This window comes from Carcharhinus amblyrhynchos, chromosome 27 (genome assembly GCF_965287045.1).
Source record: "Carcharhinus amblyrhynchos chromosome 27, sCarAmb.v2.hapA, whole genome shotgun sequence".
NCBI lineage: Eukaryota > Metazoa > Chordata > Chondrichthyes > Carcharhiniformes > Carcharhinidae > Carcharhinus > Carcharhinus amblyrhynchos.
In genome coordinates, this window is record NC_137350.1 from 4,587,979 (window position 1) to 4,824,854 (window position 236,876).

Below are 236,876 nucleotides of genomic sequence, written 5' to 3' on the forward strand. Positions count from 1 at the left end.
CCCACCTCCCCGTCGCTGACATACCTGACGCCAGTTGCAGTTGGATTCTCCGTGTGTTGTGATATAGTGGGCGAGGTTTTACCATCGCACGGTGCCCGCTTTCAGGCGTGAAGATTTGGTAAAGTCAGGCGTGAGGTGAACAGTGCGATCTGTGCCCGTTTCCACACTTTACCACTTTACCAAGGCCAAAAAATTGGCACCAAAGGGAACCCACCCAAAACGGGCACTGAGTCAATTTGAATAAACCTGCCTGTATTGTAATCCATTCAGCGAGCTCCATCCCCACTTTACCAACATGTCTGTCTTTAGCACCGTGTTCGCCCAATCTGGAATCGATCTGGAACAGGCCACAGATCCATAGAAAATTACAGCTCAGAAACAGGCCTTTTGGCCCTTCTTGTCTGTGCCAAACCTAGTCCCACCGACCTCCACACCCCTCTCACCCATGAACATAAGAACATAAGAAATAGGAGCAGGAGTCGGCCATCTAGCCCTTCGAGCCTGCCCCGCCATTCAATAAGATCATGGCTGATCTATCGTGGCTCAGTTCCACATTCCCACTTTCTCCCCATAACCCTTAATTCCCTTGTCTATCAAAAACCTATCTACCCGTGACTTAAATATATTCAGCGAGGTAGCCTCCACCACTTCAACGGGCAGAGAATTTCAGAGATTCACCACCCTTTGAGTGAAGAAGTTCCTCCTCAACTCCGATCTAAACTGTCTTATTTTGAGGAATCTGTCTAAGTTTTTCTTAAATGTTAAAAGTGACCCCGCATTTATCCGGCAGCTCATTCCGCACTCCCACCACTCTCTGTGTGAAGAAGCCCCCCCTAATATTCCCTTTAAACTTTTCCCCCTTAACCCATTCCCTCTGGTTTTTTTCTCCCCTAGCCTCAGTGGAAAAAGCCTGTTTGCATTCACTCTATCAATACCCATCAAAATCTTATACACCTCTATTAAATCTCCCCTCATTCTTCTACACTCCAGGGAATAAAGTCCTAATCTATTCAATCTTTCTCTGTAACTCAGTTTCTCAAGTCCCGGCAACATCCTTGTGAACCTTCCCTGCACTCTTTCAACCTTATTTACATCCGTCCTGTAGCTATGTGACCCAAACTGTACACAATACTCTAAATTCAGCCTCACCAATGCCTTATATAACCTCACCATAACACTCCATAATACGCTCGATAAAAGTCCGACTCTGGCGCTCCATGAGTGAGGGTCAGTGAGGAGGAAGCTGCCAAGTGGTGACACAGCTGTTGGGGTCAGGAGGACTCTGCGAGTGTGTGGGGTGGGGGTGGGGGGGCTATTTCTCAGCATGGTGTCCAATGTCCGATTTGGAACACAGACCCGGGTGTCAGCACTGACCTCGGATCTTAGGGATGTTGCTGGATCCTAGTGCACTCAGCACTCTTCCAGCTAGGAGATGTACTGGAAGCCCATTGGGGTGGGGGTGGGGGTGGGGGTGGGGGTGGGGGAGGGGGGCTGCCAAAGACGGATCTGAAACTCTCCCAGTTTCAAGCCCACCGGCACTTAGACAAAAAGTGTTAAAATTGCGGCCAGTGGGTCAGCTCTCGGGCACGCTGTCCAGTGCACCGTGCTGTCCCACCAGATCCCCATCAATCAGTGCAGGCTGGTAACTCAAAGTCAGGATTCTCTACAGCAGAACGAGTGCAAAGACTCAACCACCTCCTGGTTCCCCCTCCCTCCCTCTACATCCTTCCCCCATCTAGATCATAGATCATAGAACCCTACAGTGTAGAAGGAGGCCCTTCGGCCCATCGAGTCTGCACCGAACACAATCCCACCCAGGCCCTACCCCCATATCCCTACATATTATACCCACTAATCCCTCTAACCTACACACCTCTGGACACTAAGAAAGAACAAAGAACAAAAACAGCCCAGGAAACAGGCCCTTCGGCCCAACGAGCCCGCGCCGCCATTTTAACATTACCAGTCCCCCCTCCACCCATGACCCTTATCTAATGTTTTATGGCCATCCACATTGAGGGAAACTAATTTAGGGACAATTTATTACTGCCAATCAGCCTAATAGACACTAAGGGATAATTTCTTAGCACGGCCAATCAACCTAACCCACATATCTTTGGACTGTGGGAGGAAACCAGAGCACCCGGAGGAAACCCACACAGACACGAGGAGAATGTGCAAACTCCACACAGACAGTGACCCGAGCCGGGAATCGAACCCAGGACCCTGGAGCTGTGAAGTAGCAGTGCTGACCCACTGTGCTACCGTACATGGCCCCGTCCTGGAGCTGGCCCGTGGCCCCAGCGCGGAGCTGCCCTCAGCCCCAGTCCGGAGCTGGCTCTCGGTCCCAGTGTGGAGCTGGCCCTCGGCCTCAGCGTGTAGCTGCCCTCAGCCCCGGTCCGGAGCTGGCCCTCGGCCCCAGCGCGGAGCTGGCCCTCGGCCCCAGCGCGGAGCTGGCCCTCGGCCCCAGCACGGAGCTGGCCCTCGGTCCCAGCGCGGAGCTGGCCCCCGGCCCGAGTGTTATATTTACAGAATGAGCTGCAGATCTTGTTACTCAGTCTTTGAGCTGTCAACATGCAGCTAATGTCTCAGTCAGAGGCGTGCCTGTTGGAATATTTCACCCTCACACTGGGCTGGGCACAGCTCTGATATTTCACTATTTACAGGAGGATGAAACGGACAGTCTCCCCGAGGGCACTAAATGTCTCACGGCTCCTGCGGGTCAGATAATTATTTCTGTCTAATCATTTCTCCGTGGCCCCCTCACCAGCTCCGCTCTATAAAAGGTTATCAGGATCTTCAGCCAGTGGCTCATTGCCTGAAATAGCCAAAGCTGCAGCTCGCCGCTCTCCCGGGCCTTTCCGGGAATGTTACTTGGGATTGGCTCCGTGTTCAGCCCACCTGAGGCCGGGAAATCGGAGAAACCAAAACCCAGCCTGGGAACTGGGCCTGAAATAAACCCCCCGAGCCCTTCACTTGCGCAGAGAGTGGGCTAGCAGCTGGGTGAGTACAGGGGCGGCACGGTGGCACAGTGGGTCAGCACTGCTGCTTCACAGCTCCAGGGTCCTGGGTTTGATTCCCGGCTCGGGTCACTGTCTGTTTGCACATTCTCCTCGTGTCTGCGTGGGTTTCCTCCGGGTGCTCCGGCTTCCTCCCACAGCCCAAAGATGTGCGGGGTCAGGCCATGCTAAAATTGCCCCTTATTATGCTGGGATTAGCGGGTATAATATGTCACCCTGTTTGTAACCCAGTATCAACTTATCCCGAATCCTCCAAGAGCCCCTATACCCCCCCCCTCTCTTCCAGTCACCCTTCTCTCTCAGGTTAATGTTGTGTTAATTATTATTGCCTCACTCTGTGTGTGCCAGTGTCAAATAACCCCGGCTCAGAATGAGTTCCTCACTCGCCCTCTGTGTCCTGGGACCAGAGTGAGGGGTGACCAGCCCTCACTGCGACTGAGGGACCTGGTGAGGGAACACAGAACCCCTAATGTACGGCCATTCAGCCCATCGAGTCTGCAACTCTCCAAAATGTCAGGGGTAGGTTTTTCACTCAGAGGGTGGTGAGTGAGTGGAATCGGCGGTGTTGGTGGAGGCGAACTCGCTGGGGTCGTTTAAGAGACTTCTGGATGAGTACATGGGATTTAATGGGATTGAGGGTTATAGATAGGCCTGGTAGGTAGGGATAGGATCGGCGAAACTTGTGGCGAATCATGTTTGTGCTCTAGTTTTTCTATGTTCTAAAAGAGCATCTTATCCAGGACCTTTCCCTCTCCCCTATTCCCACCCACTTACCGTGGCATATCTACCTGACCCGCACATCTTTGGACCGTGGGAGGAAACTGGAGCACCCGGAGGAAACCCACGCAGACACGGGGAGAATGTGCAGATTCTGCATAGATAGTGACCCAAACCGGGAATCGAACCCAGGTCCTAGGCACTGTGAGGCAGCAGTGCTAACCACTGTGCCGCCGTTGTTAACCAGCGGGGAGGCCGTGACAGGCAGACCGTGATTGATGGGGGACGCGCTGCCAGCAGTTTTATCCGGGCGATGGTTTCCTGGAAACTTCTGAGGTGGGTGCTGCCGATGAGACACTTCTTCCCCCGAGGCATGGAACCCCCACCGCACATACACCCCCGTGCCCTCCTCCCCCCCACCCTGCACATTACACACCACCACCCCAACACTGGCCCTCCCTGCACCTTCCCCCCTCCCCCATCACACAATTCCACCCCAACAAGACCCCTGCCCATGACACATGGTATCAGACCTGCCACAGAACCCCCCTCACCCACCCCCATCATCACCATATTTATTAAGAACATAAGAACATAAGAAATAGGAGCAGGAGTAGGCCATCTAGCCCTTTGAGCCTGCCCCACCATTCAATAAGATCATGGCTGATCTGTCGTGGCTCAGTTCCACTTTCCGGCCCTCTCCCCATAACCCTTAATCCCCTCTCTTATCAAAAACCCATCAACCCGCTTCTTGAAAATATTTAGCGAGGCAGCCTCCACCACTTCAACGGGCAGAGAATTCCAGAGATTCACCACCCTTTGAGTGAAGAAGTTCCTCCTCAACTCCATTCTAAACCGCCTCCCCTTTATCTTGAGGCTGTGCCCCCTAGTCCTACTGTCCTTTCTGAGCGGGAAGAGTCTCTCCACCTCTATCCTATCCATCCCATTCATCATCTTATACGTCTCAATGAGATCTCCCCTCATTCTTCTAAACTCCAACGAGTACAAGCCTAGTTTATTCAGCCTCTCTTCATAGTTCAACCCCCTCAACTCCGGTATCAGCCTAGTAAACCTCCTCTGCACTCCCTCCAAGGCCAAAATATCCTTGCGCAGGTGCGGCGCCCAAAACTGCACACAGTACTCCAGCTGCGGCCTCACCAATGCCCTATACAGCTGCAGCAAGACCTCCCTACTTTTATATTCAATCCCCCTCGCTATGAAGGCCAGCATCCCATTCGCCTTCCTGACCACCTGCTGCACCTGCAAGCTGGGTTTTTGTGACTCATGCACAAGGACCCCGAGGTCCCTCTGCACTGTCGCCTGCTGCAGTTTTTCGCCCCGTAAGTAATAGTCCTTCCTACCATTCTTCCTACCAAAGTGGAGCACCTCACACTTGCCAACATTAAATTCCATTTGCCATTTCCTGGCCCATTCGCCCAGCCTATCTAGATCCCTCTGCAGACTCTCCACACCCTCCGCACAATTTGCCGTTCCCCCAATCTTGGTGTCATCAGCAAATTTCGACACCATACACTCGGTTCCCTCCTCCAGATCATCTATATAAATGGTAAATAGCTGAGGCCCCAGCACCGACCCCTGGGGCACCCCACTAGTCACCATCCGCCAATCCGAATAGCACCCATTGACCCCCACTCACTGCCTCCTATTAGACAACCAATCCTCTATCCACGCTAACACCCTACCCCCAACTCCAAGTCCCCTGACCTTCTGCAATAACCTCTTATGAGGTATGAGCTTGATGCAGATGTGAGTGCGCGAGGAATTCGGAGGAACTGACGTTGGTCTGGAGTTATGAATTCGAATCCCTCCGTGGGGAAGCAGTGGTATTGTCACTGGGCTCATAGTCCAGGGTAATCCTCTGGGGATCTGAGTTCAAATCCCACCGTGGTAGATGACGAAATTTGAAAGAAAACTCCTGAAATTTGAAAAAAGCCTAACGACCGTGAAAACATCGCCAATTGTTGGAAAAACCCATCTGATTCACTAATGAAGGTGGTGGAAATCTGCCGTCCTTCCCCAGTCCGGCCTAGACGTGACTCCAGACCCACAACAATGAGGTTGACTCCGAAACCGTTTAGCGAGCGGTTCAGTTCAAGGGCAATAAATGCCAGACCAGCCAGAGATGGCCACGTCCCCGTGGAAGAGTAAAGAATACAGCTTTGGGAGGAGTTAGATTCAATTAACTAATAAAACTCTGGAGTGGAAAGCGAATCTCAGTCACTCTGAATAATGTGTCAATTAAATTATTCAGGTTAAGGGTCGGGGTTGATTGATTAAAGAGCCTGAATGTGACCAGTGGACGCCAGAGGGATGGAAGTTCCACCATCAACCCCCAAAATAACATTTTCATTTCACTTCAGTAAGCTTTTTAACAAGTTGTTAGTTACAGTGTCCCTTTACAGAGCTGTCAATTAGTTAATTACTGTATTTACGGTATGTTAATCAGCTAATTGGTTTATTTAAGGGGTTGTCAATTAGTTTACTTGTTTAATTGTTATTTACAGACTGGGGGGTGGGGGTTTGTGGGGGGTGGGTTGTGGAGGGGGTGGGGGTGGGGGTGGGGGGCGGGGAGCTCAGTTGGTTATGTGCTGGACACGTGGTTCAGACGAATGCCAACAGGATAGAATTGATCCGACTGCGGCTGAGATAGACTGGGGCTTGTCACCTGTCTCCCGGGGCCTGCCTCCTGTCTCCCGGGGCCTGCCTCCTGTCTCCCGGGGCCTGCCTCCCGTCTCCCGGGGCCTGCCTCCTGTCTCCCGGAGCCTACCTCCTGTCTCCCAGGGCCTGCCTCCTGTCTCCCGGGGCCTGCCCCTGTCTCCCGGAGCCTACCTCCTGTCTCCCAGGGCCTGCCTCCTGTCTCCCGGGGCCTGCCCCTGTCTCCCGGAGCCTACCTCCTGTCTCCCGGAGCCTACCTCCTGTCTCCCAGGGCCTGCCTCCTGTCTCCCGGGGCCTGCCTCCTGCCTCCCGGAGCCTACCTCCTGTCTCCTGGGGCCTGCCTCCTGTCTCCCGGAGCCTACCTCCTGTCTCCTGGGGCCTGCCTCCTGTCTCCCGGGGCCTACCTCCTGTCTCCTGGGGCCTGCCTCCCGCCTCCCGGGGCCTGCCTCCTGTCTCCCGGGGCCTGCCTCCCGTCTCCCGGGGCCTGCCTCCTGTCTCCCGGAGCCTACCTCCTGTCTCCCAGGGCCTGCCTCCCGCCTCCCAGGGCCTGCCTCCTGTCTCCCGGGGCCTGCCCCTGTCTCCTGGGGCCTGCCTCCTGTCTCCCAGGGCCTGCCTCCTGTCTCCCGGGGCCTGCCCCTGTCTCCTGGGGCCTGCCTCCTGTCTCCTGGGGCCTGCCCCTGTCTCCTGGGGCCTGCCTCCTGTCTCCTGGGGCCTGCCCCTGTCTCCTGGGGCCTGCCTCCTGTCTCCCGGAGCCTACCTCCTGTCTCCTGGGGCCTGCCCCTGTCTCCTGGGGCCTGCCTCCTGTCTCCCGGAGCCTACCTCCTGCCTCCTGGGGCCTGCCTCCTGTCTCCCGGAGCCTACCTCCTGCCTCCTGGGGCCTGCCTCCTGTCTCCCGGGGCCTGTCTCCCACCTCCCAGGGCCTGCCCCTGTCTCCCAGGGCCCACCTCCTCGCCCTGTCCCTGTGAGAGAAAGGCAAAAACAAACTAATACCAACAAAAAACTGCCGAGAAACAGCTCAGGATGAAGGGTGAGTTGATAATGAGTCAAGGAGCTGGACAGAACACACGGATCATTAATGTAAAGAGACACTCCTGTCCCTGTTTCTTGGTCATGTCTAAGCCTGGCTCTCCTTAACTCTCGCTGCAGAAGCTCGTGGGCCGGGCCTAACATGGCCAAAATCCTGCAGCTCCGATCCGAGACTCCAACTGCGCGTGTGCAGAAAGAAATAATGTTTCTCCCCCTGCCACATCCCATTGGGCTGGATAATGCCCCCCCACCCCCACCCTCAGCCCCCAGCACCCCCCCCCACCCCCAATCCCCCACAGACATTACCAGCCTCCTAAACATTACTGACCCCCTTCTTCCCCCTCCATTCCTCCCCTCCCCGCCTCGATCGCAGGTTGAGTAGCAGCGGTTCCCCTCCTCCTCCCCTACCCCAGACCCTCCTACACAAGACCCCCCCCCCCCCCCCCCCCCCCCCGCCGTCTCCTCCTGACTCTGATGGCTGTGTGACGCCTCCCTCTGTCTCCCCCTACCCTCCGTCATGGGGCACCGGTGCCCCCGCCCCTGCCCACCAGCCCCACCCTGTAAGGGCTGACTTGCCTTCCCCTCGAGGCTAACAAGCAAACTGCCTGGAACTTGCTGGAATGTTCCGTCAAAAGCTCCATAAAACACCCCAAGGCGGGACAGGCCGACGTCGCAGGAAAAACTGCCCAAGAGACCACGCCCAGATTCATGGAGAGCGACCCCGGAAGGTTGCTGGATGCTGCAGAGGTGAGGCGGGGGGCACCCTGCTCCCCCCTGCCACCCCAGCGGGACACAGACCCGGGGAGGTGACGGCAATGCAGCCTGGGGGGCAGTCGCTGCCTCGGTTAGTGCCACGGTCCCCCGGAGCAGGGAAGCAGAGTCGCCAAAAACTCAATGACCCCATCTAGCGTCTCGCCCCCAAATCACCCCCAGATCCCTCCCCCCCCCCAGCACCCTGCACACTTCCAGCCCCTCACCCCCCTCAAGCACCTCCTTCCACCGCCCCCGCCCCCCCAATGCATTTCTTTCTTGGCTCCTTCTGTGCCCGCAGGAGGAGAATGCCCATAACTGCCAGGAGAGGGTGAAGACAGGGGGGGTGGTGAGCCAGACCCCCTTTCGAAGAGGAGAAGAAGAGTCCTGTTGAGGGAGAGGAGGACATCCAGGCCAACAGTAACAGCATGGTCAAGCTGGAGTGGAGAGGTTAGCGCCTATCAATCCTTCACTCAGTTTGAGTCAGATGCCAGGGGGCATGGGTTTAAGGTGCGAGGGGCAACGTTTAAAGATGTACGAGGCAGGTTTGTTTACACAGAGGGTGCTGGATGCCTGGAACTCGCTGCCTTGGGAAGTAGTGGATGCAGATTCAATAGAGACTTTTAAGAGGCGTCTTGACAGATGGATAAATGCGATGGGAATAGAGGGATACGGTCCCCGGAAGGGTAAGGGGGTTTTAATTCAGGCGGGCAGTGTAGTCACCGCAGGTTTGAAGAGCTGATGGGCCTGTTCCTGTGCTGTAATTTTCTTCGCTCTTTGCTCTATGTTCAGTGGGGAAATGTCAAGCAACGTTCCGGCATCCCAGATTCCTCTCCCTTCCTCGCACGTAACGTATTGCAGGGAGGGATCCGGATGCTCCGAGCTCCGTCTGGAATCGCGGCCCCCACGGCAGCTCCTGCCTGAGACGAACGGCTCCGAAGACTCCTCGGAGGAAGCGGATGGAGGAACCTCCGAGGGTCACACCTTTCCGGGGTCAGCTCACCATCCCACATGGTGTCACATCGGTGGGTCCAGCAAAGCGGTGGGGCTTCTGCGTCACTCTCTGATGAGCGCGACACGGCCAGTAACGTACATCAGGTGGAGGAGGGAATGCCCGATATCGAACCAGACATTTAACTGGAGTATAAGAACATAAGAACATAAGAAATAGGAGCAGGAGTAGGCCATCTAGCCCTTCGAGCCTGCCCCGCCATTCAATAAGATCATGGCTGATCTGTCGTGGCTCAGTTCCACTTTCCCGCCCTCTCCCCATAACCCTTAATCCCCTCTCTTACCAAAAACCCATCAACCCGCGTCTTAAATATATTTAGCGAGGCAGCCTCCACCACTTCAACGGGCAGAGAATTCCAGAGATTCACCACCCTTTGAGTGAAGAAGTTCCTCCTCAACTCCGTTCTGAACCGCCCCCCCTTTATCTTGAGGCTGTGCCCCCTAGTCCTACTGTCTTTTTTGAGCGGGAAGAGTCTCTCCACCTCTATCCTATCCATCCCATTCATCATCTTATACGTCTCAATGAGATCTCCCCTCATTCTTCTAAACTCTAACGAGTACAAGCCTAGTTTATTCAGCCTCTCCTCATAGCTCAACCCCTCAACTCCGGTATCAGCCTAGTAAACCTCCTCTGCACTCCCTCCAGGGCCAAAATATCCTTGCGCAGGTGCGGCGCCCAAAACTGCACACAGTACTCCAGCTGCGGCCTCACCAATGCCCTATACAGCTGCAGCAAGACCTCCCTACTTTTATATTCAATCCCCCTCGCTATGAAGGCCAGCATCCCATTCGCCTTCCTGACCACCTGCTGCACCTGCAGGCTGGGTTGTTTTGTCGCTAGAAAAGCAGCAAAAGGAGGGGTGAGCCTAGAGGTCGATGGATGTCACAGACGAGCTCTGCTCAATATGTGAGGATAGTGCAGTAAGGATGAGAATGACATACCCTGACAGCAGACCTCCTGGTCAGAGGAGCTAAAGAGAGACAAAGAAGTGTGGATTCAGAGTTTGGGAATCCCGCAGTGAGTAACTCACCTCCCGTCTCCCCAAATCCTGTCCACCATCTACAAGTCAGGATGGAATATTCCCCACTTGCCTGGATGGGTGCAGCTCCAACAACACTCAAGAAACTCGACACCATCCAGGACAAAGCAGCCCCGCTTAACTGTTCCCCTTCCGCAAACATTCACTCCCTCACCATCAGCACACCATGGTAACAGCGATATGGGATATGGTAACAGTAGGGGTATGGGGGTAGGGATTGTGTTCAGTGCAGACTCGATGGGCTGAAGGGCCTCTTTCTGCGCTGTAGGGTTCTACGGTAACAGTGTACCATCTACCAGACGCACTGCAGAAATTTACCAAGCCTCCTCCGACAACACCATCCAAACTCACCACCTCCACCACCCCAAGCCAACACAAGGGAGCACCACACTCCTGTGATTTCCACCGCAGGACCCTCACCATCCTGACTTGGAAATATATTGCCGTTTCTTCCTTGTCACTGGGTCACACTCCTAAAATTCCCTAACTGCACTGTGGGTGTACCTACACCGCGTGCGCTGCAGCGATTCAAGAAGGCAGCTTGCCACCACCTTCTCAAGGGCAACCAGGTAGGGATGGGCAAGAACTGCGGATTAACCAGTGCTAGCCACACCTTGTGAATAAATTGCAGGAAACTTTGGACGGAGTTTTCCAGCCATTCCCGCTGGCAGGATTCTCCAGTCCTGCCGCAAAGAACAGGGATTTGGTTAACATTCTCCATCCTCGCTGGAGAATTCTGGCTCTTGAATTTGCTTTAACAAGAACTTTGCAGGAAGTGGGAGAATTTATGTTGAACCAATGTATCGGTGAATGACTGAGTAAACAGTCTCACAGAGAACCGAATAGAGGTGTTAACAAATTGTCCCTAAATTGGATCTCCCTTAATCTGGTGCACATATAATTCTCTAAATTTGCACCCTTTTATTGTAGAGTCCAAGAGAACATAAGAACATAAGAAATAGGAGCAGGAGTAGGCCATCTAGCCCTTCGAGCCTGCCCCGCCATTCAATAAGATCATGGCTGATCTGTCGTGGCTCAGTTCCACTTTCCCGCTTTCTCCCCATAACCCTTAATCCCCTTGTCTATCAGAAATCTATCTACCCGTGACTTAAATGTATTCAACAAGGCAGCCTCCACCACTTCAACGGGCAGGGAATTCCAGAGATTCACCACTCTTTGAGTGAAGAATTTCCTCCTCAACTCCGTTCTAAACTGCCCCCCCCCTTATCTTGAGGCTGTGCCCTCTAGTCCTGCTATCCTTTCTAAGCGGGAAGAATCTCTCTACCTCTACCCTATCCATCCCCTTCATTATCTTATACGTCTCTATAAGATCCTCCCTCATCCTTCTAAACTCCAACGAGTACAGACCCAGTCTATTTAGTCTCTCTTCATAGGCCAACCCCCTCATCTCTGGTATCAGCCTAGTGAACAAAAGGTGTAGGTAGAAGAAGGATTGGAGTGAGGCACTCACTGAGTGTTAAGATGGGCAGCGCGGGCTCGTCGGGCCAAAGGGCCTGTTTCCCGTGCTGTTCTTTGGAAAGTCTGTATGCACGGGGCTCGCTCACTCACTCCTCCCTGTATAATGAGGTCTCCGAGCAGCCTGGAGACACATTAACCATTCCAGTAACTATTTGTGGACACAGATAATGTGAGCAATTAGTGGGATCTGGAGTGTCAGGAGACCTGTTCTTGAATGCTTGGGACTCACGTAACACGGGTTATTATAGAGACCCAATAGATATCTCAGGCTGCTCCCCAGTGAGCAGCAGTTGGCAGTGTAAAGCTGCCTTCGCCGTTTAATGGTGTTAACGCAGCTTGATTTAAAATTAGCCGCTGGAATCTGACAAGGGTAAAAGGCTGAGTTAGCGGAGATTTCCACTTAATGCAAAGTGAAGCCTCGGTCTGAATGCTGTCACTGTGTCCTGGCCTTGCCTAGGTGGAATCTTCGGGGTAAGCTGGGAGCGATGACTCCAGGACTGTGCGTGGCCTCCAAAATCCCCTCTCCATCCCCAAACACCTTTCCTAACAGCACTGTGTGTGTACCTACACCGCTGCAAGTGGCTCAGGAAGGCAGCTCACCACCACTTTGTCCAGGGCAGTTAGAGACAGGCAGTAAATGCTGATCTAGCCAGCAACACCCACATTCTCTAAACTAAATTAAAGAAAAAAAGATGAGACTGGGGACATAATAATGGGGAACCAGGAAATGGAGAAGATCCCACTGGAAATGGCCGGAAAATTCTGGCCTTTCGTCAGTCTTCAGGGTGGAAGACAGTAATAGCGTTCCAAAAATACTAAATAGTCACGGGGCAAACGAGGGGATGGGGGTGGGAATAAGTACAATAACTATCACTGGGGAAAATAACGGGGCAAAAGGTCAGTAAATCCCCTCGATCTGATGGGTTTGCATCCCGGGATATTAAAGGAAATAGTTACGGAGATAAGCAGGTACACTGTTAGTGTTTTCCAAGAATTGAGGTAGAGAGATTCTTCCCACTTAGAAAGGACAGCAGGACTAGAGGGCACAGCCTCAAGATAAGGGGGGGGCAGTTTAGATCGGAGTTGAGGAGGAACTTCTTCACTCAAAGGGTGGTGAATCTCTGGAATTCTCTGCCCGTTGAAGTGGTGGAGGCTGCCTCGCTGAATATATTTAAGTCACGGGTAGATAGGTTTTTGATAGACAGGGGAATTAAGGGTTATGGGGAGAAAGCGGGAAAGTGGAACTGATCCACTTCAGATCAGCCATGATCTTATTGAATGGCGGGGCAGGCTCGAAGGGCTAGATGGCCGACTCCTGCTCCTATTTCTTATGTTCTTATAATTCTTAATTCTGGAAAGTCCCAGAGGATTGGAAAACTGCCAATGTGACACCCTTATCCAAAAAGGGAGATGAAAAGCTATTGACATGCTTAACATGTCAATGGGAAAATGTTAGAATCCATTACAAAGAATATAATAGCAGAGCATTTAGAAATACACAATATAATCAAGCAGAATCAACATAGCCTCAGGAAAGGGCCTGATAAATCTTTTAGAATCCTTTGAGGTGGTAATGAGCTGGATAGATAAAGGGGAACCAGTGGATGTAATATAATTGGATTTGCAAAGAAGAATTGACAAGGTAACACACAAAAGACTCCTTAGATAAAAACTCATGATGTTGTGGGGAGTAAATTAGCATGGATATGTTATGTTCTTAAATTCTTATGATAGAGATTGGCTAATGGAAAACAGTGTTAAAATAATATTTTCACGGGATTTTCAGAGTAAATTCATTGCAGTGTTAATGTAAACCCAGTTGTGACAAATAAATGCACTTTAATTTGTTTGATTAATTTGGTTAGTAAGTTTGTGGACGACACGAAGGTTGGCAGATAGCGATGGGGACCATCAGAGGATACAGCAGGATATAGATCAGTAGGAGATTTGGGAAGAGAGATAGCAGATTGAGTTTAATTTGGACAAATGTGAGGTCTAATACAAATAGTAAATATGCAGTAAATGGCAGAACCCTTAAGAGTATCGATAGGCAGAGGGATCTGGGTGTACAGGTACACAGGTCACTGAAAGTGGCAATGCAGGTGGAGAAGGTAGTCAAGAAGGCATACGGCATGCTTGCCTTCATCGGCTGGGGCATTGAGTTTAAAAATTGGCAAATCATGCTGTAGTTTTATAGAACCTTAGTTAGGCCGCACTTGGAATATAGTGTTTAATTCTGATTGCCAGAAGGATGTGGAGGCTTCGGAGAGGGTACAGAAAAGATTTACCAGGATGTTACCTGGTGTGGAGGGATTAGCTATGTGGAGAAGTTGGAGAAACTTGGTTTGTTCTCACTGGAACAACGAAGGTTGAGGAGCGACCTGATAGAAGTCTACAAGATTATGAGGGGCATGGACAGAGTGGATAGTTAGAAGCTTATTCCCAGGGTGGAAGTGTCAATTACTAGGGGGCAGAGGTTTAAGGTGCGAGGGGCAAGGTTTAAAGGAAACGTACAAGGCAAGCTTTTCCCACAGAGAGAAATGGGTGCCTGGAAATCACTGCCAGGGGAGGTAGTGGAAGCGGATACGATAGTGAGTTTTAAGGAGCGTCTTGACAAATACATGAATAGGATGGGAACAGAGGGATATGGCCCCCAGGAGGGTAGGGGGTTTCAGTTGAGTCAGGCAGCATGGTCGGTGCAGGCTTGGAGGGCCGAAGGGCCTGTTCCTGAAATTTTCTTTGTTCTTTAAAAACTTTAATTTTCAGGATGACAACCTGTAATTAGAGGAGTGTTGCAGGGATCAGCGCTGGAGCCATAATTATTTACAATATATCTGAATGACTTAGATGAGGGAAAGTGAATGTATTGTTGTTAAGTTTGCGGATGACACAAAAATAGGAGGGAAGACAAGTGGTGAGAATGATGCAAAGAGTCTACAGAGGGACAGGTTAGGTGAGTGGGCAAAATCTTGACAGACATAGTGTAGGAAAATGTGAAGTTATGCACTTTGGCAGGAAGAATAAAGGAGTTGAATATTATTTAAATGGAGAAAGACTGCAGAAAGCTGCAACACAGAGGGATTTGGGGGTCCTAGTGCTTAAATCACAAAAAGATAGCATGCACGCTCAGCGGGTGATAGGGAAGGCAAATGGAATGTTGGCCTTTATTTCATAGGGAATGGAGGATAAAAATAGAGGAAGTCTTGGTAAAACTATACAAGGCCACGCCTGAAATGCTATGAACATTTTTGGTCCAGTTATCTAAAGAAAGATTCACTCACATTGGGGGCAGTCCAGAGAGAGTTCAGGAGGTTGATCCTGGGCATGGACTTCTCATGAGGAGAGGTTGAGCCTGTACTCATTGAAGACTGAGAGCTATAGAACCCTACAGTGCAGAAAGAGGCCCTTCGGCCCATCGAGTCTGCACCAACCACAATCCCACCCAGGCCCTACCCCCTTATCCCTGCATATTATACCCACTAATCCCTCTAATCCAAACATCTTAGGACAGTAAGGGACAATTTAACATGGCCAATCAACCTAACCAGCACATCTTTGGACTGTGGGAGGAAACCGGAGCACCCGGAGGAAACCCACGCAGACACGAGGAGAATGTGCAAACTCCACACAGACAGTGACCCGAGCCGGGAATCGAACCCAGGTCCCTGGAGCTGTGAAGCAGCAGTGCTAACCACTGTGCTACCGTGCCCCCTCCTTATTGTTGACCTTAATAAATTGACCTTATTGAATCATAAAGGAACAGAGGGCATAATCTCAGAGTAAGGAGTCACCCATTTAAGACAGAGATGAGGAGGAATTTCTTCTCTGAGAGTAGTGAATCTGCGGAATTCGGTACCGTAGAGGCTGGAATGTTAAGTATGTTCAAGTCGGAGACAGACAGTAAGGGAATCGAGGGTTATGGTGATAAGGCAGTAAAGTGGAGTTGAAGATTATCATATCAGATCAGTCATGGTCTCATTGAATGGTGGAACAGACTCGATGGGCTGAATGGCCTACTTCTGCACTTATAGTCTTAACTGATTTGCATAGGAAAAGAATGTGATGACACAGTTGGAAAGGAAGAGTCAAAGGCTGGGATCTGATTGCAGGTAATACGCAAATACAGTGTGCTGCCACTACACAAAATGAATTTAATGACCAGCATCGATCGTACATTGCAAGGTCAATGTTCACATAAAAGTAACTCTGCAGAATCCACGCAACCAATCCCAATAGGAGTAAAGCTGAGAATGTTCTGGAGAAATGCTCAATTTTATTGAAGGTTATAGTTGCAGAAGCAAGGTTGAGTGGGAGCTGCGATCTGATGAGAATTGGTGGCTAAATCCTTGAAGGAGTTCAAATTCTACCTGAGAAAGATTAGAGTCTTAAAGGACTTTCAGACTGAAATTGATGCCATTCTTACTGAATGGACTTCCAAGAGATCAACCTTTATATTGACCACAATTTGATTGTTAATTCATGTTTAATTTGTGTCGATTTGGGGTTTATTGTTAAAGTGAAATCTTGTTCACTTGTTTTTTTCCATTGTGGATGTTCAGTGAATTTGGCTGTTTTGGGTTTGTTGATTTTACAGTAAGAAGTCCCACAACACCAGGTTAAAGTCCAACAGGTTTACTTGGTAGCAAACGCCTCTAGCTTTTGGGGTTTGCCCCTTGGCCGGTGAGACTAATTGAAACTTCTGCCCCAGTCTTTACTCAGGAACTGAAAGTAGGGGCTCCAGCTGCCCCGATTGGGACAGGACTCACTTGGATTTGGATTGGTCTCTGCGATGCTGATGATAGCTCGGGAGAAGCTGCCAGTGTTTGCATGGTTTATGTGTGTACAGTATTCTAACTGGCATTGTTTGGGGTAGTTAGATTTTAGTTTAACTTAACCATTTTTATACTACATTCACTGCAATCCCAAAGTTATTTTAACACACATAGCTGAAAAAACTGCTTTGAATCCCATATCATCCATTGATCTAAATATGGTATTGAGTAATGACCAGATTATTATAGAGTAATGAACCCTGATTGAATTATAATCAATGAATGAATGTAATCAATAACCATGTCAAAAAGGCTGATTTTCATTTAACTATTAATGTTGTGTATGTTTCAAGTTTGGTTGTTGTTTACATGGACTTCAGCAAGGCATTTGATAAGGTTCCCCATGCAAGACTTCTTGAAAAAGTGAGAGGGCATGGGATCCAGGGGGCTTTGGCCTTGTGGATCCAGAACTGGCTTGCCCGCAGAATGATGTGGGTATGCCGGCGTTGGACTGGCGTAAACACAGTAAAAAGTCTGACAACACCAGGTTTTAGTCCAACCTATTTATTTGATAATATTCTCACAAGCTTTCGAGGGGACAGCCTCTTCGTCAGGTGAATGGAGAGTTCTGGCCTCAGACAGAGCATATAAAGCACAGAGAGTTTAGAGATTACTGATTAAAATGCGAATCCTTACACCTAACCTGCTGTTCAAGACCTGAAGTGGCTGACAATGTGAGTGGTAGGAGCACTGATCACAGTTTAAAGAGATGTGTATTGTCTCCAGACAGTAGTGAGAATATTATCAAATAAATAGGTTGGACTAAAACCTGGTGTTGCCCGCAGAAGGCAGAGAGTGGTTATGGATGGGTCTTTTTCTGCATGGAGGTCGGTCACCAGTGGAGTGCCCCAGGGATCTGTTCTAGGACCCTTGCTGTTTATCATTTTCATAAATGACCTGGATGAGGAAGTGGAGGGATGGGTTAGTAAGTTTGCCGATAACGCGAAGATTGGTGGTGTTGTGGATAGTCTGGAGGGATGTCAGAAATTGCAGCGAGACATAGATAGGATGCAAGACTGGGCGGGGAAGTGGCAAAATGGACTTCAACGGGGATAAATGTGTAGTGGTCCATTTTGGCAGGTCCAATGGGATGAAGGAATACAATATCAAGGGTAGGACTCTTAGCGGTGTAGAGGAGCAGAAGGACCTTGGGGTCCGGGTCCATAGGACTCTTAAATCGGCCTCGCAGGTGGAGGATGTGGTCAAGAAGGCGTATGGTGTACTGGCCTTCATTAATCGAGGGATTGAGTTTAGGAGTCGGGAGGTAATGTTGCAACTTTTATAAGACCCTTGTCAGACCCCACTTGGAGTACTGTGCGCAGTTCTGGTCGCCTCACTACAGGAAGGATGTGGAAGCTATTGAGAGGGTGCAGAGGAGATTTACAAGGATGTTGCCTGGATTGGGAGGCATGCCTTATGAAGTTAGGTTGAGGGAGCTGGGGCTCTTCTCCCTGGAGAGACAAAGGTTGAGAGGCGACCTGATAGAGGTTTATAAAATGTTGAGACGTATAGATCGGGTGGCTTCTCGGAGGCTATTTCCCAGGGCTGAAATGGTCGCTACGAGAGGACACAGGTTTAAGATGCTGGGGAGCAGGTACAGAGGAGATGTCAGGGGTAAGATTTTCACTCAGAGGGTGGTGAGTGAGTGGAATCGGCTGCCGTCGGTGGTGGAGGCGAACTCGCTGGGGTCTTTTAAGAGACTTCTGGATGAGTACATGGGATTTAATGGGATTGAGGGTTATAGATAGGCCTGGTAAGTAGGGATATGATCAGCACAACTTGTGGGCCGAAGGGCCTGTTTGTACTGTAGTGTTCTCTGTTCTATGTAAGTTTCTCGCTCTCTCACGGGAAAGTGCAGCAAGAAATCCTTTCAAACACTGATATGGTTAATGAGACAGTGCACTCTCTGGTGTTGCAACCGTCCAGGATAGAGAATGAAGAGTTATTCAAAATCTGATTCAGAAGCTGAGAAATGACACGATCGTTCTTCCATTTGAGATTCGGAGGAAAAATACAAGTGAAAACCAACCAAAGCCGGAGCCAATCATTAAAACAATCCGATTCCAATACTGTATAGTGATCTTCCGGGGAAGAGGGGAGCAAGAGGTAGCAGGAAAGAAACTGGGGGTCGAGAGAGGTACACACAAGCTGGAGAGGAAGCCAGAGGCACCCAAACTGGTGGGAGTGGGAGGATGGGGGAGAGACACTCGAACTGGGAAAAGGAGAGACAGAGAGACACAAACTGAGGGAGAGAGGAAACCATGAGTGTGGTGGGGCGGGGGAGGTGGGGAGAGGGAGACACAAGACCTGGGGAGGGAAACAGAGACACACAAACTGGGGCAGGAGAGCCGCAAGCTGTACTCCATTGCGTTTCTAGGAGTCTGTTTGTGGTGTCTCTCCCTGGATCTGCTCTTCACTGGGTAGAGAGTGAGTAGCCAAAGTGTTGAACTGAATTTAGCTTTGGTGAATTTTTATAACGCGTATTGTTAAAAAGTTTGAATTAAATTTTTAAGCAATATTTTAAGTTATTTTTGTTCTTGATATTTTGGAATTTCTGATTTTCACATCAATAGAATCAGCTCAGGAATCTTCATTTAAATATTACTCATCCTTAATCTTTTGAATTTTCTGTTATTTCTTTGATTCAGATATTATTTTATTCATCGCACTATAAAACAGGAAGTCTAATAATGTACCGGAGAAGGTCTGTGATCCTGAGACGCTCAACTGAGATCAATGGAGTTAAATTCAGTGTCATATGATCAAATGTCATGTGATTAAGCACCACATGATCAATGTCATGTGATTGAATGTATTGCGATCAAATGTCGTGTGGTCAGATCTCCCAGGATTTATCAAAGTGGAGCTGGAAAGATTAAGCTGTCACATCTCTGCCTGAGGCTTGTGTTTAATGAGTGGGGCTGATCCTCTCTCTGCGTTTGATGAGTGTCTAATCTTTATTTGTGATTTATATCTGCGATCTGTGCCAGCGGCTCTTGGCCAGAGTCAAATACTCGGGAGAGAATAAACAGAAATGTCTTTTATTGAATTTAATTTGTGGTAAAAACTCATAGAGATTAAAATACAAGTTATTGGACAATGAAAGATGGGTTGAGTGTGTTGGAAGATATCCACATTGAGTCGACACTGTAAGAGCAGATTGATCTCAGTGCTAACAGCAGGGTAGTGCCTCTTCCAAACACCACATCTGCTGAATAGCTGAGTGACCTCAGTGTGGAACCGGGGAAGACCGTTGATGTGAAGGTTGGACTGCCCATGGTTCATTGTCAATGGCACTGCTCACACTCTGTAACAATAAGAAAATGAGTAGCAGTTACACGGGTACTACCACAAAACTATACCACACATGCAATAGACCTAGAGTTAAACAGCATGTACAGCAGAGAAGCAAAGGCAGACCATTCAGCCCATCCGCTCCATGGTGGTGTTCATAGCCCACATGAGCCTCTTTCCACCTCACTCTCCCTGATGTGGAGATGCTGGTGTTGGACTGGTGTGGGCACAGTAAGAAGTCTCACAACACCAGGTTAAAGTCCAACAGTTTTATTTGGTAGCACGAGCTTTTGGAGCGCTGCCCATTCATTAGGCGAGTGGAGAGTTGGATTCACAAGCAGGGTATATATAGATACATACTCAATTGCTGGAATGTTAATTGTTGTTAATCATTGGAATGATAATGGTTGGAATGCGTGTCTTAACAGCTAATCAAGTCTTTACAGGTACAGAAAATGCGAATGGAGAGAGGGTTAAGCACAGGTTAAAGAGATGTGTATTGTCTCCTGCTAGGACAGTGAGTGAGATTTTGCAAGCCCAGGCCAGATGATGGGGATTACAGATAGTGCGACATGAACCCAAGATCCCTGTTGAGACCGTCCTCATGTGTGCGGAACTTGGCTATCAGTCTCTGCTCAGCGACTCTGCGCTGTTGTGTGTCGTGAAGGCTGCCTTGGAGAATGCTTACCCGAAGGTCAGAGACTGAATGCCCGTGACCACTGAAGTGTTCACCAACAGGAAGGGAACACTCCTGCCTGGTGATTTTTGAACGATGTTCATTCATCTATTATCATAGCGTCTGCATGATCTCACCAATGTACCATGCAGCAGGAAAGAATGTCCTAAGGCATGGTACATTGGTGAGATCATGCAGACGCTATGATAATAGATGAATGAACATCGTTCAAAAATCACCAGGCAGGAGTGTTCCCTTTGTGTCGGGGAACAATTCAGCGGTCACGGGCATTCAGTCTCTGATCTTCGGGTAAGTGTTCTCTGAGGCAGCCTTCACGACACACCACAACACAGAATCGCCGAGCAGAAACTGATAGCCAAGTTTTGCACACATGAGGATGGCCTCAACCGGGATCTGGGTTCACAACGCACTCCTTACAACTCCCACAATTTGCCTGGGTTCGCAAAATCTTACTAACTGTCCTAGCTGGAGACAATTTACACCTCTTTAACCTGTGCTTAACCCTCTCTGCACTTGCGTTGTCTGTACCCATCAACAGGTAATCAAGTCTTAAGACTCAGATTCCAAACATTCTCTAGTAATTGAGTCTGTCCTGTTTGTGAACCCAACTCCCCACTCACCTGAGGAAACTCATGCCAAATAAACCTGTTGAACTTTAACCTGGTGTTGTGAGACTTCTCACAATCACAATGAGCTGAGTGGCCTCTTTCTGCACTGCAAGTATTTCTAAATTTACTAATTTTTGAAAATACTTTGAGGAGGAATGTGGGGAGGGAGCAGGTGAGTGGAAGTATCTGGGTTGTTCCTTAGGAGAGCCAGCACAGACAGACAAGGATGGTCTTCTGTGCTTGTGACTGTTCTAGGATTCTAGTCTATTCTATAACAGGCATGAGGGAAAGAAAGAGCTGTAACCCTGTTAATATAGCTTTGGGTAAAGACAGGATCAGAGCTAATAGCAGTGGGTGGGAGTTGTTAGCAGATACGGGACACAGCAGTGGGGAATTCAGAGAGACAGAGACAGACTGGGCTTGTTTGGGCTGTTTGATGCCACATGTTGCAATGAAAAGATCCAATCTGCCTCGACATCAGCTTCAGGCCAAGGGGACAACAGGAAGGAACGTTCCGGCAAAAGGCCTGTTAGTGGAACCAATCTATACTGAGCACTGTGAGTGGCAGAGGGCTGAATTCACAACACTTGCTGCGTTTAGAGCTGAACACGTACACCGTTAGCTCCAGGCCAGCGCCACGAGCTGCACTGATGGCAGGGATCACTCCTCTCTGACCTGAGTGAGATGTCACTCAGGTCACCAAAATCAGACAGCTTGCTGAAGTGTGCGGGGAGGTGGGGGTGAGTGAAGAATAAATTAACCCTTTGCACCCAGGTCTGCAGGGAAAGGAACCAGCAGAACTCCAGCTGTCCTTTATCAGAGGCAGGAGACTACGCATCAAAACATCGAATCGCTACGGTGCAGAAAGAGGCCATTCGGCCCATTGCATCGACAATAATCCCACCTAGACTCTATCCCTGTAACCCTAAGTATTTACCTCACTAATACCCCTAAGGGGCAATTTAGCACAGCCGATCAACCTAACCCACACGTCTTTGGAGTGCAGGAGGAAACTGGAGCACCCTGAGGAAACCCACTCAGACATGGGGAGAACGTGCAAACTCCACACAGACAGTGACCCAAGCCAAGAATTGGACCCGGGTCCCTGGTGCTGTGAGGCAACTGTGCTAACCACTGTGCCAAGACTGGATGCAGTACCAGGCAGTGATCAGACTATCTATAAACCCCAGTGTCCAATATAAAACCCGACGTGTGGCCACCCAACTCAGAGCATTGTGAAACTTTGTCATGTCCTACCCCAGAGGGTTGTGAATGTTGAGTATCTGTTAAAGGCAGGTTTGATAGATTTATGGACACTCAGGGAATTAAGAGGTATGGAGAGAGCACAGGACGGTGAGATTGAGGTTAAAGAGCAGCCAATATTCTTACTGAACGGCCAAACCAGAAGGAGCTATTGCTGCTCCAACTCCTGAAATTCTAATATTTATTTAGATTTTATGTTTCTGCTACAGCTGATCTGTTTTTACTGAGTCTGTGTCTCAGTCTCACTGAGTCAGTCGCGGGATTTGAAGGTGAAAAGCTTTCGGGATTGAATCAGCTGGCACATGAGTTAACTCACCAGTGTGGGGGCTTCTCATCCTGACAAGATATGCTTCGCAAAAGCTGCAAATATAAAACAAAGTATCATTGTCATTGGGTTCACATCATTCCTTGCTTCGAGCTCACCACCGTCTGTCTCCCACAACGACCACACTTTGCTTGACGAGATGATAAATATAAAAAAACACATTCTTTAACTCTGTCAAAATGTAAATGATATATTTCTGTAAGGAGAGAGAAACAGAGTTAATGTTTGGATCTTCCTCAGTATTAACGACAGGGAGAAATTTGCCTTCTGGTTCCCAGTCAGGAACTATTTATTCGGTTTAGTTTTAAAGTTTATCAGTTACAAGTAAGCTTACATTAACACTGTAATGTGAAAATCCCTCAGTCACCACACTTGTTCGGGTAAACTGAGGGAGAATTTAGCATGCCCGATGCACCTAACCAGCACATCTTTCAGACTGTGGGAGGAAACTGGAGGAAATGGGGAGAACTTGCAGACTTGCACAGACAGTGATCCAAGCCGGGAATTGAGCCCGGGTCCTTGGCGCTGTGAGGCAGCAGTGCTAACCACTGTGCTGCCCTGTCACCCCTCTCTCATAGAAGCTGATAGGCCTGCTGAGTTCCTCCAGCATTTTCTGTTCTTGTTTTAGATTCCTGTATCAGCAGTATTTTGCTCATTATATAACTGAGACACACTGGGATCTAAATAATATTTCTAGGTTTTACAGATTATTCTGTTTTTTGCTTTACAATATTGTCATTATCGGTTAAACCATCATATAACATTCAGTTCCACACAAAACATCTCTGCTTTCTATACAATATTACATACATTGGAGTCCAAATATTCTTGTATTTTTGTACCTTTGGAGTCTTTCCATCACAAGTTCAGTCTTTCTGAATTCAGCACAACACAATATGTTTGCAGGGACTCAAGCGTATATATTTGGAGAAAGAGACAGAGTGCGAGGTGGGGAGAGGGGGATAGAGTGCGAGGTGGGGAGAGGGGGATAGAGTGCGAGGTGGGGAGAGGGGGATAGAGTGCGAGGTGGGGAGAGGGGGATAGAGTGCGAGCTGGGGAGAACTGGAGTGAGGGACAGAGGTTTTTCTCTCTGGTGTTTGGGGAGGTGTTCACCAGCTCTCACCTTGGTGGTGTCTCTTTGCCCTCGCCACGCCTGCTGTGATCTCCCCTGTCTGAGGAGAGCGTTCGACCCTAACACTCACTTTCACAGCTGGTACCAAACAGTTTGCCATAATCCCGACCCCCCCACAGTGCCACCTGGGTCATTCCTTGTTGGGCTTGAGGCCGGTTTGTATGAGATTACCTGGATTTCGGCCTGATTAGCCAGTTTGGCACACAATCGTCCCTCCTCCCAGAGTGTGCCTTACTCCAGTGGGATGTCACACAGCCACGAATCAATACTAGTCTCAGCTAGCGGCCACCGGGTGCAAGGGCTACACTGAGGGGCTTGGATGCTATAGAAGCTCCTAGTTGGCAGGGGCATGGCTGGGCATTGCGCATAGGCAGTGCCCACTTGGCCCTGCCCACCAGGCACACCGGCACTGCTAGTCGGGCACAGCCAGTGTGCCAGGGCAGTGCCATGGGGGTGGGCTCTGAGTAGGGGCTATGACGGGGAGGAGGGGCTATGCAGGGGTGGATCATATAAGAGGTAAATGATAGGAGACCCATCGGGAGGACCCCAATGCTGGTGAGGGGGTGGTGGAACTTGTCGCTGATGGGGTGGGGGGGTCCTGATATCTATGGGGGGAGGGAGGGGGTCTCCCAGTGCACTGGGAGATAGGACGCCCTTGTGAAACAGTACCCAAGTGCTCTGTAGCTGGGCGCACTGGCATATTTAGGCTCTGCATCCACCACCCCCCCTCCTGCTCAGCCCCACCTGCCCACCAACATTGGCTCAAAACTGTCCAAAAAGTGGCTCCGTTCGGGAAGACTGCAGTCTGGAGTGAGCCTGAGAGACTGACGTGTATGACTCTGGTATTCTCGCTGTGATGACACTCTGTTGTTTTTTGGGAGAATTCTGCCCCAGTCTCACCTTCATAATTGATGCATCCATTGGAATCCTCGTGACCTGCTATTAGCTGCTCAACTTCATTCTCTGTCATCTTCTCACCTAATGAATAACACACTCATTGAGGATTCCAGGCAGTGCAATTCAGGGAATTAATCGACTGACATATTCCAGCTAGAATAACAAAGTCATGAATCTGCTCAGATTAGAAAGATTTAAATGTCCCACAATGGAACCAAATCAAAATAAGATACCACCTGGAATCTAACTGAAGGATTTGGGGGGGTGGTCTGTGTATAGAATAATAACAGATAACCAGGAGTGAGTCTGACTGGAACCTACTCAAGGATTCAAAGAGTTTATACTCAGAATAATTAGTGGGTGGCACGGTAGCACAGTGGTTAGCACTGCTGCTTCACAACTCCAGGGACCCGGGTTCGATTCCCGGCTTGGGTCACTGTCTGTGTGGAGTTTACACATTCTCCTCGTGTCTGCATGGGTTTTCTCCGGGTGCTCCGGTTTCCTCCCACAGTCCAAAGATGTGCGGGTTAGGGTGATTGGCCATGCTAAGAAATTGCCCCTTAGTGTCCAGGGATGTGTAGGTTAGAGGGATTAGCGGGTAAAATGTGTAGGGATATGGGAATAGGGCCTGGCTGGGATTGTGGTCAGTGCAGACTCGATGGGCTGAAGGGCCTCTTTCTGCACTGTAGGGTTATAAGAACATAAGAACATAAGAAATAGGAGCAGGAGTAGGCCATCTGGCCTTTCGAGCCTGCCCCGCCATTCAATAAGATCATGGCTGATCTGTCGTGGCTCAGTTCCACTTTCCCGCCCTCTCCCCATAACCCTTAATCCCCTCTCTTATCAAAAACCCATCAACCCGCTTCTTAAAAATATTTAGCGAGGCAGCCTCCACCACTTCAACGGGCAGAGAATTCCAGAGATTCACCACCCTTTGAGTGAAGAAGTTCCTCCTCAACTCCGTTCTGAACTGCCCCCCCTTTATCTTGAGGCTGTGCCCCCTAGTCCTACTGTCTTTTTTGAGCGGGAAGAGTCTTTCCACCTCTATCCTATCCATCCCATTCATCATCTTATACGTCTCAATGAGATCTCCCCTCATTCTTCTAAACTCTAACGAGTACAAGCCTAGTTTATTCAGCCTCTCCTCATAGCTCAACCCCCTCAACTCCGGTATCAGCCTAGTAAACCTCCTCTGCACTCCCTCCAAGGCCAAAATATCCTTGCGCAGGTGCGGCGCCCAAAACTGCACACAGTACTCCAGCTGCGGCCTCACCAATGCCCTATACAGCTGCAGCAAGACCTCCCTACTTTTATATTCAATCCCCCTCGCTATGAAGGCCAGCATCCCATTCGCCTTCCTGACCACCTGCTGCACCTGCAAGCTGGGTTTTTGCGACTCATGCACAAGGACCCCGAGGTCCCTCTGCACCGTCGCCTGCTGCAGTTTTTCGCCACGTAAGTAATAGTCCTTCCTACCATTCTTCCTACCAAAGTGGACCACCTCACACTTGCCAACATTAAATTCCATTTGCCATTTCCTGGCCCATTCACCCAGCCTATCTAGATCCTTCTGCAGACTCTCCACACCCTCCGCACAATTTGCCTTTCCCCCAATCTTGGTGTCATCAGCAAATTTCGACACCCTACACTCGGTTCCCTCCTCCAGATCATCTATATAAATGGTAAATAGCTGAGGCCCCAGCACCGACCCCTGGGGCACCCCACTAGTCACCAACCGCCAATCCGAATAGCACCCATTGACCCCCACTCTCTGCCTCCTATTTGACAACCAATCCTCTATCCACGCTAACACCCTACCCCCAACTCCATGTCCTCTGACCTTCTGCAGTAACCTCTTGTGAGGTACCTTATCAAACGCCTTCTGATGGTTAATAACAGAAAAACAGGACCTCTCGGTTGTAATCTCTGGATTACTCCTAGTGCCACGTGCTAGCAAGCACAGAAATCGGAGGATAGTGCAGATGAATGCGTGCGTAGGAGTTGGTGCAGGACGGAGGTTTTAGATATCTGGATCACTGGGACTGTTTCTGGGGAAGGTGAGACCTGTACAAGCAGGACTGTCTACACCTGAACCAGGACTGGACTCACATTCTTGTGGGATGTTTTGCCAGTGCTGTCGGGAGGAATTTAAACTAATTTGGCAGGGGGAGGGGACACAGACTGTGAGCAGGATAAGGACACAGAATCATACAGTAAAACAAACAAGTCAGAGGGAGTGCAGCTGTGTTAAAGTTCGAGCCAGGCTGGATATCAGGGGATATAAGAAAGCTCTGGCTTGTAAAAGTAGGGAAAATCCCAAGATATTCTATAATTCTATCAATGGGAAGAGGATAACCAGGGAAAGATTAGGGCCCATTAGGGGTGAAAGGGGACAATCTGTGGATGGAGCCAGAGGACATTGGTTGAATGAATATTTCACATCCATCTTTACCCTAGAGAATAAGGACATGGTCTGGAATTTAGGGAGAGAGACTGTGATGTTCTTGAAAAAATTGACATAGGGAAGGCTAAGATTCCGGAGGTGTTGCCAGCCTTAAAAGTGGATAAATCTCCAGGTCCAGATGAATTGCACCCTAGGCTGCTATGGGAGGCAAGGGTGGAGGTTGCAAGGGCTCTGAGCCAAATTTTCAATTCCTCTCTGGCCACGGGGGAGGCGACAGGTAACTGCAGAACAGCTAATGTGGTTCCGATATTTAAGAAAGGTTGTAGAGCTAAATCGGGAAGATCAGATCAGATCAGTGAGTCTTATGTCAGTGGGAGGGAATATATTGGACAAAATTCTGAAGGAGAGAATCTAACTCCACTTAGAGAAGCAAGGTTTGATTAGGGACAGTCAGCATGGCTCTGTTAGAGGGAGAACAAATGCCGAACAAATTTGATTGCATTTTTTGGAGAGGTGACCAGGTGTGTAGATGAGGGTAGTGCAGTCGATGTAGTTTATATGGATTTCAGCAAAGCATTTGACAAGGTGCCACATGGGAGACTTGTAAAGAAGATAAATTCACATGGGATACAGGATTCATAGTTGGCTCAGTTTTAGGAGACAGAGGGTGATGACAGAAGACTGTTTTAGTGACTGGAAGCCAGTGTCCATCAGCTTACCACGTGGATCTGTGTTGGGTCCCCTATTATTTGTCATTTATATAAATGAGAGCGATGACTAGGTTGGGGGTGGGATTAGTAAGTTTGCGGATGACATGAAGATTGGACAGGTGGTTAACACTGAGGCTGAGTATTTTGGGGTACAAGGAAATATAGACAGAATGGTCAAATGGACAGGTAAGTGGCAGATGGAATTTAACCCTGAAAAGTGTGAGGTGATACACTTTGGAAGGAGTAATTTGCCAAGAAGTGAAGGGTAGAACACTAGGAAGTTCTGTGGAACAAAGGAACCTTGGTGTATTTGTCCACACATCTTTGGAGGCAGAAGGGCATGTTAGTAGGGTGGTGAAAAAGGCATATTTGCCTTTATCAATTCAGGCATAGATTACAAAAGCAGAGAAGTCATATTGGAGTTGTATAGAACTTTGGTGAGGCCGCAGCTAGAATATTGTGTGCAGTTCTGGTCATCACATTATCGGAAGGGTGTGATTGCAACTGGAGAGGGTGCAGAGAAGATTCACCAGGACGCTGTCTGAGATGAACGTTTAAGTTACAAAGAAAGGTTGGATAGACTTGGGTTGTTTTCGTTGGAGCAGAAAAGACTGAGGGGTGATCTGATCGAGGTGTACAAGATTATGAGGGGCATGGACAGAGTGGATAAGGAGCTGCTGTCCCCCTTAGTTGAAAGGTTAGTCGTGAGGGGACATGGGTTCAAGGTGAGGGGCAGGAGATTTAGGGAAGATGTGAGGAAATCCTCTTTCACCTAGAGGGTGGTGATGGTGTGGAATGCACTGTCTAGGAGGGGGGTAGAGGTGGGTTATCTCCCATCCTTTACAAAGTACTTATCACATCATAACACTCTCGGCTATGGCCCAAGTTCTGGCAGATGGGATGAGGTGGGAGTTCAGGTGTTTCTAATGTGTCAGTGTGGACTCGATGGGCCGAAGGGCCTCTTCTGCACTGTAATTCTATGGATTCTGCGATCTAGTGAGCTGAAATGTTGAGCTTGGTGGCCTGGAGGTGATTGAGTGGCTGGAATGATCAGGATTGATAGGCTGAGTGATCTGGGCGGAGTGAACGGTATTAACAGTTTCCACAGAGAGAGGTGAAAGGACTGAGGTTAACTACAGCTGGGTGAAGTCACTGATAATGATAGCAAAGATCTGCTGTAACCCTGATGGAATGGTAGAGATCTGGTTGAAGTTTGGTTTAAAAAGCTGTGGACAGCGGCTGGGAGGGTATTAGAATTGTCAAACTGAAAGGAAGAGAGATACAGGCAAGAGTTTCAGAGGAGGGTGATGGGCTGGGGATAGAGGAGGGTGATGGGCTGGGGGCAGAGGAGGGTGATGGGCTGGGGATAGAGGGGGGTGATGGGCTGGGGATAGAGGGGGGTGATGGGCTGGGGATAGAGGAGGGTGATGGGCTGGGGATAGAGGGGGGTGATGGGCTGGGGATAGAGGAGGGTGATGGGCTGGGGATAGAGGGGGGTGATGGGCTGGGGATAGAGGGGGGTGATGGGCTGGGGATAGAGGGGGGTGATGGGCTGGGGGCAGAGGAGGGTGATGGGCTGGGGATAGAGGGGGGTGATGGGCTGGGGATAGAGGAGGGTGATGGGCTGGGGATAGAGGAGGGTGATGGGCTGGGGATAGAGGAGGGTGATGGGCTGGGGATAGAGGAGGGTGATGGGCTGGGGATAGAGGAGGGTGATGGGCTGGGGATAGAGGAGGGTGATGGGCTGGGGATAGAGGAGGGTGATGGACTGGGGATAGAGGAGGGTGATGGGCTGGGGGCAGAGGAGGGTGATGGGCTGGGGGCAGAGGAGGGTGATGGGCTGGGGATAGAGGAGGGTGATGGGCTGGGGATAGAGGGGGGTGATGGGCTGGGGATAGAGGAGGGTGATGGGCTGGGGATAGAGGGGGGTGATGGGCTGGGGATAGAGGGGGGTGATGGGCTGGGGATAGAGGGGGGTGATGGGCTGGGGATAGAGGAGGGTGATGGGCTGGGGATAGAGGGGGGTGATGGGCTGGGGATAGAGGAGGGTGATGTTGGGATGGTGGGAATCGCAGTTTGACTTGTCCTCAGTATTCGTATTGATGTGAACCAGTTTCATACAGGCACTAACAGGGCCACCTCACTGCCATGGTCCATTTCCATTGACACACAGCCAATGGGTGGTGTTGAGGCAACAGTTGGAGAATGATCGGCCTTTGAGATCGTGCAGGAAGATGCAGTCTCAGGAGTACATGCCCGATACTCGCTATGACTGAATTCCCTGGCAATGAGTCTCTGTTCTAACCCTGACCCAGGATGAGACCATGCAGTGATGGTCTGAGACCAGGAACTGATGGCAGATAGCCAGTTGGCCATGGAGAAGGTGAATGATTCCAGACTGCCCCACCAGAGATTTGCCTGCTTTCCACTTGCCAATGGTTCACTGACAGCCAAGGACTGGATCTCAGAACACATCATTTCCATTATACTGTACATACATTTCTGCTGCTCCCTCCTAGTGTTGGACCACTCTGAGAGACAGACACACTGGGTCCATTACCATTCCAAATCACTATTCCAAGCTGCTGTTCTGGGGGAGATATCCGTGTGTTTTTAGACTCTCCTTTGCTAGTGATTAACTGAAATCTAAATGGATTCTGTAAAAGTGTAAAGTGATGCCCAGTAATCACGGACAGTGATGGACTGTACAGGTTCAAACTATTTAATTACTGGGGAGTTTTGCATTATCAGAAACAGTCAGTTTGTTAAGAAGTTGAGTGTGAGCTGAGGGTTATTACAATTCTCAGTCAGAGAATGTCAGACAGGCAGCGACAAGAAGCTTGTGAGAATTATTTTCTCATTATTTAAACTGAGGGAAACAATCTAATATCAATATCCAGGTGCTCTGTGTGTGATGGAGAGAACTCCAGCCTCCCCTCCCCTCCTCAAACACAACCGTTTCTCCAATAACTCACCCAGTGTAGCCAGGACGTGACGGAGTTCTGCTCCCATCACAGTGCCATTTCCTTCCTTGTCAAAGACTTTCAAACCTTCTACAAAATCCTCGTATGTGCCTTGGTCCTTGATCCTGGAGATGTGTTGGAGCATGGGGAGGAAGGTCTCAAAATCCAGCGTCTTCTGATTCATCTCTGCAAGGAGCCAGATTGTCACTTAGACTGGTGGAATGTTCTAGAAGGCAGCTCCGGGAGACGCTTGAAGCATTTCATGTCTCAGGGGAAGACATATGTTAAAAAAATTTGAGGGTCAGTTATACCTACTTGGAACCTCAGGGTGAGTCAGGAAGTGAAATGACTGTCTGATGATGTGGAGATGCTGGTGTTGGACTGGGGTAAACACAATAAGAAACCTCAGAACACCAGGTTAAAGTCCAACAGGTTTATTTGGTAGTACGAGCTTTTGGAGCACTGCCCCTTCATCAGGTGAGTGGAGGAATCTGATGAAGGGGCAGTGCTGTAAAAGCTTGTGTTACCAAATAAATCTGTTGGATTTTAATCTGGTGTTGTGAGATTTCTATTGGATATTAATAAATCTGTAATTTCACCTTTGAGTTTCATTGCATTTTTTTGGACATGAGCGTATCTGTGCTCATGTCTATGTGTTCATCGGTATACAGGTATTCCTGCATGTGTATTTGTATGTGTGTCTGTGTGTGTGTGTATTTCATGTGTGTGTATATGTCTGTGTGCATTTGTGTGCATTTTTATGTATGTGTATTTGTGTGTGTGTATGGGCATGCACATGTGTATATGTGTGTGTGAGTACATGTATGTATATTTATATATGTGTGTGTGTATGTGTGTGTATATGTGTGTAGGGGTGTGTGTGTGTAGGTGTGTGTAGGGGTGTGTGTGGGGGGGAGTCTAGGTGTGTGTGTGTGTGTGTGGGGCGGGAGGGGAGGGTGCGGCGGGGGATGGGGGGAGTGTATTGGATATGGACCATGTTTCCGATCAGTCGTTATTTTCCTTCTCCAATCCCATCACTCCAATGGCTGAAAGCAACTCTGAGCCCAGGAGCAATCCCCCCGCCCCGTCACTCTGACCCCCCACCCCGTCACTCTGACCCCCCCGCCCCGTCACTCTGACCCCCCCACCCCGTCACTCTGACCCCCCCACCCCGTCACTCTGACCCCCTCACCCCGTCACTCTGACCCCCCCACCCCGTCACTCTGACCCCCCCACCCCGTCACTCTGACCCCCCCAACCCGTCACTCTGACCCCCCACCCCGTCACTCTGACCCCCCCACACCGTCACTCTGACCCCCTCCATGTCATTCTGACCCCCACCCCGTCAGTCTGATCCCCCCACCCCGTCACTCTGACCCCTGCCCTGTTACTCTGACCCCTCCGCCATGTCACTCTGGTCCCCGTCCCATCACCCTGACCCCCACTCCATTACTCTGACCCCTCCCCCCCGTCACTCCGAACCCTCCACCCTGTCACTCTGACCCCGCCCCATCACTCCAACTCCCCCAACGTCCTGTCACTGACTCCCCTGCACCCTGTCACTCTGACCCCCCTGTACCCCATCATTCTGAGCTTGCCGTACCCCATCATTCAGAGCCCCCCCGCCACATGGTCCATCACTCTAACCCCCTGCCCATGCCCTCACTCTGAGCCCAGGAGCCTCCACACTGTCGCTCTGTGTCTTTCAGCCATCGTCCCTGCTGTCTATTCCAGTCAGTTCTGTGATCAGGGTGAGGGCAGCTTCCTGTACAAAGCTGCAGCCTCCTTGTCTCTGACACTCACCTTCTGGTTTGGGTTTGCCAAGCACTTTCATCACATCAGCATTGGTGGGGTTCTGACCTAAGGCACGTAAGACATCCCCACATTGTGCGTAGGTAATCTTCATCTCGCAGGATGGAGTCCTGTCGAAAAGGGCAAAAGCTTCCTTGAACTCTGAAAGTGAAGACACAAATAGTTGGATAATTATTCTCCACATCCGAGGAACGTGAACCTCACCAAGTGAACAGAACCAGGCACGACTGGACCCAATCAGACATAACTAGATGGTTAACAACACTGGGTTCAGTTAAAGATGGTAGTATATAACTCACTAAACTCTAGTAATCCAGAGATGCAAGGTAAGTTCATAGAATCATAGAACCCTACTGTGCAGAAAGAGGCCCTTCGGCCCATCAAGTCTGCACTGAACACAATCCCACCCAGGCCCTACCCCCATATCCCTACATATTATACCCACTAACCCCTCACATCCCTAGATACTAAGGGGCAATTTCTTAGCATGGCCAATCGACCTAGCCCACATATCTTTGGACTGTGGGAGGAAACCGGAGCACTCGGAGGAAACCCACACAGACATGAGGAGAATGTGCAAACTCCACACAGACAGTGACCCGAGCCGGGAATCGAACCCAGGACCCTGGAGCTGTGAAGCAGCAGTGCTAACCACTGTGTTACCATGCCGTTCCATGTTCTGGGACACAAGTTCAAATCCCAGACAGTGGCTGTTGGTATTAGAATTCAATCAATAAAGCTCATCTCAGTGACCATGAGACTATCATCAGTTATCATAAAAACCCATCTGGTTCACTAATGTCCTTTAGGGAGGGAAATCCTTCCCTGGTTCTTACCCGGTCTGGCCTACATGTGACTCCACACGTTGCAATGTGATTGACTGTCAACTGCTGTCTGGCCTCACAAACCACTCAGTTAAAGAATAATTAGAGATGGGCAACAAATGGTGGTCTTGCCCAGAAACATCCGCATCTCATAAAAGGCCTTGTCCTTGACCAATTAAAAGAGGTGTGGTTGGTGTTGGGGTTCTGGTCAGTTACAGGGGGTGTGGTCAGCATCAAGGGGTGTGGTCAGCATTGGGGGTGTGATCAGTGACATGGGATGCAGTCAGTATCGGGGGTGGGGTTCAGTTCCAGGGAGTGAGGTCAGTTGCAGGGAGTGCGGTCAGGTGCAGGGGGTGGGGGTCAGTTGCAGGGGGTGGGGTCAGTTGCAGGGGGTGGGGTCAGTTGCAGGGGGTGAGGTCAGTTGTAATGGGGTGGGGTCAGTTGCAGGGGGTGGGGTCAGTTGTAATGGGGTGGGGTCAGTTGCAGGGGGTGGGGTCAGTTGCAGGGGGTGAGGTCAGTTGTAATGGGGTGGGGTCAGTTGCAGGGGGTGAGGTCAGTTGTAATGGGGTGGGGTCAGTTGCAGGGGGTGGGGTCAGTTGCAGGGGGTGGGGTCAGTTGTAATGGGGTGGGGTCAGTTGCAGGGGGTGGGGTCAGTTGCAGGGGGTGGGGTCAGTTGCAGGGGGTGGGGTCAGTTGTAATGGGGTGGGGTCAGTTGCAGGGGGTGGGGTCAGTTGTAATGGGGTGGGGTCAGTTGCAGGGGGTGGGGTCAGTTGTAATGGGGTGGGGTCAGTTGCAGGGGGTGGGGTCAGTTGCAGGGGGTGGGGTCAGTTGCAGGGGGTGGGGTCAGTTGCAGGGGGTGGGGTCAGTTGCAAGGATGTGGATTTTAAAGAATGAAGTCATTCAACCTCCACAAAGCGAAGGTTTGATGACAGAAGCCAGAGGGTGGTTGTGGAGGGTTGTTTTTCAAACTGGGGGCTTTTGAACAGCAGTGTGCCTCAGGGATCAGTGCTGGGTCCACTGTTATTTATCATTTATACTAATAATTTGGATGAGAATATAGGAGGCACGGTTAGTAAGTTTGCAGATGACACCAAGAAAGTTATCTTGGATTGCAACAGGATTTTAATCAGTTGGGCTAGCGGGCTGACACAATGGCAGATGGAGTTTAATTTAGATAACTGCGAGATGATGCATTTTGGTAGATTGACCCAGAGTCGGACTTAGTCAATGGTAGAGCGTTGGGGAGAGCTACAGAACAAAGAGATCTAGGGGTACATGTTCATAGCTCTTTAAAAAGGAGTCACAGGTGGACAGAGTGGTGAAGAAGACATTCGGCATGCTTGGTTTCATTGGTCAGAACATTGAATAAAGGAGTGGGACGTCTTGTTGAAGTTGTACAAGACATTGGTAAGGCCACACTTGGAATACTTGCAATTCTGATTACCCTATTATAGAAAGGATATTATTAAACTAGAAAGAGAACAGAAAAGATTTACTAGGATGCTACCAGGACTTGATGGATTGAGTTATAAGGAGAGGCTGGATGGACTGAAACTTTTGTCTGGAGCATAGAGGGGTGATCTTATAGAGGGCTATAAAATAATGAGGGGCACAGATCAGCGAGATAGTCAATATCTTTTCCCAAAAGTAGGGGAGTCTAAAGCTAGAGGGCATAGGTTTAAGGTGAGAGGGGAGAGATACAAAAGTGTCCAGAGGGGCAATTTTTTCACACAGAGGGTGCTGAGTGTCTGGAACAAGCTGCCAGAAGTAGTAGTAGAGGTGGGTACAATTTTGTCTTTTAAAAAGCATTTAGACAGTTACATGGGTAAATTGGGTGTAGAGGGATTTGGGCCAAATGCGGGCAATTGGGATTAGCTTAGTGGTTAAAAAAGGGGCGGCATGGACAAGTTGGGCCAAATGGCCTGTTTCCATGCTGTAAACCTCTATGACTCTCTGACTCTATCTAACTAAATTAGGACTTGCATTTGTATGCCACTAGAGGTCTCAATTGCAATCCCTACTTCGGAAGCAAGAACGGGAAGGCAGATTATTATTTGAATTGAGCAACTCCGTGAAAACTTGGTGTCCTCATACATTAGTCACTGAAGGTAAGCGTGCAGGTGCAGCAGGTAGTAAAGGGGGTAAATGGTATGTTTGCCTTCAGAGCCTGAGAATCTGAATATAGGGATAGAACATAGAACATAGAACATAGAACATTACAGCGCAGAACAGGCCCTTTGGCCCACGATGTTGCGCCGACCAGTTACAAAACAATGACCCACTAACCTAAACCAATCCCTTTTCGTCCATAAACCTATCCACAGATCTCTTAAACGCCCCCAAACTAGGCGCATTTACAACTGCAGCAGGCAGGGCATTCCAATCCCTCACCACCCTCTGGGTAAAGAACCTACCCCTGACATCCGTCCTATAACTACCCCCCCTTAATTTAAAGCCATGTCCCCTCGTGCTAGCTTTCTCCATCCGAGGAAAAAGGCTATCACTGTCCACCCTATCTAAACCTCTAATCATCTTATATGTTTCAATAAGGTCCCCTCTTAGCCGCCTTCTTTCTAGCGAAAACAACCCCAAATCCCTCAGTCTTTCCTCATAGGACCTCCCCTCCATACCAGGCAACATCCTGGTAAACCTCCTCTGCACCCTCTCCAAAGCCTCCACATCCTTCCTGTAATGTGGGGACCAGAACTGCACACAGTACTCCAAGTGCGGCCGCACCAGAGTTTTGTACAGTTGCAACATGACGCTGCGACTCCTAAATTCAATCCCCCTACCAATAAACGCCAAGACACCGTATGCCTTCTTAACAACCTTATCTACTTGATTCCCAACTTTCAGGGATCTATGTACACATACACCTAGATCCCTCTGTTCATCCACACTATTCAAAGTCCTCCCGTTAGCCCTATACTCAACACATCTGTTATTCCTACCAAAGTGAATTACCTCACACTTCTCCGCATTAAACTCCATCCGCCACCTCTCGGCCCAGCTCTGCAACCTGTCTAAGTCTCCCTGCAAACTATGACACCCTTCCTCACAATCTACCACACCTCCGACTTTGGTGTCATCAGCAAATTTACTAATCCACCCAACTATACCCTCATCCAGATCATTAATAAAAATTACAAACAGCAGTGGCCCCAAAACAGATCCCTGAGGCACACCACTCATAACCGAACTCCATGACGAATATTTACCATCAACCACCACCCTCTGTCTCCTATCTGCTAGCCAATTCCTGATCCAATTTCCTAGATTACCCTCAATCCCATACATCTGCATTTTCTGCAGAAGCCTACCATGGTGAACCTTATCAAACACCTTACTAAAATCCATATATATCACGTCAACTGCCTTACCCCCATCCACCTCTTTGGTCACTTTCTCAAAAAACTCAATAAGGTTAGTAAGGCACGACCTCCCCGCTACAAAACCATGCTGACTATCTCCAATCAATTCATTACTCTCCAATGTTGTACTGCAATTGTATAGGGCATTGGTGAGGCCACACTTGGAGTATTGTGTGCAGTTTTGGTGTCCTTATCTGTGGAAGGATGTCCCTTGCTATAGAGGGAGCACAGTGAAGCTTTACCAGGCTGATTCCTGGGATGGCAGGTCTGTCATATGAGGGGAGACTCAGTTGGTCAGGATTATATTCACTGAAGTTTGGAAGAGTAAGAGAGGATCTTAAAGAAACATATACAATTATAGCAGGGTTAGACAGGGTTGATTCAGAAAGAATAATCCCAGTGATGGGGGAGTGCAGAACCAGGGGTCAGAGTTTGAGGATAAGGGGATAAGGTGAGGAGAAATTTTATTACCCAGAGGGTGTTAAATACGTGGAGTTCACTACCACAGAATGTAATTGAAGCCAAAACATTGTGTGATTTTTACAAGGAATTAGATTTAGTTCTAAGGGCTAAGGAGATTAAGGGATATGGAGGGAAGGTGGGATCAGGATATTGAATTTGATGATCAGTCACGATCAAAATGAATGATGTAGCAGGCTTAAAGGGCTGGATGGCCTCCTCCTGCTTCTAGTTCCTATGTGTGTTCATATAGCTTTAATGGATAGGAGTATGACATCATTTGAATGAAAGTGTGTCACATGATCCAGTTATAGTTCCTAGATGAGCCAAAAGCCAATCATATTGAAGAGCTACGCAAGGATGTGCCTGAATATGAAGAGGTCCTCACAGGTCAACAAAACTTACTGCTCCGAAGTACAAACCTAATTATTTTTGCACTCACTAGAAATATCTAAACCTAGCAAGCCATGTGGAAGGTGTGGCCTTCTGAATGCACTGTGGAAACATCCAGCTTTCCAGCAATTCTGCAAGGTGTGTGTGACAGAGCCATGAGTGTGGCTGTGCACTAGAGAAAAACAGTCACAAAGAGCTGTACAGCAATCCAAACAGACTGAACACAACAGATACCTTCCAGCAGTAAGAATCACCATCCGATATCCTCTCAGAAACATATGCGTGAGGTGATTGGCCAACCAGAAAATGTGCAGAGCAAGACAAAGAACAATTTTCACACCATCATTCTTGTGAAAAACTTAGATACCATCACACCATCCAGTCTGTTTGCCAAGATTCAAATTATCCATAGAAAATTACAGCTCAGAAACAGGCCTTTTGGCCCTTCTTGTCTGTGCCGAACCATTTTTCTGCCTAGTCCCACTGACCTGCACCTGGACCATATCCCTCCACACCCCTCTCATCCAGGTACCCGTCCAAGCTTTTTTTAAATGTTAAAAGTGACCCCACATTTACCACTTTATCCGGCAGCTCATTCCACACTCCCACCACTCTCTGCGTGAAGAAGCCCCCCCTAATATTCCCTTCAAACTTTTCTCCTTTCACCCTTAACCCATGCCCTCTGGTTTTTTTCTCCCCTAGCCTCAGTGGAAAAAGCCTGTTTGCATTCACTCTATCAATACCCATCAAAATCTTATACACCTCTATTAAATCTCCCCTCATTCTTCTACGCTCCAGGGAATAAAGTCCTAATCTATTCAATCTCTCTCTGTAACTCAGTTTCTCAAGTCCCGGCAACATCCTTGTGAACCTTCTCTGCACTCTTTCAACCTTATTTACATCCTTCCTGTAATTAGGTGACCAAAACTGTACACAATACTCTAAATTCGGCCTCACCAATGTCTTATACAACCTCACCATAACATTCCAACTCTCATGCTCAATACTTTGATTTATAGAGGCCAATGTACCAAAAGCACTCTTTATGACCCTATCTACCTGTGACGCCACTTTTAGGGAATTATGTACCTGTATTCCCAGATCCCTCTGTTCTACTGCACTCTACAGTGTCCTACCAATTACCATGTATGTTCTACCTTGGTTTGTCCTTCCAAAATGCAATACCTCACACTTGTCTGCATTAAAGGCCATCTGCTATTTTTCTAGCTGGTCCAAATCCCTCTGCAAGCTTTGAAAACCTTCCTCACTGTCCACTACACCTCCAATCTTTGTTTCATCAGCAAATTTGCTGATCCAATTTACCACATTATCATCCAGATCATTGATATAGATGACAAACAACAATGGACCCAGCACTGATCCATGTGGCACACCACTAATCACAGGCCTCCACTCAGAGAAGGAATCTTCCATTACCATTCGCTGGCTTCTTCCATTGAGCCAATGTCTAATCCAATTTACTACCTCTCCATGTATACCTGGACACCGAACCTTCCTAACTAACCTCCCTTGAGGGGCCTTGTCAAAGGCCTGGCTGAAGTCCATGTAGACAACATCCATTGCCTTTCATTCATCCACTTTCCTGCTAACACCCTAACAACATTAGCAACTATTTGTTATTGGCCAAGATTGATACAAAACAAGTGCAAAAATAATACTTCTATAAATTCTAAAATACATCTCTCCATAGACATGAAAAAGCATGGTGGAACCTAGTACTATGAGATTTATACTAGTTCACTCAATCCACATGCAGGATTTGTAATCCTGGTATGTCATCCTGGGTGCCACTACATCATGGAGACTAAAGGGTCAGGTATTGTAGGTGTAAAGGCATGTCGAAACTAGTAACAATCCATGGAATCAGTCAGATTTCACACAGCGGATCTACTACAGAATCTACTTCCAACCTAATATCAGAATATTCAGTGTATTTCACAAAAATTGTTAATTTTAGGGTAGCTGCAACATTACACTTGCAGGAGAATGCAAGTTTGTTAATTGATCCAGTGCATTCTGCAGAATACAATTCCAACAACTGCAAGAAGAAACTGTGAAAGATTCTACACTACAGACTGTGGAAAACTGTCACTGAAGAATGTTCTGATTCTATTCAGCATGGTCATGAACACCTGAGACCATTTTGACCTTAGTGGGGCGAGCTTGGCGTCTCCCAGGAAGCCATTTTTAAAGCAGGCAGATCATCATCCTGGAATCTTTGTGACCTGATATTCTTCAATAACTTCATCACTCACACATGGAGATAGATCAATGAGAAGATTCACAAGAGAAACAGCCTATTGGTCAGGTATGAGCAATGACATTGATGTCATCATCATCAGTGTGAGGTTTGTCAAGAACATTTCCCCAGGTCAACAAAGAGAATCACTGATTCCACATGAGGTTCCTGCCCATTGGCCCAAAATCACATTTGACCTGGCCCATGCCCATGACACCAACTTCATCATCATCACTGACTACCAAGTCCCTGTTATTCAATAATTGCACAATGCAGCCATCACACACACTCTCAGTGCTATTTTCAGTTTATTTGGTGAGGCTACAGAGATCACTGTGGATAACAGTCTCCAACTTATTGGTAAACCATTTCAGGATATGTGTGAGAAGTGGAGTATTGATCACACTACTTCTTCTCCTCATTAACCTAGCTCGAATGGCCAAATTAAATGAATGATTCACTCACAGAAATTCCTAATTCTCCATTGTACACAGACTGAGAAAGATCTACACATTGCAATGTTACACCTGAGAGCGACACCTTTCGTTACAATTACTCCATCACCATCAGAGCTAATATTTGGCAGATTAAAGTGCACCAACCAATTTTATCAACTCTTATCCTTTCTACTCTCTCAGAAACTAGAGAGTAACATTTCAAACTGCAAGAGAAGATGACCAATGTGAATGATAAAAATTCGGGGACAGAATGATCAAGATTACAGTGGGAAGAGCAGGTTCATATCCAGAATCCCACAGAATGAACGTGGAAACCAGTCGAGGTGACAGGGATTGGTTCAGATCCCAGGTCCTAGGAAGTCATTACACACAAAGGCGCAATGGTGAGGTGTAACTGGGGACAAATCAGATCCATTCCGGATCCTCGAACACGGTGCTGTCCTATTGCATCAAGGACAAGATTCCAGATGTAACCAGGAACAGTATCCAGAACAATCCCACAAATCACTGTGAGAAATTAATGAAACTTCCAGATAAGTTATTATTACAAGATCCGGGTGCACCAGCAGATTATCCCTATGATTCAGGAACTCATAGATTCATTAGTTCTATACACTTAGATAATGGTGACTAAACATGAATATATATTGTATCTAGTTGTACTACTTTGAAAGGGGGGAGAAGTATCTTTAAGAAAAAAGGGTGATGTTAGAACATGCCTTTAAGGGATAGCAGCATCATAAGAAAAGAAGTGGACCATGCAATCCAGTTTTAGTTTCACTTTTGCTATCAAGCAGAGCACACACACACAACTCGGATGTCTTCAAGTTTGATATCTATGTCTAACTGTTCACATGTGCCTAGTCTTAATGAATAAACCCACAACATGTTGACTCAATCTCTTATGAGTGATTGGTCCTTTATATCATTATAACAGATAGAGTCAAAGTGCTTTACAACCAATTAAGTATATTTGAAATGTAGTCTGTGTGGTTTTCCTCCGAGTGCTCTGGTTTCCTCCCACAGTACAATGATGTCGGGTTAAGTTGATTGGCCGTGATAAGTTACCCCTTAGTGTTAGGGGGATTAGCGGGGTAAATATGAGGATAGGACGGCGGTGGGATTGTTGTCAGCACAGGCTTGATGGGCTGAATGGCCTCCTACTACACTGTAGGGATTCTATGATTCTAGATTCTGTTAATGTAGGAAATGTGGCAACAATTGGAAGCAAAAGTGATACCAAAAAAGGTATAACTAATACATCATAATTAACAGGCTCCATCCTGTCTGTGCCCCCTCCACACCCTGGCCTCATCCCCCCCACCCTCAACCCTCCTTTAACCACCGATCAAACATCTCGTTAAATGTCGACATCACCTTCACTTCATTCACCAACGTGGATTCCACATCCTCACGACGCGCCTACTTGTTCTACAATCCCTCTTGCATCTAAGTTCTCTTGTTCCAGACCATCTGACTGCTGTTTTTATTTTCTTAACTGCATTCCTTCATAATTTACACAGCTCCATTAAAATGTTCTAAGGAGTACATCCTACTGCCTCAGTGTCCTCCCCACTGCGTGAAACTCAAAGTGGCGTGGTACCTCCGCTGCGATCTGACTGAGATTCCCCGTTAACAATTCTCCTGTTTGTGTGTTGATCACAGCTAGCTGATAATTAGCCTGAATGACAGCTGAACCTTGTCAACCCGTCCAAGCACAGTTTGCGTTTTGGCAGCAAGAAATCTTTCCGCTTTAACCTTACTCAAGTATTTTTTGCTGCTCAGATTGCAGCTTGTGAGAATCTGCCTCCCCTGTGTAGGTAATGGAGGAGCCTTGGGCCTAGTCTCCCCTCTCCTCCCCAGTTCTCCTGGATTAATCAGCGACTTTCTGAAGACTGGCCCCACAATCAGCGAAGAGTCAAAGGGTTGACGGTGTTTGTTTGAAACAATGTCAGCTCACCTTCAATCTGGTCCGCGCTGAATTCAATCTGAAACAGAAACAAAGAGGAAATGTTTCTGAGGAAGTGTTCCTGGGTATCTGTTATTCTATATATAAACCAACCCAAACCCCTCGATTAGATTCCAGTCTGTAACTCACTCCCGGGTATCTGTTATTCTATATATAAACCAACCCAAACCCCTCGATTAGATTCCAGTCTGTAACTCACTCCCGGGTATCTGTTATTCTATATATAAACCAACCCAAACCCCTCGATTAGATTCCAGTCTGTAACTCACTCCCGGGTATCTGTTATTCTGTATATAAACCAACCCAAACCCCTCGATTAGATTCCAGTCTGTAACTCACTCCCGGGTATCTGTTAGAACATAGAACATAGAACATAGAACATAGAACATTACAGCGCAGAACAGGCCCTTCGGCCCACGATGTTGCGCCGACCAGTTACAAAAACAATGACCCACTAGCCTATACCAATCCCTTTTCGTCCATAAACCTATCCAGAGATCTCTTAAACGCCCCCAAACTAGACGCATCTACAACTGCAGCAGGCAGGGCATTCCAATCCCTCACCACCCGCTGGGTAAAGAACCTACCCCTGACATCCGTCCTGTAGCTACCCCCCCTTAATTTAAAGTCATGCCCCCTCGTGCTAGCTTTCTCCATCCGAGGAAAAAGGCTATCACTATCCACCCTATCTAAACCCCTAATCATCTTATATGTTTCAATAAGATCCCCTCTTAGCCGCCTTCTTCCCAACGAAAACAACCCTAGATCCCTCAGTCTCTCCTCATAGGACCTCCCCACCATACCAGGCAACATCCTAGTAAACCTCCTCTGCACCCTCTCCAACGCCTCCACATCCTTCTTGTAATGCGGGGACCAGAACTGCACACAGTACTCCAAGTGCGGCCGCACTAGAGTAGTGTACAGTTGCAACATTACACTGCGACTCCTAAATTCAATCCCCCTACCAATAAACGCCAAGACACCGTACGCCTTCTTGACAACCTTATCTACTTGATTCCCAACTTTCAGGGATCTATGTACACACACACCTAGATCCCTCTGTTCATCCACACTATTCAAAGTCCTCCCGTTAGCCCTATACTCGACACATCTGTTGCTCCTACCAAAGTGAATTACCTCACACTTCTCCGCATTAAATTCCATCCGCCACCTCTCGGCCCAGCTCTGCAACCTATCTAAGTCTCCCTGCAGACTATGACACCCTTCCTCACAATCTACCACACCTCCAACTTTGGTGTCATCAGCAAATTTACTAATCCACCCAACTATACCCTCATCCAGATCATTAATAAAAATTACAAACAACAGTGGCCCCAAAACAGATCCCTGAGGCACACCACTCGTAACTGCACTCCATGATGAATATTTACCATCCACCACCACCCTCTGTCTCCTATCTGATAGCCAATTCCTGATCCAACTTCCTAGATTACCCACAATCCCATACATCTGCATTTTCTGCAGAAGCCTACCATGGTGAACCTTATCGAACGCCTTACTAAAATCCATGTATACCACGTCAACTGCCTTACCCCCATCCACCTCTTTGGTCACCTTCTCAAAAAACTCAATAAGGTTAGTAAGGCACGACCTACCTGCTACAAAACCATGCTGACTATTTCTAATCAATTCATTACACTCCAAATAACTATAAATCCTATCCCTAATAATTTTTTCTAAAACCTTGCCCACAACAGAAGTAAGACTCACCGGTCTATAATTCCCGGCAAAGTCTCTGTTCCCCTTCTTAAACAATGGGACAACATTCGCTATCCTCCAATCCTCCGGGACTACACCAGAGACCAATGACGACCTGAAGATCTGAGCCAGAGGCTCTGCAATCACCTCTCTAGCCTCCCAGAGAATCCTAGGGTAGATCCCATCCGGATCTAGTTTCCAGTTAGATTCCAGTCTGTAACTCACTCCCGGGTATCTGTTATTCTATATATAAGAACATAAGAACATATTATTCTATATATAAACCACCCCGAACCCCTCGATTAGATTCCAGTCTGTAACTCACTCCCGGGTATCTGTTATTCTATATATAAACCAACCCAAACCCCTCGATTAGATTCCAGTCTGTAACTCACTCCCGGGTATCTGTTATTCTATATATAAACCACTCCAAACCCCTCGATTAGATTCCAGTCTGTAACTCACTCCCGGGTATCTGTTATTCTATATATAAACCACCCTGAACCCCTCGATTAGATTCCAGTCTGTAACTCACTCCCGGGTATCTGTTATTCTATATATAAACCAACCCAAACCCCTCGATTAGATTCCAGTCTGTAACTCACTCCCGGGTATCTGTTATTCTATATATAAACCAACCCAAACCCCTCGATTAGATTCCAGTCTGTAACTCACTCCCGGGTATCTGTTATTCCATATATAAACCACCCCGAACCCCTCGATTAGATTCCAGTCTGTAACTCACTCCCGGGTATCTGTTATTCTATATATAAACCAACCCAAACCCCTCGATTAGATTCCAGTCTGTAACTCACTCCCGGGTATCTGTTATTCTATATATAAGAACATAAGAACATAAGAAATAGGAGCAGATTCCAGTCCGTAGCTTTCTCCTGGGCATCTGTTATTCTATATAAAGCAACTGAGAATCATAGAATCCCTACAGTGCAGAAGAGCGCATTCAACCCATTGAGTCTGCATCAACAACAATCCCACCTAGTCCCTATCCCTGTAATCCCGCATATTCACACTGCTAATCCCTCTAACCTCCGCATCCCCGGACACTAAGGGGCAATTTAGCAAGGCTAATGCACCTAACCTGTAGACTGTGGGAGGAAATCGGAGCACCTGGAGGAAACCCACACAGACACAGGAGAACGTGCAAACTCCACACGGACAGTGACCTAAGGAATCGAACCCGGGTCTCTGGAGCTATCAGGCAGCAGTGTTAATCATTGTTCCATCCTGCCGCCTAACCATTCGAAATAGTTAACTCTGTTTCTGTCTCCACAGATGTTGCCAGAGCTGCTGAATTTAGCCGGCATTTTCTGTTTTTATGTTATTCTGCGTACAAATCACTCCAATCTCCACGATTAGATTCCGGTCTATAACTTGCTCCCAATAGCTGTTTTTATAGCAACTGTCAGTAATGTCACACTGCCTTTTCACCGACAAATTTAATTCCCCTCACTCAATCACAACACCTAGCCACATCATTGATATGTAGTGTATCATCACTGCTCCAATGAAACACCCAGACTGTAACACCTAAATACAACACATCACCAACCTCATCACTAATTACCCAATTTTAATATGCAACATCTTTCTAATTCATAGCACCAAAGCTCTAGCCCAACCACAACATCCAATCCCACTGGGAATTCACATTGACCAATCACATAATCACATCAGCTAATCACTATCCCATATATTTACATTGAGATTTGGGACACTCAGTGATGGTGCTTCCGCTCGGATTATCATCCTTGGTCAATATCAGTTCAGCATGAACCAGAACCCTGGCTGTCTCTCCTCCAAAGTGTCAGAGAGTGTTTACAATACAGAACCAACCTTTGGCCTATCCAATCCTTGCTGACTCTCTGAAAAAATAATTTAGTCCTGGATTCACCCAGGCCTTTCTCCACTGCTCTCACACACCTTTCCTAAAGTGTGGCGTTCAGAATCGGATAAAATACTCCACTTGGTGCTCAGCCAGATTCATCGAAACTCCCTTGCATTAGTACTTCATGCCTCTATTTGTAAAACCCAGGGTGGTGTATGCCTTTATAACCATTTGCTCAACCTGTCCTGTAACCTTCACTGAATCATGCACATAAACCCCAGCTCTCTCTGATGATCCTTCCTGTGGTTGGAGTGGGACCCTGGGCAGCACCAGCCCTGCTCCATCACATTTTCTTTTGCTCCGCTCTGGGTCGTGTCGCACTCTTGAAGCCCCTCCTTAAATGTATTTGTGGGATCTTTAGATGGCCCCTCTTCTTCCAGCTGGTGTTGTCCATTCTACTGCCCCTGTGATAGGCTACATATCGGGAGGTGAAATCTGTGTCTTGCCATCTCGAGCATCTCTCTGTCACAATGTCCCACAGGAACCTCTGCCCAATTCTGTCCATCACTTCATCAGTGGGGTCTCTCTGTGTGACACCCAGGATCTTGCGTAAGCCACACAGGCGAAAGATACTTATGTGACACCTTTGCTGTTCTTTCCCATGTCTCACTGGTATATACAATCACAGAATCTTACAGTGCAGGAGGAGGCCATTTGGCCCATCAAGCTTGCACAGACCACAATCCCACCCAAGTCCTATCGCCATAACCCCATGCATTTACCTTAACTAGTCTCCCTGACACTAACAGGCAATATGGCATGGCCAATCCACTTAACATGCACATGTTTGGACTGTGGGAGGAAACCAGAGCACTTGGAGGAAACCCATGCAGACATGGTGAGAACGTGCAAACTCCACACAGACAGTGACCCAAGCTGGGAATTGAACCCAGGTCCCTGGCGCTGTGAGGCAGCAGTACCAACCACTGTGCCAATGTGCCACTGATTACGGTTGGTGTTACTATGGAGATATAGAATTCCTGGCCGTGTTGAGGGTGTTGGATCCCCGGACTGTGTGGACCTGCTGGGAGACTGATTGCGCTTTGTTGATTCTTGTGTGGACGACCATCTCTGTGTCACCCTCGCTGGAGATGTTGTTTCCAGGGTAGAGGAAGTGGTTGATGTCCTCGATGTTCTGTTGCCCGGTGATGGGACGGTCTTGTTGCTGTCCAGTCGACACAGGGTGGGTTTCCTCGCAGTGATGTACAGACCGTCCTGGACACGGCTATTCTCAAACCCGGTGGTCTTGTCTCGGAGTGAGGGCAACTCTTCGGATGACGTCATCTGTGAATCCAGCTCTGTGGTGTTGCTATGGGATACCAACATCTGTACCCACCATTGCCTCCCTCCTGATGTAATTAGTTACCGAGAGGAAAAGGAATGGGAAGAGTTTGTAGTCTTGCTGTGCGCCTGTGATGATGCTGAAGGAATCCACGGTGCCCAGGCTGGTCTTGGTGGAGTCATTGTGGAAAAGAGGAAGATGTCATAGGTAGAAGAAGAGTTGGAATGAGGTGTTCACTGAATGTTAAAATGGCGGCGCGGGCTTGTTGGGCCGAAGGGCCTGTTTCCTGTGCTGTGTTGTTTGTTCTATGTCGATGTCCCATTCTGTGCTGTCCGACGCTGCAGCAGAGTGACTGTTCCTGCGCCCCCTTTAGAATTACACACTTTATTTTGTATTGTTGCTCTATGCTCTTCCTGACAAAATGTTCACAGTTCTCTGCATTAAATCCTTCCTCTTTCCATGTTGCTCTCTCCATCCCTACCTTTTTTAAAGTTTATTTATTAGTGTCACAAGTAGGCTTACATTAACACTACAATGAAGTTACTGTGAAAATCCCCTGGTCGCCTCTTTGGGCACACTGAGGGAGAATTTAGCATAGCTGATACACCTAATCAGCACATCTTTCAGACTTTGGGAGGAAACCAGAGCTCCCGGAGGAAATCCGCATTGACACGAGGAGAACGTGCAGACTTCACACAGACAGTGACTAACCCAAGCTGGGAATTGAACCCGGGTCCCTGGCGCTGTGAGGCAGCAGTGCTAACCACTGTGCCACTGTGCCGTCCCACATCTCCCCCTCTCTCTATCGCCAGTATCACCTTCAATCCCTCTGTCGCTCCATCCTATCTCTTTCTGGCCCTGTTATTCTAACCTCTCTCTGTCTCCATTCTCCTCTCTATGTAAAAATATATAGAATATCCAGCACAGACTCAAGTCTGAACACTGTTTAAACCGCGCACTGGTCACCCCCCATTCTAATAAACTCATCTTGTCAAAGCATTGTGCGATTTTCTCTCTTGTGCTCTCTCTCATATGATTAACCATTTCCCTTTCGAAAACAATTGAATTCTTTACCTTAGTCACACGTTGATGAGATCCACATTCTAACCTTATCTCCTTATTGTATTCATTAGTAATATTACTTTATTGGCCTGAGTTTTAGATTCTTTTACACGTGGAAGAATACTCTCCACATCCAGCCTGTATATTGATACATTTAAACACCTTCCTCAGATTTCCTCAAAGCAACAACTTGTTTAAACCTCTCCTGAACTAACCTTGTAAATCCTTTTTATATTTTAATCCAGTGTTTCCATGTCCTCTTTACAGAGTGAAGACCAGAACTAGACACAAAGGTCTTGAAGCATAACCTGCTCAGAGTCCTGTACTGGAATACCACTAGTATTTGAATTCTACATCCCTGTAAATAAATCTCAGTTTGTTGGGGACATTTTAATTGTCTTGCTGTCCCATGATGCTGATTTTAATGATTTATTCACCTGTATCTGAAGATTCTTTTACTCTTCTGTCCCATTTAGTTTCTGGTTCTTGTCAAAGCTCATTATCTGAGGGTTTCACGGTGGCACAGTGGTTAGCACTGCTGCCCACTCCCTGCTCATCCGACGAAGGAACAGCACTCTGAAAGCTAGTGGCGTTTGCTACCAAATAAACCTGTTGGACTTTAACCCGGTGTTGTGAGACTTCTTACTGTGTTGGCCTCACAGCACCAGGGACCGGGTTGCATTTTGGCATTAGGTCACTGTTTGTGTGGAGTTTGCACATTCTCACCATGTCTGTGTGGGTTTGCTCCGGGTGCTCCAGCTTCCTCCCACAGTCCAAAGATGTTCAGGTTGGGTGGATTGGCGATGCTAAATTGACCCCAGTGTCAGGGGGATTAGTAGTGTATCATCTCACATTTATATATTAAATTCCATTTGTCACGAAACCACCCACTCTGCAAGTTTCCAGATGCTGCATTCCTCAGTGCTAGCTGTGGGCCCCTTAGTTTGGTATCATCTGCAAATTTTGATACTAAATTACTTCCTTGTTCCCAAATTAGAGTCATCCATGCAAGTGACGAATAAGCAGGTCCCAGCACTGATTCTTGTTTCTGACATCTCTCCAACCTGATTAACTATAAAACCGACTGGGGCCGGAAACATCCTGAGTATTTCCTCCTCACTCCATCCTCACCTCAGCCCATGTTGCACCTTAACAAACATCCTTTGAAAATCTAAGTATGTATTATCTAATGCAATACCCTTGTCTATTCTTTCCATTAATTTGTCAAATAACTCTATCAGGATAATTAAACAGAAACGAGCCTTTTGGAATTCATGTCAATTTTATTCTATTTCCTGCCACTGACTCGATGCTGCCCTGTCTGTAATTCCCAGGTCCTGTATAAACTTCCATTCTGTGCTTTGGAACAATATGAGCCATTAGTCAGTTCTCTGTCACTACCTCAACCTTCTATCAAGTCTCTGTATATATGAACTAATTCTGCTCTCTAGCCTTTTTGATTGAGTATAAGTGAAAACCTCCTAAACCTTTTACTCATTTCTCTCGATGTCAATTACTTTCTCCCTTTCCATCCCAGCTGCATTCAATATTCTTTTTAAACTCATTCAGCAGTGAAAACTTTGTTTAATTATCTGCAGGTAAAAGCCACGGTTAAGTGGATTAAGTGAGTGGGTGGGTTAATGGGTTAAGTGGGCGGCACGGTAGCACAGTGGTTAGCACTACTCCTTCACAGCTCCAGGGACCTGGGTTTGATTCCTGGCTCGGGTTACTGTCTGTGTGGAGTTTGCACATTCTCCTCGTGTCTGCATGGGTTTCCTCCACAGTCCAAAGATGTGTGTGTTAGATTGATTGGCCATGCTAAAATTTGCCCCTTAGTGTCCTGAGGTGCGTAGGTTAGGAGGATTATTGGGTAAATATGTAAGGATATGGGATGGGATTGTGGTTGGTGCAGACTCGATGGGCCAAATGGCCTCTTTCTGCACTGTAGGGATTCTATGATATTTGTACCATTCCTATCATTCTCTGCTTCTTCCCTTCTCATCATTCAGATCCTCTTTTTTGAGTTTTTGTCCCTTCAATTTTCTCTCTATTTTCCCACCTTCTCCTGGCTTTCAGTTCCACACTAACCCCTTCCCTCTTTAGTGACTGTTTATATAGGGGAGTGGATATCACTGCACAGTTCAGCATTTTACCTCTGAAACCAAGATTGGTAGCATAGTGGACGGTGCAGAAATCTATCTCTGATTGCAATGGAATCTTGATCAATTGGACCAGTGGGCTGAGGAATAGCAGATGGAGTTTAATTTAGATAAATGTTGTCTATATGGACTTCAGTAAGGCCTTTGACAAGATCCCTTGTGGCAGACTGGTGCAGAAGGTGAAGTTGCATGGGATCAGAGGTGAGCTGGCAAGTTGGATACAAAACTCAGTCAAAGAAGACAGAGGGTAGCAGTGGAAGGGTGCGTTTCTGGATAGAGGGCTGTGACAAGCGATGTTCCTCAGGGATCAGTGCTGGGCCTTTGCTGTTTGTAATATATATAAATGATTTGGAGGAAAATGTGACTGGATTGATTAATAAGTTTGCGGACAACATAAAGGTTGGTGGATTTGCCAATAGCGATGAGGACCATCAGAGGGTACAGCAGGATATAGATCAGTTGGAGACTTGGGCGGAGAGATGGCAGATGGAGTTTAATCCAGACAAATGTGAGGTAATGCATTTTGGAAGGTCTAATACAGATAGGAAATATACAGTAAATGGCAAAACCCTTAGGAGTATTGATAGACAGAGAGACCTGGGTGTACGCAGGTGGAGAAGGTAGTCAAGAAGGCATACAGCATGCTTGCCTTCATCGGCCAGGATATTCAGTTTAAATATTGGCAAGTCATATTGGTGCTTTATAGAACTTTAGTGTGGAATATAATGTTCAATTCTGGTCACCACAGAAGGATGCAGAGGCTTTGGAGAAGATATAGAAAAGATTTATCAGGATGTTGCCCTGGTATGGAGGGCATTAGCTATGAGGAGAGGTTGGAGAAACTTGGTTTGTTCTCACTGGAACGACGGAGGTTAAGGGGGGACCTGATAGAAATCTACAAGATTATGAGAGGCATGGACAGAGTGGATAGTCAGAAGCTTTTTCCCAGGATGGAAGAGTCAATTACTAGGGGGCACAGGTTTAAGGTGCGAGACGCAAGGTTTAAAAGAGATGTACAAGGCAGATTTTTTACACAGAGAGTGGTGGGTGCCTGGAACTCGTTGCCGTGGGAGGTAGTGGGAGTGGATACAGTAGTGACTTTTAAGGGGCATCTTGACAAGGACATGAGTGAGATGGGAACAGAGGGATATGCTCCCCGGAAGCATAGGGAGTTTTAGTTAAGTCAGGCAGCATGGTCAGTGCAGGATTGGAGGGCTGAAGGGCCTGTTCCTGTGCTGTAATTTTCTTTGTTCTGAAATGCAAGGTGATGCATTTTGGTAGATTGGACCAGGGTAGGATTTACTCAGTTAATGGTAGGACGTTGGGGAGAGTTACAGAACAAAAAGATCTAGGGATACATGTTAATAGCTCCTTGAAAGTGGAGTCACAGGTGGACAGAGTGGTGAAGAAGGCATTCAACATGCTTGGTTTCATTGGTCAGACCATTGAATACAAGAGCTGGGATGTCTTGTTGAAGTTGTACAAGACATTGTTAAGGCCACACTTGGAATACAGTTCTGGTCACCCTATTATAGAAAGGATATTATTAAACTAGAAAGAGTGCAGAAAAGATTTACTAGAGTGCTACCGCGACTTGATGGTTTGAGTTATAAGGAGAGACTGGATAGACTGGGACTTTTGTCTCGAGCATAGAAAATTGAGGGGTGATCTTATAGAGGTCTATAAAATAATGAGTGGCACAGATCAGCTAGATAGTCAATATCTTTTCCCAAAGGTAGGGGAGTCTAAAACTAGAGGGCATAGGTTTAAGGTGAGAGGGGAGGGATACAAAAGTGTCCAGAGCGTCAATTTTTTCACACAGAGGGTGGTGAGTGTCTGGAACAAGCTGCCAGAGGTAGTGGTAGAGGCAGATACAATTTTGTCTTTTAAGAAGCATTTAGATAGTTACGTAGGTAAGATGGATATAGAGAATATGGGACAAATGCAGTCAATTAGGATTAGTTTAGGGGTTTAAAAAAAAGGGCGGAATGGACAAGTTGGGCTGAAGGGCCTGCTTCCATGCTGTAAATCTCTATGACTCTATTCATTTGCCACAGGAGCGACTGGAGAGAGGAGATTTCACTGCTGCTTCTCTCCCTCTCCAGCTGGGTCAACCAGACACCCAGGGATCAATTCAAGCCCAGAGAAACCTTCAACTTTATTCCTTTTGACACAGTGGGTTAGCACTGCTGCCTCACAGCACCAGGGACCCAAATTCGATTCCCAGCTTGGAGTTTGCACGTTCTGCGTGGGTTTCCTCCCGGTGCTCCGGTTTCCTCCCACGATCCAAAAGACGTGCTGGTTAGGTGCATTGGCTGTACAAAATTCTCCCTCAATGTACCCGAACAGGCACTGGAGCGTAGAGACTAGGGGATTTTCACAGTAACTTCATTGCAGTATCAACTTAAGCCTACTTGTGACGCTAATAAATAAATAAACTTTAAGCCAAATGAAGGTTACTGTTACAGATCACCAACCAGTGCAACACTGAAGAGTCTTGTGTGCTAACTGCAGCGTCTGGGGAAATTTCACTCTCACTCTGATTGAATTCAGTCCTGTTGAGCAATGCTGCACCACGCCGGATTGTATTTCTCTCTCTCAGTTAATGGACTGTAGACTTTTCAATGTATAAAATAACCTTTCAGCACAGCGTTCTCCTGGGGAACCTAAGTGCGCAGACTGAGACCGATCTTGTGCACCAGTGGCCTGCCAGCTGTTAGCTGGGAGGGTAAAGCTCTCCAGCTGTGTCGATGCTGACACAGCGCGGGAGGTCACACAGCCAGGAGGGACAGCGGGCTGACCTCGTCCAGCCACCGCTTCTATCTGCAGTGCCCTGCGGTTCATTTAGACTAAGGCTTGTATCTGTGCCTTAGCTCCTGTTTCTGTACTGTGGGGTTCTATGTTATGAGGGCCAGTCCTGTTCCTGGGGGTGATGCAGTGTGGATGCTGCCATGGCAGGCATTCTGTGATCAGGGACAGCCGTGTATTACACACAATTTCAGCTGACACAGCCACCACGGAGAGAAACCTTCCTCCAGACAGTAGAGGAGACTGCAGCTCAAGCAAACAGCTTCCTGCTAGCTCACCATTGCAGGAACATAGGAAATGCAGATTCGCTCAGGAGTTAGATTAATTTACACTGGAGAAGGTTTATTTCTTTTATATAGTTTGGAGGAGAGGAGGGAAGGAGCAAAGAGCTCCCCTCAGCACCCTCTGGGCCAGGATGGGATTTGGAGGTTTTAAGGGGTGAGAGAGGAGAGGAATTAGCGAGGTGCCTGCCGCAGTGATGGGTGTCACTGAGTCAAGGTCTCCTCAAGGTGTAACGGAGGCTGCTGGATTCTGCCTATAGAGTCGTCCTGAAACCAGGGAGCTTGGATCTTGTGACGGTGGGAGTCTTTAGGCGGTGGGGGGGAGAGAGGAGGAAATGATAAAGGTGCTCGCATTTATTTCATGTTAACAAAGAGAAGGGGGAGCTGATAGAATTGGTACTCACTCTCCCTGCACAAGGTACGGGAATTACATTGCTATTTAATCTTTCCACACTCATGGAGTCTAGATTGAAAATTAAAAAGCTATCATCTTTAGACCACGGCGGGGTTTTCATTCAAAAAAATATTAGTGGAAATCTGCTGAATATCGAGCTTTGTCTCCTTTAATAAGTCACACAGTGGATTACACAGAATAATGATCACAGTGTCAGGCTGGACACGGCTGACCCTCTCTGCCCTACTCACCATCACACTCTTGGGGTCGAAGACAGGTTCCTTGGGGGCGGCTGGTTCCGGAGGAGGGGGGGCTGCCGCTGCTGCCTTGGCAGGTTCCTTCTTCACTTCTTTCTTGGGGGCCATGGTTCAGTGGGAGCAGCGTCTGCAAGACCAGAGTATCCGCAGCCCCCCCAGCCCTGTGTTATATAGCCCCCTCACTCCGCCACTAGACAGCTGAGAAAGCTGCAACCACTGACTATAAATGGAAGAAATCTCCATCCCTCCAGGGAATAACGGAGCCTCGCTGGCGGCTTCCATCAGCCGCAGCTGCCATGGCAACCACGAAACCGACAGCTCTCGAAAGCTGAGCTAATACAATTAAAGGGAACTATCCCTCCGGAAGAGTCTTTAAGGGGAGGAGAGCCGCAGCAGGAGATGCTCACAGCTGCACTGGTGTAAGGGTGAGCTTTGGACATAGCTTCACTCTCTGGGCTGCTGTGCTTGTAAATGAACAGTAGGCTTGCGGTGAAAGTGTCCCTTTAATTGTCCAAAAGCCAGAGCTTGGTAATAACCCCGTTTTCTGTTGGAGCTCAGAGACCCAGAGATCAGAGCGATGATGCTCCACATCTTTAAATAGCTCTCGTTATGGGTAGCACCATTGGAGACTGAAGTATACCCCAGCCTGGGGGAGCTGTGGGCATTGCCAGGTGTCAGTGCCTGTCTACAGCAGCAACACGTTCAGGAAGAAGCTTTTATCAACTTAATAAAACCCCATCCCCACCTTTCTTTCTCATCCATGTGACCACTAGGTACAGATTTCCACTGCCTACTGTACCCACTGCCCACTGTATGCACTGCCCACTGAACTCACTGCTCCAACTGCACCCACTGCCCACTGCCCCAACTGCCCACTGTACCCACTGCCCACTGTACCCACTGCCCACTGCACACACTGCCCACTGAACTCACTGCTCCAAATGCACCCACTGCCCACTGTACCCACTGCCCACTGTACCCACTGCTCCAATTTCACCCACTACTCACTGTACACACTGCCCACTGCACACACTGCCCACTGTATGCACTGCCCACTGTACGCACTGCCCACTGTACCCACTGCCCACTGTACCCACTGCCCACTGTACGCACTGCTCCAATTTCACCCACTGCTCACTGTACACACTGCTCCAATTTCACCCACTGCTCACTGTACACACTGCCCACTGCACACACTGCCCACTGTACACACTGCCCACTGTACGCACTGTCCACTGTACCCACTGCCCATGGTACTCACTGCCCACTGTACTCACTGCCCACTGTACCCTCTGCTCTAATTTCACCCACTGCTCACTGTACCACTGCCCACTGTACACACTGCCCACTGTACGCACTGTCCACTGTACCCACTGCTCCAATTACACCCACTACTCCAGCTGCACCCACTGCCCACTGTACCCACCACCCACTACACCCATTGCCCACTGCACCCACTACTCATTGTATCCACTGTCCACTGTATGCACTGCCCACTGAATTCACTGCCCCAACTGTACCCACTGCCACTGTATACAGTTTCCCAACTGTACCCACTGCCCACAGCATGCACTGCCCACTGTACTCACTGCCCACTGTATGCACTGCCCCAACTATACGCACTGCCCACTGTAAGCACAGCCCACTGTACCCACTGCCCATGTACGCATTTCCACACTGCCCACTCTATCCATTGCCCCAGCTGCATGCATTGCCCACTGTATGCACTGCCCACTGTATCCACTGCGCACTATACCCATTGCCTACTGTACCCACTACCCATTGTATCCACTACTCACTGTCCATTGTATCCATTACCCTAACTGTACACACTATCCACTGTATCCATGCCCACTGTATCCTCTGTCCACTGTACATAAGAACATAAGAACTAGGAGCAGGAGTGGGCCATCTGGCCCCTCGTGCCTGCTCCGCCATTCAATAAAATCATGACTGATCTTTTCGTGAACTCAGCTCACCATAATTCTTAATTCCTTTACTGTTCAAAAATTTATCTATCTTTGCCTTAAAAACATTCAGTGAGGGAGCCTCAACTGCTTCACTGGGCAGGGAATTCCACAGATTCACAACACTTTGTGTGATGAAGTTCCTCATCAGCTCAATCTTAAATCTGCTTCCCCTTATTTTGAGGCCATGCTCCCTATTCTAGTTTCACCTGCCAGTGGAAACAACTTCCCTGCTTCTATCTTATCTATACCGCTATACTATTCATAATCTTATATGTTTCTATAAGATCTCCTCTCATTCTTCTGAGTTCCAATGAGTATAGCCCTACTCTACTTGGTCTCTCCTCATAAGCCAACCCTCTCAACTCCAGAATCAACTGAGTGAATCTCCTCTGCACCCCCTCCAGTGCCAGTATATCCTTTCTCAAGTAAGGAGACCAGAACTGTACACAGTACTCCAGGTGTGGCCTCACCAGCACCTTATACAGCTGCAACATAATCTCGCTGTTTTTAAACTCCATCCCTCTAGCAATGAAGGACAAAATTCCATTTGCTTCCTTGATTCCCTGCTGCACCTGCAAACCAACTCCTTGAGATTCCTGCACAAGGACACCCAGGTCCCTCTGCACAGCAGCATGCTGCAATTTTAAATAATAGTCTGTTTTGCTGTTATTCCGATCAAAATGGATGACCTCACATTTACTAAGTCCCTCACCCACTCACTTAGACTATCTATATCTCTTTGCAGACTTTCAGCATCCTCTGCACACTTTGCTCTGCCGCTCATTTTAGTGTCATCTACGAATTTTGACACACTACACTTGATCCCCAACTCCAAATCATCTGTGTAAATCGTAAACACTTGTGGTCCCAACACTGATCCCTGAGGCACACCAAAAATCACTGATCACCAACCAAAAAAAACACTCATTTATCTCCATTCTTTGCTTTCTGTTAGTACCTACTGCCCCAACTGTATGCACAAACCACTGTATCCACTGCCCCAACAGTACCCATTGACCACTGTACACACTGCCCAACTACACCCATTGGTCATTTTACCCATTGACAACTGTACCTACTACCCATTTTAGCCACTAACATCTGTGCCCACTGACTTCCCTACAAACTGGCTATTGTACCTACTAACCTCTCTATCCACTGAAATCCTTACCCACTGTTCATTTCACCCACTAAACTTTCTGGCCACTGACCTTCTATCCACTGACCACTGGATGTACTGACCTCGCTACCCACTGACCTCACTACACACTGACCACTATACCCAGGTGTCAATTGCCCACTGTTACCTAGTGCCCACTCAACTGCTAAATAATAGAGAAACTGGCAATGAAACAAAGATGGTGAAAGGTCCCCATAATGAGTGAACCCTCCATTATGGAACTGAACACACCCTTCAGGGGAGACAAAGGAAGTGGGGCGGCACGGTGGCACAGTGGTTAACACTGCTGCCTCACAGTGCCAGGAACTCCGGTTCGAATCCCGGCTCGGGTCACTGTCTGTGTGGAGTTTGCACATTCTCCCCGGGTCTGCGTGGGTTTCCTCCGGGTGCTCTGGTTTCCTCCTTTATCCAAACATGTGCGGGTTGGGTGGATTGGCTGTGCTAAATTACCCTTCGTGTCAGGGGGACTAGCTAGGGTAAATACATGGGGTTAAGGGATAGGGCCTCAGGTGAGATTGTGGTTAGTGCAGACTCAATGGGCCGAATGGCCTCCTTCCGTACTGTAGGGATCCTATGAAAGGAAAGCAAGAGAGGAACAGGGGAGAAATGAAGGGGCAAGACGGGGGAAATGGAGAGAAGTGGAAAAGGAATGGTGAGGATGAGAGGTAATGGGGAGAGGGATGAAAGGGGGAGTTGTGGGGAGCAGAGGAGGAAAAGAGTAAGTGGGAGAGTTTGGGGAGGATGCGGGAGAGCGGGGGGCGCGGAGTGGGAGTGCTACAGGAGATGTGAGAGAGATGGAGAGCCCAGGGGAATTGGGTAGGGTGGGATGTGATGCAGAGGAAGTTGTAGGAGGGAGGGGGAGAGAGGAGGGTAGGTGTCATCTCTGATTCTGCCAGAAGGTTCCAGCAGCGATCACACTGGATCCAGGCAGCATTTTTAAACCATTGTACTGACAGCACTGGAGTGGTCCATTTGACCCATCAAACCTGCACCAATCTATTTGTATTCATTCACTTAACATGGGTCTCTCTGGCCAGACCTGCATTTATTACCCATCCCTATTGCCTTGAGAAGGTGGTGGTGAGCTGCCTTCTTGAATTGCTGCAGTCTGTGTGGTGTAGATACACCTACAATGCCATTAGGGAGGGAATTCCAAGATTTTGACCAAGTGACAGTGAAGGAACAGCGATATATTTCCAAGTCAGGACGGTGAGTGATTAGAGGGGAACCTCCAGGCTGTGGTGTTCCCAGGTATCTCTTGCTCTAATGGTAGCGATGGTGAGTTTTAATGGTAGTGATTGTGAGTTTGGAAGGTGCTGCCAAAGTAAGGTGCTGTCTAAGGAATCTTCCTGCATCTTGTACACATAGCTGTCTCTGTGTGTCTGAAGGGGAAGGAGTGAATATTTATTGTGGTGGACGTTGCCAACCAAACAGGTTGCTTTGTCCTGGATGGTGTTGATTTCTTGAGTAACATTGGAGCTGCACCCATCTAGGCAAGTGGGCAGAATTCCATCACACTCCTGACTTGGGCCTTGTAGATGGTGGGCAGGATCTGGGGGAGTCAGGAGGTGAGTTACTCACCACAGTATTCCTAGCTTCTGACCTGCTCTGTTAGCTTATATGATGAGTCCAGTTGAGTTTCTGGTCAATGGTAACTCTCAGAACATTGATCATAGGGGATTCAGTGATGTTAATGCCACTGAATGGGGCGATGGTGAGATTCTCACTTGTTGGAGATGGTCATTGCCTGGCACTTGTGTGATGTGAATGCCACTTGCTTCTTGTCAGCTTTAACTTAAACATTATCCAGGTCTTGCTGCGTTTAGACACAGCCAGGGTGTAGACAGCATCCAGTGTATGAATGGATATATAGATAGGTGTATAGAGCATGCCATTCATTGATGCTACCCGGTGATCTCCACTGGTCAGTTATCCAACACTCAGTAAAGATCCAGTGAAGCTGGACCTGGCTTTTAGTTACTTGCTTCCAGGGAATGTTTGGTGGGACAGTGAAGAGGGAGCTTTACTCTGTATCTAACCCCGTGCTGTCCCTGTCCTGGGAGTGTTTGATGGGGGACAGTGTAGAGGGAGCTTTACTCTGTATCTAACCCCATGCTGTACCTGTCCTGGGGTGTTTGATGGGGACAGTGTAGAGGGGACTTTACTCTGTATCTAACCCCGTGCTGTACCTGTCTTGAGGTGTTTGATGGGGACAGTGTAGAGGGGACTTTACTCTGTATCTAACCCCGTGCTGTACCTGTCCTGGGAGTGTTTGATGGGGACAGTGTAGAGGGAGCTTTACTCTGTATCTAACCCCGTGCTGTACCTGTCCTGGGGATTTTTTTATATAGGGACAGAATAGTTTTACTCTGGATCTAACCTCAAGCTGTGCCTGTCCTGGGAGTGTTTGATGGGGACAGTGCAGAGAGAGCTTTACTCTGTATCTAACCCCGTGCTGTACCGATCCTGGGAGTGTTTGATGGGGACAGTGCAGAGGGAGCTTTACTCTGTATCTAACCCCGTGCTGTACCTGTCCTGGGAGTGTTTGATGCGGAGAGTGTAGAGAGAGCTTTACTCTGTATCTAACCCCATGCTGTACCGATCCTGGGAGTGTTTGATGGGGACAGTGTAGAGGGAGCTTTACTCTGTATCTAACCCCGTGCTGTACCTGTCCTGGGAGTGTTTGATGGGGACAGTGTAGAGGGAGCTTTGCTCTCTATCTATCTGAGTGTTATTGGATCTTTGTGAAAGGGCCTGTGCGACCTCTGATGGACTGTTATTGAGAAAGTTGAGTTATTTTAAAAAGGTCAGCTGGGCTGCCAGTGCTGACAGGAATAGAATTCATCTCTCGAGGGTTTTGGTAAACCCTGGAATTTGCTGAGTAGCAATACTGACATCACACCCCAGACTGGCCCGGGATGTCGAATCTCAGCACAGTATCTTTCTGCAGAACATGCTTCTGGCCGTCTCTAATTTGAACGTCCAACCCAGCATTTTCCCAAAGCACTGCCAATAACATCTCTCCCACGAGCTATCCCGAGTCACAGCACGGTCTGGACAGCAGTGTACTCAGTCTTGGTACAGAATGGTATGTGCTACATAGTGTGGGCTCCAATTTCCTGTATGTCATGGCCATGGAGCTGATCCTCCGACAGTCACTGCTCCCCCCCCGTTCTGTCAACTTCTCAATTCAGTGCACAGTAAATCTACAAATACCTAACACCCACCCACATGCACGCAGACTAGTGAGGCAGCATGGTGACACAAGTGCCAGGGTCCTGAGTGCGATTTTGGCCTCGGGTGACTGTGTGGAGTTTGCACCTCCGGGTGCTCTAGATGCCTCTCTCAGGCCAAAGATGTGCAGGTTAGGCTGATTGACCAGAGTAAATTGTCCCTTAGTGTCAAGGGAATTAGCAGAGTAAATACGTGAGGTTAGGGGGATAGGGACTGGAAGGGATTGTTGTCTGTGCAGGCTCGATGGGCTGAATGGCCCCTTTCTGCATTATAGGGATTCTAAATCTTGTTTTTTTACAATGAGACCCATAAATGGGCTATGGGTTGGGATCTAATCAAGTGATGGGTGACTATATGCTGAGCTAATTGACAGGGTAGCCGTCCTGGGGTAGATGTCTTGTCAGTTGGGGAATTCTCTTGATTAGGAGGAGAGCGAGGCAGTCTATAATACGTTTAATGAGAGGGCCATGATCCTGGGCTGATCCACAATACCAGGAAGTTGAAGTTCATGGGGAAGGTTCAGCAACCCTGGGCCTGAATCTTTGGGTCAGAGAGGTCCGTAATGCTGAGAGGCGAAGTTATTGATTATGGGAGGAGTTTGGAAATCCTGGGGTGGTTCAAAATGCTGGGGGAAGCAAACAGGTTAGGCTTGGGAGCTGAGAGGAGAGGTGGTGAAGCACTCCTGTTCCTTCTGGTCCACAAGCAGTCCTAGAATCATAGAACAATTGACTGTCTACAGTGCAGAAAGAGGCCATTCAACCCATATTCTCTTGCATTTAGAAGAATGAGGGATAATTTTGTTGACTCCCTGAGAGGGCAGCATGGTTGGCATGGACTGGCTAGGCCAAATAACCTGTTTCTGTGCTCTATGACTAAACTGTACAAAATTGTTGAGGGGGCCCAACAGGGTTGATGCAGGAAAGATGTTTCCCCTGGTAGGGGTGGTGGGTGGCAGCAGGAGAGTGGTTCTGAAAACAGGGAACAAAGTCTCAGAATAAGAGGGTGGTGAATCTTTACAATTCTTTACCCCAGCATACTGTTACTCAGTACTTTGAAGACTTTGCAATATTAAAGATATGAAGTGTTATAGGGGATAATGTAGAAAAATAGCATTAAATTAGAAAATCAGCCATGGGCATATGAATGGCAGAGCGGGCTCGAGAGGCTGAATAGCCTCCTCCTATCCCTTTCTGGTCATTATCACACTGCCCATTGTGGGATCTTGCCACGTGCAAATTGTTGCCGTGATGTCTACAACAGTGACTACAATAGTATCCATCGACCGTAAACGGCTTTGAGACATCCTGAGGTTGTAAAAGGTGACATGTAAATGCAGTCTTTTTCCCCCCTCCACATCCCAAGAAAGTCCTCCCCAGAAAAGTCAGTGGGCAGGCTACTACCAGACAGATAGTCACTACAGATAGGGTGGAAACAACATCTCTTATTGAAGGTTTGTCCTGTTCTCCAGATCCGGGTGTATTTCTCATTCTGCCCATCACCTTTTCTTTAATCAATCTATCCTCCCTCACTCACTTTCTCCATCTACCACTCTTCCTTACCTATTCTTTACACTGTCTGCTGGTATCCCTGTCCCAGTTTTTAGCCCTCATTTTCCTTGCCTCTTTCCGTTTCTCATCATCTCCCTCTCCGTTTTATCTGTTTCTCAGTCTTTTCAGTACTCTGTTTCTCATTCCCCGGTTAATTTGTTGTTTTGAATAATTAGGAACTTAACTTATTCAGGCACCGTGAAGCAGTGCCCTCCATCAGAAATAACCGCAGCTCAGTGTCTGCACCCTTAATTCCAAGTCACAAAGTTGTTGGTTTCAAGACCCACACCAGAAGGTTGAGCACAGAAGTTAGGCTAGCACTCCAGCGTGGTACTGAGTGTGTGCTACTCTGTTGGAGACACTGGCTGGAATTTCCCAGCTGTTTCAATGCCGTTGGGGGGTTTCCCAGTAGCGAGGGGGTAGGGTGTATAGAATGGGAAACCTGGCTGACAGCGGTGAGATCAGGAGACCTGCGTGGCAGGGGCAGTATGAGGAAAATCCCACCCACTGCGTTTTGAATGCAGTATTTTGAACTCAGGTGCTGATTGGATTGTCTCATCTGGAAGGAAAAATTCTGTGCACTATTTCAAAGAAATAGCGTTTTCCATCCAACTATCATCCCTCAGTCGCCATCAGAAAAGCAGATGACCTGGTCATTATCACACAGCTGCTTATGGGAGTTTGCTGTGTGTAAATTGGTTGTGGGAGTTTGCTGTGTGTAAATTGTCTGCTATTTCTCCTACAACATTCGTTATATGTCACAAGTACTTGTCTGGCTGTAAAAGGCATTGGAAGATGAAGCTTTGAAAGGTGCTATGCAAATGCACATCTTTCTTTTTATTTGAGACTGTGGTTCCACTAGAACATGTGTTTCAAGTTGTACATGTTCTGTGAACATGCCAGCTTTTTCAAGCTTTTGAGATTGATGTAAACAGGATTTGCAGGTGGAGGAATTGGGTTAAACCTTGAGGTGTGTGAACAGGTAGGAATTGCCACGAGGCTCAACTGGTTTTCAGGAGTCACAATGAAACCAGGCAGTTTCTATAACACGCGCCCGAAGCCAATATTACGGCTAGTTGAGAGACTGAAAATCGACCTCACAGAGCTTTCATTTTTTTCAGTGAGAATTGTTCCAAGTTCCAGGATTCTTCCACCTGACCTAAACACCTGAAATAAAAACATGTACATCCCGTAATACTTTACACGTGCTTGGAATTTGAAATTGCCTCTGAAGCACAGTCACTGGCCAACCTTGAGCCAATTTGCACACAGCTAGATCTTGCAACAACTGCAGTGGCCAGTCTTGGTGCAGGGCTGATTGTCGAGAGTTCTCAGGAGAACTTCCTCTGATAGATCACATCTTCTTTTATAATTCACCCAAACAATAATATATCTTTTCTGAAAGAGGGCACATCCAACATTGCAGCACCACCTCAGTACAGTACTGAAGTATTAGCCTGGATTACATGCTCAAGTTAGGAAGTGCAGCTTACATTCATGACTTTGAGGGAAAAACTCAATACCACTGTGCCAACTCAACACTTCCAAAATTGCTGGTTTAGGTTCGAGTGGTTTTACTGATGGATTTGAAATCAGTTGTGATGAAATAAACAGGTAAGAGTCAATAACAACATTGGCATCCTATATTTGACCTGCACTCCTTTCATGCAATTACACATCTGATTCCCTGAATCAGACTGGTATTAGTGGCTCCTCTGGTCTGAACATCATACTCTACTCGAGGGGTATTATACCTGGAGATGGAGCAAGTAATATTCCCTTGTGACCTACACAAGATAATTGTATTTCTACAGTCTATATAGAACATAGAACACTACAGCACAAACAGGCCCTTCGGCCCATGAGTTGCGCTGATCATATCCCTACCTACCAGGCCTATCTATAACCCTAAATTCCATTAAATCCCATGTACTCATCCAGAGGTCTCCTAAAAGACCCCAACGAGTTCGCCTCTACCACCACCGACGGCAGCCGATTCCACTCACTCACCACCCTCCGAGTGAAAAATTTACCCCTGAGATCTCCTCTGTACCTGCTCCCCAGCACCTTAAACCTGTGTCCCCTCATAGCGACACAGGCTGAGTTGTTTAATTGTCCACCACCATGCTTGACTGGATGTGGTAGGACTGCAGAACTTAGATCTGATCTGTTGGTTGTGGGAACGCTTAACTCTATCATTTGCTATTTTTGCCACTTGACATGCAAGTATCCCTGTTTGGTAGCTTCACCAGGTTGATATGTCTCTGGTGCATGCCCTCCTGCACTCTCCATTGAACCAGGGGTAATCCCCTGGCTTGATGGTAATGGTTGAGTGGGGGATATGCCAGGCCATGAGGTTGCAGATTGTGCTGGAATACAATTCCGCTGCTGTTGATGGCCCACAGCACCTTGTGGATGCCCAGTGTTGAGTTGCTAGATTGGTTTAAAGTCTGTCCTATTTAGCACGGTGACAGTGCCACACAATAGAGATTATTCTCAATGTGAAGGCAGGACTTCATCTTCTCAGGGACTGTGTGGTTGTCACTGTTACCGATGCTGTCATGGACAGATGCATCTGCAGCTGGCAGATAGGTGGGATGAGGTCAAGTACATTATTTCCCCTTGTTGATTGCTTCACCACCTGCTGCAGACCCAATCTAGCAGTTATATTCTTTAGGGCCCAGCCAGCTCGATCAGTGTTGCTGCTGCCAAGCCACTCTTGGGGTGGATGTGGAAATTTCCCCACCCAGATTTCGTTTTGCACCCTTGCCACCTTCAGTGCTTCCTCCAAGTGTTGTTCAACATGGAGGAGTCCTGATTCATCAATCAGAGTACGTGGTAAGCAGTAAGTGGTTTCCTTGCCCATGTTTAACCTGAAGCCATGAGACTCCATGGGATCCGGAGTCAACGTTAAGGATTCCCAGGGTAACTCCCAACTGTGCACTACCATGCTGCCACCTCTGCTGGATATGTCCTGTCGCTGGGATGGGACATATCCAGGAATGGTAATGGTGGTGTCAGGGATGTTACCTGTAAGGTATGATTCTGTGAGAATGACTATGTCAGGCTATTGCTTGACTGTGAGACAGCTCTCCCAATTTTAGCACTATCCTCCAGATGTTAGCAAGGAGGACTCTGCAGGGTCGACAGGGCTATCTGTTTTTCTGTTGTCTTTTCCAGTGCCAAGGTCGATGCCAGGTGGTCCGTCCGGTTTCATTCCTTTGTTGAGAGTTTGTAGCGATTGATGCAACTGAGTATCTTGCTTGGCCATTTCAGAGGGCAATTAAGAGTCAAACACATTGCTGTGGCTCTGGAACCACATGTAGGCCAGACTGGGCAAGGAAGGCAGATTTCCTTCCCTAAAGGACATCGGTGAATCAGATGGGTTTTTCTGACAATCGACAATGGTTTTATGGTCATCAGTAGATTCTTAATTCCAGCTTTTTTTTATTGAATTCAAATTCCACCATCTGCTGTGGTGGGATTCGAACATGGATCCCCAGAATGTTGTCTAGGTTTCTGGATTAATAGTAGAGCGATAATACCACTAGGCCATCGCCTTCCCTTGGCAATTTCACAAAGAGTGGCTTCACAAGAAGTTATATATTGGGAGCAACATTGCTTGCTGCCATGACCAGAAACAGAATCTTGCAATTCGATGGGTAACCTTACCTCTTGCTTCAAGTCTTTGAACATAGAAAAACTACAGCACAAACAGGCCCTTCAGCCCACAAGTTGCATCGATCATATCCCTCCCTACTAGGCTTACCTACAACCCTCAATCAAAAGTCCCATGTACTCATCCAGAAGTCTCTTAAAATATCCTATCAAATTCACCTCCACCACCACTGATGGCAGCCGATTCCACTCACTTGTCACCCTCAGTGAAAAATTTACCCCTGACATCTCCTCTGTACCTACTCCCCAGCACCTTCAACCTGCGTCCTCTCGAAGCAACCATTTCAGTCCTGGGAAAAAGCCTCCAAGAATCCACCTGATCTATACGTCTTCTTTTAATCTATTTACTTTTACAAAAACGTTGACAGAAAATGAAAAAAAAAACCACCTTAATGGATTTATTCTTTTTCTCCTGGGCCGCTGACAGCTTGGTTCAGGAGATTTAGCTTCTGTGAGACTCCAGGACTATCTTGGGGTTGCGGGGGTGCGACAGGGGGAATTTGCACCATTTCAAAAAGGGGATATCAGGCAGTTGACAGCTTCTGTGGGTCCCATGGGTTGCGACTATGTGGTGAGTTTGCTCATGCAGGGTTAGAGGCAGCTGATATCCACTGCAGATCCTGGCTTGGCGCATTACTGAAAAATGAGTGGCTTCTCCACGACAGGAAGTCAGAATTCTGCATTGTGGCTCAGCTAGCCAGTTATGGTCAGGTCTTTCAAGAAGAGATCTGCATCTGCCAATTGCTCCTGTTCCAGCTCTGAGGGATCCATACTGAACCCAACCTCAATAGTCTGTGGAGTCACGGATCTCACAGTGGGGCGTAGCCCAGGCTCTGCTGACTCCTGTTATTTACTGGTTTCTCACTCAATGAAGGGCAGCAACTGACTGGAATATTCCCCCCTACACCCATGCTTCTCTAAAACTGTGGTTAATAAAATTAACCCAATGGATTTGACAGAATGTTGAACAGCAAAATTCAGAATCGGATCTCCTACATGAGAGAGAATCTAAATTACAAGGGATGCATCTCAGACTTGTCCAGTATGCAAGGGTACCACAAATTTATATCCAAATGTAACTTTAATATTGAGTGAATCTGAATAAATAACAATTCAGGTATAAAGGGATTTTATGCAAGAAGGTAATAAAACATTATCTGCATACATTGCATCCCCTTCACTGTGCTGAGGGCTTCGAGTACAATGACTCTGTACTCAAGTGGTGAGTTGTGAACACACAGTCTCTGTACTCTCAGGGAGTGCGAGGGAATGAGGATATTACCTCTCAACTCACAAGAGGTGTGAGTACACTGCCTCGGTACTCATAATTCACTAGCTGCTGGTATGGTTGCAGGAAAGGGGTAAAGGTTTTGATCTGAAATCTCCAGTTCAAGTTGAGCGACAATGTTCAGGCGGTGGTCCCTGGTCCACCCAAGCTGGTTCGATGGGCACACACATTATTCAGCTTCCATCAGTACCACAGGTCTCTGGATCCCAGCTACCATTTGTAAGTTAACGAAGTTGGCTTTTTTATGTAAAAAAAAATACAAATAAAGACCATCAGCATCATGCAACTGCTGCACGTGCATGGGCTCCATGTTCAGAAGTCCCAGTCCTCCACGTCCAGTTGCTCCAGGCTGGATGCCAGTCCGGCCATCCCTCGCAACTCGTGTGGGAGAGTTCCTTCCAGGTCGGTCATCGGGGTGACGGGTCGCAGCAGGTCAGGAAGCACCTCCACCACACGTCGCTTCAACTGGTGAAAAAATAAAAAGGAGTGAGTGACCTGCTGCAGCTCAGGAGGAGTAGGAGTGACAATGGGGAGCCGACAAGCTGGTGAGAGCATAATAGCGACCCCTCCATGCACCAACCTTTTAGGTAGAAAGTCTGTTCTTTCATGGGAGGCAAAGTGTCACAGGTAAGGCGTACATTTATAATTAAACTAACTTAACAGCAAAAGTAGAACAAAATGGTCTTAACTTGCTGGTTGTTTAAAATGTATTTATTGTCACAAGTAGGCTTTCATTAACACTACAATTAAGTTACTGTGAAAATCCCTGAGTCACCACACTCCAATGCCTGTTCGGATACACTGAGGGAGAATTTAGCATGGCCAATGTGGTGGTATGAGTGAGGAGTTACAGAAATTACATTCGTTTTGTAACATTTTCAAAAACACAATTTCAGTAATTTGAACTCCCCATCAATTTAAACCAAAATACACTGGACTCCAGCTTCATTTCACTAACTATTAAGCTGAACAGAGATCTTCACAGTAAGGAAGAATAACTGATCTGGAACAGGTACAGCAAAGGTTCATTAGTTGGCCCCTGGAATGAGGCAGTTGTCCATTGAGGAGAGGCTGAGTTATATTCTCTGGAGTTTTAGAAGATCTCATTGAAATCTACAGCATTCTGAAGGGGTTTGATAGGGTGGACACAGAGTGTTTCTGCTGGTCACGGAATCTGTCAAATCTATCAGTCCTGTACCTACTCCAAGAAGACGACAATCATCCTGGTACCTAGAAAAGCCAGGCAGAGTGCCTTAATGACTAGCGGCCGGTGGCTCTGACATCCATCATTATGAAGTGCTTTGAAAGGTTAGTATGACACAAATCAATTCCAGCCCCCCAGACTGCCTGGATCCACTACAGTTTGCCAATTGCTGCAACAGGTCCACAGCAGATGCCATGTCCCTGACCCTGCACTCAACCCTGGAACATCTAGACGGCAAGGACACCTATGTCAGATTCCTATTTATTGATTACAGCTCAGCCTTCAACACTATTATTCCAGGAAACTCATCTCCAAACTCTGTGGCCTGGGCCTTGGCACCTCCCTCTGCAACTGGATCCTGAACTTCCTAACTCATAGACTACAATCAGTAGGGATAGGCAACAACACTTCCTCCACATCCTCAACACCAGTGCTCCACAAGGCTGTGTTCTCAGCCCCTACTATACTCCTTATACACCTATGACTGTGCGGCCAAATTCCCCATCAATTCGATTTTCAAGTTTGCTGATGACACCACTGTAATGGGTTGGATCTCAAACAATGGCAAGACACAGTACAGGAATGAGATAGAGAATCTGGTGAACTGGTGCGGTAACAATAGTCTCTCCCTCAAAGTCAACAAAATGAAGGAGATTGTCACTAACTTTATGAAGTGTAAAGCAGAACATGCCCCTGTCTACATCAACAGCGATGAAGTAGAAAGGGTTGACAGCTTCATGTTTTTAGGCGTCCAGATCATCAACAACCTGTCCTGGTCCCCCATTCCAACGCTGTAGTTAAGAAAGCCCACCAACGCCTCTACTTTCTCAGAAGACTCAGGAAATTTGGCATGCCTACTATGACTCTCACCAACTTTTACAGATGCACCATAGAAAGTATTGTTTCTGGTTGCATCACAGCTTGGTATGGCTCCTGCTCTACCCAAGACCGCAAGGAGCTACACAAGGTCGTGAATGTAGCCCAATCCATTACACAAACTAACCTCCCATCCATTGACTCTGTCTACACTTCCTGCTGCCTCAGCAAAGCAGCCAGCATAATTAAGGATCCCACGTACCCCGAACATTCTCTCTTCCACTTTCTTCCATCGGGAAAAAGATACAAAAGTCATGTACCAACTGACTCAAGAACAGCTTCTTCCCTGCTACTGTCAGACTTTTGACTGGATTAACCTTGCATTAAGTTGATCTTCCTCTACATCTTAGCTATGATGTAGCACTACATTCTGCACCCTCTCCTTTCCTTCTCTGTGAACAGTATGTTTTGTATGCAAGAAACAATACTTTTCACTGTATGCTAATTCATGTGAGAGTAATAAATCAAATCAAATCTAAGACTCAGGGACACAGTCTCAGGATGAGGGACTGATTCTTTAGGACTGAAATGAAGGGAAATTACTTCACTCAGAATTAAAGTTTTTAAAGTTGAAGTTTATTTATTAGTGTCACAAATAGGCTTACATTAACAGTGCAATGAAGTTACCATGAAATGCACCTAAACACCACACTCCGGCAACTGCTTGGGCACACCGAGGGAGAATTTAGCATGGTTAATCTTTGAAATTCTTTATCCTGGGGGTTATGGATGCTGCATTGTTGAATATATTAAAGACAGAGTTTCGGATCCTCAGGGAATTCAGGCTCATGGGGAGGAGGCAAATAAGTGGGATTGAAGTCCAGGATCAGCCATAACAACACTGAATGGTAGACACTTGATAGGTCATGTGATCTATTCCTGCTTCTATTTCGAGTTCCAGTCTCCCTCTCTGATCTTCCTTAGCACATCTCTTTTAATTCACCTCCGAGAATCTCCTCACCACCTGCTTCATCTTCCCATTATTCCCTTTCTCTCTATCTCTGCTTCTATCTCTTTTCCCAAGATGATATGCAGTGAGTGAAGTCCAGTTAAATAGCAGAGACTTACTGTGAACTTTGGAGACAACCCTGATTCTCCAGAGCACTTTATTCCACCCCCACCCATACCGGGGGTCAGTCAGAGTATAGAATGACAGGTCAACTGAATATGTGAAGGATAAATCACTGTGCACATACCTGCTTCACAAACGAATGGTTGAGTAATGCGCTGGCTGAGGGCCTAAAAAGAACACAGAGGCAAGGGTCAGTCAAGAGAACTAAAGCAGCCAGCATTGATTGCAGCAACATTACAGCGAGGGCGACGCTCACAGCAACATTACGGCGAGGGCGACGCTCGCAGCAACATTACAGCGAGGGCGACGCTCGCAGCAACATTACAGCGAGGGCGACGCTCGCAGCAACATTACAGCGAGGGCGACGCTCGCAGCAACATTACAGCGAGGGCGACGCTCGCAGCAACATTACAGCGAGGGCGACGCTCGCAGCAACATTACAGCGAGGGCGACGCTCGCAGCAACGTTACAGCGAGGGCGACGCTCGCAGCAACATTACAGCGAGGGCGACGCTCGCAGCAACATTACAGCGAGGGCGACGCTCGCAGCAACGTTACAGCGAGGGCGACGCTCGCAGCAACGTTACAGCGAGGGCGACGCTCGCAGCAACATTACGGCGAGGGCGACGCTCGCAGCAACGTTACAGCGAGGGCGACGCTCGCAGCAACATTACAGCGAGGGCGACGCTCACAGCAACATTACAGCGAGGGCGACGCTCACAGCAACATTACAGCGAGGGCGACGCTCGCAGCAACATTACAGCGAGGGCGACGCTCGCAGCAACATTACAGCGAGGGCGACGCTCGCAGCAACATTACAGCGAGGGCGACGCTCGCAGCAACATTACAGCGAGGGCGACGCTCGCAGCAACATTACAGCGAGGGCGACGCTCGCAGCAACATTACAGCGAGGGCGACGCTCGCAGCAACATTACAGCGAGGGCGACGCTCGCAGCAACATTACAGCGAGGGCGACGCTCGCAGCAACATTACAGCGAGGGCGACGCTCGCAGCAACATTACAGCGAGGGCGACGCTCGCAGCAACATTACAGCGAGGGCGACGCTCGCAGCAACATTACAGCGAGGGCGACGCTCGCAGCAACATTACAGCGAGGGCGACGCTCGCAGCAACATTACAGCGAGGGCGACGCTCGCAGCAACATTACAGCGAGGGCGACGCTCGCAGCAACATTACAGCGAGGGCGACGCTCGCAGCAACATTACAGCGAGGGCGACGCTCGCAGCAACATTACAGCGAGGGCGACGCTCGCAGCAACATTACAGCGAGGGCGACGCTCGCAGCAACATTACAGCGAGGGCGACGCTCGCAGCAACATTACAGCGAGGGCGACGCTCGCAGCAACATTACAGTGAGGGTGATGTGGACAGCAACATTACAGCGAGGGCGACGCGGGCAGCAACATTACAGCGAGGGTGATGCGGACAGCAACATTATAACGAGTGGGATGTACATTAACCACAGTTTGATTGATAAAATACTTCCTTTATAGTTCAGTTGGTAAAAGTAAGAACTGTGTAACTGTGTCACTGCGTCAAACAGACCAGAAGGTTTGAGTTCAATCAGGTAAAGTAACAAGTGTCCCAAAGTAGTTGGACAAAGCTTCATTGTGAAGACACAGCATTTGGGAAGATTCAAGGGAACTTTACCTCAGTGGTTGGTAAGCTGATGGAGAGGCTTCTGAGGGACAAGATTTACGAACATTTGGAGAGGTTTGACATGATCAGGAATAGTCAGCATGGATTTGTCAAGGGCAGGTCGTGCCTTACAAGCCTAGTTGAGTTCTTCGATAATGTGACTGAACACATTGACGAAGGAAGTGCCGTGGACGTAGTGTACATGGACTTCAGCAAGGCGTTTGATAAGGTCCCCCATGCAAGACTTCTTGAGAAGGTGAGAGGGCATGGGATCCAAGGGCCTTTGGCCTTGTGGATCCAGAACTGGCTTGCCTGCAGAAGGCAGAGAGTGGTTGTGGATGGGGCTTTTTCTGAATGGAGGTCAGTCACCAGCGGAGTGCCTCAAGGATCTGTTCTGGGACCCTTGTTGTTTGTCATTTTCATAAATGACCTGGATGAGGAAGTGGAGGGATGGGTAAGTAAGTTCGCTGATGACACGAAGGTCGGTGGTGTTGTGGATGATCTGGAAGGATGGCAAAAGTTGCAGCAGGACATAGATAGGATGCAGGACTGGGCGGAGAAGTGGCAGATGGACTTCAACGCGGATAAATGTGTTGTCGTCCATTTTGGCAGAACCAACGGGATGAACGAGTACACTATTAAGGGCAGAAGTCTGAGTAGTGTTGAGGAGCAGAAGGATCTTGGGGTCCGGGTCCACAGGTCTCTTAAATCGGCCTCGCAGGTGGAGGAGGTGGTCAAGAAGGCGTATGGTGTACTGGCCTTCATTAATCGAGGGATTGAGTTTAGGAGTCGGGAGGTAATGCTGGAACTTTATAAGACCCTTGTCAGGCCTCATTTGGAGTATTGTGCGCAGTTCTGGTCGCCTCACTATAGGAAAGATGTAGAAGCTATTGAAAGGGTGCAGAGGAGATTTACAAGGATGTTGCCTGGACTGGGAGGCATGCCTTATGAAGTTAGGTTGAGGGAGCTGGGACTCTTTTCCCTGGAGAGACGAAGGTTGAGAGGCGACCTGATAGAAGTTTACAAAATGTTGAGAGGAATAGATAGGGTGGACTCTCAGAGGCTATTTCCCCGGTTTGAAATGGTCGCTACAAGAGGACACAGATTTAAGGTGCGGGGAGGGAGGTTCAGAAGTGATGTTAGGGGTAAGTTTTTCACTCAGAGGGTGGTGAGTGAATGGAATCGGCTGCCGTCAGTGGTGGTGGAGGCGAACTCGCTGGGGTCTTTTAAAAGACTTCTGGATGAGTATATGGGGTTTAATGAGATTGAGGGTTATAGATAGGTCTGTAGGTTGGTAGGTGATGTGGTCGGCGCAACTTGTGGGCCGAAGGGCCTGTTTGTGCTGTAGTGTTCTATGTTCTATGTTCTATGTTTACTCTGCAGCCAACTTCTGACTGAGAAATACTCAATATCAGAGATTTCAATGCAAATAGTTGCCAGCATTAACAACTGCATAAGCGCAGACTTATTTTCATATATATGTAATTTTGTGAATGAAATCCAGCCACCACTCTGCTTTGACAATGGTTGTACCTCTGCTCAGGCTCCCGCTGTAAGCACAACTCCACAAAGTTGTGGAAGAGCCCAGAGAAGGTCCGGTTGTATGGATGCTGCACCTGGTCCCCGTTTGTTGTTCGTGTGCCACAAGCCGCAGAGCTCTCGACGATGCCTGAATCCACCGCTGACTGCGAGTTTGTCATCAACAGCTCCTCTGCAGGGATGGTAGTGGTGTCCAATAGACAGGGTACCGTCCCATTCAACTTCTCCAGCAACATCTGAACAGAGCAACAAGTTAATGGGAACAACAGATAAACGTCTTAAAGCTAAACATTAGATACAAAAAGAGAAACAGGGGAAGATGGTAGCGTAGTGGTAATGTCACTGGACTAGTGAGGCAAGAGGGCCAGGCCAATGTTCTGGGGTATTCAAATCTCACCAGTGTAACTCACTTAAAGATCAAGGGATATGGTCTTAAAAGGATTTAAATTCACTGAATGGAATCTGGAATTGAAAATTAGTCTCAATAATGGGGAACATGAAACTGATTTACTCACCTCCACCTTTAATGTCCAAATTTCTAATAAAACTATTACACACTCTCACCCGGCTGCTCCCAGATGTGACCCCCCTTCTTCACTTAAAATCCGAAGGGATTAAGACTTAAAAGGATATGGCGCACAATTGGTTTCGATATCCACCACATCTGGCTGGACTACAACACTATTGGCTCCTATTCTCATCTGCTAAAATTCCTCACTATTGCGGATGTAACGAGTACATTCAGCTTCCTGCTGACTGAACTCCTCTCCACACTGCTCTCACCAACAACAATAATTTGCAGCAGCTCGTGGCCTTGTCATAAGGATTCAATCTGATCAGCTGTCTCTGTGCATTGCTCTCTTCCCCTCACCCACCTGGCCAAATTTCCTTTAATGTTGTCCCCCCCACCCCAAGCAGCCCTGAATTCACATCCTTCCCTAGTTTCTCTCCCATCTCCGCTCATGCCCACTCTGATCACATCCTGTCCATGAGGCCCATCTCCTGTGCCCTCAAACCAATTCTCACCAAACTGCTCATCATTCAACTTCCCCTGGCCCCTCCTTTAAATCTCCTATCATTTCATCTTCCAGAAAACAAATATTGACCATTTTCCCACCCATCCTTGCAAACTACCATCCCACCTCCAACCTCCCTTTCCTCTCTGAACATTGGCTAATTGAATGTACAACACAGGAGCGCAGCATTGCACGATGTGGCTACAGGTGCTCGGAATTCCAGAATTAAAATTTGTTCATCTAATTTTTACTGATCTCTCTTTACCTATTATTTTACACTTCATCTTCAATTATTTCTCTGCTTAGTTCTCGAGTTTATTCTCCAGCTTTTCTGTAGAAGACCATTGCTTGTACGTGGCTCTTATTTAGCACAGATCACACTGTTCTGCTACGACTGAGCATTTATGTTTAGCTACCCGTTTACAAATTTTTCAGCCTCTCCTTCAAATATCTTAGAACATAGAACATTTCAGTGCAGTACAGGCCCTTTGGCCCTCAATGTTGCACCGACCAGTGGAACGAATCTAATGGCCCTCTAAGCTAAACTATTCCAATGTTATCCATATGCCTATCCACTGACCATTTGAACGCCCTTAAAGTTGGCGAGTCCACAACTGCTGCAGGCAGGGCATACAACGCCCTTACTACCCTCTGAGTAAAGAACCTACCTCTGACATCCGTCCTATAGCTACCACCCCTTAATTTAAAGCTATGTCCCCTCGTGTTAGCCATCACTGTCTGAGGAAAAAGGCTCTCACTGTCCACCCTATCTAACCCTCTGATCATCTTATATGCAATGATCTTGATGTCCCTAATTTTACATTCAGTTTTATCCCAACGTTTAAGACTTTGCACTGGTGTCCCTTGAATTTCTTCTGCCATATTCAAGTCATTTCCATTTGCTCCAAGCTGACATCATTCTTCTCAGAACCACTGAGAAATTTCTTTCTTCATTCGTGGGACATGGGTGTCAGTGGCTGGTTGGCATTTATTGCCCATCCCTAGTTCTCCTTGAGAAAGTGGTGGTGATGCAACTGAGTGGCATGCTAGGCTATTTCAGAGGGCAGTTCAGAGGTGACCACGTTGCTGTGGCTCTGGAGTCACGTGTCGGCCAGGCCAGGAAAGGATTTCCGTCCCTAAAGGACATTGGCGAACCAAATGGGTTTTTCCAACATTCGACAATGGTTTCACAATCATCATTAGATTCTTAATTTCAGATATTCAAATTCCACCATCTGATGTGACGGGATTCAAACCCAGGTCCCCAGAACATTCACTGAGTTTCAGGATTAACTGTCTAGCGATAATACCACTAGGCCATTGCCTCCCCTGTTTCAGCACAAAAGGAAGCCATTCAGCCCATCTTATTAGTGCCAAATGAGAAGTGAAAACTCACCGTGCATTTTAATCCTACTGTCCAGTATCTGGTCTGTAGCCTCAAAGGTTACAGCAGGTGCCCAATGCTTACATTATTCACCACCAAATTAGGTTACATGCATCCGCCCCCTTACAAATGGATTAGCCCTCAGCTGTCACAATTCTGCTTACTGGGATATTGTCTAGCTTCACCTTTCTGAGCTGTTTCCTCTTGCCCTTTATCTGCATCTGTCACTATCTAAACCCCTCAGATTACCAATTATGAAAATAATTCCAATTAACACAACAGTCATTAATTTGAGTGCCTTCTCTACTCATTTACACGTACCATAGTAGTTAAGCCATATTATTTCCTCCTTATCTGGACTTTTTTTCAATACATTCCTAATGCAGACATTATAATTGTAGTACTGTTCACAGCTACCCTCCCAATTCCTCTGTCCTCATCTGGTTGTCAGGAAATGTATAAGGTTGATAAACACAGAACCAGAGTTTTTTGTATAATAGTTCCCCCTGTTTATACTGGTAATGGTTTCCATTACTCGTCTCTCATCATAAGTCCTTGACTGAATCTTCTAGACACCTTTCCTCCTGTTGTATGGCACTGCATGTAACTAGCTGGTCTTTGGTATAAGAATAAATTGTGTTTTTAAAAAGCAATTAGACAGTTACATGGGGAAGATGTTGTGCATAGAGCGATAAAGGGCCAAACATGGGCAATTGTGACTAGCTTAATAGCAAAAACCGGGCAGCATGAACAAGTTGGCCATGAACGAAAGGCCTGTTTCAATGCTCCCTGTACTGCATCATCAACTTCAACTACTTAGCTTGGATAGCTCTGAATCTCTTTATGTATCTTCAGCCAGGTTCAATCTGTCTAGAAGTTTTAGTTTCCAATCTCAGTTTCAGTTTTCATTTCCTTATAAATTAGGAGAATCAGTTTTTTCTTTCTTTCAGTTTCTGTTTCCGGTTAGGCTCTGCTTCAGAATGCACAATCTTTGAAAGCACAGATTCCAACACAATGGACTTGCTCATAATGAGTCCAGTGGTTCACAACTGAGACCTTCAACTTACATTATTTAGAATTCAATCTTTAAATTATTACAGTTAGATTAGCGAGAGAGCATCCTAGATTTGAAGAACAAGAATCTGCGCTGGTGGAGCTAAGAGCAAAGGTTGGCAAACATTGGTAAGAACTGGTTATACTGGAGAGACTGAGGAGCCTGAACCTGTATTTTCCAGAATTTAGAAGAATGAAAGGGGATTTCATTGAAACTTGCAAAATTATTAACATGTATGACATGGTAGATGCAGGAAGGGGGCACAGTCTCAGAATAAAGGAGATTGCTTAGGACACAGATGAGGAGGACTTTCTAGTACTTCATGTCGTTAGTGTGTGCTTAAACTGGACCAGATGCTGGGCAACATGACAGCTCAGTGACTATCACTGTTTGCTGTGGGGACACATGGATTTGGGCCAGTGTCTGTGGGGGTTTGCGCATTCTCCCCGTGCTTGCGTGGGTTTTCTCCAGGTGCTCCGGTTTCCTCCCACACCCTAAAGATGTGCTATTAGGCTGATTGGAGGTAATAAATTGTCCCTAAATTAGTTTTCCCTCAATGTGGAATGCCATAAGCATAGATAAGGGTCATGGGTGGAGGGGGGACTGGTAATGTTAAAATGGCGGTGCGGGCTCGTTGGGCCAAAGGGCCTGTTTCCCGGGCTGTTTTTGTTCTTTTTTTTGTTCTTTGTTCTTCACTCAGATGGAAGTGAATCTTTGAAATTGGCCTGTGTTCGTTCTGCAAATTGGTTCTGAATCAACTAGTCCTGAGTCAGCTTTATTATCCACGTGGTGAATAACAACATCATGGTTCATACAGATCAAGTCTCATGTCATAAAACTAAAGGGAAGATAATTCTGTGATTGAATTGAACTGTACCTGTGACAAATATTGATTAACAATTCTCAAGCTGCCAATTAAATTTTTCTTTCTCTTTCTGCACAATCAATTGGTGATTATCTTATTAGAATCCTGTGATGCACTAACCCATGCTGCTGTCTTTGCCTATGGCAGGCAGCGCCAAGTACATTATAACACATACCTGAGTTGCAGGCATATTTTTAAAGGGAACATGTCCATTAGCCAGTTCACAGGCCGTTATTCCCAGGCTGTATATATCCGATTTGGCATCATAACCCTGGAGATTCTACAGGAAGATAACAGGATACCTTAGTTAATAGCTGTAAATATTATAAAAAGGCATTAATGTCTACAATCATGTAAATGGAACTCAGTGACTGAGTAACCCATAGTGGATGGTAGGATCACACACAGGGTAAGTTCACTCTCCTGAAAGGCTTAAACTCAGGTTACTCAGAAAGAAACCTGTGATACAGTAAATAAATTGCTGCTTCAACTACCTCCACCCAAAGAATGGGTGTTTGGGCTTCAGTGTTCATCAATTCCTCAACACCCCATCCCAAGCCAATAGCTACTCTCCTGGTCTTAGGTAATGTAATGAGAACTTCCTGATAAGTGAACACAGTGGCAGTGATTTCCAACAGTAACCCATCTGTCTTCAAAACAGGGCAATAACCACCATCTATCTTAGAATTCTGGCCCGGGCTCCTCACAACAGGGGTAGGTTTGCTAAGCAGGATTTGGGGGAAGGGTGGGGGTGAGTCTGAAGTGGGGAGCAGCATTGGCTGGGTAGTTTCAGTTTTCCAATTTTGGTATCCTTGGCATGCAACTTTCGTGGAAGAGGATCCCCACCCAGAAGTCTGGGGAGCACTTCAGAGCTGACCCACGGGGGGTAAGTAAGGAGGCAGCTAGCGCGAGCATGGGATAGTTTTTGGGTGGGGGAGGGGGTGCATAATCGAATTCCCAATTTCCTGAGGGTTGGGGGGGGGGGGGCACGATTGGATTTGATTAGATTGAATTGGAATAGAAAAAACAAAAAAAAAATGAAGAGGAGTCCCACTGATTCAGTAATAAACTTTTCACTACAAACTATTCCAACATGAAAGTATAATCATCATCATCCCTTTATTGTTACTGGCTCAATATCCTGGATCACACTTGGTACTAGCACTGTGGTATATCTATATAGGTGAGCCAGACATCAGTGATGGGTAAGTTATAGGAGGAGATTCTGAGGGCCAGGATCTACCAACATTTGGATAGTCAAGGTCTGATTAAAGATAATCAGCACAGCTTTGTGCATAGGAAGTCATGTCTGATGAACCTTTTAGAATTTTCAAAGAAGTAACCAAGAGGATGGATGGGGGTAGGGCAGTAGATGTTGCCTGTACAAACTTTAGCAAGGCCTTTGACGAGGTCCCCCATACTAGGCTAGTCTGGAAGATTAGGTCACATGGATCCAGGGAGAGTAGATAATTGGATTCAAAATTGGCTCAATGGTAGGAAGCAGAGGGTGATGGTCAAAGGTTCTTTCTTGGATTGGAGGCCTGTGACTAGTGGTGTACCTTAGGTGTCGGTGTTGAGATCCTTTTGTTTGTTATTTATATAAATGATTTAGACATGAATGTACAAGGCATAGTTAGTAAGTTTGTGGATGCTACTAAATTAGGAGGTATTGTGTGGATGGTGAAGGTGGTTATCAAAAATTATAGGGGGATCTTGATCAATTAGGGAAGTGGGCTGAGGATTGGCAAATAGATTTCAATCCAAACAAGCATGAGGTGTGGTATTTTGAAAAATCAAACTAGTGTTGGACTTATAAGTGAATGGTAGGCCCTAGGCAGTGTTGAGGAACAGAAGGACCTAGGAGTACAAGTACATAGTTCGCTGAATGTAGACAAAGTGGTGAAAAAAGGTATTCATCAGCCAGGGCACTCAGTATAGGAGTTGGGACATTTTGTTATAGCTATATAAGTAATTGGTGGGGCTGCACTTGGAACATTGTGTACAGTTTTGATCACCCTGTTATCGGAAAGTTATTAATAAACTGGAAAGAGTGCAAAGATTTACGATGATGTTACCAGGACTAGTGGGCCTGAGTTATAGGCAGAGTTTGGCCACGCCAGAACTTTACTCCTTGGAGTGACCTTATTGCAGTGTATACAATCATGACAGGCATACATAGGATGAACTCTGAGTCTTTTTCCCAGGGAAGGGGAATTGGAATTAAACTAGAGGGCATAAGTTTAAGGCAAGAGGGGAAAGATTTAAAAGGGACCTGAGGGACAACTTCTTCACGCAGAGTGTGGTGTGTATATGGAATGAGCTGCCAGAGAAAGTGGTTGAGGCAGGTACAATAGCAACATTTAAAAATCATTTGAATAAGTACATGGATGGGAAAGATGTAGAGAGATATGGGTCAAACCTGGGCAGTTGGGACTAGCTGATTGGCATGAAATGATTGGCCTGTTTCCGTGCTGTATTGCTCTATGGCTCTCTGTCACATGGACTGCAGTGATTCAAGAAGATGGCTCACCACCACCTTCTCAAAGACAACAAGGAATGGCCAATAAATACCAACCCTGCCACTGACAGCCACATCGAATGACTGAATTAAGACAAAACACTCCACACTCACTTTTATTCCAAGAATCAGGAACCAACAATTGCAACCAAGTGCAGTAGCAAGGAGGCGGTTTGGGTGTAAGCTGAATATAGGGGCACCAAACACCCGAAGAAGAACAGCAGGAACATTAACCCAAGCATTGTCTATCAATCTGGAGTTGCAGGAACTGCAGGAATCAACAAGCAGGAAACATCATATTAAGTCTGCTGGGTTCTTGCCATTAGCTCCAATGTTCTGCCATAAGGCAGACCATCAGCACTGAACTAACTGACCAGCAGCAGGTCCCTTAGGCAGTGGCCCAGTAATGATCAGAGTAATGAACCTTGTTTTGCTCTGCTGAATGCTGATTAATTTGGACAAGTTGTTTTAAACAGTTATGTTAAATAAATTCGAACATGCACCATGGGCTGATTTTGCTACATTTTTCTGGTTCTATACTGGCAAGATTATAAACATAAAATGCAACCCAGTGTGCACACAGGAGCTGAGGTTTTGGGTGAAATTTTAACCCTGTCGGCTACATATTGCCCACTGCAGGCTGCCTCTGAGACCAGGGCTAGCTGCCTCTTATCAATAAAATGTTGTACACTTCCTGTTTAATATATATAGGTGCGTTGATCTGTACTACACCCACCTGATGCTTCAAACATCCTGTCACACTCAATGTCTAACTTACCTGTTGCAGCAGCTCGGGGCTCAGCCAGGGTAATATTTTAACACTGTATTTAGGGAAGTCATGGATCACCCGTAGCCTCTGCCCGTGGCTGATCATACTGAATATACTGCGGAGTCCTGATAAATAAACCTGTCCATCTGACGATATTAGAATGTGACTTGCTTGAACACTCCTGGAAGGAAATAAGGTGGTTGTAAGTACAGCTTGGGCAGAGTAAAATGGACAGTCATTAGTGTGAATGAAGGTGGCACAGTGGTTAGCCCTGCTGCCTCACAGCGCCAGGGACCCAGGTTCGAATCCCGGCTTTGAGCCACTATGTGTGTGTGGTTTGCACGTTCTTCCCGTGTCTGCATGGGTGTTCGCCCGGTGCTCCGGTTTCCTTCCACAGTCCCAAGCTGTGCTGGTTAGGTGAACTGGCCATGCCACATCGCCCCTTAGTGTCCCATGATGTGTAGGTTAGGAGGATTAGCAGGGTAAATACATGAGGCTATGGGGATAAGGGCTGGGTGGGATTGAGGTCAGGGCAGGCTCGATGGGCTGAAAGGCCTCCTTCTGCGCTGCAGGGATTCTATGAGAGAAGACAGTGTGTGAGTGAAGAGCAGCGGCAGTCAGCGGGAATCAGAACAAGCAGGTCTAAAAGAGAAAAAAATGTGTAACATCATAATAAAATGTGTCAACGATTGGTTGGTTTCCCTTTTACTATCTCTAAACTAGGGAATTTGTTCAAACAAGCAGCAAAGAGGAATGTGGTAGTTATAGTCGACAGGATAGTGAGGGGAATAGATACTGTTGTCTGCAATCAGGACCAGGAACTCGGATTGCTGTGCTTCTTGCCTGCTGTCAGGTTAAAGGACATATCCTCATCAACTGGACGGGAACTTGGAGTGGGAGGGGGAGAGGAGGATCCTGTTGTCACGGGCCATGTGGGAACCAATGAATAGGCAGACAGACAGTATGGGAACGATTTCTGCCAGGAGCATTTGAGGAGTTAGGGTTCAAATAAAAATGAACACCATTAAAGGTTATCATCCCTACATTGTTACTTGAGCTGCAAGCCAACTGACATCGGGTAAAACAGATTAAAGAGAATTAAACAAAGAATGGTGTGGGAAGAAGGGCCTTCGTTGGGCACTGGTATCTGTACTCAGGGAAGAGTGAGCTATTGTGTTTGGATGGTCTCCACCAGAATCGGGCTGGGACCAGCATCGTGATTAATCATATAACGAGGCTGGGACAGGGCTTTAAACTAACGGGGTGGGGGGGGGGGGGGGGGTGGTGGGTGGGGAAGTGGTTGCAACGGTGGGGGACGATTTGTGTGAACGGAGATTTCCAAAGAGAAAGGTTGAGGTGTCATGGTGGCACACTGGATAGCACTGCTGCCTCACAGTGCCAGGGACCCAGGTTTGGCCTCAGGTGGCTGCCTGTGTGGAGTTTGCACATTCTCCCTGTGTCTGTGTGGGTTTTCTCCGGGTGCTCCAGTTTCCTCCCACAGTCCAAAGATGTGCAGGTTAGGTAGACTGGCCACGCTAAATTGCCCCTTAGTGTCCTGGGATGTGCAGATTATGGGAATTAGTGGGGTAAATATGTGGGGTTACGGGGTTGGGCCTGGGTGGGATGCTCTGTCGGAGAGTAAGTGCAGACACGATGGGCTGAATTGCCTCCTTCTGCACCGTAGGGATTCTATGATTCTATGAAATGACGAGCAGGAATTATTTAAAGAACAATTCAAAATCTTTAACAAAAATTAATTTCATTGAAAACAAAAACTCAGCAAGAAAGATCGTCCATGGCTCTCACTTGGGAAGTTAAGGATTGTGTTCAATCAAAAGAGGAGGCTTACAATGCAGCAGAAATACAGCAGCCAATCTGAGGATTGGGAGCGCTTTAGACACTAGCAGGGGGGCCACCATAAAGTTGATAAAAGAGAAAACAAAGAATATGACAGTAAACTAGCCAAAGATAGAAAAACAGATTGCAGGAGCTTTATAAATATATAAGGAGGAGTAAACATTAGCCCCTGAGAAGCAGAGACAGGAGAAATTACAAAGCATGAGGAAGTGAGAGAGGCACTGAAGGAATATTGTGTATCTGTCCTCAAAGTAGAGAGACAATTCCAGAAATAGGTGACAACCTAGGGGACTGAAGAGATGAGGAAATTAATATTAGCAGAGAAAAATAACTGCAAAACATAAGGGACTACTATCTGACAAATCACTGGAACCTGATGACTATGGCCTAGGGTTCTAAAAGATAATGAAATTGCTGGTTATTGTGGAGAGGATCTCCAAGAAAATCGCGCTTATTGTTACCAAAACCAAGACAAGGTTAATTAAATTACTATTACTGTTCCTCCCTTCAGTCAATTATATCAACAGTTTTAATTACTAATTTAATTTATTTCCCTCACTATCCTTTCCCTTGACGAAATGGTGTGCTTAGCAAACTGTAGTTCATTAGGTTCCAATGTTAAAATTAAACCCATAGCTAATTAAATTCATTCAAAAAGGGATGGATCGCAACGAATATTCACACTCAAAGCCTACAAGGTAGAAAGGCCAAGAAAGAAGAGGAAAGATTGTACAAATTGTGAGCTCCTTTGAAAAATGCAAAAGCTGTTGGCATTAGTCCATTAGATAACAAAGACACCTATGTCGGACTCCTATTTATCGATTACTGCTCAGCCTTCAACACCATTATTTCTGTGGCCTGGACCTCCGCCTGTGACTGAATCCTGAACTTCCGAACCCACAGACCACAATCATTAATGATAGGCAACAACACCTCCTCCACGATCATTCTCAACACAGGTGCTTCACAAGGCTGTGTCCTCAGCCCCATACCATACTTCCTATGACAGTGGCCAAATTCCCCTGCAACTCGATTTTCACCTTAGCTGATGACACCAACATAGCAGACAATCTGTCCCTCAATGTCAATAAAACGAAGGAGATTATCATCGACTTCAGGAAGCGTAGTGGAGGCCATGCCCCTGTCTACAACTAAGGGGACAAATTAGAAATGGTCAAGAGCTTCATGTTTTTAGGTGTTCAAATAACCAACACACTGTCCTGGTCCCTCCATGCCGACACTGAAAGCCCACCAATGCCTCTACTTTCTTAGAAGACTAATGAAATTTGGCAATGTCAGCCACAACTCCCATCAAGTTTTACAGATGCACCTCAGAAACATTATTTCTGGTTGTATCATAGCTTGATATGGCTCCTGCTCTGTCCAAGACTGCAAGAAACCATAAGCATCATGAACGAAGCCCAGTCCATCACGCAAACCAGCCTCCCATCCATTGACTCTGTCTACACTTCCCACTGCCTCGGAAAAGCAGCCAGAATAATCAAGGACCCCATGCGCCCCGAACATGCTCTCTTCCACCTTCTTCCATTGGGAAAAAGATACATAAGTCTGAGGACATGTACCAACCGACTCAAGAACAGTTTCTTCCCTCCTGCCATTAGACTTTTGAATAGATCTACCTTGCATTAAGTTGATCTTTCTCTACACCCTAGCTATGACTGTAGTACTACATTCTGCACTCTCTCCTTTCCTTATGTATGAACAGTATGCTTTGTATGTACAACATGCAAGAAACAATACCTTTCACTGTATACTCATATATGTGACAATTATAAATCAAATCAGTAAGTCAATGTCCAATCAAGGCTATTTCAGGTGGCTTTGCTTGCCAGAATTCCTGGTCTTTGTCGTAGGCAGCAAAGTATTCTTGTACTCTGGGAATTGGTTCACTCTGTAGGTGAAATTCAAGATTCTGATTTTGAGAGAGATACAGGTCAGAGGCAGGCTGCTAGCCTGGAATCCAGTTTCCTGTTCTGAGACTAAACCACAACTAAACACCAGAGTTCAAAAGCAGTGTAATTAAAAACAGCTCAAGTCTCTGTCGTGTGACAGGGCAGTTTCAGTTGAGCCATTGATCGAATGAAATACTTTAAGGACTGTTGTTAAAAGCCATTGTATTTTTGAGCAGGTAAATGGAATCATGAGGACATTGCTGCAGAAGAGGAATCACAAGTAGCTCTGCCTTTATTCAGGGCTGGCTGGCATATATGTCTTGTCTACAATTTACGTGTTGGCTTGGCTGGAACATTTATACACTGCAAGCAATATCCTAAGAGATTAATGAGTTAGCCCTTGTCCAATGGAATGGTTTAGAATCTTCCAGAACTACCAGCATGTGACTAACTGCAGCCATTTTATCAGCGTAGCAATTGTCCCTTTTTAAAATATAAGAATATGGAAGATAACATTTTTAAAAATTTTTTTCATGCCTTCACAGCACAACACTGATTTTCTAAAATTGCTTACATTTGGGAAAGGTCCTATTAGATTGGAACTTGGCAAATGTTATGCTTTCAAGAAAGCAGAGAGAGAGAGAGAAAACAGTGAACTCCAGCCCAATTAGTCTTATATCAATTGTTGAAAAAATGTTGGTACCTATTATTAAGGAAGTATTAACAATGTACTTAGAAAACTGAGTATGATCAGAACAGGTCAACAGGCTTTTACCGAAGGGAAATCCTGTTTGACAAATTTATTCGAGATTTCTTAACTAGCACGGTAGATAAAGGGGAACCAGTAGATGTAATGTAGTTGGATTCCCAAAATGAATGAGAAGATGCCACACTAAAGGCTAATTGCCAAGATAAGGCTTATGGAGTTGGCAGCAATATTTCAGCATGGATTGAAGATTGGTTCACAGATAGAAATCAGAGAGTAGGTATAAATGGGCTTTTTCAAGTTGGCAGGCAGTAAATATAAGAGTGCTGCAAGGATCAATGCTGAGGCCTTAGCTTCCTACAATCTATTTTAATGATTTCAATGAAGAAACAGAAAGTAATGATTCAAAGTTTGCTGATGCCACCAAGTTGGATGGGAAGGTAAGCTGTGCAAAACATACAGAAAAGCTACAAAGAGAAATATGGACAAGTTTAGTGAATGGGCAACAAGATGACAGATGGAGTAACAATTTGGGGAAGTGTGAAGTTATTCACTTTGGTTGTCAGGATAGAAAAGTAGAAACAAACTTGTAAATGTTGGATGTTCAAAGAGACTTAGATGTGTTCACATAAGGAATGCTGAAAGTTAGCATACAGATGCAGCAAGCAAGTAGAAAGGCAAACAGTATGTTGGCCTTTACTGCAAGGAGATTGTAGTACAGAAATAAAGACGACTTGCTACAACTGAACAGGGTTTTGGTGAGACCACGCTTGGAGTATATCTGTAGGTGTGGTCTCCATATTTAAGGCCAGATATACTTGCATTGATAGTGGTATAACAAAGGTTAGTCCCTGGAGTGACTGTTTTGTCCAGTTTGAGAGGTTGAGTAAAATGAGTTTACATTCTCTGATTTTACGAATGAGAGGCTATCTCATTGAAACCTACAAAATTCTAAAAGGGCTCAAAAGGATAGATGCTGAGAAATTTTCCTCTGGTTGGGATATCTAAAACATGGGGGGGGGGGGGCTTAGCTTCAGGATAAAGGGCTTACCATTTAGGACTGAGAGGAGGAGAAAATACTTTAAAAGATAGTGAATCTTTGGCATTCTCTTTGTCCACTGAGTTGACGATGCTCCATTGTTGAATATATTTAAGGTTGGGATAGACAGGTTTTGGGTCTCTCAGGGAATTAAGGGATATGGGGAATAGGCAGGAAAATGGAGTTGATGCCCAAGATCAACCATAATTATATTAACAGAGCAGTCTCAATCGGTCTACAGCTGCTCCTATATCAGGTGTTTACTCCACTTTCTCGACTGTCCCCCATTAGATCATATTCCCTTGTAGTTCAAAAATCTGGTGAATCAACATAGAACATTACAGTACAGTACAGGCCCTTCAGCCCTCAATGTTGTGCTCAATGTCCAATCCCAAGATCAAGCTATCCCCTCCCTATAATTCAGGAGTGCTCCATGTGCCTATCCAATAACCGCTTGAAAGTTCCTAAAGTGTCCGACTCCACTATCACAGCAGGCAGTCTATTCCACACCATAACCACTCTGAGTGAAGAATCTACCTCGGACATCTGTCCTATATCTCCCACCATGAACTTTATAATTATGCCCCCTAGTAACAGCTACATCCACCTGAGGAAATAGTCTCTGCTATTTCAAGTGGTACTATATTGTGAAGAAGCTACTGAGAAGAACCAGGGTGAAGATGAGGTTTGATAGAGATGTTCAAAATCATGACAGGACTGAATGAAACTGTTCTCGCTTGTAAAATGATCAAGTATGAGGGAGCACAAGATTTAAAAAGTGATTTGCAAAAAAAGCAAACATGATGTGAGAAAAATCTTTTTCACCCAGCAAGTGGTTTGGGTTTCGAATGTACTGCCTGGAAGTGTGGTGGAGGCAGGTTCAATTGAGGTACTAAAGAGGGCATTAGGTGGTTATTTGCATAGAAATAATGTCCAGGGAAATGAGGAAAAGACAAGGGAACAACCAAGTCATAATGTTCTGACTGGAGAGCTGGAGCAGACACAGTGGGCCGAATGGTCGTCTTCTGAGCTGTAACAAATCTGTGAATATAAAGACAGGTTTAAAATGCAAGAATGTCAATGAATGAAGTTTGGCGAATAAGACTGTTGAGCTCAAATAGCTGTGTGAGAATATGAAGTAGTGGCAATAATGGAACATCACTTAACATTGGTGACGACTGGATGCTTAATATTCAAGTATATAAAGCATTCAGGAAAAACATGGAAGGAAAATAAGGAGATGGGCTGACGGTACTGATTAGGGAAGATGCTGCAAAATTAAGATATCCCGGTGTGGGTAGAGACAGAATCTAATGGTTAGAGTTGAGAAGCAAAAAAAAAAGGATAATCAAACTACTTGGACATCATACAGGCCTCCAAATAGTAAACAGAGATAGACAAACAAATTCTTGCAGATGTGCAAGAATTATAAAGTGGCAAATTTTAATCACCCAAGCTATCATTCGGGATTAAGTGAGAGTAAGATAAGGGGGGGAGAGGAATTCCAAAAACGTTTTCAGGAAAATTTCCTTGACCAAGACGTAAACTAGATGTAAATGTCTAATTAATAAAGAACTGTTGCTGGATCTTATGCTGGGGAATGACGTGGGCCAAGTGGACCCAGTGTCTCTGGGGCAGCACTTGGCTAAGAGTGCTTATTGTCTGTATAGTGGTCATCCAGATCCCTTTGTAATCTCCACTTTCTAATTTCTTATTATTTAGGAAATACTCTGCACATCACTTTCTTCTCCAAAAGTGTTCCCCTTACATTTTTCCACATTATATTCCATCTGTGATGTTCTTGCCCACTCACTAAATCTTCCCAAATCCTCACGTATCCGCTTTACATCTTCCTCACAGCACATATTTCTGCCTAGCTTTACGCCATCTGTGAATTTGGAGATATTACATTTGGTCTCCACATCCAAATCATTGATATATGTTGTGAACTGCTGGGGCCCAAGTGCTAATCCTTGCAGTACCCAATGAGGCACAGCCTACCAACATAAGAATGACCCGTTTATTCCTGTTCTCTGTTTTCTGCCTGTTAGTCACTTTTGATTTGATTTGTCACATGTGAAAAGTATTGCTTCTTATGCACAATACAGATAAAGCATATTGTTCACAGATAAAGGAGAGAGTGCAGCATGTAGTGTTACAGTCACAGCTAAGCCGTGGAGAAAGATCAACTTAGTGCAAAGTACGTCCATTCAAAAATCTGATGGCAGCAGGGAAGAAGCTGTTTTTGAGTCAGTTGGTACGAGACCTCAGACACTTGTACCTTTTTCCCCTACGGAAGGGGGTGGGAGAGAGTACGTCTGTGGTGCGTGGGGTCCTTGATTATCCACTAGCTGTTTTTCCAAGGCAGCAGGAAGTGTAGACAGTGTCAATGGATGGGAGGCTGGTTTGAGTGATGGACTGGGCTTTGTTCACAACTCTTTGTGGTCTTGGGCAGAGCAGTAGCCATACCAAGCTGTGATACAACCTGAAAGAATGCTTTCTATGATGCATTTGGAGAAGTTTGGTGAGAGTTGTAGCAAAAATGTCAAATTTCCTTAGTCTCCTGAGAAAGGTGGTGTTGGTGGGCTTTCTTAACTTAGTGTCAGCATGGGGGGACCAGATCAGGTTGTTGATCTGGACACTTAAAAACTTGATTCTCTCAACCATTTCTACTTACTTCTCATTGATGTAGACATAAACATGTCTTCCACTACACTTCCTGAAGTCGATGACATTGAGGGAGAGATTATGGTCAGTTGCACCAAATTCTCTATCTCTTTCCTGTAACTCCATCTCATCATTGTTTGGGATCGGGCCCATTATGGTGGTGTCGTCAGCAAACTTGAAGATAGAGTTGGAGCCACAACAGTATGTTGTCTCCAATGATATGCGCTTTTATTTTGCTAATTACCCTCCAGACCAGGACTTTACCAAAAGCCTTTCAGACCCTCAATTCTCCTTAGTCAATTTTCTTCGTAACATCCTCAGCAAACTCCAACAAGTTTGTCAAACATGATTTCCCATTTGTAACTCCATGCTGATTGGGCATGTGTCCATTTATCACATCCTTTATAATAGATTCCAGCATTTTTCCCTACCTCTGATGTAAAACTGACAGGTCTATTCCCTATTGTCTCTCTCTCTCCCGTCTTAAACAGTGCGGTGACATTTGCTGCCTTTCTACCATCATTCCAGAATCTGTAGAATTTTGGAAGATGATCATCAATGCATCCACTGTCTGTATAGTAACTTCTTTCTACACTCTGGGATGCATAATATCAGGTCCTGGGGACTTGTCAACTTTCAGTCCCATTCATTTTTCCAATACAACCTTCTTACTTATACTAATTTCCTTCAACTCCGTATTCTCCCTCGTCCCTTGGATCTCTACATCTGGGAAATTTCCTGTATCATCCTTAGTGAAAACAGACACAAAATAATCATTTACCTTCTCTACCACTTCTTCATTTCCCTGTTAAGAACTTTCTTGACTCTGCATACAATGGATCCATATTTACCTTGGCCAAACACTTCCTCCTTACGCACTGATAGAAGCTTTGTTTGTTTGTATTTTTTTTCCTAGCTTGCATTTCATATTCTGTTTTACCTTTCTTCATCAGTTTCTTGGACTTCCATTGCTGTATTCTAAAAACCTTTCAATCCTCAGGTTTACGACTATTTCTGGCAACCTTTTCATTTAATCTTACACAATCCTTAACTTCCCTTTGTCCGCCATGATCGACTGGCCTTCTGGGGGTTTTGCACCATGAAAGAATGTATAGGTGCTGTATGCTATGTAATAGTTCTTTGAAAACTATCCAGCGCTTTTGCACTGTCACATCTTTTAATGTATGTTCCCAATCCACCTCAGCCAGTTTGCCCCTCATGCTTTCATAATTTCCTTTTTTCCAACTTTAACACGAAAGCACATTATAAATAATGCAATACTTTTCAATGTAGTTGCTGTTGTAATGTACAAAACATAGTAGCCAACTTGTGCTCTGTAAGATTCTATGAACAGCAATATGATGAGCAGATAATTTTCTTATTCACTGAAGAATAAATATTAGCTAGGACATGCAAGATATACAATCTCTCAATTTAACTATTCTCTTCGTAGCAGCAAATCAATGTAGTCCAATTAATGGGGGGAAATAAGGAAGTGTAATTCCAGTTAGCATACAGTTCCACAAGACAGGAGCGTAGCAGTCAAATCCAGACACTCAGAAATATCAGACTCACTCTCCAAGTGGCAGCCTCACGAATGCAGTGCATCAACTGGAACTGGATTAAAGAGTGTTCTGGAAGTGGAAGGAGGGGGGGTGGTTTGGGGAGGTTGGAATGACCTTTAAGCTTCAACTGGGTGTAACCATGCAGAACGTACTTAGCAAGCTCATTAGCTTTGTGTCACTTCATCCTTGTGTTCTTCAAGTCTGTGCAAAACAATAACTTGCTACCTCTCTGAACTCCTTTACACTACGAACAGCCAAATGGTGTGGTGCTAGATATATCAGCAAAGCAATAGTCTTGTGTAGAAATTAGGCTGAGAAGTTATAATGGGCGCCTGACCTCAGATGAGCAGTAGGACGTTTAAAGGCAGTCTTGCTTTTCACAGCTATTTCCAACACACTTCACAGGGTCTTAATAGCTTCTAGCAATTCTCCCACCTGCTGCTAAAAATACCTGTGCCGAAAATGTCGGTGAAAGACTAGCAGCAATAGTTGCTGTTCTAACTCCGCTGGGGAATGAGGCAGCTGAACATCAAATGTCACGGATTCCCACCAAGGTGTCGATGCTGCCTTCTACTGCAATGATGTGGAGATGCCGGAGTTGGACTGGGCTAAACACAGTAAGAAGTCTCACACCACCAGGTTAAAGTCTAACAGGATTATTTGGCAGGACTAGCTTTCGAAGTCTCAAGCTCCTTCATCAGGTGAGTGAGGATTTGTGTTCACAAACGGGGCATATAAAGACACAAACTCAATTTACAAGATAATCGTTGGAATGCGAGTCTTAAGATGAAGTGTGAAGAAGGAGCATGAGACTCCGAACGCTAGCGCTGCCAAGTAAACCTGCTGAACTTTAACCTGGTGTTGTGAGACTTCTTACTGTTCTATTGCAACCTCAGAGCATTGCATACAGCTGCCAGTGAAGCAGACTGCAGTCTGCTTTGGCAGTGCAGTGATTATGTGATTGGGCTGTATTACTCCTGATCACTAGTTGCTGAAAGAAAGATCCAAAGTCAGTCTTTACTGGGATTGATTTATTTACGGAGTGACAAATTACATGGATGTATCTCCTGACTCCATTCAACTCAGTATGTGTATATTTAAATGTTCTCATTGAATCATTGCCCTACATCTACATCTTAGCTTCAATTGAGACCCACCCACCCAGAACCCCCCCACCACACACACACACACCCCCACCCAGATCCCCCCCACCACACACACCCCCACCCAGACGCCCCCCCCCCACCAGACACCCTCCCCCCCACACACACACACACACCCAAACCCCACCACCCCCCCCACACACACACCCAGAACCACACATGCCATCCTGACCCTTTCCCTGACATGTGTCTCCAGCCCTACATTACCTGGTCACTTTTTGTCCTTTGATACAGCAAAGCAAGAAGTAATTAAGTTGTACAAATGACTACATGGAACAGCCACCATCACATTAGCAGAAGCAACTTACGATAAGCAATAAATCCAACCTTATTAAAGTCAACCACAGCCCAAGAACAAATTAATTAAACTATGCAACCTGCAACTGCTCAAGTTTCGGATTTGAAAACTCTGCCAACAAGCCTGTTGGCACAATATTCTGACCCGTTACATCCTTTATGTAAGCTTGTTGATCGAGAGCAATTAACCAAGTCAAGAAACAGTTTGGTCAACCTAGGCATATTTGGCTTGGCACCAGGACAAATTCTGAGAACCTGCTGCATTATTGTAAGCAGTCCACTCGTGTGCTGTGTGTGCGTTTGCAGTTAAAAGCCCCACCAAGAGATGAGAAATGGAGAAAGAAAACAAAGACTTGGGAGGTCCATCACTGTCAGTGGGTGGGATATCATATACACGTTATACTAATTGACAGTATAGTTTGAATACTTACTGTAGTTTGGAAACATGTGAAAATCTACGTCAGATCCCTGTGATTATAGCCTGAAGACAAAGGTCCGCGGTAATGTTTTGTTGTGGTCTGTGCCAGACTTGGAGGTTCCCCTAGCTAGGGAGGTATAGCATTCCACTACCTCCCAATAGAGGGGGAACACGATACGCACTGGGTTAATTTGTTATGGGAATTGAATCATTGCCATTGTGCGATTTCCCATTCCTCCAGCACGCCCGAGCCAACAGGCTCAATGTGCAGGTCAGATAACACAATAACAACTTGTGCTTGTAGTAATACAACACCTTGTAATACAGAAGCAAGTCCCAAAGTGCTTTACACCACAATCTGGACACATTGTGAACCAAAAGACCTGGGGATGGTGGGTGAAAGAAAAGTTGAGAGTCAAGTTTAGCAAGCGTTTGAAAAGAATTAGGATGAAGAGATATTGGTAGAGAATTCTGGAAGTAGATCGGAGTTGCTGGGTCCTAAGCCACTGAAGTTAGAGGGCACACAAAACAGTCAACACTCAGAAGCCTGAAGGTTGGCAGCTGGGATAATAGGAGGGGCAGGGTGCTGGGTGATGTGGAACAACACAAGAATTAGTCAATTAAGGATCACAAGACATAAAAATAAACAGCACCTTAAGTAGACAAGACCATTAAATGCTATGGAACACTGGAAAGTGTGAAAGGGAGGGAGTTTAAGAGTCGAGATGTAATAGGGAATCTATGTAAATTCTTGGTAAGATCACAGAGTGTGTAGCCTTGGGCTTCATACAAGAGGAAAGATGTCTGCAATAGAAAGGGCACAATGCAGATTGTCCTTCCTGATGTACAGATATATAATAAAAGGAAAACTGGGGCTCTATTGATTAGAACAGGTAACATTATTCATGGAGATGTTTAAAATTATGAAGGTATGAATAGAATTGACAGAAACAGTTTCCAACGTAGGCACATCTTTTTTGTGATCTGAGCTAACAGTACAGTACCTGTGTACATATCCCATTCTATGAATATAAACCAAGGCCTTTAGCACCCCCTGCAGGATGTATGCGATTGTTGGCTCATTTAGTCCGTCTGTGAAATGAGTGTTCATCAGATCTTTAGCAGAACCTGGCAATTAGACCACACCAAATAATTAAAAGCTATTCAAATTGAAATGATAAACTGAGACAGGGATAGAAATCTGTCATTGCTGCTCATCCCAAACTAGCGTCTTGATTCAGCATCCAATAATTTAAATTTATACAAATATCCTCACTTTTGCCATGCAGTTTACCTTCACAGAATCAGTAAGAATTTTAAAAAGTTTTCTTCCTGGCAAGTTACTTTGATATAATGGCCCTCATGTTTTAAAAAAAAACTTGGTGGAAAATACTTCTATTGCATTTCTAACAACCAGTCCTATCAAACACTCCCAGGACAGGTACAGCATGGGTTTAGATACAGAGTAAAACTCCCTCTACACTGTCCCCATCAAACACTCCCAGGACAGGTACAGCATGGGGTTAGATACAGAGTAAAGCTCCCTCTACACTGTCCCCCATCAAACACTCCCAGGACAGGTACAGTACAGGGTTAGACATTCAATTTCCTGGTGAATTAGAAGAAATTTTGTACAATGAGTTAGAACAGGATTGAAACTGCCCAAAATCATTTAATATATGATCCTTAAAGCCAGTAGAACAGAGGTATCTTTCATTCTATCATTGAGCCAAGGTTTTCACCAGAATCCAGGTCCAGAAGTTCACGACCGATGTCCTGGCGTTTGAACAGTGTTTAGACTTCAAGCCGTTCAGTATGATAATTCTATGCCTTGTATTGTGTCATAATGATGGCATATTTTTCATCTTTAGATTGAAGTCTGGGGCTGCAATGATACAATATTAATGCCCTCGGTCTTTTTTCTGACTTCAGGAATAGTGGGGGAAAGAGGAGTCAATAACGTGAAAAATGGAAACATTTTCAAAGTTGTCCTTTGAAAGAGAGAAGAACAACTTCAACTTGGCTTTGATACACAGTGCTGACCACAGTATTAGACACATCAAACTTACCGTAGGCCATGAATGGAGTCACGACCCACACCTCATTGTTGGCTATCAAGGTGGCTTTGTATGGCAATATATTAGGGTGATGAAACAGCTTCGATACGTGGAGTTCACTCTAGTGAAATAAACTCACTGTTAGGTCTCATATCAAACCTCATGGTTCAGTTGCTAAAGAGTAAACAGAGAAAGAGCTAACCAGCAAATGAAGAATCTCTACACAGCTTGCACAACTGTAACCAGCCAGATTCACTAATTCACAGCACAATACCATTATTCTCAATGTTGGTCCTTAACATAGATTGACTCATTAAACATTCCCTCAATCAGCAAAAGTTGGCTCATATTAGATTCACAACACGACAGACCACACATACACCCTTCCAAATATACCATAATTTCCTAATCTCTACTCTGGCTAAGACATGTCAGCAGAATAGTGGACAAAGTGTTGAGGTTCTAGACTCCAAACAAAATCTCCTGCAGGTTTATGGCATCAGCAAATGTTGTAAGGTGCGAATTCATGCAGTGATGCTAGATCACTGCTAGGTGGTGAGTTTTCAGTACGCTTTCCCCAAACAAGTCACTGGGAAAATGTAGAATCCATTACTCAGGAGGTTATAGCAGGTAACTTAAATCATGGTTTTGAGAAAGGGAAGTCGTGTTTACCTGATTTATTACTGAGGAAGTAACAAGCAAGGTCAATAAAGAGGAACCTGCGGATGTGGTGTACTTTGTGGTGATACTGTGTTATTGATATATTTTATGTTTCTGTAGTATGTTTAAAGTTTGGTGCTATTTTAGTCAAAGCAGTCAGTACATCTGGAAAGCAGGAATATTACTCATTTTAACCCTGTAGTGTTTACTTAGAATCAAGCTAATTGCATTTTGTTTATAAATGAGAAAGGACCTGTGTTTTTTTTGATTAAAATAACGGAAGATGATGGGTCACATAGTGATGCGATACCAGAAGTGGGAGATCTAAGTTTATAGCAGAGAAAAACAGCTTTGTGTTCAGCTGCTGGAGGGGGCTGTTAAAAGATAGGCACCTACAAGTTGCTTTTCTCTCTCCCTCTCTCTTCAAAGTCTCCCTCTGCAAAAATTCATGACTATTTTCCAAATTAGGGCAAGTATATCTGTGATTGTTAACTATATTTAGTGTGTTTTAAGGTTATAAAAAAATTAATTGGAACTGAAGTAGTGATGTCAGATATTAGAATTGCTTCTCTTCATTTTAAGCATTATTCACCTATTGAATGTTAAACTACTTCATTGTGTTAGAGTTATAAGTAAACTGTGTTATGAATAAAGCTGGTTTTGATAAAAGAACCCTAATTTGTCAGTAGAATCACAGCTGGAGTGAAGCATCCTACCTTCACATTTATGCCAAAATAAACAAACTGTTAGGATCTAATCTGGCTTCATAATATACCTTGAGGTTCAGGTCCAGCACCAGGACAACTTGGATCTCCAGAAGGCACTTGATAAGGTGTAGCCACATCAACAATAAGATTAAATGGTATGGGGGTAACATATTAGCATGGTTAAAGGAATGGTTAGCTAACTGGAAGCAGAGTAGGTATAAACAGGTCTTTTTTAGGTTGAAACAAGTGGAGTGCCAAAGGGATCAGTGCTGGGGCTGAAGTTATTTAACAATCTATATCAATGGCTTGCTTGGATGAAGGGATTGAATGTACAGTGGCTAAATTTGTCAATGGCACCAAGATAGGTAGGAAAATAAATCGTCAAGAAGAGAGACTGCAAGGGTATATAGATAGGCTAAGTGAGTGAGCAAAAATGTAGCAGATGGAGTATAATAATGGAAAAATGTGAACTTGTCCAGTTTGGCAAGAAGAATGGAAAAGTAGTACACTAATTTGATTGGAGTGAGATTGCAAGTCCTAATAGTACAGAGGGATCTGGATGCCCCAAATACAAATAGTTAGTATGTAGTTACTGCAAGTAATTATGAAAGCAAACAGAATGTTGGTATTTATAGAGATCTATAAAATAATGAGGAGCATAGATCAGCTACATAGTCAGTATCTTTTCCCAAAAGTAGGGGAGTCTAAAACTTGAGGGCATAGGTTTAAGACGAGAGGGAAGAGATACAAAAATGTCCAGAGGGGCCATTTTTTCACACAGAGGGTGCTGAGTGTCTGGAATAAGCTGTCACAGGTAGTAGTAGAGAGGGGTACAATTTTGTCTTTTAAAAAGAATTTAGATAGTTACATGGGTTTGATGGATATAGAGGGATATAGGCCAAATGTGGGCAATTGGGATTAGCTTAGAGGTTTTTAAAGAAAAAGGGTGGCATGGACAAGTTGGGCCGAAGGGCCTGTTTCTATGCTTGTAAACCTCTATGACTCTATTGCAAGAGGAATGGAATATAAAAGCAAGGAAGTTTTACTTGTTTTATAGTTTTGGTCTCTTTATTTGAGAAAATATATAAATTTCATTAGTAGCAGTTCAGCGCAGGTCACTCAACTCATTCTTGGGGGTGAGGGCTTTATCTTATGAAAAAAGGCTGAAGAGGTTGGGTCTATATCTGAGGGCAGCAGTGGAGGGTTCTTTTTCTGATTAGAGGTCTGTGACTAGTGGTGTTCCGCAGGGCCCTGTACTGGGACCTTTGCTATGTGTGATATATATAAAATGATTTTCAAGATGATGTAGCTGCTGCGATTAGTAAGTTTGCGGACGACACAAAGATTGCTGGAGTTGCGGATAGCGATGAACATTGTCAGAGAACACAGCAGGACATAGATAGGCTGGAAAATTGGGCAGAGAAATGGCAAATGGAATTTAATCCAGATAAATGTGAAGTGATGCATTTTGGTAAATCTAATGCAGGGGGGAGCTATACAATAAATGGAGTATAGACACACAGAGGAATCTGGGTGTGCAAGTCCACAAATCCTTAAAGGTGGCAGCACAGGTGGAAAAGGTGGTGAAGAAGGCATATGGCATGCTTGCCTTTATTGGATGGGGCATAAAGTATAAAAGTTGGATTATGATGTTGCAGTTATATAGAATGTTGGTTAGGCCACATTTGGAATGCTGCATCCAGTTCTGGTCACCACATTACCAGAAGGACGTGGAGACTTTGGAGGGAGTGCAGAAAAGGTTTACCAGGATGATAACTGGTATTAGCTATGAGGTGAGATTGAGTAAACTGAGGTTCTCCCTGGAAAGACGGAGGTTGAGGGGCGATCTAATAGGAGTTTATAAAATTATGAAGGGCATAGATAGGGTGAACAGTTGGAAGCTTTTTCCCAGGTCAGAAATGACAAACACAAGGTGGTCACAAATTCAAGGTAACAAGGTGAGGGGGGGTGGGGGGGGGGGGCAAGGTTCAATACAGGTATGCGGGATGGGGGCCTGAAATGCACTGCCAGGCAAGACACGGTAGGATCATTTAAGACATATCTAGATAGCCACATGAACAGACAGGGAATACAGGGATACAAACGGATGGTCTAGTTAGGAACACATGATCGGTGCAGGCTTAGAGGGCAGAAGGACCTGTTCCTGTACTGTATTGTTCTTTGCATCCATTGGATTTTAGGAGTGAGGTGATTTTATTGAAACATGTAAGATCCTGAGGGAACATGACAAGGTATTGGTTTCCTTATTTAAGGAAAGAAGTAAATGCATTGAAGCAGTTCAGAGAAGGTTTACTAGGCTAGCATCTGGAATGGGTGGGCTGTCCAAAGAGGAAAGGTTAGACAGACCAGGCTTGTATTTGCTGGCGTTTAGCAGAGTAAGAGGCAACTTGATTGAAACATACAAAGATTTTGAGGGTTCCTGACAGGGTGGATGTGAGAGAACCTAGAACTAGAGGGGTTCGCTATTTAAAATGGAGATAAAGCAAAATCTTTTCACTGTGAGCTGGACCTGTCACCAGACAGGACCTGTTTGGAGACAAATATATATCTCTTTAACCTGTCCACTCACATTGTCTGTACCTTTAAGACTTGATTACCTATAAGTACTTGCATTCCAACCATTATTTTGTAAATTGAGTTTGTATCTTTATATGTCCTGTTTGTGACCAGAACTCCCACTCACCTGACGAAGGAGCAGCGCTCCAAAAGCTAGTGGCTTTTGCTAACAAAAGCCTGTTGGACTTTAACATTTAAGTTATGAGACTTGTTATCAGATCAGCCACGAGGCCGAAGGGGCTGGATGGCCTACTCCTGATTCTTGTTTGTTTGACCCTATTTACAGTGCACTCTTCCACAAGTTTACACAAACATGCTCTTTCACTCTTTATTTGAAAGGTTCCTGCTAACACAGCTTCCACATTTTACCCTCCACCCTACGGGGCTTGAACCCTTTATTCCGGAGAGTAATGTGTGTGGATCAATTTTGTCATGTATATTTATAATCTTCAGTTCAGTCTTCCCAAACTCATCTCTTTTCCCAAGAAAACAGATTCAACTGCCTTAATCATCCCATAAAACTCACAAAAGGTGATTCTCTATAGCGGGATGGTGCAGACTTCGGTTCCCCATCACGGCCATGGATTTTAAGTATTGACATTGATAAATTCAGGCATTTCTTAAAAGCCACTAACAAGTATACGCAAGAAACCTGGCCCCAGGGTCCAACCTTGCACATTGCAATGTCATAACCAGCTCCATATTACCAATCATATCAACTAAGAAAGAAACCTTTTGACATCATCCTAACTGGTTTCAGATACTTACCCGCAAATCTACTTATTTAAAACATCACTTCGGGCCCTTTTCAATCTAAAAACCCAAGATACATGCTCCCTCCAGACTCCCAGCTCCCACACTTTACCAACACAAGGGATTACCTGTAATAAAGAAAACATCTCATTGGTGCAATAATCCAAGTTGATTCTGCGAACAGCCACTTGTTGACCAGTCCGTTTGTACCTCCCCAAGGTCACAGTCATAACGTCATTAAATCCTTTACCTGTGCACAAAGGACAAGCCATTTCACTCCTGGGGAAAAGCAGATTAGCTCAACATTGAATTTACATCTAATTTTACTGAAAACAACAGCATTTCACTCATTTTAGATTCCCATACGAATGGTAAATCCTTTGGGGGATGGTCCAAGGTTGATAGTATCATCTTTGGGGATTTTTTGTTCAGTTTCTTTGGCTAACCTCAAGCCAGTTGATTGTTTTCTCATGAACTGAGTCAGAAAACCATACATCCAACACCCATTCTAGGACTTGAATGAATAATCTAGACTAACACTCACTGCAATGCTGAAAGACATCCTGTCCTGTAGCAGACAAAATTCTAATATGACTTTATCCGCCTTTTCTAACAGACATTTGTAAGTTAGGGGGATTAGCCAGGGTAAAATGTATGGGGTCACAGGGATAGGGTATTATGGAGGGCTGGGAGGAATGCTCTTTTGGAGAGTCAATGCACACTCAATAGCCTCTTTCTGCACTGTAGGGATTCTGTTAACAATTATACATCACGATTTGAATAGGAGTTTTCCCAGTGTCCAAACAAAGAATCATCCTCCAAACATGTAGATTACATTGTTTAACCTTACTGTTGTTTGTTGAATTTAAAGTTTAAAAGTTTATTTATTAGTGTCACAAGTAGATTTACATTCACACTGCAATGAAGCTACTGTGAAAATCCCTTAGTCACTACACTCCGTCACCTGTTTGGGTACACGGAGGGAGAATTTAACATGGCCAATCAACCTAACCTGCACATCTTTGGATTTGGGAGGAAACTGGAACACCTGGAGAAAACTCACGCAAACACAGGGAGAACATGCAGACTCCGCACAGACAGTGACCCAAGCTGGGAATTGAACCTAAGCGCCTGGCACTGTGAGGCAGTAGTGCTAACCACAATGTCACTGTACAAATTTTGCTGTAAACATAACGGCTGCCAAGAATGCTTATGTACCTCACTTCCAAGTAATTCTGTGTATGTGAAATATTTGGAGGACACTGTTCACTGACATCATTAAGTGCTTTATAAATATTTAAATTTCTTTAATTTTCTTTTCAGTCGTGATAGCCAAGTGCAGAAAATAAAGAGAGGAAGGATTCTTTTGAGATTTTTGTTGTTGGCAATAGGGATAATTTGATGACAAGAGTTTGACATTTTGAATTTATTTGGTTCTGTATTCCAGAGTCTGCTACAGATGATTGATGTTGCACAGTCTCACTGGGTCACCAGCTTGTAAATATATACTTAGGTCCTGTGTCAATGAGTTGGTTAATTTTGTATGTTGTTCTGTTTTCGATATATTTCATGTCTGTTTTTCAGTTGTTTTGGTTTGCTTTTTTTTGGCCCAACAACTGTTCCCATGAGATTGGCTCTCAGCAGTGTCACCTGGGACATTAGTTGCACAAATTCTTTACCAATCAAAAAGCAAAGGGAATATCTTCTCATGTGGATTGAAATTACTGTTTCTGTTTGAGAAAGCATCTGTTGCTGTGGCCCCATATACTGAGACACGGTATAGCATTGTGTTTATTGACGTGGGATTGCAAAGTGTGTCAGAAAGCTCAAAACTCTCAGTATAGCACATTCCTAGTGAAGGCAGCTGACAATCTATAATAACCAATTCACTAACTGAAGCACATTTTGGGGATTCAATGTGATAAAGTGATACATTATGGGACCTGGGTTCAATTCCCGGCTCAAGTCACTGTCTGTGTGGAGTTTGCACATTCTCCTCGTGTCTGTATGGGTTTCCTCCGGGTGCTCCAGTTTTCTGCCACAGTCCAAAAGGTGTGTGGGTCAGGCTGCTTGGCCATGCTTAAAAAAATTGCCCCTTAGTGTCTTGAGATGCGTAGGTTAGAGGGATTAGTGGGTAAAAATGAAGGGATATAGGGGTAGAGCCTGGGTGGGATTGTGTTCGAAGCAGACTCGATGGGCCAAAGGGCCTCTTTCTGCACTGTACGGTTTCTATGATTCTGTGATTATCCATTATTTCCCACAATAACTGGATTGTTGTCTTCTAAAGGTTTTTCATGTTTTACCTGCAGCTCCTGTTTCTGCACCCTCTCATTCATGTTGTTTTCACAATCCTACAAAGTGAGGGTCTTTTGTCTTCTAAATTGTTAATTTGGAAGCTGGAGAAAAGGACAGCTTTTATTGTCTTGTTCTTGGAAAGGGGAGCTACCTTCTTGAACTGCTGCAGAGTATGTGTTGTAGATACACTTCCAGTGCTGTTAGGTAGAGAGCTGTGGGATTTTAACCCAGTGACAGTGAAAGAATACAGATATACACCCAAGTTGATAACTTAGCAATTGTGGGGTTAGAAAGATCTGCACAGATTTCAAAAATATAGTTTGATGGCCAAATTCCATTTAGTATTTTATGTAGAATGAATGGGAGCCATTTTTGCAATAGGCTACAGTGGTGTGAGATCCCAAGTTGGCAAGGGGTCCTAGGCTGGTCCAGTTTGTTACAATGTAAATAAGTAATGTTGAGCTGAATTCATCAAAAATTTCAACCAGAATGGAAAATGGGAAAAAAACACTTTTTGGTTCAAAACGTTCCCATTTATTCGAAGTAAAATATTTGGCAGCACTTGTTGATTTTATTAACATTATCTTGATTCCCTCACATTGGCTCTTCCTCTCCCAAGTTGTCACTGACAGGGAACAGCATCCATGTGGCTCCCTGGGAAAAACAGGGACAAGACTTCATACTGGCCTTGAGATTTCTTGGATCTGACCCCTCTTTTGTGAATTTTTATCATAGATTGTGGGCATCACTGACTGTGCCAGAGCAGGTTAAAGACAGCAGGAGCATAAATGAACCAGATGGGTTTTTATGACAATCGACAACGATTTCCTAGTCATTAGACTTTTAATGCCAGATTTCTGTGGCATTCACATTTTATCATCTGCTGTGGTGGCATTCAAACCCAGTCCCCAGATCATTATCCTGGGGATTACTATTCCAGCGATAATTCTGCTATATCACTACCTCTAGTGATGGTTGCCCAGAGACCGTAAACCTCTCCTGGGAAATCAGTGAATTTTTTCCATTCCCTGCTAGAGTCAAATTTTTGACCAATTTCATATCACCAAGTAGATCATCAGCTGAGTCTTTTTCATGCAGTCTCCTGCAACTCAGTCACAGAATATTGGGAGGTGATATCACTGACCCACAGGAGGGTAAAGACAAGCAGGGGGTCTATGGATGTTTTTAGAAAAACTCATCATGCATATCTTTCTGCTCTACGTAATGGAAATTCTTCTTCCATTTTCCATTCCCTTTGAACATTTGGAGGTTTGAGATTTTGGCAATGGTTTAGGTGTTCTGGAAGGTGCTAGCTTCATTTTGCAGACTTGACTGAATCTCAAATGTAGATCAGTGAGTATCAGAATGTGCCATTACTCTTCTGCGACCTCTATCACTAAGAAGGAAGACCAGCAATTTTGTGGGACCACCTCCCTCTCAAAGTCACATACAAGCTTAATTTGTCACTATTCTTTTATTCTCTGGAATTCACTGCCAAAAGATATTACATCACATAGAATTATACAGACTTTATAGCACGAAATTGAATGTTTGACCCAGTTTGGCTTTGCCAGTGTTAAGGCTACCTATAAAGGAGAGGCAAAGAGGGGTAGGAGAAGACTTGGAATAAATAACTTATCGACATTAACTGTAACAATTTGTAATTTCTATAATTGTACATTACGATACCATTTGACATAGAGTCACGTGTGTTTTGGGATAGATTACCAAAAAAAAATCAGCCAAAGAATAAGTTTTAAGAATGTCAAAGGAGGAAAGAGAGATGTTTAGGGAGAGAATTTCAAAGTTTGGGGCTTTTGTTAGCTGAAGGCACGGCTGCTAACAGAGCAGTTAAAACTAGGAATGGTCAAGAGACCAGGAATGGAGTTTAAAAAAAATGAGAGGTGGTCTTATTGAAACATAAGATCTTGAGAGGATTTGATAAGGTACATACTGGGAGGATATTTTCACTTGTGGGAGACTACAACCAGGGGATACAGTTTAAGAATAGAGGCCTACCTTTCAGACCAAGATAAAAGGATAATCTCGCTCTCTCACTCAAAGGGTCATTAATATCTGGAATTCTCCCAGAATACTGTGGAGGCTGGGTCATTGAATTTATTCAAGGGAGATTTAGATAGGTTTTTGCTAGACAAGGGAGTTAAGGGTTATGAGGGAAGGGGAGGACAAACGGCAAAGTGGAATTGATACAAGCAGATCAGCCAGGACCTTATTGTAGGATAAGCAGGCTCAAAGAGCTGAATAGCCTACTCCTGCTCCCAAGTCTTACACTATGAAGGTGGAAACAGGAAGACTCATCAATGGTGCAGATTTTTGGTAGGAAACTCATTTTAGATCAAATATCAAGGGTACAAACAATCTGACTCATCCTCAGATGTCAGGGAGAATACTGGAAGCATGGCCAGGACAGAATTTGTGGCAGGAACCAAAACAACAGAGAAAGGTTTTAATGATTCAGTAATCAATATCAGACAAGGAGTACGATAGCTTTAAGAGGTGGTGGTGATGGGATAGAGCTTATTAGTAACCGTTTTATATTTGTGGCCTTAGAATTGGACCCTCTCACAAATGGAATTTATCGCCACAGCCCCCCCCCATCAAACCCTATCAAAATTCCAAAGAATTCTTTCGGTTCACCCATCAGTAATTTCCTCTGTACAGAAAGCCCGTCTTTGTTAATTACCTTCACCACATGAAGAGCATTGGCTGAGGATGGACAATAAATGCCAGAATTGCTTTGCTACAGGGATTAAAAGATGCTGCATGGTGTTCAGACAAGTTTGTTCATTGTTATATTCTTTGTAACCTGTGTCCAGTTTCTAACTGACAGATAAGTCAGACACGTTGGTCACTTTATCCCCACCATATTTCAGTACCAGGGAGGAAGGAGGCAGGAAAGGAAGACTTCAGCTTTCCAATCTTCATGTCCATTTTTGGATTGGTGGGGTCCACTTCATTAACTTCTCATTATGCTGGGATATTAATGATATATGTCATTGTCTGTAATTGCCATGCGATAGTGAAGTATCAGTTGCAGAGCTTATCTGGAAGCACTTACTGAGGGTTTACCAATCAACACAATGTTTGACACAGTCACACACACACACAGCATTTGTATGCAGGATTGGATCAAAAACTAAAACCTGGAGCACATATCCATTCGAAAAAGAATGCAAGTTATACACATGCATGAACATGCACGCATACATTACCTATTGCAGTCAGCAGCTCATAGGAACTACTGTCTGCTGGGAAGCTGCTCACGGTATCCCACTTCTGGGGAGTGGTACTATTTTCCGATGGGTGTTCATCTGGCTGAGGGAGGAAAGAAACAGAGCATGGGTATTGTAGCAGAGTGGTGAATGAACAGCTTGGTGCGATCAGCAGTGAGACTCTCTGCCAGCTAGCAGGTCAGCTGAGCAATTCAACCTCAAATGTTTGATCTGTTAATCAAGCTATTTTTGTGATAAAACTGTCTTCATCCTCTCCAATTCACGTCGCCTTTAACATCACAGCACTAGCAGAGTTCCAAACAATAAAGCAGGCAAATCAAATTTACAATGAATATCTCTGAAACCAGCTACTCCGATTTCTCCCTCTCTCACAGATAGTTCCGGCAGCCAGTGGTGCACAATACACAGCAATTTAATATCAGAGCAGGAGACATAAAAACAAGCAGAGACTTAAAAGTCAACAGCAGCAGTAAGGATTGAGATCAAAAGGGATAAGACTTCATTTAAATGTCAACAGCAAGCAGGAATGGGCAGGGTAAGCTGACAAGGAAAGCATCTGTGTACAACAGATAATACAAAGGTGAGAATTTCAATGGGATAAGTTACCACAGAATCATAGAATAATACAGCACAGGAGACAGCCATCGAGTCTGTGTTAGCATTTTCGAACAGCAATCCCGTTGGTCCCACTCCCCTGCTCTTTCTCTGCAAAAGTTACATTTTTTCCCTCCAAGTATTTGTCTTTGGAAAGCTATTATTAAATCTGTTTCCACCATCTTATGAAACAGCATGCTGAAAATCCTAACCATTCATATGCTAAGGGATTCTCCCTGGTTCATCACCCAGAATCTATACCTCTGGCTATTGGTCATTCAGCCCTGGAAAATAGCTTTGCTTCACTAAACCCTACATGATTTTAAATATCTCTATCATATTACCTCTTAACTCTCACTAGCCTAAGCAGAAATACCTCACCTAGTCTAGCCATGAAGCTGTAAGCCTTCATCCTTGAACCATTCCAGTACATCTCTTCCATACGCTCTCCAAAGCCTTTGAGTTCTTACTAAAGTGTGGTGTCCAAAGTTGAACAATATTCCAAATTGGACCAAACTCTTTATTACATAGCATGATTTCCAGGTTTCTTTACTCTATGCCTCAATAAAATCCAAGATGCTTTTGGTTTTTTTTTAGCTGTTTTGTTAATCAGTTTCATCATCTTCAAAGATGGTGCACAAGTGTTCCCAGATCGCTCTTATTGCCCTTCAAGTTGCATCATTTATCATGCACTCTCTGCTCATTCTTCCTCCCAAGATATAGCATTTCACGCACTGAATTTCATCTGTCATGTTTCCAAACATTCCATGAGCCGTCTACATCCTTTTGAAGTCTATTACTATCTTCCTTACTGTTTACCATATTTTTAAATCTTACATAAATTTTAAAATTGTACTCTGTGCCCTGAAATCCAAGTCAGTAATTCTATCAAAAACAGGAGCAGTCCCAATACTGAACCTTGGAGAACTTAACTTCAACACAAATTCCCTCCAGTCCAACAAAAGCCATACACCGCAACATTGTGCTATCCACTGTTCAACCAACTTTGTATCTACTGCCATTTTTATCCCATCAGCTTCAATTTTGCTAACAATGGCTTATGAAAGCTCTTATGCAAAACATCATCATTATAAAGGAAAGGTCATTGAGAAGAAATTTGTTGCGTTTTGGAGAGAAGAGATGATTGAAGGCAATGGCAAGGGATTGGATGGGTTGATTGCCAAGAAAAAGCCAGGTTTTCTGGGTCTAATTGCTATTTGGTAGAATCGAAACAGCACAAAAGTGTTTGCTTTCTGCTTTCTACCCCCATTCCCCCAACCTTTCCATTTTGTCCTACTTTTTCTTTTTTTTCCTAGTCAGAAAACTTTCATAGATATTGGAATATAAGTTAACCTTTAAAGCTTCCAAAAATGAAATATAAAGTGAATCATTGGTCTGGGTGGTCACCATCGTACAATGTGAAAAAACCTTGTCATTTGAATAAATGTGGCTTGGTTTATTGAACACACTTCATTACTTGCACAAAGATACTATCATCACAATGAAAGCAGAGTCCATTAAACTCATATTTGGCATCCAACACAGCAAAATTTATTGAAGTATGAATATTTCTCATCAGTATTTACTGTTGAGAAAAGCATAAATGTTAGGGAACTTGGGGAAATAAATAGTGATGTCTTGAGCAGCATACATATTACAGAGGTGCTGGAAGTCTTAAAGTGCAACAAGGTAGATAAATCCCCAGGACCTGATGAAGTATACCCCAGGACATTGTGGGAGGCTAGGGAGGAAAATGTGGGTCCCCTAGCTGAGATATTTGAATCATCGATAGTCGCGGGTGAGGTGCCTGAAGATTGGAGAAGTGTCAAATGTTGTGCCCTTGTTTAAAAAGAGCTGCAGGGAAAAGCCTGGGAACTACAGGCTTCACAGAACCTCACATCTGTGGTGGGTAAATTGTTGGAAGGTATTTTGAGAGACAGGATCTACAGACATTTAGAGATGCAAGGACTGATTAGGGACAGTCAACATGGTTTTGTGAGTGGAAAATCATGTCTCACAAATTTAATTGAGTTTTTTGAAGGGGTAACCAAGGTGGTAGATGAGGGCATGCAGATGATGTTGTCTACATGGACTTTAGCAAGGCCTTTTGACAAGGTACTGCATGGTAGGTTGTTGCATAAGTTTAAATCTCAAGATCCAGGGTGAGGTAGACAAATGGATACAAAATTGGCTTCCTGACAGAAGCCAGAGAGTGGTTGTAGAGAGTTTTTCAAACAGGAGGCCTGTGACCAGCAGTGTGCCTCAGGGATCAGTGCTGGGCCCACTGTTATTTGTCATTTATATTAATGATTTGGATGAGAATATAGGGGGCATGGTTAGTAAGTTTGCAGATAACACCAAAATTGGTGGCATAATGGACAGTGAAGTTGTCCCCAGTTGCAATAGGATCTTGATCAATTGGGCCAGTGGGCTGACAAATGGCAGATGGAGTTTCATTTCGACAAATGCGAGGTGATGCATTTTGGTATATTGAACCAAGGTAGGACTTACTCAGTTAATGGTAGGGGGTTGGGGAGAGTTACAGAACAAAGAGATCTAGTGGGTACACGTTCATAGCTCCTTGAAAGTGGAGTCACAGGTGGACAGAGTGGTGAAGAAGGCATTCGGCATGCTTGGTTTCATCGGTCAGAACACTGAATATAGGAGTTGGGACATCTTGTTGAAGCTGTACAAGACATTGTTAAGACTACACTTGGAAGACTGTGTGCGATTCTGGTCACCCTATTATAGAAAGGATATTATTAAACTAGAAAGAGTAGTAGAGGTGGGTACAATTTTATCTTTTAAAAAGCATTTAGATAGTTACATGGGTAAGATGGGTATAGAGGGATATGGGCCAAATGTGGGCAACTGGGGTTAGCTTAGGGGTTTTAAAAAAAAGGGTGGCATGGATAAGTTGGGCTGAAGGGCCTGCTTCCATGCTGTAAATATCTATGACTCTATGAGTCACTTTGGCAGTGGATCCAATATGGTACTTTCAGTTTCAAAATCCTCACTCCATAACAAATCATCTTCCTCTTCATCCACTGAATTGGATATTCTGCATTTTTGATCAATCTAATGACAGTTTGTGCATTAATAGCATCCAATAATTTAATGATTAAAAACTACACAAAGCATCAAGTGGGGAAGCGTGCATATTTCCAGTCTTTGTGATGTTCTTTCCTCTGTCAACCATCCATTTATTTGATTTGGGACGAACATAATCCTTAGAGGGGAAAGCTCCTTCCTATCCCTCTGTGCCCCTCAATTTTTACACCTCAACCAGGTCCCCCCCGACTTTTCTGCTCCAAGGAAAAGGACCCCAACCTATCCAGTCTCTGTTGATAGCTGAAATGCTCCAGCCCAGGCAGCATTCTGGTGAATCTCCTCTGCACTCTCTCTAGCGCAATCACATCCTTCCTGTAGTGTGGTGACCAGAACTGCACAGTACTCCAGCTGTGGCCTTATTTTGTACAGCTTCATCATAACCTCCCTGCTCTTGTATTCAACGCCTTGATTAAAGGCAAGTATACCATATGCTTTCTTAATCCTGTCTACTCGTCCTGTTGTCTTGGGATTTGTGGACACACACACCAAAGTCCCTCTGATCTTTGTACCATCTATTCCATATTGCCTTTCCTTGTTAGTACTCCCAATTGCATCACCTCACACTTTCCAGGGTTAAATTGCATTTGCCACTTCTGCCCATCTAATCAGCTTGTCCATGTCATCTTGTACTCTAAGGCTTTCCTCCTCATTATTTACCACACCACCAATTTTTGTCATCTGTGAACTTACTTATCATACCTCCTACATTCATATCCAGATCATTTATGCATACAACAAACAGCAAGGGACCCAGCACTGATCCCTGAGGAACACCACTGGTCACAGGCTTTCAGTCACAAAAAAAACCTTGGACCATCACCCTGTGCCTCCTGCCACTAAGCCAATTTTGGATCCAATTTGCCAAATTGCCCTGGATCCCATGGGCTCTCACCTTATTTATCAGTCCCCCATGTGGAACTTTGTCAAAAAACTTATCGAAGTCCATATAGACTACATCAACTGCACTGCCCTCATCTATACATTTAGTCACCTCTTTGAAAAATGCAATTAAATTTGTAAGATATGATCTCCCTTTGACAAAACCATGTTGACTACCCTTGATTAATCCTTAATTCCTCAAGTGGAGACAAACCATGTCCCTCAGAATTTTAAAAATTTATTTCCCTATCTCTGAGGTTAGATTCACTGCCTGTAATTACCTGGTTTTCCCCTACTTCCCTCCTTGAACATAAGAACATAAGAAATAGGAGCAGGAGTAGGCCATCCAGCCCTTCGAGCCTGCCCCGCCATTCAATGAGGCCACATTAGATGTTCTCCAGTCCTCTGGCATCTCTCAAATAAATCGGTTGGACTAAAACCTGGTGTTGTCAGACTTTTTACTGTATCTCTCCAGTGGCCAGGGAAAATTCAAAAATCATTGCCAGTGCCGCTGCAATCTCTGCCTTTGCCTCCCATTGAAACCTTGGCTACATCTCACCTGGATCTGAGGATTTAACTACTTTTAGGCCCATTAAAACTTCCCCTCTTTCAATGTTGTTATTCAAGTAAATCACAATGTCCCTCCTTGATTTCTATACCAACATTATCCTTCTTCATAGTGAACATAGATGAAAAGTACTCATTTAAAACCTCATCTATCCCACACAAATTGCCATGTTGGTCACTAATGGGCCCTATTCTTTCCCCAGTAATGCTCCTGTACTTAATATACTTATAAAATAACTTTGGATTTTCTTTTATTTTACCCATCAGTGCATTTTCATGCCCCCACTTTGCTCTCCTAATTTCTTTATTATGTAATCCCCTGTACTTTCTATACTCCTCTAGGGCTTCCAGTGTTTTGAGCCCTCAGTGACGACTGTATCCTCCCGCTGCAACTTCCTCCCCAGCACAAAGCAGATGTCCAGAATGCTGGCATCAGGCAGCCAACACAGCTGTCTGGCTCTCTGCTGCAGAGAACTGTCTATCTGCCTGACTATACTGTCCCAACTACCACTTTCCTATTAATTACATCCCACCCCACCAATTCCCCCTCACCCCTGAATGCCTTCCTGTACCATGTTCAGTTTGCTCATCCACCCAGCAACCACCACTTCAGGCTGAGAAAACCTCAAGTCTGTTAGAAAATTGTAAAGGCTGAGGGTCCTCCACATGCACCTTCTGGGCTCTCAAACCTGTCTTACACACCGTCCTGTCCCTGACCACAGATTAAGATCACCCTATCCTAAGAGGTGTGACTATCTCCTTGTACAAAGTGTCCAGGTAACGTTCCCCTTCCTGATACATCAGTGTCTACAGCTTAGCCGCCAGTTCAATGACTGAGCTGCAACTCCTCAAGCCACAGATACATAGGTGTCTCACATTTTGTAGTTGGGACACACCTGCCCTGCCTTTTTATTATGCATCAATTAGTAAACAAAGCTGCACCCAATAATTTTTACTACTGCTGGTAAATCTTACAATTACTAATAAATTACACAGGATTTGAAGGTAGACAAAATATTTACCAACCAATCACTAATCTGTTTCTCTTTGACATTACACGCATCTCTTGGAATGTGGCTACTCCAGAGCCACAGGTTGGACTGGATTGGACAGTTCATCCGTGTGGTGGCTACTGCTTCTGGGTCATTTTGCTCTTGTGACTCCAAGTTGAGCTTTAAACAGTGTTTTACAAAGGTTCGCCATTACTTCCTTCAATTTTTATTCTATCTATATTCAGAACCCAGGATCCCATATGCCTTAATCAATCACTTTCTCAATCTGCCTGTCAGCTTCACTGACTTGTGTGCATATATTCCTCAGGTCCCTCTATTTTCCTGTATCCACTGATGTGCATTCTGTATTTTACATTTTCTTCTCATTCTTCCCTCGAAAATGCATCACTTCCCACTCCTCGACATTAAACTTCATCGCCTGTGTCCATTCCACCAGTCTGTCTACATCCTCTTCAAGTCCATCACCACGGTCACAGTGGATTGTGACATATAAATTGATACAACATAGATGACATCGCAGTTCCCAGCACCAAAACCATGTTTAATCTATACTCCGTATGCAGGCTAACCTCCAGTTTTCAGCTGATAAAGGCATCTTTAGGATTCTCACCTTTAAGTCGGTTCATGGGATCAAGAAGGAGACATGGACTACGTTGCTATGATGTGCGGGAGTTTAAGAAATGCCCACACAAAGCAGAATGCACGTGGGGACTGAAAAACAGAAATGGATCCCCTGCGTCAACACTGAGCTCATATTTTATACTTGACATACAAGTTGAACGCCTATTTTTGGAAGCTTCAAAGGTCAACTTATACACTGTGATCCGTGGTAAGTCTGCCTTTTTGCTAATTCCAAGTTTTGGTTGTCTAAGTTTGAAATAATGCCTTGCACACCCAAGTCCATGTCATTAATCTTCATCAAGAAAAGCAGTGGTTCCAAAATTACCTCCTGCACTGTAAATAACTATACAAACCCATTGTGTACCTTCCTTTGGTTTCCTGACCCCGAGATTCTCCAATTTTTGTTAATAGCAAAAAATGACTTATTTTCAGCACAGTGGGTTTGATGTTATTGGGGTTCCTTCAATCAAGCACAGATCCAACTGCATGTCCACTGCTGCATGAACCTCCACTATGAGTCTATGGGACATTTAAACCACAACAAGGGTAGGATTTTGGCTTGTGTGGAATGTTGCTGATTCGAATGGATAATAATAAACATTGGATTACAAACAGATTCGTTTTTAAAGTAATTCTCTTGAATTAAGTGACCAATTTACTCTTCACATCTGCTTTGATGTCTTTGAGGATCTAGGCATCCCAGATGTCTCATTATCACTCAGGTATAGCTAGCTACCCCTGCCCCATCTGAAACTTCCAGAGACCTGGCTGCCCATTATGCAGCAATTGCACCCTTCACGTTGATGAACTAAATTTACTACCAACAGTATGATATATTATAAAGGGCTTCAGACACTCAGAAAATGCTTAATTATCAATGTAGCAAATTGGTCCCCATCCAATATTTTGGAGTATCTCTTCTGATACATCTATGCAATTACCATGTCAGCCCTACATTGAATTGTCATGGGTTCCCAGATCAGGAGTCAACAATATTGCAGCTTTTATTCAAACAACAATCAGTAAAAACAAATTAACATGACAGATGCAAATCTCACTCAAGTAAAGCAGCACATACAGAGACTGATGAATATGTGGACTTGCAATCAACAGAAGGTTGTGTCTGTAAAATCTTTAAGTAGAGAACTACAAACAGGTACTATATTAAACTATGAATATTACCACCATAGTAAAATACAGTAATTTTTGTGACAAAGACAAATCACAAACAATATTGAAAATTGCGGCACTTACCAATGGTAACATTATGAAATGCAGACACACTGCACAGCACACACAATACTCATGCTCCCAAGCATCATCTAGTCATCTCCTAACAGCATCTGGTCAAAGTAGGATGGACCCAGAAGTAGTTGTGACACCCCTCCTGACAAGCTAAGTGTACACTTGTACATTTGGGGTGGCACGGTAGCACAGTGGTTAGCACTGCCGCTTCACAGCTCCAGGGACCCGAGTCGATTCCCGGCTCGGGTCACTATCTGTGTGGAGCCTGCACATTCTCCTCACGTCTGCATGGGTTTCCTGCAGGTGCTCCGGTTTCCTCCCACAGTCCAAAAATGTGTGGGTTAGGTTAATTGGCCATACTAAAATTGCCCCTTAGTGTCCTAAAATGCGTAGGTTAGAGGGATTAGCAAGTAAAATGTGTAGGGATATGGGGGTAGGGCCTGAGTGGGATTGTGGTCAGTGCAGACTCGATGGGCCGTAGGGCCTCTTTCTGCACTGTAGGGTTCTATGATTCTTGAACAGGTTTCTGTGGTGTTTCATACTCATGTCCAGACAAGTCAGGACTTTAAAAGGAGAGAACAGTTAAAATAAGAAGGGTTTAAAATGGCTGGGCTGGCAGGTGGAAGAGAAATGTAAGGATCAGTCTTGCATTGCTACCCACAAACAGTTTCACCCATTGAGACAAGTTTGAATCTAATTTTTGTAAATGAAAGTTCCTAGCCATGTAGCAGCATGGAGGGTTTTTACATAGATGTTTGTAGATGGATTGCAATGTAAAGTATTAATCAATGCCTTAAAATGTCATTAAAGTGAAAGTCATTAAAATAAAAGTTAGTGTTTTGTCACTATGGTCACACTTTAATTGAATGGATTGTGAAGATCTGCCATAATGAAGTATCCACGCCAGCTTCACCGTCACACAGAGTGCTACTCTGTCTCCGCTGACAATGTTTCAATGGTGACGAGCTGGCCATTGGGAAGTGAAATTCATCTGTATTTTTCTCCATAAGCAATTGGCAAATCAGTGTCCAATTCCACATGCCAATCAGAACCTCAGTGTCTCACAATGAATACAGACATGTACCTGCTGCTCAGAGCTGCCCTCATCAGTAATGGTCTATAGAACAGTCAACTGTATTACCTTGTTGACCATTAGAGATAGATGGGATTTGTCACAGAGAGTGATATGCAGAGTGGAGCAAGGGCTCCCATCATTTGGCTTTACAAGTTGGTGAGCCACTGTTATCATCATGTTCCCTTTGCCACCCAATGTGAGAAGCTGTGTGTTTTGAAATTTGTTCCATGTGTATAAAATTACTAGGGGATGAAGTACAGCTATTATATTAAAATGTGCAATGGAGACCGTGAAAATAAATACTCAAAGATGAACAAAACTGAGGGGTTATGCGTAGCAGGGACAATTGAACAGGCTGAGACTCGCAGGTCTTCATGAAGAGGTACAATTAGGTAGACAAATAAATATTTCCACTCATGAAAAAGACCAAAACTTCAGGTCAATAAAGATGGTCACTAATAAATCCAATAAAGAATTCAGGAGAAACTTAGTCAGTGGTCAGAATGTTAGATTTGCTACCATATGAAGTATTTGAGATAATAACACAATGTAGCTTCCCCTGAAATACATCTAAGTACTATAAGAGAAAGGAATTGAAAGATATGTAAATGGGTTGAAATGAAGAGGAATGGAAAAAGGCTCTTGTGGGATGTTAACATAATCATAAACCTATGGCCTGTTTCTGTGCTGTAATTCTATGTAATGTCATTATCTTTCTAACACTAAACTGTACAGAAGTGGAATAAAAAGCAACTTTAATACAACACCACAAATTAAAATTCTCTTCAGCAATATATGGACATCACAGGAGAGCAAACTTTGCAAGGATGCAGTTACAGTGAAGCTAACTGCAACACAAAGCTACATACCACATTACACAAGGGCTCACATGCAATCAATATCACAACCTGTTGGTGCTCGGTACTCACCTTTTTGTGATACTCCGCCTGAGGACGCTCTGAAGTAAAGAAACTAAGTGTTGACTTTCAGTTGTGGGGCAGAACAATTGGCAAACAAGATTGGCAATGATTATAGCCAACATCTCAATCACAGAGTGCAGAATCACTGATTGCACCAAATCAAAGGGTAAGGTTGGCATTTTACAGCAAAACAGTATTTGGATGACAAGAAATTTCAGTCACTTTTATTACACCATCTGACATCTGCACAAAATTACAATCTTATAGTCACTTATTAAATTTCACACATATTACAGACTCCATAAAAATGCTACTGGAATATTGAGAACATCAATTTAGAATAATTCAACGACTGCATTTCACAGGAGTGGTCAGCAAAGGATCACAGCATACACCCCAAATAACAGGATTCTGATAAATACTATATACATTATATAACAGTGTTGTCCTCCCATGGGCTAAGATGATCATTTGGACAAAACAGTATTAGCCAGTGACTTGCTGTGTGCAACAAAGTGAATGGCATTAAAAAAATCTTACACATCAGACTGCTCAAGGACAGAGACAATAGTCTTCAAGTCATCAAAGACGAAATACTAATGTTGGATTTTAGAAGCCTGCAGACTGTAGGAGAGAGAGAAAAATAAGTGACAGAAGGAGTTGAGACTGTTTTAGATCTTGAGGATGCAAGAAACAAAGAATGTCCAAGTGTAGGATCAGTGGAAAAAAAAACAGAAGAAAGTACAGAACAGCTGAAGCCATCGTGGTACAGATCAAACAGATAAAAATGGGTCTGATGCAAGGAGAGGTCAAACGCTATGGGTCAGAATGGATTACGCAGATACAAATACACCAGACAGGTGGGGAAAGGCTCACTGATACTCACCCTCACCCTAACACATCACACGTCACTCGCCCTCACCCTAACATCACACATCGCTCGCCCTAACCCTAACATCATGGTAGTATGGTGGACACAGTGGTTAGCACTTCTGCCTCACAGCACCAGGGACCCAGGTTCGATTCCTGGCTTGGGTCACTGTCCGTGTGGAGTTTGCACGTTCTCCCTGTGTCTGCCTGGTTTTCCTCTGGGTGCTCCGGTTGCCTCCCACATTCTGAAAGACGTGCTGATTAGATACAATCACCCGACCAGGTGCCAGATTGTGGCAACCAAGGGAATTTCACAGCAACTTCAACGCAGTGTTAATATAACCCTTACTTGTGACTAATAAACTTTAACACCACGCCAGGCACCCCAACCCAATGTCACTCAGCCCAATCCCAACCCATGACCAAAAGTCACTCACCCCAACCATGACCAAACATCACTCACCCTAACCATAGCACAACATCACACTATCTCCTGGGGATATCAGAGAAAAAAAGCCTATGCCAGTTTTCCAGGAAAATTTCCAACAAACTCTAGGGCACCCAGAGGTATTGATGGAACACCTTAACGACAAAACCCTCCACCCACCACCCCCAGGAGGCCATGTAGCCCAAAGTGATTGTGCTGGCTCTTAGGTAGAGCAGTCTAATTAACCCCACTGCATTGCTTTTTTCTCATAGCCCTGTTACTTTTTTCCCCTTTAAGCTCTTATCCAATTTCTTTTTGAATGTTACAATGGATTCTGCTGTCATCATCCTTTCAGGCAGGGCATTCCAAATTACACCAACATCAAAATCACAATAGTCACAACACAGGCCATTCAACCAATAAGGTTCTGGCTCTGCGAATGATCAATTCACCTAGTGTCATTCCCCTGCCTTCTCCCAGTAACTGCACATCCTTTCTTTCCAAATAGTATTCCAATCCTTGCCTGAAAACCTCTTTTGGACCTGCCGCCATCACACTCCAAGGCAGGACATTCCAGGTCCTAACCGTTCGCTCCATGAAACTTTTTCACCATTGCTTCTTTCACGAATTATCTCTCAGTCCTTTCGGCAACTGGAATAGCTTCTCCCTTTGTATTCTGTCTACACCACTCGATTTTTAACAATCTGTTAAATCTCCCTGCAAACTTCTCTTCTCCAAATAGTCCCAACTTCTCCAAATCTCTGCAGCTAAAGTTCTTCATCTGTGGAACCATTCTTGTGAATCTTTTCTGCATTCTCTTCAACGCCTTCACATCTTTCCTAAAAGTGGAGCACCCAGAACTGGACGCAATACTCTAGCTAAAGCTGAACCAGTGTCCAAATGCAACCGTGTCTTTGATCCTGTACTCTTATGCTCCTATCCTAATCCATATTTGGATAATTAATGTCTCCCATTACAACAACTCTAGTTTTTGCACCCCTATGTAATTTCATTTTGGAGGGTCAAATTTAGGTGTGAATTATACTGCAAATGGCAGAACCCTTAGAACATGCACATACAGATGAATCTGAGTGTGCAGGTCCATAGTTCTCTGAATGAGGCAACACAGATGGCCAAGGTGATTAAGAAGGCACATGGCATGTCTGCCTTCATCAGCTGAGGCCTATTGTTGTCAAACTGGTAGAGGTCTACAAAATTATGAGAGGCATAAACAGGGTTGACAGTCAAAGGTTTTTTTTCCCCAAGGGAGGGAATGTCAATTACAAGGGGACACAGGTTGAAGGTGAGAGTGGGAAAGTTTGAGAGAGATGTGCAGGGGAAGTTTTTCATGCAGAAAGTGGTGGGTGCTTGGAACACGCTGCCAGAGGTGGTGATGGAAGCAGGCACATTAGCAACATTTAAGAGATATCTGATGGGTTGATGAATAGGGAGGGAATAGAAGGATATGGACCAAGGGCTGGAGGTTTTGTAGTTTAGTTAGAACATCATGACTGGTACAGGCTTGGAGGGCTGAAGGGCCTGTTCCTGTGTTGTACTTTTCTTTGTTCTTTGAATATTTCATACCCAATCCTGACCTCCTTTGAGTCAGGTCTCTGTTATAACCACAACATCATATTTTTGTGTAGCAATCTATGCCTGTAACTCACCAATCTTTTTACCACTGTATATTCACATACATGCACAATAACTAATGTAGGCTTCATTAATCTGAATCCACCTAACTTACTATTTCCTACTCTAATGCTATCTGCACCTCCCAGTATTCTGTTAACCTTGGTATTCCTCTCCAATATTATTTCCCAAATCTCAAATCACTGTCAAGTTAGCTTAAATCCTTCTCAACAGCACTAGCAATAGCAAGGAACTTAGTCATGGCACGGTTTAGTTGCAATCAATGCAACCTGTTCAGATCCCTTCCATCCAGAAATGGTCCCAATCTTCCAAATATCTAAAGCTCCCTCTTAAAGGTACTGTCTTTCCAGCCACACATTCATCTGCTTTATCCTCCCATTTCCATACTCACTTGCATGTGCTACTGGCAGTAATGTAGAGATCTATCAAATCTCCTGTCACTATTGTTGTTCCAGTATTCTTTGTGACTCCCTTGCAGATGAGTTTACCATACCATGGACATGGCTCAGGCACTGCTCCCCAGATGAACCATCACTTTAGAATCATAGGGTCCCTACAATGCGGAAGGAGGCCATTTGGCCCATCAAGCCTGTACTTACAACAATCACATCCAGACCCTATCCCACATATGTAACCCCACATATTTAGCCTACTAATACCTCTGACACTAAGGGGCAATTTAGCATGGCCAATGCACCTGACCCACACATCTTTGGACTGTGGAGGAAACCACATGCAGACATGGGGACCACATGCAAACTCCACACACTTCCATCTATCTTCAGAACTGAATGAGTGTGGGGTACATTCAGGGGACTTCTGCGCCATCTGCCCGTTTCTTCTCAACTATCTAGTCATCCATTTCCACTCTCTCTCATACTGTTATGACTGTAGGGTGATTACATCTATGAGTGTGCTTTCACAAAGCTCTCAACCTCATGGTTGCATCGCAGCAATAGCAGCTGCAACCTGGAGCTCAAGCTGCTGCAACTGATAGACCTACTTGAACATATGGTTACTGAGGACGCAGGAGGCATCTTGGAGTTCCCAAGTAGTAAAGGATGTGTACTCGAGATTGGAGCAGCAATGTCAATTCTGTATTTATTAAGTAATAAACCTTACTATTACTAATAAGCCTTGCTACGTAAAAAGATACGCCATCTTTCTTAATTATAGGAGGCTAATTGAACACTTTTCTTGAAATTAATGTTGTTAAAAAGAACATAAGAAATAGGAGCAGGAGTAGGCCATCTAGCCCCTCGAGCTTGCCCCGCCATTCAATAAGATCATGGCTGATCTGTCGTGTCTCAGTTCCACATTCCTGCCCTCTCCCCATAACCCTTAATCCCCTTGCCTATCAAAAACCTATCAACCCGTGTCTTAAAAATATTTAGCGAGGCAGCCTTCACCACTTCAACGGGCAGACAATTCCAGAGATTCACCACCCTTTGAGTGAAGAAGTTCCTCCTCAACTCCGTTCTAAACCGCCCCCCCTTTATCGTGAGGCTGTGCCCTCTAGTCCTACTGTCCTTTGAGCGGGAAGAGCCTCTCCACCTCTATCCTATCCATCCCATTCATCATCTTATATGTCTCAATGAGATCTCCCCTCATTCTTCTAAACTCTAATGAGTACAAGCCTAGTTTATTCAGCCTCTCCTCACAGTTCAACCCCCTCAACTCCGGTATCAGCCTAGTAAACCTCCTCTGCACTCCCTCCAAGGCCAAAATATCCTTACGTAAGTGCGGCGACCAAAACTGCACACAGTACTCCAGCTGCGGCCTCACCAATGCCCTATACAGCTGCAGCAAGACCTCCCTACTTTTATATTCAATCCCCCTTGCTACGAAGGCCAGCATCCCATTAGCCTTCCTGACCACCTGCTGCACCTGTAGGCTGGGTTTTTGCGACTCATGCACAAGGACTCCGAGGTCCCTCTGCACCGTCGCATGCCGCAGTTTTTCGCCATGTAAGTAATAGTCCTTCCTACCATTATTCCTACCAAAGTGGACAACCTCACATTTGCCAACATTAAATTCCATTTGCCAGTTCCTGGCCCATTCGCCCAGCCTATCTAGATCCTTCTGCAGACTCTCCACACCCTCCGCACAATTTGCCGTTCCACCAATCTTGGTGTCATCAGCAAATTTCGACACCATACACTTGGTTCCCTCCTCCAGATCATCTATATAAATGGTAAATAGCTGAGGCCCCAGCACCGACCCCTGGGGCACTCCACTAGTCACCAACTGCCAATCCGAAAAGCACCCATTGACCCCCAGTTGCAGAAGGCTAATTGAACCCCCAGTTAGTCTCCCAGTTGCTTAGGCTTGCTCTTTAAATAAAAGTTTCCTCATGTTTTTCATTATATTAAATGGGATACCAAATTTTTGCCACTAGAAAGTTTCTCCTTAATGACTCTAACATGCTCCATTATTTTGAACACTGCTACCAAAACTCAACTTTGTGCTCCAAGAACAATTCCAACTTCTCTGTACTCTCCTTGTAACTGAAGTCCCATATCCCTCATACCATTCTAGTAAACCACTTCCATGCTCTCTACACAGGTGTGATGCCCAGAAATGGGTGTGATGTTTAAGCTGATTTAGGTCAGTTCCTTGCTTTGTACTCCGTTTCTCTAACACAGGCAAAAGATTCAACATGCTGCGAGAACCTCTTTCTCAACTTGCCGCAAGATGAGTGTACACATCACACTTCTTTATCTGTGTCTCTTAAGATTGCATATCTTGTCTCACTTCACCTTCCTGCCAAAATGTATCATTTCACATTTCTCAGCATCAAGTTTTATCAACCACATTTCTGTCCATTTTATCACTTCATGCCTTCCTGATGTCTAATACACACCCAAGTTTTGTATCATTGACTGCAAAGTTTTAAATGTGTCCTGTATGCCCAAGTCCAGTTCATTAATATGCATCAAACAGTGGTTCCAATATGTATTCCCTGCATGGAACACTCTCCAGTCAGACAAAACCATTTACTAATACTTTCAGATTTCAGTCTCTTAGCTAAATTTATATTCATGTTGCTAGCGTGTGTTTAATCTCAATTTTGTTAACAGATCTATTTTATGTTACAACATCAACCGCACTACCCTTATCAACCCTCTCCATTCATCAAGAACTTGTTCATAGTTTGCCTTCTGCGCCTTCATTAGCCCCTAGATTTACAAATGCAAATTAATTTTATCCCAGATTACTGTCTCAGATTTTTAGCACTAGCCTTATTAGGCTGAGTGCTATATAGTCACTAGGTTTATCTCTCTCCCTCTTTTTAAAGCAAGGGTATATAACATTCAATCCTCTGGCACCATTTTCATAGTAAGAAGTCTCACAACACCAGGTTAAAGTCCAACAGGTTTATTTGGTAGCACAAGCCACAAGCTTTTAGAGCACTGCCTCTTTATCAGGCAAGTGGAAGTTCTGTTTACAGACAGACAGACACACAAGACATAAGGGCAGCGCTCTGAAAGCTTGTGGCTTTTGCTACCAAATAAACCTATTGGACTTCAACCTGGTGTTGTGAGGCTTCTTACTGTGCTTACACCAGTCCAATGCCAGCATCTCCACATCATGGCTAACATTTTCATATCCAAGGTTTGGAAGATCGTGGCCGGAACTGACAACGCGCGTCCTTACTTCCCTCAGTAACCTAGTATACCCCACCTGAACTGGGTGACCCTCCTACTTAGACAATTGCCAATCTTGCAGGCACTCCTATTTACTTTTATCCTTTTCAATATTGCTACTATTTTAATGCTACATTTGCAGCACCCTCTCTAGTGAAGACAAATGCAATGTATTTTCTCTCCATGTCTCATTTTCAGTCTATCGTTTACTATCTTTTTATGATTGATATGTTTATTAAAGATTTTTCTATCTCTTTTCTTGATGTGAAGATGCCAGCGTTGGACTGGGATGGGCACAGTAAGAAATCCCACAAGACCAGGTTACAGTCCAACAAGTTTATTTGGTATCATGAGCTTTCAGAGAGCTTCATCAGATGTGTGAAAAGTTGGGTTCACAAACAGGGCATATAAAGGCAAAGATATTGCAAGATAATGGTTGGAATGTGTGTCTTAATAGGCAATCGAGCCTTTACAGGTGCAGACAATGCGAGAGGTTTAATCACAGGTTAAAGAGATGTGAATTGTCTCAAGCCAGAACAGTTAGTAGGATTTTGCAAGCCCAGGCCAAATGGTAGCGGTTGCACGCAGTGTGACACGAATCCAAGATCCAGGCTGAGGCTGTCCTCATGCGTGCGGAACTTGGCTAGCAGTTTCTGCTCGCCGATTCTGTGTTGTCGTACGCCTTGAAGGCTGCCTTGGAGAATGCTTACTCGAGGATCGGAAGCTGAATGCTCTTGACTGCTGAAGTGTTCCCCGACAGGTAGGAAGCACTCCTGCCCGGTGATTGTGCAGTCTTTGTTTATATATGACCTGTTTGAGAGCCCAACTCTCCACTAACCTGATCTAGGAGCAGCGCTCCAAAAGCTCATGACACCAAATAACCTGCTGGACTTTAATCTGGTGTTGAGAGACTTCTTACCATTCTCTTTCCTGTTATTAACCTATTTCCATATTCTCCCTCTGCCCCATTTGTCTTTTTCAAAGATCTCCTCTGTACTTTATATTCAGCGTGAATCAATTTTAATCCATGTTCTCTTGTCGCAATGTTTATAATGATATTCTGAGATCTAATTTATCCGATTCCCAAAGTAACTTGATAGGAGCTTTGCTAAGCAATTTCTTCCTTATGTAAACATCCTGCTACCCTTTATCCTCCTTCATGGCTCAGGTAACCAATCCCATTTATCAACCTATTGTCTTCCTTAGTACTCCAGCTCTAGGATGTCCCCCTCCCTCACTCACAGTGTTATGTTGCCCAGAACAGCACACAGCACTTGAAATGAGAATAAATCAATGTTTAAGCAAGACAGAATTGGTTCATACATATGGCTTTGACAGACCATTAAGCAACAGTTGCCATAGATACCTAGGTAAAGGTACAGATAGGAGGTAAGGAGTAGGGTTGAAGATTGAGGGAATTTAAAAGAACGTTAGCTAGGACAAAGATAGAAAAGTAAACTGGGATTAGGCAAAGGGGATCCAAAACCACATTGGCATTATGGCCAGATAACCTGCACCAGAACAGCTATGATTAGTTAAATTATCAAAGTCTTGGATGAACATGTAGTTAAACTGAAGAAAATATTCACATTTTATATTACGTTGTAGCCTACAAAATTGTGGATTACCATCTAATTTCTCCAAGAGGCTGTAATTGAATACATTGTCATTCTGTGCACACGACTGGAATAGCATGACCTTACAGACAGTAGCAGCAGTGAGGGAGAGAAAGATCTGCCTTTACTCACTCCCGCAGTAAGAAATGGCATTGATCTGGATCACATCCTTTCTCTGTTCAAATTGGGTTGTGGCGTGTCGGCCCAGGAACCCTACGGGTCAAGAGATAAGCACCAGCCACGATTCCTATTCTCAGTCACTGTCCAGTGATCCCTGTTGAAAATGTGAGAATAGCCGGTGCAGACTGACTAAGCAGGCTTAGACTTGGGCAAGATAAGGAGCTGCTGATGCCTGGAGAACTAAACATGTTTAACGAAACCATTAACGAAATTCACTGCCATTTTTCTTCATGTGCCAAGGGACAAAGTGCAGTTAGTTTTCACAGATCCAAACACATTGCAGGAAATGTGAGAAAAATCCAAATCATTCTTAAGGATTATTAGAGCCATTTCTGAGGTCACATGGAGTGTGGATAACCATTCTTCAGGCATGTCTTGTTGGGCAATACTAAACCTGCCACAGAAACTCATGAGGATCAGTTCATCTACCCCAAGGCAGCTCAAAGTATTGTGAAATCTGCAGCAATTCCACACAACAAAATCTACAGGCTCCCAAACAAACACATTATTTTAGAAACAGAACAAAAAGTTGCGAATACCACAAAACTGAAATGAAGACAGAAAATGCTGGAAAGTCAGATCAGTTGCTAAGTAGTGATCCTTCCATACTGATAAAAGTATCAACCAAACTAACTTGTCTTTCCACATCCAGGTGTTGACCATCTCACTGCATATTTCTAGCAGTTTCTAGTTTTACAACAGGATTCTCAGTAGCGCACAGCTATCAGCTTGAGACATTTCGCACTCCATCACTGCACAGTGTCATATTATTTGTCCCCACCCCCTCGACCCTGGTTCACAAACATCTGGAAACATCAGCTTTGCTAATCAACAGTTTATGCAGACAAAGGATTGTACAGCAAGGTTGAAAGAAACAAGGTATCAAAGGCATCCAGGACAAATGGAAGAGCTAATCTTAAAGATTAAATTACAGGAGTTATGTCATCAAAATGTGATGAAACAATGGTATTCATGAATGGAAAATATAAACATCAACACATTGGATCACCAGGACATTTCAATCTAGTCTTGTGAAGATTGGTGTAAGCAGCCAAGAAGACATGTTTGCAAGATCTTGGAGCTGCTCTCATTTTAAAAAAAAAATCACGGGACCTGGGCAATGCTGGCTAGGCTAGCATTTATTACCCATCCCCAATTTCTCTAGAAAAGGCTTGAATCGCAGCAGTCCACGTGTTGTAGGTGCTGTTAGGAAGAGTGCTCTAGGTTTCTGACCCAGCAACAGTGAAGGAATGACAATGTTTTCCAAGTGAGGATGATGTGCAACTTGGAGAGAAATTTCAGGTGGTGCCCTTGTCCTTCTAGATGGTGTGCTGGAGTGAATGAATGTTTCAGGTGATGGGTAGGATGCCAATCGAGCCACCTGCTTTGTCCTAGATGAACAGACTTTGTGTCCTCTGCGCACTTTGCTCTACCACTCAGTGTCATCTGCAAACTTTGATACACTACACTTGGTCCCCAATTCCAAATCATCTATGTAAACAATTGCGGTCCCAACACTGATGTCACAGGCACACCACTAGTCAGTGATCCACCAACCAGAAAAACACCCATCCCCATTCTTTGCTTTCTGTTAGTTAACTGATCCTCTATCCATGCTAATACATTACCTATAATGCCATGCACCTTTATCTTATGCAGCAGTCTTTTGTTGGCACTTTGTCAAATTCACTACCCCAAAGCGTGGTGAATGCGGGGACAGTGAGTAAACTTAGGGAGGAGCTAGAATTTTGATTGGTAATGGATTGAAGGTTTATGGGGAGAAGGCAGGAAAGGCAGGAAAATGGGGATGAGAAGCATATCAGCCATGATCCAAATGGTGGAGCAGATTCTAAGGGCCGAATGGCCTAATTCTGCTTCTATATCCTATACTTTCTGGAAATCCAGATATACCACATACACCGGTTCCCTGTTGTCCACCGTGCTAGTAATGTCCTCAGAGTTCCACTAAATTAGTTAAACATGACCTGGCTTTCATGAACCCATGCTGTGTCTGCCCAATGGAAGAATTTCTATCCACATATCTCGCTATTTCTTCCTTCCTTGGGACACTAAGAGGCAATTCTGCACCAATCAGCCTAACCGCCACATCTCTGAACTCTGGGAGGAAATCCAGGCAGAATGTGCAAACTCCACACAGTCACCCAAGGCTGGAAACGAACCTGGTGCCATGAGGCAGCACTGCCACTGTTCCACCATGCTGCCTATGTCCAGGTCTTGATGCATATAGATGCTGATTGCCTCAGTATGAGTGAGGAGCTGCAAATGGTTCTGAACACTGATCAGCGAGCACACCCACTTCTGAACTTATAGATGAATGGAAAGTCATTGATGAAGCAGCTTGAGGTGATTAAGCCTTGGACACTACTCTGTAGAACTCTGCAGTAATATCCTGGGATTGGCATAATTGATCATTAAAAATACAACACAAACATCTTCCTTTGTGTTGGGTAGGATTCCAACCAGCAGAGAACCCCTCTTGCCCCAGTTCCCATGGATTTATTTTGTAGGACTCTTTGATGCCACATTCAGTCAAATAATGCATTGATGTCAAAGTCAATCACTTTCAGCTCACCTCATCAATTCAGTACTTTTGACCATGCTTGGTCCAAGATAATGAGGTCAGGATCCAAGTGGCCAAACTGAATATCTGAAGGTAGGTTATTGCTGACCAAGTGCCCCTTGAACACCCCCCGCATTGGCCCTGTGTCACCGAGACCTCCTTGAATTAGCGCCGTCACTGATACCTCCTACCACTTTGCTAATGATCAGGGGTAGGCTAAAGCGATAACAATCAAAATGAAATTTGTTGTGCTGTGTATTTAATACTTATTTGGGCAATTTTTCACATTATCAGTATAATAGTTGTATTGAACTCTTTGGCTAGTGATGCAGCCAGTTCTGGAGCACAAGTCTGAGTCTACTTCCTGGATGTTATGAGGGGCCCATAGCCTTCGCTGCATCAAGAATTGGGTATCATGTAGAGTGCATGTTGATATCATGTAGAGTGCTGAAGGTTGGTATGTGAGATGCTGGGTACCTCATTAAGGGGCTGAAATGGATCACCCACTTGGCACTTCTGGCTGAAGATGGTGGCTAATGTGTCAGTCTAGTCTTTTTCAGAGTGTGCTGAGCTCCCCCTTCACTGGGGTTGTTTCCTCCTTCAGTTAGTTGTTTAATTATCCACCATCATTGATGATTAGATGTGGCAGGACTGCAGAGTTGTTGGTTGTGGGATCGGTTTGCTGTCTAAGACATTTATCCATTGCTTGCCATGCATGTGGCCCTCTGAAGTAGCTATACAGGTTAATATCTCATTCTTAGGTAGGCCTGGTGCTGCTTCTGGTCTGTTCTCCTGGACCCTTCATCGAGCCAAGGTTTACTCACCTGGTTTGATGAGAGTGAGGAGAAGCTGGGCCATGAGATTACAGATTGTGATTGAATATCCACTACGCGCAAGTGGTTGCTTTGCATTATTTTAATGACTTGTTTCAATAATGATTGAGAAAGGTTGAGATTTTCCTTTACCTCTAATGCAGGTTTGAGAACAAAAATGTCAATATCCTAAACAAACTCAACATAATCAGACTGGAAATGAACATCCACTCCGCCATGCTAGTCCAGGACTATTTTTAGAATGTCACTATAGAGACACAGGAACCACTAGCTCAACCCACTATCTCCCCACCTCCAGATATCCCAGCTCTGAGGGAGGGGTGGCCCATGGCACACCAACATCAAATACAGAAACAAGGAGAAGAAATAGGTGTAGCGAGTGCGAAAGATACTCAAGGCATTGCCATTGGTCCCTTATGGATGACCAACCCACCATAGTAGTTCACCGGTTAATCTCAATCAGCAATAGTACAAAATGGCTCAAAGCTAACTTACCACCAAACAGTCCCACATCCTGCAGGCTCTCCACGCTCAGTTTTTCAGACACCCACCTCTAAGCCACGCAATTTCAAAAAGTAAAAGAGACAAGATAAGAAATCACCGTTAGCAGTTTTCTTTAAAAAAAAGTCTTTTGTTTTTACAAGGTTTTAACTGCTTCAGAATAATGTGGGAAAATCAAAGCAGGATAATAATGTGGGAAATTCCAAGTGGGATCAGAAACCAATGAGCAATCTGCAGATTCTAAACCTCTGCTTTCCAAGCCTGCACTATGTAGCTTTAGATTTTGTTGCAACTTAGCAGTTTCAAATCTCCTCCTCAAAGTGTTTCCCCTTGTTCATTTTCCAATAGAAACTTGCTGGCATATAGGCCTCGGCACAATCTATTTCCCAGTACTTTGCCCAACTGACCACCTTGAACATTGGACATCTTGTGGCATAATTGGACTTCTTTGCATTTGAGTAAAAGGCTGTTCAGGATAGCAAGATAACTTTGAGATGCCACAGGAGGAGATCTGGCTTCCTTTCTGCTCCAAATGACCATGTATTACCATGTATAAAAGTTGAATTTTGAAGACCAGTTTTTTTAGCCAAGTAGTTAAGAGGTCATCTTTTATAGGGGTGAAGTTTGAGAGCCTTACTTTCAACTAAAACACTCTGGCTTGACACACAAAAGAATCCACAAGGTATCTGGGGGAAATTGGCATCTACCCCACACCATTCTGCTTTTGGCATGGAGCCTCCCACCACACCCTGCGACAAGAAGCCATGAGACTGGAAATTCTTATGCTGATGGTCCCTTTCCCTTGATCTAGATGTAGGGGGATTGCATGGATCAGCATCACCAGGTCATGACTGACAAGGCCTGAGCCTCCCTTCCCCTTCCCAGAGGGGTGATGGGCAGCAAACAAGGGCACAAGACCAGAGAGATTGTTTAAAGTTTGCTTGGAAGTTGATCCCTGTATCCATGTGCACTGTTTATTACTCTTCACTGATCTGTTAGTTTCTCTTCCCAAAAATTTAAAATCAACCTATATTTAAATATAAAAGCAAAATATCACAGATGCTGAAATAAAAACAAATTCCTGGAAGTACTCAAGCAGGTCTGGCAGTATCTGTAGGATAGGACCATCTTTAATTCTGAAGATGGAAATGTGATTATGCCACTGCAAGGGGAGCGGGGGGGGGGTGGCGGGGGAAGAACAAAAGGAAAAGGCAGAGGCCTGGAGAGATTAAATGACAGGGGTCATGAATCAAAGGGATATAGTAATTGGGATAAAAGAAAGCAAGCATTTGTTAAGAGTCTGAATAACAGAATAGTGATCTACATTCTTCCTGTCTTAACTGACAAGTAGGAGCTGGAAGGAATGGGGCAAGTGTATCCTTTGTACTGAATAATGAACTGATGCTTTTCATTTGATTGTAGAGATTATACTTTGGTTCTGAAATTTTTGAGCTTTGATCCCTGAAAAAGTAGGATCGACTCTCACGAGGTACATGAAAAGCTATGGATTTTTTAGGTCAGAAAGCTTTTGGTTGACTTTTACATGAATATCTACAGTATCTGAAATAAATGTTTCAAAGAAATAAGTGGCAATCATGAATGATTCAAGTATAACTTTAGCACTTGTGTATTGAACATGTGCAGAGGGGTCCATTAACTCTTCATTAAACTACTCCTCAACTGATTTGAGAACAGTGAAGACAGGAAATCTTGTATGAGAGAAGTATCATTGAAGTAAATAGTTACAACATTTCAAGTAGGTTATAGTCAAAGGAACCGCAAACAGATGGATCAGGAAGTCATCCTCTCAGTGATAAAATCCGAGGTGTTCAGCTCCTTCCAGATGCTTCTCCTCCACTTCAGGTGGTTTTGGGCAAGGAATTTCCAGGTGTCAGTGAGGATGTACTTTTTCAAGGAAGGTTTGAGGATGTCCTTGAAGCATGCCCTTTGCCCTCCTGGGGTTCCCTAAACTCCGAGCATAGCGCTTGTTTCGGTCGCCTCGTGTCAGGTAGGTGAATGATGTTCCCCTACCCAGCAGAGCTGGTCGAGTGTGGTCGATGCTTCGATGCTGGTCTGAACAACAACATTGACTTTGTGGAGACAGCACTGGTGGAAATTCTCCAGGGTTTTGAGGTAGTGCAGGCTGTGCAGGGTCCCCGCCTCTGAGCAGTATGGGAGGACGAGTATTACGACTGCTCTGTAGCCCATGAGCTTGGTGCCAGATCTGAGATCCACACTCTTCCTCAGGCAACTGAAGGCCGTGCTGGCACACAGATGTTAGCCTTATCACTGCCTGCCCTTGTTGACAGTAAGCTCCCAAGGTATAGCAAGTGGTCCACATTGTCCAAGGCCTTGTTGCCTTGATACTAGTCTGGGGGACCCTTATTTTACGGATATTTAATGCAAGGGCTATGCTGTTCATGAGGATTGGGAGCACAGCCTCAGGGTGGGCACAGGTGAAAGCAAAATCAGCATCCCATACCTCAATTACAGAGCATGGTGTGACCTTGGATCTGACCTGCAGGCAGAAGTTTTTTTAAACTTTTACAACTAAAGGGCAGAATCCACATTGCAACTCAGAGGAGCTCTTCAACCACAGGGAGAAGGTGATTAAGGGGCAATCTTACCATGACCTTAACTGTGATCAACAGCAGGGAATTTCCTCTGTAGTTACTGCAGTCGTGTTGGACTCGTTACCTTCCTTGAAGATGGTCATAATTACAGCATCTCCAAGATCTGGCATTTCTCCTTCCAGTTAAGGGAATTGAGGTCATGTATTCATGCCAATAGTGCGTCTCCACTATGTTTCAGTGATTTGGCAGGAACTCCATCTGCTCCTGATGTTTGTTGTTCTTCAGCAGTTGACAGCCTTTTCCTTTTCTACTTTGTGCAGGTTTGGGGTTGTGGTGACATGGTGGCAGGTTGCATGCCATGGGATGAAGTAGAGGTTGCTCACATTGAAGACAGTCTCTGTTAAGGATATCTTTGAAGTGCTCCCTCTTGCAAGTGCTGTCTCTGCCCCTGTTCCTGATCAGCACCTCTCTATTCTTAGCCTACAGTGGAGTGGGGTCTTGGGCTATAGTCTTGACTGAGCTAAAGAAACCTCACCCATCACAGTTGTCGTTTAACTGTTTCTCCTGTGCTTTTTCCACCCACTATCTGTTCTTTATTTCATGGGTTTTTTTGATGGACCTCAGCACCTGCAGATGGCTTTCTTGCTCTCAAGTTCGTTTGTTGGTTCAAAAAGGCCTCGCTGATCAGTTCTCAGTCACTCAAACCAATCTTAGCGTTTCCTGGTCGAGTGATCAGTGTTTCTTGATGTTGTAGACGCTCGACAACTGTGTTAGAGTTGTCAGGTTGGCACAGATGTGCTGGTTGAATCGGGCTCTCTGATCAGGGTCTGTGTCTCAGCATTGATTTTCCTGTAGCATTGTTTCTGTTGCTTGGAGGCCACATTGATGGTGATTAGAGTGGATTACACAGTGGTCCATACAGCAGTCACTGGTTTCTTGCATGGCGCAGGTGGTACCGACATTCTCACTTGGACAATGAACAGTCAAGCAGGTACCAGTGCTGGAATGAAGGGGGTTGTCATAAGGTGCAGGAGGGAGACTTCTAGTCTTGAGCTGAACAACAGAGGGTTCTTAACTTGTATGGGAAGGATGGTTTGTGTTGTGGGGAGAGGCTGGATGGACTGGGATTATTTTCCTCTGGAGCGTAGGAGGCTGAGGGGTGATCTTGTGGAGGTCTGCAGGATGATGAGGGGCACGGATCACCGAGATAGTCGGTAATTTTTTCCCGGGGTAGGGGAGTCTAGAACTGGAGGGCATGGGTTTAAGGTGAGAGGGAAGAGATGGGTGGGTGGGTGGGTTCCAGAAAGGCAATTTTTAAAAAGAGGTTGGCGAGCGTCTGTAACAATTGCTAGAGGTAGTGGTAGAGGCGGGTACAATTTTGCCTTTTAAAAAGCATTTAAACAGTTGTGAGGGTATATTGGGTGTGGGTCAAATGTGGGTCAATTGGGACTAGCTTCACGGTTATAAAAAAGGGTGGCATGGACAAGTTGGGCTGAAGGGCCTGTTTCCTTGCTGTAAACCTCTATGATTCTATGAGCGTTAACCCTAAGCTGTGAAATCTAGAGGCAATTTATTTTGCATTAGTTTCAATGTTAAAAACTGAAACTACACAGCAAACACTCACTAATAACTAAAGGACACAGCTTTATAAAAGTTCACGTACCGGCTGAATCTCCAAAATCACTCGTCCTGCATTCAATCTCATGTTAACTGGCTTTTTTTAAAACCATCAGTTAGCCCTTGATCATCGCTGAGCTCAAGTTGTGAAACGGTTAGTACCTAATTTACATCAATGCAAATATTGAAATAAAATGGGACTTACCAAAAATGACATGGAAAAGCTGGTGTGTCACCAAACAGGCACTGCCATTAAGAGATCTGGTATGAAACAGAGCACAATATAAACATAGTGACTTCACAGTGGATCTGCATCACTCATCGTGTGTAAATACACTGGACAGTCAAAGGTAATTAACAAAGGTTCCATGAATATACCAATGAAAGAGTTTGCTAATTTGCACAGGCCTTGTGGCAGCAAACTCTGGTTAGTACACAAATAAATGCTTTGCAAAATTACTTCCCTCAATATGTCAAGAGGATGGGAGGCTTGTTCTCTACAATTACCCATCAGCTCTCAATAACGAGGGTCCAACCCATCACTGGGGGCAAACATTTGGAGTTAATGTTGTGCTGATAGTCATGCAATATATATAGTTGTTTAAGTTTAAGGGGAATGTTTAAAAATCCAGCTTTATTAGCGAGACAACTGGTGTGTCTGGAAAACCTTTAGCCCAAGTCAGTTAACAACTCATTTTAATTAGAAATGTGTTAGAACTAATGTGATAGAACTAATGGGATTTTGCTTCTGTAAGAGGTTACTCTGGCATTTCTGACTAGGCTGATTGACAGGGTCATTTGATAATGTGGGTCTACACAGGGAAAGAAGTTTTTGCAGTTTTTAGAGTTGCAGTTCTGGCGGGGAACTGTTTGAGGACAGAGGCTTCTACAACATGCTCCAAAACACACTGAAAGCTTCAAGACTGCCCACAAATTTTAAGGGCCAGTTCAGAAACCCCAAGACATTTTTATGAAATTAGCCTAGACCCTAACTTTCACATTTGCTTTTGGCATTGTGAACATAAGGCGTTTCATTCCAGGTATGACTCAAGTGACCCATGAGGAAGCTTCCAACAAAAGCAGCCTCATTTAAGAACAATGTTAGAATATAACAAAAAATAATTAACATAACTTTGACCAATAAAAACACTCAAACATGACAAAGTACAATTCTTAATAGCCGGCTTTCTCTATTGTTCCAATTTAGCAATATCCTCCATAGACATAAATCCCTTCTTTAGAACCAGTTAGCACAGAAACCAAAGATGCTTCTGCCGGTTCTTGATTTTCAGCCTTTTGATACTTCTGGAAAGTGATTAAGACACATGTCTTCTAATTATTATGCAGCAACTTCCAGAGAAAGTTCCCCTTCCAGACAACAGAGCCTTAGACAAAGATTTATTTCCTAGAAGATTCCAATCTCCAGATCTGAGCGAGACCTAGTCATATCACCATACCATCAATCAACCTAATCAAGCCTCACTCTGCAATATCCCAGGGGAAAACAAAACAACATTATTTGCATTATTTCAGATCAGAACAAAAATGTTAAGGTCAGTTATGTTGCTGCAGTAACAATACAGTGCTGCTGGATCCAGTCAAAATGGCTCCAATAAAATGGAAGGAACTTGTAAACATTCTGCACAGAAACATGGCAAATACGGTGTCTTTCTGAAATGTATCATCATTCACTCATTACAACAAGTATTTTTATGCTTGCTAACTGTATTTCAAATGGCACTGAGTGTTGCTTCTTTGGAACTCAAACAGTGATGACTTAAGGTTGTTTCTTTTCATTGTTAAATATCGTTGAGTTGTAACAGATAAGCTGCTTCATTTGTTACATTATATTTAAACTGTTATTAAATAAAGTTTAATGTATTATAAAAGATCCCTAATTTGTTAGTGGAATCACTCCTATGAAGCATCCTACCTTCATATTTATGCCAAAATTTTAAGAAAATTATTGGGGTCTAGTCTTGTTAATTGTGTAATTTGGGATTCTGATCCAAGATCCTAACAATATCACCACATTCCTCAAATTAAATGGAGGATTGGACAGATTCCACAATAGCTGCATCCTATTCAGGACACAAGAATGAAACCCTTCCTATTTCTTCCACCACCCAAGACATTTTCCTAATGCAACTCAGGTTAGATACAGATTAAAACTTCTTTCACCAGGTATGGGCACGAGGATGAAGCAAAACAAGAGATGGGTGAGCCTAAATGAATATCTCTCATTAGTATTCACTGTTGAGAAAAGCATGGATGTTAGGGAACTTGGGGAAATAAATAGTGATGTCTTGAGACGTGTACGTATTACAGAGGTGGTGGTGCTGGAAGTCTTAAAGCGCATCAAGGTAGATAAATGCCTGGGACCTGATGAAATGTATCACAGGATGTTGTGGAAGGCCAGGGAGGAAATTGCAGTTCCCCAGTACAGATATTTGAATCAATGACAGCCACAGATGAGGTGCCTGAAGATTGGAGGGTGGCAAATGTTGTGTCTTTGTTTAAGGACTGCAGGGAAAAGCCTGGGAACTACAGACCAATTACTCTAACATCTGTACTGGCTATGTTGTTAGAAGGTATTCTGAGAGAAGAATCTACAGGCATTTAGAGAGGCAATAACTGATTAGGGACAGTCAGCATGGCTTTGAGAGTGGAAAAGCACGTCTTACAAACTTGATTGAGTTTTTCGAAGGGGTAACCAGGAAGGTAGATGAGGGCAGTGCAGTTGATGTTTTCTATAAAGGCCTTGCTAAAGTCCATTACAAAGTACCACATGATAGGTTGTTGCATGAGGTTAAATCTCACAGGATCCAGGACGAGGTATCCAAATGGACATAAAATTGGCTTGATGACAGAAACCAGGGGGTTGTTTTTCAAACTGGAGGCCTGTGACCAGTAGTGTGCCTCAGGGATCAGTGCAGGGTCCGCTGTTATTTGTCATTTATATTAATGATTTGGAAGAGAATTTAGGAAGCATGGTTAGCAAGTTTGCAGATGGCACCAAGATTGGTGGTATCGTGGACAGTGAAGGTTATCTAGGATTGCAACGGGATCTTGATCAATTGGGCCAATGGGTTGATGAATGGCAGATGGAGTTTAATTTAGATAAATATAAGGCAGATCGAACCACAGCAGGACTTACTCAGTTAATGGTAGGGTGTTGGGGAGAGTTACAGAACAGAGACATCTACGAATACAGAATCATTGCTCCTTGAAAGTGGTCTCAGGTAGACAGAGTGGTGAACAGGGCGTGCTTGGTTCCCTTAGTCAGAACATTGAATACAGGAGTTGGGACATCTTGTAGAAGACATTGGTAAGGCCACACTCAGAATTTTGTATGCAGTTCTGTTCACCCTGTTATAGAATTAACCCAGAAAGAGTACAGAAAAGATTTACTAGGATACTATTGGGACTTGATGGTCTGAGTTATGAGGAGAGGCTGGATAGACTGGGACTTTTTTCCCCTGGAGCGTAGGAGACTTAGGAGTAACCTTATAGAAGTCTATAAAATAATGAGAGGCACAGATCAGCTAGAGAGTCAACTTCTTTTTCCAAAGGTGGGGGAGTCTAAACCTAGAGGGCATAGGTTTAAGGCACAGTAAGTAGTCTCACAACACCAGGTTAAAGTCCAACAGGTTTATTTGGTAGCATGAGCTTTCAGAACGCTGCTCCTTCATCCGGAGTGGAGCTTCGAAAGCTTGTGCTACCAAATAATCCTGTTGGACTTTAACCTAGTGTTGAGAGACTACTTACTGTGCCTACCCCAGCCCAATGCCAGCAATTCCACACCATAGGTTTAAGGTGAGAGAGAAGAGATATAGAAGGGTCCAGAGGGGCAATTTTTTCACAGAAAGGGTGGTGAGTACCTGGAAGAAGCTGCCAGAGGTAGTAGTAGAGGCAGGTACAATTTTGTCTTTTAAAAATCATTTAGACAGTTGCATGGGTAAAATGGATAGAGAGAGATATGGGCCAAATTAGGATTAGCTTAGTGGTTTAAAAAAAAAAGGCAGCATGGACAAGTTTGGCCAAAGGGCCTGTTTCCATGCTGTAAACCTCTATGAGGGGGAAAGAAAAAGCATTGAAAGCTAGTGGCCTGGATAGCTAAAGATATAGATTACAATCAAATAGAAAAAGGAGCATCATGTCAAATACAAGGTCCATAATAGAGAATCTAGCTGAATACAACAAGCAGAAGTCTAAAAAAGAAACAAAAGAACAAAAATAGATTAGCAGCCAACAAAAATAGAACCCCAAAAGATTTTTTGAACATATAATTAGTAAGTTGGTAGTAATGAAAAGATGGGTGAATTAAGGACCGAAAGTACTTCATGCTCTTCTTTTCAGAGGGCTTGGCTGAGATAGCAAATGAGTGTTTTGCAATTGTCTTCACCAATGAAGAGGATGTTGACAATTCAGCAGTGATAGCAATATTGGATGAGAGATACATTGAGTAGGTGAACTCCAAAGGTTGGCAGTACTCAAAGTAATTGTCACCCAGTCCAGATTGTTAACAGCATCTTAAATAAGTGTTTAATTGTATCATGATGGGCATTAACTCCAGATTCATTTGTGCTCCTATATATAAGTGGTTATTTAGAAGTATATGTTTTGATGTATAGCTCTGCAAATAAAAGCTTACAAAGTATGTAAAGGTTGGCTCTGGTTCAATCCTGCAGCAACTTGCTTTCTGGAATAAGACACCTGATGTATCCTATGTTGCAGTGGCTATAATGGAATAAATTGCAGAGGTTCAGGCCACGATCTTCTCATCCTCCTAGATGTGGAGGTAGTGCAAAAGAGGACACTCATAAGTTAAAAACCATTTTAGAAAAAGGGAGAAAAGTCAAACTATAAAGGTATTTTTGTAAAAATGGCTGGATTTGGATGTACAAAGAACAGTTTTAAAATTCACAGATGATAAGATCTTGAAATAAAGAAGATGGTTGTGGTAGTAGGTCAATCGTCTCAGTCCCAGGACATCACTGCAGGGGTTCCTCAGGAATGTGTGTTAGGTCCAACCATCTTCAGCAGCTTCATTAGTGACTTTCCTTCCATCACAAGGCCAGAAGTAATTTCCAGTTTACTTGTTTTGCCTGAAATAGTACAAAGCCAGAAGTGGGGATGTTCACTGATGATTGTATGGTGTTCAGCGCTATTTGGAACTCTTCAGTTAGGAAGATAGGAGGCCCTTCAACTCCTCGAGCCCGCTCTGCCATTCAGTAAGATCATGGTTGATTTGCAGCCTAACTCCATGTTCCTGCCCTAAACACATATCCCTTGATACCCTGCTCGATAAAAAATTGTCCATCTCAGACTTAAACCTAACAATTGAACCAGCATTCACCACTGTTTGAGGAAGAGAGTTCAAAGCCTCCATCACTCTCTGCGTGTAGAAGTATATTCTAAAATGTCTCCTGAACTGCCTGGGATCTTTTGAGCTATCTTTCTCTCTCTAGAAATGGAAGACTGGAACCTGCCAGAAAATTTTTCTCTGAAGTTCTGCTGCTGAAAGTTAGATCTTTCTCTGGAGGTGCTGCATGGGAGTCAGAAGGCAGACATCTTTCTATATCTCTGTCCAGAGAGATTAAGAGGTTGGAAATGTCGCACCCACGTGAGCATATCTATTTTTCTGCTGATTCTGAAGAAGGATGCATATCTGTGGGGATATTTCTTAAATTGGAACTATAGAGATAGATAGCTAGCTGTTAAGAATTATACCTCGTCATGTTTAAAGATTTCAGTGGGTGAAATTTATGCTATTTTTGTTACATTTCAACTTTTGTTAAATAAAGTTTGTTTTAATAAAATCTTTCTAGTGGGTTAATAGAATCACACCTGGAACAAAGCACCTTATGCTCGCACTTAACAAAATCAAAAAAGGTTGGGGTCCAGGTCAACTCTACAATATACCTTGGAAGTTTCTGATCTGGCCCCTAACACCATTGACCAGAAGTTGAACTGGACTAGCCAAATAGATACTGTGGCTAGAAGAGCAGGTTAGGGGCTAGAAATCCTGTGCCAAGTAATTCACCTCCTGACACCTCCCATAACCTGTCCACCATCTATAAAGTCAGGAGTGTAATGGAAGCTCTCAACTTGCCTAGATTAGTGCAGCTCTAACAACACAAGCTTAACACTGAAGGGAAGGGAAGACGCTCTTACAAAGGGAAGGGAAGACGATCTTACGAAGAAGAAAGATGAATTTACAAAGAAGATGAATTTACAAAGAAGAATCTTCATCTTTGTTAGAAAGAGTGCAAATACAAGGAAGTTAATGCAAAATCTTTACAACAGCTACAGAAAACAGATGAAATTGACTGACAGAAAAACTAAATCCAATTAGTTCTGATCCATCTGAAAGGTGAGCACGTTCAATCGTAGCTTTCAATAGAAAATTGAATAACTGCTTCAAACAAAAATATCGTGCTGGATGATGGGAATAGACGGGGAATGGGTAACTCAAACAGCTGGCTTGGACAAGACAGTAAGAAGTCTCAGGTTAAAGTCCAACAGGTTTATTTGGTAACAAAGGCCACCAGCTTTCGGGCCTCTGACCCTTCGTCAGGTGAGTGGAATCAGGCCAAATGAGTGTCTACTGGACTAAAATCATTCTATGATTCAACGCAATCAAACATACCGAGGGCAGATACAACTCAGGGTTAAATACAGAGGAAAGTTCCCTCTAGTCTACATTATCCCAAACACTCCCAGGACTACTACAGCACAGGGTTAGGTACAGAGTAAAGCTCCCTCTACACTGTCCCCATCAAACACTCGCGTCTCTCTAACAAAACCATGTTGCCTCTCACTAATGCATCAACTTAATTCCAAGTGAATCTTGCCTCCAAGAATCCTCTCCAATAATTTCCCTATCACTGACATCAGACTCCCAGTCTGTAATTACCTGGACTATCCTTGCTACCCTTCTTAAACAAATTGACTGAAGATACAGATGCTTCAACCTTGTCTTTTACTCTTGCAAGCTGGCTGCAACGTTGTTGAGGGTGGGAATGTTCTTGGAGCCCACTTCTTTTGTTAGTTGTGTCCTAACATTCACATTGGATTTGGCACTGTTGCATTTCATCATTTCACTGTAATATAGTGACCGTGTTTTGAAAAATGCAAACACTTGTATGTGGACACATATTTCGCAGTTTGATTTGGATCCTGGTGTCTTTGAGCTGGAATTGGATACTTTTGTGATGCTGCTTATGCTGTTAAATCTGTTTTCCATTTCTCTGCAGTAGATGGCGAGCAAAACTCCTGACATGAGAAATGGGTTTTCACAGCCTGATCTCCTGTAGACACTGGAGTGCAGGGGTTGGGGCTGAAATCAAATTGCAGTTTGTGGGATTGTACTGTGTACACAGGCCATGTTTCCCAATAGAACAACCATGACTACTCAAAATATTGACTACTGACTCTGAAGCACTTTGGGATGCCCAGGGAACGGAAAGTGTTCTGATGAATCTTTCTCCTAAAGAGCAGAGTGAAAACAGTTTTGTGTAGACAATGTTATGTGTTCTATAACATTCCTTCAAACTCAAATGTTCTCACAAAAATGCTTTTTCACCTTATTTCTCCAAATCATGCAGCATTTGGCAAATTACCAAGAAATATCAGAGAGATTATAGGGTTGAGTTGTTCAAAGTTCCGTAACTAATTCTTTTTTTTTACTGATGGTGCCCTGCACAATGCGTCACAACCTCATTCAAGGAAATGTACGGCTCACCGATTGCAAGTCCAAAACCAGACCAATCAGCAGCAAGTTTGCTTTGGTTCAGAGTAATCTTGATTGACATTGTGCAAGAAAATGTTGCCTCCTACACACAGGCAGTATTTTGAGAACAGAGTAAGCCAGCCTATCACTACACTGTGGAGCATGCTTAATGCAAAATAGGATATAGGAACTGTAATAACTGAGGTGCATCGTCAAAGGAAAGCATATCATTGCACTACCTACTTTCATTAGTTTTTGTTTATTAACTCTACCTAATATTGGTGGACGCATTTCTGTGTCAAGGTTGATTCTTTGAAAAACAGGAAGTTGTGGATATGATTGTTGCGTGCGGATTTCCTTCGCTGAACTCTTTTGGTCTTTGTAGTCATTATAAAAGAGTGAGAGCAGATATCCGTGTCTCACTAACTTGATTGAGTTTTTCGAGGAAGTGACGAAGATGATTGATGAGGGTAGGGCAGTGGATGTTGTCTACATGGACTTCAGTAAGGCCTTTGACAAGATCTCCCATGGCAGACTGGTACAGAGGGTGAAGGCTCATGGGATCGGGGTGAGCTGGCATGGTGGATTCAGAACTGGCTCAGTCATAGAAGACAGAGGGTAGCAGTGGAGGGGTGCATTTCTGAATGGAGGGCTGTGACAAGTGGTGTTCCTCAGAGATCAGTGCTGGGGACTTTTGCTGATATATATATATAAATGATTTGGAGGAAAATGTAACTGGTTTGATTAGTAAGTTTGCAGACGACACAAAGTTTGGTGGAATTGCAGATAGCGATGAGGACTGTCATAGGATACAGCAGGACACAAATCGGTTGGAGGCTTGGGTGGAGAGATAGCAGATGGAGTTTAATCCAGACAAATGTGGGGTAATGAATTTTGGAAGGTATAATACTGATGGTAAAATATACAGTAAATAGCAGTACCCTATTGAAAGGCAGAGGGATCTGGGTGTATACAGGTCACTGAGAGTGGCAATGCAGGTGGAGAAGGTAGTCAAGAAAGCATACGGCATGCTTGTCTTCATCAGCCAGGGCACCGAATTTAAAAATTGGTAAGTCACGTTGCAGCTTTATAGAGCCTTGGCTAGGCCACACTTGGAATATAGTGTTCAATTCTGGTTGCCATACTACCAGAAGGAATTGGAGGTCTTGGAGAAGGTACAGAAAAGATTTACCAGGATGTTGCCAGCTACAAAGAGAAGTTGGAGAAACTTGGTTCATTCTCACTGGAACAACGGAGGTTGAGGGGCAACCTGATAGAAGTCTACAAGATGATGAGTGGCATGGACAGAGTGGATAGTCAGACGTTTTTTTCCCCAGGGCGGAAGAGTCAATTATTAGGTGACATAGGTTTAAAAGGAGATGTACGAGGCAAGTTTTTTTTTACACACAGGGTGGTGGGTGTGGAAGCAGACATGATAGGGACTTCTAAGGGGCAACTTGACAAATACATGAATAGGATGGGAATAGAGGGATATGGTCTCCGCAAGCGTAAGGGGTTTTAGTTCAGTTGGGTAGCATGATCAAAGAACAACACAGCACAGGAAACAGGCCCTTCGGCCCAACAAGCCCACGCCGCCATTTCAACATTGTGAGTCCCCTCTTCCACCCATGACCCTTGTCTGCACTTATGGCACTCCACATGGGAAACCAGATTGAGGGAAGACTAATTTAGGGGCAATTTGTTACACCAATCAGCCTAAGAGCACATCTTTGGGGTGTGGGAGGAAACCGGAGCACCCGGACAAAATCCACGCAAGCACGGGGAGAATGCGCAAACTCCCACAGACACTGGCCCAAATCCATGTATCTGCACAGCAAACAGTGATAGTCACTGAGCTGTCATGTTGCCCATCAGCTGGTCCACTTTAAGCGTACACTAAGCGTACTGCAGGCTTGGAGGGTCGACAAGCCTGTTCCTGTGCTGCAATTTCCATTGTTCTTTGATTCATTCCACATGAAACTGTTCAAGGCACAGGATATGACAATAGCTCCAACAACTTTCACTGAAGACTTATGTTCCAGTCAAAAGTATAGCCAAGATGTTCAAGAACAGCTATGCTATTAGCACCAAATTGCCCAGCTATGTCCTCTCCACAAAAAAAAAACAACCAGATCAGTCAACTCCCAGACATCATGACTGAAGTCACCATCGACGAGCACTACCACTTACTCAAGAAAACCTGATCATTGATGCACAGTTTGAGTTTCAGCAAGGTGATTTAGCTCCAAACCTTATTGTAGCCTTTGTCCAATCACAGACAAAAGAGCTGAATGCTAGCAGGGAGGCAAGAGTGACTGCTCAAGGCAGCATTTGACAGTATGGCTCCAAACAGCCTATTAAAACAAGTGGAAGCACATACTGAGAGAATAGTTAGCAAAGCATCTGGGATCTTGTACTTCATAATTAGAGGCATTGAGTACAAAAGCAGGGGCATTATGTTGCACTTATATACATTTCTGATTAGAGGCCACATTTAGAGAATTGTGTCCAGTTCTGATCACCACACTTCAAAGATATAAGGGTTCCTGAGAGGATGCAAAGGAGATTGACAAGGATAGTTTCAGCGAAGAGGGATTTTAGCTACAAAGTTAGGCTGGAGAAGCTGGAGTTGTTCTGCTTGGAGCACAGGAGATTGAGAGGAGATTGATAGAAATGTACAAGATTATAACAGGGTTAGATAAGGTACACAAAGGAAAACTGATCCTAAGGACCAGAAGACACACATTTATGGAAAATTAACAGGCACTTAAAGGAGAAACTTTTGGGGCGAGAAGGACAGAGTGGGGAATGGGAATGACTGGACTGTTCAACAGAAACCAGACTGAATCAATGGGTCCAATGGTTTCCTTCTGTGCCATTATGACTCTATGAGGAGTCAATGGGGATTGCAGGGAAAGTCTCCATTGATTAGAATCATACCCAGCACAAATGGAAAAGGTTCTGGTGGTTGAAGGTTAATCACAGTCTCAGGAAAACCATTTATCATTAATATGACTGCACATAATTGTTGAGTCATGTTTCAAAACTCAAAACAAATTAGCCAAACATTATACAATATAGCTGGCAGGGGAGATGATGTGTTGCAACTGTAGCACGTGGGAGTTGGAAGACACCAATGTGATCCACAACACCAACTGTAGCAACTGCAGCTCGAAGAACTCTGTCTCAGAGGTGATGAGCTGGAGTCTGAGTTTCAGCCACTAGGATGTTTCAGGGAAGGGAAAACTTATCTGGACATTTTGGTCCTGGAAGTAGTCACATCCCTTTGGGCTAAATACTACAGATCAGAGGCAGGAGAACGTTATCCTACATCACACAGGTGTGGAGATCAGAAGGTATCACTGAGGGAGCATTAACCTTTGCAATCATCCAATAGCTTTGAGGCTCTTGCAACAGCCTGTGTGGATGAGAGCAGGACTGCAAGGGGATGAACAATCACTGCACCATGAAATAAAAACTAATGTAGTAGTAGGGGATAGACACCATCCTCTGCAGCCAAGAGCGCGAGTTTCAAAGATTAGGTTGTCAAGGATAATGATACCTTCTTGGCGTTAGCTAACAAGAAACTTGTATGGGAGAAGGATCCAGTTGTGGTCCATACAGGTACCAACGACACAGGTAGGACAAAGAAAGCGGTTCTGCTGAGAATGAGCAGCTTGGGTTACATGTTTCAAAAAAAATTTACAAAAGTTAGTCACTGGATCATTACTCAAGCCTTGAGCAAATTGGCATAGGGTAAATAAGATCAGAAAGTTGACTGTGTGGCTCAAAGTTCAATATGGGAGAAATAAGTTTCAATTCATGGGGTACTGGCACCAGTACTGGGGGAAAGTGGGAGCTGTACTGTTGGGACAACTTTATGTGAACCTTGCAGGGATCAGTATTCTAGTAAATCAAATAACTAGGACTGTAGTAGATGTCTTGCTGCATTGTTGGTGAGATCATACCCAGAATACATGTAATTTTTGGGCTTCATCTTTGAAGACAGATATACTTGCAATAGAAAACATTTACTATGCCGATTCCTTGAAAGGTTGAACAGGCTGGTTCTACACTCAAAGTTTAGAAGAATGAAAGTTATTTTATTAGAACAAGGGCCCTTGACAGGGTAGGAGCCAAGAGGATTTTTCTCCTCAAGGGCAAGTCAAGAAATGGGAAGCAATTTCAGAATAAGGAGTCATTTGTTTAAGACAGAAATGAGGAATTTTTTCTCAGAGGGTCATATTCTTAGGAATGCTCCATTCCAGACAGTGGAGGAGGCTGGGTTATTGAATATATTCAGCACTGATTTAGATAGTGTTTTGATCCATAAGGGAGGCAAGAGAGCGGGCAGAAAGCAAGGCCATGATCAGATCTGCAATAATCTTACTGATTGATGGAGCAGACACGATGGCTGAATGGCCCATTTCCTATGTTATATTTTCTGTAGGAGCTCCGAAAAGGTCAACCTAGATCCTAAGCCCAACCATCTTCAGTTCCTTCATCAACAATCTTCTCTTGATCAGAAAGGTCAGAAGTGGGGATGTTTGTTGATGATTGCAGTGTTCTGATTCCTTCATACCATACCAGAAATACTTGGGGGACCTAAAGTGATTAATATTAAAGATTTGGCACTGGAGAAATTAATGTCACTAAAAGTCAATAAATCCCCGGTGCACGTCAGCAGGGTTCCATGGGAGGTGGTTGCAGAGTTGAGGATGCATTGGTTTTGATCTTTGAAACTTCCCTAGATTCTGGAATGGTCCCAGCAATAAGAGGTTAGCAAACACTGTTATTCAAAAGGAGGGAGCTAATAAAGAGGAACCACAGGCCAGTTAGCCTGATATCAGTTGTTGGAAACAATGCTCGAGTCCGTTATTGTGGAAATGGTAACAAATGCTGAAAAAAAATCAGTATGTTGCATAGAATCATATAGCGCAGAAGAGGCCCTTTGGCCCATTGAATCTGCACCGAAACATTAGAAACACATGAACTCCCATCTAATCCCACCTGTCAACACTTGGACCATGTTATGGCATGCCAAGTGTTCATCCAGGTAACCCACCTCTACCGCTCTCCCAAGCAGCGCATTCCAGACCATCACCACCCTCTGGGTAAAAATGTTTTTCCTCACATCCCCCACCAAACCTCCTGCTCATCACTTTGAACCCACGTCCGCTCACGACTGACCCTTCAACTAAGTGAACAGCTGCTCCTTAGGCACCCTGTCCATGTCTCTCATAATCTTGTACACCTCGATCAGGTCACCCCTCAGTCTTCTCTGCTCCAACGAAAACAACCCAAGTCCAAGCAACGTTTTTTTCATGACTTAAATATCCCAACCCAGGCAGTATCCTGGTAAATCTCCTCTGCACCCCCTCCAGTACAATCACATCATTCCGATAATGTGGCAACCAGAACTACACACAGTACTCGAGCTGTAAGCTCACCAAAGCTCTGAACAACTCCAATATGACTTCCCTGCTTTTGCAATCTATGCCTCGACTGATAAAAGCAAGTGTCCCATATGCCCTTTTCACTACCCTACTAGCATGCCCCTTTGCTTTTAGAGATGTGTGGACAAATACACTAAGGTACCTTTGTTCCACAGAACTTCCTAGTGTCTGACCATTCACTGAGTAATTTCTTGCCAAATTACTTCTCCCAAAGCGTATCACCTCACACTTTTCAGGGTTAAATTCCATCTGCCACTTATCTGCCCATTTTGTCAATACCTTCTTGTTCCTCAAGACACGCCACCTCACTTAACAACCCATCCGCAAACTTATTAATCCTACCCCCCATATAATCTTCAGTCATTTATATAAATGACGAATAATAGGGGGCCCAAAACAGATCCCCATAGTACGCCACTGGACATTATCTTCCAGTCACTAAAGCAGTCTTCTATCATTTGATTTGATTATTTGTCACATGTATTAGTATACAGTGAACAGTATTGTTTCTTGCATACTATACAGGTCAAGCATACAGTTCATAGACAAGGAAACGAGAGAGTGCAGAATGCAGTGTTACATTCATAGCTAGGCTGTAGAGAAAGATTAACTTTAATCAAGGTAGGTCCATTCAAATGTCTTATGGCAGCAGGGAAGATGCTATTCTTGAGTTGGTTGGAATATGACCTCAGACTTTTGTACCTTTTTCCTGATGGAAGGTGGTGGAAGAGAACGTCCAGGGTGCACGGGGTCCTTAATTATGCTGGCTGCTTTGTCAAGGCAGCGGGAAGTGTAGACAGAGTCAATGGATGGGAGACTAGTTCGTGTGATGGATTGGGCTACATTCACAACCTTTTGTAGTTTCTTGCAGTCTTGGGCAGAGCAGAATCTGTATCAATATTGTGATACAATAAGAGTGCTTTCCATGGTATATCTGTAAAAAATCAGAGAGTCACAGTTGACATGCTAAGTTTCCTTAGTCTTCTGAGAATGTAGAGGGGTTGGTGGGCTTTCTTAACTATCGTGTTGGCATGGGGGGGGACCAGGGCATGTTGTTGGTGATCTGTACACCTAAAAACTTGATGCGTGTTCTCCACTACGCCTCCTGAAGTCGATGACAACAATGTCATTTTGTTGACAGTGAGGGAGAGATTGTCGTCGTACTAGTTCACCAAATTTTCCATCTCATTCCCGTACTCTGTCTTGTTATTGTTTGAGATCCGACCCACTACGATGGCGTCATCAGCAAACTTGAAAATCGAGTTGAGGGGAATTTGGCCACAATCATAGGTGTATAAGTATAGTAAGGGGGCTGAGAACACAGCCTTGTGGGGCACGAGTGTTGAGGATGATTGTGGGAGAGGTGTTGTTGCCTAGCCTCTGTCTCCAACAACTGAGCCAATTTTGAATCCACCTTATCAAATTACCCTGTATTCCATGTGAATTTACCTTCTTTACAAGCCTCAAATTGGCACCTTGTCAAAGGCTTTGCTGAAATCCACGTAAACTACATCATCTGCACTATCTTCATCTACACACCTGATCACCACCTCAAAAAATTCAATCTAATTTGTGAGGCATGACCTTCATCTGACCAAGCCATGCTGACTATCCCTGATCAAGTTTTGCCTCTTCAGATGGAGATAAATGTTCTCCTTCAGAAGTTTCTCCAATTGTTTCCCTACCACTGACATGAGACTCACTGGTCTGTAGAAGATCATAAGACACAGGAGCAGAATTAGGCCACTCAACAAATCGAGTCTGCTCCGCCATTCAATCATGGCTGGTATTTTTCTCATCCCCATTCTCCTGCCTTTTCCCCTTATTAATCAAGAACCTCTGTGTTAGACTCTCATTGACCTGGCCTCCACAGCCTTCTGCAGCAAAGAGTTCCACAGATTCACCACAATCTGGCTGAAGAAGTTCCTCTTCATCTGTTTTAAAGGATCGTCCCTTTAGCCTGCGATTGTGGCCTCTGGTTCTAGTTTTTCCTACTGGTGGAAACTTTCTCTCCACTCTATTCATGCCTTGCAGTATCCTGAAAGTTTCAATAAGGTTCCCCCCTCATCCTTCTAAATTCCAATGAGTACAGACCCAGAATCCTCAACTGTTCCTCATACGACAAGCTCTTCATTCCAGGATCATTCTTGTGAATCTCCACTGGACTCTTTCCAAGACCAGCACATCCTTCCATAGATATGGGGCCCAAAACTGCTCACAATACTTCAAATAGGGTCTGACCAGAGCCTTATACAGCTTCAGAAGTACATCCCTGCTCTTGTATTCTAGCCCTTTCAACAGGAATGCTAACATTGCATTTGTCTTCCTCACTGTTGACTGAACTTGCATGTTAATCTTAAGAGAATTTTGAACACTGACACAAGTCCCTTCCTGATTTCCTAAGCATTTTCCCATTAGCTCCCTGGTTTATCTTTACAACCGTTCTTAAATAGCAGAACATTAGCTGTTCTCCAGTTGTCTGGCATCTTCCCTGATGTGGAGATGCCGGCATTGGACTGGGATAAACACAGTAAGAAGTCTCACAACACCAGGTTAAAGGCCAACAGGTTTATTTGGTAGCAAATGCCACTGGCTTTCGGAGTGCTGCCCCTTCATCAGATGAATGGGAATTCTGTTCACAAACAGGGCATATAAAGACACAAACTCAACTTACAAAGTAATGGTTGGAACGCGAGTCTTTACAGGTAATCAAGTCTTAAAGGTACAGACAACATGAGTGGAGAAAGGGTTAAGCACAGGTTAGAGATGTGTATTGTGTCCAGCCAGGACAGTTAGTGAGATTTTGCAAGTCCAGGCAAGTCGTGAGGGTTACAGATAGTATGAAATGAACCCAAGATCCCGGTTGAAACCGTCCTCATGCGGAACTTGGCTATCAGTCTCTGCTCATCGACTCTGCGTCGTTGTGTGAAGGCCGTCTTGGAAAACGCTTACCCGAAGATCAGAGGCCAAATGCCTGTGGCCGCTGAAGTGTTACCCAACAGGAAGAGAACACTCTTGTCTGCTGATTGTTGAACGATGTTCATTCATCCATTGTCATAGCGTCTGCATGGTCTCTCCAATATACCATGCCTTGGGACATCTTTTCTTGCAGCGTATCAGGTAGCCAACGTTGGCCAAGTTGCAAGTGTATGTACCGTGTACCTGGTGGATGGTGTTCTCATGTGAGATGATGGCATCCGTGTCGATGATTCGGCACGTCTTGCAGAGGTTGTGTGGTGTCAAGACAATACATATCTCTTTAACCTGTGCTTAACCCTCTCTCTGCTCACATTGCCTTAGCTTTAAAACTTGATTATCTGTAAAGATTCACATTCCAACCATTATTTTGCAAATTGAGTTTGTGTCTTTATATGCCCTGTTTGTGAACAGAACTCCCATTCACCCGAAGGGGCAGTGCTCCAAAAGCTAGTGGCTTGTACTACCAAATAAACATGTTGGACTTTAACCTGGTGTTGTGAGATTTCTTACTTCTTCCTTTGGTCAGAGAGGAATTGAAAATTTGGGTCAGAGCCACTGCAACCTCCTCCCTTGCCTTCCACAGCAGGCTGGCACACAATTCATCTGGAATTGGAGATTTATTCACTTCTAAGGCTCCAATATCTCCGTACCTTGTCCTTCCCTATATCTATTTCCTCAAGGACTTCACAGTCTCCCCGAATTCCACACCATCGCCCTCATTCTCTTGGATGAAGATGGATATGAAGCCTTTATTCAACACTATCAATGCCCTCTGGCTCCATCCTCATGGGCCGTACTCCTTCCCTGATTATCTTTTACCCATTGATATACACATTGAATATCTTGGGACTTTCTCTACTTTTACCAGCTAGAGCTTTCTCATATCCCTCTTTACATTCCTGCTTGCTTTCTTAAGCTCCACACTACACTTCCTATACTTCACTAATGCCTCCACTCATTTGCTCCCTTTGTACTTTTTAAGCGCCTTTCTTTTCCTTCACGTTATATCCTGAATATGTCTGGCCATCATGATTCTCTGGGCTTGTTTTTCCTCCCTATCACTCCAGAGGGAACATGCTGGGCTTGCACACTCCCCATTTCCTTTTTGAATGCCCCCCCCCCCCCGCCGCCCCCCCACTGCTCTTCTGTAGATTTTCCCATTAGTAGCTGTTCCCTGTTTACTTTGGCCAGATCCTGCCTTATTTTACAAAAATTGCTCTCCCCAATCCAAAACTTTTTTTGCAGCTTGTCTATTTCCTTGTCCATAACAAATTTAAATTGTACCACGTTGTGATCGCTATCACTAAAATGTTCCCCCACTGCCATCTCAACCACCTATTTGGCTTCATTCCCCAGAATCAGGTCCACCACAGCTCCCTCCCTTGTTGGATCCTCCACATGCTGATTTAAAAAGTCCTCTTGTACACATTTCAAGAAATCTACTCAATCCAAGCCCTTTGGAAAAGTTTAAATCACCTGATGTAATAACCATTTTGTTGTTTTTACACACCTTCACAAATTGAGCCCACATTTAGGCAGAGTCAATTTGGTTTTATGAAAGGGAAGTGCATTTCACAAATCTGAGGGTGTGACTTATAAGTTAGATATGGGACAACCAGCGGACGTAGGGGATTTTCAGAATACATTTAATAAGTTACCATGTGAAATAAGCACTGAGGATTAGTTGAACAGAAAATGGAGTAGGAATAAATCGGTAAATTTCAGGTTGGCAAACTGTTACTAGCTGAGTGCCAAAGGGGCCAATGCTGAGAATTCTTAGCTGTTAACAATCGACATTAATGACTTGGATGAAACAACCAACCACAATATGATCAAGTTTGCTGACAAGACAAAGACAGGTGGGAAAGTAAAGTGTGAAGAGGACACAAAGTATAAAGGGATGTGTCAGGCTTGGTAAGTGGGTGAGGGATTTTTAGAGAGTGTAATTTGGAGACATGAATGATTGTTTGCTTTGGCAAGAATAGAAAAGCAGAAAACTTTTCAAATAGTGAGAAATTGTTAAGTGTTCCTGTTTTCAGAAGGGTTTGGATTTATTTGTAAATGAAACAAAGTTAACATAGCTAAGTAATAATGAGTAATTAGGAAGGCAAATGTAACTTGGCCTTTATTGCAAGCAGGTTAAAGTACAGAGGAAGGGAGTCATGTTGCAATTGTACGGAACTTTGGATAGAACCACGCCTGTGAATAGTTTTGGCCGCCACAATGAAGGAGGGATATTTTTTCCTTACGGGGGTTCAACAAAGTTCACTACATTGACCCTTGGAAGGTGTCATACAAGGAGAGATCGAATCAAATCAGTATATCAGAGTCAGAGTACGGAAACAGACCCTTCGGCCTAACTTGTTCATGCCACCCTTTTAAAACCCCTCAGCTAATCCCAATTGCCTGCATTTGGCCCATATCCCTCTATATCCATCATACCCATATAACTATCTAAATGTTTTTTAAAAGATAAAATTGTACCTGACTCTACTACTACCTCTGGCAGCTTGTTCCAGACATTCACAATCCTTTGTGAAAAAACTGGACACTCTGGACACTTTTGTATCTCTCCCCTCTTACCTTAAGCTTACGTCCTCTAGTTTTAGACTCCTCTACCTTTGGGAAAAGATATTGACTATCTAACTTGTCTATGCCCCTCATTATTTTATATAAGGTCACCCCTTAGCTTCCTACGCTCCTGACAAAAAAGTCCCAGTCTATTCAGCCTCTCCTTATAACTCAATCCATCAAGTCCTGGTAGCATCCTAGTAAATCTCTTCTGCATTTTTTTTGGTTTAATAATATCCTTTCTATAATAGGGTGACCAGAATTGCACACAGTCTTCCAAGTGTGGCCTCACCAATGTCTTGTACAAGTTCAACATGACATCCCAACTCCTGTATTCAATGTTCTGACCGATGAAATCAAGCATGCCGAATGCCTTCTTCACCACTGTCCACCTGTGGCTCCACTTTCAAGAAGCTATGAACATGTATCCCTAGATCTTTGTTCTTTAACTCTCCCCAGTGCCCTACCATTAACTGAGTAAGTCTTGCCCTGATTCAATCTACCAAACTGCATCATCTCGCACTTCTCTAAATTAAACTTCATCTGCCATTCGTCAGCCCACTGGCCCAACTGATCAAAATCCCGCTGCAATTGGAGATAACCTTCCTCACTATCCACCATGCCACTAATCTTGGTGTCATCTGCAAACTTACTTATCGTGCCCCTTATGTTCTCATCCAAATCACTAATATAAATAACAATGGTCCAGCACTGCTCCCTGAGGCAAAATGCTGGTCCCAGGCCTCCAGTTTGAAAAATAACTCTCTACAACCACCCTCTGGCTTCTGTCAAGAAGCCAATTTCGTATCCATTTAGATACCTCACCCTGGATCCTGAGATTTAACTTTATGCAACAACCTATCATGTGGTACCTTGTCAAAGGCCTTGCTAAAGTCCATGTAGACAACATCAACTGCACTGCCCTCATTTACCTTCTTGGTTACCCCTTCAAAAAACAATCAAATTTGTGAGACACGATTTTCCACTCACAAAGCCATGCTGACTCTCCCCAGTCAGTCCTTGCATCTCTAAATGCCTGTAGATCCTGTCTCTCAAAGTTTATCTATAATTTCCAAGGGAATTGCCAAGAAGGATGCTAAAAGGCTGTTTCTCCTGGTTGAAAAATCTAGAACATGGGGACACAGGGTAAGGCAGCGGCCATTTAGGGCCAAGACAAGGAGAAGTATTGGTTATGAATTCTTGGAATTTTCTACTCCAGAGACCTGTACATGCTCAGTTATGTAAGGCTGGGATCAACACATTTTTAGATTCCTAAGGGAATCAAGTGATATGGTGATTGAACAGGCATATAGGCTACTCTTATTTCTTATGTTCGCACTCAATTCCTGAGATAAATAAACAGTTTGTGCCAGCAAGAAACAATATGTGGACAAAAATCAGCCTTGGGATGATAAGTGGCAAGCAACACACTGGACATCTGTAATAAGAGAGTCTAATCACCTCCACTTGTCATTCAGCTATTACCAGCATTTACTTCTCCACCACAACACCTTAGCACATCATGTTGACCAGAAACTTAACTGGATCAATCACATAACAGTGAAGAGGGCAGGTCTGAGGCTGGGAATTCCATGGTGACTGAGTCACCTTCTAACCCCCTCAAAATTTCTTCACCATCTGGAAGGTACCAATCAGATGCGAGAAAGAATATCTTGGATGGTTGCAGCTACAAAGATACATACTATTGGTGGCAGTGCAGAAGTTTTATTCCAAACAGGCTTCTTAAACTGCACTTGCACTAGTGAGTATGGTCCAATCCTCAGTATGGACATCCAACACAGACAAACAGACAGGAATTTTCTTTTCCACATTCCATATATTATGTTCTGGGCTAAAATGAAAAGTAAACTTTTTTTTGTGTCACATCAGTTCAGCAGCAACATTCTTTTCAGAAAGGTTGTGGGTTCAAGCCCATTCCAGAATTTGATCACAATTCATCTGATACTGGAGTAGAATACTCAGAGCACATCTCATTGTCAGAAATATCATCAGTTAAAGTGTTATGCTGCAGCCCAATCTGCCTATTCAAGTGTAAATAAACTATTCAAAACCAGCAAGATTCCTCCTGCATTCCTCATTAAACATTAATTCTTTAATCAACACCAAGCAAAAACAATTCATGCATCATTCAACACATTTTTTTCCTTTGTGGGACGTTTCCATATACAAAGTGGTTTTTACAATTGACTACACTTGAAGAGCAATTAAACAGTAATAAGGACACTTTGGGAAGTGATGCATTATTTGAACACAAGTTTTTTTTCTTTTAATCGAGACCATATGGGGTTAAATCACAACATATAAACCTAGACTAACAATTAACTATAGTACTGAAGGAGAGGTTTATTACCTCAAGTTACAAAAACAATTCCACAGGACTAGTGGATGAAGGACAGACTGTTCCCCCGTAGGACTTTATTGCTTGTGGGAGCTTCCTGTGCACAAACCAACTACCATATTTTCAACATTACAATTGAGTACTTCAGAAGTACTTTTGTTGCCTGCAGCATACTTTGGGATGTGTTGTGGTCACAGAAGGTGTTATAGAAAAGTATTTTTTTCTTTTAACAATTTCCACATTGTACCACAACACACAATAACTGGTCAAAGCCAAAATATTGCAGATGCTGGAATCTGAAACAAAAACAGAAAATGCTGGAAAATCATCTGTGGAAAGAGAATAGTGCCAACATTGAGTCTGGATGACCCTTCCTTAATTGGTCAATTGTGTCATTGCTGTTGGCGCCTTGTGTACAAATTTCATGTTATGTTCTCCATAAATTCCAGAGAAAGTATTTCAACAATAATTAATTCACCATGAAACATTTCAGAACATGCTGGACATGTGAAAAATTATCACTCAATTCTAAATGTCAAAAAGTGTAATCACAGTTGTAATATGAAAAATATAACAATCAATGTGCTCGTAGTAAGATCCCACATTTGACAAGACTAGCTCATGTTTAAATAACTAACATCACCCAGGGCACCTCTGATCTTCCCTGAAATAGTATGTACAGGATCTTCCCATTCAACCGAGACACACAACCAGGTTTCTAAGCTCATTAGAAAGCAGGCGCCCCCTCAGTGCTGGCCCCCTGACAGCGCGGCGCCCCCTCAGCGCCGGGCCCTGCCGACAGTGCGGCGCCCCCTCAGCGCCGGGCCCCGCCGACAGCGCGGCGCCCCCTCAGCGCCGGGCCCCGCCGACAGTGCGGCGCCCCCTCAGCGCCGGGCCCCGCCGACAGCGCGGCGCCCCCTCAGCGCCGGGCCCCGCCGACAGTGCGGCGCCCCCTCAGCGCCGGGCCCCGCCGACAGCGCGGCGCCCCCTCAGCGCCGGGCCCCGCCGACAGTGCGGCGCCCCCTCAGCGCCGGGCCCCGCCGACAGCGCGGCGCCCCCTCAGCGCCGGGCCCCGCCGACAGTGCGGCGCCCCCTCAGCGCCGGGCCCCGCCGACAGCGCGGCGCCCCCTCAGCGCCGGGCCCCGCCGACAGTGCGGCGCCCCCTCAGCGCCGGGCCCCGCCGACAGTGCGGCGCCCCCTCAGCGCCGGGCCCCGCCGACAGTGCGGCGCCCCCTCAGCGCCGGGCCCCGCCGACAGTGCGGCGCCCCCTCAGCGCCGGGCCCCGCCGACAGTGCGGCGCCCCCTCAGCGCCGGGCCCCGCCGACAGTGCGGCGCCCCCTCAGCGCCGGGCCCCGCCGACAGTGCGGCGCCCCCTCAGCGCCGGGCCCCGCCGACAGTGCGGCGCCCCCTCAGCGCCGGGCCCCGCCGACAGTGCGGCGCCCCCTCAGCGCCGGGCCCCGCCGACAGTGCGGCGCCCCCTCAGCGCCGGGCCCCGCCGACAGTGCGGCGCCCCCTCAGCGCCGGGCCCCGCCGACAGTGCGGCGCCCCCTCAGCGCCGGGCCCCGCCGACAGTGCGGCGCCCCCTCAGCGCCGGGCCCCGCCGACAGCGCGGCGCCCCCTCAGCGCCGGGCCCCGCCGACAGCGCGGCGCCCCCTCAGCGCCGGGCCCCGCCGACAGCGCGGCGCCCCCTCAGCGCTGACCCGCCGACAGCGCGGCGCCCCCTCAGCGCCGGGCCCCGCCGACAGTGCGGCGCCCCCTCAGCGCCGGGCCCCGCCGACAGCGCGGCGCCCCCTCAGCGCCGGGCCCCGCCGACAGTGCGGCGCCCCCTCAGCGCCGGGCCCCGCCGACAGTGCGGCGCCCCCTCAGCGCCGGGCCCCGCCGACAGTGCGGCGCCCCCTCAGCGCCGGGCCCCGCCGACAGTGCGGCGCCCCCTCAGCGCTGACCCGCCGACAGTGCGGCGCCCCCTCAGCGCTGACCCGCCGACAGTGCGGCGCCCCCTCAGCGCTGACCCGCCGACAGTGCGGCGCCCCCTCAGCGCTGACCCGCCGACAGTGCGGCGCCCCCTCAGCGCTGACCCTCCCACAGTGCGGCGCCCCCTCAGCGCTGACCCGCCGACAGTGCGGCGCCCCCTCAGCGCTGACCCGCCGACAGTGCGGCGCCCCCTCAGCGCTGACCCTCCCACAGTGCGGCGCCCCCTCAGCGCTGACCCGCCGACAGTGCGGCGCCCCCTCAGCGCTGACCCGCCGACAGTGCGGCGCCCCCTCAACACTGAGGCTGTCAGCTTGGGAAATGAACAAAATGGGAGTTGAATGCCTGACTCTGAGGTGAGCTGCCGGGTTGCGGGTGTTGAGCTGGCCTGCTAAATATTCCCCGCACGTCCCGAGCGCTACAGCAGCCGGGATCTGGCTCTGGTGCCCCTCACCCGGGGACAGCCTCGGCGGTCGCCCGCAGTTACCAGCCAGTGCTCCCTCCGGAGCTAATCCCACCCCATGAACTGAGACCGCACTCACCTCCTTCCTCCCGCTGTCCGCACCGCCCGGCGCCGGAAGTCCCGCCTCCTTTCCCGTTCCTATTGGTGCTTTCCTGCTGACTGACGTGGACGAAGGGGCGGACCGAGCATCTGCTTCCGCGCCTGATTGGCCACCATGGGTGTCACTCACAATCTACCCGCCTTCTCCTGGAAGAGGTGAAAGGTCACCATCCGCGGCTTCGCCCGTGACGTCACCACGCCTGCTTTAATTCCTTTTCTGTTTTTGATTTCCAGCCGGTGATAAACTTTTTTCCTCATCATCAATCCCTTCACCCGTCCGTTCGCTTTTGATTTCGCTGCTGTTAAAGCAAATGCCAGAGGCCGTGTTGCTCTTTGACCCAGTGACGTCAGACAGTTTTATTGCAAATTCCAATATGATCAGAGTTTTTATTTCTCTTTCAGCGCGGTGATTTGAAATGTCCCATCGCTGCGCTGCGCCTTCTGAGAGAAACATGCGGAAAAATCTCCCAGAAAATAAACGGAAAGTTAGCTGGAGGGGGTGGGTGGCAGGCAGTGCGCATGCGCGGTGGGTTAGTCCGACCAGAGAGAGAGAGAGCGGGGCGGCGCTGGGGGCCGTCGGAATCGTCTGTTTACCTTCGCTCAGGTAGGCCGCAGCCTGGAGCCCGCGCTCTGTCCCCGGGCCTGGATCACCCTCTCCCCAGTCCCGAAACCCCCCATCCACCCGGGCTTGGATCGTCCCCCGCTCTGTCCCCGGGCCTGGAGCCCTGCACCCCCCTTCTCCGGGCCTGCAACACCCTCCCACGCCCCCCGCTCTGTCCCTGGGCCCGGAACCTCCTACCCCCTCCCCCCCCCCCCCGGGCCTGGATCACTCCGCTCTATCCCCAGGCCTGGATCACCCCCTCCCTCTGCTCTAGCCCCGGGCCTGGATCACCCCCTCTCCCCGCTCTGCCCCCGGGCCTGGAACGCTTCCCTCCTCCCCCGCCATTCTGATCCTGAGCCTGGATTCCCCCCCCTCTCCTGTACCCGGTGCAGGTCTCCGTAGGGGGCGGGGGGCGTTGAGGACTCAAGTTTGTTTGCAGGATTGGGAAGGCCAGCAGTTGAATCCCGATTCCCAGCCTTTTCTGGCTGGCACTGTCTGCCCCCTATGGCCACAGAAATGCTGGGTGCAGGCAGCCACCCACAGCCCAAGACAGTGGCACTGGTCCATCTGCAGAGGGAGATGGGTTCGTGTTGTGGATTGGAAACTTTTGGAGATGGAACTCTGATGAAAAGCTTTGTTTTGATTAGTTATTTTTTATTCATTTGTGGTTCATGGAAGTCACTGGCTGGCCAGCATTTATTGCCCATCCCTAGTTGCCCTTGGGAAGGTGATAGTGAGCTACTTTCTGGAATTGCTGTAGTCCATGTTCTGTGGGTTGACCCACAATGCCATTAGGGGAGGATTCCAGGATTTTGACCCAGCGATTGCAAAGAAATGGCAATATATTTCCAAGTCAGGATGGTGAGTGGCTTGGAAGGGTGGTCTTCCCATGTATATGCTGCCCTTGTCCTTCTCGATGGAAGTGGTTGAGGGTTTGGAAGGTGCTGGCTAAGGATCCTTGATGAATTGTTTCAGTGCATCCTGTAGATAGTACACACTGCTGCTCCTGAGTGTTGGTGGTGGAGGGTCGATGTTTGTAGATGCGGTGCCAATCAAGTGGGCTGCTTTAACCTGGTTGGTGTCAAGTTTCTTGAGCATTGTTGGAGCTGTACCCATCCAGGCAAGTGAGGAGTATTCCATCACACTTGTGCCTTGTCAATGGTGGGTAGGCTTTGGGGAGTAAGAAGGTGAGTTACTCGCCACAATATTCCTAGTCTCTGACCTGCTCTTGTAGCCAGTGTGTTTATGTTGTGCGTTCAGTTGCGTTTCTGATCAATGGTAACCCCACTGACAGTGGAGGATTCATTGATAGTTACACCATTGAATGTCAAACAGCAGTGGTTAGAGCGTTTCTCGTTGGAGATGGTCATTGCCTGACATTTGTGTGGCGCGAATGTTACTTGCCACTTGTCAGCCCAAGCCTGGATATTATCCAGATCTTGTTGCACTTGAATATGGACTGCTTCAGTACCTGAGGAGTCCCAAATGGTGCTGAACATTGTGCAATCATTGGCAAAGATTCCCACTTCAGACCTATGATGGCAGGGGGGCGGTCACTGAAGCAGCTGAAGATTGTTGGGCCTTGGATACCACCCTGAGGGACTCCTGCAGAGTTGTCTTGGAGCTGAAATGCCTGACCCTCCACAACCATCTTCCTGTGTACCAGTTTAACTACTCTCAGATGTAGTCCGTGTCCACTTGTTTCCTTATTTGGTATATTTTAAAAGTTTTTTTAAGTTTATTTATTAGTGTCACAAGTAGGTTTAAATTAACACTGCAATGAAGTTACTGTGAAAATCCCCTGGTCACCACACGCCAGTGTCTGTTTGGGTACACTGAGGGGGAATGTTGCATAATCAGTGCACTCAATCAGCGCATCTTTCGGGCTCTGGGAGGAAACTGGAGCACCCGGAGGAAATTCATGCAGACACAGAGAATGTGCAGACTCCGCACAGACGGCGTGACCCTAGCTGGGAATCAAACTCGGGTCCCTGGCCTGTGAGTGCTAATCACTGGCCATCTTGAAAGCAGACTAACAGGAATGTTGTTTTGTGAAGCATTTTATTAACCATCTTAAAAGGGATATAACTTTCTTCTGGGTTTGACAGTGATCATCCTGGAATGGCACAGTGATTAGCACTGCTGTCTCACAGTGCCAGGGACCTGAGTTTGATTCCCGTCTTGGGTCACTGTCTATGCAGAGTCTGCACATTCACCCTATGTCTGTGTGGTTTTCCTCCCACAGTCCAAAAGTTAGATGCCAGTGAGGTGCATTTACCATTAAAAATTCTCCCTCAGTGTACCCGAACAGGTGCCGGAGTGTGTGACTTGGGGATTTTCACAGTAATTTTATTGCAGTGTTAATGTAAGCTGACTTGTGACATTAATAAATAAACTTCTAAAACTTTTTATCAACATTGGCATTTGTATTTGTGACATTGTATAAATCCAAGTTTTTTTTGAGTCTGAAGTAATTTGGGGATCTATGTGGCTGGATCTTTAAAATATGAGCAAAGAAAATAATTATAAATGCTTTTGGAAAGTTGCCCTTTATATTTCGAGTACTATTTGGTAAAAGTCATGTTGCAGCTATGCAAGCTCTCGTACTGTATTCAGCTGGGGACAATACACTATAGAGAGGCTATTTGGTCTTCAAGGAATTGCAGCACAGGTTTACCAGAGTACCTGGTTTCCAGGGTTAAATTACGAGGGATGATTATGCAAACTAGAAATGCATTCCTTGGAATTACAAACACAAAGCAGTGATTGTTTTTAAGTCATTAAAGGGAACAGCAAGGATCGAGAGAAACAATTTCCACTAGTTCAGGATAGCAGACTGACCAAAAGTTAAAGGCGGACATTTCGGAGTGAAACAAGGAAATGCGTTCTTTCCGTAGCACTATTTTGAAGAAAAGCAGGGAAGTTCTTCTACGAACCAAAATCTATCCCTCAATCAACACCAGAAACATAATTTATCCTGTCATTATCACATTCCTGTTTATGGGAACTTGCTGTATGAAAACTAGGCTTTCTGAAGTGCTTTACAGCCAAAGAAATACTTTAAAATTGTAGCAATAAACTGTTGCAATTTAGGAAATGCGGCAGCCAATTTGTACACTGAGTGCTGTTATGAACCAGAGTGTGAGAATAAACAGATAATCTGCATTTGTGATGTTGTTATAAGGCGTAAGTATCGGCTTGGACACTGGGGAATAACTGCCCTGTTTTTCCTCAAAATAGTGCCATGGCTGCTTTTACGTCCACCTGCAACAGCAAATGACACTTGAGTTTCATGTCTCATCTGAAATAGAGCACGTCCAACATTACAGTACTCCCCATCAAATGTCAACTTGATTTTTGTACTTATTCCAGAGTGGGACTTGAATTCAAACTTCTGAGTCCAGCAACAGTGCACACGATTTGCCTTCATTATCTCCAACTTTTCATCATTTGAAAGGCAAGTTGCTCTATTCTTTTTAGATTCAGTGTGGTGATATTACATTTGCCTGCACTGAAATCCATTTATCACAGTTTTGCCCATAATCTGTCAATATTTCTTTTAAGTTTATGCTCCACTTTCTATTGCTTACAGTGCAGCTTATCACTGGGTCATAAGCAAGCTTGACTATGTGGCTGTGTATCCCATCATGTAAATAATTAGTAAGCACAATTGAAGCCCAGTACAAGTTTTCACAGAATCACATCCTGCCAATTAGAGTATCTACCCACTATTTCTACTTTCTGTCATCTGCCGCTCAGTTAATTTCCAAACAAATCAATCATTACCTTCAGCTCTATTTGCTTGTAGTAACAGTCTCAAAGGAATAACTTGATCAATTTATTGACTGTAGTAATTTCCTGACAACAGATATTATGCTAGTAGGTTTAAAATTCTCTGATTAACTAGCAGACTGATTTGTCATCTGAAGGAACAGTTTCTGAATCAAGAGAACTTTGGAAGATTAATATTGAGCATCAAAAATGTCCTCATCTACCCAAACCCTCAGATGTAAGCCATCTGGAAGATTTGTCACTGCTTAGGGCCATTATTGTCTTCAATACTGTAATTTTGCTCAAATTATTTTGTTGAGTCCCCATCCTGATTCAAAATCAGCGTCCTTGGAGAGTCTGTCACCTGTACTGACCATTGTTCGTAGAATCCCGAAGCACAGGAGGACATCTTACCCTGGCCCACCTCACTGCCCTATCCCCATAACCCAAATGTTTACCCCAGTAACCCCCCTAACCTACACATGTTGGGATTTTAAGGGACAATTTAGCATGGCCAAACCACCTAACCTGCACATCTTTAGTCTGTGGGAGGAAACCGGAGTACCTGGAGGAAACCCACGCAGATATGGGAGAATGTGCAAACTCCACACAGTCACCCAAGTCTGGAATTGAGCCTGGGTCCCTGGCACTGTGAAGCAGCAATAACCACTGTGCCACCTTCTTGTTGCAAAGTAACAATTTAAAATGTCTGCTATCATCTTTCTTTTCACTTAGAACACCATTACACATTTTCAAAAAGGCCAGATTATTTCTGATCGCTTGCTTTTAAATACAAGTGTAAATATTTTGTGTTGATTTTGACATTTTCATAAGCTGTATATAAGTAGTGTTTGCTATTGCACAGAGCAATCAGCGTGTAGTGATCTGGTAACTGAGTGCTGAATTGGGAACTTGGTGCAGAGGGTAAGAGGATTTGCTTTTCGTTTTTTTCCCTCCAGTCGCTGGTAAGTGTTCTTTTGTCTCCAAGCAAAGAAACTGTGCTGTGCTAATATTTGAATTTACCATTACTAATTTAGTTAAGTAATTAGATAAATGGTTAGATGGACATGGCAGGACAAGTGGTATGTCACATTATTTTGGATTGTGCAATGAGGCAGGGTTGATTGGAAATCTCATAGTAAAAGATCCATTGGGATAAAGTGATTATAATACAACGGAATTCAACTATAAGTTTGAAAGTGATAAAACAAGAATCTCAAATTTAAAAAGCCAATTTTATAGATTTGAGGGAAAGGTGGCTATAGTTGATAAGTTAAATAGACTGAATGGTATGGTGATAAATTAAACATGAGGAAATATTTAAGGAAACAATTTAATCTGTTCAACAATAATACATTCTATTAGAAAACAAGAATTAGGCCAGAAATATCCATACAGGGCTTTCTATGGAAGTTAAGGACAATATCGGAATGTTTTGGAAACCAGAAAAGGGCCATCAAATTGTTCATGAAAAGGGAAAAGATAAACTGAGTAAACGATTCGGATGAGAGCTTTTACTACTGTATAGAAAGGAGGAGAGTAGCTAAAGTAAACTATAAAGTTCCCTATAGATAGACACAGGATAAACTTATGGAGAATGAGGTGATGGCAGAGATATGGAACAGATCCAACAGCTCCCAAGGTCCTGATGGACTACATCATTGGGTACTAAAAGGGATGGCGGGATGGTGACACAATGGTTAGCACTGCTCTCCCACAGCGTCAGGACCCAGCTTCAATTCCAACCTCGGGTCACTGTGTTTGTGGAGTTTGCACATTTTTGCATGTCTGCATGGGTTTCCTCTGGGTGCTCCAGTTTCTTCCCACAGTCCAAAGATGTATGGGTTAGGTTGATTGGCCATGCTAAGTTGACCATAATGTCAAGCGGTTTAGTACGGTAAATATGTAGGGTTGCGAGAATTGGGCCTGGGTGGGATTGTGGTCGGTACAGACCCGATGGGCTGAATGAACTCCTTCTGCATTGTCGGGATTCTGTGATTCTGTAATGGTGGTTATGATTTTCCAGAGCTCTATTGATTCTCAAATGGTCCCAGTGGATTGGAATTAGCAAATGTAATTCCACAATTTAAGAAAGTTGGGGGAGAAAATAGGGACATGTAGTTAGCTTGACATCAGCCATTGGGAAAATGCTGGAATCTTTTAAGGAAGCCTTAATGCACTGCGAAAATCACTGTACATTCAGACAAAGTGTGAAAATCACATTTGATATTTCAGTGTTCTTTGAGAGTACATCTTAATAGGGTACAAGAAAGGGAACCAGCGCGGATGCATAAGACCATAAGAAATAGGAACAGGAGTAGACTGTTTGGCCCCTCGAGCCTGCTCCACCATTCAATAGGATCATGCCCAATCCGACATTTCTCATGTCTGCTTTCCTGCCCTTTCCCCATAACACTTGATTCTCTTTCTGATCAAAAATCTATCTCTCACAGCCTTAAAGATACACAAGGAGTCTTCACCACAGCTCTCTGTGGCAAGGAGTTCCAAAGACTCTCAACCCTCTGAGCGAAGAAATTTCTTTTAATCTGTGTCTTAAATTGGCGCTACTTTAATCTGAGAATACACCCTCTGGTCCTAAACTCTGTCTTGAGGGGAACGTCATCTAGGCATTTATCCTGTCTAGCCCCTTAAGAATCCAATATGTTTCAATGAGATCACCTCTCGTTCTTCTAAGTGCCGATGAGTAGAGTCCCTCATAAGACAGGGATCATCTGAGTGAATGTTCTCTGAAATGTTTCTAATAAAATATTTTCCCTTAAATAAAGGGACCAAAGCTCATAGGGCCAACAATCTATTAGCCTTCCTGATTACCTGCTGTACCAGTGTGCTAGCTTTCTGTGTTTTGTGCACAAGTACCCCCAGGTCCCTTTGTGTTGCAGCTTTCTGCAGTTTTCCTCTAGTTTTAATTTCCAAAGGACTTCCGTTAAGTACCATACGAAAGTTCATTTTGCAAGATAAGGGCTTGTGGAGTTAGGGTAATATGTTAGCAAGGAAGAAAGGTTGGTTAACAAACAGAACACAGCGAGTAGGGATGTACAAACTAGGGACAGGAGTAGGTCACTGAGTCTTTCGAGCCTGTCGGGCCATTCAGTAAGATCATGGCTGATCAGACTGTACTTTCATCCCCACATTCCTGCCTACCCCGATAACATTTCACTCCTTCATTTATCAAGAATCTATCAAGTTCTGTCTTACAAATATTCAAAATACTCTGCTTCCACTGCCTTTTCAGGAAGAGAGCTTTAAAGACTCAACCCTCTGAGAGAAAATACATTTTCCTCATCTCTGTTTAATATGAGTGACTTTTTTTTTAAACAGTGACCCCTCATTCTGAATTCTCCCACAACAGGAAACATCCTCTCCACATCTACACCGTCAGTATCCCTCAGGATCTTAAATGTTTCAATCAAGCTCCCTCTTACTCTTCTAAACTGTACTGGATATGCATCTAACCTTTTCCAACCTTTCCTCATAAGACAACCCACCCATTCCTGGTATTAGTCTGGTAAACATTCTCTGAACTCCTTCTAACACATTAACATCTTTTCTTAAATAAAAAGACCAATACTGTGCACAGTACTCCACTTGTGGTCTCACCAATGCCCTGTGCAATTGAAACATAACTTCCCTAATTTTGGAATTAATTCCCTTCACAGTAAACAATAACATTTTATTTTTTGACATCCAGATCCTTCTGCACCTCAAGAGTTCTGTATTCCCCCATGCTTTTAGATAATATGCTTTTTATTCGTCTTGCCAAATTTTCCCACGTTATACTCCTATTGCCAGATTTTTTCCCACTCACTTAACCAATCTGTGTCCTTTTGTAGCCTCTTTACGTTCTTTTCACAATTTACCTACCTACCGATAAATGGGTGATTTTCAACTTGTCGAATGGAGTGTCACAAGGATCAGTGCTGTGATCTTGGCTATTTACAATCCATATTCATTAATAATCAATAATTAGACAAAGAGACTGGAGCGTAATGTACCTAAGCTTGCTCTTGACACAAAGCTCAGATTGTAAAATATGAAAAGGACACAGCTGCAAAGAGAAATAGACAAGTTTAAATAGCAACATGATGACAAATGCAGTATGGTGTTGGGATGCATGAGATTATTCACTTTGGTCATAAGAATTGAAAAGCAAGATACATTTCAAAAGGCACGAAAGAAATAAATATTGATGTTCAGAGGGACTTGGGTACACTGACAGTTTGCATGGAGGGTATAGCAAACTATTAGGAAGGAAAGTGACAAGTTCAAGTTGTTACAAAGGACTGGAGAATAATTGAACAGGGTTTTGATGAGACCACTCTTGGAATACTGTGTGCAGTTTTGATCTCCATATTCCAGTGTAAGACCTTGAGGGATGCTAGTGTTGAACTTGCAGGGGCCCTGGCAGACATATTAAAATGTCAATATTCATGGGGGAGGTGCCAGATGATTGGAGGGTGACTCATGTTGTTCCGTTGTTTAAAAAAGGTTCCAAAGAAATCCGGGAAATTACAGGCCAGTAAGTTTGACGTCGGTGGTTGGGAAGTTATTGGAAGGTGTGATAAGGGATAGGATCTACAAATATTTGGATAGACATGGACTTATTAGGGAGAGTCAATGTGGCTTTGTACGTGGTAGGTCATGTTTGACCAATCTATTAGAGTTTTTCGAGGAGGTCACCAGGAAAGTGGATGAAGGGAAGGCGGTGGATGTCGTCTACCTGGATTTCAGCAAGGCCTTTGACAAGGTCCCTCATGGGAGGTTACTTAGAAAGGTTCAGTCGCTAGGTATAGATGGGGATGTTGTAAATTGGATTAGACACTGGCTCAATGGAAGAAGCCAGAGAGTGGTTGTGGAGGATTGCTTCTCTGAGTGGAGGCCTGTGACTTGTGGAGTGCAGCAGGGATCGGTGTTGGGTCCGTTGTTGTTTGTCATCTATATCAATGATCTGGATGATAATGTGGTAAATTGGATCAGCAAATTTGCTGATGACGCAAAGATTGGAGGTGTAGTGGACAGTGAGGAAGGCTTTCAAAGCTTGCAGAGCGACTTGGACCAACTAGAAAAGTGGCAAATGGAATTTAACGCAGACAAGTGTGAGGTATTGCACTTTGGAAGGACAAACCAAAGTAGAACGTACAGGGTAAATGGTAGGACTCTGAAGAGTGCAGTTGAACAGAGGGATCTGGGAATACAGGTACAGAATTCCCTAAAAGTGACGTCACAGGTGGATAGGGTCGTAAAGAGTGCTTTTGGTACATTGGCCTTTATAAATTAGAGTATCGAGTATAAAAGTTGGAGTTATGGTAAGGTTATATAAGACATTGGTGAGGCCGAATTTAGAGTATTGTGTACAGTTTGGGTCACATAGCTACAGGAAGGATGTAAATAAGGTTGAAAGAGTGCAGGGAAGGTTCACAAGGATGTTGCCGGGACTTGAGAAGCTGAGTTACAGAGAGAGATTGAATAGATTAGGACTTTATTCCCTGGAGTTTAGAAGAATGAGGGGAGATTTAATAGAGGTGTATAAGATTTTGATGGGTATAGATAGAGTGAATGCAAACAGGCTTTTTCCACTGAGACTAGGGGAGAAAAAAACCAGAGGGCATGGGTTAAGGGTGAAAGGAGAAAAGTTTGAAGGAAATATTAGGGGGGGATTCTTCACGCAGAGAGTGGTGGGAGTGTGGAATGAGCTGTTGGATAAAGTGGTAAATGCAGGGTCACTTTTAACATTTAAGAAAAACTTGGACGGGTTCATGGATGAGAGGGGTGTGGAGGGATATGGTTCAAGTGCAGGTCAGTGGGACTAGGCAAAAAATGGTTCGGCACAGACAAGAAGTGCCAAAAGGCCTGTTCCTGAGCTGTAATTTTCTAAGTGGTGTAGGGAGGGTTCATCAGACTGGTTCCTGAGTTGAGAAGATTGTCCCATGATAGTAGGCTGCGTAAATTAGGCCCATAGGCCATAATTCTACCACTTTCAGTCTGTGCTAGGCAGGTGTGGAATTGGATGACTTCCAGGTCTGTTTTTTGGACGTGTTTTTAGGACCACCACATGCCTCTGATGCCACATACATGCGCTAGCAGTAACAGGGATCTGACAAACAAAGAGCGCAGTCAGAACCCTGTTACTGCAGGTTGTCTCCAATATACCCCACCCCCCCACCCTCCCCATGGGGGCCCACAGCCCAAGATGCAGCCCTTTCACCCAGACCGATCACAGACCCCTTCCTTTCCTCACTGATTGCGGACCCACCATCCTGTTCCCCCTACCCTCCTCTGATCGTGCAGAGTGGCAGCAGGACCTTCCCTCAATTAGCCATGGCTCCATGTCCCCACTTCCTGGCACTGCCTGATGGGTATTGACCAGGTGCCAGGCTGGCAGTGCCAAGATGCCAGGATGACACTGGCACTATCCAGGGGCCAACTCCAACTTGCCCTTGGCCTCCCTGTGGGGGGCTCTTAAAGGTCTCCAGTTCCACTGGCGAGGCCAACAGAACTGCTCCCTACTCATGGGGAGCATGTCTACTCCTTGCTGGAGAGAACATCTAGTCCCAAGGCCATAAAGGCAAGTGAGTCCCGAAAATTGAGCACCAGGCTCACTAATCTGGAGTAAAAGAGCATTTCCGCGGTTTTAAGTAAATTATTCAGCTGCTTGCCCATTTCCGGCGAAAGGCTGACCGCACTCGAAATCCTGGGGCTGTAAAATGGCACCGGTCGTGACAATCATGTATTCGCTTTACGGCCATTACGACCCGAAAAAGGGCACAATGCAGTTGTAAAATACTGACTATAGTCCCTAGACTTCAGAAGACTGAGGTGTGATCTTTTGAAACATACAAGATCCTGAAGGGGTTTAAGAGGCTTGATGTTGAGGTTTTTCCTGCATGGGGACACAGTCTCAGGATAAAGATTGACCATTTAGGGCTGAGATGAGGAGAAATTTATTCACTCGGAGAGTTTTTAGTCTTTGGAATTTTGAATTCCAGAAAGTTGCAGATGCTTCTTTATTGAGTACGTATAAAGCTGGGACTATCTCAGTGAATCAAGATATATGTGGAACAGGTGGGAAAGTGGGATTAGGGCTGATGATCTGCCATGATTGCATTAAATGTTGGAGCAGGCTCCACAGGCTGCATGGTCTGCTTTTGTTTTTATATTCTTGTATCATTTGCAAGTTTCTTTCAATATTCACATTCTGTAGCTCTTGCTATTTGTTTTGTCACCCTTTGTTGTTCTTTGTATGTATCTGAATGGACAAGTAGTGGTCTTGCGCACTATGGTTAGAAACTGGTTTCTTTTAAATTCTGTTTTGAACACCAGTTACTGATGTTTTGATGAATTCTTCGTTAACAGATTTTCTCAGTTTGTCATTCTATTGAAATCAGCCATCTCAAATTTAGAATTTAGTGACAGTTTTGTTTTTTTCCAATTAAATGCATGATTGAACTTGACTTAGATTAATGTTCACACACTATCCGACTGTCTAACCAAGCTCAATACTCATTAAATCAAACATTGTTCATCTCACACAACAATATAAGGAGGAGCAGTAGACCATTCAAAAGGTCATAGCTGATCTGATAGAGACTGAACTCCCCTTTCCTGTTTGCCCTTCACCATTGTAGATCAAAAGTCTGTCTAATCCACTGTTTGTGTGGTCAAGCCGCGTCAGAATCTTTTATGTTTCAGTAAGATTATTCTGAACTCCTAATGAGTTATTGGCTCAACCTTTTCTCCTAAGACAATCCCTTCAAGGAATCAGCTTCTGAACTGCTCTACACTGTGTTGCTGGTCTCACCAATGGCCTATAAGAAGACTTCCCAACTTGTATACTCCATTGCCTTTGCAATAAAGGCCAACATTGCTTGTACCTCTGCATGCTGACTTTCTGTGAGTCATATACGAGGACACCCAGAGTCCTCTGTGGAATTGCATTCTGCAGTCCCTATTTAAATAATATTCTGGTTTTATTATCTTCCACCTGAACCTTTTCCATTTACCAGCTTAAAATTCTAGTCTGGTTCAGATGAAGCCCATTACAACTGTATTGTTTCTTGTCTTTTAATTGAACCTTACCTTCCAAGACCACTCATCAGTTGTGTTCATTTCCCTAAGATGCTTAAGCTATATCAATTCGCATGTGGCTCAGGTAACGAGATCAGTTCTAATTAAGTTCTCAGCACCTGATATTCTCTGAATCAGTAACTGTGCCGGGCAATATGAAATTTCTCAGGTACCTAGTAGATATTCTAGTCAAGCTCTTTCATTCAGTCATAAGAAGGCTGTGAGGCTTGTCTACTGGAGAATAAAAGTGACATACTGTATTACCTCTTGCTACAAAAGCTACATGTTTGGGTGCTGGAAATCATGAAATAAAAACAGGAAATGCTTGAAGTACTCAGCACTTTTTTTCAGATCTCTGCCCTTTTTATTAATTTGTGGGATATGGGCGTCACTGGCTGGCCAGCATTTAGTGCCCATCCCTAGCTGCCCTTGAGAAGGTGATGGTGAGCTGCCTCCCTGAATCACTGCAGTCCATGTTCTGTGGGTTGATCGACAATGCTGTTAGGGAAGGTATCCCAGGATTTTGACCCAGCGACTGTGAAGGAACGGCGATGAATTTCCAAGTCAGGTTGGTGAGTGGCTTGGAAGGGAACTTGCAAATGGTGATGTTCCCATGTATCTGTTGCTCTTGTCCTTCTAGATGGAAGTGGTCATGGGTTTGGAAGATGCTGTCTAAGGACCTTTGGTGAATTGCTGCAGAGAATCTTGTAGATACTACACACTGCAGCTACTGTGGTGGAGGAATTGAATGTTTGTAGCTGTGGTGCCAATCAAGCGGGCTCCTTTGTCCTGATGGTGTCCAGCTTCTTGAGTGTTGTTGGAGCTGCACCCATCCAGGCAAAGCAAATGGGGAGTATTCCATCACACTCCTGACTTGTGCCTTGTGGATGGTGGATAGGCTTTATGGAGTCAGGAGGTGAGTTACTCGCCGCAGTATTCATAGCCTCTGATCTGCTCTTGTAGCTACTGTGTTTATGTGGTGCGTCCAGTTGAGTTTCTTGTCAATGGTAACCCCAAGGATGTTGACAGTGGGGGATTCAGTGATGGTTACACCATTGAATGTTAAGGGGCAGTGGTTAGAGTTTCTCTTATTGGTGATGGTCATTGCCTGACATTTGTGTGGCACGGATGTTACCTATCACTTGTCAGCCCAAGCCTGGATGTTGTCCAGACCTTGTTGCATTTGAATATGGACTGCTTCAGTATCTGAGGAGCCGCAAAAGGTGCTGAACGTTGAGCAATCATTGGCGAACATCCCAACTTCTGACTTTATGATGGAGACAAGATCATTGCTAAGGCAGCTGAAGATTGTTGGGCCTAGGGAAGGAACCAACAAGAGGGAAAAACAAGCTTTACCTCATCCTTACCAATCTGCCGGCTGCAGATGCCTGTCCATGACAATATTGATAAGAGTGATACCACACAGTCCTTGTGGAGACAAAATCCCGTCTTCACATTGTGAATAACCTTTATCATGTTGATGCGCAAGGACTGTGCAGTGGTCACTCTTACCGATAACTGTCATGGACAAATGCATTTGCAGCCGGCAAATTGGTAAGCGTGAGGTAAAGTTTGTTCTTTCCTCTAATTGGTACCTTCCCTAGGCCCAACAATCTTCAGCTGTTTCAACAATGATCTTCTCTCCGTCATTATTTCAGAAGTGAGGACGTTCGCTGCTGATTGGTGCTGAAAATTGTACAATTGCAACTGCTCAGATACTGAAGCAGTTGATGTTCAAATGCAACAAGGTCTGGACAGTATCCAGGTTTGGGCTGACAAGTAGTAAGTAACATTCATGCCACACAAATTCCAGACAATGACCATCACCAATAAGAGACACTCTAACCATCTTCACCACCTGCTGCAGACCCAGTCTAGCAGTTATATCCTTTAGGACCCAACCAGCTGGATCAGTAATACTGCAGCTGAGCCACTGTTGGTGGTGGATGTGGAAATCCCCCATCCAGCATATATTTTGTGCCCTTGCCACCTTGAGTGCTTCCTCCAAGTGTTGTTCAATATGGAGGAGTACTGATTCACAGCCAAAGGGGGACATTACATGACCAATAAGAGGTTTCTTTGTTTAACCTGAAGCCATGAGACTTCATGGGTTCTGGAGTCGATGTTAAGGACTCTCAAGGCAACTACCTCCCAACTCTATCCCACTGTGCCGCCACCTCTGCTGGGTCTGTCCTGCCAGTGGGACAGGGTATATCCAGGGATGGTTATGGTGGAATATGAGGTGCTAACTGCAAGGAATTGTATTCCCTATCCTCCACTGTAGGGTAGTGTGATAGTCCCCATATAGAGCTTCATATCACATGCTTACCTATGTTCTTGTGAAGATATCAAACAACCTGGAGCCCCTTCTTAGTCTCTTATTTGGGTGAACAAAAAACAAAGAAAATTACAGCACAGGAACAGGCCCTTTGGCCCTTCAAGCCTGCATCGACCGTGCTGCCTGACTGAACTAAAACCACCTATCCTTCCAGGGACCAAATCCCTTTATTCCTGTCCTATTCATGTATTTGTCCAGATGCCCCTTAAAACTCTTTATCGCATCTGCTTCCACGACCTCCCCCTGCAGTGAGTTCCAGACACCCACCACCCTCTGCACATAAAAATTAGCCTCGTACGTCTCCTTTAAACCCATACGTTAAACCTATTCCCCTTAATTACTGACTCTTTTTTACCCTGGGAAAAAGCTTCTGACTATCCACTCTATCCATGCCCCTCATAATCTTGTAGACTTCTATCAGGTCGTCTCTCAACCTCCATCATTCCAGTAAGAACAAACCAAGTTTCTCCAACCTCTTCTCATAGATAATGCCCTCCGTGCCAGGCAACATCCTGGTAAATCTTCACTGTACCTCTCCAAAACCTCCACATCCTTCTGGTAGTGTGGCGACCAGAATTAAACACTGTATTCTAAATACAGCCTGACCAAGGTCCTGTAAAGCTGCAACATGACTTGCCAATTTTTAAACTCAGTGCCCCAGCCGATGAAGGCAAGCATGCAGTATGCCTTTTTGACAACCTTCTCCACCTGCATTGCCACTTTCAGTGGCCTGTGTACCTGTACATCCCGATCCCTCTGCCTATCAATACTCTTAAGGGTCTTGCCATTACTGTATGTTTTCTATCTTTACTAGACCTTCCAAAATGCATTACCTCACATTTGTCTGGATTAAATTCCACCTGCCATCTCTCTGCCCAAGCCTCCAACCAATCTATATCCTGCTGTATCCTCTGATGGTGTTCATCATTATCCGCAAATCCACCAATCTTTATGTCATCCGTAAACTTACTAACCAAACCAGATACATTTTCTTCTGAATCATTTATATATAAACAGCCTGTTGTTTCCTCTGATGTTATTTGTTGTGTGCGGCCATTCATTTTAAGTGCATGAGACCCTTTAAATTTCTTAGGCCAGCCACACTGCTGGGGTAATGACCAATTTATGTTTGTCGGAAATTTCTGCGTGGGAATTTCTTGTTTACTTTGCAGCTTAAAGGGAACATTGGCGCACTTTCTCACCCAAATCTTCATCGAGAGCAGAAATCAGCCACTTACCAATAAGTGGGCGCGGGCAGCAAACCCATCGGTGGGATAACTAGGAGGCAGGGCCCTCTCATTTTTCACCTCATCTGAACTGAGAATCAGAGCAAACCGCTGAAAACCATATTGCTGCTAACCAAGAAAGTTTAATATATTAGCCTTTGATCCTACAAGTACCGTTAATAACTTCATAAAGTATTTCACTTGCAATATATTTTACGTGAATATTAATTTGACTGCTGGCTGTCCTGTCTGAACTATGTAACCAACTGATGGTTCTCAGACACCTTGCTGACTGCTGATATAATCTCTGATTCTATTAGTGTAGTTTATGTTTTTGGGCTGGCATTTTCTTTTTCATTTCTCTTTTTAATTCAAAAGACTTTCTTATTGTGAAGGACTGGAGGATCTTTTCCTGTCTGTCATTGTTTGTAAAATGAAGTTTCAAGATGAACGTGATTTAGAGACCACCAGTAACACTTGGTTTATGTTTATACAGCTGAAAAATGAACTGGAATAAAGGAGGCGGTGGAGCGAAGAGGGGATTTGGTTTTGGTGGCTTTGCCATTACACCTGGGAAGAAGGAAGAGCCAAAACTCCCGAAGGCATCACACTCGGTATTCGGTCCACTGGGCCCTTCGGGAGGCTATGGAAAAACACAGCCTGCTCAAACACCTTGTTTCTATAAAGTGGGCTCTAAACGCCCAAACTTCGATGAAGAAAATGCGTGAGTGTTGTAGAATTAGCTGTTCATGAGTCACGGAAAAATTATAAAGAGAATAACCTCACCATCTATGTGTACAGGAGGAGGCTATTTCAGGCCCTTGACCCTGTTCCATTCAATTAAATCATGGGTGATCTGTATCTTCATTCCATTTACCCACATTTGTTCTGAACTCGTTTAATATCTTTGTCTTCCAAGAATCTTATGTGTCTGTCTTTGTTTTGACATTTCCATTGAAGCCCAACTTTGTTGACTTTAGTGCAGTTCCTTCTTCTGTTGTGGGCTGCTGCAAGCAAAATGTTTCTTACAGATTGAAATTGAGTGGGTCACAACAGCTGACGATTTTGATGCATGAATTGGCTACAGTTTAACTTTAAAATAATTGCGGATAGTTTCAAATTAATTTAAATAGTCTTTGTTAAACATAAAGTTTCTGTATTGTCTGATTTTATTGATCACTGCTGGCCTTATCATTGACATTTGAGAATAAATCAAAAGGCGAGCTAGAATCCTGCAGCCGTGTCTTCAAATATTTTTATAAACAGATGTTTATCTATTTCTAATACCATAGGAATTGTGTGCTTGGTGCATTTTGCTGATGTGAAATGGAAGCATCCTTGAAAGACACAATAGGGAATAAATCAATTCCAGAGTAATTTGGATACATTGGGGATTGAAACTGATAGCAAATGTTGTTTAATGTGAACTGATACAAGGAGAATAAACAGTGGGAATATAAAGTGAATGGTAAAAGACTACAAGGCCTGTCCATCTTTTTTTTGCGTGGGAGGGGCGAAACCATGTTTCAATTCTTTTCTCGCTCAAGGGGTTGATGAGCAAATTTTGGCAAGAAGAGATTTGGCAGAACATTAAATATAAATTTCTTAATGTGCAAACAATAAATGAATAAACTGACCATTAAAAAGCGCCACACAGCGGAGTTAACCAATAAAACTCCTTTGTCTTTTTGCTTATGCAACAGACCTCGAGTAGATTCCATGTCCTGGTCGCCAGGCGATCAGGGTTGAACTAAGGCATTGGTTCTAAATGACCCTGACCTTGCATTCACACCTGGCGGCACGCACTCAACAGCTGAGTGTGTGCCACCAGAATTCATAGGGAAGTGTGGGTCAGTAGCAGGGTGTCTTTCACCCTTGGTTTTTCTCCTTTCCTGGCCTGCTTTGTGGATAGATTTTTGGAGAGGAAGGCAGGGTGTGTGTGTGAATGCCCACTCCCAGTCTTAAGGTTCTCGTTGTCACACACCCACCCACTTGCTCACCCATCTGCCTGGGCCCTTTCAGCCTAAACTCACCTTCCCTCAAGGAGGCAACAATGAACACTTAGCACTGGTCCAGTCCCAGCTGAAATAATGTGTGCAGCTAGTCACTTTTTTGTAGTGCGGATATCCTGAATTTTGGAAAGGACATGAAGAAGAGAAATCAAACTGACATAGCAGATTAAGTATTGAACTCAAAGTGGATGAGATTTATACTGCAATTTATGATCCCAAAGTTAATTATAGAGGTCCAATCATAAAGGAAATGCTTTAATTTGGAAGCATGGGTCGTGCTCAGATGAAGGGAGGTCAACAGGAGGTTTAGGTAAACTAAAGGGATCATATTAAGTTCAAGAAGGTCCTGCATAGTCTTTTGGAGAATTTTAGATAGATTTAAGATTTATGGTGGCGTGGTAGCACAGTGGTTAGCACTGTTGCTTCACAGCACCAAGGATCTGTGCTCAATTCCTGGTTTGGGTCACTATCTGTGTGGAGGTTGCGTGTTCTCCCCCTGTCTGCGTGGGTTTCCTCTGGGTACTCGGGTTTCCTCCCACATTCTGAAAGACATGCTAGTTAGGTACATTGACTTGAACAGATGCCTGAGTGTGGCAACTAGGGGAAGTTGGGTGGGAGGATGAGCTGTGAGGAGGATGCAGAGATGCTTCAATGTCATTTGAACAGGCTGAGTGAGTGGGCGTCTGTGTGGCAGTTGCGGTATAATGTGGATCAATGTAAAATTATCCACTTTGTTAGCAATAATAGGAGGGCAGATTATTATTTGAATGGATGTAAATTGAAAGAGTTGGATACTCAGCGAGACCTTGGTGTCCTTGTGTATCAGTAAGCGTGCAGGTACAGCAGGCAGTAAAGAAGGCAACTGGTATGTTGGCCTTCATAGCGAGAGGATTTGAGTATAGGAATAGAGATGTTTTGTTGCAATTATGTAGGACATTGGTGAGGCCACACCTGGAGTATTGTGTGCTGTTTTACCCTTCCTCAAATAAGGAGGCACCAAAACTGCACACAGTATTCAAAATTGCAAAGAGACATTGCTAGATGAAATGAGTCATTAAAAAAGTGGCATATTGGTAAGTGTGAAGCCATCCATTTTGGACCATAGAAGGATAGATCTGAGTATTATTTACATGTTGAAATTGGAGGGAAATGTTTTTGCTAGCTAGGACAACTAGTGTTCTTAACTGAGTGAGGGAGGATGTCCTTGTTACAGAGACAGTATGGCAAAGGTTTAGCAGGCTGATTCCTGGGTTGGCAGGTCTATCATATGAGGAGAGACTAAATTGGTTAGGATTGTATTCACCAGAGTTTAGAAGAGTGACAGGGGATCTCAGAGAAATTTATAAAATTCTAACAAGATTAGGCACACTAGATTCAGAAAGAATGTTCCCGATGGTAGGGGAGTCCAGAGCTAGGGGTCATAGTTTGAGGATAACGGGTAAACCTTTTGGAACTGAGGAGAAATTTCTTCACCCAAAAGCTGGTGAATGTCTGGAATTCACTATCACATAAAATAATTGAGGCTGAAACATTGTCTGATTTCAAGAAGGAATTTGATATTACTCAGAGTTAAAAGGATCGAGGGATATGGGGGAAGGGGGAGTCAGGATATTGAATTCAATGACCTGCCATGGTCAGAATAAGCAGACTTGAAGGGCTGAATGGCCTCTTCTTCTATTTTCTATGTTGAAAGCATAAATTGACAGCAGTGTAGGCAGGCCAGTTATAAACCTTTCAACCTGGGCTCAATCAAGGTGGAGGCAGTAAGCTGCTCTCTTGCTGCCCTCCTGCCTCCCAACATGCCACTAGAGAGGGCAGAGGATTCCATCATTATTTCTGACAAACAAAAACAATATCTTCTTTAAAAGTCCCACTCTTTAGGGAAGCTAAAATAAATCTGCCGTATTCTGATTGGCTTATTGGATAAATGCACTGTCTGATCATGTGGAGCAGCCGAGTCCTGAAATGGCAAATAGAATTTAATGTTGGCAAGTGTGAGGTGGTCCACTTTGGTAGGAATAATGGTAGGAAGGACTATTACTTACGTGGCGAAAAACTGCAGCAGGCGACGGTGCAGAGGGACCGCGGGGTCCTTGTGCATGAGTCGCAAAAACCCAGCTTGCAGGTGCAGCAGGTGGTCAGGAAGGCGAATGGGATGCTGGCCTTCATAGCGAGGGGGATTGAATATAAAAGTAGGGAGGTCTTGCTGCAGCTGTATAGGGCATTGGTGAGGCCGCAGCTGGAGTACTGTGTGCAGTTTTGGGCGCCGCACCTGCGCAAAGATATTTTGGCCTTGGAGGGAGTGCAGAGGAGGTTTACTAGGCTGATACTGGAGTTGAGGGGGTTGAGCTATGAGGAGAGGCTGAATAAACTAGGCTTGTACTCGTTAGAGTTTAGAAGAATGAGGGGAGATCTCATTGAGACGTATAAGATGATGAATGGGATGGATAGGATAGAGGTGGAGAGACTCTTCCCGCTCAAAAAAGACAGTAGGACTAGGGGGCACAGCCTCAAGATAAAGGGGGGGGGCGGTTTAGAACAGAGTTGAGGAGGAACTTCTTCACTCAAAGGGTGGTGAATCTCTGGAATTCTCTGCCCGTTGAAGTGGTGGAGGCTACCTCGCTAAATATTTTTAAGACGCGGGTTGATGGGTTTTTGATAAGAGAGAGGATTAAGGGTTATGGGGAGAGGGCGGGAAAGTGGAACTGAGCCACGACAGATCAGCCATGATCTTATTGAATGGCGGGGCAGGCTTGAAGGGCTAGATGGCCTACTCCTGCTCCTATTTCTTATGTTCTTATGTTATTACTCTTGCATGATGTGATAGTGCACACTGTTGCATTTCTCCTTGATAGCCTTGCAATGGGGAGGAGCAATCTTATATAGGGATCCTCGAAGTAAGAGATGACTGCAGTGCATTTCATGTATGGGAAAGCAATGGGCTGCATTAGTGTTAATTTCTTTTAGGGTCTCATGTGCTCTTGTAATTAAGTATTCTCTTGCGTAACAACAATTCACTGCTATGTAAGAACATAATAAGAACATAAGAAAATAAGAAATAGGAGCAGGAGTAGGCCATCTAGTCCTTCGAGCCTGCCCCGCCATTTGGGAATTGAATTATTTTCGTAATGTTTCACTCTGATTTAGAAGAGCTTAGAATTTTATTAGGAAAAATGACTTAATTTCAAAGACTTGTCTTAATTGAAAACTTTACTAAATTCTATCTTGTTCAGAAGAAACAGTGGTCAAATCCTTTGCATGAGTACACTATCTATATTGTGCTCAGTTATGAGTAAGATTACAAATTAAATTCTGCGAAACAAAACCTATTTTTCAAATATAAACAGAATGCCTTGAGATATAAGGTGTGTCCTCTTCCCCGTCTAATGTGAATACATATCAACTGACAATGTTTTTTTAAAAAATTCTTTCTATCTGACTATATTGCTGTGTTTATAAAAAGATCCTTGGATGGAAGAGCATTCTATTTAAACTGTCATTGCTGCTGTTTCCAACTACACAAAAACCTTCACAATAGAATTGCATTTTTTAGGTACTTTGAAGATGACGATGAAGATGACAGTTCAGCAAATGTCGACTTGCCTTACATCCCCGCAGAAAATTCTCCAACCAGGCAACAGTTTGCTTCTAAGGCTGATGACTCTGAAGACAGTGAGGAGGATCCATTGGATGCATACATGGCCGAAGTGGAGGTAATGTTTGTGTTTTCCATTTTTGTTTTGTCTCAGGGTGGCAGTCCTTCACAGTGTATTCACAATACATTCTGAGCACTAACTCACCATCCAGCGCAAAACTCATCCCACAAACTCCTATTTGCTGTTGCAACTTCTGGTTTAGTATTTCATTGATTTCAACATTAGTGTTTGCACATGAAGGATTGACAAGAGAAAATGTAGGCCTTGTATTGGGTGCAGAGTCAGGAGAATTTTTGGTTCTATGAACCTGATGTTTAAAAACGTCTGACTTGATGTCAGATTTTTATTGCATGGATTATGGGCTGGGTGACCCCAGAGCAAGTGTAGGGGATACCGGGACAGTATCCACTGGCACTATCAAAGCTGGTTTTGAAAACAAAAACGTGAAACAGCCCACCAGCATCACCACCCCCTCAGTGTTTATGCACTTTTTATGGACATTCATACCTACCTATAGTAATCCCAAAGGGCACTCGACCCCTCGTGAAGGACACCTTGCTTCTCCAAAAAGGCATATGATCTCCCCCAAAGATGTCCTGGCACCATATCCAGAGTGGTAGTTTACCTCTCCAAAAGGGTATGCTGGCTAGCCAATCAAGTCCATAAAGTTGCGGACAGTGCCGTGTCCTTCTCACAGTGCTCACAGCAGCGCTGTGAGTGGCACAGTAGCACAGTGGTTAGCACTGCTGCCTCAGCTCCAGGGACCCGGGTTCAATTCTGGCCTCAGGTCACTGTCTGTGTGGAGTTTGCACATTCTGTCTGTGTGGGTTTCCTCCAGGTGCTCCTGTTTCCTCTCATAGGCCAGAGATATGCAGGTCAGGTTGATTGGCTATGCTAAATTGCCCGTAGTATCAGGGGGATTAACAAGGTAAATATGTGGCGTTATGGGAATAAGACCTTGGTGGGATTGTGATCGGAGCAGATTCAGTGGGCTGAATGGCCTCATTCTGCACTGTATGTTCAGACGTGCTCCTACCAAGGTTAATTTCTGCAATTCAAGTTTCAGACACAAATAATGCATTTGTTTGGATTTTTTCCACTCCAGCTGAACCTCGTACACAAGTTGGACACAAGTTTATCTCCACCTGATCACCAAATACACTCCTGAGTGCTGAATGTAAAACATTGGCCGAAGTCCTGGCCTCTTAACTAGACACAGATGTCAGTTATCATTTTGTTTCTTTACACTTGGGCTCCGTAAATCAGGAAAAGGGTTGTTCAAGTTTTCCTGGGGTTAATAGGATACATCACTCCTCCATGCTGCTTGCTGTGAAGGGTACTGACTCTTTGATCTGCAACATCTCATCTTCTAATGATAGTTTCTAACAGTTCCCATTGTTGGCCCTCCTCAGGTATATTTGTGATCATGTTTCTGATCTTCAGATGTTAGGAGAGTTGCCCATTTGTTTCAACCTAGTGGCTTGAAGCAGGGATAAAGAATGAAAAGATTAGAAATAAAATAGGACTTGAGCGAATGGATAGAAAGTTCAGATTTTCCAGTGTTTTTTGTTTTGTTGTAGAAAATTTTCTGGGTGACTAAAGTAACAACAGCCTTGCAGGTCATGTTGTGTTCACCTTCTCTTTGCGAAGTTCGACGATCTCAGGTGAAACACCACATCCAGCCTCACCATTATCCTCCAGTGAAAAGTGTGAACGTGGAGTTGTGGAAATTGCTATTCCCATGGTTAAGTAGCTGTTAATGTCACATGAAGCACATCCACTTGGTAGCAAGCAGCAACCCGCATCCGTGGCATCGTAGCTACCTAAGGAGGTTCACACCACTGCGTGGGTGAGATATTTGGTCAGAATAATTGGGTACAGCAGAATTTAAAGCAGGAATCAGCCAGCTTTGTTCAAGTGGAATAAAATTCACAGGCGTATCAGTCATGCAGCCGATTAATTCATGTCATTTGCCAGAACTGTTCACTGTCAGGATGTTTTGATTTTCATTGTGTTCACGAACACTTTTTTTCTAGGACCAGGCAGCAAAAGATATAAGAAGACTTGATGAAAAGGAGTTTGAGAAGAAAAATGCAAAGTAAGAACCATTTCTACTCTTTAGTTTCTCACAAGCTCATTTGTAATTACATTGTTAAGTTAGCTGTGCATTTTGATTCACCTATCAGTCCAAACAAATATGCCTTAGCCTTCTTATTTGCGAAAGCAAAATAAAATTACCAATTCTCTTTCAGTCCAATCTCATCCCATTAAATGGCCACACGATTGATATCTAGATAATCAAACAAAAAGCTTCATAAAATGTCTCAGTTTTTGGAACAGAAAACAATAGAGGCGAAGGGAATCTTTTGCTGCATCTTAAAAAAGGTGATTGGAGGAATGAGAGCTGCCCGTGATTTGCCTTTGAAATTTTGAATAGTTTTCGCAAAAATCCAAAAAAAGAAGCAAATAGTTCCAATTTTTTGACATCGAAGTTTCAAAACATTCTATGCAATGTAATGTCAAATAATGCAAGGTATCCTTCCACTGAGAATCGAGAAACCTCAGGAAAGGTACAGGTAGTAGTCAGTAGGGAGGTATCGGTGCTAGATCACCTTTGAGAATGCAACTGAGTTAAATTGATGAAAATTTAATAGATTCAGTGAGCGTGATCTGCAGACACATTTTACTGCTCCAATGGAGTCAATACGATATATTCTGCTTCAGGTCTCATCCGAGAGGCCAAGGCAGGAAGAGAACTTGATTTGAGGATCTTGGTAAGGCTTTGCAGAAATTCTAATGAAAACCTGTGAATCTATTTTACTCTATAAAACAAGAACTGTACTGAAAGCATTTCCTTAGTGCTTTCAGTACAGTTCTTTTATAGAGCACCTTTATTTAGGTTGCAAGTAGGTTGTGCAGAGACTGATGGCTAATACAAGGTGACATGATGAATTTGTATAGGTTTATCACATGTTCCTTGTATTCATGCCGCCCCAAAGGAAAAAGGGTTAGCTCCGAGTCATAGAATTGGTGGTAATCCATGAGTACAGACAAATAATGTTGGTTAACATTGTGACTCATGGTATAGGAGGATCAATGTCAGCTTGGATTTTTTTAAATGGCTTAAGGCAGAAAACAGCTCAAAATAAATGCATGTTTTTCTAGGCTGGAGGAATATTTACTTTGTTTTTAATTCATTTGTGGGATATGGCATTGCTGGCTGGCCAACATTTATTGCCCATCCTTAGAGAAGGTGCTTGTCCTTGAGAAGGTGATGGTGAGCTGCCTTCTTGGGTCCATGTGCTATTGGTTGACCCACAATGAGGAATTGATACAACTGAGGCCATTTCAGGGGGCAGTTTAGAGTTAACCACATTGCTGTGGCTCTAGAGTCACATATAGACCAAAGATGTGCAGGTTAGGTTGATTGGCCATGCTAAGAAATTGCCCCTTAGTGTCCAGGGATGCATAGGTTAGAGAGATTAGTGGGTATAATATCTAGGGATATGGGGGTGGGGCCTAGGTGGGATTGTGTTCGGTGCAGACTCGATGGGCCGAAGGGCCCCTTTCTGCCCTGTAGGGTTCTATGATTCTATGACCTAATAAGGACAGCAGATTGCCTTCATTAAAGGACATTAGTGAACCAGATGAGTTTTTCTGACAATCAACAATGATTTCATGATCACCAGTAGACTCTTAATTCCAGATTTCTTTTATTGAATTTAAATTCCACTATTTGCTGTGACGGGATTCAAACCCAGGTCTCCAGAACATTAGCTGAGTTTCTGGATTAATAATCTAGCAATAATACCACTAGGCCTTTGCCTCCCCATGATGCTGCCTAATGGTGAATGCTCAGTCCACTCTGTCTTGATATATATGACTTGCACACATTAGAATACTAGAGTAAATTGTCACGATCTGTCTGATCATTTGGAGCCAAGGCAAAATGTGACAATTCCTACTTACTGCAACAGGACATAAAAATCTAGCTGAATGAGACATATGGCAGATAGAATTTAATACAGAAAAGTGTGAATTTAATTTAGAAAAGTGTGAGGTGATCCACTTTTGCAGAAAGGAGAGAGAGGCAGTATAAACTTAACAGCACAATTCTAAAGACTGTTGAGGAACAGAGAAGCAGGGGAATTTATGTGCCTAGGTCTCTGAAGGTGGCAGAATATATTGAGAGAGTAATTGGTAAATCATGTGGAATCTTACACTTCACAAAGAAACAGGTATGATGACACATTCTGGCTGTGCCATGACTGGGGCATTGCATCCAGTTCTAGTCACCACACTTTAGGAAGGCTATGATATGTGTTTAGCAGATTTATCCCAATGGTCAGGTAAGAGGGGCTTTAGCATTGGATTGCAGAAACTGGGCTTGTTCTCTGTAGAGTAAAGGAGATTGAGACGAACGTTGATAGAGATGCATTTGCTTAGACAAGGTTTAGAGAAGGTAGACAAAGAAATGATGTTCACATTATATGATTTTACGAGGACTAGAGCAAGAGACATAAGATGGAATTTGAAGAGGACCTTTTGTGCTCTGCAAGTGGTAAAGACCTGGAACCCGTTGCTGAAGGTAGTGGATTTGGAGACAATTAATGATTTCAGAAGGAAATTGGATCAGCACTTGAGCAGAATGAGACAGGCAGAGTTGCTCTGCAGAGAGCTGGTGTGGACTCGAGAGGCAGAATGGCCTCCAATGTGGCCATAATGGATCTGTAAGCCTCTTCATCTATAATATATCAAAAGGAATACTGTAGAATATCAGAAAATGGAAATAAAACTTCCTGAGATATTTAAACATTAGAACTAGGAGCAGAAATAGGTCATTTGGCCCCATGAGCCTGCTCTGCCATGCAATAAGATGGCTAAACAAAGAATGTTTGGCTTCACTATCAAACACACTGACAGGAACTTAGAAAAAAGATATTAAGGGTATAATTGTGAGAAAATTTTGTCCAGTGTGGAATTTAGTACAGAATACACTAAATAGGATTTAAATGTTTTCACAAGAGTTTCAAAACATATATTTTGCAGGATTAGGTTGTTTGTCACCTTGCACGTTTAGTTGCATTACTTCATTGCTGAGGGAGGGGGCATTTTAATATGGTAAATTTGAGAGGTGTGGATGCATGAATAATTCAGAGTGAATCCCATCTAACAAGAATAGTATGATTGATTGAAGAAAGGAGTGCTCAAGCCAGGCCTGAGTAGGACCAGGCTAATCAGGCAGACATGTCCATACATCTGTCAGATGCAAGGTTTCTGCAATGAACTAGGCTGAAGCTGTCTTGACTCAGTACCGAGTCAGCATCAGCACAGAGAACAAAGCTGTGCTAAATTTGGCACTCGGGGTTCAGCTCCACTGTAATTGAACTTCCGCTCTGATTTGGAAATGAAGTTTGGAGAGAACTTTATTTTAAATATTTTGAATATAAAAGTAGGGAGGTCTTGCTGCAGCTGTATAGGGCATTGGTGAGGCCGCAGCTGGAGTACTGTGTGCAGTTTTGGGCGCCGCACCTGCGCAAGGATATTTTGGCCCTGGAGGGAGTGCAGAGGAGGTTTACTAGGCTGATACCGGAGTTGAGGGGATTGAGCTATGAGGAGAGGCTGAATAAACTGGGCTTGTACTCGTTAGAGTTTAGAAGAATGAGGGGAGATCTCATTGAGACGTATAAGATGATGAATGGGATGGATAGGATAGAGGTGGAAAGACTCTTCCCGCTCAAAAAAGACAGTAGGACTAGGGGGCACAGCCTCAAGATAAAGGGGAGGCGGTTTAGAACAGAGTTGAGGAGGAACTTCTTCACTCAAAGGGTGGTGAATCTCTGGAATCCTCTGCCCGTTGAAGTGGTGGAGGCTGCCTCGCTAAATATTTTTAAGAAGCGGGTTGATGGGTTCTTGATAAGCGAGGGGATTAAGGGTTATGGGGAGAGGGCGGGAAAGTGGAACTGAGCTACAACAGATCAGCCATGATCTTATTGAATGGCGGGGCAGGCTCGAAGGGCTAGATGGCCTACTCCTGCTCCTATTTCTTATGTTCTTATGTTCTTATGTTCTTAAATGATTTATTAAGAGCGGTATAGACTACAAGAACGAGGAAGTTATGTTAAACTTCCATAAAATACTAATTCAAGCTCAACTGAAATATTGTATCCAATTGGCTTAAAAACAGAAAAAGAAGAATCATGGTAAATGGTTGTTTTTTAAACTGGAGAATGGTAGATAGTGGTGTACCCCAAGCATCAGTGTGCTAAGACCATTGCTTTTTTAATACATATATATAATTGACTTGTTTATTGAGTACAGTAAAATTTCAAAATTATTGATGATACCAAACTTGGAGATGGTACCAACTGACTGCAAAAAGATCAGAGTTGGCCAGCAGAATTTGCAGATAGAATTTACTTCAAGGAAGGGAGGTTATGCATTTGTTATAATGGAACAGTTCTTAAGAATGTGCTGGGGCAGTGGGACCTGAGACTTCATGCGCATTGATCTTTGAGGGTAGCAGGACATATTGAAAGACTGTTCAGCAAAGCATATGCAATTTTGAGTATTAAAAACAAGAAAGTTCATGTTCAACCTTTATAAAACTCTGGTTATACGATAACGAGAGTATTGCATCCAGTTCTGGTCTCCACGCTTTAGGAAGAATATGAGGTCCTTAAGCGGGTGCCGAGGAGTTTACCAGAATGGCTCCAAGGATGAGGAATTAGCTGGGCCTGTTCTCCTTGGAGCAAAGGATATTGAGGAGTGATTTGAAAGAGGTGTGCAAGATCCTGACAGGCTTAAATAGGGTAGACAAAGAAAAGCTTCCCATTCCTCTATCTTGGGTTGAAGTCAGAAGGTTAAGGCATATTGAAAAAGGGTAGCAAAAAAGCACTGAGATCAGTGCATTGATATCAGCACACTATAAATTCTACCTGATATTCCCTTGAACTTTTCTTTAATACTTGTGATGGTTTTTAACTGTGCAGCAAGGGTAGTTGAGAATATTGATCTAATCTTTTCAGTTATACGACAATGCCACATCGTTTGACAAGGTAGAAAACAAACCTGTTTAAATGTGTTCACTTAAAAGAAGTAACATTGAAGTTGCTAAGAAGTGTGGCTGACTCAGCCATTTAGTTGAGCAGCACTTCATAGCTGGATTCTTTTGCAAATAAAGTGCAAATTTATAATCCAAGATTATTCCTTTGATTTGCATTTAACATTCACAGCAATAAATGCTATTCAGGTATGTTATGAATTATTTATGTAACATGGCATTTCATTAATCAAATAAAATGTAGTCTGCTAGAACTTTTTGATAAAATACTGTTACTTTTTTATGTAATTAAAATTGATTTGTCCCTTAAGAAAGATACTTCACAGAAATGTCCATATTATTGGAAAATCTGCTTAACAGAAGAATCATTTTGGTATTTGTATTTCCCTGATTTTAAAACAGGAGCAAAATGTGTAAAGATTTTCAAGAAACTAGGAACTTCTGGGTGTTTTCACACTGTGATCATTTCATGCTTTGCTGCATTCGTGCTGGGTCTGTTGAACACTTGTAGGGAGTTGGTTTTTCCCTTTGTTTTTACAGGGGTATAAGGGATGACATTGAAGAGGAAGATGACCATGTGAGTTTTTGTGCTGTCTTTCTTGAATATACTGAAAAGACTGAATATATTGTTATTGAATGTACTGTTAAGCACATGCTGCAGATTGTTGTGCATTCACTGTAGCCGTTGGTATGGATCAATTCTTGGTATGCATCCAAAAGGTGCTGAAGTTCACCTTGTGTCTTGAGGTTTTTCCATAAGTCGGACCTACATTATGGAAGTAACTTCTGCTTTCCTACTCCATCTCAATTACTTTTGGAGGACGATTGCCCAAGAGCAGGAACATCTACTTGCCAGAGGTGTTAGTGTTCTGTGACAACTGTGGTTATCATTGGACCATCTCCCTCTGCCAGATGTTTTGATTGAGTTCCACTCATCAATGATAGGACTTTTTTGACTTATGAAAATTGCTCAACATGTTCACTGAGAACCATATCAATGTCCTGGTGCTAACTCTTGGCTGCAGTGTAGAAATTCTCTGTATATAAAGTTACTGAAAATTTTCTATCATCTTGTTATTCAGAACCCAAACAGGTTTTTATCAAAGTTAGTGTTATTAATAATTTATTTCTTCTTAACAACAACTACCATTTTCAAAGAGCAAGAAGAATCCATGAGCTAACCTAAATTATATCCCTCATACCTTGAAGGGTTTTGTTAATACAAGTTCTTTGCATTTTGCCCATGTGCTACTTATTGGGCCTACTGAATGAAGGGTAAATCACTCTGCATTGATTGCAGTTTTGGATTGGCCTTTTGGTGATCTGTCTTACTGTGGGTGTAAACAGGTACTAGCAATGCAATTTTGGCTTTACTTTTGTCATGGGTTGTATGATATTGTTAATCAAAAAAAATTCTCAATATCAGCATTGATAGTATTTCTCTCTGAATCTCATCGAGCATCTGCCCTCAGCTTCGTGTGTTCTCTACCTAGCCACATCTTTTCACAAATACCAACGGGTGATTACAGAAATAAGCAGGAGCATGAGTGAGGTGAATGCAGGAGGAAAAGTTAACATATTCAAAAATTAACGCAGCAAAACTGGGCGATGTAGAGACAAAGAAAAAGAAGGTAGAAGTAAAAAGGAGAGAGAGTGAGATGAATCAAGAGCTGAAAGAAAGGCAGGTGAGGCATAGAAAAGCAGCAGAGCAAAGGAGACTGGGAGGATAAAGTAAAGACAAGTGGGAGAAGTGAGTATTGCAGAAGTAACAAAGATGCTACTGAAAGTGATCAAGAAACACAGAATTTATGGAGAGTATTTAGGAGGAGGAGGAGGGAAAAGCATGGAACTAGAGGGAAGAAAGGAGGGTGGGTGGAGAGGGACTGAGGGACAGACAGGATGTTTTGGGACTGAGGTAAGGGAGACTTAGGACGGGGTAAGGATTGACGTGATAGGGGGAGCAGCAGAGTGGGAAGACACATAGTGGAAGGGAGTAACAGGCTGGAACTAATTTCTTCATATCTTGATTCCATCCTCTCTCCCCTTGTCCAGAATCTTTCTGCCCCCTCCTGCTGCATTTGTGATTCCTTTGATGCCCTATGTCATATCAATAATTTCCAGTTCCCTGACCCTAATCGCTGGTGCCACTTCAGTATGGACGTCTAATCCCGCTACACTTCAATCCCCCACAGTAATGGTCTGACGTACTTCCTTGAGCAAAGATCTGAACAGTCCCTGGCCATCACCTTCTTCCACTTGGCCGAATTTGTTCTGTCATTCAACAATTTCTCCTTTAACTTGTCTCATGTCTTGCGCAAGGTGTGGCTGTGGATACCCAGAAGGGCCCTGGTTACACTTGTCTTTTTGTGGTATATGTGGAATACTCCCTTGTTCCAGTCCTCGTCAGCACTGTTCCCACAACTCTTCTCCTGTTACATCATTGACTGTGTTGGTGCCACATCATGCTGTTTGGAGCTGGATGAATTTAATGTTTTTTTTTTGCTTCCAATTTTCACCCCTCTCTTAGCTTCACATGGTTCATCTCCGAAACTTCCCTCCCTTAACCTCTAACTTTCACCCCCACTTCCTGCTGTGATTAACAGAGCATTCAGCTGAGTTCCACCATGTCCAATCCCTTTGCTCTCACCCCTTCCCCTCTCTCCCAGAACCATGATATGTTGAGATGGCCCAATGGTGTTTGGATTTCCCTTCTCTGTGCTCCATGCTCTTTCCCTGACCCATGAAAATATTGTGTGCTGGAAATCTGAATGCGTCTTTGGATCCAGATCCCATCCACTATTTTAAAAGGCCTCTGGGGTCTTCACAAAAAGCTAGCCCTACAAGACTGGGGGTGAGGAAAAGACAGAAGTGGCTGAGCAAATTGACGGTTTGTGGGGAACAGAGAGGCACAAAGCAAGAAGAGGTGAAAATAGAGGGAAAGGGGAAGGGAGATGTTGAAGGAGGGAAGGTGTAGACTGGGATTATTAGAGAAAGAAGGGAAAAATATGCCTCAAGTAAAGGAAATAGAGAGTAGGGAGAGCAGTATTAATACTGCTGAAAGATCAAATATGGGGACAAAAACAGAAAATGCTGAAAATGATGGTTGGTCCAGTCAGTAGGTAGATGTAGATGGTGTAGCTGTTTGGTCAGAACACACATGGAAATCACAAAATGTTACTTTCTATGACGGCAGATTCCCAAAATGTTAGTGTGACACAATTACATGGCTTATAATGCAAATTAGAATTGTTTCTGGGCTTTACTATAAACCAAGTGAGAAATTTGCCCTGAGTTTTTTATCTGCTCACTGATCCTAAATACTTCAAGTTCATTCAATAGTAATGGTTCTGACAACATTACTAAAGTTCCATCTTTCGAGCAGTTTTTAAAACATTCAGCAGTTTTACGGCAACTGATTTGTAGATGTTTTTACATTGCCCGTTTTTGATACCAGCCAGTATCGTAAAAGTGAGTTTATCTTTCTGTCACTGGCGTGGTATGAATACAGCACACTGAGAATTGCTCTCCCATGGACTAAACAAGCTCTATTGTGATGGCCCTTACACTCCACGCCACTACCATAGCTCCTATGATAGCTGATCACAAGGATGGCGGATGAACGCCATAACAGCCAGGGCAGTAACCAGAAAAAATAGATACTGTAGCTTGGAATAATAAATGTAAGAAAATATGTCTTTAAAAGGTGAATAGGAAAAACAAATTAATAATGTTGGTAAAAATGATTTGCAGGATTAAAGTAAAAGGAGAGAATAGTAATACAAGGATAAAGCATGTGCACAGAATTATCAGGTGGTAGTGTGTATGTGTGCACAGTGCATTTAGAAAGCACAGGCTGATAACTATTGCACATAATTCATAGAGAAAATTTTGGCCTCAATAAACGACTAACAGTATTTTGTGGCAGTTGAGTGGCACTACAAACTAGTTTCAGTGCCTGTCCTTGCAGAGCAAGTGCCCTTCCAAATACTTTTTGCCGTATTTGTAGTTTTTTTTGTGTGTTCAATGTCCTCAGTCGATTTGGTCTATTTAATGAATACTGCTTGAAAGTATCATGTTTTTCAGGGGGTTGATCTAGAGCAAGGAAGCGTTCAGTACACTGAGCAGTGTTGCGTTCTCTCTCCAGTTTGACTTGTGGATTACGTTTATGTGCAGGAAGCCTACTTTCGGTACATGGCTGAAAATCCTAACGCTGGTGTGATTCAGGAGGAGGAGGATGATATTGAATATGACAGTGATGGTAATCCCATACCTCCACAAAAGAAAGTGATCGATCCATTGCCTCCTATTGACCACTCGGAGGTAAGCTGAAATCTGAAGAAGTCCCTAGCTGAACAGTGCCTGTCTGTCGATCCTCTTGAATATGAATCTTTTGGACAGGGGACGTCGGCTTAAATGGTAGATTTGGCTGAAGGGGCAGTTGGGCACTTTGGATCTCTGGTTTCTCCTGGATTGTTTAACTCATCCTTATGGATTGTTTAAGCTGAGTATAAGGAAATACATTTGAGTTTGGCAATTAATATTGGGGCATTTATTGATGGGCTGACCTGGATCTTTCTGACAAAAGATATTAGGGTGAAGAGTAAAATTATATTTTTTCATAAAAAGGGAGTTTGCTGCACATCAACTCACCCTTCTGAAGCATTGAGAGATCCCAATTATTATTGTATTATGAGCAGTTTGTGTTATTGTAGCCATGGAAAACAGAATTGAATCCTTTCCCCAAGAACAGAAAATCCCAGCCGCGGTCAACGGATCTTTGCATGGTCCGTATCCCATCCGCTGCAATTCCCGTGGTGGGCAGATGGGAAAATTCTGCCCAACGTCTTAAACACGTGATCCACAGTAATATCTTAGAACAGTCCAAGTTCTTTCCTGACTGCAAAAAAGCTCAGTGCTGTAACTAGCTCTCCAGTCTTTGATTTGTGTACATATTTGTGGAAAGTACATTTGAACTTGAGGGTTTTGCGCCTAACATTGGAATAAGGATAGTTTTTCTGAGATTGCTCAATCCTTCTCACCTTCCAAAAAGTTCTCATTAATCTGAAGATTTTGTGCTGTTCAATAACCTCATTGGATATTATTATAAAACTGCATGCCAACAAGGGAACAAGCAAGAACGTTTTTGACAAATGACAAACATATTTTGGTCATTTGTTACTTTTAAACATCTTATTGAAATGAACCAGGTGATGCTAGTAACTTATAAATCCTTTTAGATTGAGTACCAGCCATTTGAGAAGAATTTCTACATTGAGCATGAAGACTTGATGAAACTTTCACTTCTATCACTAGCTGACCTCCGGCAGAAATTGAACTTGAGAGTAAGTATGAAATTTCATCTACTAATACTTTGCGTTATTATGCTAGACAGTTAGTAAAATCCTGAAATTTTATTCAAAATTTCAGCTTGGTCTGCGCGTAATCTTAGAACTCAAGATTTGATTTGATTTATTATTGTCACATGTACCTGGGTACAGTGAAAAGTATTGTTTCTTGCGCGCTATACACAACATATCATTCATAGAATATATCAGGGAGAAGGAAAGAGTAGGATGCAGAATGTAGTGTTGCAGTTACAGGTTGGATCTTTCTCTCAAAGAGAAAGATCAGCTTAATAGATGATAGGACCAATCAAAACTCTGATGGTAGCAGGGAATAAGCTGTTCTTGAGTCAGCTGGAATGTGTTTCCAGACTTTTGTATCTTTTTCCTGATGGAAGAACGTGAAAAGAATACGTCCATGCTGCATGGGGTCCTTGATTATGTTGGCTGCTTACCCAGGGCAGTGGGAAGTGTAGACGGAGTCAATGGATGGAAGACTGGTTTGTGTGATGAACTGAGCTACGTTCACAACCCTTTGTAGTTGCTTGCAGTCTTGTTCAGAGCGGAAACATACCAAGCTGCGGTACATCGGGAAAGGATGCTTTCTATGGTGCGTCTGTAGAAATTGGTGAGAGTCATAGCTGACATGCCAAATTTCCTTATCTTCCTGCGAAAGTAGGGGCGTTAGTGAACTCTTTTAAAATAGCGTCAGCTTGGAGGGACCAGGACAGGTTGTAGGTGATCTGAAACATGAAGTCTGGGCCATCTCGTCTTCTTCCCCGTTGATGTAGAAATTGAAGCTTGGTTGACCTTGATCAAACGACAGAAGGTTTTCTCTGACCTGTTTGGTGCCATGTGAATGATCATGTTGCAAAAGAATATAAAAAAAACAGAAGCTGCCCAGCAGATTAAACCGCTTCACAATCGCACTATGTGATAAAGAATAACGCAGGCTTGAGTATTTGAAAGAAGTATATCATATACAGCTTCACGTCAGATTGTTATACAGCTCTAATGTGATTGTTCCTAATCTGATATAATTTCAGCTCCATTTTGCAATGCGTTCCACTTTGGGTTGAACAAAACGTCACTCAAATTTTCAGTAACACATTCCTTAGTCTGTCACTGGAAGCAAAGCCAGTGCTGGAGAATAGAACCATTCGCTTGGATTTTCCAGTCCTACTTGTGAGAGGTCCATCGCAGCAAAACGGAAAATTTGGTGAGGTAGCCAGATGTCCATTGACTCTGGGTGGAATTTCCGTCTGCCATTTTCTATAATCAAATTAAGCACTCTGGTCAGATTCTTCCATTTGACCTTCCAGAAGGCCAGCTGCATTTTGAAGCCTGCTTGAATTGTAAAGGAAATTAGATTGTTATTTGAAGAGGAAAATGTGCAGGGTTACGGCAGAAAGGCAGGAGACTGGCACTAAGTGAATTGCTCATTCAGAGAGCTTGTCCAGAGATGATGGGTCGAAATCCTATGATTCTGTGATATAAAAAACTTTTAACATCGTTAAAGGAACACTTTGAACAAATTAACTTCAAAAAAACAGATTTAAGTTTGTAACAAGTTGATTGAGTTGAACATTTTGGTTCTATTCCACAATACCATTTAGACCCCAGTACCCTATTCTTTAAGAATAGGTCTATTCTTTAAGAATAGGTCTTGACAGTGAGAGTTGGTGGAGCACTCTCATGACTGGTACTGGACTAACAACCATGTGTCACAAATTTAGATTTCACCCTGTCTAGTTGTGAAACTGAGTTCAGTAAATCTGGCCCCAGAAACAGACTATCCTGTTAAAAACACAGCCCAACACTCCCCCCGCCCCTCAAACACTCCCCCATTTTGTGGTCACTTCTTAGTGCCTTAGGCAGTTATGGGTGATCAAGAAATGGTGCCTGGCTGTGTCACCAACATTCCAAGAACAAATATATATTTTTAAAAACATGGTTCGGGAGACATTGAAGCTGAGCCTAGTTTTTTATATTGGGTAAGGGCAATAGTGAAGGACTGGGAATTAAAAAGAGCAAATTATGGAAAGAATCCAAGAAGATAAAGGAATGGGCACCCTGTGTGTGATCTGACTTTTCTGTTCTCAATTTCATGGGAAACAGTAGCTGATCATCTTTATCTTGGTTAAAGGTGCAGTCACAGTATCGGGGGTTTATTACAGGCCTCCCAACAGCCAGCAGGAGATAGAGGAGCAGATATACAGACAGATTTTGGAAAGATGCAAAAACAACAGGGTTGTTGTGCGGGTGATTTTAACTTTCCCTGTATTGACTGGGATTGGCTTACTGCTAGGGGCTTGGATGGGGCAGAATTTATAAGGAGCGTCTAGGAGGGTTTCTTGAAACAATATGTAAACAGCCCAACTTGGGAAGGCGCCATATTAGACCTGGTATTGAGGAATGAGCCTGGCCAGGTGATCAAAGATTCTGTAGGAGAGCACTTTGGGGACTGTGATCATTATTCCGTAAGTTTTAAGGTGCTTTTGGATAAGGACAAGCATGATAATTGGGGGAAGACGAACTATAACAACTTTAAGCAGGATTCAGAGAGAGTAGATTGGGTAAGGCTGTTTGAGGGTAAATCAACATCCGATGCGTGGGAATCTTTTAAATGTCAGCTGATTAGAATTCAGGACTGGCGTGTACCTGTGAGGATGACGAATAAGTGTGGCAAGCATCAAGAATCCTACATAACGCAGGATATTATGATTCTTGTCAAAAAGGAAAAGGATGCATTTGTGAGGTCTAAAACCAGATGAAGCCCTTGAAAAATAGAAAGAAAGGAGGAAGGAACTTGAGGAAGGAGTTAAGAGGGCTAAAAGGGATCACAAAAAGCTCTTGGCAAACAGGATTAAGGAAAATCCTAAGGCATTTTATACGTGTGTAAAGAGCAAGATGGTAACCGGAGAAAGAGTTGGTCTGCTCAAGGATAGTGGAGGGAATTTATGCATGGAACCAGAGGAAATGGGCGAGATACTAAATGAATACTTTGCCTCAGTATTCACCAAAGAGATGAGCTTGATGGATGAGGAGCATAGGATAGGGTGTGTAGATATTCTGGGTCATGTTGATATCAAAAAGGAAGAGGTGTTAGGTGTCTTAAGAAGCATTAAAGAAAATAAGTCCCCAGGGCCTGATGGGATCTACCCCTGAATACTGAGGGAGGCAAAGGAGAAAATTGCTGGGACCTTGACAGAAATCTTTGTCTCCTCATTGGCTACAGGTGAAGTTCCAGAGGACTGGAGAATAGTCGATGTTATTCCTTTGTTTAAGAAGTGCAGAAGGGATAATCCAGGAAATTATAGGCCAGTGAACTTTACATCAGTGGTGGGGAAATTATTGGAAAAGGTTCTGAGGGACAAGATTTACTCACATTTGGAAACAAATGGACTTACTGGTAATGGACAGCATGGTTTTGTGAAGGAGAGGTCGTGCCTCACTAACATGACTGAGTTTTTTGAGGAAATGATGAAGATGATAGATGGGGGACTTCAGTAAAGCCTTTAACAAGGTACCTTGTGGTAGACTGGTATGAAAGGTGAAGTTGCACGGGATCAGAGGAGAGCTGGCAAGATGGGTACAGAATTCACTTGGGCATTGAAGACAGGATAGCAGTAGAGGGGTGCTTTTCTGAATGGAAGGCTGTGACTAGTGATGTTTCACAGAGATTGGTTCTGGGACCTTTATGTTTGTAGTATACATGAATGTTTGGAGGAAAATGTAGCTGGTCTGATTAGTAAGTTTGCAGATGACACAAAAATTGTGGAGTTGCAGGTACTGAAAAGGACTGTCAGAGGATACAGCAAGATGTAGACCGGTTGGAGACTTGAGCTGAGAAATGGCAGATAGAATTTAATTTGAACAAATGTGAGAGATAATGTAATTTGGAAGGTCCAATGCATGTAGGAATTGTACAGTAAATGGTAGAACCCTTAGGAGTATTGACAGGCTGAGAGATTTGAGAGTACATGTCCACCGATTACAAAGTGGCAATGCAGGTGGATAAGGTAGTCAAGAAGGCATACAACATGTTTGCTTTCTTTGGTCAGGGCATTGAGTATAAAATCGGCAGGTCATGTTCCAACTGTACAGAACCTTAGTTCGGCCTCATTTGGAATATTGTGCACAATTCTGGTCGCCACAGAATCAGAAGGATGTGGATGCTTTGGAAAGGGTACAGAAGTGGTTTGCCAGGATGTTGTCTAATCTGGAGGGCATTAGCTATGAGGAGAGGTTGGATAAACTCGGTTTGTTCTCACTGGAATGAAAGGTTGAGGGGATGACCTGATAGAGGTTTACAAGATTGAGTGACACGGACAGAGTGGATAGTCAGATGCTCTTTCCTAGGATAGAAAAGGGGACATGGGTTTAAGGTGCGTGGGGAAAAGTTTAGAGGACATGTGCGAGGCAATTTTTTTACATGGAGGGTGGTGACTGTCTGGAACGCGCTGCCGCTTGGAAGTGGTGGGAGCAGGTTTGATAGTGGCAATTAAGGGACATCTAGATGAATACATGAATAGGATGGGAGTAGAAGGATACAGACTCTGTTTTAGTTTAGGCAGGCATCATGATTGGCGCAGGCTTGGCGGGCCAAAGGGCCTGTTCCTATGCTGTACTGTTCTTTGTGCTGTATCAACACAAAGTTTATGTTGATTAAAATGCTTTTGACTGTAACAGATACATTTCAGGTGACGTTATATTAGAATTAGGTTAAAGTATGAAAGACCACCTTCAGGTTTCTTCATGCTTTGCACTCAGCACAATACAGTGAATTCTTTTTAAATGTAGTTTCCATTAATAGCAGAGAGCTGATGACTCTGCCTTGGTAGCTGATGCCTGGTCTTTGGCATCCTTCACAGGCACACGTTTGCGATAATACTTCTACTCGGTTAGTTGCATAGTTTGTTGTCTTGCTAGAATTGGTGTTTCAGTATTTTAGCTGTACAAATTCCACAGCCTATAGAGATGTAACATGCTCACAAACATGCAATTGAGGAAAATATCATCAAGAGCACAAAAGCAGTCCTAAATTCTGAATTTGTTTGCAATACACGTAATTGGACCAGTATTTAACATAACTGAGTGTCTCCCTCCACAGGTCTCTGGTGCGGATCCTCCGAAGCCTTGCAGTAGTTTTGCTCACTTTGGCTTTGACGAGCAGTTAATGCACCAGATCCGAAAGTCAGAATATACACAGCCGACACCAATACAGTGTCAGGTAAGAGCCTGGGCATTTCATAGACATTGTCCTCTGCCTACACTGGATTGTTAAAACACCTAAGGTTACAAATACTCTGGGTGGATCTCATTTCCATTTTTATATTTTTTGAGTGCCTATAAGTGACTTGGTTCTTGGAATATAGGATAAAATTTCAAAATTTGCCAACTAATACTAAACTCAGAGAGACGAACGATGAAGTTAATATGAATCGTCTGCTACAGTGCATAGATAGGCTAGTAGAATGGGCAGACAGGTGGAAATTAATATTAAGTATGAGTTGATGCATTTTGACAGGATCGGGAGAAGAGATATAGACTAAACATCACATTCTTAAAGAGTGTGCAAAGAAAGGGGAACTTGGGGCTGCATGTGCATTCATCTTTGATGGTGGCAAGACATATTAGCAAAGCATATGGGATCTTCAGCTTCATAAACAAAGCTATCAAATACAAAAGCAGAGGAGTTATGCTAAACATTTATAAAGCTCTGCGTAGATCACAACTCGGGTATTGTGTCCAGTTCGGGACATAATGTTTTAGGAAGATGTCTGGTTTCTTGAGAGCATTCAGATATGCAGCAGAGTGGTCCCAAGGATGATGGATTTTAGCTGCAAAGGTAGGTCGGAGAAGCTAATGCTGTTCCCTGTGGAGAAAAGGAGATTGAAGGGAGATTTAATGTTGGTATGCATGACAGGTTTGGCCAAGAAAAGTTTTTTCCCACTGGCTTCTAGTACAAGGAATAGGGGAACACATTTAAAGTCCATGTCTTATCAGAACCCTGACTTTCCAATCGCTTACCATTTTAACACACAATCCTGCTCCCATACCCACGTGTCTGTCCAGACTTTGGAAAGTCGTTTCCCCTCCTCCCCCCACCCATTGTGCTCAAAATAGTTGGGACTAAAATGTCGACCAGAATTTTGTTCTTCTGGACAAGTATTCGCATCTTTGAGTGTATGAGTTCCACCATTCAGAATTTCCATCATACTGTCCCACAGTGCCAAAAACATGTGCTATTTTAATATAGGAAGCCCTGTGTAAGCACAAATATGCCACAAAGTTTTTAGTTCTACCTTGCTTTTTTTTTCCAAACAGACCCTGAGCTCTTGTTCCTTCCCCTAGTTCTCAATTGTTGCAATTCTTGCTACTCACAGTAGAGGGAGCATCGTTCCAGACGTTGTTCCAGAATACACATCTGGATTACCTTTTGTCAGACTCAAAACCCACTATTCTATTCTCTCCCCACAGATCCTGTCAGACCTGCTGAGATTTTCCAGCATTTTCTGTTTTTGTTTCAGATTCGTGCATCCACAGTATTTTGCTTTTAACCGTTCCAGAATATTCCGAGCGGAGCATGTGGCAGCATTTTTTATGCTGTTTTCTTTTGAAATCTTTGTTTAAATTCCAATTTCTTTGATGGCTGCTGCTGTTATTTGACACTCCTCCGTCATCAGTTTGGTGTAGCAATATTTTTGTCTTAATCTTTTTTGGGTCAGTGATTTTTCTTAATTCACCAGATTTCTGCAGTTTTTTTTCCCGGGTGTTTGCAGCATGGATTCTGCCACCTCGTCGCCAGATTTTTATGGTATTTAAAAAGAGAAACTGCAACCCAACAAGGTATGAAACGGGCAAGAGCTTTTATTGGGGAAGGTCTTACAGACCCTTAGATTAGACTGACTATAAGCCCGACTCAACTGCTGATGAACTCAACAGTACTTCACGTGATCAAACTCTTCAAGGGACTTTGTTCTAACTAGGGACAAATATGATTACAGCAACTGGCACCCTCTTTTTCCTGATATCATTGTAAAAATGTTTGTGTTGCTTTTGGTATGCCTTGCACATTTCTTTTCATACACTATTTTTGTGGTTCCAACTGCAGTTTTATCACTCTTTGCTGCTCTTCATGTGTATGCTATTTTTTGCATTGTTTTTAAAGCTGTTTTTGTTAATTTTATGTTGTCTAGGACTTTCTTTTGTGGAAAGTAGAACTCTTGCCAGAATGGAGTGTCTCACATTACGTTCTTTTTTTGAACACCCAGTGATTTTCATTTCTTTTACCATTAACAGAGTTGCCCAGTTTACTGTGCACATTCAGGTTAGAATTTTCTCAATTTTTTGACAAGGTATTACCTAAAGCAGGAGAGCAGGATGTAGCCTGTGGCTCCACTGCTGGCTTTGCCTGCCATTTTTGTTTGAAATTTAATCAAAAAACCCTTCGAGACAGGTCCCACAACATCACAGTGGCAGAGCCTGCCCAATCGGTAACCTCCTAATGGATTGGGGCATCGTTTGTAAACATCCCATTCTAAATGTATTTGCCATTGTCACAGAGGGAACGTGGTATGTCTGCCGGTATGTTTGAGGCCTTTTGTGATCAATAGGAACCTCTTATATAGATGGTAGCACAGCGGTTAGCACTGTTGCTTCACAGCGCCAGGGTCCTGGGTTCGATTCACGGCTCGGGTCACTGTCTGTGTGGAGTTTGCACATTCTCATCATGTCTGCGTGGGTTTCCTCCGGGTACTCCAGTTTCCTCCCACAGTCCAAAGATGTGCGGATTAGGTTGATTGGCCATGCTAAGAAATTGACCCTTAGTGTCCATGGTTGTGGAAGTTAGAGGGATTAGTGGGTATAATTTGCAGGGATATGGGGTTAGGGCCTGGGTGGGATTGTGTTTGGTGCAGACTCGATGGGCCGAAGGGCCTCTTTCTGCACTGTAGGGTCCTATGATTCAATGATAACAGTGTGATTTAGTTGCAAAAATGTCCATTGTTTATGTTGCATTTCTTTTATTTTGATTATTCCATTTGCTTCCTCCTTGTATTGGTTTGTCTGAAAAGAAGCTTTTGCCACCGTGTCTTCCTCATCCTCAATGGTCTGACCTCAGGACTAACGCTGCTTCTAATTTGGTACTAACTGAAACAAAATGAGCAGTGAGGCCACTGAAAATACTGGTGTCAGAAATGGCGTAATAAGAGGCTGCTTTAAAATTGGGCTGAGGCATATCATTGACATAGAACACAAAACAAAGTCTCCTTCACTCTATGTTCCACCCGTGCTTGATGCAAACACCAGAAGCCTAAAATAGAAAGTGTTTAATTTACCAGCACAAATACATGTACACAAAATTTACAAAAAAGCTGTGAATTATTTAATAAGGTAGTTGTGAACGGGCTAAATGCACTGTGTTCATCATGTACGTTTGTTTGAATGCAGGGTGTCCCCATTGCGCTGAGTGGGAGAGACATGATTGGAATTGCCAAAACTGGGAGCGGTAAAACTGCAGCCTTCATCTGGCCAATGCTGATTCACATCATGGATCAGAGGGAGCTGGAGCCTGGAGATGGGCCTATTGGTGTGATTGTTTGCCCAACCAGAGAACTCTGCCAGCAGGTACTGTGCATGATGCTAATCCATGAAAACAGCTGACAACCAGGGCAGCACTGATTTAGAAACAGAGTAAATCATAATGTCTTTGGAATCGGCTCCTCAAAGTTAAATTAAAAATAACAAAGAACAGTACAGCACAGGAAACAGGCCCTTCAGCCCCCCAAGCCTGTGCCGTTCATCGGTCCAACTAGACCATTCGTTTGTATCCCTCCATCCCCAGCCTGCTCATGTGACTATCCAGGTAAGTCTTAAACGATGCCAGCATGTCTGCCTCAACCACCCTACTTGGCAGTGCATTCCTGGCCCCCACCACCCTCTGTGTAAAAAATGTCCCTCTGATGTCTGAGCTATACCTCATCCCTCTCACCTTGAGCCTGTGACCCCTCGTGATCATCACCTCCGTCAAATCTTTGACGTGATTGTTCCTTAGGCTTTAAAGTTCTTCCTTTGAATGTTAAGGCTTTTCAAAAAAATCCTTCATATCAATAAATCTGCAGCAGGAATGCCTGAATTGAGATAAGGATCGCAATCAGTTAAAGCAAAAGTTAACAATGTTGGACTTGGAAGGAGCAGGCAAGTTAGCCTCTGTTCCAATGAAGGGTCCAGCTTGGAATAATGTCTGGATTTTACCAAAAAAAAGGTGGAGGCAAACATACCAGCAACTTCTCATGCGGTCTGAGTGCTGGCCTGCTGCCATGTTCCTGCGCCTGGCCCTTTGTTTCCAGGGAAGAGGCTTCTGGGGATGGCAGCTGTACGGCAGATGGCTGCTATCTAATTCAGTCAACTCAAATTCCAATTGAGGGCACTCTTGGATTTTCCAGATAGTAGTCAGGCCCTCAATGTGATTGGAGCCTGTGATTAGAAGGTTACTTGGAGGCAGGCTGGGGGAGTAGATCTTTCAAAGAACCCATCATGGATCTGCTGGGCTGCAAGGGTCATAAGCCTGCTGCCATCCTGTGGAGGGTTACTCCTCTGCAGTAATGGCCTGTCAGCTGTGGGCAGAGTTTATTTTTAGTTGAATGTTTGCTTTTTCAGAGGGCACCTTCATATCAAGGTTAATAATAGGACATTGTCCTCCAAGGGGGCACTTAGGAGGCGTTCTCTGGGAAAACTGTGCCTGTGGATGTGCTTCCGACAATGCTGCTTGGCACCTCAATTTGGCCCCCAACATCAGGGTCACAAAGCCTGCAGTCAAATCCAGCCCATTAATTTGGTCAGTTTTCTGCACAGATGTTGTTGACTTGCTATGTATTTTGACTCTTTATGCTATTATTCCTAATGAATCAGTCCACACACTCTCATTTGCTAACAGGCATGCTATCATGATGTCTACTTGGAGAATTACCGAGACATTATAACAGAAAAACAGGCCAGTTGACCTATCCAATCCTTGCTGGTGTTTATCCTCCACATGACGAGTAATCCTAATCTTATATGCTGCCCTGGTTCCATGTTCCTTTTCATCACAATAAAATTAATCAGTTTTAAAATGTACCAAAAGAATAAGCTCTGGTCAATGCTGTTTAATTTTTAAACTTTGGAACCAGTGACCAGAGGTATTGTTCCCAACCAAATTCATTGTACTTTTTCAAATCTTGTGCTTTTCATAATTTTGGAACCATTTTAAAATGGTCACTAATTTAGATTAACCTGAATAAAAAGTAGAAAGAAATCTACCCTTTCTGATTCTTACATGACTTAGAAAAAGAGTGTTTCTCCGGCCCTGCGCACTCTCACACAGATTGCGTAACATACAGAGGGATCTAGGCATATAGGTCCACAGTTCCCTGAAAGTGGCAACACAAGTGGATAAGCTGGTCAAGAAGGTGTTTGGCATGCTTGCCTTCCATCAGTCAAGACGTAGAGTATAAAAATTGGCAAGTCATGGTGCAGCTGTATAGAACTTTGGTTTGGCCACATTTGGAATATCGTGTACAGTTCTGGTTGCCAACTATCAGAAGGATGTGGAGGCTTTGGACAGGGTACGGATAATGTTTACCAGGATGTTGCCTGGTTTGGAGGGCATTAGCCATAAGGAGAGATTGGGAAAACATGAATTGTTTCGTTGAAGGCTGAGGGATACTTGATAGAAATTTACACAATTGAGATTTGTCCCAGGATAAAAATGTTAATTACTAGGAGACTTTGGTTTAAGGGGAAAGTTTAAAGGAGATGTGAGAGACAGGTTGTTTTACACACAGGGAGGTAAGTGCCTGGAATGCACTGCCAGAGGAGGTGATAGAAGCAAATTCAATATTAATGTTTAACAAGCATCTTGACATATACAGGAATAGGCAGGGAGTAGAGGGATATAGATAGTGGCCTCGGTTATTGGGGAGAGGATGGGACGCTCCGGTGCCTGGTGCTGGCATGCCAGATGAATAGTGGATGGGAGAGTGCCACTCACCCTCATACCTATGTGGGTTAGGGGACATTTAGTGATGAGGAGAAGATTGTCCCTCTGGGGTTAAGGGTTGTGGGTGTTCACCATGTTTGCTGGGGGTCGCAATGTCCATGGTGAGTGAGGAAGACCTTCACCTTCACTTTGAGATCTCTGAGGAGCTGACCTTGCTGGCTTCTTTAGGTCTCCACTCCAAAAAAAGTTCCAAGTGTGGGAGAATGCGATTAGAATCTCCCCAGGCTCCAAAAAGATTTCAAAGTGTAGTTGAGTTGTACCAACCCTCTCAGTGGAAACTTGCTGGTTTTCCTGCTAGGCACAATAGTTAGAAATTTTATGAGCGAAGATTATATGGGGACAGATTTTGTAATGAATCTGTTCCTTAGTTAATCAGATTTGATTTGATTTATTATTATCACATGTATGAGTATACAGTGAAAAGTATTATTTCTTGTGCGCTCTACCCATTAGATTTTGTCAGGGTTGGTGATTGTTGCATATAACTCCTTAGTGAATGACAAGTATAAATAAATGAAAGATTAGTGTAGCCGAGTTGTTAAAATGACTACATCAATCAACAGGCAAGATAATGGTTATAACAAGCCCTGAGGTGCCATGAATCATAGAATTGTTATGGTGCAGAAGGAAGCCATTTGCCATATCATATCTGCACTGGCTCTCCAATGAGCGTTACGACTTAGTGCCATTCTCCTGCCTTTTCACCGTGCCCCTACATATTGTTTGTGTTCAGGTAATGATCTAATGTTCTCATGAATGCCTCAATTGACCCTGCCTCCACCACACTTCCAGACTGTGCACTCCAGACCCCAACCACTTATGAAAAGGTTTTTCTCACATCATGTTTACTACTTTTGCAAAACATTTAAATCTATGCCCTCTCGTTCTTAATCCTTCTATGAGCAGGAGGAGTTTCTCTCCATTCAGCCCCTCATGATTTTGAACATCTCTATCAAATCTCCTCAAACCTCCAAGGAGAACATCTCAACCTCTCCAATCTATCCTCATAACTGAACTTTCTCATCCCTGGAATCATTCTCTTAAACCTCTTCTACACTCTCTCCAATGTGTTCACACCTTTTCTATCATGTGGCATCCAGGACTGTACACAATATTCCAGCTGAGTTGTGACTAGTGTCATGTATTCAGTTCAGTATAATCTGCTTGCTCTTGAACTTTATGCTCCTATTGATAAAGCCCAGAATATTACATGCTTTATTAACTGCTTTCTCCATCTGTCCTGCCACCTTCAATGATACATACATGTATATGCCAGTTCTCTCTGCTCTTGCTGCAGCCCCTCTTGCAACATTTGGTGCTGCTAGCTAACTCAAAATTGAGATGGACTCAATGAGAAAATGATGAAGATACTCAGTCATCTCTACACGGAGAGAAACCAAGTTTATGTTTCATCAACAGACCTGAAATGTTTACTCTGTTTCTCTGTCCAGAGATACTGCCAGACTTGCTGAGTATTCCTAGCATTTTTGTAGCCTTAATCTTAGCTTGTATTGGTGGTGATGATCTTTTACACTGCTCCATGTCATAACTCGGAGTAAAGCTAGATCTAATTATCCAGTGGCACATTCCTTGTCAATTGTACTGAATCTGAATTGGTCCTCGCCTTGAAGCCTTCCACTTTGGCTTATATTTTTCTTTTATTTATCAACAGGAGGTTGACTGTTGCACTTGATAATGCAAGTATGACAGTTACTGTCACAGCCACTCCACATTATGGTGTCTCATCACTAAATGCATTTTGCATGATACATTTGCTGCAAGTCTCCCTATATGTTCACACTTGCTTCCTGTAATATACAGATTCATTCTGAGTGTCGGAAGTTTGGAAAGGCCTACAACCTGAGGTCAGTAGCCGTGTATGGTGGAGGCAGCATGTGGGAACAGGCAAAGGCTCTGCAAGAAGGGGCAGAGATCGTCGTTTGCACACCGGTCAGTACAAAAAAATGTAGAATCTTGAGTGACTTGTTAACAGAATGTTTTCCAAAATGGTAGATAGAAGGAATTAATGTCAAAATTGATGCCACTATCAAAATCTGTGTTGTGCAGTGCAACAGTTTATAAAGCGAAGTATCTATGATAGCTTTTAACAGCGGAATATTAATACTGAAGATCAGCTGATTAGACCATATTTAAAAATCTCTAAAGGAAGTCTTAAAAACTAGAATTTCAAAATACTTCCAAATTTGCTAAGGGAAAAAAAGACTTGCATTTATAAGTGCATTTTCACGAGCACAGCATGTCCAAAAGCACTTTATAGTCAAAGAAATAATTTTGAACTATGGTTATTGTAACATAGGAAACAAGCTCCTATAAACAGCAATGTAATAATGATCAGGCAATTCCTTTTTGTCTAATTGAGGAAGAGCATATTGGCCAGGACACCAGGGGTGATTCCTCTGTTGTCCTTTGAGACAGTGCCATGGGACCTGTTACATCTGCATGAGGGAGTAGATAGGCCCTCGCTTACACGTCTCATCCAGTTGATGGCATCTTCAGCAGAGCAGCAAATTTGTCCCAGATGTGAGCACACAATACGAGATAAGGTCCTCACTCCAGTGAAAGTGGGGTCTGTTTGAACTCGGCACTGAGTTTAAATGACCCTGCTGTGTTTGTGTTTCCCCAATGTGAGAGCTATTTCCTACTCTCCTTCCCCTATCAGTAGAAATAGGATCTGTAGGGGGAGCAGGGCATTTGGGTTCAGAGTATCATTTTGGATAAACTGTGGAATCTCCACAATTCTCTGAAAATTTAGAAACCACCCTGAATCTCTGCTGAATTGAGAATTCTTTTGATCATTTTCCTTCCATTTTGTCATTCGGTTAAGTGGTTCTTGCTGGGTTATTCAGAACATATAGAGGACGTTTTTTTAACCTCCAATTTGAGTGTCAGTAATATACAATTAATTAAGAAATTGTTTTTGAAATCCCAACCATATTTATATTCCAAGAATAAAAATTGCCATAAAATATGCACCTGAGGTTCCTCATGCTTGAATATAAAGTTTTCTTTGAACAGTGTGCGTAAGTTCTTGGTGTCCACATAAACAATTAAACAAATTGTTGGATGTTGCTTGTTGCTCTTTCTCCCCAGGGTCGATTGATAGACCACGTGAAAAAGAAAGCCACTAATCTCCAGAGAGTGACGTACTTGGTGTTTGATGAAGCTGACAGAATGTTTGACATGGGCTTTGGTAAAAGATCAACAGTATAGTCATTGCATTTGCATTTCAATGCTTACAATATTCTTTTGATGTCATGCCAGTATTCAAATTACATTTAAAAAGATAGATTTTTCACAGAGCCAGCAGAAAGGTGCTCAGGTGACTGAGCTGTTTTTGTGTTGTACAAATTATATTCTTAAATCATCTTCTCAAATTATTCCTTCTATGCCTCCCATCAATGACACACATGCACATTAGCACTTCACCTATACGACCTTGCTCCAGCTGAGTCTTTGATGCAACAATAAAATTAATATTTTCATTTCTAGGCTCTTTAATGCCTAGATGAGTGTGAACTAACTGAATGAGGGCAAAGTAATGAGTGCATGTCATGCTATAGCATCTTTATTGGTAATTTCTTGATCTTTTACAGAATATCAGGTCCGATCCCTGGCAAATCATGTCCGTCCAGACCGACAGAGTAAGCGATGATGTTTTATTGTATTCCTTATTGCGTAACCTGTGTGAATTCAACTGAGGTTTACGGTTTATAGCTGTCATTATACTGGAGAAAGGCAGGCAATTATGCATGCAGTGACATGAAATAGTTCCAACTCCTTTATGGGAATGGATAGAATTTAAATCTGCAGACACAGTATTTTGTGTGAGCAGGTTTTCAGCTATGTAACAATTAACCACTGTGCCGTCATGGTGCCCCAAATTCATTCCAATTGAAACTAGATTTCTTTCACAAAAAAAAGCAACATTTTAGGATATGGCATGAGTAATTTGAGAAATTCCATGTTCTAAGTATGGCTTACTTGGGAGGAACTGGTGTCTTTGGACCTGTGATTCCTAGGGCACTCCATTACAGGTATTTTCTGCATCTCGTCTGGGTCTTTTGTAAACTCATTGATAGAGATTGATTGCTAGGATTGGTCAATGGACCTGTTCTTGTAATATCATTTGACAGGCATGTTGGCAGGAGGTGAACTAGACGAATCTGTCTTTTTTTCACCTTGCACTTCTTGTGAGCACATGTATTGCAGTGCCTGGGCACTGTGTTACTTCTCTGAATTGTTTAATATTTGATCTTAAAACAAGGCCAGCATTTAACCCTAATTGCCCTGATGTAGTGATCATGGTGAGCCTTTTTGATCTGCAGCAGTCCTTCTAGTGATGCTTCATCATTGGTTTTAGCGAGGAATTCCAGGATACTAAGCTGATGAAGGGATGGTGATGTATGCCCAAGTTAAGATGATGTTGTGACTTGTCATATGACCTTGCACTTCTCAGTGGTTGGTAGTTTCAGGGGAGGGCACTTCTGTCAAAGTAACCTTGGTGAGTTACTGCAGTTCAACCTGAATGATTCATGAGCTGCTGGTGATGGAGGGGACGAGTCCAATTATAATTCAGACTCAGCATAATGTAAAATATTGTATTGTACTGGGCCATACAGCAAAATGGAGTGACTGTCATGTGGCTATTATCAGTAGGTGGTGAACTATGTTTCCAGAAAAGGTTTAAAATAAATGAAAAGCATTATTTGCAGTAATGTGTTACGGCTATAGCAATCTGTCATCTATACAAACACTTCAGCTTCACTTCTTGGCGGGATTTTCCACGCACGCTGAGATGTGTTTTGCCTTTGGTTGGTGATGGCATCTTCTTATTCCGCTGCTGTTATCAGGGTTTCTTTCTGAATGTTTACAAACATTCTGTGACAGAGCTATCTTTTCCAATCTTATCTGGTGTTAGCTCCACTCTACTGAAAACACATCATTGTCACTCTTTTCAATAAATTCAGCAGCTCATATCCCCAACTCTCTCCTCGTTTCTGGCGTTGGCCTGCTGATAACTTTATTGCCAGCTTCATTTGGTTTCTGGTTGTGGCACAGAGGGGTGTTTGTGAATTACAAAAGATGGAGGCTAAAATTGAGATTACCTGATCTAAAGGTGACTTCAAGACCACATTGAAGTGGTTAACTCTTCACTGCCATCTGAAGTGACCCAGCAAATCTTTGTGCTTTCTTTCATACAGTAATTTAAGAAGAGGCCCAATAGCACTTTCATCAGGCATCTGGGGGTGAGCAATGCATGCTGACCTTGTCAGCAGTGCCTACATCCTGAGAATGAATTTTTCACAAAAGATGCTGTGCAAAGGCTGAGACTTGGATTGTTGGAGCTGCAGTATCAGGCAGCCTGACCACCCAAATAGCTGTAATTAGCAAGGCATATATGTAGTGGTGCTGGGTGATTTTTTAAATTTGTTCATGGGATGTGGGTGGTGTTGTCTGGGGGCCAGCGTTTGTTGCACAACCCTGAGGGCATTTGATGTGGGTCTGGAGTCACATGTCAGTCAAATCGTGAAGGAAGGTAAATTTCCTCCCCTAAAGAGCATTAGTGAACTAATGTTTTTCCGACAATCAAAATGGCTTTGTGGTCGTCATTAGATTTTTAATTCCAGATTTGAATTGCATTCAGATTTCACCATTTGCCATGGTAGGATTTGAACCCAGGTCCCCGAGCTTTACTCTGGGTCACTGGATTACTAGTCCAGAGACAATACCATTATGCCACTGCCTTCCCAAACTTGTGATCAAAAGAGTGTTTTCAAGTTATATGTATATAGTAAACTGTAATATATGTTACAACTTTTCTAATGTTATACCAATGAAATTTAAATTATATAGAGTATTTTAAATTCTTTTAAGGAATGTGAATTTCTTTGGCAAAGCCTGCACTTATTGCAAATCCCTAATCACCTTTGAGAATTATGAATCGGTGAAAGGCTGATTGATAAGTTCGTTAGATCCTGCTTTCGCAAAGATAAATACATGTGAGGGATGTCATTTGGCTCACACTGCCATAGAAACTTACACTGTCCCATCATGTTGTTTCAGTGCTGCTTGAATGACCCCAGAGTATTTGTCTTCAGTATCCCATCCTGACATCATTTCAGATGCTGCATATCTGGAACTTTTCACCATTGTATGGTTAGAGTTTGCAGTCAATGTTATACCTTAAACAGTCCTTAGAATTACACTCTTCTGTTCAGCTTAGCATCCCATTTGCCTTTGATATCTCGTCCTTTCAAAGCAGGTGAGCCTGTATACTGACCTCTCCCCATAACCCAACACCCTCGCATACTTGAGATTAAAACAAATGCGGGAGATATTTCAGTATCTGCAGTAGATTTGATTGGCACTTTGCTGCTGTTTTCTCATATGGATTGTCTTACAGCTCTGCTGTTCAGTGCTACTTTCCGAAAGAAGATTGAGAGGCTGGCTCGAGACATCCTCATTGACCCTATTCGAGTTGTACAGGGAGACATCGGTGAGGTAATGGGACATCTTACTGTTGAACTGTTTTCTATTAATAATAAATGTGGTAATGTTTTGTTGGAGCATGCCCAGTCTGTACCTAAAACATGTTCTCCTTAAAGATCCTCATTGTTCTGTTACAGCTTTTTCTTTTGGTCTTTGGCTGCATTTTATTCTGGCTAGATCTCTCACCTCGTAGCATTGAGGTCAACCCTCTTCCAATTTACAAGTTCTACTTTAAATTGTACCATTCTCCTCTTCATTAATTGTGATGTGTGTAATGATAATAAGAATGTGACAGGAAGCATAGAGCATACAAACATAAGATTGCACCAACAAATAAGGTTGAAGTAGGGAAAAATGGTAAAAATACCAAATACATGGTCACTCATAACAAAATGAATGAATTGATAACAAATAATATGAGAGATATTAGAGAGTCATTTTATCCTTGAATATTATGTATGCGGTTATATTTATCTTATTACTAGTACATCCTATTATCACATGGCCCCTTTGTGCTTGTAGATCACCAACCTTATTCACCGTACTTTGTGCACTTTGTTTTAGGCAAATGAGGATATTACTCAGATTGTGGAGATTCTTATGGCTGGCCCCGACAAGTGGAACTGGCTCACGAGGAGACTGGTAGAGTTGACATCAAGAGGCAGTGTTCTTATCTTTGTGACCAAGAAGGCTAACAGCGATGAACTTGCTGCCAATCTAAATCAGGAGGGTTACACCGTTGGGCTGTTACACGGTGATATGGATCAGAGCGAAAGAAACAAAGTCATCTCTGACTTTAAGAAGAAGTCAATTCCTGTTCTTGTGGCTACAGATGTAGCAGGTGAGTGCTACTGTACACGTACAGGTATTTCTGTGGACATGTGGCCAATGGTGTAAATGGTTATTGGGATAGCGTGGGGAAAAGAGCATTGAAGTGGACCATAGAATCCATACAGTGTAGGATGAGGCCATTCGGCCCATCAAATGTGCACTGACAGCAATCCCGCCCAAGCCCTATCCACTTAATACCATGTATTTAACCTGCTAGTTCCTCTGAATTAAGGGGCACTTAATATACGCAGCTCTTTACAAGTGGACTACAAAATGCACATAGCAACATTAGGCTTTTACTGCACAAATAAGTGAATCCTTACAATCTCTACAGCAGGCGTATTGGTTACTGCAGTTTTCCTGCTATATGTGTTGGGTACGTTATCTGTGTGAGTAGTTCCTAGCCCAGTATACATTCTGGAATGGAAAAGATATTGGTGCTTTCCGTGGAAAAGGCACACACTGATTTCCTTGATGGTTGTAATTTTCTTCTCTTACAATTATTGCCTGTAAAGGAACAGCTCGAACTCAGCTGAAGCTTGATATGGGTAGCAGCATCAAACAACTAAAGGTGAAATTGAAACTGGAAATGCTAAGTGTGTGAGTGGAAAGAAAAGCAGGTTGATGGTTTTTCATCAGAACTGCTGCGCATTCCAGCACACGCTGCATTTATTTTAGATCTTGAGCATTCACAGTATGCTGTGAATGTTTAAAAGTGATTGGACTTATTGTACGTGAACTGCTTGGTTGGGTTATTGTAATGTAATTAGGTAGAATGGCAGTTTTATGAGCTCATTGAATGCCTCTTTTTGCTGATGTGATTAACATTTCATTACCTTTTGATTTTTATATTCTATATGAATTGAAATAAATTATAGAAGCCCATTACCCGTGTTTTTTACAACCCTATTAACGGGAAGTATTGCAGTTAATGTTCTGTGACTCTCTGCCCCTAAATCCCACTGCTGTAGCAGTGCTGAGCTGCTTCCATTCAGAAGATAATCACTGCTGTTACTTTTTTAAACTACAAAGTGCATCATCTCATTTATTGATATAGAATCATAGAACTACGTCACACAGGAGTCTAGTCATCCTATTGTGCCTAGGAAATAGTTTCTCCTTACTTTATCAAACCCTTCATCATTTTCATTGCCTCTCTTAAGTGATCTCTTAGCCTTCTCTGCTTAAAACACTTCTCCAGTGTCCTCAGCCAACTGAAATTCCTGTTCTTGGTATTATTGTAGTACATTGTGGCTATACGCTCTGTAAGGCCCCAACATCCTTCCTAGAGTGTAGCCCCTGATCAGGACACGCTGCTCTGGCTGAAGCTTGATTAGTATTTGATAAATGTTTAGTATAACTTACTTGCATTTGTACTCTGTTCCTCTCTTAATAAAGCTGAAGGTGTCATAGCTTTTTTTTAGTTACCCTTCTTAGTTTGTTTTGTCAATTTCTGTACACGTACGCCCAGATCTCTCTTCCTACACTGCTTTTAAATTTGCTTTCCTCTCATTTTTCCTACCAAAATGCATAAAATTTCAAGCTTTAACTTTCATCTGTCATGTGTTTGCCCACTTCACCAATCTATGTTAATCTATGGTCTGTTGCTTCCTTATTGTTTACTACATTCCTGCATTTCGTATTGTCTGCAAATAGTGAAATTATGTCCTGTATGCTGAAGACCAGATCTTTGACATGTATCCCAAGGCATAGTGGTACAAATAGCATCGTCTGGGGAATAATAGTATCCTGTTCATCAGTCTGAAATGTATATAGGGAACCAATGCTTGTAAAACTGCCAGCCAACAATAAGCCGGGGCCTTCATAAAGGGAGAATACAAGTTAGCAGGCAGTAAAATAGCCCTGCGAGATACAAGTATTTTATTGATCAAGGTGATTTATATGGTCATAACGTGTATTTTAAAAAAGCAATATAAGGTTCGTAACTGTCCTGGGATGCTGGAACATCTTTTGAAACTCTGGGGTTATTTGAGGTCGCTCCCACCACCTATAGATGTTGGAATAATCGCATTGTTCCATTTATTATAGCACGTGGTTTGGATATTCCATCCATTAAGACAGTGATTAACTACGATGTGGCTCGTGATATTGATACACACACTCACAGGATTGGACGTACTGGCAGAGCAGGTAAGGAGGTGTTAACTTGTGCAGTGCGCATGCACCCATTATAATGTTCAACAAAAGACTTCAAAATTCTCCATTATTTCACATTGTGTAGAAGTGGTCATTGGATGAATGTATTTCTTCATCCACTCGAATAGTTCCGGCTTGTTGGGATTCCCTAATCTAACCAATCTGAAAATTCTGTTTCATAGTTTTTCTACTATTGCCAGGTTGCTCATTTTGCAAATTTTATGCAGTTATTTAATCCCAAACAAGTTTTTACATGATACTGCTGTAGTTCTTGCTCACTTATGGCAACATTGTATATATTTAGGAGTGACAATTTAATATCTTTGTTTTATTAAAATTAGCAAACCATAGAATTACTGGATCTTTTTCTGACTCATTACAAAATTCAGTGAATAAACTTATCTAAACATTTATTTGAACACACAATTTCCCCTCACATGCTGTATTGTGTTGTCATTTATCTGTTTGCCCTGCCATTTTCGATGCCTGGTGTAAAAGATTTATAATGAAAAGTAACACACTTTGGAAAGAATGCTTTTAAGTATATTTATTGCTTTAATTAAACCTAAGGACGTGAAGCTCACGGTGTTGATGGACTAGTAACCAGTGGTTACATATGAACAAGGAGCAGGAGTAAGCCATTCAGCCCCTCGAGCCTGATCCATCAGTTAATAAGGTCATGGCTGATCTGATAGTAGCCTCAAATTTGCATCCCAGCTACCCCCATTAACCTGCCACCCCTTGTTTACCAAGCAGAGTGAGCAGTAAGGGCTTTGGATCAAAGGGGCTTGGGAGAAAAGGGCCAGTTAAGTTTAAATTCTTAACTGTGTTTAGTAATCACTAAGAGACTGTGATGGAGGGGCATGTGATGTGCTGTGCTGTTTCTGTATGATGTGGGAGCTGGTGGATCCCAATGTCCTTCACAGTGACCATGTCTGCAGTAAGTGCTGGTTGCTTGAAGAGCTCCAGTTCAAAGTAGATGAGCTGAACTCTGAGTTTCAGACACTGAGGTTCATCAGGGAGGGGGAGTGTAACCTGGATAATGGGGTACAAGAGAGATCCACACCCCCTAGACTGGCTAACTCTAAGGGTCAGGAACAAGAGGGTGCTGCTGGGGGGAGGAAGGGTGAGAGGAAGGAGGGGGGAGTGGGGAGGAAGGGTGAGAGGAAGGAGGGGGGAGTGGGGAGGAAGGGTGAGAGGAAGGAGTGGGGAGGAAGGAGGGGGGTCCCAAAGCCCTCAGCCTCTCAATCTGCACAACAGGTTTGAGGTTCTTGCTCCCAATGTGGACAAGAACGAGGGCTGTAAGGTTGATGAGCAAACTGCCCACGGTACAGTGGTGCAGACACAGGAAGATGAGGAATGTAGTGGTAATTGGGGATAGTGTGGTTAGGGGTATAGACACTGTCTTTTGTCACAATAATATAGAATACTGAAGGGTGTGTTGTCTGCCTGGTGCTCGCGTCCAGGATGTCTCATCTGGGCTGCAGAGGAACCTGGAGTGGGAGGATGAGAATCCGGTTGTGGTACATGTGGGTGCCAACGACATAGGCAAAATGGGAACTAATGATCTGCAGAGGGAGTATGAAAAGCTAGGAATCAAATTAAAAAGGTGGTTATCTCTGGATTACTACCTGAACCGCATGCAGATGGGCGTAGGGTAAATAGGATTAAAGAGATGAATGGGTGGCTCAGGGATTGGTGCGGGAGGAATGGGTTTGAATTTATGGGGCATTGGCACCAGTATTGGGGCAGATGGGACCTGTTCAGATGGGATGGTCTTGGTCTGAACCGTGCTGGGACCAGAGTCCTGGCGAATCGTATAACTAGGACTGTAGATAGGGCTTTAAACTAATTAGGGGCAGGGAGGGTGCAGGGGTGGGAGAAGTTAGAATGTCTAAAGTAAAAGAGAGGGTACGGGCATGGGAAAATGTTGAGGATGTCCCAATAATAAAGGGAGTAGGGGGCATGAGAAAGGTTGGTAACGTTCCTTAAAGTAGGGTCCAGATAAAGGCTGGGATGAAGACACTTTATCTGAATGCACGAAGCATTCAGAACAAAGTGAATGAGCTGGTGGCGCAGATCAGCACAAATGGATATGACCTGGTGGCCATTACGGAAACGTGGTTGCAGGGTGACAGGGACTGGGAGCTGAATGTCCAGGGGTATCAAGTGTTTAGGAAGGATAGACGGGAGGAAAAAGGGGGTGGGGTAGCTCTGCTGATTAAGGATAATATCAGGGCGGTAGTAAGGGAAGACATAGGCTCCAAAGACCAGAACATGGAATCGTTGTGGGTGGAGATAAGGAACAGTAAGGGGAGGAAGACACTGGTGGGTGTGGTCTATAGGCCCCCAAATAATAACTTGGAGGTGGGGCGGGCTATAAACAAGCAAATAAATGATGCGTGCAGAAATGGAACGGCGATAATTATGGGGGATTTCAATCTACGTATTGATTGATTGACCAATGTCGGACACGGTGGGCTTGAGGAAGAGTTCTTGGAATGCTGCCGCGATAGTTTCCTTGAACAGTGTGTGACGGGACCGATGAGGGAGCAAGCTATCTTAGATCTGGTGTTGTGTAACGAGGCAGGAAGAATCAGGGATCTTGTTGTGAGGGATCCTCTTGGGATGAGCGATCATTGTATGGTTGAGTTTTTGATGCAGATGGAGGATGAGAAAATAGGGCCCCGAACCTGTGTCCTTTGTTTGAATAGAGGGGAGTACGATAGGATGAGAGAGGAATTGGCAAATGTAGATTGGGGGCACAGATTGGTCGGTAAGACTGCTGAGGAACAGTGGAGGATCTTTAAGGAGATCTTTTTTGGTGCTCAGCAGAAATATATTCCAATGGTAAAGAAGGAACGTAGGAGTAGGGATAATCAGCCGTGGTTATCGAAGGAAATAAAGGAGAGTATTAAATTAAAAGCTGATGCGTTTAGAGTGGCTAAAAGTAGTGGGCGAGTAGAAGATTGGGAGAGGTTTAAAAATCAACAAAGATTGACTAAGAAGTTGATAAAGAAAGGAAGGATAGACTATGAAGCTAAACTGGCACTAAATATAAAAAAGGACAGTAAGAGTTTTTACAAATATATAAAGAGGAGGAGGCTGGCTAGAGTGAATGTTGGACTCTTAGTGGATGAGAGGGGGGATTTAGTGGTGGGGGATGAGGAAATGGCTGAGGCCTTAAATAAGATTTTTTGCCTCAGTCTTCATGGAGGAGGACGCGAATAGTTTGCCGGATATTAAAGACAGAAGGATGGTAGGAGTTGAGGGCCTTAATGCGATTACTGTCACTAGAGAGATAGTGCTTGATCGACTAGCGGGACTGATGCTGGACAAGTCCCCAGGACCGGATGGAATGCATCCCAGGGTTCTGAAGGAAATGGCAGAGGTGATAGTAGACGCCTTAGTAATTATTTACCAAACTTCGCTGGATTCCGGGGAAGTGCCGGAAGATTGGAAAACGGCTGATGTTACGCCGCTGTTTAAAAAAGGTAGCAGGCAAAAGGCAGGGAATTATAGGCCGGTTAGTTTAACGTCTGTTGTTGGAAAAATGTTTGAATCCATCATCAAAGGAGAAATAGCGAGGCACCTAGAGAAGAATTGTTTGATAGAGCAGACGCAGCACGGATTCGTTAAGGGGAAGTCGTGTTTGACGAATTTATTGGAATTCTGAGGATGTGACTACTGCGGTAGACAGAGGGGAACCGGTGGATGTGGTGTTTCTCGATTTTCAAAAGGCGTTTGATAAGGTGCCGCACAAAAGGTTGCTTCAGAAGGTTAGGGTGCACGGAGTTGGGGGTAAGGTGTTAGCGTAGATAGAGGATTGGTTGCCTAATAGGAGGCAGAGAGTTGGTATCAATGGGCGCTATTCTGATTGGCGGCTGGTGACTAGTGGAGTGCCGCAGGGATCGGTGCTGGGGCCTCAGCTATTTACCATTTATATAGATGATCTGGAGGAGGGGGCTGAGTGTAGGGTGTCAAAATTTGCTGATGACACGAAGATGAGTGGAAAAGCAAATTGTGCAGAGGGTGTGGAAAGTCTGCAGAGGGATCTAGATAGGCTGGGCGAGTGGGCGAGGACCTGGCAGATGGAGTACAATGTTAGCAAGTGTGAAGTTATCCACTTTGGCAGGAATAATAGTAGGAGGGATTACTATTTAAAGGACGAAAAGCTGCAGCATGCTATGGTGCAGAGGGACCTAGTCCATCTAATCAAGTAGGAGTGAAAATCACAATGGTATTTCTGAGATCCTCCCATTGTCGTCTGTGCCATTTATTCCTCAACCACCATCACCAAAGCAGATTCCCTTGTCATTTATCACTTTATGAAACTTTATTGTGCAGAACAGGCTACTCAATTTGTCCCCACAACAATGATTGAAAATGCTTTGGGTTGGTCTGAGAATTTGAAAGAGCTATCTTGGCCTTTTGGCTAAGATCAAGTGTAGAATGGACATGCTGTACTTGGTTGAAGTCAATAGGTTACATTTCAGCTTCATTTGAAGCAATTTTTAAAAGCGGCATCTCGGCCTTTTGGCTAAGATACAAATGAGATCACACTTTAGAGGAGGAGCTATGCCTACTCCAATCAGTTTGAATCATGTAGATCAAGCTTAAGACAGGAGGTGAGAGCCCTGTTTTGTCAGCTTGGATCGGGAATGTCTCAACTTGTTGAGACTCTGAATTGGACTTGTTTTTAACTCCAATTCAATCAAATCAAAAAAAAAGTGTTGGGTACTACGTATCAGAACAAAAATTGCCCCCCCCCCACCCCATGCTCAATTAACCAATGTTAACTTGAGCCTGTTAAAGGGAAAATTTAATTCTGCCATGGTTTACCCTGTTTCTGTCTATCCAGGAGAGAAAGGTGTGGCATATACATTGATGACCTCCAAAGACAGTAATTTTGCTGGGGATCTTGTTCGCAATCTGGAGGGAGCCAACCAGTACGTTTCCAAAGAGCTGTTGGATCTGGCTATGCAGGTATGCTGCTGGAAAGTCCTGGATCATGTCTCCCATCAATGAGCTTTGCTCCTGCACAAGTAACTTCATTGCTGAAACATTTCTTCGCAGCTTGATTCTCTAGAGCCTGGAACCATCTTGGTCACGCATCTCTATGCCCTTGCTAAAAATCTGCCCTGTTTAAGATCAAAAATACACGACACTGCAATCTGCAATGTCAGTATGAGTTGTTCTGATGTGTAACCCCATATTCTTCAAATGCACCAGAGGATGTGACTTGCCTTAATAATGACTGCCTCACACTGACCAGATATTTTCAATGTATAATCAATGCTCATTCCAAATCATCTTCCTTTTCAATCTCACCTATGCAGTCAAATCCACTGAATTGTTTTAGGTAACAATTTAGGTCGGCCAGACCTAGGAGCAGCGTTGGTGGTGTTGCCCCTTTACAGTGAGGTCCCATGTATGAACTTCAGTCCACTAAAGAAGCATTTTTTGTTTAGCAACAGCTTTATTTTCTGTGTACAACATATGATTATTTTCTGATCGTTCATTGTTTTGTGAATATGCCTTTCTCTTTGTAGAGTTTGAGTGCTAATCTGCTGTGGTTTACCTGTTCCTTTGTATGCTGCATACCAGGTGAACAGTTTTTAATGTAACTAGTTAGCAAATCATAACTTAACCTGGCTTTCAGCAGGCAAGATTCTGAACCCACAGCAAAAGTTTGCTAGCGACTTTATTCCCTCCCCTGCTCTACTGAAGGTCCTGAACTTACTCCTGCTGGGTTACAGTTCCAGCTGAGCTTCCAGGACACTGCCTAGAGGTTGCCAGACTTTGTGTCTGAGCCTATGTAATGAACAACCGTTCGTCATGCATTGTCACAACCCAATCGAATCCCAAAGGTTCACGCACACGTTTTCCAACAAGACACACGGCAGTGATAGTAGGCAGGAACCTTTGCTGATTCTTTCCCCTTCGTTGCTGCAGAAACCAATTGTACAACTGCCTCTGCAGCTGAGTTAAGCTGACGTTTGAGATCAGTCCCTTGCTGAAAAGCTTTTGCATTGATTTATTGCACTGACTGATGGTGAAACCTGGGCCATCGATAAAGTACAAAAAAACCAATCATTCAAAAAAAAATTATTTGAATGTCAGGATGAAAATGGAAAAAGCTACCCAGTGCATCTGGTTCTAAATCATTCAGGTCCACATGCAGGCTGCCCTTAAAAAATGTGTTGTACACAAAGTGATTTGCAAAGGTGTGCAATCTTTCTTGTCAGAGTCACTTGGCGATTTTTTTTTTCCCTAATTCGGTGAGGATACCAAACCTGTCCCATCAGGAATTCCCTGTTCTTTCTTAAATACAATGGTCAGCATTAAACAGAATTTTAAGAGCTCATAAAGGGTTTACTCCCAAAATATTAATTTCTTTCTCTTTATTAGATGCTAGCTCCCACAAATCTATGACACTCGCATAAAATGTTTCATTATTGTACGTTGTCTTATGTTCTAGAAACCATTTTCACTCGCATACCCAATTGCTAGGTATACATAGAGTTTTCTGAGTGATATCCCTCTCCATCCCAGAGAGAGAAAATCAGGGGGTAAGCACTCCCGGTCTATACCTTGCACCACTCCAGCTGTCTGTTTCCATAGAACCATAAAATCCCTACATTACAGAAAGAGACCATTCTATCCAAAAAGGCTGCACTGACTCTCTGAATTAGCATCCTACCCAGGCCCTTCCATTCACTCTATTCCTGTAACCCCATGCGTTTATCGTGGCTAATCCTCCTAACCTAAGCATCTTTGGACTCGAAGGGGCAATTTTGGCATGGTCAATCCACTTTTAACCTGCACATCTCACATGGGCAGCACGGTGACAGTGGTTAGCAGTGCTGGCCTCACAGATCTAGGGACCTGCACGGGTCACTGTGCAGAGGCTGCAGATTCTCCCCGGGTCTGCGTGTGTTTCCTCCAGGTGCTGTGGTTTTCTCCACACACCAAAGACGTGCGAGTTAGGTTAATTGGCCATGCTAAATTGTGTCAGAAGGATTAGCCGGCTAAGTATGTTGGGTTACGGGTATTGGACTTGGGTGTGATTATTGTCGGTGCAGATTTGATGGACCGAATGGTGTCTTTCTGCACTGAGGGATTATATTACATCCATTTCAATCATGTACATCAAATCTTGGAGATGGATCACCTCTTATCTTGACTGTGAATGGCCAGAGGACAAGCAAATTCGACCAAAATGACTTCTAAACGTTAAAGAACTACCTTCAATTTGTTGCTATGTATCTCTAATATTTAACAAAAGTATTAATTTACTGCTGTTACTATTTCAGTTCAGCAATAAGTGTTTTAATAACTTTTTTTCACTGTCAGAACCCATGGTTTCGAAAATCTCGTTACAAAGCTGGGAAAGGAAAGAGAATGAATATCGGAGGAGGAGGATTAGGCTACAGAGAACGTCCAGGGCTGGGCGCAGACATCTCAGTGAGTAACTGTTATATTTGATGCTGCTACCATCATTAAATATTCTTTAATTGATAGAAAGTCACAGTGAAGCAAGGATGGCTTTTACTGCTGTGTACAAATAAGAGAGAGTTGGTGTCTTGAAAACTCCCAACCTTATGTTCTGCCCAGAATTGTTCTAATTTATTTTAGATAAGCTTCTCCAATGATATTGAAGCCAAAAATGGAATGGGCTACACTAAAAATAATGTTCCATTTTTGGTCTTTAAGCAGCATTAAGATATACTGCTGTTAAATTGTTTTGAACATACAGGACTGTTAAACCCTGCTGTGATGCATCACACTGTTAAATTTGATTGAGGTTAAATCCTACAGTCTAATGAATAAGACTGAGGTGCAGGTAGATACTTAGAAGTATGCTGTAGCTATTATTGTAATATGGCTTACAGAAGAGCAGAACAGGCAGTTCTGCAGGGTTTCACACAAGAGAAAGAGGGGGATAAGTAGAAGCGGGGGCACAGCTTGGAATACTCTTTTGTCAGCACTGAGTAACAGAGTTGCTACTTTTATTTGTCCGGGTTTCTTGCTTAACCCAGTAGACGTTTCATAGTTTTGCCATTGAAATTGGAATAATTTTCAAATCTGCCTTCATCTCCATAGAACCAGTTACTGGAATAGTCAAAGCCATACTGACTCACATAGTGACTGGTATCCTGTATAAAGTTGCAGACTGTAGTTTTAGTTATCCTCTGCTATTATAGCTTCTGATTCCCTTACAGCTATCAAAGTCCATTCAGTTTCAGATGCACACTCTTGACACCATGTTCAAATGGTGGATTAAGTAGTTTCAGCTCTCAAACCTGTCGACACCAAGGATGATGTCAAAGGTTACATGATTATGGCAAACCCATGGCCACATTGCAGTAAAGACATTTCTCCAACAATTGCAATCCTGAGAGTACAGAGGAGATTTGAGTATCCAGTAGAAATTGGATTGGCTAGTTAATATTTCCTTTGGAACAAAGAGTGCTGAAGGGAGTCTTAGTTATGAGAAGCCTAGATAGAGTGGATATTGTTCTTCCTAGCCACTCTTATTTCCCTTAGCAGAGAGATGATAAACAGGGCGCATTGATTTAAAATAATTGGCAGGAGAATTAGAGGGGAGTAGAGAAGTATTATTTATCCTGAGGGAGATGCAGTGGTCTGGAATTTGCTGCCTTAAACAGTAATAGAAGGATGAATCATCATCACATTTACCAAAGTATTTAGATATTGTTTTGAAAGGCTATAAAGTAAAAGACTAAAAATTAAGAGCTGGAAATTGGGATTCAGCTGGAAAATGGGATTCGGCTGGATAGCTCTTTCTCAGCTGTGACGGATGCAATGGGCAGAATGGCCTACTGCCCCTTTTTTTCATGTTCCATTCTATTAAATCCTCTATGGTGATCTGTGTTGTTAAATCCCATTGATGTAAACCACTACCAAATCCTACCGCAATATATTGCTCGGCTAACTACTCAGTTTCTATCGCGTGAACTTGGGTATACTTGACTTTGTTAACCTTAAACCTGTTGCTTGATGCATGGTAACCACAATTGTTTTATACAGGACAGAACATCTGGCAGTGTGCTGTCTAATTACGAAGCATACAAACCATCCACAGGGGCAATGGGAGACAGAATGTCAGCTATGAAAGCAGCATTTCAGGTAAAGACTCTGAGCCATCTGTGGTGTTGGATTGACAATGATTTTGTAGCTACCCCTAACTTATTTCAGGGAGATTGTTCTGTAGTTCCTGGGATTATAAAAGTGATTCTGATTATGTTTTTCACCCGAGGAGCCCTTCATATGACTGATTACATAGCAGCTCAGCTTTACTGGCCAATATAGTGCTCAGAAAGTGAGTGCTTACATGTTCCATTCATTGTTTTCAGTTCAAAGCAGAAGTCATTTAAATACTCAGGAGCACCCAGAGCTGCCTACCTGTACAGATATTGGAATCATAGACTAGAATCCCTACACTGCAGAAAGAGGCCATTCAGCCCACCGAGTCTGCATCAACAACAATCCCACCCAAGCCCTATCCCTATAACCCCCCATACTTACCCTGCTAATACTCCTGACACTAAGTGGCAACTTGCCAATCAATCTAACCTGTACATCTTTGGAACATGGGAAGAAACGGAAGCACCCGGAGGAAATCCACGTAGACCCGGGAAATGTGCAAACTCTACAGACAGTGTCCCAAGGTTGGAATTGAACCCAGGTCCCTGGTGCTGTGAGGCAGCAGTGCTTTACAATAAAATCAATTAAAGATAACTAGCAACCTACTAATGGGATAATTGTCAACTGAATGCAAAATGGTGGCAGACGTTACCTGAAGTAATTATGGTTGCAGGGGATGGAATTAATAAGCTGAGCAGAAATACTAAAGTGAGATATTATAGTATCAAATATCCCGCAGTTTTGAAAAGCAGATACTTGCTCACTGTGACTGCTCATTATAAGTAGTGATTTGTTAAACAGGGTTGCACTGAGCACAAATGTATGAGGCCATTAATAACTCGCTGGAGGACACAAGAACTTCATTTCTGCAGCGTTCACAATCAGATCAATCAAAAATATATATTTCGAAGGAATGCTTATATTAACATTACATTATTTTAAAATGCAGCTCTGCATTACGAGCGTCTTCAATCTATAAAGAAAACTCAATATTGCAGATAAAATTTATCCTGTAATTAATTTAATGTTTTAATTCCATTCATATTCCCCTTCCAATCTAGATGGGTTCCCTGTAGTGAGAGGAAAATATGAATTTCACCACTCATCAGTACAGGAGCCGCCAGGTTTAGATTCCTGATTCCTGCTGCATTAATTGAACTCAGCAGTTGTTTAGTGTCAGGTGTTGAGGCAAATCCTCTGGGTTCCTACTCAAACATGTTTGCTAAGAAGAGAAATGAGCTGTAATCTGGCATCCCGCTCTCTCATCCGAGTTTAACAGGTTATCAATATTCATCAAGACCATATACCAAAAACCATCCTCACTCTGATGCCTCAACCAGTCAGCCATTGTTCTCACACAAGGATTATTGAGCTCATCTTCCTCAGAGGGCATCAGTTAGTGTCTGAGCTATTCCAGTTGGTCACAATGTGTTGGCAGAAGCCAGGTTGATTTTCACCTCCTTAAGCTTGATCCATTGAGCTCCAGCATAGTCACACCATTATTTTGGCTTGACAGGAGCACCCTGTTATTGTGTTACTACTTTTAGATTAGCACATGGAACTTAGTAAGATAGAGGGTTATAGGTAAGCCTAGTAATCTCTAAGGTAGGGACATGTTCAGCACAACTTTGTGGGCTGAAGGGCCTGTATTGTGCTGTAGTTTTTCCTATGTTTCTATGTTCTACTTCATAGTAGCAGTGTGAAACAGCTAGCTACTAGCTTTACAAGAGTAGTTCCAAAAATAAGAAACTTGAGTTATGAGGATAGATTGGAGAGGTTGGCTCTGTTCTCCTTGGAGAGAAGAAAGCTAAGAGGAGTTTGATAGGTGCTCAAAATAGTGAGGGGGCCGGAAAGAGTAGTTAGAAACTGCTGCTGCTTGGTAAAGGATCAAGAATGAGAGGGCGCAGATTTAAAGTGATTTGCAAAAGAAGCAAATGTGATGTGTGAAAAAGCTTTATCTGAGGAGTGATTCCGGTCTGGAACACTGGAAGTGTGGTGGAGGTAATCTAGAGGGCATTAGATGATTGTTTCTATTCAAATAATGTGCAGGGGTACTGGGAAAATGCAGAGAATGGCACAATGCCAGCTTGCTCGTTTGGAGAGTCAGTACAGACGCAGTAGGCCAAATGGGCTCCTTGTGTGCTATAATAATTCTGTGATTCTGCGCTTCACCTTTTCAAATTTTTGAGGTACGTTGCTGTTTAAGGTAACCTGATAGAGGCTGGGCACCTTTAGGGCTGAGTGTGATGGCCTTAGACCTGTTCATGATATGTTCAAAATAATCTTCTGAGGATAGCCAGTATCCCGCAGGGTGATGTGCCCAATTTCAACATCAAGCTTGCATAGTGAGTAACTGGTTTTGGGCTCTATTTACAAGGTTGCCTATTATTATATACAGTTTTTACATACAGATTTAAATATAGCAAATGTATCATTCACATATCAGAAACATGCAAAGGGTAGTTTAGCTGCCGTCCATCGAAAACACATGGAACCCAACAAAGGTGTTCACAATGGGCAAGGTACAGACAGTACCCAATCAGCCTGTGCTTGCAAAACGTGAACACAGTGTCCAACATTAGATTTGATTCCGCGATTGGATGACATTTGCTAAACAATCTAGTGTGCTAAGAATTACGCTGACAGCCAATTTAAGATTGTCAGTCAGGCTTGCAGTGTGGCAGATCTGCCTGTACTAGAAGCTACGTACATTAATATGCAGGGCTCTGCCCTTCGTAGCCAGAAAGAACCTATATACATTGTGCCTGTTCCTGCTAAGAAAATACATGCAAGCCATTCACCGATTGATACATTCCTCGGGGCAATACCTTGGACCAATAAGATTCAAACTGCCGGGTTTAAATTTCAGACAGTGCAGTTAACTGTCAGTTACCCTCAACTGGTACATTTTCCATGGCAACACCTCTAACAAACAGAATCCACTTGTCAATCATTCAACACACTTCTTACACAATATAAAGTTGTTGATTTCCTTTACATTATCTTTTTACAAATGTCCTGATGAATGCCAGAAGAAAACCTTTGACAAAAACGAAAATCAGCAATATTGAGCAATCGTGAAGAGTGTCTAAGATCGATTGCACCGCCTCCAATATTACAGTGTCCAATTACATTGCAAAAAGGGATCAATGAAAGCCTCAAAACCTTTTAGCCACAACAGAACTTTCTAATGCACTAATACTTGTTCATTACATCATGTTTTGTGTTAAGCAATGTGAGGTTGTAGTACATCACAACTCAATTTATTGATGCAGTGTTTCTGATACAGCTTTAATATGTTTGTGTCTGGAATGTATCTTGCTGCATACTAACGTTCTTCTTGTTTTGTTCCACCAGTCACAATATAAATCACACTTTGTTGCAGCCACTGGTAGTGCTCCGAAAATCACAGGCTCTGCCGCTGGTACTAGCAACTGGACCAGCGCTGGGAGCCTCAGCATTATCCCCACCTGTCCTCTGGGAAACCCAATCATCAACCAGCCCCCAGCTCCCAGCAGTAACATGGCAAGTAGTGGACGGAATAAAGACAGCAGCAGTCGCCCTGGTGAGGTCAAGGCCAGCCGCATTGTTGACGGTGGCTCAAGCCGTTTTGAAGGCAGCAGTCGTCACAGTGACAACTTCAGTCGTCATAGCGATGGTGGCAGCCGTCACAGTGACAGCGGCAGCCGTCACGGAGATTCTAGCAGCCGCCATTCTGTCAGCAAGTACAACGATCGCGGAGGTGAGAGCAGACACAGTGATCGGAGCAGTGAGAGGCACGGTGACCGGGGCAGTGACCGCAACAGTGAAAGACACGTTGAGCGCAGTGAGAGCCGGCACGGCGACCGGCGCAGTGAGAGCCGGCACGGTGACAGGCACAGCGAGAGCCGAAGTAGTGAAGGCCGGCACAGCGAGGGCAGAAGTTCCAGTCAAAGCCGGAGTAGCGGGGAGAGCGGGAGTATGAACGAGACTGGGAGCAGCGGAGAGAGCAGGAGCACCAACGAGAGCAGGAATGGAGACAGTAGAAGCAGTAATCGGACCAGTTCCGCTGAGAATGACGGCTTTGCTGTGCCAGAACCACCTCCCAGAAAGAAGAGGAGCAGATGGGACAATTAAATCCCAACATTTGTGTTCCACACGTTCTCTTGCAGACACAAAGATGCTTACACTTTGAATCTTGTTAGAAACTAAATTGCATAGTTTTATCTCCATAACATCAATACATAAAAAGGGACACTACAGAACGGATTTTTATTTAGTGTAGTGAACTATGTATCTTGTATGTTAGTGTTGGTCTTTGAAATGGAAAACAGTCATTGGGAGTTTTTTCAAATTGTCAGAGACTTTCAATATACATCTGTTTCACTTGTTTTACCTTTGCTCTGCTCTTTGTGAAACATTAAAGTCATCTCAAATGTTTCTTAAATTGTCCTGAATCCTACCAACGTTTTGTTTTTTGCTGATTTGCGTTGTAAAATGCAGCTATGTTTGGGTTGACATTACTATTCTGACATGCGAAGGCTACAAAGGGGGAGCTATCTTACTGTCTTTTCCCCAGGCTAGGGTCCAGTAGGCTCTGCTGTCAGTCTTGTCAAAGTCTGATCACCAAATCACTCGGGATTACTTTTAAGAATGTGACTCTTTTATGAAAAAAATAAAGAAAGGATAATTCAATGAAATGTTTAAAGGAGCTCTGATTGAACTGATTCACACGGTAAGAATGTACATGAGCGGTTGTGCACTGCCGTTCTATTTCAAGCTGTTTTGTGAATGGAAAGGAGAGGTGTGAACTAAACAGATACAGTATGAAGAAACTTGAGGTAGCAAACATCAGAGCATTGTCCTGCCCCTGTAGAACTCATGTTTAAATCCAGCTTTCAGTGTGTGTGGTGCTGCAAGAGCAGTGGGTAGCTCAGGATAACTGACAGGGGAGGATGTGCCTCATGGAGCTTACATCGAGGAACACAGGGCAAGGAAGTTTCAGCTCCTTGGTGTCAATGCTTGTGAAATGTGTGTACCAGTGCTGCCTCCAGCAGCTGGCTTCCCAGCATAAATACCCACAAGTCGAGTGGCAGCAGAAAAAAGACCATTTATGTCATGCCAGTTGTGATCATAAAGTACTTTACAGCCGACAAAATACTTTGGAAATGTCCATTAGGAATGAAGCATCCAAAAGGAGTTGCTACCTAGATATGGATTGCCAAGCACCCAGGGAGCAGGAATACTTTACAGGTACTTTCGGTAATCCTCTTTATCATTTCCTGCTTCTGTTGGAATGTTAAACAAATGTATTATCGAGGAAGTCTTTATAATACGCTTAGAAAACACACAGGTGATCAGACCAAGTTGGTACGGTTTTAGAAAGAGTATTCATATTTGATAAATTGATTTGAATTTTTGGAGAATGGAGCCAGTAGAGGGGAACCAGTTATTATGATTGTTGGCCTGACCCTGCCATGTGGGGGGAGGATCAGATTAAGGACCGATAACGTTTAAAATAGATTAGGGTTAAGATGGCCTGCTTTTAGAATAAAGCCACAAGAGTCCATGGATTCTGAACAAACAAAACAAGCTTTACTGTACAAGTTCAGAGAGATGAACAATTTACAATATCTATCTTATACTCCCAACATTCAGGATAAGTATGAGGTACATGTGAATTAACAGCAGAACTGTGGTTAAAAACATCACACAGAGGAAATGACAGATGCGATCAAGAATTGAGTCCATGGATTTTTTTTGAGAGCCCCCAGTCTTCAATAAACAAGTCAATCTCATTGAATCTGTCTCATAAGGGATTCCCAACTTTACCTCTGAAAATCTCCCCTCTGAATTGTCTCACAAGTCACTACAACTCGGATAGATTTCACAGGTTTTCAACCTCCCCTTCCGAGATTCATTCTCCCTGGATTCCTGAGTCTGTAGGTCAGTCTCTATTTACTGGCGTAACCTCAGGTCTTTGCGAGAAAGCTTGCTTCACTGAGCTGGCATTGCCCCTCAGTTTTTCTGAACTTCTTGTCGCCTTGTTGACGCTCAGGGCTTCCTGTGGGCCCACATTGATTAGCATGGATTTCTCTGAGCCCCTTCCTCAGCTCCTCAAAGCTAATAATAACACTTCGGCTGCTCAGAGCTTCTTTCCTGTGCTTCTGACCCTCCTCAAACTAACCACCTCAAAAGGAGTTGTCCACTGACCCTTGAACTGTTCTGGTGACCTAGCAAAATACTCACAGAATCCCACACTTGGCACTAGACAGAAACTAATTTAACAAGCACTGCAAATGGTATGTCTTAAATGATAAATCTCCACAGTTGGCTAATTTTGCACCCAAGAACACACAAATTAATGGACTTGATGATACAAAGCTGGATGGGAATGTAGGTTCCGAGGAAGACATAGCTGCAAAAAGCTACGGACTGGTTAATTGAGCTGCCAAGGAGGGAAAGCAAACAATGTTTAGTGCACCTTGGTTCCCTGGCCACACCCTCATGCTGGGGCAGTGAGTGTGTGCCCTGGAAAGGGTTGCTCAGTCAATCCAATGGCTTTAGCTACCTGCGCTAATTTGCGGCCAAAGCTCCCAGTGAAGTCACACTGGCTGCTACTTCACTCGCCTATCATCAGATGACCTGTGGCAAGCCACCAGGACCGGATGAGATACATTCAAGGATATTGAGAGAAGTGAGAATGGAAATTGTAAGGGTGCTGGCCGTAATCTTCCAGCCTTCTCTAGATTTGGGAGGTGCCAGTGTACTGGAGAATTGCAAATGTTATCCCTTGTTCAAAAAAGGTAAGGATAGCCCTGGAAATTACAGAGCAGTCAGTTTATCATCAGTAGTGGATGAACTTCTGGGAACAATTATTTGGGATAGAATTATTAGTCATAAGGAAAAATGGGGGTTGGTTAGGAAGAGCCAGAGGGATTTCTAATGGGGAAATGGCTTATGGTATGCTGGCCTTTATAGGAAGGGGTATAGAATACAAGAGCTGGCGTCTAATGCTGCAGTTGTACAGAACATTGGTTAGACCGCATTTGGAGTACTGCGTCCAGTTCTGGTTGCCTTACTACCGGAAGGACGTGAAGACCCTGGTATGGAAGGATTGGGTTATGAGGAAAGGTTGGGTAAATTGGCGCTGTTTTCCTTAGAAAGATGGAGATCGAGGAGGGATCTAATAGAGGTGTATAAGATAATGAAGGGTATAGATAGAGTAAACAGTGGCAGGCTTTTTCCTAGATTGGAGACAAATATCACTAAGGGCCATGGGCTTAGGGTGAGGGGGAGCGAGGTATAATTTGGATGCTAGAGGGAGATTTTTCACACACAGGGTTGTGGGGGTATGGAATGCACTGCCAAGTAAGGTGGTGGAGGCAGGCACGTTGGATTTGTTTAAGGTGTACTTAGATAGCCACATGAGCGAAATAGGGATGGAGGGTTATAGGAGACTTTTAAATAAGGATCAGAGCCTCAGGACATTCCTGGAAATCAACTGTTACATGTCTTGATGTTTTTCTCTTTTATTCTACAGGTGCGTCAGTCCACCTTGTTGTCTAACGAGGGGCATGCACACGGTGGGCCGTGCGTGGGCTGCTCTTGGACGTTTCGAGAGTAGCCTAGTATTTCGCGTCGTTTGTGTACGCTTAAACTGGACCAGCAAATGGGCACCACGACAGCTCAGTGACTATCACTGTTAGCTGTGCAGATACATGGATTTGGGCCAGTATCTGTGGGAGTTTGCACATTCTCCCTGTAGTTGCATGGGTTTCCTCCGGGTGCTCCGGTTTCCTCCCACACCCCAAAGATGTGCTCTTAGGTTGATTGGTGTAACAAATTGTCCCTAAATTATTCTCCCCTTAATCTGGTTTCCAATGGGTGTGCCATAAGCATAGACATGGGTCAAGGGTGGAAGAGGAAAAGCACATTGTTAAAATGACGGCGCGGGCTTATTAGGCCAAAGAGCCTGTTTCCCGTGCTGTGTTGTTTTTTGTTCTTTGTTCTTAATCTTCAATGAACTTGCTGGAGGTCTTTGAAGAGGTAGCAAGGAAGGGTCGATGAGGGTAATGCTGTTGATGTTGTGTACTTGGACTTTTAGAAGGCATTTGATACACGACAGACTTGAGAAAAGTTATGGCCCATGGGATAGAAGGGACAGTAACAATGGGAATATAAATTTGACTGAATAACAAGAAACGAAGAGTAACAGTCAATGGATACCTTTCAGGCCCGAGGAAGTTTTGCAGTGGAATTCCTCAAAGGTTGGTATCAGGACCTTTGCTTTTCCCAATGTATATTAATGATCTAGATCTTGATATGCAGAGACAATTCCAATGTTTACAGATGACACAAAACCTGGAAATATTGTAAACTGTGAAGAGAACATTTATAGCGTTGAACTTCAACAGGATGTAGGCAAGTTGGTGGAGTGGCAGATGTAGTTCAATGTGGAGAAGTGTGAGGTGATGCATTTTAGTAGAGAGAACATGGAGAGACAATATAAAGTAAGAGGTAAAAATATTAAAGGGGGTCAGGAGCACCTGAAGTGGGGGGCAGGGCGGCGGGAGGGGGCGGGGTGGGGCAGGGGCCCGGGGGGCGGCGGGCGGGGGGAGGGGGCATGGTGGAGCAGTTTAGATCAGAGTTGAGGAAGAACTTCTTCACTCAAAGGGTGGTGAGTCTTTGGAATTCTCTGCCCGTTGAAGTGGTGGAGGCTACCTCGCTGAATATATTTAAGTCACGGGTAGATAGGTTTTTGATAGACAGGGGAATTAAGGGTTATGGGGAGAAGGCAGGAAAGTGGAACTGATCCACTTCAGATCAGCCATGATCTTATTGAATGGCGGGGCAGGCTCGAAGGGCTGGATGGCCTACTCCTGCTCCTATTTCTTATGTTTTTATGACAGGTTCAATTGAGGCATTCAGGACAGCATTAGATTATTGGAACAGAAACAACATGCAGTGCCACTGGAAAAGGGAGGGGAACTGAATCAAGTTATGATGGTTGTTTGGGAAGCTGGTGCGTACATGGTTGGCCAAATGGCCTCCTGCACCATAACAATGCTGAGATTGTGAGGTAGGTGATGGGGTGACAAGATGATGAACATTAATTGTGCACCAATTGGATCACGAAGGAGAGTTGCACCTTATCAGCTCATTCCCAAGCTGACCAATCTTGATTCCGTAGTAGGAAGAGTCCACACAGTTGGAGATAATTGCAGTGGGTGAGCAGAGTCTGCCTGGGTCTTGCTGCGTTCTGCATTTCAAAACGTGGTGCTGATCCCATCTTCAATACCACTGGACCTTAGATTGGTCTAATCAGCCTGCTTTGCCAGAATCAGCTTAACTTGCAGGATAGACTAATCAGCTACCTGTGCCTGGTTTGGCTTGTTAAAAAGGTTTTCTGGGGCATGAATGCTGTCACGTGCTTAGAACCACAGAGAGAGCTGGGTGAATGTGAGGGCAGGATGAGCCACTCCAAAGAGTGCAGCAAGCTATCCTATGAAAGGTATTCCACCCCCTTTCATACCCTGTGCTGCACCTCTTAAAACTGACATACTTTCTGCTGTTCAGTAGCTCTCCAAGCGATTTCAAAGCAAGATGCATTCTCAAAATTACCAGGTGGAAATCAAACAACAACTCACTGATGCACAGAAACAGTCCCAATCTACTTTCATCACTGAAATTTCTCATCCCTGGAACTACTCTTGTAAACCACTTCTGCACATTCTCTCTGATGTGTTCATATTCTTCCTGTACACAATATTCCAACAGAGGTAAAATTATTATCATGTACAAGTTCAGCATAACCTCCCTGCTCTTGTGCTCTATGCCACCAACGCCTCTACTTTCTCAGAAAGCCACAACTCAACGGGCGTGTCTGACCCTTGTCTGACTTGTTGAGAGGACAAATTACATCTGCAGAATCCAATTGTAAACGCCTGGAACCCAGCCAAGGCAGTTGTTGAAGCTGAAACTCCAAGGTTATTATCACCAGCAGCCAGCATAATTAAGGACCCTACACACCGCACACATTCTCTCTTCCACCGTCTCCTGTCGGGAAAAAGATGCAAAAGTCTGAGGTCACGTGCCAACTGACTCAATAAAAGCTTCTTTCCTGCTGCCACCAGACTTTTGAATGGATCTACCTCACATTAAGTTGATCTTTCTCTACACCCTGGTTATGAATGTAACACCAACCATTCTGCACTCTCTCCTCCATGAATGGTATGCTTTGTCTGTATGGCATGCAAGAAATAATACTTTTCACTATATACTAATACATGTGACAATAATAAATCTAATTAAATCAGCGAGACCAAAACCAATTAGCAGATGAGTGGGAACGAGAGTCCGTATTCAACCAGAACTGGAAAAGCAGACAAGATCATCGCTAACAAGTGAGACCAGATCAACCGCATCACCAACAAGTGGTCAAACCTAACAGCGTCGTGACACATCAGCTACAGTGTCAGGCATAACTCCTACAATGCAACATGCACAACATTGCCAGTGCAGTGTGCCAACTCGTTACTGAGTGATGATGACCAAATCCATCAGATGCAGAAACATTTTACCGTCTAAGCAATATCACACAGAATGCTTGTTGAGAAAAAACAATTAAGTTCAGATTTACAAGTTTAACTTTAAAAGTTGACTGTAAATTTTCTTTAGGCGCATAAAAAGTTAATTAAAAGATAATGTTGATATAAAGAAAGTGATGCTATCTTGTATTCAAAAATAATTTTGCAACTATATTGTTCACCCGAATGTATACACATAGAGTCAATCTCATCACTCACTGTGGCCAGCATTGATGGAATGCATCATTCCGCAGCACATGGCAGGATTTGGAAAAATACACATCTCTAAACCTGTGATTATAGGAAGCACATAGCATTATAAAAACAGTCTGTTGTTCCTGATAACCGTGCCGAATGAGTCTGGCACCATCCTCTTGAAGATGTACTCGTTCTACAGCAGTATCTTGGACAGAAAGTTCTCAACACTCAGCAGATCAAACTAGAAAGATAAACAGGGTCAATATTTCAGATGTAGGTTTTAAATAAGTACAGAGGCAGGAGGAAGAGAAAAGGGAGGAAGAGAACAAAAGTGAAAGTCTGTGATAGACTGGAACACAGGAGAGAGTAAATGACAAAAGGGATGATGGTGCAAGGCCAAATAAGATTTATTGTAGGACAAGGAATACATCTGAAGGTGGTTTAATGGAAAAGTAGAATCACCATCAGCTTCAGGCTAAGAAAGTGAGGACAACGATTGCCGTCTAACATTGTTGAACTGATTGTTGAGTCTAGAAAACTATGAAATGCCTAATCAACAACTCAGGTGTTGCTCCTCAAAATTAAGTAAGCTTCATTGGAGCAGTGTAGGAGTGTGAAGTCTCTCTAATGTAGAGGTGACCACCTTGTGAGCAGTGAATACAGTAAGCACAAGTAAATTGTTGATATCCCTGGAAGAAATGTTTTGGGCTGTGAATGAGGAGGGACATTTTAATGTTTAAAGTGTTCAGTGTCACAGGTAGATTTACATTAACATTGCAATGAAGTTACTGTGAAAATCCCCTCACCGCCATACTCCAGTGCCTGTGTGGGTTCACTGAGGGAGAATTTAGCATGGCCAATGCATCTAACCAGCACGTCTTTTGGACTGTGGGTGGAAATCCACGTAGACACAGAGAGAACATGCAGACTCCACACAGACTGTGATCCAAGCTGGGAATCGAACCTGGGTCCCTGGTACTGTGAGCAGTGCTAACCACTGTGCCACCATGCTGCCCCTAATGCAGATATGGTAAACAGATGGGTGTTGCATCTCTTGTGTTTACATTGGGTATAAAAGAATGTGATATCAGAAAGAGTGGTATGAAAAGTTATATCATCACAAAAAGATGTGACAACGATGGAGAAACTGGGAGAGCGGAAGGAATGATGTGAGGAAATTGTGGACGTCAGTGGGCTTGTGATGGATATTTGTAGATAGCTTAGCTCAGAAACGGAGGCAGAGAGAGTCAGAGGTGAGGGATGGGTGGAAATTCGAGGTTAGTTGATGACATTTTCCAGAGAGCAGAAAGCTGTACCTCTGCACTCATCAACATGCTGGAAAAAGAGGAAGGGAGCTTGACAAGGACTGGAACAAGAGCAAGGAATTTTCCACGTATCCCACAAAACGGCATGCGAGCACTCATACCTTTTTATTTCATGGGAGTGAGTGGAGTTAAAGGAGAAATGTATGCAGAATGTGGGCTCGTGCAGGGCATTGCGAACAGATTGGTGAGTACAATAATGGCTTGTTCCCAAGTATGCCTCCACTCACCACCTCCATGGCTCATGGATGAACTTGCAAGTACAATGGGCCTAAACGATTCTTGATTTATCTGAATAAGGGCATTCGCTTGTTTGCAACAAACTCCCGATCGTAAATCAATGTTTTAATAATTAAACAGACAGAATTTGTGTTATGTCTTTATCCTGTGGCCTGAGAAACACACACAATTCTTATTCCCGCAGCATTTAAAGATTCTGTATTCATAATCAAGAGTTGTGTTTATAATTAGAGAAGTTATAAATATTTGTTTTCCAAATTACATTTCCAGCCTTTCTAACTTATCTACTAAAGAATTACTCATTCTTTCATTTTGACTACTTTGGCTGTTTTCCAATATTTGATTTGATTTATTATTGTTACATGACTTAACCATATGGCAAGAAGGAACACTTTAAATGGTGACTTCAGAAAGTTTATTAACCGTTACAAAGGTAACAAGTCAGAAAGATAAAAAGCAAAGTGTCAATTAACAGTAAGAGGAGAAAGCTTAACTTTAACAATTGAACAGACTTCTTAGTACCCGTCTCAAACCTGGACGAAGAACATCGATAAAAACTCTCAACACTTTACCGTAAACACCCCTCTCTTTCCACCTCTTTTTACATCTCTCTCTGTCCTCTCTGCCCAAAACGGCACCTCGAGACCCCATTTTAGACATTACAAATTGGAAGCCCACCTCAGCCAGTTGTTGGGAAATAACCAATTTCTCGAAAACTTGTCAACAATGAAATAAGAATTCACCCATCAGTTTTTTTTTAGCTAATTACGCATATTGATTCTGCTTTAAAGCAATGCTTCTTCTCAAACTATATCTTTTAACTTGGGGTTGGCTGGGTCTTGACCAATAACTGGTTGACCGTAGCTGTCATTTGGAGTTGAGGTCCCTTAGATAAGGGCTGATTCCTCCGAGGTAAACGTTCCTGTTATCTCTTTATTCTGTGGCCTGAGAAACACACACAATTCTTATTCCCGCTGCATTTACAGAGTTTGTATTCATAATCAAGTGTTAGTGTGTTTATAATTTGAAAAGTTATAAACACTTGTCTTCCAAATTACATTTCCAGCCTTTCTAACTTATCTATTAAAAAATTACTCATACTTTCATTTTAACTACTTTGGCTGTTTTCCAATATTTGATTTGATTTATTATTGTCACATGTATTAGTGTACAGTGAAAAGTATTGTTTCTCGCATGCATACAGACAATGCATACCGTTCATAGATAAGGAAAGGAGAGAGTGTAGAATATAATGTTACAGTCATAGCGAGGGTGTAGAGAAAGATCAACTTAATACAAGGTAGGTACAACCAATAAAACCAATAGGTCAAAAGTCTGACAACAGCTGAGAAGAAGCTGTTCTTGAGTCAGTTGGTACGTGACCTCAGGCTTTTGTATCTTTTTCCCAACAGAAGAAGGTGGAAAAGAGAATGTCCGGGGTGTGTGGGGTCCTTAATTATGCTGGCTGCTTTTCTGAGGCAGTGGGAAGTGTAGACAGAGTCAATGGATGGGAGGCTGGTTTACATGATGGACAGGGCTATGTTCATGACCTTTTGTAGTTCCTTGCAGCCTTGGGCAGAGCAGGAGCCCATACCAAGCTGTGACACAACCAGAAAGAATGCTTTCTAGGGTGCATCTGTAAATGTTGATGGGTCATTTCGTTTTTATTAAAATGGATACCAGTAATTTCAGCAGAAAATGCTTCAGAACGTATTAATTCAGACTACAAAATGGTAGTCACACTAATTTTGAAACCACCAGCAGTCCTTACAGAATTGTTCTGGTTGGAAGGAGGCCATTTGGGTTATTGTGTCTGTATTGTGTCTCCAAGAGAGCGATTCATCTAGTTCCACTCTCCTTTCTCCTGCCCTTAACCCTGCATTTTATTTCTCTTCAAATAACAGTTCCTTTTGAACATTTCGAATGAACCTGCCTCCATCACAGCTTCAGGCAGAATATTCCAGCTCTTAACCATCCACTGTGTGAAAATGTCTTTTCTGACATCACTTTTGCTTCTTTTACTAATTATCTTAAACCCGCACCCTCTGGCTCTCGATCTTTTCACAAATGGGAATGGTTTCTCCCAACTATCCAGACTCCTCATTATTTTGAATACCTCTATCATATCTCCTCTCGGCTGTCCATTCTCTCAGGAAAACAGCCCTAACTTCTCTTTCCACGTTACTGAAGTTTCTCATCCATTCTTGTGATTCTTGTGAATCTTTCCTGCACCTTCTCAAATGTCTTCACTTCCTTCCTAAAGTGTGGGGCCCAGTACTGGACCCAATACACCAGCTAAGAACTAATGACTTACACAAGCTCAACACAATCTCATAGCTCTTCATAAAATTACAGAATTTGTAACGGCACGGAAGGAGGCCATTCAGCCCATTGTGCCCACACCGGCTCTCCAAATAAGCATCGTGACTTAGTGTCACCTCCCTGCCTTTTCCCCATATCTCTGCGCATTGTTTCTATTCATACAATCATCTACCGTTCCCTTGATTGAACCTGCCACAACCACACTCTCAAGCATTCCAGACCCCAACAACTCACTGAGTGAGAAAGCTTTACCTCCATCACATTTACTTCTTCTGCAAATCGCTTTAGCCCTGTGCCCTCTCGTTCTTGATCCTTTTACAAGTGGGAAGTTTCTCCCTCTCTATTCTGTTCAGTCCCCTCATGATTTTGAACATCTCTATCAAATCTCCTCTTAGCCTTCTTCTCTCCAAGGAGAACAGTCCCAACCTCTCTGATCTATCCTCATAACTGAAGTTTCTCATTCCTGAAACATTCCTTCTAAATCTCTTCTGTATTCTCTCCAAAGTATTCCTATCCTTCTCATAGTGTGGCACACGATATGTCTAACTAGTGTCTTATGTAAGTTCAGCATAGCCTCCTTGTACTTTATGCCCCTATTAATAAAGCTTAGAATATTGTACACTTTATTAACTGCTCTCTACATCTATCCTGCCAGATTTGATGATCTCTCCACCTATATACCAGCTCCCTCTGCTCCTGCATCCCTTTAAGAATTTTACCCCTTATTTTATTTTGTCTCTCCATGTTTCTCCTCAAAATACATCACCTCACATTTCTCCTCCTTGAACCCCATTTGCCACCTATCTGCCCACTCCACCAACTTGTCTATGTCCTTTTGAACTTTCACACAGTTCCCTTCACAGTTTACAATATTTCCACTTTTTGCATCGTCCACAAACTTTGAAATTGTTCCCTGCACACCAAGATCTAGATCATTAATTGGGATGGCACAGTGTTTAGTATTGCTACCTCACAGCGCCAGGGATCTGGGTTCAATTTTAAAGTCGGGTGTCTATCTGTGTGGTCTTTGCACATTCTCCCCGTGTCTGCGTGGGTTTCCTCCAGGTGCTCTGGTTTCCTCCCACAGTCCAAAGATGTGCGAGTTAGGTTATTTGGCCATGCTAAATTGCCCCATAGTGTCAAAGGGATAAGCAAGGTGGGGTTACAGGTATAGGGTCTATAGTGCGGGATTGTTGTTGGTGCAGACTCGATGGGCTTCCTTCTGCACCATAGGAATTCTATGATTCTATGATTAATATATATCAAGAAAATTAAGTGTCCCAAAACCAACCCTCTGGGAAACTTCACTACAAACCTTCCTCCATCCTGAAATATCCATTAATTGTCACTCTTTGCTTCCTATTGTTCAGCCAATTTTGTATCCATGTTGCTACTGTGCTGTTTATTCTATGAGCCTGTACTCTATGCCCCTATTAATAAGGCCTAGAATACTATATACTTTATTAACTGGTATCTCCACCTGTCCTGCACCTTCAGTGACCAGTGCACACATACAATCTGTACCTCCTTTAAACTTTATTCTCTATTTCATATTGTCCCTGATTATTTTTCTGCCAATATGAATCACCTCACATTTCTCTGCATCATTTTCACTGTCCCACCCTTCTTTGACCCAGGTCTCAGTTACAACCACAACACCGTAATGCCACATGGTAATCTGTGTCCGTAACTCCCCAGTCATTATCACCACACTCTTTGCAATGCACAGTAACCTCGATTTAAATTCTATATTGCTGTCTCCTTTACTCTGAGCCCATCTATTCCGTACTCTTGTGATATTTCTCTTTCCTGGTGTTCTGCACACCTCGGTATTGCTCTGGGAAATTATCTCCTGGCTCCCGCAGCCCTGCTGAGTTAGTTAAAACCTCTCCAAAAGCACCAAGTAAACTAATCCGCAAAGCCCTGCATTGTGAAGGACATTGTTCCAGATCACTTGCAGCAGAGATAATTGAATATTGTAGATAACTTCTAGGCCTTTAAAGATTAGGGGAAGCAATGGCCTCGTGGTATTATCACGAGACAATTAATCCAAAAATTCAGCCAACACCCTGGGGACCCGGGTTCAAATCCCACCACAGCAGATGATGGAATTTGAATTCAATAAAAAAAATCTGGAATTAAGAATCTACTGATGACCATTGTCGATTGTTGGAAAAACCCATCTGGTTCACTAATGTCCTTTAGGGAAGGAAATCTGCCGTCCTTACCCGGTCTGGCCTACATGTGTCTCCAGAGCCACAGCAATGTGATTGATTCTTAAGTGCCCTTGGGCAACTGGGGATGGGCAATAAATTCTGGCCAATCCGCGGTGCCCATGTCCCATGAATGAATTCTGCCAATCAACAGCCTGAGATTAGCCCAATACTGCCCCTGTCAGACTCTCATTTCCTCACCTTGGATGGACGACCCCCAACATACCTGGGATTCCAGGCAATTCCTACTTCACTTCTCCTGACCCCACCCTCTGCTGCCGTGGCAACCAGAATCCCTGTCAGCTCCTCACCGCTGCGTTCATACTGCCTCATGAGCTCTCTTCACAACAGTCACTGACTTCCCACCAGCTCCGTGGATGTGGCCCGACCATCCCAGAGAGCTGTGGCCTTTCTAGGTCCTCCCAGGTTTCATTGGGCGAGGACAAGGGACCCAGGTGCAGGGCATTACGACTGTACCCAATCGGCCATCCTGGGCACCAGGAATAGACAGCGCCTCCAGTCTCCTCCTTGCTGATCTCGTGTCAATAATCCCTCTGAGGGACTGCCCTTCCAGAGTGGGAGCTGGAAAGTGAGGAGGGGGATACAGAGGATCAGCACTGGGGGTCAGCATTGGGGGTGACTGTGAGGATCCCTGAAAGGCCAGAGTGGGAGACCCAGAAAAGGGGCAGTTCACTATCTCATGAGGCCTGAAGGCCCTCCCAATAGGCACTGGGTGAATGCAAACTCAGAGAGCAGTGTGAGAACAAAGGGGATGAGTTATGTGGAGTTCAAAGCCACAGGTTCTGGTTTGACTGTCAGAGATTAGTGCCCTCGCTCAGACACAGGCGTGTCTTGTCTCTATCCGATCCCCAGTGGAGGTCTCTCTACGGAGGGGTCATCCCTCTCAACATCGATGCCCTGGGGTGCAGGTTGGCGCACGCAGCAGTTCATTTATTCCGGTGAAGTGGGCAGCACCTGGGTGACAGGTATTTATTTGTATCAGTCAAATATCTGCAGTAA

The 236,876-nt window shown here is 44.3% G+C and overlaps 3 protein-coding genes across 9 annotated transcripts; 1 reads left to right on the forward strand and 2 right to left on the reverse strand.

Moving 5' to 3' along the window:
- Positions 1-19,650: 19,650 nt before the first annotated feature.
- Positions 19,651-54,438, reverse strand: myl4 (myosin, light chain 4, alkali; atrial, embryonic). The gene is made up of 7 exons (XM_080213775.1): positions 54,253-54,438; positions 42,382-42,409; positions 32,648-32,797; positions 30,857-31,030; positions 24,771-24,848; positions 22,730-22,773; positions 19,651-19,858 (listed from the first exon to the last, which is right to left on the reverse strand). Exons 1-6 carry the CDS (start codon positions 54,364-54,366, stop codon positions 22,745-22,747), a joined length of 573 nt encoding a protein of 190 aa, XP_080069901.1. The 5' UTR covers positions 54,367-54,438; the 3' UTR covers positions 19,651-19,858; positions 22,730-22,744.
- A 12,491-nt stretch (positions 54,439-66,929) lies between these two features.
- Positions 66,930-155,205, reverse strand: strada (STE20 related adaptor alpha). 4 transcript variants are annotated; one of them, XM_080213591.1, is made up of 13 exons: positions 155,170-155,205; positions 131,765-131,820; positions 127,364-127,421; positions 115,071-115,099; positions 105,016-105,118; positions 99,616-99,737; positions 94,803-94,911; positions 93,738-93,861; positions 81,118-81,289; positions 77,997-78,101; positions 73,497-73,738; positions 70,432-70,474; positions 66,930-67,620 (listed from the first exon to the last, which is right to left on the reverse strand). In XM_080213591.1, exons 2-13 carry the CDS (start codon positions 131,774-131,776, stop codon positions 67,468-67,470), a joined length of 1,272 nt encoding a protein of 423 aa, XP_080069717.1. In that variant the 5' UTR covers positions 131,777-131,820; positions 155,170-155,205; the 3' UTR covers positions 66,930-67,467. The 4 variants fall into 4 exon arrangements, with proteins under 4 accessions (XP_080069717.1, XP_080069719.1, XP_080069718.1 ...); XM_080213593.1 differs by lacking the exon at positions 155,170-155,205 and adding an exon at positions 154,978-154,996; XM_080213592.1 differs by lacking the exon at positions 155,170-155,205 and adding an exon at positions 145,453-145,471.
- Positions 155,206-155,702: 497 nt separating this feature from the next.
- ddx42 (DEAD (Asp-Glu-Ala-Asp) box helicase 42) lies at positions 155,703-223,655 on the forward strand. 4 transcript variants are annotated; one of them, XM_080213805.1, is made up of 20 exons: positions 155,703-155,793; positions 159,163-159,247; positions 171,704-171,931; positions 176,773-176,932; positions 178,912-178,973; positions 184,479-184,515; positions 188,112-188,258; positions 189,176-189,280; positions 194,394-194,513; positions 197,735-197,911; positions 202,146-202,274; positions 203,436-203,535; positions 203,939-203,986; positions 206,749-206,846; positions 207,399-207,675; positions 209,715-209,816; positions 214,684-214,808; positions 217,179-217,289; positions 218,877-218,975; positions 222,351-223,655. In XM_080213805.1, exons 3-20 carry the CDS (start codon positions 171,711-171,713, stop codon positions 223,107-223,109), a joined length of 2,877 nt encoding a protein of 958 aa, XP_080069931.1. In that variant the 5' UTR covers positions 155,703-155,793; positions 159,163-159,247; positions 171,704-171,710; the 3' UTR covers positions 223,110-223,655. The 4 variants fall into 4 exon arrangements, with proteins under 4 accessions (XP_080069931.1, XP_080069929.1, XP_080069930.1 ...); XM_080213804.1 differs by having other exon boundaries at positions 155,733-155,793; positions 159,031-159,247; XM_080213803.1 differs by lacking the exon at positions 159,163-159,247 and having other exon boundaries at positions 155,718-155,793.
- The last annotated feature ends 13,221 nt before the right edge of the window (positions 223,656-236,876 follow it).

Coding starts and splice junctions, on each gene's coding strand:
- strada (XM_080213591.1), bottom strand. Junction 105,119..115,070: donor AGGCGGAGTATCACAAAAAG/GTGAGTACCGAG, acceptor TTCCTCCCTCAG/CCAGATGAACACCCATCGGA. Junction 81,290..93,737: donor AGAATGGGATATGTACACAG/GTACTGTACTGT, acceptor ATTTCCTTCCAG/GAGTGTTCAAGCAAGTCACA.
- ddx42 (XM_080213805.1), top strand. CDS start 171,711: ATGAACTGGAATAAAGGAGGCGGTGGAGCGAAGAGGGGATTTGGTTTT. Junction 197,912..202,145: donor CCAGAGAACTCTGCCAGCAG/GTACTGTGCATG, acceptor TGTAATATACAG/ATTCATTCTGAGTGTCGGAA. Junction 207,676..209,714: donor TGTGGCTACAGATGTAGCAG/GTGAGTGCTACT, acceptor CATTTATTATAG/CACGTGGTTTGGATATTCCA.
- myl4 (XM_080213775.1), bottom strand. CDS start 54,366: ATGGCCCCCAAGAAAGAAGTGAAGAAGGAACCTGCCAAGGCAGCAGCG. Junction 31,031..32,647: donor TGGCAAACCCAAACCAGAAG/GTGAGTGTCAGA, acceptor GGCTCCTTGCAG/AGATGAATCAGAAGACGCTG. Junction 24,849..30,856: donor TCACGTCCTGGCTACACTGG/GTGAGTTATTGG, acceptor GTTATTCATTAG/GTGAGAAGATGACAGAGAAT.